General features: G+C 52.5%; 4 protein-coding genes and 1 pseudogene across 13 annotated transcripts; 3 read left to right on the forward strand and 2 right to left on the reverse strand.

Annotated features, from left to right (window-relative positions):
• Positions 1 to 10,207: 10,207 nt before the first annotated feature.
• ISLR (immunoglobulin superfamily containing leucine rich repeat) lies at positions 10,208 to 13,382 on the forward strand. The gene is made up of 2 exons (XM_003267200.4): positions 10,208 to 10,543; positions 11,375 to 13,382. The coding sequence occupies exon 2, from the start codon at positions 11,383 to 11,385 to the stop codon at positions 12,667 to 12,669; it is 1,287 nt and encodes a 428-aa protein (XP_003267248.2). The 5' UTR covers positions 10,208 to 10,543; positions 11,375 to 11,382; the 3' UTR covers positions 12,670 to 13,382.
• Positions 13,383 to 15,855: 2,473 nt separating this feature from the next.
• On the reverse strand, positions 15,856 to 46,564 carry STRA6 (stimulated by retinoic acid 6). 8 transcript variants are annotated; one of them, XM_030814738.1, is made up of 19 exons: positions 46,217 to 46,564; positions 38,530 to 38,657; positions 34,139 to 34,205; positions 33,725 to 33,810; positions 32,394 to 32,533; positions 32,037 to 32,060; positions 31,687 to 31,853; positions 30,183 to 30,305; positions 27,831 to 27,898; positions 27,575 to 27,651; positions 27,248 to 27,309; positions 25,528 to 25,690; positions 21,371 to 21,446; positions 20,244 to 20,377; positions 18,735 to 18,852; positions 18,553 to 18,654; positions 17,687 to 17,850; positions 17,174 to 17,329; positions 15,856 to 16,633 (listed from the first exon to the last, which is right to left on the reverse strand). In XM_030814738.1, exons 1-19 carry the CDS (start codon positions 46,220 to 46,222, stop codon positions 16,470 to 16,472), a joined length of 2,025 nt encoding a protein of 674 aa, XP_030670598.1. In that variant the 5' UTR covers positions 46,223 to 46,564; the 3' UTR covers positions 15,856 to 16,469. The 8 variants fall into 8 exon arrangements, with proteins under 8 accessions (XP_030670598.1, XP_030670602.1, XP_030670603.1 ...); XM_030814742.1 differs by lacking the exon at positions 46,217 to 46,564 and adding an exon at positions 45,659 to 45,877; XM_030814743.1 differs by lacking the exon at positions 46,217 to 46,564 and adding an exon at positions 45,659 to 45,841 and having other exon boundaries at positions 32,394 to 32,506.
• Positions 46,565 to 74,834: 28,270 nt separating this feature from the next.
• Positions 74,835 to 175,435, forward strand: CCDC33 (coiled-coil domain containing 33). Its single transcript, XM_030814745.1, is given in 20 exon segments — positions 74,835 to 74,855; positions 81,841 to 82,008; positions 100,228 to 100,360; positions 104,449 to 104,558; positions 106,111 to 106,227; positions 110,492 to 110,583; positions 111,560 to 111,680; positions 118,661 to 118,790; positions 119,376 to 119,509; positions 120,483 to 120,504; positions 120,507 to 120,553; positions 134,701 to 134,895; positions 169,619 to 169,784; positions 170,093 to 170,181; positions 170,410 to 170,541; positions 170,632 to 170,725; positions 172,120 to 172,286; positions 173,321 to 173,407; positions 174,353 to 174,466; positions 175,307 to 175,435. Coding segments are annotated over 20 exon segments (2,268 nt in total).
• A 1,708-nt stretch (positions 175,436 to 177,143) lies between these two features.
• On the reverse strand, positions 177,144 to 207,666 carry LOC100595981 (cholesterol side-chain cleavage enzyme, mitochondrial). Of its 3 annotated transcripts, none has more exons than XM_030814747.1 (9): positions 205,725 to 206,195; positions 187,603 to 187,758; positions 184,764 to 184,963; positions 183,497 to 183,700; positions 182,684 to 182,844; positions 178,969 to 179,135; positions 178,619 to 178,697; positions 177,953 to 178,150; positions 177,144 to 177,486 (listed from the first exon to the last, which is right to left on the reverse strand). In XM_030814747.1, the coding sequence occupies exons 1-9, from the start codon at positions 205,838 to 205,840 to the stop codon at positions 177,355 to 177,357; spliced, it is 1,413 nt and encodes a 470-aa protein (XP_030670607.1). In that variant the 5' UTR covers positions 205,841 to 206,195; the 3' UTR covers positions 177,144 to 177,354. The 3 variants fall into 3 exon arrangements, with proteins under 3 accessions (XP_030670607.1, XP_030670608.1, XP_030670606.1); XM_030814746.1 differs by lacking the exon at positions 205,725 to 206,195 and adding an exon at positions 207,339 to 207,666 and having other exon boundaries at positions 177,145 to 177,486; XM_030814748.1 differs by lacking the exon at positions 187,603 to 187,758 and having other exon boundaries at positions 205,725 to 206,147.
• LOC100582168 lies at positions 201,547 to 202,110 on the forward strand (annotated as a pseudogene).
• Positions 207,667 to 220,682: the final 13,016 nt, after the last annotated feature.

The following is a 220,682-nucleotide window of genomic DNA, read 5'->3' on the forward strand; positions in this document are numbered from 1 at the left end:
GTACTTACGGAGTGGATGGAACAATGAATATCTCTAGACTGCTGAAGCTGCTTTAGTGAACGTCACAGAGAACAGTGACTGCACTCTTTCTGCCAGTCTGGGGAAAGCCCCCTTTGCTCGCCCTAGTCCCAGTTTATGGCCCATCTAGTCATTTCTTCACCACCTCTCACACCTGTTCACTTTACTACCCCTTCCCTCACCACTGCTTCTTCTCTGGGCTGTTGACATAGCCTCCTTACAACTCTCCCAGCCTCCCCCAGTCCTCTTCTGTCCCCCAGTTTCTAATCTGTTTTATCTTTGCCAGATGTTGGATTCATACGCCTTGCTCTTATCCTGACCTGTCACATCAAAGCCCCTGTACTGGCTCCTGATATCCACAAAAGAAGAGCCAACAGGAAACTGGCCCCAGCTGCCTTCCTATATCCCAGCTCCCACTGGCCCTCTGGAGTGCCAGTCAAAGTCTACCTTCACGTTTGTTGTTGTTGTTTGTTTGTTTGTTTGTTTGTTTTTTGAGACGGAATCTCGCCCTGACGCCCAGGCTGGAGTGCAATGGCGCGATCTTGGCTCACAGCAACCTCCACCTCCCAGGTTCAAGTGATTCTTCTGCCTCAGCCTCTTGTGTAACTGGGATTACAGGCATGTGCCACCACACCCTGCTAACTTTTTGTATCTTTAGTAGAGATGGGGTTTCACCATGTTGGCCAGGCTAGTCTTGAACCCCTGACCTCATGATCCGCCTGCCGTGGCCTCCCAAAGTGCTGGGATTACAAGCACGAGCCACCGCACCCAGCTGCCTTCATGTTTTTAAAACTGCCCTTTCCTGCTGAAACCGAACCTATCCTGTCTGTGTGGCCTCTCAAAAGAACGAAAGAACCAGGGCTTCAGGATCACAGAGACGTGGGTTCAAACTCTAGTCACCTATTTCCTAACCAACGGGACATTGAAAAATTCCTTAACCTGAGTCTCAGTGCTCTTTTCTCTAGAATGGGCAATAAAAAGTACCTACCTTTACTTGGGAGGCTGAGACAGGAGGATACTTTGGGTCCAGGAGGTTGAGGCTGCAGTGAGCTGTGAAGCGCCGCTATGCTCCAACCCGAGTACAAAGGGAGACCTCATCTCTAAAACAAAACAAAACAAAAAAGTACCTACCCTGGGTTTGTGTAAGGAGATGGTATGTATAAAGGGGGCCTGGCATATACTAACAATGTAGGAATTTAAACAATGATAGATATGATTTTTGGTAATTCCTGCCTAAAGAAAAAAGGCTAAAAGTAGGGGTATAATTAATTAATTGTTTTCTAATTCTTTCCCAGCCATAACACTGGAGGTTGCTTCCCTAGGGAGGGAACTACCTGGGTAGAGATTAAGTTTTAAGTGTGGGTGCTGCTGCCCCCAGCGTAATGGGTCACATGCCCTAAAGAGAAGCTGGTCAGTCACAATGCTCCCTCCAACTCCTCTCTACCTTGGGATAGAGGCCTCATGGGTTAAAAGACCAACCAAACAACAACAGGACACAATAGAGAAAATAGCCAGTGAGGGAGAACTTTTTCATCCTTTCGCACAGACATATGGGGTCATTTCATGTATGAACATCATGAAGGAGGAAGACAAAGACAAACAGAAAGTGGTCCTCCTGACTGGGTGCCCCCTGAGGGAGAGGCATGAGCCTGATGATGATTGGAGTTTGCTATGGTTTGTATAATAGTGTCTCCTCTGAAATTCATGTTGGAACGGAATCCCCCGTGCAACACTATTAAGAAGTGTGGCCTTGAGGACGTGATTGAGTCATGAGGGCTCCATACTCATAAACGGATAGGGTTAGGGGGTTAGGGCTGTTATAAAAAGACTTGACAGGCCAGGCAGTGGCACACTCCTGTAATCCCAGCACTTTGGGAGGCCGGGGCAGGTGGATCACCTGAGGTCAGGAGTTTGAGACCAGCCTGGCCAACATGGTGAAAACCTGTCTCTACTAAAAATACAAAAATTAGCCGGGCATGGTGGCACAAGCCTGTAATTCCGGCTACTTGGGAGGCTGAGGCAGGAGAATCACTTGAACCCAAGAGGCAGAGGTTGCAGTGACAGATCACGCCACTGCACTCCAGCCTGGGCAACAAGAGTGAAACTCCATCTCAAAAAAAAAAAAAAAAAGACTTGACAGATGGAGTTCACTCTTTTGCTGCCCTTCCATCCCTTCTGCTACTTGAGACCATGGCATTCCTCCCCTCCGGAGGATGCAGCAACAAGGTGCCATCTTGGAAGCAGGGAACAGCCCTCAGCAGACATAACTAAACCTGCTGGTGCCTTGCTCTTGGACTTTCCAGCCTCCAGAACTGTGAGAAAATTAATTTCTCTTTTTTATAAATGACCCAATCTCAGGTATTTTGTTATAGCAACAAAAATGAACTAAGACAGAGTTGTTCCAAGAAGAAGACACTTAAAACCTCTCCAAAGCAGATGGGTCTCCTGGAGTAGAAAGCTCCCCAACATCAATGAGATTCTAGAGAGAACATTATGATCACATATCAGGGAAGAGAGTGAAGCTTCAAATGGGCTCTGATTAGATGCTCTCTAAAGCCCAGCCTCATTCTGGATTCTGCAACTGAAGAGGCTTTAGGGTATCAAAGGGCTTCCAGTTGCTTGAAAAGCAAAAATAAAAAGAAGACGCTCATATGTCAATAAGGCAAGTCAATAAGAAAGTAGGTGCTTTTAATACCAGGTAATGTCAGCATAAGAATATGTATACAAAGCTGGGTTATTTTTAGTATTGGGTGAAAGCACATTATTCTTTTGACAATTAGAATAAAGAAAGCAATTAGAAACTCCAGGAAAATGAAAAGCTGTGCAGAAAAAGCTGTAGCCCAAATATAAAGCAAATGAAATGTGGCATGTCTTTGAGCAGCTGATGGAGCATAAGAAAATTGAATACATTTGACCTTGATGCTAAGAACCCCTTCTGAGCAGCCTGGGCATCATGACATTGGATCAGAAGGGAAAGAAATGTAATTCTTGGATATTCCTTGGCTCAGCGGTGACAGTGAACTGTACTCACACAGGCATGAGAATGTAATATTGGTTTATTGATTTTTTTTAGAGTCAATTTATGGACAAAATGCAGCCATTATAATAATAACTTCAGAATAGTATCTAAATGTTATTATCATTTAAAATGTAAATGCAAGACTATTAAAGACTTGAGAGATAGAGGAGAGATAGAAGTCGGTTTCTCGTTTTACATAGTGGAAAGTCATTCGATTGTATCTTCACTCTATGGAGTAGGAAGTAGGTCTATTAGTTAGAGCTCAAAGGTAACCAGTAGAAGAACCAAGAATATTTTAATTCACAAAAACCAGAAGGAAAGAAGAGTGATGAAAGGGGGCCATGCATATGAACTAAAACCTTGTTTTTCACAGCAGAGTGAATGAGTTTCCTAGGACTGACATAACAAAGTATCAAAAATAGTGTGACTCGGCCAGGCGCGGTGGCTCATGCCTGTAATCCCAGCATTTTTGGAGGCCAAGGCGGGCAAATCATCTGAGATCAGGAGTTCAAGACCAGCCTGGTCAACGTGGTGAAACCCTGTCTCCACTAAAAATACAAAAATTAGCCAGGCCTGGTGGCAGGAGCCTGTAATCCCAACTACTCAGGAGGCTGAGGCAGGAGAATCGCTTGAACTTGGGAGGTGGAGGTTGCAGTGGGCCAAATCACGCCACTGTATTCCAGCCTGGGCGACACAGCAAGGCTTCATTAAAAATAAATAAATAAATAAATAAATAAATAAAAAAGACAATGTGACTCAAACAACAAAAATTTATCATCTCACAGTTCTGGAGGCTGAGGTTGAAATCAAGGTGTCAGCAGGGTTGGTTTCTGCAGGGGAGGATCTGTTCCAGGACTCTCCACTAGGATCTGTTGCTTGCTGGTGATCTCTGGTGCTTGCAGATGCACGGCTCCACCAGCTGCTTTCATCTCCATTTTATGTTCTCCCTGTGTCTTCACCTTGTCTTCCTTCTGTATCCAAATTTCTCCTCTTTATGAGGACACCAAGAATTCTAAATTTTGAATTTGGCCTTCCATGTAGTTATCAAGACACATTTGTCATGGATTGGAGAACAGAATATATTAAATCTTTTGTAGAATTTATAACTTTAAAATATTTGCACATATGGCCAGATGTGGTGTCTCATGCCTGTAATCCCAGCACTTTGGGAGGCCAAGGCAGATGGATCACCTGAGGTCAGGAGTTCAGGGCCAGCCTGGCCAACATGGCAAAACCCCGTCTCTACAAAAATACAAAAGTTAGCCAGGCGTGGTAGTGGGCACCTGTAATACCAGCTACTCGGGAGGCTGAGGCAAGAGAATCACTTGAACCCAGGAGGCGGAGGTTGCAGTGAGCCAAGATCATACCACTGCACTCCAGCCTGGGCAACAGACTCAAGCTCAGGTATTTTGTTATAGCAAGACAAGAGTGAGACTCCGTCTGAAAAAAAAAAAGAAAAGAAAATAGGCCAGGTGAGGTGGCTCACGCCTGTAATCCCAGCACTTTGGGAGGCCGAGACGGGTAGATCACATGAGGCCAGGAGTTTGAGACCAGCCTGACCAACATGGAGAAACCCTGTCTCTACTAAAAATACAAAATTAGCTGGGCGTGGTAGTGCGTGCCTGTAATCTCAGCTGCTCAGGAGGCTGAGGCAGGAGAATCCTTTCCTCTCTCTCTGCATTATCCTCCAAGTCCTTTACCCTCAATTCCAACTTCCCATGGAGCAGAGGGATTATTGTGACTCCCCCATTCCAGACCCCAGATCCTGCTTCATCCTCAGGGTTAAACTACCCCTGCCCCACCCACTCCAACCTGCACCCACATCTAATCCAGGCCCTTCATGCTGACCCCTAACAAATGGCCCTTGGCCCATTCCTAGTGCCCGACAGCTAACAGAGGGACATGATCCTGACCCTATAGCACTGGTTCCAATCTAGAACCTTAATCTGAACACTCACTGTCATTCATAACACTCCCCAGTCCCACCCCTACCCTTTGGGAAGGGCTGGGGCTGAAAACTCGACGTCTGCGATGTATCCTGGGGGTGCGGCCAAGTTCTGCATTCCTGGAAACTGGGACTGGCTTGGGGAAAAACAAAAATAATTCCTATGAAGTATGCTTCAGTTGGTGCTACTGCTGAAAATAGTTCCTGAAGACGAAGACGAAGGTCAAGAGAGAGCAGTGGGAATGGTGTCAGGAGAGGAGACCAGAACAGTGGCTGGAGAAGGCCCTGAGTGGAAGGGCAGTGACAGTCAGCAGGGAGGGCTTAGGAGGCCCTGGGCAGATGGAGGAGGGAGGAGAGAGGGGGGCAAAGGCTCCAGCTGGAAGGCCCAGGTTATTGTTCATTCATTCCTTTGTTCAGCAACTATTTGTTGAGCACCCACTAAGTGGCAGGCCCTTTGCTGGGCACTGGGGGGATAGCAGTGGACAGAACCACGTACCCACCTGTGTGGAGTTCCCACTCAGATTGCGGTGATAGACAGGAAACACACTAACAGAGATGTCAGGGGAGCGTAGGGAAGAAGGACAAATAAGGCAAGGTGAGGAGACAGCGAAGGACAAAGACTATTTATATAGAGTGGCCTGGGAAGGCCTTTCTGGGGAGTTGGCATTTGAACAAACCTCAAAAGACAAGAGGAAGGGAGCCCTGCAAGTATGGACAGACTTTGTCCAGTTAGAGGAAATAGTAGGAGCAGCAGCCCCAAGGTGGGAGCAGGACACACGTGCGGCTGCACACAGTGAGCAGGGCCAGAGCAAAGCGGGGTGAGGCCAGAGAAAGCAGCCAGGTTGCCCACCAAGGCTCGCCTGGGTTCCTAGGTCAGAGATCCCGAGAAGAGGGGAGAGGCCCTCGTGCCCAAGTGGTGGGAAGGGGTGGAGGAGAATGGGGAGGAAATGGGAGTGAGGCCACCCCAGGTAAGGTCAGCTGCGACCTCTGGGCTAGGGTGATGCCAGAAGAGGAGATAGGGCCTGCAGTGCCTCTCCCCATCCACAGCCCTGGGTGCACATGCCACGAGCTCCTGCTCACTCCGCCTCACATCCCTACACTCATGCATGAACAACACACACACGGAAAATAGGCACAGGCTCACCTTTCACATGCATGCACATAGAAATTGTGCGCGAACACACGCATGCACACGGGCCCCTCGTGTCAGCATAGACATTTTTGAGAATTCTAGACAGGCAGAATATAGAGGCCAAAGGACTTTAGACCAAGTCTCACATATGACAGAGGCACTGAGGCTTAGAAAAAGGAAGCCTCATAATTTGGTGACCTAGGCAGATCGCTCTATGTCCCCCCATGCATGTGCCTGTTGCACACACACACACACACACGCACGCAGTCCCATCAGCTGGCCAAAGCTCCTTCCATAACCCTATCTTCTCAACAGCCTCTCTCTCCCAGGACACCCACAGGCTTAACCAAGTCCCACCAGGAGTTCGCCGAGCTTCCTCCCAGCTATTCCAGCAGGCTGTTGGGGGGAATACAGTGTCAGGACCAAGACAGACTCTGCCCCTCTTGGTGGGATGGCAACAGCCCACAACCACAGCTGACCACAGCAGCCCCCGACTGCCTCTCTCCTCTCAGAGCCTGTTTCCGGGTTCAGACCTTCTTCCTCCATCTCTCTTTCTGGGTCTTTCTCCCTTGCTTCCTTTCTCTACCTCCGGAAAGGAGGCTGTGATTCTCTGTTTTTCCCTCTCTTTCTCCTGGTGTCTCTCTCATTTCTCTGTTTCTCTCCAGTTCTCTATCTGTGCTGGGCTTGTCCCTCTCGCTCCATCTTCTCATCAGGATCTTTTTTTGCCTTCCAGGAAAAGCTGATGTAGCACCCCTGGTCAGCGGGAGTGAGGCCTTCTGGGGTGGGGAGTCCTGGTCGAGCAGTGGCAGCTGGGGTGCGGCTGGCGCCCTGGTTGGGGGCAGCAGGAGCAGGAGCAGGAGCAGGAGCGGAGCGAGAGGCAGCAGAATGGGAGGAGAGGGGGCTGGACCTCTGCAGGCATGAAGGGGAGCGGTGGAGGGGAAAGAAAAACTGTGGGAGGAAGTGAGCCCCCCTCCCCTGCTAGGGTGACCAACTGTCCTGGTTTGCTGAGACTGTCTAGATTTTGGCATGGAAACTCCCACGTCCCAGAAAACCCATCAGTTCCAGGTGAACCAGTACTGTTGGGTGGTCACCCTACAAGCTGCCAGGGACCCACAGGAGACAGGGCCAAGACTCATAGGAGGGGCTCCCAAGCTTGGCCTCCTAGTTCTGGGGACAGTCAGGGCCCCACATACTTACCAAGGGTCCGCATCTCAGGCCTAAGCCCAATTTAGAGGAGGCCAGGAGAGGGGAGATGGCAGCCCAGACAGCCCACAGGAAGCTCCCAGGCTGAAAAGATGAGGGAGCCCAACTTCTGGCTTGTCTCCCTGCCTGCTGGCATGATCTCCTGTGAGGTGGGCTTTACAGAAAGAACTTGAGCTGTGACAGCAAGAGAAGAGCAGAGGGGCAACCCGGGAGGTCATACGCCCCATCCTCAGAGGCCTGCACAACTGCTCCTGGGCTCTGCTGAGGGACGAGCCCACCTGCCCCACTGTGAGACACCTTGGAGAGTCAATAGTCCTTAGCTGAGATCCTGGGGGCCCTATTGTCCTTCTTGGTGGAAGCAGGTACGGCCACACCTTGCAGGCAGTGGCAGGACCTGAGCAGACCAGGAAGATACATCAGTGACCGGCACGCGCAGTCTCATTTCTGCCCAGGTGGGCTGGTCCCTCCCACTTTTCCCGCCCTCAGCCCCCCACATCTGTTTTGAGATGGGAGTCTGAGCTTAGTGTTTGGCTGTCATTAAGGTCTTAGGTAGGGAATGAGGGGACAGGCTCCCTGCCGCCAGAAGGCTGCTGACATACTCACCCACCCAACAGAGCATGGGTCTCCTACATTGTATGAAATATTCTCTAAAAACAATTAGAACACTTGGACACAGGAAGAGGAACATCACACACCGGGGCCTGCTGTGGGGTGGGGGGAGTGGGAAGGGATAGCATTAGGAGATATACCTAATGTAAATGACAAGTTAATGGGTGCAGCACACCAACGTGGCACATGTATACATATGTAACAAACCTGCACGTTGTGCACATGTACCCTAGAATTTAAAGTATAATTTAAAAATATATATTTTTAAAAAAGATAAAAAAAATGTCTTGGACATGCCCCTTCCCTAACCTGGGCCCAAAGGCCCTATCTGTAAGTTGATGAGGAGGTGAAGTGGGTGAGCTCTAAAATGGTTCGTTCTGATGACCACCCAACTTGTCCATCATGCCATGAAGGGGGCACTTACTGAGTGTCTTCCCTGTGCTGGAGATCAATAGCACCTGGGAAGGTAAGGCCTCTGCCCTCAGTGGGCTTCCTCTCTAGTAAGGGGTTGCACATTAAACACGCATGAATAAATAATCACAGCTTTGAAGAAAAGTCAGGAATGTCCGAGAGAACAGTTACTGGAAACTGAGGGCTGTGGAGGTGCTTGCGCTCTGACCCTGGTGTGCTTGCAAGGAGGGAGGTGGGGTGGGAACTGTGAGCTCCTCAGAGCACCCTGGAGGTGAAGCTGGTTGCATAGACTTTGTGTAGGTGAGGGTGTGTGTATGGGCTGTGCAGAACACAGTGAAGCCCCCTCCCCCAGGAAGGACTCCCTGACTGACACTGAGGTCACTGAATCTCCCCTCTGGTTTACTGAACCCTGGATGTGTATTCTTGCAGCCTCTGGTTGACCCACCAAATTCAAGACTTTCCTAGAAATTCTCTGGCACAGTCAGGATGATGCAAGAGAGGGCTTCCTCTGCAGGGGAAAGAGAGGGGGCCCTCCATTGGACCATAATAATATCCTCAGCATCAGACTGGGGTGTTTTGCAGGCAGCATGCTGGGGACTTCTGTGGCCTTGCTTGGTGACAGGGAATGGGGCGTGATGAGCTGGGGCAGGCTTCCTGGGGATGCTTTCAGCCAAAGATGATCCCTGTCTGCCCTTGGCCCTGCTGAGAGGGTAAGTTGAGTCATGAGCAGAATTCAGCCAGTTATCAGATGGAAGGCTAAGGAAGCTTGGGGAGGGCTACTGAGGGGATATGGTAGGCTTGTTCTGTGGAGAGCAAAATTCTTCAGTCTACAAAGTTCTTTTCTGGGGCTCCCTCATCTTTCGGTTTCTCTTCCAGCTCCCTTGTTTTGGGCCTCTTTTGTTTCCCCATTCCCCTCCCCTGGGCCTTCCTGTTTGGAAAAGGGGTCAAATATCCTCACCCTGGAGGCGTCTGCCCCTTCCACACAGTTGGTGTTGGAACAGTGGAGCTCAGAGAGGCCGATGCTGACCACGTAGATGTCCAGCACCAACAGTGAGATTTTGGGCCCTGTGGGGGACACAGAGAGAACTCTCCAGGAGTGCGGCCCCTTGGCCTCCCCTCTGGGTGCCCAGTGGGCAGTGGGCCTGGGTGGCTTAGAATCCCGGCCAGGAGCACCGAAGGCCAACAGGCTCCCCCACTGAGCTTTCTGAGCCGGGCCTCCCTGTTTCCTCCCCAGCCAGTGGGGAGTGCAGTGAGGGGCGGGGCCTGGAGTCTTGGGAGCTCCCTGGACAACAACATGCGTTTAGCGCAGCTCAGTCTCGGAGCCAGTAGGATATGTTTTCTTAAAAAAAAAAAAACATGCCTAACATCTTGACTTTCACTGAAGGGTTGGTAACTGCTTTGTACACTTTGGCCTTCTTGGCTTTTCACTGAAACACACACACATGGATGCACACTCATTTCCACACACAAACCCACACCAAGACAGACACACCCATACAAACACACACGTACACTCACACACAAACTCATGTACATGGTTTCATACCCACATCCACACAAACACACATACAAAGTCAGGCACACACAGAAATATGCACCCTCACATCCACAAACTTGTACACACACATACACGTATACACACCAACACACATACAACCCTGGCTCGGACAAAGGCTTCCCCTTTTTTCTTGTTTGAAGTGGAAATCTCCCACCTTCCATGAGATTCAATTTCTCGCCCTTCCCCCGCTAAAATCCTCCTGGCCCCATCATTTCTTGGGTCCTTTCCAGACAGTGCTGTGTCTTTAAGGAAGTTGAAGCTGCTAAAAGTGAGTGAGAGAGAGAGAAAAAACACAACCCAAAAAAATTTGGCATCTCTTCCCCCCTCAAGTTTCTGGTGTCACTTATGAAACACGGGTCCTTGTTGCTGCAGAGAAGCAGTTGTTTTGCTGGAACGAGGGAGTGCGCGGGCTGCCCCGGGCTCCTCCCTGCCACCTCCTCTCAGTGGATGGTCCCAGGCACCCTGTCTGGGGCAGGGAGGGCACAGGCCTGCACACTGAAGGTGGGGTGGGACCAGGCTGCCCCTCGCCCCAGCATCCAAGTCCTCCCTTGGGCGCCCGTGGCCCTGCAGACTCTCAGAGCTAAAGTCCTCTGTTGCTTTTTGGTTCCACCTTAGAAGAGGCTCCGCTTGACTAAGAGTAGCTTGAAGGTAAGCCAGTGGGGAGGAGGGCTCCAGGGCCAGCGGCGGGAGGGGGAGGCCTGTTAGACACAGGGGCTGGTTCCCTCTTGGTCCATCCCTGCTGGTCTGAGGTGTGTGGGACAATCCCTAGCTTGGAGCCATCCAGGGGGCATCTGCTTCTTCCACAACCCACAACCGAGGCCCCAGAAATCCCAGCTGCGTTTGGGCTGAGCCCCTGGCCTCACCCAAGTCAGCTGAGAGGTCCTGGCGGGGGTTTATTTAGGCAGCTGCCTGGCTAAGTTTGAACAGAACAGGCCACGGGTGTGATTCCACAGAAAAGGCCTGGTGTCTGCTGCGGTTACGGCCGGAGGAGCGGGAGAGGGCGGGTGGAGTGGATGGGGGTGGTGTGCACTGCACAAGGGGCCTTGTCTGGGCCAGGGCAAAGCATACCTATGGGGAACTCCGGTGGGAGGGACTGCGGCCAGGATGTGGGAGGGCAGGGGGAGGTTCTGCAAAGTGCTGGGGGAGGGGGGTGGCTGGAAAACAGATTTCAAGTCATAAAGTCAGCTAGGAACAGGCCGAGGCAGGGAAAACTCTCCACTCAGAGGAGGAGCTGGGGTCCTCTTCCATCCTGTCTTCGTCCTGCCTGGCTGCGTGACCTCGGGCAAGTCTCTGCCCTTCTCTGGGCCTCAGTTTCTCCTTCTGTAGGATGGGGGCGGTGGGCTAGGTGGTGTCGGGCTTTAGCTGGCTTATGTGGGACAGGGCCTCCTGATGGGAAAGAGCTCTGGCTGGACTTGTGGGAGGAATGAGTCCCTCTGGCGGGTTCTCAGGATCCCCTGGGTGACATGCCTTTCTCTGCAGGAGGCACCATGCAGGAGCTGCATCTGCTCTGGTGGGCAGTTCTCCTGGGCCTGGCGCAGGCCTGCCCTGAGCCCTGCGACTGTGGGGAAAAGTATGGCTTCCAGATTGCCGACTGTGCCTACCGCGACCTAGAGGCCGTGCCACCTGGCTTCCAGGCCAATGTGACTACACTGAGCCTGTCAGCCAACCGGCTGCCAAGCTTGCCGGAGGGTGCCTTCAGGGAGGTGCCCCTGCTGCAGTCGCTGTGGCTGGCACACAATGAGATCCGCACGGTGGCCGCCGGAGCCCTGGCCTCTCTGAGCCATCTCAAGAGCCTGGACCTCAGCCACAATCTCATCTCTGACTTTGCCTGGAGGGACCTGCACAACCTCAGTGCCCTCCAATTGCTCAAGATGGACAGCAACGAGCTGACCTTCATCCCCCGCGATGCCTTCCGCAGCCTCCGTGCTCTGCGCTCGCTGCAACTCAACCACAACCGCTTGCACACATTGGCCGAGGGCACCTTCACCCCGCTCACCGCGCTGTCCCATCTGCAGATCAACGACAACCCCTTCGACTGCACCTGCGGCATCGTGTGGCTCAAAACATGGGCCCTGGCCACGTCCGTGTCCATCCCGGAGCAGGACAACATCGCCTGCACCTCACCCCATGTGCTCAAGGGCACGCCGCTGAGCCGCCTGCCGCCGCTGCCATGCTCGGCGCCCTCAGTGCAGCTCAGTTACCAACCCAGCCAGGATGGTGCCGAACTGCAGCCTGGCTTTGTGCTGGCGCTGCACTGTGATGTGGACGGGCAGCCGGCCCCTCAGCTTCACTGGCACATCCAGATACCCAGTGGCATTGTGGAGATCACCAGCCCCAATGTGGGCACTGACGGGCGTGCCCTGCCCGGCACCCCTGTGGCCAGCTCCCAGCCACGCTTCCAGGCCTTTGCCAATGGCAGCCTGCTTATCCCCGACTTTGGCAAGCTGGAGGAAGGCACCTACAGCTGCCTGGCCACCAATGAGCTGGGCAGTGCTGAGAGCTCAGTGGACGTGGCACTGGCCACGCCCGGCGAGGGTGGTGAGGACACCCTGGGGCGCAGGTTCCATGGCAAAGCAGTTGAGGGAAAGGGCTGCTATACGGTTGACAACGAGGTGCAGCCATCAGGGCCGGAGGACAATGTGGTCATCATCTACCTCAGCCGTGCTGGGAACCCTGAGGCTGCAGTTGCAGAAGGGGTCCCTGGGCAGCTGCCCCCAGGCCTGCTCCTGCTGGGTCAAAGCCTCCTCCTCCTCTTCCTCCTCACCTCCTTCTAGCCCCACCCAGGGCTTCCCTAACTCCTCCCCTTGCCCCTGCCAATGCCTCTTTAAGTGCTGCAGGGGTCTGGGGTTGGCAACTCCTGAGGCCCGCATGGGTGACTTCACATTTTCCTACCTCTCCTTCTAATCTCTTCTAGAGCACCTGCTACCCCCAACTTCTAGACCTGCTTCAAACTAGTGACTAGGATAGAATTTGATCCCCTAACTCACTGTCTGCGGTGCTCATTGCTGCTAACAGCATTGCCTGTGCTCTCCTCTCAGGGGCAGCGATGCCCTAATCCAACTGGGAGAAGCTCAGTGGTGGAATTCCAGGCACTGTGACTGTCAAGCTGGCCAGGGCCAGGATTGGGGAAACGGAGCTGGGGCTTGGCTGGGAGGTGGTCTGAGGCAGACAGCGAATGGGAGAGGAGGTTGGGATGCAGACAGTGGCTGGTATGGCTCTGAGGCTCCCTGGGACCCGCTCAAGCTCCTCCTGCTCCTTGGTGTTTTCTGATGACTTGGGGGCTTGGGAGTCCCTCTGTCCTCATCTGAGACTGAAATGTAGGGATCCAGGATGGCCTTCCTTCCTCTTACCCTTCCTCCCTCAGCCTGCACCCTCTCTACTGGAACCTGTCCTCCCTTTCTCCCCAACTATGCATCTGTTGTCTGCTCCTCTGCAAAGGCCAGCCAGCTTGGGAGCGGCAGAGAAATAAACAGCATTTCTGATGCCCCTCCGTGTCTGCCTGGAATTTTGTCTGGATCTAGGAGCCCCTACTGGGAGATAGGATCAGGAGCTGAAGAGTCAGGGCAGCCAGCCTGCCTGCCCACATTGGCAGGGGCCTCTGAGACCCCAACAGACTATGGAGGCACAGGAGGGCTGGCCCATGCTGTGTCAGGGGCTGGGCCTTGCGGTGAGCTGAGCTGCAGATGTTCCCTTCCTCCAAACCATCCCACAGGGCAGGTGGGGGCAGGAGCCTGGGGTGGCTGGCGACCCTGAGCAGCACCTGATGTCAGTAGTGGCTTCAAGAGAGGCATTTTGGAAAGGCGCAAGGAAATGGAAGTGCGTCGGTGGTAGCTCCTCTTCCCTGTCCTGCTCCTGGAAGAGATGTTAGGAATGAAGAGGAAAGAGGGGACAGATGGGGCAAGATGGAGGAGACAGATGAGGAGAAGGGGACACAGGACAGAGGAGGAGAAAGCCCCAGAGAGACTGGGAACAAGAGAACATATTTGAGGGAGAAACCAGGGGGAAACAAATCGTACTTATCTTTCTCCCAAAGAAGAAATGGCATTCCAAGAGGAAAGTCCAAATGGCCAGTGTGTGTGTGTTTTGTGTGTGTGTGTGTGTGTGTGTGTGTGTGTGTGTGTGTACAGCAACCTTCAGCCTCTCCAGATGAGGAGCATAAGGATGAGGTCCTAACGTGCAGACTCTGCACAACCTCCGATCTGTGCCAGGTAGGATATATGGCTTCCTACTGCCTCTATCCCATCCCTTTCAAGATCAAGGATGCTGCATGCAGAGACAATGGCCCAGGGGAGAGGCTCTGTGGCCTCTGTCCAGAGCTCCTAGAACTGCTGAGCTCAGCAAAGTGGAGGCAGGAGGCTAAGGAGTCTGGGGTAGCAGCTGTGAGCCTTGGCTGCTGGCCAGCCCCATTCCCTCCCTCCTGGTCCACATACAGCACCTCCCCCTGCCCACTCTCCCCTCATCAACTTGCAGCTCCTGCTGAGCTGATGTCACCAGCAGCATGTATCAAGAATGACTCCTAATCTAAAATAAAAGTTGAAAAAAATGACTCACGTCTGGTGGAAAACAGCAGGATGGAGCCAAATTCCACGTGCTGGGCCACCTTGGGTAAGTCATTGCCCATGTCTGGGCTTCAGTTGCCTCAAAAACCAAATGACATGGGAGGACTGGGTGCTGCTTGATGGTCCAATAGACTCTGATTGCCTAAGGCTTGATATTCCCAGCCTGACTTGGACATCCCTGGCTCCATTCCCAGCTGAGCAGCTTGGCTTCTTGGAGTAGGACCTGGACCTAAGACCTGGGTCAGGGGCAGCACAGGGAATGGCTGTGCCTTGAGTGGACTAGCTGCTCCCCTGCTTTAAGGTCTTCTATGGTCCCCACTGCCCTCCAGGTAGAGCCTGAATTCCCCACTTAGAGCCTCTCTGACCCGCTCCTCCAACAAGCGCACCCCTTCTTCCTCTTCTTGGAACAGCTGTTTAATTGTTCCCTTAATGCTCCATGGTGTGCCATCCTCTGCACCTTTGCTTACACTGTTCCCTCCACCCAGGCACCCTTTCCCTGTTCTTCATTTGGCTAAGTCAGTCTTTGAGAGTGGGCTCTGGCATCACCACCTCCAGAAAGTCTTCCTGGATGTTTCCCCATCCCAAATGTGAACAGGGCCCCCTTCTCTGGGAACCTGGATTCTCCTCCCCGAGACCCTGTTAGTTGCTGAAACAAGGTCAGGAAGCCTTTTTCAACGGGCTGCAGTGGGATCACAGCGTGCCCTCTTTGGCCTCCTCGGGGCAGCCTTGAAAGTGGGTTTCAGGTCCCTGACCCCACCCCTGGCTTTATAGGTATTTGAGGCTGTAGCAGGAACCTGGGCGTGGGGCAGGGGACTGTTGATCTCCACTAACTGGGCAGGCATTTCTCAAGGCCCTGCTGACCTAGATCTGTAGGGTGGCCACATCCTCCTACCCTCTGTAGTCCCCAGCCCCTCAGTGGACCCAGGGCATCTTCTTTATACATATACCCCGCCCCCCACCTCCACCAACCCCCCAGCAGAGAAAAGACCCCAGTCTGTCTCCACCCTCCTTTCCCCTTCATATTCTCATTCTACTCCCATCAAGACAGCCTACGCTCTGTCCCCCCATGTGACACACCCCTTCCTACCTCCACACCTGGAGTCACACTGCTTCCCCAGCATTCCTGAAGTCGCTTCTCCTCCCCAGATCCTGCCCCTTCTTCAAGACCCAGAATAAGTCCCACTCCCAAAGCCAGCATCCACATGGCTCAGGGGTGGCATCATAGGGTCCCCAGTCTCTTTGCCACCCAAAAGGATGCAGCTATGGGTTCTCTCTGCCTTCCACCCAGTGTCTGGCCCAGCATGTGGCCAGAACACCCCAAGCCCCGTCCCCATCAATGCACAGTGTTCCTGACAGTGTAGGCGGGGTTTTCCCTGCATACCCCTCCCGCTATGAGGACAGTTTCTCAGGAACAAGTTTATTGCAGGGAACACACTAACCTCTTTCATAATAGCCAAAGGCATAAAAACTACAAAAATATCTGGCTCTCAAGTGTGGGCAGCTCGGTGTGGGACCTGGTCTGAGTCATGACTTGGGCTGCCCTGCAGGCCAGAGGCCCGGGAGCCTTCCAGCCACTCCCCAGAGAGGTCCGTGGCGCTGAGGGGGTGAGGAAGTGCCTTGGCTGCTTCCACAGCGTGAAGGCCAAGGCTGAGGTGGAGCTGGGCTGGAGTAGTTCCAGAGAAGGCTTCATCGAGGCCCTTCGAGGCTGGTGGCAGACTCAGGGTAGGGAGAGGCCTGGATGTGGCCGCCCTGGCTCGACTGGCTCCTGGACCAAGGCCCTAACCCACCAGTTTCTTTCTTCAAAACCCCTGCTGGCTCTCCCATGGCCAAGTGGGCGGAGCAGAGCCCTCCTGAGGCTCCCAGTGCAGACAGACCTCCACCCAACCACAGTGATCAAGAGGACCTGCTGGCTGCATGACGGGGGTGATGCTGGGAGGAGAGCTGGGGAGGGAGGAGGATGGTAGGCAGGAACGTGCCTCAGCACAGATGGGCAGGTGGGTTGACCTTCCCTGCCCTCAGGGCTGGGCACCATTGGCACCCAACAGGGCCGTCTTGCGGAAGACCTGCAGGGTTGGGTTGTGCAGCAGCGTGTAGGCCAGACCCCAGCGAGCCCTGCCGCGGCTGGCCCTGGGCCTTGCTCCCTTGGCCATGGAGTCCTTTGTCTGTAGCAGCTGCATCCCTGAGAGAGACGGACTTTCTGTGAGTCACTCAACAAACACCCAGCCAAACCTCCCTGGCCCTCAGACCTGATCAGAGAGCCTGAAAATCCCAGGCGTAGTGCAGGTCGTGAGGCTTAGGATGTCCCCTGCAGGCAGCACATGGAAGTGGGGGGTGAGGTCTGTGGATGGACTGGAAGCTGGGTGGGACAAGGGTCTGGAGCTGGCTTAGTGTCCCCTCCCTACACACACTTCTGGACAGAAGGAAAGGAGGAGGTCATACTCCCTGCCCCAAGGGAGAAGTGGGGGCAATGACGGAGCCCCTTAGCAAGGCAGCTGTTTCATTCTCTCTGTGTGCACACATATGGTGTGTGTATGTGTGTGTTCATATCATGGAAAAAATTACCCTGAGATCAGACCAGGAGGGGTGACCAAAGGCAACCAAGGAAGAGAGGAAATGAGAATTTTCCTGGCGCTCACGCTGTGTGCTGGGGAGGGGCACACATCCTTCCTGGGAGAAGCTGGGTAGGCTCTATTCCCCCATTCCTAGTGGGAGGGCGCACCTTCATCTTCCTCCCCTGGTCTGAGGCTGTTCTGGGGGGCTGCCATGGTCCTGGGTAGGAGGCTCCGCGCTTGCAGGAGCACGGAGCAGAAGGCTGTCATGGCTGGATGCGACTGGCTGACTTCAATCTTCAAGAAGTTTCGGTACGTGTAGTAGCCTGGGGTGGGGTGGCGGATGGCAGTGCTGGGGGAGCAGGGGCCAGACTAGAGGCATCCAGACATCCCCTAACACACACACAGGGAGTGCGCGTGCACTCCCTGCATCCAAGCATGTAGACACACCAGGCACGTGGCACATCTGCTGCATGGGCACATGTGGACCTGCTAGAACACCCCACATCCACTGCACATGCTGCAGGGCCACACGAGGCACAGTGCAGAGGCACATAGGTGGCACATGCAGCTACAGACATTGGTGTGAACCGATCAGCTGGCACGGGCCTGGGGCAGGGCAGATGCCTTCCTCACTGCTTGGGTAGCCTGAGCAACCCTCCAGCCCTGCCCAGTGACCTTACCGGGGTCGAGAGTGGCAGCTCTCGGTGGCAGCAGGCTGAGGTCCATCTGGCCGAGGTGGATGGCGTTGTAGAGGGCAGAGAGGAGCACCCTCCAGGTGGCCACCATGGCACCCACCAGCACATTGAGGGGGAAGAGAAGAAAGGTGGCTGCATAGAGCGCTCGCCTAGAGTGGGAGAAGAAAGCTGAGGCAGGCTGTCCCCCACAGCCCCCTCCCCAGGGTCAGTGTCAGACCTGGATGCCCAGAACTGCTGTGTATTTACTGAGTGCCTACTATTTATTGCTATGTCTTCTGTGCACCCCACCCTGGGCAAGGCCTTCTCTCTTTCAACCCACCACCCTGGGAGACGGGAAACTGAGGCCCAGAGAGATTGGGCGACTTAGCCAAGGCTGTCAGCTATTCAGTGGCAGAGCTGGACTTTAACTCTAGGTCCATGTAAGTCTTTCTATGATCCTGATGCCTCCCACCTCCCTTTTCTGGGTCCCCTGTCTGCTAATTCCAAGTTCCCCCCGGGAGCCAAGGTTCTCCCACAGCCTTGTCATCTGACAGGGAACACCCTTGCTACAAAGTGGGGAGGGGCATGGTTTTAAGGAAACAGAGGATCCAGGGGAGAGCAGTACCGATTCCCAAAGCAAGAAAGGTTCACAGGGGTACTTCCAGCCCCAAGCCGGGTATGTAGAGAGGTACTTTGGAGTGGGCTGAGCCATTGTCCCTTTTCTCTATGGGTAAGGCAAGCTCTTTCTACTATCATCTGGGTTCCTTGATAGAGAGAGGGGATAGATGGCAGTGGAGGGAGGACACAAAGAGAGAGACGCTGAAGAAGAGGGTGAGGGCCTGAGGGAGCCACAAGCCCAGATGCCACCTCACCGGTTGGTCAGCTGTGGGTGTCCATCATGAGTCTCCAGAAAGACCCAATGGGCTGCCATGTTCTGCAGGGTCACAGCCAGGGCCAAAGTCAGCCAGAAGGGCCTGCCAGTGGGGTGGGGAGGCGGTCACTGTTAGCCGACCTCTAAGAAGTCCCCGAGCCCTCCATGTCTTGCTTCACTCACCACGAGGACTCCAGGGAATGGAAGAGCAGGAGGTTCCTGCCGTGGAGCACAGGCATGAGCACCAGGAAGGCCAGGGCCGTGGTTCCCAGGAAGAAGATGATCTGCTGCACCAGGAGCCCTGCCAGGGGCGGGAGTGGCAGGGGGACAGACAACAGGTTCTATGAAAACTGGCCATCCCTGCTGCCCCCAGAACCCAGGGCTTTGGGATTGGGCAGGCCTGGTTTTAGATCTCTGCTCTGCCACTGCCTAGCTATGCTGCCTTGAAAAAGTCACTTTACCTCACAGAGCCTCAGTTTCTTCCTCTGTAAAATGGGGATAATAGTCCCTACCTCAGAGGCTGTTGCCAGGATCCAATGAGGTAATGTCTGTGGAAACTCTTAAAATCACAAAGCACTTTGCAAATGTTATTTCCCTTCAGTTTCTCCTGAGTTTGAGTTACTAGGGGATAAGGCTACATTTTAAAGTGATGTTTGCATTCCTTCAAGCCAGAGCCCGGCATACGGTAGGTGCCCAAGGACTGTCTATTGAAATAATCTGGCCAACTGATTAGAGAATGATGCCTACAAAAGGGCCTGGAGACATAAGGGCTACCAAGAAGAGATGCTATGAATTTTGTCCTAGTAATTCCTCCACTCCTTTACCATCCTTCTCCTCCCGCAAGGAGGTGAGAATGGAAGGAACTGGAGGGATACAAGGCCCTTGGATGTGCAACCCTGGCCACAGCCCCTCACCATTCAGAGTGCTTTTCTCACTGCAGTACCCAAGGGGAGAGTCAGAAACTTGGGGCTGGTAGGGGTCCTGGAAGGTTATCTGGTCCAACTCTCTCAGGGCAAGACCTCCTTTGCAGACCCCAACAATATCCATGGAACTCTGCTTGCATACCCCAGTGACAGGGATCTCATTACCTTTGTAGGTAGCCAATTGTGGCACAGCCCTTTCTTAAGCTGGAGTGCAGTGGCGCAATCTCGGCTCACTGCAATCTCCGCCTCCTGGGTTCAAGTGATTCTACTGCCTCATCCTCCCGAGTAGCTGGAACTACAGGTGCACACCACCACGCCCGGCTAATTTTTGTATTTTTAGTAGAGATGGGGTCTCACCATGTTGGCCAGGCTGGTCTCCATCTCCTGACCTCGTGATCCACCTGCCTCGGCCTCCCAAAGTGCTGGGATTACAGGCGTGAGCCACTGAGCCCAGCCAAGAATGTACCATTTTGAATTTGACACCTCCAGACCTGGGTCCACCCCACCATGTGAATACCTGGTGGCACCCAGGGTTCATCTCCATGTGGAGGGTACACACTCAATTTCCAGAGGGCTCCTGTACCCCCATCCTGAGTAAGCTTCTTAAGGGCAGGGAAGGCAGGGGGGTCCCTCCTCTTGCTGTTGCCCCAGAGCATTCCCAGACAAACTCTGAGGGCAGTACTTGCTGAGCACTCTTCTCCCCCACTGGGGCCAGTGTCTGAGGTGAGGCCCAGGCCAAGGCTGGGTGTGGTGGGCAAGGGAGGCTCACCAAGGCAGATAAAGGCTGTCTGGTAGGCACTGAAGCTCATCCAACAGAATATGGCTTGGCGGGAGGGATGGGGACTCCGACGCAAGGGACTCAAGTCCAGGGCAGCTCCTCGGTGCAGAGCTCGAAGGTTGGTCCTGGGGTGGAAGCCAGGGAGGCAGAGACCTCAGGGAGCAACACACTCTTCCTAAATCCTCCTCTGGGCCAGCAACTGGCCAAACTCCCAATAGCATTTCAACCCACAGCTATCAGCAGGGAAGCCCTGAACTGTGGGAGCCGGGAGGAGGCCACTAACCCAAGATGCCTGGAAGAGGTGATATCTGGGCAGTCTTAAACGGTGAACGAGGAAGACAAAACCAGGCAGAAGGCTCAACCTGAGCCAAGTCAGAAAAGTGAGAAACAATGGTGAGAATGGAAGTGACACACAGCACAGCCACCGGGTAAAGAGGCGAGGCAAGCACAGGCTGAGGAGCCTGGTATGCCAGAAGAAGGAGGGGTGACCTGTGGAAAAAGATCCCTGGGACGAGCTCTGAGGCCTGGCAAGTGCGCAGGAGACATGGGCCAGTTCTCTGACATGAGTTAGTGCTTGGGCTGCCCCTTCCACCTGCCCTGGGCCTTCAGTGCTCCTCACCACTCACCGCTGCAGGGCAAGCAAGGTGGCATGGCGAGACCCGTACCACCTCCCCAGTGCACTGTGCTGCCAGGCCACCCCTCACCTACACTCTCACATGGCAGGGCCACCCCAGCCTCTGCTCTCGTCCACACAGTCCTCACCTCCTATCTCTTTCTTCCATTCCCAGGCAGGTGCAGCTTCCCCAGGCCGCCTTCCCTCTTATCCAGCCCACCTGGTGGCCCCTACTCAGGGGACAAGCTCCACCAGCTGCCCTGAGTTGGTGGTGCCCTATGTCCTTCACACTCACAGATGTTTCCCCAGCCAGACAGGAAGGCCCAAGGGCAGGACCCAGCCCCACCTTCTCCCACTGCAGCGCAGCCACACACAGGTGGGCTCCATGACAGCCTGGGCCGGCAGAGCCCTTCCCTCCCTCCAGGCCCGGGGCCTCCCCACAGGCCCACAGGACTCCCACTCCTTCCCCACCTCTGCGCTGGGTGAGCCAGAGCCTGCCACTCACCTGTGTGTCACCAGTGAGCGCATCAGGACCAGGAAGGTGAGTAAGCAGGACAAGACCAAGGCCGAGATGTAGCACACTGGTGGGCAGAGAGGGAGCAAAGTGAGAGATCAGGGCCTGGACAGTCTCCTGGGGGCCTCAGAACCCCTGCCAGGGTGGTACCTTGTGGGGAGTTCCCCCTGCCCCAAACTGAACTCTGTGTGGAGGCCTCTTGGCCCCACCCCCAGTTCTCAGATCCAGTGTCAGCCAATGACTTCGGCCACCCCATTCTTCCCAGTGACATACAGTGGCCAAGAGATGAAACCGGCTCTGAGTCTGCAGACCTGGTCCTCACCCTGCTGTTGCTGCTTCTATTGCTGTGGGACCTCCATCCAACCTGGCATCTGTCTCCAGCTTCACTGCTTCTTGGCCATGTGGCCTTCAGGAGGGCACTCCATCTCCCCAGGCCCCCATTTGCTCGTGAACATACTGCTGGGCACGCCGTTATGCTGCCCAGCTCCCAGGATAATGTGAGCCATAAGGCCCCATCCATGTCTGCACTAATGGTCTTCGTTCACGGCATAGAGGGTGTGAGTCCACATCGGTGTGGCCTGAGTCCATCAGAATAGGGAGGCAGCCGCTGTCACCCAGCTCCCTCACCTCCTCCCTGGCCATGCACACAATGAGGGTGTGCATGATGGTGTGTCATGAACAAGCCTGGGTGTTAAAGAATATCAGGGGTGCAGGCTGCAACTCTCCCACCTTACATCCACATCCAGCCTTGCTCTGGACTGTCACAGCAACCCCACGAGGTTAGACAGAAGAACTGTTCCCACTGGGCTGAAGAAGAAGCCGAGGCTCAGAGAGAGGGCTTTGCCCAGCCAGCCATGCTGCTAGGAATGATAGAGTGAGGTGTGCAACCATTTCCAAGCAGATCCAGAATGAGCCTGAGATGCCTGCACCCTGATCTCATCAGTCAGCCCAGGGAAGTGTTCCTGGTGCCCATGTCACCACCAGAATCTCAAGCACAGGGAGAGCAAACACAGAAAAGGTGAGTGCTAGTTCCACATAGCCACAGGGATTAGAGCGGTGGGTCTCAGCACTGACAGCGCCTTTAGGATCACCTGGAGCTGCTAAAACTCGCCCATAGCCCAGCCTGCGCCCAAACCAGTTAAATCAGAATTTCTGTGGGTGGGACCCAGCCGTAGCCTGTGAAAGCAACACTGGTGATTCAGTGTGCAGTCAGGGCTGACAGCCACTGCTCTGGGGGCTTTCCAAAGGCAGAGCCTTCATGATTTATTTCCATCAGCAATGAATTGAAATCAACCAACCAACCAATATTTATTGGGTGCCTACTACAGTGGCGCTCAAACTTTGCTTGCATGAGAATCACTGTAACTGTGATCCCAGCACTTTGGAAGGCTGAGGCGGTGGATCACCTGAGGTCAGGAGTTCAAGACCAGCCTGACCAATATGATGAAACTCCGTCTCTACTAAAAATACAAAAATTAGCCAGGCCTGGTGGCGGGCGCCTGTAATCCCAGCTACTCGGGAGGCTGAGACGGGAGAATCACTTGAACCCGAGAGACGGAGGTTGCAGTGAGCCAAGATCATGCCACTGCACTCCAGCCTGGGAGACAGAGTGAGACTCCAACTCAAAAAAAAAAAAAAAAATTAGCCGGGCCTGGTGGTATGTGCCTGTAATCCCAGCTACTCGGGAGGCTGAGACAGGAGAATTGCTTGAACCCAGGAGGTGGAGGTTGCAGTGAGGCGAGATTGTGCCACTGCACTCCAGCCTGGGTGACAGAGCACGACTCCATCTCAAAAAAAAAAAAAAAAAAAAAAAAAAAATCGCTGGGAGGGCTGTTCAATCGTAGAGGCTGGGCCCCACTCTGAGAGTTTGATTCAGTAGGTTTGGCATGGGGCTTGAGCACAGGGAATGTTAAAGTCACCAGGTGCTTCTCAGATTCAGCCAGGGCTAAAAATGATGCTACAGAAACCTAGGCCCTTCTGCCGGTCCCTAGCTCCCTCCTCCAGGGCCCTCGCAGGGACACTTTTCTCAGAAGCAAGGTTGGGAGAAAGCACTGCACATGCATAGCTCCAGCCTCTGTGGTCCCCCTTCTGGAGCCAGCTGGGTTGCAGCGAGGGCATATTCTGGACCGTTTGCTGCCAGGAGGTGAACAGCTCACCTGCTGAGCTTGGCCTGGTGAGTGTACAGGTTAACACAGGGGTGAAGGGTTAGCAGCCCCCTTGGCCACAGGCCTGGCCTTTGATCTCCATCCTTCTACCTCCTACCTCTCTCTCCCTCCATTGGTTCCCAATTTGGGCACCCCCAAACCCCAGCACTCACACAATCTTCCTGCTCTTTGCCACCTCTGGGATCCTGTGCCTGCCTTCTTCTGGGCCCTGCTTTGGGGGATAGATCTGTCTTCCTTCGTGTGATTGAGGGCCTCAAGGGCAAGTGTTCCTTTTTCACTCCAGCACTCATTTTGCAGGTGGGGAAATTGAGGTCAGGAGAGGTAAAGCACTTTGCCCAAGGTCACTCAGCTTGTAAGTGAGGGAACAGAGATTCTAATCTAGTTTGCCTGACTCAGTCTGAGCTTTCTGTGAGTGATGCCAGGCTTATGGTCCAAGTGCTGGGTGGCAGTCCTAACAGGAGCTCTGAGCTCAGAAGACATTAGCTCCTTAGGCGAAGGACAGACCAAAGGACACTGGAGCCCAGGTTGCGGGGTGGCTTTGGCCATATCTCTAATCCTCCTGGGCCTCAGTATTCCTCATCTGCAAATTTAGAGAGTAAATGTTGCTCTGTTTGACCCAAGACGACCCGAAGTGGGAGCCTTTGAGCTTGGAAACTGCAACATGCAATTAAAAATATAAGACGTGATGAGTGGAAGCAGAGTCCTTTGCCCTGGACGTGTCTCATTTTGTCTTTGAGCCTCAATGTCCTGCTCTGTGAGCTGGGATCAATGATGCTGACCTACAGGGTCACTGTGAGCAAGGGTCTGAGGTTGGTTGTGGGCTGACCTGGACCATGTCTGCACCTGCCTATGACCCAGGTTGCAACCAGCTTGGAAAATCTCCCAGGAGAGGTCATTTTCAGCTCACCCGGAACTTGTCACCTGTCCAGTTTGTGGGCCTCAGCAGCAGTTCCAGGGCAGCCTCTAGTACGGGAACTGAGGTGCTCAGGGAGATGGTGGAGGTGGTCAGGGAAGGAAGTGGTCACTCCGTGCACCTCTGCCCACCCCCCACTCCCTGCCCCGCCATGACCAGCATGCCCAGGTCTGTAGTATAAGGATGATGTTAATGGTCAGGTACAGCTGCGGAGCAGCCACACCTCCACCTGCAACGCTGGCAGCCCACGCTCTGACCATCACATGTTACTCCTCAGAAGCCGGGGGCCCGTCCGTCCCAGCCTGGGGCCCCCGAGTCAGCAGAAGGCGCATGCCTCCTGAGTCCTTAGCACCGGGCTTTGTCCCAAGGTGATGGAGAGAACCCCCACCTAGGCTTCAGGAGCCCTGCATTCTCTTGGCTGCACTCTGCCCTGCTGGATGGCCTCAGGCAAATCCTTCCCCATGTGTAAAGTGGGGACACTTCTCAGTCCCTTCCACAGGGCTGTTGGAAGTGCCCAGGAGGCAGAGTAAGTAGGTGGCTGCAGGAGGCATCAGACCACAGAAGGAGAAGCCGGGATGGTTCCCTGGTTCAGGAGCTCATTGTCAGAGGAGGGAAGGAGAAAGGAGATGGCCCCAAAATTCAGGGAGTGGGGAAGAGAAAGCCTGCGCCCTGCCCAACGCAAGACCCCTGCCATGAGGATTCACTCAGAAATCCTCACCATCCCCCATCGCCATCTCCTCCCTCCTTCCTCACCCTCAGCTCCCCCATCCCATGGCCTTCCTCATCTCCATGCCTGGAGAGTTGGTCAGAGACACTGGGGGTGGTGGGGGAAGATGCCACAGAAGCAGGCAAGGGACAGGAGCTGCTGAGATGTCCCTTCAGGTTTCATGGAAACTCAGAACTGGAGGCGCCAACTGCCCCAATTTGGAGATGAGGCAATCGAGACCCAGAGAGAGGAAGGAATGTGTCCAAGGGCCCCCAGTGTGTCCATGGCCGACTAGGGCATAGATCTTGGGTCTCCCCGCTTTCATTCCCCACTGCAGCCCTCAGGGGCTCCCTGGAGGCCTCACCTTCCAGAGCCCACAGATGGTGCTTCACCAGCTCCACTACCTCCTGCTTGTCCTCGGAGAGCACGATCCCAAAGCCGGCCAGCAGGTAGGAGACATCCGTGGTGACCCCTGCCCTCACCTTCTGGATGGTGGGTACCACGCCCACCAGCAGCAGCAGGGCCACCTGGAAGAGCCCCACAGTGAGGGCCCCATCCCAGGAAAGGGTTTTCTGTGCTAACAGGGGAGACTTTGGGGAAGAAACTGGCAGCACACGGGCTCCAGCCACATGCCCATTGCCCATCAGTGTTCTTATCTGCCCCTTAGAGCAGGGATCGCATGCCTCTAAATGAGGATATTACAGACAGGTGCAATTATAGCCTAATAGGCCAAAGGCATGCCTACGAGCACCATAACTTCATACAGTCAGCCCTGCGTATCTGTGGGTTCCACATCCACAACCGATTCAATCAGGCGCTGATCAAAAATATTTGGGGAAAAACCCTGAATAAAAAATAACAAAATTCAACAAATAATACAAATAAAATATAATACATTAAGACAACTTTTTTTTTTGGTGGGAGGGGGGGATGGAGTCTTGCTCTGTGGCCAGGCTGGAGTGCAGTGGCGCGATCTCGGCTCACTGCAACCTCCACCTCCGGGTTCAAGCGATTCTCCTGCCTCAGCCTCCCGAGTAGCTGGGACTACAGGCCCGCGCCACCATATCCAGCTAATTTTTGTATTTTTAGTAGAGATAGGGTTTCACTACATTGGCCAGGATGGTCTCAATCTCTTGACCTCGTGATCTGCCCATCTCAGCCTCCCAAAGTGCTGGGATTACAGGTGTGAGCCACCACACCCAGACGTAGGACAACTATTTACATAGCACTTATGTTTGATATTATAAGTAATCTAGAGATAACGAGGCATACTGGAGAATGTGTGTAGGCTATATGCAGATACTACACCATCATATATCAGAAATTTGAGCCTTTGGATTTTGGTATGGAGGGGTATTTCTGGAACCAATCCACCTCAGATACTGAGGGATGACTATGTCTGCACCTCTATCTATTTACCCATCATCTATCTCTCTAAACTTTGGAATGTAAAATTTCCGGTTTTTCTATGTTGTGAAAGTAAATGAGCACAGGAATTAAAGCTGGACAGACTTGGATTCAAACTTAGGCTACGCTGAGATATTAGCTGTGCAGAAACTTGGCCAAGTCAAATTCACCTCGCCGAGCTTCCATTCTCCCCATCTGTAAAGTGGAGAATAATCATACCCACCTCCCAGGATTTTAATTGTTATTGTTGGTTTTTTCGGGTTTTTTTTTTTTTTTTGGAGGTGTGAGGCAGAGTTTATCAAACATGTTATCTCGCTAAATCTTCCCAATTACTCAAAGAAGAAAATTATTCTATTTCCTCCTTTTTACAGATGAGCTAACAGGTTCAGAGAGGTTAAATAACTTGCCCAAGGCCACACAGGAGGTAAATAGTGGAGCTAGGATTTAAATTCATGTTTATGTGGCCTCCAAAATTAATGCTCCGAGTCACTTTGTGAGTCCAAGAATGAACATCTCTGCCCTTCTGGGTAGGCCAGAATTCCCAAGATGGCCTGCAGCACCTGGTCAGGGTTCTGGATGGGGCACCTGGAGAGCTGGGTTGGGCCGGAACTGCTCCAGGCTTGGGGGTTGAGGGCAGGGCTCCAGAGGCAGATGTCAGTACAGGGTGCAGGACATACCTGGTAAATGGCCGTCCCTGTCAGTGTAGCTGAAAGCACCATCTTCAGCGGGAGACGGAATCCTGTAGTACTCAAAGGAAGGAGGGTGGTGAACAGCACCACTCAGGCCCAGGAGCCCTCCTCCCTCCCAAGGGGCCCAGGAAAAGGGCCAGCAGGACCCTGAATGACCAAGGCCAGGCCAGGGTCTTCCCCCTGTCCCAAGCTGGTAGTTGTCCCTCTTGATGACAAGGATTCCGGGGAGCAGGAGCCAGTCCTCCACTGCAGCCATTCTGTGCAAGGGAGGGTAACGTCCCCTGTCACGCTCAGCCTCAGCTCCCAACCCCATACCTGGCTGTGGAGTGTAGATGCAGTGTCTCAAGCAGACCCGGGCCCAGGACAGGAGGCCATGCTTGGAGGTGTGGGAGCTGCAGAAAGACCCAGGCAGGTGCAGGGTCCTCAGGGGAAGCCCCTTCCCTGAGGGCGAGCCCCAGAGGCTGGTCATTCTGCCCCTCTGCCCCTGCCATGCTGCCCAGTGCCAGCTTCCCAAGCACAGCTGTAACCAGCCCAATCCACTGGCCCACAGAGGGTGTGTCAGAGACCCCACCTGCTTCCCAGCTTCTTCCTGCAAAGGAGGTTCCTCAGATATTCCTCAGAGTAGCTGCTCTGCAGCCCCTGTGGAGACAGACAATTGAACAAGCAGATGAGACCTGCCTCGACCCATTCGTGGGTCCCTGGCTCAGGGAATTAGTGTTCACCAAGCAGGTGCTCCATAAAAAACCTCTTGGCCATGGCGGTGGTGGTGAGTGTGGAGGGGGCTGACCTGTGGGGATGAGGTCCGTGCCCTCCAAAGCTTCCCTTTTCTCTATCACAAATACAAGGCCAGTCTCCTATCAAAGAACCACCAATGCCAGGAAGTTCTTCCTAAGATCTGTCTCCAACTCTCACCTGCTTTACTCAGTCACATCTCATCACCGTTTCTTCCCACCCCTAGCCCTCTGGCCTCTGCTAGCTGAAACTGGGGCAAAGGGAAGCTTGTGTCCCACGGGCACATCCTAGACCAGGACACAGGAGAGGGTCATTCCAGGTCAGACCCCCTCAGGCTTCTCCTCCTGCTACTGCGCAAGGGAGATCACAAGGGTGACCAGATTTGTCTAAGCCACATTCCAGGCCTTAAGCTGCCTGTGAAGTGGCAGAGGCCTGTGGGAAGATGGGGTGAGCCCCTGCCCTGGATCACTGGGAGAACACAGGCAATTGTCACTTGTTGCCATGACAACCCTGGGATCCAGGGCAGGAGTGGGTCAGCTCAAAGCTTGCTGGGGGTCCTTTGAGACTTAAACCTCTTTGACCAAAGTCCAAAGAGGATTTTACACCTCTCAAGCCTGGGAGGAAAGGCTGGCAATGGAGAGAGAGGTGGGGTGGTGAAAACCCTGGAAGAGAAGGTAAAGGGGCATGCCTCAGGCACTGGGTGGCCCTGGGGGGCCGCTCCCTCTTCAGAGCCAGCTGTAAACAGGAGGGGCCATGGGCTTCCTTGAGGAGTGTTAGCCTCAGCAGGGCAGGAGCTACAAGTGCTCAGAACTCCCTGCCTGCCACGTGGGAGCCAAGCCCGGAGTCCATGGGCCTTCTCGGACCAGAGTAGCCCAAAAGGGACCCGGGGCTCTCCATCCTGCCTAGGGATCTCACTCATTCTCTGGATTCAGTCTGACCTTGCCGAGTTAACACCCAGTCCCAGCCCCTCTGCTCAGCTCCAGACTTTGAGCAGCACACCCTTAGGACCAAGCATCGTCTCAGGAGCACCTGCTCCTCCCTCCACCTTCCCTGGGCCAGCAGCTGGCACCACCACCTACCTGCTGGCTCCCCAGGTGCCTCCCATCAAGCCTTTCCTTCCCCTGCCCTGTCTGAAGAGAAGCCATGCCCTTTGGCCTCTATGTCCTAAGCCTTTCTCCTGAGTCTGTTCTTCTTTCCCCTTTGAGGGTCTCTGCAGAGCTTTCTTCTTCCTCCTCTCTCAGCAGAAAGAAGTAGTGGACCCCGCCCCCTGCACCCACAGTCCCAACACCCGCTGCAGGTTTCACATTGCACTGTAGGTGTTTGGTGCTGCATCTGTCTCCCCCACCACACTGGGAGCTCCTGGAGATCAGACACAAGTCCATCAGCTCCAAGTCCACAGCACTGAGCCCAGGGCCTGACATACGGTAGGTGCTTAGAAGGCTTTTTAGTAAGATTGAAGTATCTTCTAAGAATTCTCTTTTACCATGATGCATTCATCCATCCATCCTTCCTTCCATACATCTTTCCTTTGATCCATCCATCCATCCATCCATCCATTCATCCATCTATTCAAAAATTCAAAAATATTTGCTGAGTATCTATTAAGGGCTAAGACCCACCCAGTGCTGCAAACATAATGAACAAAACAGACACAAAACCATCTCTTCCCCTTTACTCATGCTCTTTCCTGTGCCTACAATGCCTGCTCCTTATTCTGTCAGTCTACCTCCTCTAGGAAGCCCTCCCAGCCCTCCCCTTTATCTGAAATTATTCAACCACATCCAACCTAGAGTTGATTCATAATGCAGTTCTGCCCTGGGTGCTTCCTGAATCATCTCAGTATGTGCAGAACTCGGATTAGGCACAAGGCTCCACGCTGTCTCTCCAGCCGGATCTCAGTGTTTCACAGACAGAGCTATGACTCTCCTGGCTTCTGACTCAGTTCTGCTTTGTTAAGTCCCTACTATTCACACAGCCCAGTGCCGCGGGCATCTTGGGTGCCAGTCAAGGGCCCAGCCCAGGCTTTGCCTAGGGAGGGAGGACTAAGCAGTCACTCAGCAAACATTTTCTGAGCATCTGTTCTATGCTGGGCCCTACACCAAGCACAGCCACGTATCTGGGACCACAGATATGGGGGAGTAGGGCTGTCTTGGGTGCTGAGGAAGAGCTCATCCCAGGTCTGCCCCTTTACCTTAGAGCCTGCTCCTGTCCTACGGCTGAAGCTTCTCACCAGCTGCACAGGGTACCAAAGGCTCAGGAATCCAAGGCCCAGCAGGAGAGGCAGGGAGGCCAGCAGGGAGTAGTACTTGTAGATCTGGACAGACAAACACCCAGACAGACTACCTTCCACCTTCTTCCCCCAGCCAAGAACCAGAATCCATTGCCCTTCCCACCTCACACTGGGCCCTGAGGATGGTCTGGAGGGCCATGGGAAGGCTTCAGCTCTATGGTTCCCAATGTGCCACCCAGCGCAAACCTGCCCACTTCCCCTTCTTGAGCCCTGCAGAGATGCTCACCCCTCCCGCAGGCTCCTGGACCCCCACGGGCCTGAGAGGAGCCAAGAGGAGGAGATCACTTGATTCCCTCCTGCCCCCCACTGGAAAGGATACCTCTTTCTGTTTCTGTGTTCCCGGAGCATTAGGAACAGTTCTGAAAATCACACGAAAGCCTGCCTTTGCCTACATATAGTTTTCAACCTGAGCATCAGCAAAGTCTATGCCCTACTTCCCAGGGCTGAGGCCTTCCTGGGGGTGGGCATTTTGTATACTCATTCATTTATTTGTTGGTTCAATATACTTTTATTGAGAGCTTAGTATGTGCCAGGTTCTAGGTGGTGAAAAAAAGCCACCAAGTCCCCCCTCTCAAAGCAACCTCTTAGTCTTCACCTCCACCCTGAGGGACTGGTGTTATCAGCTCCATGGACGGATGGAGAAACAGTCTCAGAAAGGTGGCACTGTTTCCCCAAGGCACTTGGTACCACCTGGCATCATTTTGTTTGTGTGTCGTGTCTCCCCTTCTGAAATGACAGCTCTTGGGAGGCTAGGGACTGCGTTTGTCTTATTCACAGCTGTAGTCCAGTGCCTGGAAATGTCCCTGGTGCAAAGTATGTGCTTCAAATATGTTGTTGAACGAATGGGTGAGTGAATGAAGTGGTGAATGAAGCTGGATTCACACTCAGGTTGTCTGGCTCTAAAGCCTGTACCATCACTCTTTGAGTTCTAGACAGGACAGCTTCACAGCCCCAGCCAGCAGCCAGTGTGCAAGGTGCTGAGGTGCTGGAATTCTCCTCTTGGCCCTCTAAGACCATCCCTGACTTCACACTTGCTGGCCTCCATCACGCTTCACTTCCATTCCCTCTCCAGCCTGACCAAAGGGAAGCTGGGGAATCACTAACACAGGCGTTGGCGGTGGGGGCCATTTCAGGCTTTCTCTTCCCCCTACTCTGCCCACTTCCCCTTCTCTGCCACCTCCTAGACTTAAAGCTCCTGAGGGCTGGGCCCAGTCGCCTTGTTCCCTGCCTCTCCTGCAGAGCAGCCAAGCTTGGAAGGGGCACGTGTTTGAAGGCATGGAATCCCATGCACAATGGAAGGCTGCAGGGCGGCCCGTCATAGAATCAGAGCTCAAAGGAGGCACTGTGGTTTGAGTAGGTTGCTCTGTGCGCCCCTCTGCCCTAGGCCATTGTGATCAGTGGTTACCTTGGGCACCTGGGGACACTCTGCCCTCTGCCAGACCTGGACTCCAAGGTGGGCCCAGGACAGCGTGCTGCCGAGCAGGTGTGCAGCTGTGTGGCCAGCCGTGGCACAGGCAGCCAGAGGGTAGTAGAGGGCAGCGTAATAGAACAGTCCCAGTATCTTCCAGGACCCTGGAAGGTGAAACAAGCAGAGAGACTCATGCTGGAGAGGCAGACATGGGGCCTGCAGTGAGCCCACCCAGGCTTCTCTCCTGTCTCCAGCTTCCAAGCCCTTCAGCATGTTCAGTGGGCAAGAACTCTAGGTTCGAATCCAGGCTCTGACTAGTCTCAACTCTGTGATCTTGGGCAAGTTACCTCTTGGAGCCTCAGTTTTCCCATCTGTAAAATGGAAATAATCACAGTATATTAGCAAGAGCAAAATGAGAAGGTGTATATATAATGCTTAGCATGGTGCCTGAGCAAATACTCAATTTAAGATACTACTTCCCTAGCTCTCAGTTCCTCCACTGCAAAATGGGGCTAATATGCATACTTTGTGGCATTGTTGTAAAGACTGGATGGTCTAAAGAGGTCATGTCTCAGGATAGCAGCCCATCTCATTGACAGCTGTTCCTGTTACCCTCATCTCCTTGAGCTAAGCTTAAAACTCCAAGACCCCACCCCATCCACATCCCATCACACCAACCCCAGGGCCTGGGGGTCAGTGGGTACCTTGGCTGGGTGCTGAGGCAAGAGCCAGGAAGGGCAATGGGTCCTCATCGGGGAGCAGCAAACACAGGGAGCTGAAGAGGACCATGAAGACAGCAGCAGGCACTGCCTGGGGCCTGTCCCCAGCCAAGAAATCCACAGGGCTAGCACAGAGGCAAGGACAGGGCAGGAGGGAGTTGCTCAGCCCCTGCACCCCAATCACCTCCCAGCTGTATTCCATAAATCAAGGAGGTGGAGTCAGTCCCACTTTCAAGATGGGAGAATAAGGCCCCTTCATTCATTCATTCCATAGATATTTGTGGAGTACCTCTTATCTACCAAACTCTGGGCCCTGTGCCAAAGGGACTTGGGACACACATACAGTGGGAAGAAGCCCTAAGACTGCTCCCTCCGCCCACCCTGGAAGCTCCAGGAAGCAGCCACCTCCACACTAATTGGTCTGTCTGGGCTGGCAAACCTTCAGAGAACTCAGCGAGTCACAACATCCTTGTACAACGGCCGCCGCCCTGGGCTGGGTGTGGACCCAGGGCAGAGGGCAGACAGCAGGCATAGCTGTCCCAGGCATCACCCCTATGGGCTCAGGGCAAGCCACTCAGACTCTCAGCTTCTGCACTGCAGCTTGCATTCATGCTCTGAGAGGTTCATTCTCCCTCAAACACTGCCCCAGCCAGGGCAAGCTCTTTCTGGGGCCAACCGGAGACCCCAGGCTGGTTCCCCACAAAACCAGCACAGCAAGACCTGCCTCGGTGCATAGTCTGGGTCTGGGATGCGAAGCTGTCTACACCAGGGAGCCACCCATCACCTGCCCCAACCCTCTGGTCTCTCGCGCACTAGCTTGCCCAGCCCCATCTCCTCAGGATCATGCCTGTCCAGGCTCTGGGGTCACAGGGCTGAAGGAGATAGCAGAAGAAGGCTCCAGCTATCGGGGCTAGATGTCAGTCCCCAAAAATCTGCCTTCAAGCATTAGGGTCCAGGTGATACCCTCAGGGAAGATGAGGGTCAAGATGGCATTGGGATGGTCACGTCAATCCACATATGGAGGGCTGCCTGAGAAGGTACACTCTGAAGCTGGGTCCTGTCAGGCTTGTTTCCCTAGGGTCTGGGTTGGAGTCCTTTCTGCCAGGTGGGCTTGAGCAAGTCCCTCCCACTTCCTCTGGGGGTCCTGATTAAACCTGGAGACCTGGGTGGGGGTGAGGAAAGCCCCAGGCTGAGGGCAATAGGGATGTCATTGAAGCCAGAGCTGCCTTTTAGGTACCTAACAAATCACCCACCCTCCCAGAGTGACCCTGTCAGCTGGGTTCCCTGAGTGGGGGTGCCCAGGCCATGGCACCAACCTGGGCAGGCCGGGCCTGCCACGCACACAGTCAGGCCAGAGCTGGCGGCGCCTCACCAGCACGGCCAGGAGCAGCAGCACAAGGATCTGAAAGGAGAGTGCAGACGAGGGCTTGGGGCGCCCAGGCCTCCCCTGAGGGTCTGAGTTTGAGGGCTTGGACTCAGGCCCCAGGATATCCCCTACCTGCCCAGTGCACACTCATGTGGCATCTTGGGGACTGGTCAAGGGGTGACAGACATCTGGGAGTTTGGACTTGCATACTGGTTTGGGCCTCCAAGCTAGGAGAACTCCCAGATAGCTCCCCCCACCCAGGATCTCCCAGGGCCCCCCTTCACCAGCCCCAGCGGGGAACACAGGTCCCACTGCCCAGGCTGGCAGCAACTTGCAAGCCAGGTTCAACTTGGGTTGGACTCACTGACAGCGAGGCCAGGCAGGCGTGGTACAGGCCAGGTGGTACGCTGGTGTGGCAGGAGGGCACTTCCCTGCAGAGCAAATGAAGGCTGGCTCAGGCCTACGTCAGGCCCCCCTGGGTGTGCAGACGGGTCTGGGATTCAAGACTGTTCACACTGAGGCTTTACCCACTACCTCCCTCAACCCTCTGATCCCTCCTACACAAGCCTTCCCAGTCCCACCTTCTCAGGGTCATTCTGGGGCCCTCGTGTCCCTGTGATGTGCCGGCCCCATGCCAAGCTCTGGGGTTATAAGACTAAAGGAGATGGGAGGCTCCCAGGAGAAGCAGAGTGGACCGGCTTGGCCTGATCACTTTTTTTTTTTTTTTTTTTTTTCTGAGACAGGGTCTTGCTCTGTCACCTAGGCTGGAGTGCAGTGGCTCAATCTCGGCCCACTGCAGCCTCCTGGGCTCAAATGATCCTCTCACCTCAGCCTCCTGAGTAGCTGGGACCACAGGTGTGCAACACCACACCTGGCATTTTTTTTTCTGTATTTTTAGTAGAGACAGGGCCTCACCATGTCGCCCAGGCTGGTCTTGGATTCCTGAGCTCAAGCAATCCTCACGCCTCAGCCTCCCAAAGTGCTGGGATTACAGGTGTGAGCACTTATTCTTGCTCACCCAGATGCTTCCTGTCCTTCAAGGCCTCCCCTCTCCAGGAAGCCCCTCAGACTGCTCCTGGTCTCACAGACCTCTTCTCAGAACTGCGGTTGAGCACACTACCTGGGTCAAGCAGTCAAGGGTTTGGCCCTATGATTCGCCCTCTACTCACTGCCATCTGAGATTGGTCTGTGACTAAAATGATCTCCCCTGGTCCCTCTCTCTTCCTGCTTCCCTCTCATTGAGAGCCTCCATGGACAGCCATGCAGGTTGCCCACTGCACAAAGATGCTCAGCCAAGGGAACGAACAGGCCACCCTGCTCACCAAACCCAGCACCTGCCCTGGGTTTGCACCTGGGTGAATGCACCTAACTGGAGATCTCTTTCTCTAATTCCACAGAGGCTCCCTATGGCCTGGCAATGGTCCTGCAGTCACCCTGGCTGAGCACAGAGGTAGACCCACAGTGGAGATAGGGGTCACTGAGGACAATGAAACCCTCCGCTTCCCCAGAGGAATCATGTGGCGGAGAAAGGGAGTGAGGCAGGAGTCCTGAGCTCAGGGCTGGCCCTGGCCCTGGGAATGTAGGCAGGACTGGGTCCCTGGGGAGCAGGAGAGCTCCGAGTTTTCCCAGCTTGGGCCTGGGAGAGCCAGAGGGAGGATGGCAGCATGGGTGAGGCCAGTGGGGTCTGGTGGGCGAGGGCCTGAGATGGAGCCTGGACTGCCGCCAGTCCCTGCCTGCCCAGAGGGCTCAGCCGCCCACCAAAATACCCTCCACTGTATGAATAGAGGCATCAAGGCTGCATTATCCAGGGGAGCACAGAGCCCTGGGACCCTCTGCTGGGTCAGCTTGGTCTATCCTGCTCGCTTTCTCTCAGGAAATCCCAGCGGGCGAGCAGTGGGAAAGAAACCAGTCACTTGGTGGAGAGGCAGAGTAAGTCAGCTCTGGGCAGCTTCTTGGCCAGGAGACCAGCCTCTTCCCAAAGTAGAACTGGGCTCATGAGTAGCTGCCACGCAGGGAGCAGGTTCCCACCGTTGGTGCTCCAGTCTCAGGCTCCCCACCTCCAGCTCCAAGGCCTCTCACTCCAGCGTGTAGGGCAGCCCTCCCTCTCAGCCTGCATCTCCCCGCATGACTAGGTCCTGCTCCACCTGTAAACCTGGGCCCGGCAGGGACTTGGAAAACTGTCCCTGGAGTAGTTTGACCATTTTCCTATGGACCTTATCCCAAACCAGCCCCACCCCCAGAAATGCCCTCCAGGGCCCTGTCTCGGGGAGCCTCTGGCCCTTTCTGTATCACCTGAGGTCCCCATCTGACCTCTCAGCTCAGTGTGAGGGATCAGATAGGGATCTCAGGTGGCACGGAAATGAGCAAATGTTTGGCTAGTGGCTTGTGGCCCCATGTTTTGTGCCATGGGACAGGCAGGATGGCACAGACATAAAGACCGTGGAGAGGGTGGTGAGCTTGATCCTGGGACAGGCACAGCAGGTGCTGAAGGATGCGGAGGAAGGAGAACTTTGGGCAAAAGGAGGTAGTATCTGATTGGAGTTTTAAAAATGGTTAGTGGCCGGGAGCAGTGGCTCATGCCTGTAATCCCAGCACTTTGGGAGACTGAGGCAGGCAGATCAACCAAGGTCAAGAGTTTGAGACCAGGCTGGCCAACATGATGAAACCCTGTTTCTGCTAAAAATACAAAAAAATTAGCTGGGCGCGGTGGCCTGCACCTGTAATCCCAGCTACTCGGGAGGCTGAGGCAGGAGAATCACTTGAACTGGGGAAGCGGAGGTTGCAGTGAGCCAAGATTGCGCCACTGCACTCCAACCCGGGCAACAAGAGCGAGACTCCACCTCAAAAAATAAATAAAAGACGGTTAGCATCTCTTTAGGCAAAGAAGGGGAGAGGCAGCTCCAGGTGGAGGGAAGTGCATGAGGAAGCAGAGGGGCAGGCAACAGGCAGCGTGGTTGGGGCTGGGCAGGCCTTCCAGTTTGATTGCAGCCCAGAGGTCAGGTGAGATGAGGTCACAGCAAGCATGGGAGGCCCCGGGAAGCCACTGAGGGTGTTTGAGCCATTGAATGTTCTGGATTTTAGGAAATTTCTGTGGCTGACTCCACTGCCATCAGTGTTCATCCACCCCAACTCCAGCCTGAGAGTGCTGGGGCACTGGGCACTCCGGAGTTCTTCAAAGCTCTGAAGCAACATGTCCCCAGGGTGTCTGACTCACACAGACAAAGGTGAACCCAAGTTCATTTCTTTGGGATTCCCCTGAGCTCCCAATTTTCTGCTCCCACTTTGGGGGCAGGGGGATGGCAGGCAGCTCAATTGGTTTGGCTAAGTAGATTCAAACAAATCTCTTTGTTCTTATGGGTGTCATGCCCTGCAGTGGGAGAAAGGAGCTGAATCTTCTAGATGTCACCCACATGAGGGACTGGACTCCCCATCACCCAGTGCCTGACATACACACAACTTTATTCTGGGACCACAGCTACATTTACAGGCACCTGGCCTCCAGCCAGTGCCCAGGCCCTGAGGCTCCCAAGGACACAGCTTCAGATTAGAGCCTTCACCTAGGTCAGAAACCATCCTCATGGGTTCCTGGGCCTGTCCTCATTCTGGTCCCTTGCAGCCCACACATACACAGCAGGATATGTGGAGCCCACAGGCTCTCGGTCAGTCAGGCAAGATCAGCGGGGAGCATGCCCTTGCTGACTGCAGGCTATTTTCCAGGTGGTCAGAACCCTGAGTCCTCCAAACAACAGCTCCTTCCCCGAGGCCTGGGTGGAGCCTCTGTCCCTGCCGGATGACCCAAGCCCAGCCAGGCCGCAGCCCCAGCCCCTGGGGAGGCACGCAAGGATTTTTCCTTCTCAAGTTTCAGGTTTTGATGGAGAACAGATGTGCACACATCTGGCTCGGCAATCCCCAGCCTCACCTTTCTACTTCTCCAAACCACCAGACAGAGCAGGGAGATAGGGGATGGGGCCAGGCCTGGGAACAACAGGGGAGAACTGGCTCTGGGTCCTACACAGGCAAGGCATCCTGGCAGGAGGTGGGGGACACAGAAGGGGCCCAGCTCCTCCACCAGGGTGCCCAGACTAAACCCTGGTAGAATGGACCCAGGCAAAGCAGCTGTGGCTGGGTTCTCAGGCCACCCTGGGGTGGGCTGCCTTCCTGCTCCCACCCTCACCTGGGCTGGCCTGAGCACTCCTGCTAAAGGGAATAGGCTCTCCTCATCCTCTGAGACCATCCAAAGACAACAAGGGTGCTTGTTTACTCAGTGACTCCTCCCCAGGCTTTCTCCCTTTGGTTCTCTGCCTTCCCCGAATCCCCCAGCCTGCCCAGAGAACCTGACACTTGGAAACACCACACCCAAATGCTCACCACAGAGACCAATAACCCCTTGAAGGGAGGTCTGCTTGCCTCAACTGCTCTCAGCAGCTTCCCCATCCTGGCTATGGGCCAGAATCACCCAGGGAGCCATCCCTGCAGATCTGAATCATCTGTATTTTTAACACATCACACAGGTCTTTTGAGGTGACCAGCCTTAGGTATCTTAACAGCAGGGTGAGGGGTGTTGTTCTCATGTAACAGAGGCAGAGACTGAATGAACCCCAAAGGCTGTGACTTGCCCAAGGTCACACAGCAAATGAGTGGCAGAGCCAGATCTAGCAGCCCCTGCCCAGGAGCTGCTCCCTGGCCAATTGCAACCTCTGCCATCACCCCATTCTGATGGCCGACAGAGTGAGGTGGGGGGGGTTCTACACTTACCCCTCTGGCTGGAGCTCCTCACCCCCCTGGGGCTCATCGATGTACCAGCTGCCGTAGGAGTAGTCCTCTGTGGCCCCGGGGGAGGTCTGGTTCCCTGCTGGCTGGGACGACATTCTCTGGCCCTTCTCCTTTGACCCCAGGCGAGAGAAAAAAAAGCCACTACAGATGTGAAAAGAAGCTTAAAAGAGAGAGAGAAAAAAAAGAAAGACGGAAAACCCAAACAAAGAAACATTTCTTTTTAATTCTGAAGGTTACTTTCTTACTTTTAGCTCTCTGGGAAAAGCCCGTCAGGGACTGAGGGCCTGAGCAAGCTGGCACGGGAGGAGGACAGGGCCTCTCGTGTCCCCTCCTCCCTTCCCGCCCATCGCACCGGTCCTCCAGAGATAGCTGTCCCCTTGGGGCCCCGGGGCTCCCGCTGGCTCATCTGTCTGACCAACCACCAGCAGGCATTTGTTCAAAAGACCATTTTCAAAGGCTTGTCCAGTCTGAGCTGCCTAAAGAGACGCCCCTTCCTTCCCCCTTCCCAAGCCCACCTAGACAGACCCACAAACACACCAGAAGGGAGGCCCAGGGAGGAGGGAGTTGCAGAGATGAAAGGGTAGGCAGCCCACAGCCAGCTCCGCACTGCCTGCCTGGGCCCTCCCAGCTGGGCTCCCTGGAGCCCCTCCCCCAGCCTCAGCCTGCCCCTTTCTGGCCCCTTTGGGCCTCGGAGATGGAAACACACCACAATCCTTGACAAAGCCCCCCTCCTGGGGGAGGAGGCCCCAGCACCATTGGCGGCCTGAGCCCTGCAAGGGTGTGGCCAGGAGCCACCCCCACCCCCGCACCTGACTTCACACACATACCTGCCTTCAGCGCCTGCCCCAGAGCTCCCACGCCTCTGCCCGCCACATCTGCAGTGCCCCACACAGACAGGAGACCAGCATTACAGCAACAACCGAGTGAGACCGACCGCTGGGGCTGGGCTGGGCCGGAGGCAGGGAAGGGGAATCTGTCCGTTTCTTCTCCTAGGGTTTCCATGAAGGAGGCAACATGTGTCTCATTGGTAAACCCTTTTTGTTCCTACAAGTCGATTTCACAAGAGATAACTCACCCCCACAAGGCGGAAATTAGCTCTTTAAACACAAACCAGACCCACGGGTAGGCAAGAGGAGCCCCGCCTGCCTCCTGCTCCTCCTGGAGTGAGGTTGAGGGTGAGCAAGGCAAGGTCTGGGCCAGGGCGGAGGGCTCCTGCCCATTCTCCCTCCCCAGGAGCAGGACCCCTGCCCTGGCCTGGAGGGAGGGGCGAGAGGCAGAAGAAGGTAGAAAGCAATTCTCAGGCCACTGTCCCTGGTGGAGGTTTAGGCCCCTGAAACTGTGAGGGTCCTTCCAATACCCTACAAGGGGCTTTGGCTTTGACCCTATCAGCTAAGACAGTCATTCAACAGCTTTTTTAAAAAGACATTATTCATTTAGTCTTTTAACTTAAATTTATTGAACACCCACTATGTGCCAGCACTGTTCTGAGCCCTGAGGCAGGAGAGATGACAGTTCAGGGGGGACACAGCCAGATAACTAAATCCCCTCCAAAGTCTGAGGGTTACAAAGGGAAGCACAGGTTGAGCTGGTCTATACCATGGGAAACCAAATTTAGTCCAAGAGTATTTGGGGATGGGGGGAGATTCCTGAAGAAAATAACCTTTCCGTGGTGATCTGAAGGGCAGGGGAAAGTCTGCTGAGTAGAGGGTGGCAGGCTTAGGATGAGGATGGGGGTGGGGGGAAGTGTGTTCCCCGCAGAGGAAACAGCAGGGGTGAAGTCTCATAGTAGACAGGGCTTGAAATCCTCGAGGCTCTCATTCAAATTCCCAAGCCCACAGGGCAGGATTAGGGGCTGAGCACCCTGCTAGCTTGAGTTCCTCCCCCTTCTTCCCAAATGGCCCTTCTCGCAGGAAGAGGGCTCTGTTGCTCTCCACCATCCCACAGAGATATCAGCGTCTGCTGACTCAGAGCTGAACCCAAGCTTTATTTAATGTAATGCAGGAGCCCACACTGGCCCTTCTGATCCCAGGGATGCAGGAAACTTGCCTTCCAGGCGCGGGTGTGAGCTTCCGGAGGGCGGGACTCTATCCCTCTCGCCCCTCCTCCTGCCTTCCCCTGATGCTCAGCGCCTGGCCCTTGGGTAAGAGGGACTTTAGAAATTGAGCTTGGCAAAGCCATTGCTTGTTCTGGCAGCCAGTATTCATTTGTGGGCCTGTCCTATACAGGCGGCTGCTGTGCCCTGAGGTTCACCAGCTGGGCTTCCCAGAGCCCCCGTGCCCACACCACAGCCCAGCAAGCCCTTCCCTGCTCAGGGGTCTCAGACTGTTACCTTAGGGAGCAACTAACTCCCATCTGATTTTAAATTCATCCCCAACCATTGGAGTCCAGTTCCAGACAAGGAGCCCACTCCCTCTACAAGGCAGCGGTGTCAGGGGTTAGACATCCTTGCCTATCAGAAACCATGCCCTTTGGCCAGGTGTGGTGGCTTACACTTGTAATCCCAGCACTTTGGGAGGCCGAGGCGGGTGGATCACCTGAGGTCAGGAGTTGGAGACCCAGCCTGGCCAACAAGGCGAAATCCCATCTCTACTAAAAGTACAAACAATTAGTCAGACGTGGTGGTGCACACCTGTAATCCTAGCTACTAGGGAGGCTGAGGCAGGAGAATCGCTTGAACCCGGGGGGCAGAGGTTGCGGTGAGCCGAGATCGTGCCACTGCACTCCAGCCTGGACAAAAGAGGCAAACTCCGTCTCAGAAAAGAAGAAAGAAAAGAAAGAAAGAAAGAAAGAAGAAACAAGAAAGAAAGAGAAAGAAAGAAAGAAAGAAAGAAAGAAAGAAAGAAAGAAGAAAGAAGGAAGGAAGGAAGGAAGGAAAGAAAGAAAGAGAAAGAAAGAAAGGAAAGAAGAAAGAAAGAAAGAAAGAAAGAAAGAAAGAAAGAAAGAAAGAAAGAAAAGAAACCATCCTCTTCCTTTTTTTTTTTTTTTTTTTTTTGAGACAGAGTTTCGTTCTTGTCACCCAGGCTGGAGTGCAATGGCGCGACCTCGGCTCACCGCAACCTCTGCCTCCCAGGTTCAAGCGATTCTCCTGCCTCAGCCTCCCAAGTAGCTGGGATTACAGGCATGTGCCATCACGCCCGGCTAATTTTGTATTTTTTAGTAGAGACGGGGTTTCTCCATGTTGGTCAGGCTGGTCTCGAACTCCCAACCTCAGGTGATCCGCCCGCCTCGGCCTCCCAAAGTGCTGGGATTACAGGTGTGAGCCACTGCGCCCAGCCCAACCTCTTCCTTGGAGGAAGCCTAACTCTGCCTTCCCCAGGCTGGTTTGGCAGCGAGCAAGATGAGTCAAGCCCTGCACCAAATGGAACCTGATGTGTGGTAGGGCTTAGGGGAGACAACACCAGAGGGGAAGTGAAGTGGGGAAAGAGAAGAGAGACAGACGGGAGTTGGCTGTTTGAGACAAGGTGGTCAGGGAAGGCCTCACTGAGAAGGTGGTATGTAGCTGATACCTGAGGGGAGAGAGGGAGGTACCAGTTGGGCACTGTGTTCATCTGTTTTGCATTGCTGTAAAGGAAAACCTGACTCTGGGTAACTTATAAGGAAAGGGGGTTTATGTGGCTCACAGTTCTGTAGGCTGTGCAGGAAGCAGCACGGCACCAGCGTCGGCTTCTGGGGAGGGCCTCAGGAAACCCACAATCGTGATGGAAGGTGAAGGGGGGTCAGGCAGGACACTTGGCGAGAAAGGGAGCAGGAGAGATGCCAGGTGCTTACAAATAGCCAGCTCTCATATGAACTGATAGAGCGAGAACTCACTCATTACCACGGGGAGGGCACCAAGCCATTCAGGAGGGATACCCCGCAATGACCCAAACACCACACACCAGGCCCCACTTCCAACACTGGGGGTCACATTTCAACATGAGATTTGGATGGGACACATATCCAAACCATATCAGGCACTGAGGAAAGGCAATCAGGTTGCCTGAAGGAGCCTCCATCTGCCCAGGGGTTGCAGCCAGGCTGGCAGAAAGGGACCCCAGCCGAGCCCAGGCACAGTCCCTTCCCCACCCCCCACGGAGAGCCCAGTGCCAACAATACCACCTCCCTCCTCATGGGGAGACACAGAGGCCACCAAGGGAGGCCCTAAGCAGAGGGGAGGAAATGGTGAGCTTTGTCCTTTTCCCCTGGTGTGGGCCTAGCAAGCAGAGGGCAGCCTTGTGCCTGGCACTTTGGCCAGGGCACAGCTGGAAGGTCCAGAGGTAAGGGCCAGGTTTCTGCATGGCAGTGGAGAATGCCTGGTTGGGGAGGCCACCTAGCTGGATTTGAACCCTGGGACTGGCTATGTGGCCTTGAGTGAGTCTTTTCCCCTCTATGGGTCTTACTGGCCTCTCTCAAATCTGGCCTGGAGATTCTCCAGTTGTGAACTCTCCCCGCAAGGCCTCCCTCCCTGCACACCAGTAACCAGTTGTAACAAGAAGGTCACAGAGAGTGGTTGTGACTTCCTAGGTGCCCCCATTGCCTCCCACCTGCCCCCTTCTGGCCCCCAGCTGCCCTGCCCAGTGGTGTGGGCAGGGTGGGCAGGCTGGGTTGAAGATCCATGGATAGCAGGTGGCCGTGTGGCTCAAGCTGCAAGGTGAGCCCACTTCTTGAGCCCAGGGTAACTCCTCAGCTTGGGGCTAGAATCACTTAGAGCTCCCATCTGCAAAATGGGAGGCTTGGCTCTGAGCTGTTAAGAAAGATGCTACCTGGGCAGACAGCAGGAGGCAAGAAGTGTTAGGAAGAGAAGGATGGTAATGATGTGCCCCTGAAGAATTTCTTCAAAGGCCTGGGCAGCAGAGTCAAGGGACTGCCCTCTGGAGCTGGCTTTAAAGGGGCACTGATACCCAGGAAGGTCCAGCCCTGCCCTCAGGAGAGGACGGGCTGGAGAGCAAAAGTGCTCAAAAGACAGAACTGCCAAAGGCTGAGGAGCGGGGAGGGAAAGGAGGAGATGGCTTGGGCAGTCTTGCAGGCTCCCTGGAGGAGGGGGCCTGGGAGCAGGGCCCTGAAGCCTCGGAAGATCTGGAATGGTAGCAAGAATGAATTCACACGTGTCTCAGGAGTGCCAAGAAGGGAAGTCTGAGAGACAAGGAGAGAGCAGCGTAGAGGTCAGGGCAGGGCTGCCTTGCTGTGGCCAGCATGAACCCACGTGGGCACTGAGATGAGGCTGATGCCAGTATCCAAGGAGCAGCTCAAGCCAGCAGGACTCCCAACTGGGCACAGATTGGCGGTGGCTAAGCCCTGCTCCCTATGGGAGGAGGTCCTAAAAAGCTTCTGGACTCTGAGCCAATGAAGGCCATCTGCCATTTGGGCTTGGCACAGAGCTGCTATGCCCCTCGGGTTGGAGCTAGCCCGTGAAGGCCTTGGGACAGGGCTTCCTTCCTCTCATGTTTTTGTTCAAGTTGATTAAACCTGAGGAATTTTTGCATCCAGGAACAGAGGCCCACGTGCATTTCTGCAGGAGCCTGTGATTATCAAATCCTCAAAGGGCAAAGTGCTAAGCTTAGAAGAAGCTAACAGCAGGCTAGAAGGAATGGGGAAGGCCAGCAGCATCCCCAGAACCTCAGAAACATCCCCTCAAGGACTCCCAGATCTCCCAGAGAACCTCCAGAATCTCAGCAACATTTCTGAGTTTCAGTAATGCCATAAGAACCCCTGCAACCTCAGTATTGCCCCCAAGAACCCCCAGACCTTCAGGAACACATCAGAACCACTACAACACCTCAGGGCACTCAAACTCTGGCAAATCAACCACAGATTGGAAGAAGATGTTCAAAAGCCTGTGAGCATTTGCAGAAAGGCCGGAGACCCCCGTTGCTCTCCACCCTCCCATCTCAGCCCTTGACTCTGAGTCCAGCAGCAAACCCAATAGTTTACAACACTCAAACCTCAGGAACACCCCCAACTTCCATAGCACAGACGAGAACACCCAAGAGAGGCGTTCCAGGAGTGGGGGGATGGCCACTGTGCCCACCTGTGCAGCCCAGTCCCCTTGAGAGTCCATGAATAAGCAGCCAAGAGAGTCAACCTCATGTGGGCCCGTGAGCTTGGGGTGTGCCCTCAGCGGCGCAGCACACTCACACACACATCCAACTGCCCTTCGCACACACACGTGCTTAATTCTGGCAGCAGACCAAGTCTCACTCCACACAGCGGGCTGGAAGGCAGTGTCATTGGCTGCCGTGCTCACGGCAGGAAGAGTATGGGTGACTTTCCACCTCCTGTCTCTCTACCTCCTACCTCCCCTGCCATGTGGCAGGGTCAGAAGCACCATCTGATGTGCACTTCCTGCAATTCTCATGCCCCCCTCACCAACAGCATCATCATAACATAAAGGATTTAGACCAGGCTGCTCTGGTATGAGGGTGGACACTGGTGAGGAGGAGGAGGGTAGCCGGCTCTTCCAGGGGAGCAGCATGTTCTTTCCCTCCCAGAGGGCTAGGCTAGTACTGACCTGGAGGAGGGAAGGCCGATTTCAGCTCAGAACAAAGGTAGCGTTCTAGAGAAGTGAGGCCCCCATCAAGGGAGGCAATCAAGAAGAGGCTGTTAACATCAAGATGCAACAGAGGGCTTCCTGCCTTCAGAGGACTAGACACAAGGCCATGAAGATTCCCCAGCTATAAGAGCCCCACATTCTCCGTTCCCAGCACGTTCCTCCCTGGGGTGGTCACCATGGTGTGGCCTTGAGATGTAGGCTTTGTGCTGCCCTCCTTCCTCACTGAGGACGTTGACTGCTGGGCAGATCCCCTGACTTTTCTCTCCTTGTTCCCTTGCTGACCACAGGACAGGGCTTTCCACCAACCTCTTGCCCACAGGCAGTCAGATCCAACTTAGACAGGACTCTGCGAATGTCTCCTGCCTTTTGGAGCTCCTGCTAGCCCCCCAGTGTCCCCAGAGGGCAGCCCTCCCCAGGTCTCCAAACTTATTCATCAGAATTGCTCCAGCCCATCACTCTGCTCACTTCCTGCCCCTAGGCTCTGACTCCTGCTCACTTACCACCCCTCACCCCATGTGCCTTCTCGCTGTTCCCCGACCTGTTCCAATCCCACCTGGCCTCCCAGACTTGGCTCCAGCCTACCTCCAACCAAGCGCTCTCCTGACCTCTCTCTTCCTTGTCTCTTTCCTTTCCTTTATTGATCACTCCTGGAAACTTGTCCCTCCAGCAAGCAGGGTGCTCCCAACACGGGGCCTTCTCCTCTGAGCCCAGCACCAGCTGGGCTGGGATCCTAGAGGGGTGGCTGGTTGTGTGGTCTCGGCAGTTGGCCCTAAGCAATGTCCCCAGCACCTGCGTTAAAAGGTGTTTCATCTGCTCCTCCCGGAAGGCAGCTCCCCACTTCCCTAGTCTGGCTCTGCCCCTCCTCCTGCCCTCACAGACCTCCCGCCCTTGATTCCGGGATCAGAGGAACCTACCCCACCCCCATCTCCAGCTCAGGCGCAGAGCAGGGGCTGGGGCCCCACACAACACACAGGGTGGCTTGTCTCCAGCGGTAGAGCCTCTCCACACCCCCAAACCATTTGCTTGAAACTTGATCTCCTTGGCCCTCAGAGTCACCTCAGTGGAGAAGCCTGCACAGGGTTTTGATGGCTGAGTTTCCCCAGATGTGGCCTTAGAGAAGCTGAGGAACCCCCTACTTACCTCCATTTGTCCCCATCCATCACTCCCAGGGGCCACTGCCTGATGAATTGCCAGAGAGGAACCACCAGCTCGGCTTTTAATAACAGGATCTGCATCCTGCTGCTGCCCAGCTGGGCTGAGGGCCCTGACCACTGCTAAGGGGAGTCATCACGGGGCTTCAGGGCTGGAATTCCAGGTATGATCTATTCCCGGGGGAAGTGAAAAAGGCCCCCCCTTGGAGCTTTCTCTGCTATTTCTCACTCCTCACGGGCAGGCTGGGGTTCTGGAGTCCTGCTCTTCACCCCAAGTACAAGCCTGCAACCTACAACGCTGCAGGACAGTCGGCTGCATCCCCCCTCACCTGAGCACAGGCTCTCCCTGCCCCTCCCTCCCCTTCCTAGAGGGGGCATCCTGCAGGGATGCAAACAAGACTGGGGAAGGAAATGGTGCTCAGAGGGTGCTCCAACTAGGTGCTGTGGCAAGCAGGGCTGGGAGGGAGTAGATAAAGCCCAGGCCAAGAAGTGGGGCCCTAAATTCTCAGGCGAAGGGCCCTGGCGAGGCAGTCTCTTCTTCCTTGAAGGAGAAAGGGAGTGCCATCTATAAAAAGGTGGGACCACAGGCTTTTGCAAGTGAGATTGGCTTCCAATGATAGTAAAAGACCCTGGAAGAGAGGGGGACGATGCCAGAGCCAGGCCTGCCCAGGGGAGGCAGGGAGAGAGGGAGAGAGAGAGCAGCTCAAGCCGAGACAGGGAAGCAGCCAGCCAGCTTGGATCTGATCACAATCTTGTCCGTGGAGAAAAGGATTTTTAGTTCCGAAGGGTTAAACCCACATAAAGAGAAAATTAACCTTTGGCACACTTTTAGGAATCCATTCCCAAGGAATGTCTGCGTGCATATATATGGAGACAAAATTCCCAAGGCCGTTTGTAATGGCAAAAATAATTGGCAACAACCCCAGTATCCATCCATCAATGCTGATAAGTTGACACGCTGAAGTACTATTTTGCTGATAAAAAGAATGAGGTAATTCTCTGTGGACTGACGTGGCAGAACCTCCAAGACATATTGCCAAGTAACAGTAACCAAGAAAGCAAGTTGCTGAACAATACATAAATCGTGATCTCATTTTATGCTTCTTTAACTAGGTAGACATATGTGTATGTATGTGTGTATACATAAAAAGTGAATCTGGCAGACACACAGCAAACTGTTCACAGTGGTCACACTTGGGGGAGGGGTGAATTTTGGAGAATGAAGGAGGATTTTTCACTTGTTTGAAATGCATATTTTAAACTCATATTGCATGTGTAATTCTTTTTAAATAAGCCTGCTGTGAGTAAGGAGCTGTGAAGGCATCACTGAGCTGTGTGAAATTGATTCCGTCCCCAGCCCAATATTGCACACTTCCCAGTCTCCCTTGAAGCTAGATGTAGCCCTTAGACTAGGTATTAGCCAGTGACTTGGAAAATGAGTGTTGAGCATAATTCCCAGGTTGTGTTCTTAAAAAGAGAGGTGTTCTCTTTACCCCCTCCTCCTTCTAGCTGGGTGAAAAACAGTTGTGATAGCTGGATCTTAGGCAGCCATCTTGGACTATGAGATAGAAGTCATGAGTTAAGTAGAATAGAGCAGTAAGTTAGTGCCAAAGACAGAGCCTTAGCTAAGTCCAGATTATAAGGCTGAAGGAGACTCCTGCTGTACCCCAGACTCCAACACATCCAAAAGAAACTTAAGCCCAGAGAGGCCACATGATGTGCCAGGGTCAGTGACTGACCTAGGGGAAGTTTTGCCAGAGATTCCCCACCACCACTACTACACACACACACACACACACACACACACACACACCCAGACACACACACACCTCACTGCTTTTCCCCCCAAGAACATTCCTTCCTAGAGCTTGGACTCCGTTTCATTCTATGGCTGGGAGACTACTTCTGGGATTGAGGGAAGGCCCCAAATGTTGATTAAGCCAAATGGCAGGATTGGGACACACCTCTCAATACTCTGTCTGATAACACAGCACAACCCCTGCCCACTGCTGGGTCTGTCTGTCAATATCTGCCCCTGGCTTTTTTTGTTGTTGTTGTTTTGAGACGGAGTTTGGCTCTTGTTGCCCAGGCTGGAGTGCAATGGCGCTATCTTGGCTCACTGCAACCTCCACCTCCTCGGTTCAAGCGATTCTCCTGCTTCAGCCTCCCGAGTAGCTCGGATTACAGGCATGCACCACCACGCCCAGCTGAATTTTTTTGTATTTTTAGTAAAGACGAGGTTTCTCCATGTTGGTCAGGCTGGTCTCGAACTCCTAACCTCAGGTGATCTGCCCACCTCAGCCTCCCAAAGTGCTGGGATTACAGGCGTGAGACACAGTGCTCGGCCCCTTTCTCTCTTTCTATCTGGTTGTCCTCCTGTCTGCCTTTCTGCCCCTGTCCATCACTCTCTCTGCCTGTCCCTGGTATGCCACTCTCTGTTTCACCTTCTCTGTGTCTGACTCAGTCTCCCTCCTTTCCTTCTGTCTCTCTCTACTTTCCTTCTGTCTCTCTCTACTTTCCTTCTGTCTCTCCTCATCCTCCTTTCTCTGTCTAACTCTGTGTTTCTCTCTATCACTCTCTCTGTTGTTTCCTTTTTGTTTCTCTCTCGTGCTCTTTGTTTTGCTCCCCACTCCCCAGTCTGGCTGTGAAGTTCGCGTCTCTCCTCCTGAAGGTTTCAGGCCGCACCTTTTCTAAGCTAGCCCAGGCCATGCCTAAATCGCTCATCTTGGGCCTTGTCTTGTGCTGACTCAGTGCTGCCCCTGCCATCTCCTGCCCTCTTTCCCGCCTTACCTGCTCTGTCTGTCCCCAGTGCTGCAGGATGAGTGGCGCTGGTCTCAGGATCCACAGAGTCTATAGGGCCCTGGGCTTGGACACCGTCTCAGGGTTTGTGCCTTCAGAGCCTGGTGGAGCAGCCAAGCAACTGGGCACATGAAGGCAAAGGTCAGTGCTGCTGAGCAGTAAGGCTACCCTCTCCCTCCCGCCAGACCAGGAACTTTAGCCCCTCCAAGGCAAGGCTGGCAGAGGAGGGCTGTAAGGGAAGCCCAGGGATCACTGATGCTGCCCTAGCTCCCCTCCTCCAGCTCCTGCTCAGCTGGAGGTCAGAGCAAAAGGACTTGAGGGATGGCCCAAGACTTTCCTGACAGTGCTTGGTGCTGGAGCCTGGAGCAGGAGGCCAAGAGACTAAAGGTGTGCCATCCAATGGCACTGGCGTGGCAGACAGGATCACAGTTACTACTCATGGCAGAAAGCTTCAAAGTAGCCAGGCCCCTCGGTGGAAGGAAGAGATGAGGCTTCTAATTTTGTCTTTACTACTTACTAGCTGAGTGGCCACAAATGCAGCCTGGTGGAACTCAGAAAATAACACCCCAAAATGAAAGCCTCAGAAGCAAAAGTGACCTTCTAGCCTTCTCCTGCCCTCCTGTGTCTCAGGCCCATTCTCCCCCAGGGACAGACGTAGAAAAGAGAATCCCTCCTCCTCAAGGCAGGTCATGGAAATCATAACCCCTTTTCCCCAAAGCCAGCCATAAAGCCTACACACTCTAACTTTCCCCAATTTCTGTGTAAAAACTGGCCACAAAGAAATTCTCAGGCCTAGGTGGGGCATGGTGTCTCACACCTATAATCCCAGCACTTTGGGAGGCCGAGTTGGGTGTATCATTTGAGGTCAGGAGTTCAAGACCAGCATGGCCGACATGATGAAACCCCGTCTCTATTAAAAATACAAAAATTAGGCGGGCGGTAGTGGTGCACACCTGTAATCCCAGCTACTTGGGAGGCTGAGGCAGGAGAATCGCTTCAACCTGGAAGGCGGAGGTTACAGTGAGCCGCGAACGCTCCACTGCACACCAGTCTGGGCGAGAGAGTGAGACCCTGTCTCTAAAAAAAAAAAAAAAAAATTCTCATCCCTACTTTGTTTGATTGTAGGTCAGACCTCCATTCCGGAAAGTCCTGCCCCATACCCACACCCAGAAGGAAATGCATGCTCAGAGGGGCCAGGAAGAAATCCAGACAGACAGGCTGGGTGGCCCCACTCGGTCTATTCACATTCGATCATTGCCCTTTTTGTCCAATCATATCGCTACACAGCTGTCCATATGTCCTTGAAACTCAGTATAAAAATGGACAATTTTCCCTGTATCTCTGGATCCTCCTTCTGAAGGCTCCTGTGTACATGTTAATAAAGGTGTACACCTTTCCTCCTATTCACCTGCCTCTTGTTGATTTCCAGCCAACCTTCAGAGGGCGGTGGGGAAGCTTTTCCCTGGCCCCTGCAGGCCCCTCCGTGCTCCGGGTTCCAGTTTTTCCATTTGTGCAATGGAGGGAGACTGGCTACCATCCTTCCCTTTGCTGGTCTGAGCCTGTGATCCTGTCACCCTGTGGGCCTCTGGCACTGTGGACTTGAAGGGAAGGGAGTGGGAGGTGGGCCTGGGGTGACGTTCTCCTGTGGGGGAAGGGAGGCTGCTGCAGGAGGCTGGGTGCTGAAGGCCCAGGGTGGAACAGTGATGATCGCGTGATCGCAGTGGCCCAAGAGTCAGGAGACCTGAGGTCTATCTCTTCACTACCCACCTGCTCTCTCTGCACCTCGGATTCTGCGCCTGTGGAAGGAGATGAGTCCCAGCCCCAGGTCCTTGGCTCCAGAGAACTCACGGGCTCCCTGCTTGCCAGGATTCAGCTCTGCCTAGAGGAAGGAAGTAAAGTGGGGGTGGGGAGGGAGTTGGAGGTGGATCGTTGAAGATAGGGGTCTCAGAGCCCTCAGGGGCCATGCGGGTGTGTCAGCGGGGGAGGTTGAAAGGAGCCATTGTGGGAAGCAGGAAGGGGGCCCTCTAGGTGGGCTAATTATAGGCCCTGGCTCTTCCAAACAAAGCCAGCGGCCTCTGAGTGGCCATTCGTTGGGAGAAGAAAGAAGACTGGGGGGCCCCATGAAGGTCTTTCACGCTGGGACTTTGGAAGGTGGCTTGGAAGTTCGCCTTCCAAGGCTGCTCCCTTCCTGCCTCCCTCCCCTCACCCAAGCCCACATCCCCTACCCCTTCTTGACCCCCTCTGGGGAACCAGGCCCTGCCCCCTAGAGACAGTCTCACCTGGAGTTTAAACTTTTAAAAAACCGTGGGAGGCTGAATCAGGGAGGCAGCCAGGAGTAGAGAGAACCCTGGGAAGGGAGGAGGGATCTGGTGCTGCCCTGCGGCCCTGGGCTCAGTTTCTTCCTCTGTAAAATGGGTGTGCCATCCAGCCCTGACTTGCTGAAATTCGTTGACATTTCCAGATTTCTACATAGAACTGAGGCCAGACCCAGAGATGCCTGAGCATCAGGGTTTCCGTCTCCTGTCCTGCTTCCTACCCTCCAACACTGCTACCCTCCCTCCTCACCACCTGCTTGCCCACTGAGGCACCAGGTTGCATCTCTGAGTCCAAGTTTGACTCAAAAGCCCAAATGGTCTTTGCTTGTCACAGATGGAATCCAAATGAAATAGCCAAAAGAACTCTTATTCCTTTCTGCATAAGTAGAAGCTGGGTTGGATTTCTTCATCACTTCATTCATTCATGCATTCATTCATTTATTCATCCATAATGCTTTAACCATTTCCCAGGCACCTATCCCTCACCCAGCCTGGGCACACAAACATGATTCCTGAAACAACATTCAGAGCAATGAATGATGACTTGTGTGGGCAAGTCATCATTTGAGACAGGAGAGGAAAATGCAAAATGGGATGGAGAAGGGAGTCACTAACGCGGGTCACAGGGGAGGAGGCTTTTAGCCAGTCTACAGGATGAGTAGGGCTGCCGTCGGGTGGAGCTGGCAGTTTGGGTAGTGGAAATCACACCAGCAAGGGTAGGGAGGTGAGAAAGGGCAGATCTGGCCTGGAGCAAAAGGGAACCTTCCCCAGGACATTATGTTAAGTGAAATAAGCCACTCGTGAAAAGACAAATACTACAAGATTCCAATTCTGTGAAGCACTGAGTATTCAAATTCACAAAGACAGAAAGTAGAATGGTGGTTGCCAGGAGCTGGGGGGAGGTGGAAGAGGAAGTTGTTGTTTAATGGGTGTAGAGTTTCAGTTTTGCAAGATGAAAAGAGTTCTGGAGATTGGTTGCACAGCAATGTAAATTTATTTAACACCACTGAGCTGCACGTTTCAAAGTGGTTAGGATGGTAAATTTTATGTTATGTGTATTTGACTACAATTGTTTTTTAAAAAGTAACCGTACACACATACCAAAAAAAAGTAAGCCTTCCCCAGAGATAATGGGGGAGGGGAGGCAAGAAATAGGAGTGGGTGTGGACATTGGGTGGTGGAGGATCCTAAAACCTTGCTAAGGCCAAAGTGCCACCTCGGATTCTTTGTAGAAAGTTGGAGAGAGGTTAGCCGGTTGTGGTGGTGCATGCCTGTGATCCCAGCTACTCAAGAAGGCTGAGGCATGAGAATCACTTGCACCCGGGAGGCGGAGGTTGCAGTGAACCAAGATCGCGCCGTTGCACTCCAGCCTGGGCAACAAGAGCAAAACTCGGTCTCAACAAAACAAGAAAAAAAGTTGGAGGGAGGGAAAGAAGGGAGAACAAGGGGTATGAGGGAAGTATTGAAGGGACTCGGGATAAACCAGCGTGATCCTGAGCGTGGGCCCTGCTTGCAGGGGATGGGGCCGGGTTGCGTGCACAAAGGTTGGCCCTAGGGCAGAAGCAACTGGACTCCTATCTTGTAACATTTCTGTGGGTCACTTCAAATATGCAAGGGAAGAGAGCTGCTATTACTGAGTCACTAAGTTCCAAGACCTCAGACCTGGCAGAGGCACACCACCGCCTCGAGACCCACACTGGGTGACCATGCCCAGCCGCTGAGGCAAAGGTTTCCAGGTAGTCGATGCCACCTACCCTGTCCCCAAAATGGCCATATTGTGGTCTTTCCCGACATGAATTACAGAATTTCAGACTTTCAGAGCTGAGAGATGACTTATCTGCCCCACTACCCCAACCATACAGATGGACACACTGACACCCAAACAGAAGGGATCTCCTGAATTTCACTTACAAGTCAGGCGACTAGAACTCTTTGCCTCAGGTTCTCCCTGGGGCATCTGAAGAAACTGAATTTTAATCATTGCAGAGGAAGCCTGCTATATACATTGGGACCCGTAGCTGGGCTGGCCAATACCACTTTTTTTTTTTTTTTTTTTGAGATGGAGTTTCGCTCGTTGCCCAGGCTGGAGTGCAATGGCACAATCTTGGCTCACTGAAACCTCTGCCTCCCGGGTTCAAGTGATTCTCCTGCCTCAGCCTCCCAAGTAGCTGGGATTACAGGCATGCACCACCATGCCCAGCTAACTTTTTGTATTTAGTAGAGATGGGGTTTCACCATGTTGGTCAGGCTGGTCTCGAACTCCTGACCTCAGGTGATCCATCTGCCTCGGCCTCCCAAAGTGCTAGGATTACAGACGTGAGCCACCACGCCTGGCCAATGCCACTTGTAGACTTGGTATCTTTTACTTTATGAAAGTGATGCATTTCAGTCAATGTAACTTCAAGTGAGCTTTTTTTTGAATGAAATCTATGCTGTCTATAAATGTTCTCTTTAGACTCAGAACTGTACTACAGTTTTAGGGTACAGAATTCCCTAGTTCCCTAATATAATACATTTAAATCTTTGAGCCAGTCCCAGGACATGTTTAGTAGGGGTAAGTGTAGATAGAATTCTGAGGTTCAGATCTCAACACTTACTCACTAGCCATGTGATCTTGGATGAATTTCCTGACATTCTCTCAGCCTTGGATTCTTCATTTGTAAAAGGGGGAATAATTATATCTACTCACAGGGCCATGTAGAGTGCCTGGTATCCAGCGGCTGCTCAACAAAGAGTTGAGGCTGATGATGATGATATTGGGTAATGATCATGGCGATGGAGGTAATGATGGTGATGGTGGTGATGCTGCTGCTGCTGGCGGTGGTGGTGGTGACTGTGATGATGGTGGTTATAGTGATGGTAGTGGTGACAGTAGCAGTGGTGGTGATGGTGATGGTGATGGTGGTGATGGTGGTGATGACTATGCTGGTGGTGGTGGTGACGGTGGTGGTGATGGCGATGGTGGTGGTGGTGATAATTGTGATGACAGTGAAGGTGGTGGTGGTGGTGGTGATGGTGATGGTGATGGTGGTAGTGGTGATGGTAGAGATAGTTCTTACTGAGGGGAGTCCTGAATCTCCCATCTCCCATTGGGTAACACCAAGACCCAGAGTCAGGGAGAATGGATTCCAGCTTGATAACTCTTTGGTGTAAGAGGCTCTGGGCTGTCTGCAAAGTGAAGCTGTGCCTCACATTGTGAGTCTTGATTAAGAAGGTAAACTAGGCCGGGTGCGGTGGCTCACGCCTGTAATCCTAACGCTTTGGGAGGCCAAGGCAGGTGGATCACTTGAGGTCAGGAGTTCGAGACCAGCCTGCCCAACATGGTGAACCCCTGCCTCCACTAAACATACAAAAATTAGCTGGGCATGGTGGCGCATGCCTGTAGTCCCAGCTACTTGGGAGGCTGATGCAGGAGAATGGCTTGAACCTGGGAGGCAGAGGTTGCAGTGAGCCAAGATCCTGCCACTGCACTCCAGCCTGGGTGACAAAGTAAGACTCCATCTCAAAAAAAAAAAAAAAGAAGGTAAGCTAAGGGCTTGCTCCCTGAGAATAGACACTGTCTCCCTTCCCTTGAGACTCCCCCACACCCCAAGTCAAGAACTCTTGAGAAAGAATAGGCATATGAACATGTTCTCCCAGAATGGGAAGTTCTGGATACCACATACCCATGAGCTCCCCACACCAGAATCTTCATCCTTGACCCTGCTCTAATTTTTTCCATAGAACTTAACATCTTCTAGCATACATTATAATTTACTTATTTTCCATATTTAGTGTTTATTTTTGTCTGTCTCTACACACCTCCCCCACTAGAAGATAAGCTTCAGAGGGCTGGAGTTATTGTTTGGTTCATTGCTGGGTTCCAAGTGCCTAAAATAGTGTCTGGCACACAGTAGGTATTCAAGGAATACTTGTTGAAGGAACAAATGCTAAAAGGAAGGGATCGATGGAACAAAACTTCCCTGGGTCAGGCCCAGCTTCCTGCCTTGTTACCTGGTTTCTCCTCAAACAAACAGAGGTGGGTGGGGAGTGGCCCTGAGCGCCCAGCCTGCAGGCTTTCAGACTGGGTCCAGGCTGGGCTGTGGGTGAGAGGGTGCAGTGCTCAGCCTGGCAGTTGGTCTCTCAGTGGCCATGGCATTCAGGGGGCCTGAACCCTGGGTCTCTGCATCCCTGCTGAGCCAGAGGCTGAAGGCCGAGGAGAAGACCCTGGATCTGGAGTTCGAAGTTTTGAGCGTGGGGTTTAATGAGGTGGGTAGATATGCCCTGAGACTGTCAGCAGAGAACCCCCTGCAGGTGGGCTCTGGGGCTGGGGTGCAGTTGCAAGTGAATGATGGGGACCCCTTCCCTGCCTGCTCTGCTGTCACTGATGTCATTGAGCAGCAGGAGCCTGGCCAGAGTCTCACCTTCACCAGGAGCAAGTTTATCTTTACTTTGCCCAAAGGTATGAAGTAGGGGTGGGGTTTGGGGGAGAGAAAGACTCTGGAACTCCTGCCTGAGCCCCTCTCTGGGACCCCAGAGAGCCTCAGGAGAACTGGGAGGGGTGGGATCAGAGCTCCAGACTGCATCCCAAAGCTCTGTCAGTGTGACCTTGGGCAAATTCTGGGCCTCTGTGACCCGCACCTCCTTCAGTGTGGCATGGGGACACTGGTGCCTGTCACGCAAGGTCAGGTGAGAAGGAAATAGAAGGGCAGATGAGAGATGGCTTTGTAAATGTAAAAGTGCTGAGCACACAGCGGGTTTGGGGACCAGTCCTGAGCAGTGGACATTACACCAAGTAATATACTCAGCCCTGTGTGCCTGGCCCTGAGCCCCACTTGATTGTGAGTATGTCGGGGTGGACAGAAATGAGGGGACCTGGGCCCTGCCTTCTGGAACTTCCAGAGCAGGTGGAAAGGAAGGAACTCCAAGCAGAGAAAAGTAAAGTGAGCTGGAATGAGAAGGAAATCCATGCCTAGACTGAGGCCACCCTGGCAGGCTGCCTGGAGGAGGAGGGATGTGAGGGAATGGGGAAACCAAGTCCCAGACTTTAAATGGCCATAAATCAGGGGCAGGCTGAACTCTTCCCCAGTCTAGGAGTATAGGGTGGTGGCAGGACCTAGGATATCCTACAGGCTAAGCCCTCCCTTCCTCACCCCTGCCTGGTGGGCTTGGATTGGGCATCAGCAAAGGGAGGGAGCCATGGGTGGGGCCTAGGAGGGAGTCGCCTACCAGGGAAATCTTAGCCAAGACTGCTTGGCTTTGACTCAAAGTCTGGGAAGCCCAGGTTTCCCCAGGGCCTTGCCTGTCCTCCTAGTCCCCTGGCAGATGCAGAGAAACCTGAGACCATCTCTGAGCCCGGTGTTCCCTTATCCAGGTTTCTGCAAGAATGACGGGCAGCACGATGCTCAGCTGCGCGTGGAGGCACTGAGGCTGGGTGAACCCTCGGGACGGGCAGCCCAGCAGGTAGGTGAGGCCATCTTCCCCATCTACCCGAGGCCAGACCAACCTCGCATGAACCCAAAGGCTCAGGATCACGAGCACCTGTACCGCTACTGTGGCAACCTGGCTCTGCTCCAGGCTAGTGCTGACCCCACAGCCCGACACTGTGGAAGCCTGGCCTACAGTGTGGCCTTCCACATCCACTGGGACCCTCAGCCTCCAATCTCAGACAGCCCTCCCGGGGCTGGCCAGCCAGAACTGATGTCACCATGCCCAGAGCCCCAGCTCCCCAGGCTGCAGGCAGGTGCTTCCCAGGTCCCAGTTCAGGTTCTGGGCTCACTGGGCACAAGACCCGGCCTCCCTGATACGCCAGGCTACCCCCTGTCCTGAGCTAAGCAGAGCAGCAGAGCTCCCAACACTGCCATGTTCAGTCTGAGGAATGTGCAGTCTGAGAATGGACATGGGAGTCCCAGTTTGAAGGGGCAGACAGAAAATGGGGCAAAGGCCACACAGAGCAGGGAGCCAACTGAGTGGGGTTTCTTTTGCCCTGTGGGTTAGTGTCCCCTGAGACCCTTCAGTTCCCAACCTCGTTCTCACCAGATTTTGTAGCAGGCCCCAAGTGACCAGGGGACAGAAGCCTCCTCTGTGTGCCCACCCTCAAGCCCATCCAGTATCCACCCTGACCAGGAGGGGCTCAACCCCAACCCAGGACCCAGGTGAGAGAGTCTAGCCCTTATCCGAAATATAGGAGGCTTCTCCCCCATGGCCATGTTCTGTGACCAGACAGCATGTCTAGTAGGCCTCACGCTAGCACAGATAGAAGCTGGTAGAGCAAGTAGTAGCCCATTTGACAGGTGGAGAAACAGGCCCAAGGTATGCTTGACTCCATTTAATGTCAACAACATTTCCTGGAAACCTTAGTGTATAATAGTGCACAGAATCCAAAAGTGATCAGCACCTGAGCTCAGGGTGTCGCCTGGCTTGAAGACAGTTGGGTATAGTGAGGGTATCATCCATGGTCCTGTAGGGCGTGGCTGGCAGGAGTGTTCTGGTGAGGGAGTGTGCATATCAGATTTTGGTGCCTAGGAATGGCTTCTTGGAAGAGGGGTCATTTGAGGTGAATCTTCCCATTCATTCCTTCATTTACCCTTTTATCCATTCATTCATCCATCAAACATTTGTTAAATGCCAACTCTGCCGACTGCATGCTAGGTGGGTAAGACTTAGGGATAGCAATCCTGGGCTTTGGAGAGGGTATTCCAGGAGGAGGGTCCACAATACACTGGATAAGGAGAAGGGAGAGGTTTGGCTGGCAGTAGAGGATGAGCTGAGGTTGGAGCCAGAAGTTGACAACCAAAGACGCTTGGCCCGTCTTCGGTGCCTCTCTCCCTGCAGTGCATTGGTCTGGTGCTGAAGTAGAGCCCAGGTGGTGGACTGTCAGGCTAGGAGAGGGCCTGGGGATAGGAGAAAGTGGAGGAAGTTGAGGGCACCGGGAAGAGCAGAGGTGGATGTTCATTTCACGAGGCAGTGGGGAACACCAGAGGGGTTTGTGCAGGGTTTGTGCGGGAGAAAGACCAGATCTGAGCTGTGGTTTAGGCCAAGCAATAGGGCAGCATGTACCAGGATAACTACAAGGATGACCAAGGACCCAGGGACCCAGGGACCAGCTTCTCTTGCCCAGTCACTCAGCCTGTTGACATGGCCCACTGTGGCCTCTGTCCATTAATTCATTCATCAGTCAATCAACACATACTTTTGACCTCTTCTGGCACACCCAACTCTGTGCTGGGTGCTGAGCTTGTAAAATGAAATGCATGTCACCTGCATTCCTAGGTAACATTCTGTTCCCTTAGACTGCAAGCTCCCTGACTTCAGGGCCTGGTGTCCTACAGTTTGTCACAGGACTAGGCACACAAAAGCTTTGAACTCGGGAGAAGCTGTCCCCTGCTCTCCAGGTCCCAGAATACCCTGGCCACCTGAGCCACAGGCCACGTGGATGATGCTCTTCAGGCTGCAGTTCTGAATGTGTGCGAGGGAGGGGAAAGGGGACTGGCGAGATGGCTGAGTCGAACTCGGCAGCTCTAATTTCTGTTATTTAAAGCCATCATCTCCCCGCCATACTCCCTCTTAAAGTGTCAGATGTCTGCTTCTGCCAAGACAAGAAAATGGCTTTCAAGGGAGAGGAAAATCGCTTCCCTCGGGGAGAGTGGCAGGGGGGAGAGTCAGCAATCATAACCCTGACGGCAGGGCCAGGAAGTACAAGGGAGCAGACAATGAAGACGGGTCCTTCAGAGGATACAGGGGCTATTTCAGCTCCAGATAACTCGCTCTAGCAGTTCAGGCTAAGGAAGGCAGGCACCTTTCTGGTGCTGCTACTTAGAGGCTCAAAGGCACAGCTGGAAGGACACCAGCAAGAGCGGGCTGTCAGCGAGCAATATTCAGATCAAAGCTACGGATGGATTTCTGGCTCCAGATGCAAATGTCTAGGCTCAATGTCACTTCTTCCAGGAAGCCTTCCCAGCATTGATTTTATCCCTCCCAAGTTATCCTCAGTCCTGACTATGATCAGGCATTTCAACAATTGAATCTATTCCATTCAGAACCTGGTTGTAGGCTCACAAGTTGTTCTCCAGTTTGTGTAGTGTGTGGCACTGGTTTTTTTTTTTTTTTCCACCAGAACTGATGATGGTCACGGGGGGCAGTGGAGCAGGGGCTGGAGAGCAGGGTGAGCAGGAATGCAATGATCAAGATGATCCAGAATGAGAAGGAAGCAGAAGACAAGGCTCAGTGTGAGACCAGGGTCAGGGCTCAACAGACTTCCATGACTGGCTTTGAATCAGAATCATTTTGCTTCTCAGCCACGGCCCATGGGTTACACAGCCTTAAATGGCCCTGCCAATGCTGGTCACAGCATTCCCTAGTCCTGGAGACTCGGGAACTAAATCAATTCCCCTGAGCAATAAAATTATGGACAGTGAACACCTTCCCTTCTCCAGTCCCCAAGCTTCCTCTGTGTGGGTGGGGAGGTGATGGTGGGAGGGACTGTCCTCCATGAATATTTCCAGCATGCACAATCACAGGCTCCAAGATAGAGGTCACTCCCTGAGCCCTTGACCCAAGGATGTGGATGCTGGGAGCATGCAGGCAGGGGCTGCAGAGGGAATTTACCCACCTGGAGGGCTAACTATTTCCAGGCTCCTGCCAGCCAGAGGAGCAGCCCTTCCCAGAGGTGCAGGGTGCTTCCTTTCTGGGTAGAGCTCTGCTAGACTCTAGACTCGTCCCACTGCCTCAGCGCTGCCTCCTGTCGCCTCTTGGCAGGTTTGAGACCGTAGAGCTATGCCACTCCAGCTCCCAGAGCCTCTCCTTCCCGGGGGTAAGGGGGAGTTCATCAGACTAGAATAAGGGTGGTCTGTTCGGTGCTGGGCAGAGCACCCTGGGGTGAGGAAAGCAGGAAGGTGCAGCCCAAAGCCGGCAAAAAGGCCATCAGACGTCACTCAGCTGGACATTTTTAGGGGAAAATGATGCCTCTTGGAGGGCTGGGAAGGGTGGGGAGACCACAACAGCTGTGGGCCTGGAGCTGGGCTCTCAGGGGTACCTCACTGCCCTCTCCAAGAGGTCCCTGAAAGTCTACTGACAATCCCCCACTGGCAGAGCTGTTCAAGAGGGAAACTTTGGAAATTCCCGGGGATGAACTTTCTGGAAACGCAAATTTTAAGGTTCCTTGTTTGTGGCTCCGGGAGCCATCCTGGGGGCTCCCTCGCTAGCAGGCCGGGAACTCCCTCCCACACAGCTCTGAGCTCTGGAAGGGGAAGGAGGGGTGCGGTGGGCTCCCTCCCCCAGCGTTTACCTCTTCCCAACAATCGCAGTTTTGTTTCATAGAAACGATTTCGTTTCCCAGGAGCCTTTTAAATGACGCTTTCAAGGTTGTTTCTTTTTCTTTTTCTTTTTCTTTTTTAATTCCTTCCGTTTAAAACACCTTTTTTTTCCCCCGAGGGGAAAAAAGGAGAAGAAAAGCTAATAAAGCAATCACCAAATGCCGAGCACCTGGCTCTAAGCCTGTAGATTCTGATTGTGAATTTGGCACCCAATGGCTAGGGGGCTTTCATTAAGGAGAAGTGGAGGGGAAAGGAGAGCAGCCACAGAGCTGTTGTGAACGGCTTGCCTAGCGTCTCCTCGGCCACCCCTACCCCCATCCCACCCCACTCCCCCCACCCCCGCCGCCTGCGTGTCTCTGGTCCCAGTTCTAGTTGGAGCTCCAGGCCGGCGCTTTCCCAGCCCCAGGCATCCTCTTGCCTCTAAGGCCCAAGCACTCCGTCCTCACTCCCCCCGCCCCCGTGGCCTGCTTTTAAATTCATTATGTCTTTTATTGCTCGCGATTGCGTACACTATTTCTATTGCCCTGGAGACTGGAATGGCTCAAGGGGGGAGAGCACACGATGTGGATTTCATTAACTTTACTCTTTACTGCCCGTTTAATCTCAGGGGTGCGGCGCGGGGGCCTGAGTGGAGGCTGGCGTGGCTGGGGAACTGGGCACCTCTTCGTTCATGCCCCGTCCCCTCAGTGCTGGACCCTTGGGTTAGCTGGTTTACCTCATCTTCTGAAGCCTCCCCTTCTGCCACTCCCTCTGCTCTCCTGGTGAGGGGAATTGTCACTGGCCCATTTCACAGGTGGGGAAAGAGAGGCTCTAGAATGCAATGCTTGGGCTGCTACCAACAAAGTGGTGGGAGGTGGGGAAGGTGAGAACAGGTTAGATCAGGACTGCCAGCCCCTCCCAGGCTGATGTCCCAGCCCTTGGGCTCTGGGGTTCCCCCTCGTCCTCCTTTCCTGCGCTTCACCAAACATAGAGGACTGGAGGCCAGTCAGCTCCTCCTTGCAAATGAGGCAGTTTTACGGGCTTTAGAAAAACACTCCAATTGTTCCCTCAATTACCCTGGAGCGGATTGAATATATTAATCTCTCTCTTAACTCGAGTTAGAGACTCTGCTGCCGCCCCTCCCCCAGCCACCAGCGCCCCTCTGCAGGCACGTGCCAGAGATTGACTCCCAGCCCCCACCCTCTGGGCCTCAGACCCGAGCAGGTCAGCCCCGTCCAGGCAGCACGTTTCTGCTGATGCTGTGCCCACCGCCAGCATACATACGCACACACACACACACACACACACGCAAGCATGCACGCGCACACACGCACGCACACACACACACAGCAGAGAGCAGACAGCTGCTTTACATTTCTCCATCAATTTACATTGATTTTCTCCTCTGCCACTATTTGGAAGAGCCTTTTCCTTGAGTAAACATGATCATGGGGGCTCCCCCTTGAGTAGAGGGTGGGAGGGGGACTGCAGGCAGCTTCCCCTTCTCCTCCTTTGACAACTGCCTCCAGCTTAAACACACTCTGCCCCAGGCAGCTGAGCCCCGTTAAAAGCTACCTGAGGTTTCCCTTTGTAGCTCGATTTTCTTTTATTTCAGGGGAACAAAGGCACTGTCACGGCGTTCTCAGAGAATGCTGTCACCCACGCAGGGAGGGGTGCAGACTGGCACCATGGCGGAGAGAGAGGTGGGGCAGGCAGGTGCTGGCCCTGGGGAGGCTGGGGTGGGGGGCACTTCCAGCCCCCACTTCACCCCTGGCACCTCCCACCCTGTCAGGGAGAGAGGCCAGGGGCTAAATACGTCGTGATCACCCTGCAGGCAGCCTGCTGGCTCCCCTTCCTCCTCTGGGTGCACTGAAACACTCTCCATTCATGGGGTCCCTGAAGGAGAGCCCAGAGGTCCTGGGCAGCATGGATGAGACTCAAAATTGCACAGTTTGGGGGAGTCCCATATTTGTGTCCTTGCCCAAGCCTGTCCTTCCACCCCTGTGCTTCCAGATTTCCATGTCATCTATATATGCTTTTGGGGTCCTAACAGGGTCTGTGCCTGGAACTCAGCAGAGTAGGGGATGGGAGAGATTTGGGATTCAACCAGCTTAGGGTGAGAGGCAGGTGCATGGAAGTCAGGAGGACCTGGATGCTGACTGGGCTCTGGCATTGATTTAGTAGTGTTTGACCTGGTGCAGGTTATATAACTTCCCTCAGCCTCCACTTCCACGTCTGTAAAATGGGAGAGAACAATTCCTGTGTCCTTTATTGCTGGCAAGATGAAATGAGCTAGTGTACAGTTAGCCTTGCCCTGCAGTAAGTGGTTAATAAATTCCTGCTGTTCTAATAATGACTTGGGATGTCTGTATTGGGCAAAGAGGATGTGTCTGGACCTCGGTTTCTGCACCTAGAAAATAGGATTGCTCCTTCTTGCCCAGCCAGTATCCCAAGGGAGGGGTGTTAGGAGCTTGTGTCTGGACCCAGATTCCAGGCTACAGGGTGGAGAAGGCCAGCCTAGCCTGGGTGCTAGTCTGGGAAGAGCCTCCATTAGCAGATTGTTGTAACCGAACACACCAGATGGCCCTCCTGTCCTCCTTCATCTCTGCCTTTCCTCACCCCAGCCAGGGGCTGACGCTGACTCACACCTCCTGGAGGCGTGTGTGTGTGTGTGTGTGTGTGTGTGTGAAAGAGAGAGAGAGTGATGTGGGGGGAGATGGAGAGGAAGGGGGTGCCTGCCTCTGATGTCTTCCCAGCCAGACCAGCCCCAGCCCCAGTGAGCAGCTGATGGGCTCCAGGGAAGGGAAATGTGGTGGCCTTCTCATCTCCAGAAATTATCTTCACAGTGAAGGAAGCGGGGATAAGATGCAGGAAGGCCCGGTGACGATGGCCTTTTCTTAACCTTACACCCATGGAAAGTGGATGTGTCCCCAACTCCTGAACACCCTCCACCCACCCCCAACTCCATCCACTCTCATGGATGCTGAGACACACAAGGACACATATGCATATGCACACATACGTGAGTATACACAGACCTCCAGCATCCTCAACATGCAGAGACCCCCCACCCCCCGCCTCCATCCCAATGATAGATTCACACCAAGACATCAATGGGCATGCCTGGGAAGCGCACATCCTCCCACACACAGACTCGCACCTCCCGGGATCTCCTGGGTCTCCCTGGTTCCATCTCTGTACAACAACCCCAAGTGCAGCACCAGGTGAGAAAGGGGCTTGGGGACATGGCATATGTGATATATGAGGTGAAATTAAAACCCTGCATGAAACCCATCTTTAATATACCTCTGACAGCGGATTAGGGTGGGGAGTAGCAGGGCAGGAAGGCTGACAGCACCCAGTGAGCCCACCCTGGCCCTGGTGAGGGGTGGGGCTGTCGGGCCAGCCCAGCCACACCCAGCCTGGGTCCTGGGCTAGTTCTGCAGAGTCCTGGGGTGAGGAGCAGCTGAGGCCAGCAGGTACCAGCCCCCTTCCCAGGGAAGATGGAGAATGCGTGTGGGATGTCCTTCCTCCATCTGGACCTGACAGCCTGCCCTGGGCTCCAGAGGTCCAACCTCCCTCAGCCTGAGGTGGCGATCATTCATTCATTCATTCATTCATTCACTTTCCCAAGCAGTAAACTGGGTTGCTGTATGTCCAGCCTTCAGGGAGCTGCCAGGCTGGGCAGAGAGAGGAAATAGGAGGAGTTGAGGGACAATCACTTGCCAAGCCGATTGTGGAGGAAGTGGTGGGCATGAGCTGGGTGGTCGTCAAGGACTCAGTCTGTTGGAGGAAGACAGTTCTGCTGGCAGTCAGAAGACTTTGTTTAGAACCTCATTTCCCAGTTGCATATAAGCAGTTATGACTTGGAGCAGGTCCCTTACCTCCCTGGGCCTCAAATTCCTCATCTGTACGTTGGACAGAGTCCTACCTACTAACAAAGAAGTTATGAGGCTCAAGTGAGGAAGAGGTTGGGAAATTGCGTGGTGCTAACAACCCATCCCACAAATGTCAGGGAGACAGTTGCACCCTGCCTCTATGGTGGGGTGGGATTCCAGCAGAGAGTGGGGAGAATGGTTTTCAAGGGTGAGCCAGACACGGTGGCTCTCGCCTGTAGTCCCAGCACTTTGGGAGGCTGAGGCAGGCAGATCACAAAGTCAAGAGTTCCAGACCAGCCTGACCAACATGGTAAAACCCCGTCTCTACTAAAGAATACAAAAATTAGCCGGGCGTGGTGGCATGTGCCTGTAGTCCCAGCTACTCGGGAGGCTGAGGCAGGAGAATCGCTTGAACCTGGGAGGCAGAGGTTGCGGTGAGCCAAGGTCACACCACTGCACTCTAGCCTGGGCAATAGAGCAAGACTCCATCTCAAAACAAACAAACAAAACAAAACGTGGAGGACAGTGTGAGCAAAGGCGTGGAGGTATTCGAGGGACAAGCAAGGAGGGGGAAAACAGGAGGTGGAGAGAGCCGGTTCGTAGGATGGGGGTGGTGGGGAGTTGCAGGGGATGCCAATGGAGTGCACAGGAGGCGCCATCTCTGAGTACTTCGAGCACTGTACTATCCCCTCTGTACCAGAGGCTGCTCTGGGCCAGGCTGGCAGAGGTGGAACTTATATCACACTTGGCAGCCTGCAGAGCCCATTGGAGCATCATACTGGTCTTGGGAGGTGAGCAGGGTAACCTTGATAGAGCCCATTTTCTGAAGCAAGAAACTGAGCCCCTAGAGGAGATAGACAGCTTGCCCAAGGCAGTCAGTGGCAAGGTCAAGCTGGAATCCAGATCTCCACCATATATTTTGGTCTTTCTGAGCCAGTAGTCAGCACACAGGTGGGAATGACTAACAGCATCCTTTCCCAGGGAGACTCACACTTTGCAAGCTGTTCCTTAGCCCATTTGCAAGCTGTTCCTCAGCCCATGCAGCACTAATGCTGGGCTTTCTGGGCACGTGACAGGATCACGGGGAAGCAGTTTGAGGGAGGAGATTTCTTCCTGGTGGCCCCAAATCACACCAAGTCCTGCCAAGACAGGTTACTTGGTATTACGCTGGCCCCAACAACGAGTGCTCATTTATTGCACTGAATGGTTTGGGAGCAAGGCTGGGGATGGAGTTGGGGCTGTCAATGGCTCAGAGTCCCAGAGCAAACTCCCTGAACCACTGCTGTTGGCTAATGATACTTAGAAAAACGTGTTGCATAAGTAGCCCTGGCCCATAATTAAGCCCTTTCCACCCTGTCTGAGAAGTGACAGTGAGTTACAGTCAAGAAGGTTCAGTAGACAAACTTTGGACTCAGGCTTGAGTTCAGGTTCCTGGTCTGCCTTGCAGTAGGTGTTCCTGAGCAAGTCATTTTACTTCTCTGACTGTTTTCTCATCTGTAAAAGGGGGATAATGCCTACTTGGCAATGTGGTTGTGACAATTAAATAACATTCTAGCCTCACTGCAGTCCAAGAGGTCTCGGAGGAAAGGGGGTTCCAAAGACTTCCAGAACACAGGCAGCCTGGAAGCCACCCTGATTCACAGCCTTGGAGGTGGTGGCGGGGAGTGGGCCACCCATCTCCACCCCATTACCTCTGCAGAGAGGTGTTACTGATTCCTCCATGCAGGAAGCATTTGTTGAACCCTGATTCTATGCCAGGCCCGGCCTCTCAAACTCTTAGAAAGACAGAAGCACCACGGGGAGACCACTGCAGTCCCTGGGTATAGAAGGGGAAGCAGCTGGACCCACCTTGTGGAGGCTGAAGGCGCAGTGGAGGGGTGGAAAGTATTTGATCAGGGCAGAAAGGCAGCGAGGAGAGTAGTGATGGGCTCTGGTTTCAATCCTGCTCTGCCCCCTCCAGCTGTGGGACTTCACCTCCCTGCACCTCCTTTCCTCATCTGTAAAATGAGGATGATAACAACACTCGCCAGCAGGACTGTTGAACTCAATGTGTAGTAAATTTAAAGACTATAGCCAATGCTCACAAAACGCTGGCCATTCTCGTGACGCTGGGTGAATGGCAGCTTGCCAGGTGGCAAGGGTTGGATGGAAGAGCTTGAATAAAGACCCAGGTGCTGGAGAGAGTGTGGCTTCTTTGGGGAACTCGGAAGCTCTCTGGGGAGCCAGTGATTGTGGGGGCAGTTGAGGGGCTGGGCCATGGAGCCCCCACTCCTTACCCCACCCGGAAGCCTGGTCTTGAGTCACTATTGGGCCAGTGGAGCTCACGGATGAGCATGGGAGCGGGGAGGATGTAGACATTATTTTAATCTTCCTCTTAAAGCATAATTGCTTTTTGTCGGCGGGTGTTCCTGGAGACGCCTCCCCGTGGGATTGCTTTCCAGGCTCCTCTCTTCCAGGAGACAGGCAGGGGCTGGGCCAGCTCCACGCTGTATTAATACGCTGCAAATGCGATTTCATGGCCTCAAATGAGATTAGGGCCAGAGGCTCTGCTCTCTGGTAGACATGGCGGGTGGTGTGAGCGAAGGGTGGCGGGCGCTGAGCAGGGAATCTGAGAGGGAGGGAGCCCGGGCTGACTTGACCTGAGTGAGCAGTTTCCTGTAATTGGAGCCCCTCGGACTTGCTGGCGCATCCCGGCTGCAGAGCCAACCCTGAGGCCCTGTCCAGTGGGCAAGGTACCCAGGGCTGTCACCCCCACCCAGGCTCCCCACAAACACCTCAATTAGGAGAGTGCTGTGATTAAGGCCACAGTCTCTGCAGCTAGGTGGCCTGAGTCTAAAGCTTGCCTCCATTTTCTTATCTTTAAAATGGGGACAACAAGCCGGGGGCTGTGGCTCACGTCTGTAATGCCAGCACTTTGGGAGGCCGAGGCGGGCAGAACACTTGAGGTCAGGAGTTTGAGACCAGCCTGGCCAACATGGTGAAACCCGGTCTCTACTAAAAATACAAAAATTAGCCAGGCGTAGTGGCAGGCGCCTGTAATCCCAGCTACTTGGGAAGCTGAGGCAGGGGAATCGCTTGAACTTGGGAAGCGGAGGTTGCAGTGAGCCAAGATCCCACCACTGCACTCCAGCCTGGGTGACAATTGAGACATCATCTCAAAAAATAGAAATAAAAATAAAATAAAATGGGGACAATAGTAGCACCTACCTCATATGTCACTGTGAGGACTGAGTTAGCGTATGTAAAACACACAGAATAGTGCTCACTGTTAGCTATTATTACGAGGTTCCTATACATACCTGTGCATGCCCTAGCAAGGGGAGAAGGCACGGGGGGCTTGGACTGTGGAGAGGGAGGGCTTGGGGGAGCAGGCATCACTGTCCCAGGCTGAAGTAGCAGGAAGGAGGAAGATACTTGACACAAATGTCATCCCTCACTCATACATCAAGCACCCATCTGGTGCCAATTCTGCACCAGGCAACATGCTGGACCCTGGGGACATGGTCCCTGCCCTTGGGGAAGATAGATCCTGTCCCAGAGAAGCCCACAGTGGATCATAAGCCAGGGCAGGGGAGGCCCATGGGCTATGGATCTGATGTCCCTGAGGTGGGGGTGGGGGAAGGTTGCAGCGAATCTTTGTGCAGGTTGTGCACAATTCAGTTGCGTCTTGAATTATTCAGGCTGGCTGGGGAAGAGGCCCAGGCACACGGAACAGTAAAGGTGAAGGCCTGAAGGCTGGAGAGACCACTGCTCCTTCACAGGTACCACAGGCATGTCATGAGGCTGGAGTGTGGGTGTGAGGCTGGGATTGGGTGCAGGGCCTGGTGTGAGCAGACCAGGAGGCTGGCAGTGGTCCCCTGCAGTGATGGGGCCCTTCTAAGGTGTTTTTTGAAGCAGAGGCGGGCCTTGGTCAGATTTGGAGGTTGGAAGAGTTGGGGTGAGGGGACACAGGTTTGCTGGAAACAGGTTGAGCCTATTGTCCCCACCCCAAGGCCTCTCTGCCCTCTGAGTAGAATCCCCCACCCAACCTTGGCAGGGCACTGCTTCTGCCCCTCCTGATGAAAGGAAATGGCAGGCAGCTTCATTGCTCACTCCTTTATTCAGTCCCTTGTTAAACGAGTTATTGACTTTAGCAAAGTGATTTATGACATGATGGAGGGAGCTGGGCTGCCCCAAATGAGAGCTTTGGTTGCCAAATGCCAAGAGGAATCCTTCAACATGGCAATCCATAAACGTGCCTGCTAAGCAAATGGAAGCTGCGTTGTCCAACAACGAGAACATCACACTGTACTCGTCACCCCCAAGTCTCCTGTTGCCAAAGCTTGGGCCAGAGGTGCTCCATCTTGGCATAAATTGGTGTAAGTGTGAGGGAAAGCCCGCTGTGGGGCTGCCTCCCATGTGAAGGCATCCATTCTCTTATCTAAGCCTCGCCACCGCCCTGCACAGAGCCTGCTGGTAGATCTGCTCTGCAGATAAGGAATGGGAGGCTCCGAGGGATCAGGAGGTTTGCCCAAACCCTCGCTCTGGTGCCTGGCAGAACCAGGGTTAGAGCCAGGCCTGACAGATTCCAAGTCATCATGCTTTTTTTGTTTGCTGCCAAATCTTTTTGCCTATTTGGTCGTGCCCAGAGCCCACAAGAACTAGGTGCAGCAAGACAGGGTCAGGACTATCACAAAGTCTGCTCTGAGACAAAACACAGATACACATGGGTTTAGCCCAGTAGCCATTTACTGAGCTGATAGAAGTCACCTCTGCACAGCAAGGAACCAGGGGAAGTTCAGAAGGGCAGGCCCCCAGAGCCTCCAGGATCCCACTCTGGTCCACTCAGCAAGCAGACCCTAAAGACAGCAGCCTGCATCTAACAGGCTTAGCTGGAAATGGGAGCGAGCTACCTTAGTGACAGAGTCACAGTCTGGGGTGTAATGACCCCACCAGCCCTCTTAATCAAACAGCCCTGCAGCCCCTCTGTGCTGGATAGAAGTGATGTCCTCCAGGCCCCCTGGCTCTGCCCTTGCTTATGGGGACCCGGCCAGCCATGCCCAGCTGAGCCTCTGGGACACACCACCTCAATCTCCTTTGACACCAGTGTCTGTAGGCTGCACTGCAGCAGAGCCATTGGTCTGGCCTCATTCAAAAGGCCAGGTGTTTTCATCTCTGGTCTTGAATTTTTCATGTTTCCCCAGTTTCAGGAGAGAGGAAAGGAGAGCTGCGACTCCTTTCCCAGAGTGAATGGAAAAGGCAGCATGGTTTGACGGTTATGATCTCGGACTTTGGAGCCAACAGGCCTGGAGTCAAATCCCAGCTGTGCTGCCTCAAAGCCGTGTGACCTTGGGCAAGTCCATTGCCCCAGAGCATTTGTGTCCTCACCTTAAAAATGGACTCTGGCCAGGTGTGGTGGTTCACACCTGTAATCCCAGCAATTTGGGAGGCTGAGGTGGGTGGATCACTTGAGGTCAGGAGTTCGAGACCAACCTGATCAACATGTGAAACCTTGTCTCTACTAAAAATACAAAAAATTAGCCGGGCGTGGTGGCATGCCTGTAATCCCGGCTACTGGGGAGGCTGAGGCAGGAGAATCACTTGAATCCAGGAGGCGGAGATTGCAGTTAGCTGAGATTATGCCACTGCACTCCAGCCTGGGAGACAGAATGAGACCCTGTCTCAAAAAGAAAAAACAAAAAAGACTCACAACAATAACTCCCAGGAGCGTAAACGTGAGGGTGAAATGAGATGGCGCAGGTCAACTCTTGGCATGAGACCTGGCAACAGTAAGTGCTCACTAAAAGTTGGGGGTGTGAAGGGGCTGGTGGTGATGATGACAGCAGTGATAACAGGACATCAGGCGGGCGAGAGATTGGGCCATGGAGAGGGGCTCACACAGCAGGTACATCAGCCAGGGTCCTGCTAGGAAAAAGAAGGCATCCAAATTCGGGAGCTTGAGGGGAGTTTAATAAAGAGACTATTTACAATACTGAGGGCGGGGTTTAGGAAAAACAAGAGGGAGACTACAGCGCCCTGGGGGCTGGAACCTGTGAGAAGCCTTCCCTGACTCCTAGGTTTGAAGAGACAACAGGGAACAATGACCATAACCTAGAAAGGCACTTGTATGGAGAGAGTTGGCTGCCAGGCAGAGTCCAGGAAAGTGTGCCTCTCTCCCAGAGCCCCCGCACTTGGCCTTCTCTTTTCCTGACTCTTGCCCCTTCCCCCGTATCTCCCCATCACTCTTTCTCCATTGCTTTTGGGCAGCTGAGTTGGATGAGGTGGGAAATGTAGGCAGTGTGATTTTATAGCAAATGGCAGCTCATAGCTGTGTGATCTTGGGCAAAATGTTAACCCTCTCTGAGCTTTGGTTCCCGTCCTTATCCAGTGGGAGAATCAGGACTGCTCTGAGGGCAGAATGAGACCATGAAGCTAAAGCTCTTCACACGGACAGTGAAGTCCCCCAGACGTGCTTGCTTTTTTCCCTGCTAACCAACCTTGGGCTTGGTGAGTTCTCCCCCACTGGAATGGGCCAGAGAAGTGAGAAATGGCCATGGGGTGGTCTGCATGTCTCCACCAGCGCTTGAGCCTTCACACCCACCCAGACCAGATATCATCCCAGGCCCACTTGCCCTCTTCTCTATCCCCTCCCTGTTCCGGGCTTCCAGGCCCACGCCTATGGCTGCCCTTCACTAGAAATGTCCCCCTTCCTACCTAAATCCAATGTGTTCTCAGGGTCCTGCTCAAGGCCCTTCATCCTGGAGGCCTTCCTTGACCCCCTTATCTCTGGCTCTGAATGTGTGCAGTCCTCCTGGTCCACAGCAACACCTCCTGTGTGCATGCTGCTTCTGGAGCTGCAAGTTCACTCCTGGTATGTAAGCAACATGAGGCAGGGGCGTGGGACCAAGGCAAGTCCCTGCCCCTCTTTTGGTTTTTATTTTGACTGTTGTCTACTGAAGCATTTCCTTTAGAGGGTATCTATGCTCCCACTGCCACGCACCCTCAGCCCCAGAGGTGTAGACAGCAGGTCCTCACTTGTTGGCTGAAGGATGGAAAACTCTGAGAGGGTCCCCCACTCTGAATCCACCGGCTGCTGGCCAGGACCTTCAGGGGCTGCTCTGACCTCATATAAGTTATGAGGCTCAGCCTCAGGAGTTTCTGCAGAGAGACTGGGGGGCTGGCTTTGCCCTGTGCTTCCACGAGGGTTCTAACTGGGCCCCTTGAGGCCAGTTCACACCCCACCCCTTAAGGTGCTGGGCTGGGTTTAAAATGAAGTCACTGCCACCCAGAGCTGCACTAGAGAGAACTTGCCAAGCCCAAGGTTGGTTAGCAGGGAAAAGCGAGCATGCCTGGAGCTCATAACTATCTGTGTGAAGAGCTTTACCTGCATAGTCTCATTCAGCCCACAAAGCAGCCCTGATTCCCTCACTGAATAAGGATGGGAACCAAAGCTCAGAAAGGGTTAACATTTTGCCCAAGATCACACAGCTTTGAGCTGCCATTTGCTACAAAATCACACTGCCTACATTTCCCACCTCATCCAACTCAGCTGCCCAAATGTGGGGGTGGGACAGGACTCAGAGGGAAGGAAAGGCCAAGTAAGGAGGCGGGGGGGGGTCTCTGGAAGACAGACACACTCCCCTGAGTCTCATTGCATGGGTAGTTTGTCCTCACAGGCTGCTTCCTCAGACTCCGGGCCCCAGGCATGGCATGAGGAAGCAGGGCTGACTACGAGCCACATCTGTCTACCCAGATTCTTCTTGCTGTCCAGCCAGCAAGATCCCTCCTTCCCCAAGAACCAGCCCCAGATCCAGCCTCAGGGGCTTGCCCCTCCCAGAACTATGGGCTCCCTCATGGCCACATTTAACCCCTGGCCCCTCCTAGTGATACAGCTCCAAGTGCTCTCTCCTGGGGTTAGGGGGTGGGCACAGTTATCTATTAGCTGTGAGATTAATCATTCCCTGCTCTCCCTCACCCTGGAATCTCCCTGAATCATCACAGCTTGGGGCTGGCCCCTGGACATTTAAGGAGCAAGCCCACTTCTCTAGGCTGGGGAGGTGGAGCTCACCTTGCTGGAGGAAGGGGAGGAGAAGGTAGAGCAGCTGGGCTCATGCTGCCGTTAAGGCCTTCCCACAGGCGCAGAGGAAGCAGCTCTTGGGGGAGGTTAGGGTAGGCACAGGAGCTGGTGTCTCAGGGGTCCTTGGTCTGGGGAGGTGAACAACCAGCAAGTCAGGGGGTAGAAGGGCCCTCCTGGTGGCTGCTGAGTGCACAGGGCCGGCTTGCACCCTGGAGCCAGACGGCCTGGAACCAGTGCCCAATCGCATTATCTTCTTCCCAGTCAGGAAGATGGCAGGGGCATGGCTGCAGAGGCAGAAAGCTCAGATGCCAAGGAGGGTACCTGGGTGAGAGCCCAGAGCCCCGGGGAACTGAGGCAGAGCTGCAGGGCAGGGCAAGGACCACAGTGAGGCAGGCAAGGTGGACAGGGCGCAAAATGTGAGGCTGTGTGTCGAGAGCGGAGCGCTCGCACAACCCTGAGGGTGAGTGCTTCCTTAAAGTTTGCTTCCTAGGCACCTGGCTTGCATCTTCAGTCCTGCTGCTAGAGAAGGAGCAATGGCTCCCCACCCCCTGAACCTGCTGCCCTGGCCTCCTAGACCAAGCAGGCCGGAGAGGCTGGGGGAGACACGCTCTAGGGAGACTGGGGGAGCAGCCACTGAGACCTTTCCACGCATACACACTGTGCTGGGACATGTTGGCCCACAAGGGAGATAAAGCACAGTGCTCACAGCCAGGCCATTCCTGGTCAGGCACCCAGCCCCAGAGCCCCAGGAGTACCACTCTTGGCAGGCCTAGACGGGGAGAAAATTAGGAGTGGGGTTCCTGACTACCATCCCCCACCAGTGTCTGGGTGACCTTGGCTGGTCCTTTCAGTTCTAATCAAAAGCAAAGCCTCAGTTTTTCTGTCTCTAAACTGGGGAGAACCACATCCTCACTGCTGCTCTCTCTGGAGTGGGGGTAGATAGGGAGGCTGGGAGGCCTCTGCAAAGCAGGAATCTCCTGCCTCCTGGCTGCCAGGCTGGTCCTGCTCTTCGGCCAGATTAAAAGAATCTCCAACATGGGGTCCAAAATAGGTAGAAATGAGGCAGGCCACAGGGGCCTCCCAAACACTTCTGAACACTGCCCACACTCCAAATCCCTCCTCTTCTAGCCCGGGATTCCTGATCATCCTTCAAAGCCCAGTTCAGACCTCACCTCTCTATAGAGCAACCCCCCACCCCAGGCCAAGGACTAGTCTCTCCTCATTCTGCCATCTCTCCTCACCAAAAGCACTTAGGACCCTGCCTGGCGTGCAGCAAATGCTCCATCAAAAAACATACTTTGTCTTTATAATAATTTCCTGCAGTGCTCAGAACTGAACCATAATCTTTGGTTCATACTCTAGTGCCATCACTGGCCCATCATGGCTTTCTTTAATTGTTTAATTATAATTTATTTTCAAAAATATAATGAACTTCCATTAACTGACCAATCTAATGTATGCTCTTACCATGCTCTTACCCTCTTCTCTCCCCGATCTTCCCACCCACCCTCCAAGAAGAAACCATCCTCTTGAAGTTTGTGTTTATTATTATCAAATAAATGGAAGAGTATAGGTACCCAAAGAGGCACAATGGCTGGTAGATTCTTTAATAGAAGTAGCTGTTTTACCGATCAAGCTGCAACGCCCTTGAGAGCAGTGTCTGGCTTCCTCTTTTGCTGCAGCGTGAGCATCATGGGGCTGGCCACACCACAGGGTCGGTGGAGTCTACTTGAGGCACCAAGAGCAAGAAGGGTGAGGCCTGAGTGCCAGGCGGCAGGTGGAACACAGCTCCAGGAATAGGGAAAAGGGCTTCGCGTTCTAGCTCACTGCACCCGGACAGGTGCCTGTGATACTTTGGCCCTGCCCTGTGACATCACACAATGTTGCCCAGGTGACCCAGCTAGGTGGAAGAGCTCACTGCTTTTCCAGGCCTGGGCAGAGGCAGGGCCCCTGTGCCCCGTCTCTCCACCATCCTAGGGGTGCCAAGAGTCAATTGCCTCATTGCTGACGCTGTCCAGCTGGCCATGGCCCTCAACCCCCAAGGCCCTTCCACCCACAGACCATCTCGCTGCTGAGAGATCCAAGACCTGCCCCCACTTGGCCACCCTCCTCCTCCCCCGACATCCAGGCCCCAGGGCTGGTGTGTGGCACCCCTGAGACCACATTGACCTCCATACTGTCTACTACCCATAAAGACTCCAAGACGCCCAGGCCAGCTGTCTGGGCAGGACTGATGCCTCATCCCCAAGATTGTTAAACAAGGCCAGACACTCCTGGCCTCAAGAGGATGGGACTGAAAAACAAAAAGGTAAGGCCAGGGACATGGGCCATGCACTTGCATGAATCTGTCCCTCCTTCAAAGTCCTTCCTTCACAGTTTTGTTTGCTCCTTAATCATGACAAAAGCTTCCCTTCCCTGGGTCTCAGTTTTCACAGCTATGAAATGGGGAGTGAGGCGGTCTCTGTGGCTCTCCCAGGTTAGCTGCCCTATACGCTTGGGCCACACGGGAACTGGAATGCAGTATACTTGCAGGTGTTGTCAATGCTGACCACTCTTACCTGGTTGTTTCTGCCCTCTTGTTGCTGTGGTCACACAGTCTGAGAGCCCACTGAGACGGTTCATTACCCCCGTCCAAGATCTCCCAGGAGATTCCCAGGCTGCTGCCTTGGCAGCCCTGATGCCCCCACTGCCCCCATGCTCTCCAAGCCTTGGCCCTGATTTTCTGGGGCCTAGGCCCCTGCCCTGGAACACAGATGCTTGGGTCTCTGGAGAGAAGGGATTTTTGTGTGTTTTGTTGATCGCTGTATCCCCAGCACTCGGAACAGTGCCTGGCACATAGTGGGTGCTTAATAAAAAGCTGTGGCCCAGCAGCAGGGCTCTGCCAGGAAGGGACTAGAATCTCAGTGCGATGAGATGTAAACAGTTCAATGCAAGGGACCCCTTACCTTCCTCTCACTAGCAAGGCTGAGCCCCTGCCATAGATGGTGTCACCCACAGGGATAGCAGAAGGAGCTGAGACCAAAGGCACACAGGTACTTGCAAATAGGGGATACCCTCTTTGTAGTTACACTCAGGTTGAATAAGCCAAATAGCTGGGGGTGCCCAGGCCCTAGTGTGATTTCCACTTTATTAATCTTGATTTTGATGTTTCTGGTTCCTGATGTTCTCTGCCCACAGCTAACCCCCACCCCCCACAGACTCCACCCTCCCCATTAAGCCTCTTTCTGTAATGCCACACACTCTGGACCAGGCACCAAGGTTGACCTGGCACCCAAAGCTGCCAGCTGGTCCCCACCTGCCCCACAGAGCTGGATTTAGGGATCCGGGGAGTGTGCATGGGAGTCCTGAGGAGGAGCCAAGTTTGCTTTGATTGGTAGCTTTGAGAAGCACTTTTGATAGCTGGGTAGAATCGCCTAAGGATGCTTATCACGGCCGGGGGTGGTGGCTCACGCCTGTAATCCCAGCACTTGGTGAGGCTGAGGCAGGAGTTTGAGACCAGCCTGACCAACATGGTGAAACCCCTACTAAAAATACAAAAATTAGCTGGGTGTGGTGGTGCACACCTGTAATCCCAGTTACTCAGGAGGCTGAGGCAGGAAAATCGCTTGAACCTGGGAGGCAGATGTTGCAGTAAGCCGAGATAGCACCACTGCACTCCAGCCTGGGCAACAAAGAGTGAAACTCCACCTCAAAAAGAAAAAAAAAAAAAGGATGCTCATCATGTATATATAATACATATTTGTGTTTCTTCTTTTGTGAATCCCCAGTTCATGTTTCTTAAATTGGGTAATGTTTATAGGTTTCGGTGCTCTTTTTATACTACGGATATTAATCCTTTTTTAAATATATAGCAAACATTTTCTCCTTTTTTTCTTTTCTTTGTATTGCAGGACATTTTGGACCATTATAGAAGTTAGTATAGATTTTTAAAATGCAATCAAACCTATCCCTTTTTAATGATTTCTGACTTTTGTGTCATCTTTTGGAATGCTTCTCTGCTCCAAAGAACACAATTCCTCTTGCTGCCACCAATGGATACTCAGGTTATGAGTTCAAGGGGGCATCCACTGTGGAGCAGAGAAGGGATCCACATCCGAGGAAGCATGGTTAGAGCACAGCAGAGACAGCAAGAGTGTGGGGTCAGACAGACCCTGCTTCCAGTTCCAGCCCCGGCCCCACTAGCTAAGCTGTGTGCTTTCATGCTGGCCACCATAACTCCCAGGCAAGTTTAGATGCTGAAACTAGAAAGAACATGGGGGACCATTTTTAACTGAAAGTCCTTGTGAAACTGCTGGGAAATAGCCCCACTGCAGTCAAATAACTTGCCCAAATGACAGATCCAGGCAGCCAGGCACCCTGCCTCCCAGCCCAGCCCTTCTCCAGCTGGTGTGACTTTTCAGACTCAGGGCCCTTCTAGAGGGCAGAACTGGGCTCAGCTCCTCAGGCCTCCCAGGCTGCTGGAGAGGGAGGAGTGGGTGGAAGAGTTTGTCTCCTTCCATCTCTCTCCCCACCAGAACCAAGTTAAGCACCCCCCACCCCACCCACGGGAGCTGAATTCAAGGACCATTAACTCCCTGTTGTTCCTACCTCCTCCTCTCACCCCAGCCCTTCCCCCCAGCACATGGATCCAAAAATGCCCTAAGTGATGGGCAGTCCTAGTTCCCCTGCAACATCTGCTGGCTAATCCTGGCCTATTGAGGGCAAGGCCGCCTGTCTGGTGGGATAAGGGCACTGGAGTTAGCAGCTTCCAATCTTGCCAGGCCCAGTGGAGTAGCTGAGAGTGCTGAACTTTGGAATCAGGCAGGCTTCGGTGCTCACAGCCCAGCCTCCCATCCACTGGCTGTGTGGCCTTGGGCAGGTAAACTGGCCAAATCCCTGCCTGGAAAAGCTGCCTGCTGATCTCTGCACCCTAGCAGTGTTGGGTGGGTTAAGTGAGAATGAGCCTGAGAAGCTGATGGTGAGCATCCAGCTCTGCTCCCAGCCGAGAGGAGGCATGAATTCCCTCCCCAGGGCTCACCACACCCCTACAGATGGGTTTGTGCGACCTGAGACTTACGGGGGGTGCCCCATCACCCCCAGTTCACTACCACTCATGTAACCCAGTATGTGCATTTTCTGTTCCCTCATCAATCCTCTAGCGCAGGCCAGGGGTAACAGATGGGTTGAGGACATTGGTTCTGATGCAGGACATCTCTGAGGGAAGCCTGCAGATTCCCATCTAGATGTGGGAATAAAAAAGGGATAGTGGGAGGTTAGCAGCCCTGACCCACCATCCCCCTCCTGGCCTCACCCTTGGCCCCAGGCCTCCCTGGCCCTGGGCCCAGCCTGCCCAGCGGGCACATGCCTGCAGGCCTCACCAGGAGGCGCCAGCCTGGCAGTTGGCCTCATGCCCAGAACTGAAGCACAACAGTTCTCGCCAAACTTCCTGCAAGCTTTATTCCCAGAAGGGAAGGCTGTCCCCGAGGGGAGGCGCAGGGGAGGTAGAGGAGGAGCCGGTGTGACTCCTGGCCAGGTCTGCAGATGCCTAGTTGGGCTCTGGCGCTGCCAGGGAGCCAGTGAGAGCCCCTGGACAATGGTCTTGCTCCTGGGCCCTCCCTTGCATGGCCCTAGGGAGGCCATGAGAGGCCCTGTGCCCTCACTGCAAGATGAATCCATCTAGGAACATGAATCACCCCTCCCAGCCTCACTGCAGGAACTTCAGGCACATTAACCACTGGAAAGGCTGAATCACAAACCATTCCAGACATTCCCATTGGCCAGGTGGGAAAATCAAGGCTCAGGGAGGTGGTACAGAGAGGCAGGGCCAGAGCTGAGCTGAAACTTAGGTCTTTTTTTTTTTTTTCTTTTTTCTTCCTTTCTTTTTTTTTTAATGGAGTCTCACTCTATCACCCAGGCTGGAGCACCATCTTGGCTCACTGCAACCTCCGCCTCCTAAGCTCAAGCAATTTTTCTGCCTCAGCCTCCCGAGTAGCTGGGATTACAGCCTCGTGCCACCACGCCCAGCTAATTTTTGTATTTTTAGTAGAGATGGGGTTTCACCATGTTGGCAAGGCTGGTCTCGAACTCCCAGCCTCAAGTGATTTGCCTGCCTCGGCCTCCTAAAGTGCTGGGATTACAGGCGTGAGCCACCACGTCCGGCCAAGTTGAAACCTAGATCTTTTTGCCCCGAGGCTGCCAGCCTTACTCCTGTGCCACTAAACCAGGAAAGCAAGGCTGCTGGGGAGTGGGGGGTCATGGTGGCCCGCATGAGGGTGGATATGGGAGGAAGCTGCCTACCCAGGAGGTCAGGAAGCGGCACTCTGGCTGCTCCTCCTCCCTCACCTGCCGGCAAGGGCATCTTCCCCTCTCCTCATTCTCCCCTGACAGGAGCATGGGGGAGAGAAGGAGGGGCAACCCTCATCAACACCTCTGCAGATGGTGACAGGCCCTGCTGGGTCCTGGAAGAGGGTGGGGGTGGCCTCCTCAGTCAGAGGAAGGAGAGGGGGGTCTCTCTGCAGGACTGGCACTTCTGATCTGGGGGGCATGTCTTCTCACCTCCTAATTAACCATCTTGCTAGGCAAGGACCACAGCCTGCACCAGGCGAGCCAAGGGAAGTGGGGGAGCAAGGCACAGGGATGACAGTTCTGGAGCGACACCCAGGGAGGAGCAGAGAAAACAGCTAGGGCAGAGGTGGGGAGGCAGGAGGGAGCTTGGTGGGTGTGAGAAACAGCCAGGAGGCCAGTGTGGCTGGAGTGGAGTGACCCACAGGGCCCGTGGGACAAGATGAGGTCAGTTTTCTGGGCCAGCTCCTGGAGGGCCCCACGGGCCATTGCAAGGCTCTGAGAGAAGCAGCAAGCTACTTCAGGGTTCTGAGCAGAGGAGAGAAAGGGTCTGGGTTCAATCTGTAAAGGCTCACTCTGGCGACTGGATGGGGTGGAGGGAGAGCCGGAGAGGAAACAGAACTCCATCAGAGGCGAGTCGGGACATGCAGGTGTCTGGGACCTGAGTGCTGACCTGAGGATGCTGAGAAGGGGTCAGAGTCCAGATATAGTTTGAAGGTGGAGCTGACAGGATCTGCTGAGGAACTGGATAAGGGATGTAGAGGGAGAGCGGGAAGAATCAGGAAGGACTCCAAGATGTGGGGCTTGAACAACAGCATCGCCAGTAACTCATTAACAAGTTGAGGCAGATAGCAGGAGGAGGGGTTTGAAGAGGAGTCCAGAGCTCGTTAGCTTTGAGAGGCCAGTAGACCCCCAAGGGGAGCTGCTGAGGGGGTGCGTGGCTCCGATTGGTGGGCACCCCATGCTATTGTGAGAAATGGATGAAATAACGTTCCTAAAACTCCTCAGGGCAGAGCAGAGCCTCAGGCACTGTGCCCTTGTCTTTCCCTCCGCCTGAGGCTTCCAGCAGCCAAGTCTCAAGGTAGGAGCAGAGCAGGTTCCAGATAGGCCGGTCCAAGTCCTCATCTCCCCACTGGGGAAACTGACTCTCAGAACATGGCTGGCTTGGGGCCCAGCATGGTGAGAGGCAGAGCTGGTTTAAACCTACCTCTCCTGACACTCAGGGCTCCTCAGCAGCCGGCCATTCTGAGCCAAGGACCCCGCCTGCCGAGGCTGCCACCAAAACCAGAGCCCATCCAGGGCCCAGGTCCTTGTTCCTGTCTGGGCCTCAATTTCCCTTTCTATGTAATAGGACATTGTTCTCAACCCCACCCAACCAGGGCCTGCCCTGGAATGCAGGGTCTGACAGGCTGAGCTTTCCAGAGATGAAGAACAGACTGCCAGTGGCCCCTCAGGGCCCTGCCTCCCCCCTGAGGAGGTCCATTGCTCCTCTCCCAGAGCCAGGAGTGCCCCACTATGGCCCCTCATATCAGCTGGAGGGACAAAGGGTAGGCGAGACCTCCTACCACAGGAGGCCTAACAAGGGTTAATCTGGTTCGAGGGACAAAGGGTAGGCGAGACCTCCTACCACAGGAGGCCTAACAAGGGTTAATCTGGTTCAGATTAACTGGAAGTGGAGAGTCAGCCAGCCGGCTGGTGGAGGACCAAGGCCAGGGAAGACAAGGACACCCCTGAGCCACAGCAGCCTCATAGCCATACCCCTCCCCACCCCACCGCGTTTATATGCCCAGCTCTGCCATCTTCTCTGAGTCCCCACTGCCTCCCCAGTCAAATTGAGCCACCTCTGGGCCTTGGAAAGCTCTGCCCCTTCCCGCTTGCTGCCTTTGCTCCATTGTTCTGCTCCTGGCCTGTCCTCCCTGACTCTACTCCTGCACCTTCTCCCAACCCTTTAAGGCCTCCTCCTCCCTGCTGTCTTCCCTGACTGCCTAAGCCGGCCAGGGCTTTGTCTCCTCTCAGCAACTCTCATTACGATGGTCCTTTGGGCTGTGAATCCACAAGTTACTAAGCTGCTGAGTCCCTGCTTGGGGCAACTGGCATAGGAAGCCCCCTTATGGGCAGGCACCTCTTCCTCCCCAGTCCTCAGGGTTCCTGGGTAGAAGACAGGTGGGGCATCTGGACAGACACACGCATTCACCTCCATGTAATGCACTGAGTGTCCCCATGGACATGGAGAAGCTTTGTCAGCTGTAAAGTGCTGTGCACAGGAGGGACCTGAGGTGATGGGTGAGCTGAGGTGAGGTTACAAGATAGACTGAAGAAGGTGGCCCATTGTTAGGACTGCAAAAGCAGCTGGGATTTAGGAATTACAGACAAGGACACCTTCAAAAGCTAAGGCTTAGAAGTGGGACCGGACTTGAAAGGTGAGGTGGCCTGTCTCATCCTGCAGGAAGGGTAGGATCCAGGACTGGGGGAGAGGCCGAGAGGCACTGAGAGAGATGTGGGATGGGGACAGAAGTAGGGAGAAAATGGGACCAAGGCGACTGCCTTGCAGAGTGGGTGGAAGGGTGACAGAGGGAGGCAGGCACTTGATGGAAGCTGTGAGGGGCTAGATGCTAGAGGGTGGCAGTGAAGGGAGGTGCCGCAGCAGAGGAGGCCACTCAGGGCCAGGTGCAGTAACTCATGCCTATAATCCCAGCACTCTGGGAGGCTGAGGCAGGCAGATCACCTGAGGTCAGGAGTTCGAGACCATGAGGAAACCCCGTCTCTACTAAAAATACAAAAATTAGCTGGACGTGGTGGCACATGCCTGTAATCCCAGCTACTGGGGAGGCTGAGGCAGGAGAATTGCTTGAACCTGGGAGGTAGAGGCTGCAGTGAGCCAAGATGGCACCACTGCACTCCAGCCTGGGCAACAGAGCGAGACTCTGTCTCAAAAAAAAAAAAAAGCCACTCAGCCCTGGCTCTCCCCACAGAACACTGAAGACCCAGAGGAGCCCCTGGTCACCTCCCAGAGCACAGAACCTGAGATCGGTCACCTGTCTCCCTCTAACAAGGAGACCATCGTGGTCACCCTCCATGGGGCTACCAACCTGCCTGCCTGCAAGGATGGCTCTGAGCCGTGGCCCTATGTGGTGATGGAAGTAGCTGCTTGAGAGTCGGGGCAGGGGATGGTTTAGGCTGTGAGCAGAAACCAGGGGACAGCTATTTGGAATACGAGTACCCGAAGGCCCAGGACTGGGACTGTCATACCCAGAGGGGAAGAGCTGCTGTGGGCACTGCCTGGCATCTCCGCTGCTGCATGGGAAGCTGCTCACCAAGGCTGAGGAAGGCAGGGTGCCAACGGATCCAGAGAGTCACCCCTCCCCACCCCACACCAGCAGGGCAGGGATTGGTCACAGCTCAGCTCCAGTGGGGCAGGGCCCTTGTATGCAGAAGCCTGGGCTGGGCTCATGGGCATGATGGTCAGATTGGGGAAGGGGAAGATTTGGGGCCTGCCTCTCCTGACTTCTGGGTGTCCCACCCCACCATACCCAGCCCTGGGGTAGGGTCCTCATAACCACCCTCCCCTCCCCTCCATCTCCAGTCACTTCCATTATGAGGACTCCCCTAGTTCTGGGCCTTTAATGCACCCCACACACCCCCTCCAGCCAGCTGCTGTCAGGGTACACACTTCCCCAGCCTGGCGCCAAGGCCTGCCACGCCACGTCTATGCCCACCTCACGGGTCTCGCTTCTTCCAGAAAGGCGCCAAGGGGCAACACAATCTCCATCCAGCCAACCTTCGCTGGGGACACTGGACATTTGCTCAATCTTTATTATAAAGCAGCCTCCAAGGAGCATGTCACCCCTAGACCTTCTATAGACAGACGGTGGGAGCCTTGGTGGCCTCCCACCAAGCCACCCTATACTTCCCCTCCCCCACCAATGCTGGCACCATTCAGTTCCTGCCAAGAGTCTGTTGCCCACATTTCCTTTTGGGGAGTGCCTGCCCCAGCCCTCTCACCAATGCCTGCTGAAATCCGGCCTTTAAAGCCTCCTCCTCCAGGCAGCCACCAGAGTTGAGCTCTCCCTCCTCCGGAGCGCCACAGCAGTGGTGACCCTGGTCTGAAGGACTTTATAGCAACATGGTGTATGCAGTCCTCCGGGGCTCCCTGAAGACGGATCTCCTCCTCCATTTCTCCCAACAATGCACCCAACATAGGCCTGAGCCCAAACTTAGGAGCCAAGGCACGACTGAGGCCAACACCTGGTTACTATGACAAGTCCCTGCCCCCCCAGCCTCCCCCACTGTGAAAGGGGGATAGAAGCTGTGCTGAGAGCAACAGGTGAAATACTTGCCTCAAAAGCCCCATTTGTGCCAGCCCAGCTCCTCGGCCCTCCCTCCCCCAACTCCATTTCCGTGGTGAGGGAAGGACAGGTGGTGGGAGCAGGCTTGGCAGGGAGGCTGGTTTCTAGCAGGGAGCTCGCCTTTTCCGCTCAGCTATTTCCATAAACCAATTATTGCCGATCATCTCGGGAGATTGAGGCCCTGACTGTCACCAATCCGACCTGGGCGGCGGGGCGGGGAGCTGGGTGGCTGTGTGGCTCCTAGGCAGGCACCGCGACCCTCGCCATCACCCGGTTGCCATGGGAACGCGCGGCAGGAGCCTAGGCGACACGAGCCTGGGTGGGGGTGCGGAGAGCCGGGCACACCCCGAGTCCTCCTGCGCCCTCCCTGTGGCTGCGGCACGTGGGGCGGGAGAGAGGGTGGGGACAGAGAACGCGAGGAAGGGGGAGGGGAAAGCACGTCGCTGCACCCCTCTCCAGCTGGGAGCAGCGCCTGGGCCAGGCTGCAGCCTGCGTCCCAGGGCTCCAGACAGGCAGAGCTGCCACCAGCTCGAGGTGGTGCTAATGAGATGCAAATGAAGGGAGAAGGAAGGGCTTCTGAGAATGAAGGCCCAGCTGTCAGGACCTGAAGGGGCCTTTCAGTCCTCGCTCCCAGCCCCAGGCAGGAACCCCAGAGGGAGGATCCAGACCCTCAGAGGCCATAGAACCTGGAAAGAATTTTATATCCCTGCACATCTGATTACAAATAAACACGTAACAAAGCACACAATAGTCATAAGAAAGTTCACGAAAGTTTTCATTTTGTTCATGATGAATATTTCAATGCTTTTTTAAAAATATGTATTTATTTGTAAAGACTTCAATGTAAGACCTGCAACTGTAACACCCCTAGAAGAAAACATAGGGGAAAGGCTCCTTTACATTGGTCTTGGCAATTAATCTTCAGATATGACACTGGAAGTACAGGTAACAGAATAAAAAATAAGTGAGACTGCATCAAACTGAAAAGCTTCTGCACAGCAAAGGGAGTAATCCACAAAACAAAAAGGCAGTCTATGGTATGGGAGAAAATATTTGCAAAACATGTATCTGATAAGGAGTTAATATCCAAAACATATGAGTAACTCATACAACTCAATAGCAAAAAGACAAGTAACCCAATTTAAAAAATGAGAAAAAGACCCAAATAGACATTTTTCCAACAAAGAAATACAAATGGCCAACCGGCACATGAAAAGGTGCACATCACTAATCATCAGGGAAATGCAAATCAAAGCCACAAGGAGATAGCACCTCACACCTGTTAGGATGGCTGTTCTCAAAAACACAAGAGATAAGTGTTGGTGGGGGTGTGGAGAAAAGAGAACCCTTGTACACTGTTGGTGGGAATGTGCAGTAAAATGGTGCAGCCATTATGGAACACAGCATGGAGGTTCCTCAAAAAATTGAAAATAAAACTACCATACGATCCAGCAATCTCACTACTGGGTATATATCCAAAGGAAACAAAATCAGTATCTTGAAAAAATATCTGGCCAGGCGCGGTGGCTCAGGCCTGTAATCCCAGCACTTTGGGGGGCCGAGGTGGGCGGATCACAAGGTCAGGAGTTCAAGACCACCCTGGCCAATATGGTGAAACCCCATCTCTACTAAAAATACAAAAATTAGCCAGGTGTGGTGCAGCTGCTAGGGAGGCTGAGGCAGGAGAATTGCTTGAACCTGGGAGGCGGAGGTTGCAGTGAGCCGAGATTGCACCACTACACTCCAGCCTGGGCAACAGAGCGAGACTCCATCTCGAAAAAAAAAAAAAAAGTAAAAGAAAAAAGAAAAGAGAAGATATCTGGGCCTGGTGCAGTGGCTCATGCCTGTAATCCCAGAACTTTGGAAGGCTGAGGCAGGTGGATCATCTGAGGTCAGGAGTACCCCTATATTCATTGCAGAATTATTCACAATAGCCAAGATACAGGATCAACCTAAGTGTTTGTTGATGAATGAATGGATAAAGAAAATGTCATATATATATATATATATATATATATATATACACACACATGTGATATACATATATTTATATATACTTATGTCATATATACACACACAATTATATATTGTATACATATATATCCACATATAGACAACACATACACAATGGAATATTATTCAGCCATAAAGGGAGGACATCCTGCCATTTGTGACAATGCAGATGAGCCTGGAGGACATTATGCTAGATGAAATAAGCTAGACACAGAAAGACAAATACTGCATAATCTCACTTAACGGAATCTAAGATGAACTCATAGATGCAGAGAGTAGAATGGTGGCTGTCAGGGGCTGGGGATGAGGGAAATTAGGAAATGTTGGCCAAAGGATACAAACTCTCAGTTTTGTGATAAGTAATTCTGGGGATCTAATATGCAGCAGGTGACTCTAGTTAATGATACTATATTGTGGCTGGGCACAGTGGCTCATGCCTGTAATCCCAGCATTTCGGGAGGCCAAGACAAGTGGATCACCTGAGGTCAGGAGTTTGATACCAGCCTGGCCAACATGATGAAACCCCATCTCTACTAAAAATACAAAAATTAGCTTGGTGTGGTGGTGGGCACCTGTAATCCCAGCTATTTCGGAGGATGAGGCAGGAGAATCACTTGAACCTGGGAGGCGGAGGTTGCGGTGAGCTGAGATTGTGCCAGTGCACTCCAGCCTGGGTGACAGAGTGAGACTCTGTCTGAAAAAAAAAATGATACTATATTATGTATTTGAAATGTGCTAAGAGTAGATTTTAAGTGTTTTCACCACATACACAAAAGGTAACTGTGAGGTGATAGATGTGTTAATTAACTTGATCATGATGATCACGCAGAAAGTATATGTGTATCAAATCATCACTTTGTACATTTTAAATACATATACATTCTATTTTTATTTGTCTATTATACCTCAATAAAACCGGGAAAATATGCATATATGTATTTTTTTTTTTTTTACATTCTTTCCAAGCATTTTTTCTCATTTTTTTACTGCCCCTGTTTTTTGGTGCCCTGAGCTTGGTTTCCTGCCCTCTGCCATCCCATCTTCTCTCACCTGAGGTTGGGGATGGGGATCCTGGGAATCCCTGTCTCAGCCTGGATTCTGTCCTTCTCTCTGGGTTTGCTGCATTCCCAGCAGGCAGGACCACAGTTGCAGGGGTCGGGGCAGGGGGAGTAGTGAAGCACAGACCTAAGAGCGCCCCAGAACTGTTCACTCATTCATCCCCTTAGTGGGGAGCTGAAGAGGGTTCAGGACCAAAGAGGGTGCTTCTCTTGTTTGGGGCATGGCCCCTTCACCCTTTAAGGAGGCACCAGGCTTGAGCCCATCTAGTAATAGGCACATCCTCCAGCCAAAACTATTCCAGACCAGCAGGCACTTGGCTCATCTTGTGGGTCAGCCTGTCTTCATCTAAGCCACTGGTTGGCTTCCAATCTGACCACACTTCTCCACCAATATAGTTTCTCTGTAGTCACCAGTGACCACCATCCTTGACCCTGCATCCAACGGGCATCTCATCTTTTGTGATCTCTCAGGTAAAGGAAATAATGTATACAGTGGTCCATTTCCAAGATAAAGTGCCTTAAATCAGCTCAGATCAGCAAAGTACAGAAGAAACCGGATATACTAGGCCCCCGCTTGGATAGCCAACGCCTGCTTGTCGGCAGCCCCCCACCCTCCCCGCTTAGTTGCTCTCACCAGAACAAGAAGTTTAGTCTAAAATGAAAGTTTATTAGTCTGCAAAATAGCTCGTTTTGTCTGTTTTTTTCAGCCTGCCCAGTTACTTAGGTCATAAGTCAAATACTTGAGGCCAGGCGCGGTGGCTCATGCCTGTAATCCCAGCACTTTGGAAGGCCGAGGCAGGTGGATCATGAGGTCAGGAGATCGAGATCATCCTGGCTAACACAGTGAAGCCCCGTCTCTACTAAAAATACAAAAAAAATTAGCCGGGCATGGTGGTGGGCGCCTGTAGTCCCAGCTACCTGGGAGGCTGAGGCAGGAGAATGGCGTGAACCCAGGAGGCGGAGCTTGCAGTGAGCTAAGATCACGCCACTGCACTCCAGCCTGGGCAACAGAGCGAGACTTCATCTAAAAAAAAATAAAAATAAAAATAAATAAAAACAACTTGAATAGCCCCCGAGCTAACTAGGATTGCAGTGCATTGTGGGCTGCAAAAAAATGCAGTAAGATAATCCCCCCAAAAAAACAAACTTAAAGCTAACAATCAATAGGTGACATCTAGGAAAACTGTGACCCTGCAGCATTCAGCCTATGAGGAACTGGGGGACAGACCCGTGCACTAGGGGATAAATTGCTTATTGAAACTGTGCTGGCTGTGCCTGCCTATCAGACACCCAATCTTGCAAGACTGGCATTAAAAGTCTCACTTTCGCTGTTGCCTGGGTCTCTGAGTCCATTCTTTGGGTTTGGACGAGTGAGTTTGTTTCTTACACAGGGGCAGCAGCCCCTCATGACCACTCAGTCTCTTTGAAGCCCTTTCTCCCCTTCCAAGTTACCCCATTCTCCCACCTTCCCCTATGGCCACATCTCTTGATTTCTTCTACCTGACCTTAAATGTTAGCCTGTCTCAGGTTTCCGCCCTATGTGGCTCTTCTTTCTCTAGCCTGTACTCTTTCTCCATGTGATCCCACCCCATCCTGGTGTCAGGAATCACATTCTTCCCTCATCCAATCCATCACCAAGTCATGTCCGTGTCTCCCCATCTCTCGGATTGAGCTGCTCCTCTCCACCAGCTCCACCACCAACTTAGGCCACCGCACTATTTCTCCAACTGCTCTTGGTTCCGCTGCTCTTGCTCCCTGAAGATCCCTGCAAAGGCAGGTTACCATTTGGTACTGTGGTGCCATAGTACCGAAGGAACTCAGTGGCTTCCCATTGTTCCAAAGTAAAGAGGATACCAGGCCCAGCATGGTTGAGTCTTTGCCGGCCCCTCCAGCTCCCCAGCAACAGGACCTCCACCTCCCTCTCTTTGCTCCAGCCACACTGGACATCTCTCAATTCTCTGAGCAAACCCTGTTCCCTCCCACCCTCCCTTCCCAAAAACATTCTCCCTTCCCCTTTTCCCATCTCAGCTGTTCTCACTGATCTCCCAGATGAGGCCAAATCCTCCCTCATTACATGTTTTCATGTGACTCTGTACCAGGATATGTGCTTATGCACTTTATGTGATTATGCACGTACTCTTTGCCAGTGCCCGCCATCCTGCCCCCTGCCTCCACTGTGCCCCACTAGTTCCATGGACAACCACCAGGTCTGCTTTGCTCACCATTATATTCCTATCATGAAACACAGTATCTGGAACATAGGAAGCCGTCACTAAATAATCGTCGAATGAATCTGGCCCTGTTTCTAGCTTGCTGTATGACTGTGGGAAAGTTACTTTGTCTTTCAATGCCTGAAAACCTCACCTGGGAACCTGTCTCAAAGGGCTATAGAGATGATGGTGCTAGACAGTATGAGATGCTGCAGGTCTAAAGCTCTACAGGGAGAAGGGGGAGTCCTGAACAGACTCACAGTGGGCACTGAGACCTATCAGAAGAAAGCCACAGGACAGTGGAAAGAAGCCAGGCTGGGTACAGGAAGACCTAGCATCTGGCCCACTGCCCCTGACTCCCTGTGTGAGCTCAGGCCAGTCCTTGCCTTATCTGAGCCTCAGTCTTCCCATGGCCAGGATGTAAGCTTTGGCCTGCATGCTGCTGCAGGCCTGCCTGGCTGGCTTGTGTTCTGGCCTGGAAAACGCTCTCTGTTCTTTGGAGGCAACAAGAATCCCAGCTCTGCCACCCGAGACAGATCCCATGCCCAGGTCTACCGGGCCAGTCCCCAGGCCCAGGGTGTTCCATGACTGGTCTAGGCCTGGCTCAGTGCCCTGGGGCTTGAACAGTACACAGCACCTGTCACCCAGCCTGGCACAGAGAGACTTGCCAGTCAGAGCACAGCAGGGACCAGGAAGGCAGTGGCACTGACAGGCACGGGGTGCCCCAGTGGGCAGGATGAGATGTGGAAAAGGGGCTAGCCAGGAGATGGTCTGTGGGGTTCTGACCCTTGGCCAAAGGTTGCATGGCAGGGCTGCCAGCGTTGGCAGCTGCTTCTTCGGCTGCCTGCTGCCCAGAGCTAATGAGTGGGGACAGAGCCAGGACTCAAAGGGGAAGGCGCTGCTTCCTCTGTGCATGTGGGGCAGGCTTGGGATGGCACAGGGGAGGTGGCACGGGGGGGAGGCTCAGATCAGGGCCAGCTAGAGTCATACTCAGAGGATCCTTGGTTTTCTTAGAAAAGCCTGAGAGCCCTGACCCCGGCCCTACACTGAGCTTGACCTTGATCATAGACTGAGCCCAGCCCAGACCCTGGTCACAGACTGAGGCTGGCCTTGGTCACAGGATGAGCTTTGACTCTGGTGACTAACTGAAGAAGGTGTTAAAAGTAGGACAATTGTTTGAAATACTGGCAAGAGGGGGGTTAAAGAAGGTTACAGTTATCAAATACCCACCATACCCTTGAGAAGTAAGCTAGGAGTGTATTGTGTGTTTCATACAGTTTAATCACCACCCAGTCCTATAATTGAGGTATAATATTATCATTAAACCTCATTTTATAGATGAGGTTCCTGAGGCTCAAAGGATTTCCATTACTTGCCCAAGGTCGCAGAACTAGTTAGTACCCAAGGGAGGATGCAGGATCCAGGATTTCAAAATCTAAAATCTCCCTCCACCTCATTCTCTGCCTTGATCTTTCATGCAGTGGTTGCCCCTCTTGGAAGGGGGGCTGTTGGGACAGGACGCTAACCCAGACTTCCAGAGAAGATGCAGTGACTAGTGTGGAGACCCATCCTGGGATCTGGAGTTCTCCTTCCTCCCTGTCTGGCTGGGGCCTTCGGTCAAGAACCCCTGAAGGCAGGGATCTGGGCAGAGTGGGTGGAGGCTCAGAATGACTCACAGGTGACCCATGGGCTTGTCTCAGCAGCCAGAGGGTTGGGCTCAGCAAAAATAACAATAACACAGTGACAGTGATCATGGGACAGTCCCAGGAATAAGGCAGCCCCCACTTGCTGATGATGTTCCACTCGAAGCTCACTGCGAGCTCGGCTATTTACACCCTCTGGTTCTAACGGTGCAGTCCTGGAAGCAGGCTGCATTATTCCCATGTGATAGCGGAGGAGGCCAAGGCCCAGGGGAGAATGTAGATGTGTCTGAGGTCACATGGCTGGCCAGTGGGAGTGGAGCAGATGAAGATGACTATTCCCATCTGGCCGCTGGCTCCTACAGAGGCCAAAGCTCCTTCTCTTCCAGTAGGATCCCCGTGGGAAAAAAGACAAGGGTGGGGAGCAGGCCCGGGGTAAGGCCTAGGAACCAGGGTCTTCATCTTCCCTGCAGGGCCCCCACACCATGGTTTGATTTTCCACCCACACCTGCCCCCCATGACATCAGTTCCCGGAGGCTCAGAATCTCGGAATTTTTGTTCAGTGAGAACTTCCCTTTGTCCCAGGGTTATAAACACAGCTGGTGTCAGTGGTTGAAGGATGGTTGGCCTGAGACCCACCCCCAGCCAGACTGAAGCCATAAGGATTCTTTCCAGATGTTCTCCCATCTCTGCCACCTGGGGCCCCTAAGGTGTTCTCATGCCTGAAACCCCCATTCAGACTCAAGAAGCATGAGTTCTCCCCCACAGGCTTCTTCTGGAATCCTGCAGAACAGCCTCAGAGGGCATTCATGGGGGAGATTTGGGGCCATGAGGCAGGCCAGAGGGGGCCTTCCTGGGGTTCTCATTGCATCCTGCACAGGCTGTCTCCTCTGCTTGCTCCTGAGCTTGGGCAGAGCGGCTGACAGCCTCCTCCCCGCTCCCTGGTCATCATGAGCAGCCAAGAGGCTTGGTGATCCCTCCAAGGTTTATGCAGCTTCCCTCTGCCCTAGCTTGGCCCCCTTGGGTCCCAGGGTCATATGCCACAGAGTCTAGCTTGTAGTGGAGTGAGGGAGGCCATTGAGCAGGGGCTGGGGCTCTGGGCACCGATTTGGCTCCTCCTACCCCTGTGTGCTCCCTGATTCTGTCATCCCTCCATGCACACACTTAAGTTTCCAGCAGAAGGAGCTGCCCTGGAATCCCGTTGATCTCCTCATTCCCCCGTCCTTCTCTGAGGCTCCACCTATCCATCCAGAAACCTGTGAGATACTGAACACCATTGTCAGGGAGGAGCTGAGCTCAGAGATGCTTAAGGGATGTGCCACACAGTCAGCAGCAGTGGAGCCGGGAGCCAGAATTCAAAGTCAATGTCTTCAGGGCCAAGCCACTTATGCAAATCCTATAGTTCCTGGCATGTGATGCAATAGAGAGCAGAAGCGACTGTGGCAAACCAGAGAGCACCTGGCTTATTCAGAGGAGCAGCCCGTGTCCCCTCCACTGATCTCTACATGGAAGAATGAGGACATGGGCTGTCAACCCTCCTCATTTTTATTTATGTTTAATTTTAGGCTTTTTTTTAATGTGTAGAGATGGGGTCTCACTATGTTGCCCAGGCCAGTTCAAACTCCCAGCCTCAAGTGATCCTCCCACCTTGGCCTCACAAAGTGCTGAGATTACAGGTGTGAGCCACCCCGGCCAGCCTCTCTCAATTTTATTTATTTTATTTTTTTATTTTTTGAGATGGAGTCTCACTCTGTCGCCTGGGCTGGAGTGCAGTGGTATGATCTCAGCTTACTGCAACCTCTGCCTCCCAGGTTCAAGAGACTCTCCTGCCTCAACCTCCTGAGTAGCTGGGATCACAGGCGCGCGCCACCATGCACAGCTAATTTTTGTATTTTTAGTAGAGATGGGGTTTCACCATGTTTGCCAGGCTAGTCTCGAACTCCTGACCTTGTGATCTGCCCACCTCAGCCTCCCAAAATGCTGGGATTATAGGCGCGAGCCACCGCGCCCGGACGCCTCTCTCAATTTTTAAAGAGAAACCGGAAATCCAAATGTTTGTATAACATCAGTCAAGTTTTACTTTCAGGCCAAACACCTCTGGTCAGTGAGGATCTCTGGGCCCCTCATTGTTCCTCTCCTGAACCCTCAACCCCACTCAGATGGCACCGGTGCCTCCAGCTTGGCTGACTGGTTCGCCTCTGCCAGGGGAGAGACTTCCCAATGGCTGCACATCCTCCACACATGTATAAGTAGGCAACCTCCTTTCTTGAAGCCCCCTCTTTCCTCGCCTGCAGGACAACCCCCTCTCCTGATTTTCTCCCCTGTCTCTGGCCACTCCACTATGGGACACTTTTTGTCCCAGTAGTCTGTGAATGCCAATGCTCCTGGCTCAGTCCTTGGCCTCTCCTCTGCATCTCTACCCTCCTTTATTTTTTATTTTTTTATTTTTTTTGAGACGGAGTTTCGCTCTTGTCACCCAGGCTGGAATGCAATGATGTGATCTCGGCTCACTGCAACCTCCACCTCTAGGGTTCAAGCAATTCTCCTGCCTCAGCCTCCTGAGTAGCTGGGATTATAGGCATGTGCCAACATGCCCGGCTAATTTTTGTATTTTTAGTAGAGACGGGGTTTTGCCATGTTGGCCAAGCTGGTCTCGAACTCCTGATTGCAAATGATTCACCTGCCTCGGCCTCCCAAAATGCTGGAATTACAGGTTTGAGCCGCCACGCCTGGCCTCTACACTTTTTAAGAGATCCCCCCTCACCTAGGCATCCCCCCTTTCCCCCATCCTGAAAGCCCCAGAATCGCTGTATCCAGCCTCTCTCCTGAGCTCCAGCTCCATGGACCCACCTGCCAATATACGTCTCCACTCAGATTCTGCCTTCCCCATTGATCTCTTCATCCTCCCTCCTTCTCTGTGGCTCCACCGTCCACTCGGAAACCTGTGAGATACTGAGCGCTGTTATCAGGGAGGAGCTGAGCTCAGAGATGCTTAGGGCATGTGCCACACAGTCAGCAGCGGTGAGCCAGGAGCCAGGACTCAAGCCCACAACCAGTGAGCCTGAACACAAAGCTGTCTCTCTGGTCTTCAGCAAGCCTGGCCTGGGAATGCTCAGGAGGCCCTGGGGTTTTATCCCTGGGAGGGCAGGCTGTGGCCTCCCCCTTCCCTGTTCCCATACAAAGGTGGGGACAGAGGAGCGACTGGCCCTGAGTGAGGAGAGGAGCTGGTGGGCGTGGTCCCCTCCCTCTCCTGTCACTCATTATCTGACTTCCCAGCTGTGTGCTCCTGCGGTGCCCTGTGGCGTTGGAGGAGTGGGGCCTAGGGACTAGCCGGGGACTGTGGCCGGGACTCTCAGGATGGTCAGTGTGGCTAGCGAAACCAGACCTCGATCCCTCCACAGCACCCTGGAATGGGACAGAGAGACCAGTGGCAAGGCTGGACCGAGGTGCTCAGTGCCCCCTAGGCCTGGAGGGAGCCCAGTTCCCCCACTCCCCCTCCACAGCTGGGCTCTGCTTCCCCACTTTGGGGACATGCTCTTGGGACAGGACTTGGGATCTGGACCCTCCTCCCAGCCAAGAGCTATTTCCAGGACAGTCCTGAGAAGCTGCCACTGGCTCAGCAGCCTGGGCCAGTGAGTTGGCCCGGCAGAGCTGGAAAGGAGGGGCTGCCACTGTCCCACATGATTTTCCAGTGGTCTGTCCCTTCTTCCTTCTTTCAGCAAACACCTGCTGGGCCCCACTTTGCCCAGGCAGTGGGAACTGAGCTCCAGCAGCGACAAGACACATCCCTGCCCTTGAGGGGTGAACAGTCTAGTAGCGGTGGTGAGGGTGGGGAGGGGCAGGAATCATAATGCTGTCCCCACTCACTCATCCTTTGCCCACAGTCTCCCAGGAAGGTGGCCAACCAGGTTCCAGTCACCAGCACTAGGGTATCAGAGCCCCTCAGGAGGCTGGGCTCTGTGTCTGAGCCAGGGAGCAGCCCCAGACCTCAAAACGTGAACTGAACACCACACGAGTTAAGCAGGGAATGAGAATCAGAATGACAGGAATCAGAAGAGTCCGGTGATTTCTGTGAGGTCAGGAAATTCGACTTTAGGTCTGGCCCACATTCCTCCTGCCCTAAGGCTGCATACGTGAGAAAGGGGGTGCTCAAAAGAGTGGCTGTTCAGAGTGACTGAACCATTGAGAGGATTCCGCGTCCTGGCAAGTCCTGCTGGGTTGTCTCATACAGGTCCACACCTTCCAAAGGGACCGTCGTTGCCTCCCTGTAGGACTGTGGTGTTGACTGACAGGTCCACCCATTGCGGCCTAAGAAGGTGGCTCCCAGGGCCCCTCACCAGCTATACCACAGGACAGGACACAGCATGACACTCCAAAGGCTGATAGATGATGCAGACAGCGGCCCTTCCTGGCCCTGCATTGCCTCCAGCCTCAAAAAGAGCAAAAAAGTATCTCTGGAAAACAAGGAGATCCCCTTCCCAGAAAAGGGTAGAAGGTGCAACAATGCCCAGAACACCGGCACTTGAGCCTGACTTTGGGCCATCACAAAGTGAGGTGGTTTTCTCCTTGTCTTCCATGGGTGGAAAGGAGGGGTACCCACATTTTTGGATGAAGTGTGAGTAGTGGTGGGGTGGAGGAGCAGCATCCTCGTTTGACAAGAAGATCTTCTCAGAGTTTCTCGGAAGGTGCCCTTTCTTTTTCCCAGAGCAGCCCCCATGCCCTGCAGGCAAGGGCAGGGGAAGAGCCGGGCCCTCATGGACTGGGAGCTGCTGGCCTCCAGTTGGTGCTCTCCTTGCTCCAGAGTCAGTTATTCTGTAAACTGAGGCCCACCTGCAGTGTTGTAGCACCATCAGCAATTAGTGATGCTTCATTAGAGTCCAATTAATAAATGAAACCCAGGATGAGAGTCCCTCGCGTTGCTGAGAATAACAGCCCCACTCATGCCTTAAGTGGCAGCCTCCTGGGGCTCAAAACCCACAAGGACCAGCTGCCCTGCCTTCAGCATGGGGCTGGGGGAGGCAGCAGCACGGACTGGGGGCCTTGTCAAGGCTGTTGTCTGGTGAAGCGGGGGCGAGAAGAGGAGGGAGCTTCAGCACTGACTCCCTGCCTCAGATCTCAGCTCCTCCTTTGAGGAGTTCCTGGGCACAACTCCCTGCCCAGCAATCCCAGGGGAGCTTGGCTAAGGCCAGAGGTGTGAGGGTCGGGGCTCTTCCCCCTGCCTGCCTGGCTTCAGAGGACACTGATTGTGGCCACGGCAAAAAGGGGCCTTGAGAGGGACTCAGGGGAGAAACACAGCCTCCGTCTCCTGACTCCCCCACCCCATGCTCTCAAGCCAGCACTTGCATCAGCCAGACAGCCCCTCTCAAGCCTCACGTTCTCTCCTCCAAGTGGAAAGATCCTCTATCTGTTCGAGCCCTGCCTTCTCCAGGTTTAGGGTCAGAAACACAGGAACCCAGACTTTGGCCACCCCATTCAGATGACTGTCTCTGCAGAAGCCACCTCCCCACCTCCTGTTGCATAAGACTGGGCTCCTGGATTGGGAAGAGGTCACTGGGTTTTTCAGAGCCTTCCGGGGTGGAGGCAGGCCTAGCCTATGGCCTGGGAGTCTGGCAGCCTCTTGGATTTCTGGAGGATGGGGGAGGCAGGCCTCCCTGGCTCAGAAGTTGGCATGGAGGAAGCAGGTAGAGGGGAATTGCCCTACCTTCTCAGGAAAGATTGAGACCCAACCATGACACCTCGACAGCTGGCCTGCAGGACTGCCAGTTCCCTCACCTCCCTCTCAGTTTCCCAGGTGAGCCAGCAATGGGTTGTGATGGACCAGGTCAAAGGGGCCTAATACCTCCTATTCCACCATCCATCCACTTAAAGTTCTGCTCTTTATCCGTTATTCCCAGTGCCTGCCTGACTTCTTCAGTGCCAGGGGTTCTGGGAACACCCCTCTAGTCTTTCAGGATTTACAAGCCTGCCCAGCCAGGACCCCAGCAGCCACAGCAGATCTGAGTCAGGGCCCTCCCCTTTCCTTTGCTCTCCTGGTGGCTGTCCTGGGACTGGCACTCAAAACAAACCAGGCCGCCTGTGCCCCGGCTTCTAAAGTTCTGCCCAGGAGGAGGCCAGGCCTTGACTATTTTTCATGCTTTGATGCTTTGAGGGGAGCCAGAGGCCAAGAGGACAGGCAGGGCAGGTGGGGGAGGTGGGCTCAGGTGTGAATAGAAGACCCCAGAGGCAGCTTGAGGACTGGGTAACAAGAGTGGGTACAGTATGGTACTCACACCTCTCTGGGCAGCCTTTGTGCACATGCATGTGTGCATGTATGTGTGTGTGCACACATTTGTGTGCGTGTGTGTGCATGTGTGTGTATGTATGTGTGGATGTGTGTGTGTGTCTCCTGGAGTGAGGGGGAAAGCGGCTTATGAGCACTCTTGCTTTCTGTCCATCGAATCCCATGCTTTTCCGATGCTCACTTCTTCCACTCACAGCTGCAGCCCCCGGGAACCAGATGACACATTTTCCCTTAGTCATGACCTTGCAGAAGGAAAGCAAAGTCCTTGTTCCCTCCCACTCACAGCTGCGCTTGGGCCTGGCCCCCTCACATCCTGCTGGGGTGGGGGCCCCAGAAATGCCTAGCTGGGGACTGGAGTTTGTCAAAGACACACACATCCTTCCAGCAGCCTGGAGGGTAGGCCAGGTTGAGGGGGGTTTACATTTTCCTGCAGCTTGGTCTCGGGGCTGCTGCATTCTAAACCCAACTCCAGTCCTATCCTGGCATGGCTGCCCATGCTGTGGCTGGATTAAATCTGGCCCCGAGACAGCAGGCACAACCCACTAGCTCCTCCTGGCCGTGGATGCCTGGAGCCAATGGGTCCAAGCCAACAGGGCAGGTCTTTGGGGGGACAGGGAGGGAGGTCTCTCCTTGCAGACAGCCTGTGGAGAGGCCTAGGGAGGCAGGTCTTGGCGAGGTCCCCTGGGCTCTAAGACTGCATTGGGAGCCCCGAGGGAGCCTGGGGACCTGGAACTCAGCCACGTGCCCATCTGCGGGGTGCAGAATGGGGCTGGGAGCAGGGAGTGAGCTCGTCCCCTGCTCCTATTCTGTGAAGAATCAGAGGCCCTTCTTGCTCTCCAGATTCTAGAATAGCATCAGGGCCCGGAGGAGTCAGCTGTGCCGGGAAAAGCCATTACCCTGACAGCCTCCCTCCACCTGTTAAAAGCCTCCCTCTTCCCCTGGGGCCTCCCCCTCCCACCCAGTTGCTTTATCTGCACTCACCTAGCCCTGATGACCTTCATATTAGATGGGGCAGGGAGGTGGGGAAAATAGTTGCTTAACTCTTTCTATGCTGGAGGAAAGTCAGCACCTCCTCCCTTGCCTTGCCCCATTGCTTTTCCCTACCTCCTTGCACCTGGGAATTCCTCCTGTCACCCTCCCAGCAGGGTTGGGAGGATACGAGGACAGTAGAAGACAGGCTGGCATGGGGTCCAACCTGAATCCTGTCACTATGCTGCCTGTGACTTCAGACCTTTATTTGTGTCTTCTCTGTGCACACAGAGCCACATGAAGATCCCTGGGAATCCCCCAGGAATGTGTCCGTGCAGGTGCAGTTTTGTGTCCAGCTCTGGGGTTGACATTTGTGTACAGAAGGACTGACTTCTTCCTGACACACCATCGGTGCTTCTGCCTTTCTGCTGTTTCTGTGCAGGTCCTTGAGGAGGGAGGCTCTGAGGCCTTATTGTGCACTAACTATACATCCATAAGTAGCAGATCGGGTGGCTGGGTAGCACAGGGAGGCTGCTGAGAGCCTGAGGTCTCTGACTTTGCTGGGGCAGCTGTCAGGAACGGGAGCCGGGGCACAGAGTGTCATGGGAGGTACTTAGATTGCACCCCTCGGTCAAGCATGGTCACAGAGCCGGAGGGAAAAAGGGACCCGACGGTGGAGGGAGCAAGCTGAGCGCCACATTCCTGCCAGGCTTCTGCCTTCCCTCTCTAGCCTGGCAGCCTCCCACACACCCCTTTGCGGGTGTGAGGAGTCCATTCTGCAGAGCCTGCAGGGGTGATGTGTCTGGATGGACGCTCATCTGAGAAGGACTCCGGCTCTCTGCGAGATGCCCCTTCTCACCCCAACTTGTACTCAGTACTTCATGCTGCCCTCAGGCAGGTCCTCTTGCAAAAACACCCAGGCTGTTTTGTATCACAAATGAGAGAATAACATGAACTGGGGCTTTCTGGGTGCTGGGAGCTGAACATGCTTTCTTTCCAGTCCTTATAACACTCTCTGAGGGGGGTACTATTGAAAAAGGAGGAACTTAGTAGGTGCAGAGGGGAGATGATCCCGCCAGGATAAACGCGGGCTCCAAAACCAGCTCTGAATCATTCCCGAGCCTGTGCTCTTTCCAGGATTCCACACCTTGGCCAGAGCAGCCAGACATCCCCAATTGTACATCCAGAATTGGGGGCATGATGGGGAAAAATCACGCCACGGCAAAGGGGCTGGTCACAGGAGGGTCAATAAGGCTAAGCTCTCTGGTGCTATGGGGTAATAACAGGAATTGTATTTATATTTTAATAATTTAACGTACTAAGAATTATTAACACTTTCTTGGTACTTAGCAATGTGCCAGGCACTACACATATTCATTCGTTTCCTTCCCACAACTGCCCTGCATGCTGGGCACCGTTACCGTCTCTGTTTTATAGATGAAGAAAATAAGGCACCACAGGTTCTGTACCTTGCCTAACATCACACAGCTGGCAGGGGGTAGACCTGGGATTTGGAACCCAAAATGCCCAGCTGCAGGGTCCTTCTTACAATCACTGTGTCACACTGCCTCAGTCAAAGCACAGCAGAAGTCCTCAGTTGACCCCTGGAACTTGGAGCTGGAACTCCTGCAAGCATGGTCACCCACAGAAGCAGGGCTCCTGCAAGCATGGTCACCCACAGGAGCAGGGCTGTGATGAGTGGGGGCAAGGAGCCAGGTCACAGCATCACTTAATTCTAAAGGGCAGAGGGAGCGGTGAGGACCAGGGGGCTCCAGAGGGCTTCTTGGAGGAGAGGAACAAGCTGGGCTGGGAAGAACCATGTTGACATTGCTAATGCACAGAGCAGGTGGGATCTCAGCTAACTGGCCTGCCCCACACTCCCTTTGGGGGCCTTGAGGGTGGAACAAGGACTGGTGGGGATGACATCTTTGTTCCCATCCTGGGGTACCATTTGTGCGCCTTGCCTCCCTCCGCAAGGTGTGTGGTGTGGCTCCCCCTGCTACAGGATCTCTGGGATGATTCCTCAGCCCATGACTGCTGCAGTTAACACAGCAGCGCTGCGGACAGCCCTGGCCTAGTAACCTCTTCTGCAGAAGAAGTATTCACTCTCTCCCTGAGCCGTTTGACGGCTCTGGATCTCCGATATCTGTGGGATGCACTGGGATGCAGAGGGCCCAAGCTTACCTCTCACCTTAGACAGCCTGGTCCTGAACAATCTGAGTGCTTGTTTCCACCGCCCCCTGCCCCCAGGCCTGGACCCAGCTCCAGGGGCCCAGCCCAAGGCCCTGCACACGGCAGGCATCTCAGAAGGCAGCAGCACGTGTGTGCTTCACTGCAAGCATTTAGAACTGGGATTGCTGGGCGGAGCCTGGAAATCTGGGCCAGAAGTTTAGGGAAATAAAGTGAAGAAGAGAAGACAGCCAGGCAGGGCATCGCACAGCCACCCTGCCCAGAGGCTTCCTCCCACCGAACAGAACCTAGAGATGAGAGAGGCCATGCATACGGGCTCCTGCTGGAGAGCCCTCCCTGGCAAGGGCTAGGAAGTCAGGTGGGCAAGGCATCTACCCTCTACCCCCATCCCCACCCCTGCCCCGAGCCTCTCTAAGTGAGAGGCCTGTGACTAAGTGAAGCCCTCAGTAGTGGCCAGCAAGGCAGTGTGGTCACCCGGGCTGGCAGGGGAGCCCGGGGAGAGGCCTGGGATGACACAAGTGTTTATGCGTGGGACAGAGCTCTCCATGTTCTGTCTACCTATCACTCAGATTTATGGAGAGTGGAGCCTGGGATGGGGACAAGCAGCCGACAGAACCCCTCCTTCTGACTCATCCTGCCCCTGCTTTCCCCAGGAAAACACATCTGAGGAAAAGAACAACCAGAGCTCCAAGGCAGTCACATCTGTGACCTCAGAGCCCACCAGAGCCCCTATCTGGGGGGACATGGTGAACGTGGAGATCCAAGCTGAGGATGCAGGGCAAGAAGGTAAGGCAGGGGCTGGGCAGGGCCGGCATGTGCAGGCAGGGTGTGAACACAGCCAAGGACTTAGGGCAGAAGCAGGCTCCCTCTCACCACAGCTGGTAGCCACCTGAACACCTCCTTGGGCTCAGTTAAAAGCACTTAGAAAAAATCATAATACTGTCACGCCTCATCTCCCCATCCTGCTCGAAAAATGAGTTGTTCCACATAAATGAATTTTCCAGACAATGCAAGCTTATCTTTTTTATGACTGTTGTTATTATTTTCATGGCTGTTATTACCGCCGTCTCCCACTGAAACAGGACATTACAGCTTCCTGACACGTCCCCACACATCGCTCATTGGAGTCACCACCTCCCAGGAAGAGCAATGCTGCTCCCATTGCTTAAGAGAACATCGAGGTTCAGGGAATTTAACTGGCTTAAGCTCAAGACCGAGGACCAAGGACTCAGCATTGCATGTTCTTACTGCAGCTCCAGGGTTCTTGCTGCTTCCATTTGATTTTTTAAAAAAATATTTGAAATGTCCCTAGAATGGATCCCTATTCCTGCCTAGTCCTCCCCAGGTGTCAGCCTGAGCCACCAGGTGCCCACATACACACATGCGTGTGCACACTTGTACTTACTTTCACAGTGTGGGTCTGTTGGATTTCCATTCTCCTGGGGGAGCTCAGGCTGGACATAAGGGAATACTGATTGGCTGATGCCCGGATGGGGGGCATTGCATCGGGCACTGTCAGCACAGACCGGAGGTGCCTGGTAATGTCTCTGATCTTATCTAGTCAGGACCTCAGACTTGCTTCTTGCAGGTGGTCTCTCCCTGAGAGGACAGGCATTGCCTCTCCCCCGTGAAATCTTGCCAGGACCTAGACAGAACTCCTTGTTCTCCTCACACAGAGCAGAAAGCCAGCTGAAGACTATGGGAGAAGAGAAAGGAAACAAGAAGGGGAGCCTCCGTAAAAGGGGAAGGAGCTAGTTCTAGGTCAAGCCAGATAATTTTTCTTTTCTGCCTGTAAAGGGATAGGTGGAGCCATTGGGATGCTTTAAGAAGATGCAAAAGAGGAGGAAAAATTGACCTAGGATTTCATGCAGAGGCACATGCGTGCCTGTGTGTGCATGTCTTTGTGAATGCCTGCATGCTGGTTCATGCGCGTGTGTGAATGTGGTGTGGGCTGTGTCTGTACTTGTAGGCATGCATGTCTGCCTTATGTGTGTGTGTGCGTGGGTGTGTCTAGCTGCAACAGTGTGGTGTATGTGTGTCTGGATGAATCTGGATGGTGGTGTGTGCCTTGCACTGCATGAGTATGTATAGTTTGTGTGTGTGGCTGTGTATGTATGCATGCATGTATTTTTGTGGCTGCTGGGAAGTTAGAGGTTGTGGTGAGTGGACCTGAGCTGGGATCCTGCCTTAGACTCTACTTGGGGTAACAGAGGAAAAAATGTAATAAGGTCAGTGACCCCAGAGCCCATCTGTGCAGCAGAGAGAGGGGCAGGACTAACTGCAGGAGGGACAAGAGAGTGGGGAGGCCTCATGGGCAGGCAGGGAATATTGGCAGGCACCTCATTGCAGATTGAAGTAGCTGGATGCTTGTTGGAACCGGTTGCTGTGGTGATGTCTGCGGTGGGGGTGGGGGAGATGAGGGCCAGGCCAAGAGGCGGGGGAAGGGTGGGAGGTAGCTCAAGGATGTGTTAATGAAAAGCAAAGGGGAGTTTCAGACCCTGTGTCAGGGCCAAAGCAGGCGGGTGGCAGAAATAGCTTGTTGGCCACACAAAGGGAGCAGTGGGAGGCCAGAAGGGCACAATGCCCAGAGAGGAAGCTGATGAAGCGTGTTTGTAGCATGGAGACAGGAGCAGGGAGGAGTGGCTGTCCATTACCCCCAATTCCAGCTCATCTGCTGGCTGCCCACACGGAGCTCCAGGAATAGCGGGTGGGGAAAATGCACGGCACTCACCTCTCGTTCAACCCTGGCAAATCCCAACTGGATCTGGGGACTTTTGGTCCATGGCGAGTTGGCATAAGGGTCTTCAGCCTGCACAGCTCCTGGTGGTGCTTTGGCTGGGAGCCCTGGAATCCCCCAGCTGAGTTTCCTCAGGTCTGCCTACAGCAGGGTTTGTGTATGGAGAGCTGCAGATGCTTAAAGAGAAGGAAAATAGTGACAGCCACAAGGAGCATTCGCACAGAATGTTACAGCTTGAAAACACACTCTTCTTCCTACAACAACCCAAGGGGAGAGACAGGGCTTCTTATTAAAGTGTTGACATTTTGAAGAGCAGAAACATGAAGCTCAGAGAGGTTAAATTACTTGCTAACAGTCACAGAGCAAGTTAGTGTCCTGGTACTAGAACCCAGGTCTGCTGACTTCATATCCCTTGCCTCAATCTCCCTTGTTCAGGCCAATCTCAACACCTTCAGTGCCTTCTCCCCCTTCTTTCCTTTGAGCATGGATCCCATGTGACAAGCTCCAGAGATACCTTGGCAAGTGTTCAGGGTCGCTGTGGGGAAGACAGAGAAAGAAGAATAATTAGTAAAGCCCTCAGCTTCCTTCTACACCCCCACATCCAAATGACCCATCCAGTTCCAAATGACCCAGCCGCTGAGCCCACTGAACCTGCTGAGCCCTCAAGGGCCAGCTGCTGTCCCTGGTGCTGAAACCCCTTGTCTCTAGAGAAGCAGAGGGCAAGGGGCTCTCCAAGTGTCTCCCTCAGGCACACCCCTCTGCCCCATCCTCCCTTTCCTGTTCTTCTCTGTTTTGTATCCTTTCTTACCCCACCTCTCTCATTCTTTCTCCATCCCTCCTCTATCCTTCTCCTTTTCTCCCTCCCCATCTCTTCTTCCTCCTCAAATCATAGATTTCCAGAATAGAAAGATGCCTCAAGTGTCACCAAATTCAACCCTTCCTATCATCTACTTTCTAGATGTATTATGTTGATCAAGTTATATAACCCTCTGAGCTCCATTGTTCATATTTTAAGAACAGAGATGATGATACCTACCTGGGGTGTTGTGGTGAGAATTTGTTGGAATCATGGCTGAGACATGCCCATCCCCATGCCTGGCATATAGTAGATACTCACTAAATAATCATGACAGTCCTGCTCACTAAACAGGACTGTCATGATTATTTATAGGACATTGGTGTTCTTCTTAAAGTTTTTACCGGCCGGGTGCGGTGGCTCATGCCTGCAATCCCAGCAATTTGGGAGACTGAGGTGGGTGGATCACTTGAAGTCAGGAATTTGAGGCCAGCCTGGCCAACATGGCAAAACCTTGTCTCTACTAAAAATACAAAACTTGGCTGGGAGTGGTGGGGGGCCCCTGTAATCCCAGCTACTTGGGAGGCTGAGGCAGGAGAATCACTTGAACCTGGAAGGCAAAGGTTGTAGTGAGCTGAGATCATGCCACCACACTCCAGCCTGGGTGACAAAGTGAGACTCTGTCTCAAAAAAAAAAAGTTTATACCAATATTCATGTCATTTTATGAGAAAATATAGCCTCTTTGGAGGGTGTTTACTAAGTGGTGCATTATTCTTAGTATTTAGACTAGTTTTCCCTTACTTGTAGTAGGCTTTTATTGATAGCTGTATTAAAGGATTTCTTGAGCAAATCACTTTTTCTTACTGAAATTCAGTTTCCCCACCTGCAACATGTGTGGGATAATCTCTCCCCATCCTGCCTCAAGAGCTGGCACAAGTGTTTGTGACCAAGGGAAGGAGTCTTATTCCTGGAAAGAGGTGCTATGCCTGCTTGCCTGTGTGTCTCAATGTGTGCACATGTGTGTGTGTTGCCACAGGGAACTGGACTCAGTTCTGTGTGTGTCTATCTCTGGCCTGGGAGTTTCTAGACCACGGGAGAAAACTGCATGTTGGGGTCCTAACATCAGCCAGCATGGAGCTTTGCCCTGTGCAGGGGCTCAGACTGTGCTTGTGGGTTTGTGTGCACAGGGGTGATCCACACATGTGTGTGCATGTTGATTCCTCAGTGTGGCCCCTGCTCCCTACTCTCGGCATTGTCTGTCACCTCTCACTGTCTCTCCTTACTGGGAGAGAAAGGGATCCATTTAAAAATGAACCTGTGCTCATTTTTTCTCTTTCCAGATGTGATCTTCAAGGTGGTGGACAACAGAAAGAAACAGGAGTTGTTGGCCTACAAAATCCCCATCAAGTACCTGCGTGTCTTCCACCCCTACCACTTTGAGCTGGTGCAGGTGAGTCAGAGGCCTGGGGAAGTGCAGGGAGAGCAGGTGGGAACCACCTGGAATGTCCCCAGCTATTCCCTCGGAGCAGCCCTGAGCAGCCCACACCCACCAACAGCATGACAAGTCTAGGACCATGTGGGGCTCAGGAAACATAGCTCCTGGTACGTACACAGGAATGATGTCTACAAGAATTTGGAATTCTCCAAATTCATCTCTGTAAAACAGCTGATTATTATAGAACAATTGCCACATTAAATGAATATGCCAATTAAAGATAGATTTTGATTACAAAAATGTTAAAAGAGCAGATCTAAAAATCAAAGAAACACAATATTTACAGAGTACCCGCTGCTTCCAGGCCCTGTGCTAGACATTTCACACCCCCTCTCTAATCCTCAAGGTAAATTACATTTTGCGGACATGGGACTGGGACCCGGGGAGAAAAATCTCCTCCTCCTGGGTCACAGAGCAAGTGAGCGGCAGATTTGAGGGTGAGCCCAGGTCATGCTGTCTCCCAAGCCAGTTCCTTCTGAGCTGCCCCCACATACTGTCTTGGCCAGAGGCCCAGGAGAGTTGGGGGGTACACGGAATAAAGCATTCCCTGGAATGCACCCATGGAGTGCGCAACTGGGTCCAAGCCATGGACTGAGGGGCCTGAGGCTCCTCACTCCAAGGTTGGGCCTCCCAGGCCAGACCCCTGCCTGTCCTCCCTCCTAGTGCTGAGGGGTAAGGGGTAGAATTCACTCTGTCACTGCTCAAGGACTTATGAAGCACCTACTGTGTGCCAGGTAGTGAGCCAGAGATGAGCAGAAGCATCACATTCCCCTCCCCACTGTGTACTCCAGACCCTGATAGTGGTTGAGAGTAAAGAACAATGTGAAGCCAGATGGTTGGGGGTCCTAGCCCAAGTTTGTTGCCTCCTAGCTGGATACTCATGGAAGCCACTTAACCCCCAGGCCTCCATCCTCACTGGCAAAGCTGGCACAGTCATTTTGAGGATCCCATGCAATGATAGGCAAGGTTTCTGGCACACAGTAGGTGCTCAGTTTGGTCAGTTCCCCTCCCCCATCCCTCCTCCAGGCCAGCACTGAACTTTCTTCTAAGCAATCCTTCATTCGTGGCACCAGGGGGCTTTACTTTCCCTTAGGCCCCATGAGGAACCCCAATCCCAGGGCTTCAGGATGGGCCATGCGGGGAAGTAAAAGAGAGATGTGCTACTCACCCTGGGAGACTCAGCACTTGAGCTGTAATTCTGGAGGCATCACCCAGGCCCCCTGGCTGTCTGTTCACTTACAACCCAGGCCTTGTTATCACATCTTTACCGGAAAGCAGACAGGCAGTGGTCCTTGTGAGGGTGATGAAATATTCAAATGGAAAAGGGAAGATTTATTATATTGATCTCCTTGGAAGGGCTCACAGGGACCATGAGCTTTAATTATCAGCTCGGAGCCCCAGCGGAGCAATGCCAAGTGATTGTCTGCAGAGGGCTGGATTTATGGCCAGGATCTGCCCCTTAGACACTCTCCTTCCTCTGTGTCTTCTGCCCTAACCCTGTCTCCAGCCCACCGAGTCTGGGAAAGCTGATGAAGCCACTGCAAAGACCCAATTGTACGCAACAGTCGTTCGGAAAAGCAGCTTCATCCCCCGCTACATCGGCTGCAACCACATGGCTCTGGAGGTACCAGGGCTGGGGCCCTCTGGGGTGGTGGGTGGGGTGGGAAAGGGCCAAGCTTTGAGCAGGCCCCACTCCTTGCCCTTGGCCCCTTCTGGCTGACCTGAGGGTGTGGAGCAGAGATGTCAAGAATGGAAAAAGCAACCAGGCCTTTCCAAAATAGCAAAAAGGAAGCCCTTTGGCAGGGATGACAAGGATGAAGATGCTCAAGCCTCTTCTCCTTCCCTCTCTGCCTTGGAGGTGGGGGGCAAGGGCTCAGCCACACTGCTCCTCCTCGTGTACCGTCTCTGTGCTGCAGTGGGGACCAGAGCCTCCCAGAGCCTGTCTCCCTGAATCTTATGCTAGGGGCAGGGGAGAAGCCCGGTGCTCTCCCTTAGCCCACAGCCCAGCTGTTTCCTGTTCTATTATTCCCCTCCTGGGATAGTGCCTCGGCCCCCAAGCAAAAGTTTAAGACCTCTTTGAGCTTTCCTTCAGTACCATGTCTAAAGAGGTTTGACTGGTCTGGGGATTAGGTATTCAGTTTATTCATTCATTTATTCATCCCGCAACTGTTTACAGAGCCTCTTCCATTAGCCAGGACAGGGCTGGGCCCACCTTGGGCCTGGCCACCGCCCCTTGACCCATCACCATCCACCCCCAAGCCAATTAGCAGCTTTGGGAGGAACTCTTGATGCTCAAAGCAGACATGATGCAGGGACCTGGCCCCTCTCCCATTCCCCCCAGCTTTCAAACTGCCCATGGGTGACAGATTCAAATTCAGCTATGGCCTGAGTATGATCAGGGTGGGAGCCATAGGACCCAAGCTCTGAGCTTCCACCTACCCAAGCATGGCTGATCTGTTCCTATCCTTCCCACCCCCCTACTTCCCACCAGCACCGTGGGCCTGGCAGGGGAGGAAGCATTCTTTTGCCTTCTTTCACAGCCAGGGACACTGAGACCCAAGGGGAGTATGGTATGGGAGCCAAAACTCCTAACCCACATTTCTACTCCCCCACAGCCACCCCTCTGATGCCAGCATGTCAGACCTACAGGCACCCTCTGCTCCCCACCACCTTATATCACGCCCTTTCCTGAGGACAGCCAGAACTTCACACACACACAGAACAAGGAAGAGGGGCAACAGCCTGGCCTTGCTGTCCCCAGGCCGCACCCCACAGGGAGGGGGCCACATCCCCAAGACACAGGCAGAACTTAAGGACTGCTGTGGAGCTGCCCCACCCCACCCAGCCCTCTGACTTGACTGGTAGGGCGGTAGAGTGGGGGCCTTCTCTGTCCCACACCACCCTGCCCACTGTCCTGCCCCAGCACAGATGCCCTCTCCGTCTGTGTGACAGGTATGTCCACAGAGCAGCTGCCTGCTCCTGATGGTGAGCGCATGGCAGGAGCAGGAACTTCTGCTACTTCCCAGGCTGTCATGAGCAGGTGTACTTGGGCAGCTGTCTCATTCACACCTGATCAGAGTCTACACAGAACAGGTACAAATTAGCTGCCACCACCCCCTTTTCAGCCTTACACCTGCTGGGGAGCCTGTGAGTAATAGGGCCTGCCAGCCTCCAGTGAAATCCCTCAGCATCAGACCCCAGACCCCAGACCCATCCAAAGTGTGAAATGTACCATCAGAGATTCAATCCTTTGAATGTGGTGAAGGGATTCAGTCTCCAGAGCCCTCAGTGAGAGCTGCGAGGCCCTAAGGACTATTGTACATGCCCATCAGCTCACACCTGTGTGGGGTTAGAGGTGGGACAACCAGCTGAGATGGGTATTGAAAGAGGAGCCTGAAAGGAGGGTGCGGAGGGAGAAAAGGGAGAATGATCCAGAACAAGCCCCACTCCTGGGCCCTCTCCTCCCATTGAAAGTCAGAGCTAGAAACTCAGGGGAGATTATAGTTCAACTCTTCCATGCACAAGTGGGGAAACAGGCCCAGAGTGGAGCAGGAACTGGCCAATGTGACCCAGCTGGAGTGAATGGCTGAGCTGGAATAGACCAGTGAGGACCTCTTCCCATCCCAAGCTGTACCTGGGGCAGAGTCCGTCAGCTGTGTCCAGCCCCTTCCTTTTCCTGCATCTCTTCCCATCAGCACCATGGAACTAGGATCCCACGCATCCCCCAAGACCCTCACCCAAACCACTGCCTGCCTTCTCCCCTTCTTCCTCTTGGGTCTTTCTGTTTCTCTATCTCTTCTTCTTTCATGCTCACAAACACAAGAAGGGTAAACCTTTTCCTCCACTGTTCCCCTCTTTTCTCCTTCATTCATATGATCCTCATTTTTTTTTGAGATGGAGTCTTGCTCTGTCACCCAGGCTAGAGTGCAGTGGCATGACCTCAGCTCACTGCAACCTCTGTCTTCCAGGTTCAAGCAATTCTCCTGCCTCAGCCTCCCGAGTAGCTGGGATTACAGGCATGTGCCACCACACCCAGCTAATTTTTTTGTGTTTTTAGTAGAGACAGGGTTTCACCATATTGGCCAGGCTGGTCTCGAACTCCTGACCTTGTGATCCACCAGCCCTGGCCTCCCAAAGTGCTGGGATTACAGGTGTGAGCCATCACGCCTGGCCCATATGATCCTCATTTATCCACAAACAGATATTGAGCTCTTTTCTAGGCCGGCACTTTTGTTAAAACCTAGGATGACAACCGTCAATGAGACAGACATGGTCCCTGCTCATGTGGAGCTTGGGATCTAGCCAAATAGACAGAAAATAAACAAGAAATAAATTAGAATAAACATAAGCTATGATGAGTGCTATGGCAAAGGGAATCCAGCAACTGTGATCGGGAGGACAGGGTGGGCTACTTTATTAAGAATGGTCATGGGAGGTTTCTCAGAGGTGGTGATGTTTAAGCTACAGGATGAGAAGGAGCCAGCCACGATGGGTTGGTGGGAGCTTCGGGGAGTCCGGGTAGAGGGATCAGCATGTGTGAAGACCCTGTGGCAGAAATAAGAGGGGTGTGTGGCAGGAGTAAAAGAGTCTGGAGCAAGAAGACAGGGACTGGGGGCCTGTCGGGAGACACGGCAAAGGGGCATGCGGGGTGTTGGGCAGGGAAGTAATGTGACCCAGTACATTTTTAACAAGAGCACTTTTGCCATCATGTGTCAAATTGCCTGGGAAAGAGGGTGGATTAGGGAAAGGAACAGAAGTGGAGAGGCTAGTGAGGAGGCAGAGGAATCGAAGGAGCAAGAGGAATGAGAGCCGAGTAGGAGGTGGGTGAGGGCTGAGGGAGAGTGGGAGCCACTGGTGGATACAGGGTGAGGGTCAGGGTCCGGGAGATCAGGGCCTCTTAGGCTGGCAGCAGAGGCGCATGGGGACAGACTCCCTGTCTCCCCTGTCTGCCTTCCAGTGTCCCTCAGGCCCAGGCTGAGCAGGGGGTCAGTGAGGGTTGGAGCAAGGTGACGCTGTCCACTCCTGCTTTGTAGCCTTCTGCTGGGACCCCGCTCTGCTCTCTGAAAGCTGTGCTAATAGAAGCCTGGAGGAGAAGAGAGGGCAGTCAGGACTCGGAGGCAGGGAAGCCCTTAGGGGGTGACAGAGGACTGAGGAGGGAACAACCAAGGGCGGTCAGGGGAGTGACAACTGGGATCTGATGAAGAAAGAGGAGCCCAGATATGTGGATGCTATGATCCTGTTCCAAACCAGTACTTCCTGGGGAAACCAGCAAGGCAGGAGACCAGGCACCAGGGTGAGCAGTGGAGCAGGCACCAGGGTGATGGGCGCCAGGGAGGCCAGGGGAGCCTGGCTGTGGCCGTTGATCTCAGGAAGTTAAGCATGGTCGGAGAAACCAGACCTGGGCTTCCTGTCTTCAGTTTATAAAGTGCTCTCTCACAAACAATCTAATCAGAGACCCCTCACGGCCCTGGGAGAAACCTCATTTGACTGACAGAAACCAAGGAGCTGAAACACCTAGTCCTACCCCTAGCCCTACCCCTCCCCAGGAGCCAGTGGAGAGGCCAAGGTTAGAACACAACCTCCCTTCCCAGGCCCCAACTCTCATCGCACCCTTTCTCCCCAAAGAAACTAGTGTAAGAGATCCATTGGTAAATCCCAGGACAGAAAGCGGGAGCAGTTGCCTCAGCTAGGCCGAGAAGGCTACCTGAGGGAGGGCAGCCTGGTGCAAAGCAAGAACCGAGTAAAGCAGGGAACAGAGAGGAGCAGGTGTCAAGTGTGGAGGCAGCCATGAGCTCATGGGTGGAGAAAAAGAGGGTAGGCAGTCTGGCTGGCTGTCTCTGGAAGGTCCCAAGGCCACATGGTGTTCACCTGCCTCCTCTCCTCTCCAGATCTTTCTCCGGGGAGTCAACGAGCCCCTGGCCAACAACCCCAACCCCATAGTGGTGATTGCCCGGGTGGTTCCCAACTACAAGGAATTTAAGTGAGTGGGGCCCAGGTGGACCTGGGTGAGGAGGGCAGAGCAGAGAGCAGAGGAGAGGGTAAGGCTGTCATTGCTGCCATGGGCTGATTCCAGGACCTCCAGCAACCCCTCTTTCCCTAAGGCCCTTCAAGCCTCTCCACTGGGTCTGAGGTCCCAGTGAGCTTCCTGCAGCAGACCATGCCTTTCTTTCCCTAGGGAGAGCCCAGGCCCCTGGAAAGGGGCAGCTCAGTCCTCTCCTGAGAGCAGGCTGGAGGGCAGGTGGTGGGGATGAGTGCTGACACCAGGCCTAACAGCTAGAGAGTGTGGGGAGGAAAACAAGAGGGGACCTCATTCCCTGCTCAGGGCACCTCAGCCCCTCCAACCTGCCTCCCTGCCTCACACCCACCACCTTCCCACTCCCCCTCCCACTCTAGCTCAAGGCCACAGGCTCCAGCCAGTGGTTGGCCCCAAAGGCCATCTTGGAACTTCACAGCCTTTAGCCCTGCTGGGCAGAGTCTCCTCCCTCCTCATCCTGGAGATCTCCCTGGCCCCAGCCACAACTCATCCCCTCCTCCCCTAGACCTCCTTTTGAGTCTGTTGGAGTCACAGTCCTCAGGAGGAGATTTATACTTTGCCACACAGTGGGAAATTCCCCTATGAATGTGTGCTCTCTGCTACAGCACTGACTCTTGGGAGTCAGGGTCTGTCTCGGTCACTTCCAACTGGCCCTGATGGCCCAAGATGACTCCCCTACTTCTCTGTATCTCCTGTTGAGTTTTTATGACTTATGAAGCCCCCTTGCTTGTTGGAGGAAGGAAGATGACTGATGCACGCCCAGCCGAGTGGTCCCCACTTGTCATGAGGTCCAGGCCCGAACTCGGTGGGGTCCCTGCAACTCCCTTCTTTTGCATCAACCCAGAGTCAAAGCGGGGGGCCCTGGGCTGCCAGGCTCAGGTGCAGAGCCCAGAGTACTGACCCTGTCTCCCTGCCTCCCCAGGGTCAGCCAGGCCAACAGGGACCTGGCCTCCGTGGGGCTACCCATCACTCCACTCTCCTTCCCTATCCCGTCTGTGATGAACTTTGACGTGCCTCGCGTCAGCCAGAACGGATGCCCTCAGGTATGTCTCCTCCCCAGTGGTTCCGGCTTCCTGTAACTCCCCCACACATTCACTGTTCACTCACTCAGTGAGTCAGTCAGCAGTTCCCTTGACTATTGAGTAAGAGTTGACTGAATCCCACGGCATACCCAGCGCTGCGCTCGCTTGTGCGGCAGAGAAACTGCCTTCCAGGAACTCTTGGTCTGGTGAAGACGGGAGTCACATGGGTGAAAAGGTTGAACATCAACACAAGATAATGTATAATCTAATAACAAACTGGGAGGGCCTGTCAGGGCTATCACATCAATGGTTACAGGGGCTGGGGAAAGGGAAGAATGGGGAGTTACAGGTCATGAGTAGACAGTTTCTGTTTCGGGTGATGAAAAGTCCTGGAAATAGATAGTGGTGATGGTTACACAACAATATGAACAAATGAATGCACTTAACATCACCGAACTGTACACTTAAAAATGGCTACAATGGTGAATGTTGTGTTATGTATATTTTACCCCAGTAAAAAAAAAAAAGCTTTTTCTGTGACAGAGCTTCGCTCCTGTCTCCCAGGCTGGAGTGCAGTGGCACAATCTCGGCTCACTGCAACCTCTACCTCCGGGGTTCAAGCAATTCTCCTGCCTCAGCCTCTCGAGTAGCTGGGCTTATAGGCACATGCCACCATGCCTGGCTAATTTTTATCTTTTTAGTAGAGACGGGATTTCACCATGTCGGCCAGTCTGGTCTCGAACTCCTGACCTCAGGTGATCCACCCACTTTGGCCTCCCAAAAGGCTGGGATTTCAGGCATGAGTCACTGCGCCCAGCAAAAAAAAAATTTTTAATCAGAGGAGAGGGATGTAAAGCCGGGATTAGGGAAGGCAGTTTGAATTTTTTTTTTTTTTTTTTTTTGAGACAGAGTCTTGCTCTTGTTGCCCAGGCTGGAGTGCGATGGCACCATCTTGGCTCACTGCAACCTCTGCCTCCCAGGTTCAAGTGATTCTCCTGCCTCAGCCTCCCAAGTAGCTGGGATTACTGGCACCCACCACCATGCCCAGCTAATTTTTGTATTTTTAGAAGAGATGGAGTTTCACCATGTTAGCCAGGCTGGTCTTGAACTCCTGACCTTATGACCTGCCCACCTTGGCCTCCCAAAGTGCTGGAATTACAGGCATGAGCCACCGCACTCGGCCGGCAGTCTTGAATTTTTAACAGAGGAGGGGTTAGTACAGGTTGGGCACAGCAATAGCACAAGTGTGAAGTGGAGACACGCAGGCTGTGACGCATGTCAGGGCGGACAGGAGGGCCGTGTGTTTTGAGTATGAGGTTGGGAGCGGGTGCACGCACAGACCATGGCTGGGTTCAAGGGAATAGCCAGATTGGTCTCTTCTCATGATCTGTGCTTCACTGCCAGCTTGCCCTACACGATGGTCCCAACATTCCTAGGGGCCTTGGAGGACAGAAGAATTTTTGGAGGTCCCTCCTATTGTCTGCCCACCAGTGCTCATGTCTGGCATAGCAAAAATAGAACAAGACACCCCTTTGGAACCCAGGCTTCATTTAAAGGCAAAGACATTTGAAGAAGGCTCAGACATGGAGTAGAGTGGTGGTGGTGGGGAGGAGTGGGACAAAGGGGGACCCTGGGGACAGAGGCTTCAAACCCAAACCAATCCTTTGCCTGATTTCCCCAGAGTTACCTCACACATGGCCCTGCATTTGCCCAGAAAATTAAGAACCAATCAGCAGGCTGTCCCACGGGGCAGGAGGCACTGCCTGCTTTAATGAGTGCGCCCCCTCCCACCCCCAGGCTTTCTCTGGCTGCCTTTGCTGCCTAACTAGCCTGGGTGGGAGAGGTGCCACTCACTACAGAGACTTGTTCCCAGTGCCTTTTGCATGTGTGGGACCCAGTCCAGCAATGGCAGGACACCTGTTGAACATCACCCAACACCATGGCAGCTGGGCCAGGTTGGGAATTTGCTGGCAGCCAGCACAGAGGTGCCCAGGTGCAGCAGTGAGAGAACAGGAGCAGGCTGCTGTGGTAAGGAGGGGTGGGGATTGCCCAGGCAGAGCCCTACCTGGAGGGGCACCAGTCAGCAGCCTGAGCTCAGACTTCACACAGACCCCTGCCCTGTCCCTTTTGAGCGTCAGTCCCCTCATCTCTACAGTTGAGGGGGTGGGATTGGACTTGGTAATTTCTAGGGCCTGCCCTCTCTGACATCTTGGGGGGCTGTGATTTCTCACCAACTGTCACCGTGCACAAGCACTGTTTGACCTGGGTTTGACCCCAGCTCTGTGACTTACTGGCTGCATGACATTTGGTAAGCTGCTCCTTTCTCCAGACTCATTGATTCCAATCTGTTAGGAGAACTCAAAGGATAATCTTTGCAAAGTGTCCAGGCCCAGGGTCCAAGGTAAATGGGCTCCATTCTTAACAGAGCTGTACCTCCCCTGGTGCCAGTGTCCCCTCTGAGACCAGCCTCACCACTGCCCTTTTCATATCTGGCTCCAGGTAACAGAAACCCCAACTTGGATCGGCTTAAATACTAAGGATATTTATTGACACACAGCACATCAACTCACGACATAGAATGCTGCCAGAATTGGTGGATGCTCAGGCTCAGAAGCGTCCTCGAGGTCTCAGGATCTTTCCAACACCCTGAATTACCATCTTCAGCTGGCTAACGGCTCATGGGGGCACTTCACCCAAATAGAATGAAAGATCAGCAGGTAAGAGGCAGCCTCTCCTTTTTTTTTTTTTGCAACCAAGTCTCTGTCTCCCAGGCTGGAGTGCAGTGGCGCCATCCTGGCTCACACTGCAACTTCTGCTTCCCGGGTTCAAGCAATTCTCCTGCCTCAGCCTCCCGAGTATCTGGGATTACAGGCGAGCGCCACCACGCCCAGCTAATTTTGTATATTTAGTAGAGATAGGGTTTCACCATGTTAACCAGGCTGATCTTGAACTCCTCACCTCTGGCGATCCGCCCACCTTGGCCTCCCAAAGTGCTGGAATTACAGGCCTGAGGTACCGCACCCAGCCGCACCCTCTCTTCTTGTAGGTGATTTTAAAGAGCAACTGGAAACCAACCTTATCCAGCCATCCCTCAGCAGACCTCCTTCCTGTCTGATTGGCCAGGATTGGGTTACATGCACTTCCCTGAGCCAATCACTAAGGAGGGGTGCGACTCTGCCTTGCCGTTATAAATGTGGAAGGTTATGGAGGCAGAGCCACCCGAACCCAAGGGCCATCTGCTGGCGATGAGGCAAGGAGAGGCATGGTGGTGGGCTAGGTGGCCCTCAGTGGAGCCTGGTGATGATGGCAAAGCCTGAACTGGTGAGTTAGGAGGTAGATGGCCTGTCGGACTTCACCTGGTCCAGCCTGCTGGAACCAACATAGGGTGGGCCGTGTAAGTCACTCCTACCCCAGCACCTTGGAAGGGGCCCATTGCCCAACAAGCTGCTCTTGTTGTTCTGGTCTCCTACAGAGCTGGAGTGGAGCTCTGGGAAGCCATGTGTGCCCACCACCATCCCCTCCTCTCTCAGCCCCACAGCTGGTCTGTCCCCAAGCTCTCCTGGGGCCCCTTCCATCCCCACAGACCCTGCCCTAGTGCTGGCCTCCCCTCAGGCCCCTGCCATCCATTCTCTGAGGAGCAGCCAGGGCATCCTCTGCCTAGCCCTTCCCCTGGGCCCCCCGTTGCTATCACAACAAGGCAAAGTCCCACTCTCAGCCAGGTCCACAGGCCCTGTGCCCTCCAGCCTCCTAGCTTATGGCTCCAGCTCATACAGGCATTCTGCAGCCCCACTGGACGGCTTGCTGTTCTCCACACCCACGCTGCCCCTTCCCACCTCCAGCCTCCACCTCTGCTGCACTCACAGCCTGGAATGGCCTTCCTCTTCCTTACCTACTGCCCTTGTCCTTCAGGTCCTCCCTGAGGAATGAGGTCAGAAGTCATGGCTTACTCTTCGCACATCCCAGCTCCCACAACCACAGCTTGCTTAGGACTCTACGTGTGTGTGTGTGTGTGTGTGTGTGTGGTGTGTGTGTGTCTGTCTGTCTGTCTGTCCCCTATCCTCCTGGATGATGGTGGGCTACAGGGTCGGGGGCAGAGTCTGGCTCTCTAGCAGCACCCCACAGGCATCTGGCATGGAGAAGCCCCACAAGAGTCAATACTTGCTGAGTTCAGTGAAGTTGAACTTTCATCTTAATAGCAAAACATCCATTGTCTCCTTTAACCTTACAACAGGCTTTCACAGTGAGGAATTGGAGGCATATCCCCATGGGATGATGGGAAAAGTAGGTCCCAAAGAGGAGAAGGGACTTGAAGGCCACATGGCAAGGTTGAGAAAGACCCAGGCCCAGAGCCAAGGGGTCCTAGCTCCCTAGAGACCCCACCCCAGCATCTGCTCCCAGCAGCTACTCCTCCAGATGGCGGCCACTATGCCTGGACAGAGCAGGCAGAGGTGGATGTGGGTGGGCCCAGGGGAAATGAGGCGGCGGGCGTGGAGGGGCCATGGAATGAAGGCTCTGTCCCCAGGGGAAGCAGGTCTGCCTCCATGGCTGGGGGTTAATGGCTTTTCTGAAGATCACAGCTGAGAGTTAATGACATTCCGTAATTCCACTACCGCTGTGGCCCTTCCCATTAGCATCTGCAGGCGATGCCTGCCTCTCCCCGCCCCCACCCTGCACACACATCAGCCACAGCACCCTCACCAGGGCTCTGGCATCAGACTGCAGGTCTTCTAACTTTGAGTTCCCACCACTCCCCCCTGCACATGCACAAGAGAGGCTGACCCTCCCTCCCCAGTCCTAGGTCTGAAGGGATCTTTCCTACGTGACTTGCCCTGGGAAACTACTCAGGGAAAGGGCTATTCCTTATTGGGCAGGCAGCCACTCACCACCTCTGGCTTCATAGGCTCCATTTAAACACATGAATAGGTCACAGAAAGGGCAGCTGGCATCTACTAAATAACCCTCTTCCAGGGTAGGAGCAAGGTATGGGCAGCAGGGGACTGAGTCACAGGTGCCCCAATGCCTGGCAGACAGTTTTCCTGCACCCAGGAGAATGGGGTGGCTCTGGGAGGGACGTGGTTTGGGGATCAATCTTGAAAGGTCGCTCCCAAGCCCCATAGAACTCAGAACCAATTTCTCTCACCGGACCTGTTGGCCAAGCTCCCATAAGAAGTGGGATGCTCCCGTCACTGCAGTCTCTGTTCAGGTGTCCAGGGCACCCTAGCCCTGAAGTGATTACAACCCATCTCCCCAGGGGCAGGGGCGGACACAGCTGAGCCTCGGGCTGGGCCTGGACAAACCAGGCCCATTAGTGTGACTGTCATCAGCACCCTGCCACTGTGGGGGAGTGGACCTACGCTGATATTTCATGATCCTGCATCAATAACTCCTGGAGCCGCAGTGCATTTGTGCTGACCTTTTCGAGCAATGACCGATTCCTGCGGGGGAGCAGGAGGTGGGAGCTGCTGCTACTGTTGCTGACAGCCCCTGGCTGAGGAACAGAGGCAAAGCAGCCACTTGGTGGGTCTGTGGCAACAACCCACAGCCCCGCCCTGTGCTGGGGCCCTGCAGGGCTGCCTGCTGGGAGTTACAGGCAGGCCAGTGGCCATCTCCCATCTCCCACCTTCTGGCCTTGGCAGATGCCGGGCCGCCCCCTGGAGTCTCTCCTCATTCCAGGCATCCTCTGCACAGAGTGTGCTCACTGCCACTCCACATTTTTGCTTGTGCTGTTTTCCCATCTTGAAGACTTTTTTCCCTCTCTTCACCCAGCCAGACCTTCCTTCAGAGCCTTTCTCTGGTTCTGCTTCCTTTAAGGAGGCTTTTCTGACTACCCATGGGAATATTTCATATAGCTCTCTTATTGGGCAGTGCTACAGTTAATACTGTCTTGTTTCATTGTTTAAATCATACCCATGTGTGTGCCCTAACTGCTGGCCTAGGGTGCCATCAAGTCCCCCGAGTGCCCACTGGCCCACACTGCGGGCACACGGAGGCTCTGTAGTCTGCAGAGATGTCTTGGCCTCTGCAAGGGGCTGGGGAAACTGTGGGAAAGAGAGGGGCTGGTGACACAGACAGAGGTCATGTCTAACTTGGCATCTGTGACACCACCAGCCATGGGTGTGAACACGGGTACAACACTTTAGGAAAACAGTTTACCAATAATGAATGAGGTGTCCTAAAATACACATGTCCTATAACCCAGCAATTCCATTTTAGGTAGTTGTACTAAGGAAGTAACTTGCGACACGAAGATATGTAGCAGAGAATATTCAATGCAGTGTTATTATAGGGAAAAATGGGAAGGAAGAAATCAGGGCACTTGGACATGACAGAATATCCTGAAGTTACTCAAGTCATGGGTAACGAGTTTTCTGTGACTTTGGATATGCTTAGGTTTTACTGGCAAATGAAAAAGGCAGGATGCTAGAATGGTGATTATACACAAAATATACATAGAAAAAAACTAGTAAGAAGCACAGTTTTATGAATTGTTGTGTTTATCGTAGGAACACAGGAGGTGTTTTTCTCCTTCCTATTTTTCTGCATTTTCCTAAATGTATTTATTACGTGTGTGTTGCACTTATTTATTTATTTAGAGACAGAGTTTCACTCTGTCACCCAGGCTGGAGTACAGTGGCGCGATCTCAGCTCACTCCAACCTCTGCCCCCCCGGGTTCAAGCAGTTCTCCTGCCTCAGCCTCTCGGGTAGCTGGGATTACAGGAGTCCCCCACCACGCCTAGCTAATTTTTGTATTTTTAGTAGAGACGGGGTTTTGCCATGTTGGCCAGGCTGGTCTTGAACTCCTGATCTCAAGTGATCCACTTGCCCTGGCCTCCCAAAGTGCTGGGATTACAGGTGTGAGCCACCACGCCCAGCCAGCTTGCTTTTATAATTGGGAGAAACATTTGTGACAAATATAGATACACACAACCAAATATCTGAGTATGCCTTGATTTGAGAGAAGCTGTGGCCACCACCATCTGCTCCTACCCTCTCCCTCCAGCTGTCCAAGCCTGGGGGACCCCCGGAGCAGCCCCTATGGAATCAGTCCTTCCTCTTCCAAGGCCGAGATGGAGCTACCAACTTCTCAGAAGACACAGCCCTGGTGCTGGAGTACTACTCCTCAGCTTCAAGTAGGTGACCCCTGGTGCCTCGCCAGGGTGGCCATGCCTCAGGAGATTTGTATTATGAAAGGGTGTTCAGACCATCCCACCTCTGCCTGCCACAGGGATGGATGGTTCCCAGGTGCCCAGGCAGCTTCCTAGTACGGGGGGGGGGGGGCGGGGGGCGTTGGCTGCATTCCTTGTCCACAGGCCAGGACACGTGGGCCTGTCCCATACTAGGTCTTAGCCTCAAGTTTTGTTTTATTGCACCCATCAGTGATGGGGGAGGGCTGGAGCCCTCGGAACTCACAGAGAGGGGTGAGGGAGATGGGCTTCAGAGACCAGCTGATCCACAGTCTTCTGCACTGTGGGATTGAAGCCCCCAAAGGGCAGAGATGAGGCTGATGTATATAAATTCCCAGACACACAGAGTACGTTTAGAGTTGGCTTTGGAGTTCACAAAGCCCTGAAGATGAGAAGAGGATATATGTACAGGGAAAGGCCAGGAGGCAGGAAAGCAGGTGGCGGGAGACAGGAGGACTGGATGTCAAGTATTAAAGGATGGGGCCAAGGTGGGGGCTGTGGCAGGAGCCCCAGTTGATCCCTCCCCCACAGTGAAAGGCAGCCAGCCGTGGACCCTCGACCAGCCCCTGGGCGTCTCTGTGTTGCCACTAAAGAGCCGTTTGTACCGGAAGATGCTGATAGGGAAAGGCTTGGATGGGCTTCATGTGGAGCGGCTCCCCATCATGGTGAGCCCCCTGCCCTGAACTGGGCCCCTGGCATGCCCACCTGGCCCCACCCTGCCTCACCCTGTCCCACCTCACCACACCTCCATAGGAGAATTTGGCTTCTCCAGAAGCTTCTGTCAAGGCACCCACCAGGGAAGCCACCCAGTCTAGGAGTGAGGAGCTCCCTGGAACCCCAGAAGCCAGTCTTGCCTCTGGGACTATGACGAACCAAGCCAGAGAAATTGCCCCTGAGCAACTTGGGAGACAAGTACAGGGTGACCCTGTGAGACAGTACAAGAGCTCAGGCTTTCAGCCAGCCAGACCCTGATTTGAACCACAGCTCAAATCCTCACTGTGGAAATTCAGGCACATTACTGAACCACGAGAGTCCTCGTCTGTAACACAGGAGCAGCATGCCAAGTACACAATCTCTGTGTATAACAAGAGAGTTCAGAGCTCAGGCTCTAGAGCCAGACTGTCTGAGTCCAAATTCTGGTTCCACCACTTACCAGCTAACATGACCATGGGAAAACTACTGAAAGTGTCAATGCCTCAGTTTCCTTGCCTATAAAATGGGTACATGGCAATAGCACTTTTTTCATAGGGTTGCTGTGAGATTTCACGAGAAAACCCATGGAAAGCACTTAGAATAAGTTCTCAACAAGAATGAATATCGTTACCATCATTCTCTATTCCTATGCCACCATTTCCCCTGAAATACTTCTGGCCATCCTGACATAATAGACCTCAATGAATGAGAATCTGTCTGTCAGATGAGCCTGGTAGTGACAGACAGGTCTCTAGAGGGGTTTAGAAGGGGTGGTGTGGAGGCGGTTTGCGGAGGCAGAAGCAGGAGGCCAGCTCTCACCTCCCTCCCACCCTCCTGGGTACAGTCCCCAGGTGACACCTTCCAGAGAAATCCGGAACAGTAGGTGGGGCAGAGGCGGAAGCTGCCCTGGCCAGCGTGGTCTGAGTGCTCCCTTTTCCTCCCCAGGACACCAGCCTGAAAACTATCAAGGTGAGGCCCCCACAGTGGATCTCTCCTTCCAGCTGCTTTCCTCTGAGGTAAGGCTGTGGGCCAGGGGAGGGTCAGAGCCAGCAGGCACATGTCAGTGAGATCCAACTTCCTTCATAATTGCTGGCTTTGTTCAGGGACTTCCGGGAGGATGGGACTACTACTTTGGATGGAAACGTCTAAGGGTGATTTGAGACTCCAGAAAAACAGAGAGAGAGCTGGGATTAGGAAGAGGAGAGTTGTGAGCAGTGGGCCACCCAGACCTGGGAGTCAGCCTCTGAGCAAGCCCAAGCCAAGTCTGGCTCACTGGGCTCAAGGTTCTGCAAGGGTGAGCTAGGGTATCAGTTTTCTATTGCTTTATAACCAACTTAGCAGCTTAAAACAATGCCCATTTATTAGCTGACACTTCTATAGGTAGGTCCCAGGACACAGGGTGGCTGGAATCAAGATGTTGGCAGGGTCGCATTCCTTTCTGGGGGTTCTGGGGAGGAATCTGCTTCCAAATTCATTCAGGTAGCCGCCACAATCCAGTTCCTTGCGGTGCCGGACTCACATCCCGGTCTCCTTGCAGGCTGTCAGCCGGGGCGGCTCTCAGCTCATGAAGGACGCCCACAGGCCCCCTCACAATGGCCCCATTCATCTTAAGCCAGCAGGCATGTCCAGTCCCCGTCGCACCTCAAAACTCTGACTTCCTCTTCTGTCAGCAGCCACAGAAAACTTTTAGAGGTGCTTTTAGAGGGATTTTAGAGGGGCTGGTGTGGTAAGTTTAGGCCACTCTAATCATCTCCCTATCTTAAAGTCAGCGGTGCCATATAACAAACATAATCCCAGGAGTGATCAGTCATCATATTCACGGGTTCCAAGAATGAGGGTGTAAAATCTTGGAGGCCTGTTTTTGGAATTCTGTCTACCACAGCTGGGTTGGTCCAAATGTGAAGACACCCAGGACTGAGCCCTGCCTGCTGGATGAGCCTCAGTCCCTCTAGCTAGCTACACCTGGTCTCAGCCTAGCTTACACCCTGCTCATTTGGCTGCAGTGCACATGCCAGGCACCCGCTGGACTTTCCCCCTTTCCTCTCAGTGGTGCTGGGATGTGGGTAGTTTAGGACCATGAACCCAGAAAGTGTTTGCAGGGACTAATGTCCGCGCCGGCCCACTCCTGCCTTCTTCCCATGCAGGAAAAATATCCACCAGCTCTGGGGTAGCACTTGGCTCTGTGACCTCACTCATGAAGAACACAGGGAATCCTATGGTATGGGGCATGAGGAGTATATCTGGGCTGGTACCAGCCTGAAAGTGCCTTTACAAGGCCTCTGGAGAGGGCCTGAGACTCCATTAGCACTTCCTGCTATAGGTGTTCAGGATTGCCCTCTCAAGGGTAGAAGCAACAAACCCCAAGAAAGAGGCACCAGAATCTTGGAGAAAAAGGTCACAAACTTCCCAGTTTGGAGCCCAACCCTCCAGGGCCTCTTCCCAAGGTATAGAGTCTGCCTGTGGCCACTGGCCACTGCCAGCCCCTCCCCACCTCCCTCTGCCTCCTGCCCCTTCCACTGGGCATGTGTATCCTGGGACTAAAAGGAGCATCAGGAGCCCCTGGTCAGGGGACTGACTAGTGGGCCCAGGCAGGCAACAGGCAGGTGGGCAGAACAGTTTCCTCATTGCCCGGGGGCTGGGCACAAAGGTCTCCAGTAATGAATTATTCACTGGAGCTGTGCTAAGTGCAGAATTAATCCCTTTCCTTCCAGCTGGCGGCCTCACTAAATTATCCCTCCAAGTCATGCGGGAAAATGCTGCCGAATTCATTTAGCTGCTGAGTGTTTTGATCTGGGCCTTGTGATTTTAGCGTCTCCTTCCCCCAACCCCCTCCCCCTGGAGGCGGGTAAAAAACCTTTTAGTAATGGATTTCTGAGAAGAAAGGAAAAGAAAGGGGATCAGGATTGGGTGTGTACCAAGAAAATAGTACTAGCAGAAATTCAGATTCTGCTGCCAAGAATTCACACACACACACACACACACACACACACTCTACATATACGCTCTCATTAATCATGTGTGAATATCTACACAAAGTCACAGACACACAGATGTGTGCGCACATACCTTGGCAAGAAGGACGCACACTCTTTTTTTTTTTGAGACGGAGTCTTGCTCTGTCGCCCCAGGCTGGAGTGCAGTGGTGCAATCTCGGCTCACTGCAAGCTCCGCCTCCCGGGTTCACGCCATTCTGCTGCCTCAGCGTCTCCGAGTAGCTGGGACTACAGGCGCGCGCCACCACGCCCGGCTAATTTTTTTGTATTTTTTAGTAGAGACAGGGTTTCACCGTGGTCTCAATCTCCTGACCTCGTGATCCGCCCACCTCGGCCTCCCAGAGTGCTGGGATTACAAGCGTGAGCCACTGCGGCCAGCCCGAAGGACACACACTCTTAATGCATATGTACACTCTCTCACATATATGCAAACTGACACACAGATGTTTTCACACCTGCAGTGGCACACACAGAAGCTAAATCTCTTTGTAGTGGAACTATTTCTTGGTAAACGATCAGAATTGGCCAATAACTGACTCCCTTTGATTCTAGAATCGTGAAGACCAATTTAGGAGTCTAAGTATAAAGTGCTAATGTGGTTAAATTCACCATGAAGTCCTTGCAGCCATAGCACCCATTCATTTATTCTTTTATTCCATGTATATTTGATGAGGAATCACTGCATGTCAGGTAGTATGCAAGGCAAGAAGTGGAATTTTGGCTGCCATTGTGGATTGAAATGGGGAGAAGGAGGGGTTGGCAGCCACGGACCTCATTCTGCTTTGAGCTCATACCTTCATTGGGCTTGGACATGGCTCTCTAGTGTCTGAGCCCTTTTGGCATCCTTCTCCCTAAGGGATGGCAGGAAAGTGTTGAGAATTCATGAACAGGTCAGATGGCGTTGCAGCTAAGACTAAAGGGGCCCATCCCCTTCTCCATCCCTCATCACCACCTTCACTGCAATACCATCATTGTTCTCTATGCAACTGCAAACATTTATGAAACACCCACTATCAGCAATTGCTGTTCTGGATTTTAGGAATATTACATTGAAGAAGAAGAAAAAAAAACCAGTCAGGCCCTGTCTTTGTAAAGCTTGCATTCTTAGCAGGGAGTATGGAACTGACAATAAACAAATAATTCATATCAGCTAATGGTAAGGGGTCTGAGGAAACTCAAACAAGGTGACATGATACGGAGTCCTTGAAGGCGCTATTTGGACTCTGCGTGGTAGCTGAGTACAGTTATGAGCTAAGCTGCTATAACAAAGAGATCAGGTTCCTGCCCCCTTATTGTCGCGCCTAAGGTGTTGCCTGCGACTTCATCATGGAAGGTACCTGGTATTCATCTCTGCATCCTAGACTTTGGGAAGGCAGCAGCAGGGCTGGGGCCATCAACTCTTCCACCCTTTAAATCAAATATTGCACAATGGGTCCAGAAGCCACCATCTGACACCTGGAGGTCTTAGAGTCCTGTGGACACTCCAGCTGCCGAGGCTTGTGATAGTGGGCCTCTCAAGCCCCTCGTTCACATGGTCAACAACTCTATCCTAGGGGCAGCTCTTTGCATGTGGTCAGACATAGTCAATGCTGTCACAGAGCGGAAGTGCTTCAGGAGAAATGAATGTGCGTGCCCTATTTGGGCCTAGCCCCAGCCTGAGGACATAGGCTCTTTCCCATGAGCCTCCATGTCCAGGAGTTTCGGGCACAAGCTGTCCTGGATAATTGGACATTTTGGCGAACACAGCTTCCCCGCACCCACCACTTCCACATCACCCATTCTCAGAGCTCTCAGAACCAGCATGGTGAAATTCGCAAATAGGCAGAGACAGCAGTGGTCTCTCTCAACAGCCCACCCTGGACAGCAATCTCCCTGGCAGCACGTGGTCATCCCAGTCTCTCCTCCTGCTCTGCCTTGACGGAGAGCTCACTACCTCCAGAAACAGGCCTTCCCATGGCTGAGTGATAGAAATGGCCACCCCACATTGAGCTCAACCTGCCTCCTGGGGCCCTCCCTTTGCCCCAAGCTCCTGGCTTTGCCCCTGAGGCTGCAGGGCAACCCCAGCAAGCCTCCTACATAGATCACATAGTCAACCAACACTTTTGAGGGCAGACTAGATAGCAGAGCCTGCAGTCTCAGTAAATGGCAAGAGGTGGTGGTCTCTGGCTTGGAATATTGCACTTGAAGGTGGTTGGTTGGTGATGGGTTCATTTTTTACCTTCTGGTGGGACTCCTCTAGTCATTTGCTGCTTAAAGTGATCTGCTTTAAGATGGTTTGTGTGTGTAGGTGAGTATGTATACGAACACACACAGATCACACAAAAACTAGAAAAACATGTACATTCATATACAAAAACACATACACAGAAAACTTCCCTTTATTGCACATTCAATGGGGACTGGCCTTTGAGGTCCATTAGGCTCTAAAAATCCATGAGTTTGGCTGGGTGCAGTGGCTCATGCCCATAATCCCAACACTTTAGGAGGCCGAGGCAGGCGGATCACGAGGTCAGGAATTCAAGACCAGCCTGGCCAACATGGTGAAACCCTGTCTCTACTAAAAATACAAAAATTAGTTGGATGTGGTGGTGGGCACCTGCAATCCCAGCTACTTGGGAGGCTGAGGCAGGAGAATAACTTGAACCTGGGAGGTGGAGGTTGCCGTGAGCCAAGATCGTGCCACTGCACTCCAGCCTGGACAGCAGAGCAAGACTCTGTCTCAAAAAAAAAAAACCTCCATGAGCCTATGGCTACTCCACATACACACACACATAAACCTTTGGTCTCCTCCATTCCCCGTCTGATCTCAGCCTCTTCTCTTTGAAGAGTGTGATGTGGTCCCTGGGGAGTCTACACTTCCCCAGGCAAAGCAGCTTGGTTCTCTTAATGAACTGGTTTCAAGATCCCACAGCATCCTGGGTGCCCTCCAGCTTGCAGCCAGCCTCTTTGAAGTGAGGCCCACACTGCCCAGGTTTTCTGGGCTGACCTTGTGGATTGGAGCCTGGCATGCACACAGTAGGTTCTCACTGCATCGGTTCCTGCCTCTCTGCTTGGAAATGCACCTCCCCATGAGGTGGGACAAGTTCATACCATCATCTGGGTATATAGCAACATTTCTCCTCTTGGGTTTAAGATTTGGGATCCATCGCCTTGCCCAGATGGGGCACCAGGCAGAAGTAGGGCCTCTCAGATGGGTGGCCACACCCTCCTCAGCCCACAGCCCCCAGAGATGCTGGAATAACTTGAAACCCCCTGGCTTCCTGGAAGTATAGAGAGGGTGCATTTGAGGAGAGGTGGCGGTGGCACCTGCTGCCACGACTGAGGGGAGGGGCAGCTGCCATGGTCCCATCTGACTTTCCGCCTCCCTCTTCCCCTCACAGGGAGGGAGTGGGGCAAGTCTTTGATGCTACTCTGGTGGCTTCTTTTCAGACTAGTTACAAAGATCTCTCTGGAGACCAGCCCAGAGTGAGGACAAGTGGCCACTTAGCAAATATACAGGAGAGGGCAGGGGACAGGCAGCATCATGCTGGCTTTTGAAGAATTTTTATAGATTTTTTGTAAGCCACACCTGACACTCTGGGCTGGTCCTTAGAGAAACCGCAACACAAACCTCCCTCCATTTCTTCTCCAAGCACAGCGGCCTGAATGGGCCAGTGCCGGGGCAGCACAGCAATCTCCTCTGCTGGTTCTGCCCTCTAAAGGTTCTGTTTCCACCCCCAAGACTCCATCTCTGAAAACACTACTATAAGGATGGATCCAGAGAGAGAGACCCTTTCCCTGCCACCATCTCACACCATCCCTCACTGCCCTCCCTCCCACACCCAAAGCCTCTGTCCTCCTGTCCTCTCACTGCCTCAGGTCATTTGGCAGGAGGTAGAGGAGACAGATCCACCCCTTGCCCACAGGTGCCCTTTCCCTCACCTGCTGAGGTTCTAGGTCCAGTGTAGAGCTCTTCCCATCCCATCCAAAGGAAACTTAGAGCTGGGCACGGTGGCTCTGGAGAGATTAAAATGTCTACACCTGTAATCCCAGCACTTTGGGAGGCCAAGGTGGGCGGATCACCTGAGGTCTGGAGTTTGAGACCAGCCTGGCCAACATGGAGAAACCCCGTCTTTACTAAAAATACAAAAATTAACCGGGCTTGGTGGCAGGAGCCTGTAATCCCAGCTACTGGGAGGCAGAGGTTGCAGTGAGCCAAGATCACGCCACTGCACTCCAGCCTGGGCGACAGAGCAAGACTGTCTCAAAAAACAGAAAACAAACAAACACATCAAAGGAAGCTTAGGATGGGGTGGGAGAGACATGAGAGTCTGTGCTTTCACAAGGCCAACCTGGCCCCCAGGTCACGGACTGTCAGTGTGGGAGCAGGGCTGGCCATCCACCTCTCCTCCTGCGCTGCCATGATGGAGGCTCCTACCTGCTTTCCACAATGCCTGAATCCTCCTATAGTGTTCCCTGCCTTGGGGACAATATTGGCCTCCCTTGGTGATCATGCAACTCCCATGCTGCCCACTTCAGAAAGAAGGAGCTGAACGGTCCCTCCAGAACACACACACACAGTTTGACAGACTCTACTTGGTCACTTCCCATGACAGAGAACTCATTACCACCCAGATGCCCTCTCCATCCTCTACTAGCTCCCTTCTAAACTTCCTTCTGTCTCTCTTCAATTTCCTCCCCCTGGCCCTGCCTTTTCCTCCCAGAGGCCAGCTCCAGAGAAGTCAGGGCCTATAACCATGTCAGCCCTACTGACATTTGCAAACTATTTATGGCATCTCCAGCCTGAACCCACTCTCTTTCCTCTTCCTCCTTGTAGCACTTGGTTTCTGATTCGCATCCTGCTGGTTGTCTCCTCTTGACAACATTCCTGTTAAAGTATCCCCCAAAACTGTGGGGCCCAATCAGCATTAGAGGTAAAGTAGGAACATCACTCCCTCTCTCTGAATACATTCTCCCCTTTGGTGCAGCTGAAGCCTAGCTTTGGTTCTATTTTAGTATTTACCAAAGCAGTGAGGGTCTGTTTAGAGCCAGAGTCTGACTCTGGCACATCAGTAGGCAGCATGTCTGCATCTTGCCTCCCTGCTGTTCTATATTGAACTTAGACAGGGTTTCTCTCCCCTGTGGTATTTCACCTTTTTCATCTCAGTCCATCTTCTAAGCTTGAGATCATTCTGGACCCTGATTTTATCATGCAACATACTCACAGTCCCATCTGTACCCCCAACCCCAAGCTCCAGGTCATCTGTGGAGGTGGCCAAGACACTTTAAGTGCTGCAATGTCCACCTTGTAAGCCTGTAGACCTGGGCTTGAATCTGGATCTTCCATTTGATCTTAGCCATCCTGAGTTTCACTATTCTCATCCATAAAAGGGGATTGTAATCCCTACCAGCCAGGAACATAGTGAAGATTGAATGAGGAAGCATGTGCAGGTGCCTAGCACAGTGTCCTGCAGATGCTCAGTAAAGGGATCTCTTAGTGTCTTTCACCCAGGTTTCTGACAAACATGCTGAACTCATCAGGGATGAGGACAGGGCTCCTGGGGGAGGGGAGTTGGTGGAGCCCTGCGAACCCATCACTCTGTGCCTGCCCCTCATGACAGCTGCTCCACCAGCTTCACATCCATAAGGACGTTAGGAGGCCTTGTCAAGTGCTGAAGATAAACATCACTAGCACCACATTTGGTCTCGCTGCAATTTCCCGAGAATAAAGAAATGGGGGGAGAGACAGACAGCCATCTCTCCAGAAGCCAGACTTGCTGAAGTCCTCAATGTACCCTGCCCTGAGTTGGGGGCTGTGGAGCCTAGGAGCTCTCAAGCCAGAGTGGGAAGGGCTGGACAGAGAGGCATACTGCTTCCAATTGCTAGTCATTCAGAAGACCTGCTTTAGCTCATCTCAAATGCCTCACCAGGCTGGGTGTAGTGGCTCATGCCCATAATCCCAACACTTTGGGAGGCTAATGTGGGCAGATCACTTGAGCTCAGGAGTTTGAGACCAGCCCGGGCAACATGGCAAAACCCCATCTCTACTAAAAATGCAAAAATTAGCCAGGCACGGTGTTGTGCACCCGTAGTCCCAGCTACTTGGGGGCGCTGAGGCAGGAGTATTGCTTGAACCTGGGAGGTTGAGGCTGCAGTGAGCTGAGATGGTGCCACTACACCCCAGCCTGGTCAACAGAGTGACAGCCTGTCTCAATTTATTTTTTTAAATGCCTCACCAACCACAGAACCCAGTGTTGCCTTGAGAATGTGAGCCTACAGCTCCTGGCTGCAGATGGAGTGTATTAAGTCAGAATGCAGAGATGACTGAGGAAACTGGACATTGGACACTCCCTTCCCTTGCTCTGCTCTCCCTGTGAGCCCAGTGCATAATTGGTAGATTGAAGAAGGGGGAGGGAAGGAATAGCGAGAGACATGGCAGAAGCTTCTAGACAAAACTCAGAAAATGGGAGTTGGTCTTGGGACTCCCCCCTTCTCAAAAACCAACCACCTTAGCATAGACCTCCCTTCAGTCCCTTCAGCCAAGATGTATCTCTGGCCCAGCCAAAGTCATTCATTCATTAACCATTTATTAGGTTTCTTTTTCTTTTCTTTTTTTTTTTTTTTTTTTTTGAGATGGAGTCCTGACCTGTTGCCCACGCTGGAGCACAATAGCATGATCTTGGCTCACTTCAACCTCTGCCTCCTGGGTTCAAACGATTCTCCTGCATTAGTCTCCCCAGTAGCTGAGATTTACAGGTGCCCACCACCACACCCAGCTAATTTTTGTGTTTTAAGTAGAGATGGGGTTTCACCATGTTGGCCAGGCTGGTCTCAAACTCATGATCCACCTGCCTTGGCCTCCCAAAGCCATTTATTAGATTTCTAACCTGTGCCAAGCAGTAAAGCACCCCAACAGATCACTACCACCCATCTTACTAAGGGTCCTGGTTGAGATTGGTGCATTGAGTATGCAGAGGTCAGGGGAAGCATCACAGAAAGTCATGGTTTGAGCTCTGTTCCAAATAGTGGGTTGGAAATTGGCAAAGCAAGGGTGCTGCAGGCAAAGGGACCCCCATGTGCAAAGGCATGTAGGTATGACAGTGTCTGGAGCACATGACATATGGGAACTGTAATGGGCAATGAGACTAGAAAGCTGGATGAAGTCTAGATTGTAGAGGACCTGGGTGCTAGGGTGCAGGGTGAGGGCTTTATCATAAAGTGGTAGGAAACTAAGAAAAGTCTTGGAGCAGCAGTAGGATGTGATCTCATCTGTGTTGGAAAGGCCTCTCTGCATGAGAATAGGGGAAACCCAAGGGAAAAAATTAAATTTAGGAAGCCAGGTTTCAGGGTAACAAGAGTGAGCCGACAGTCAAACCACTGAGCCACAGGCAGGACTTTCATACTAAAATCCCCAACAGAATTTTTAAAAATTCTTGTCAGTGGCTCCCCTCCTCTGGCCTCACAACTTGCTTTGGGATTAACCCTCTAACACCACTTTCTGGCAAATGAATCATGGCCCCACCAAGGATTAACACTGGGGCCCTTCTTGGCTGGGAGACAGACTCGGAGCTTCAAATCCCACTGCAGCTGCAAGAGCACGCAGGATGCCATAAATGAGGCTCGCTATATTCAGGAGAGGCAGCAAGCCCTCTTGGAGGGGCCTGTTGTCTGAGCTTCGCCTACAGCTGAAGAGATAAGAACCTACAACTGCAGCCACAGGAAATGACAAAGCAGTGACTGATCGGGGAGCTGCTGCACAGGGCTCATTACGGCGCTTGCCAGTGGGCGAGACACCCTTATCAGGGAGAAAATTGCATCAGGCCTCCTGAATTACTAGCGATTGGAAGCAGATTTCTTGGGACTCACTTTGTTAGATACCTAATGAGCGGGATACAGGCGGGCAGAGCCCAAAGCCGGCGGGGCGAGGGACAAATGTCTTTGTTAAACAGAATTTGTCAGTTTCCGCTTCAGGCCCCCTGGGGAGGGTTCAGGGCCAGCTAATTGAATTAAGAGCATGTGCGCTCCAGCAAGAAGGCTCAGGGCGGGGCGAGAGGCAGGCAGGCCGGAAGGCGGGCACTTTCAGCACCAAGGACAGCAGCTGCAGCCTGGCTAGTCTGTAATTGCAGGGCAGGCTGGAACTGTTGCATTTTGCATGATTGGGGATCTAGGGGATGGAATGGGTAGGAGGAAGGCAGAGGATGTTGTGGGGAGGAGGGAGACAGGTGACCTAAGAAGCCTCAAGCCTGTGATGCCATTGGCCTGGTCTGTCTCAACAGACCCAACTCTGCTAGCAACAGTGAGTGCTAGGAGGAGTGAGGAAGGGGTGTTTTCTCCCCAACCATGGCACTCACGTGTGGTGTGGGCAGCTGCAACAACACAGGGAGCAGTGAGCTGAGTGCTGGGTCTGAGCTAGTGCGTGGCCATGCATCTCTCTGAGCTTTCAAAGTCAATCTCCAATTATAGTCTTAATGAACCAGGATGTGCTGCAGCCACGAAGCCACAGGGAAAGGGGCCACTTGTCAGCCCCAAGCTGCCCCGGCAGGCAGGGCAAGGCTTGTCAAATACAGAAGCAAATAAGTAGGCTTGTGGGGTAGGCCAGCAGCCCCCACCTTACCTGGAGGAAAGGAGAGCGAGGCAAGGCTGGGCTTGATTAGGAGGAGTTAGTCTTGGGAGGAGTTAGTTTCCAAGGCTCTTCCCATCCTCCACCCTGATTCACCATCTCCTATGGGTTGGCTCTTTCTATGGTCTCAAGCAGCCTGGCCCTCTCTATGGTCTCAGACAAGCTCCCTTCCTTGAGAAGCAAGGGGGTGAGGACATAATTTCCTTCCCCAAATGTGAGCTGATTGAAGCTGTGGAGTCTGGAGAGGCAATGCTGACCCTAAAGAAGGAGAACTATTAGGGAGAATTTGGAAATGATGGGTCTCTTGGTGCCCCTCACCTCACATGACAAAAGCAACTCCCTCTGATGTGCCCTGCAGGATCTGTGCTGTTTGGAGGTCTAAAGATTTCACTATAAAAGTTACCTCTCCACCTTGCCTCCAAATCCCAGCCGAGGATGGATCCTGGCAAAGTTGAATGGGACAGGGGAATGGGAAGGTGGGCAGAGACCTGCAGGGTGGGGAGGTACAGGCATGGAGCAGCCATGGGAGCAGACCCTAGCCAGTGCCAGCCCCAGGGTAGAGCAGGACAGAATCACTGAGCCTGGCAGGCACTACAGGAAGGGCGGCTGGAGCAGGGATGGGCAGGATACACTAAAGTCCATAGGTACTCTGCCTTGCCTGCCCTCCTTCCCAGAGCCCACCCCCACCTCACCCCATAAGAGATTGATGGGGTAAAGGCACTGGTCTGGACTATGGGGTTGTTCTCACCTTTATTTTAACTTTATGATGAAATTAAATGGATTATACATGGTAAATTTCAGAATCCACATAAAAGTACCTGGTGAGTGCCCAGCTCTGACCAGGGGCTCGGTAAATGTCAGCTCTAGGTTATTGCATTGACCCATCTGGTGCTGGGGCCACACTGAGTGGATGTCAGGGAGACAGACTGTGGGGGAGGGAAATCCCTTGCAATTGTCCCTGCTTTCAGTACTGATGGGGGCACCTCTGGAGACCTCTCCCTTGATTTCATTACTTCTACTTCCTCTCCTAACTGGATTAGATGGCAGTCTATGAAATCCAGGGCATGGAGATTGGCTTTCTGCCTGGAAATGAGCAGAAATGTCATTATAGGTCCTGAATCAGCATCTCTCCGCAGCCCCAGGGGCCACCTGGTCTATGGGAAGGTGGTCTTTGCCCTGTATTTATGCTTTCCTTCATTCTCTCCTGCATTCATCCATCCATTCATCCACCCACCCATTCATCCATCCATCCAATATGCATTTTGTAGCTCTTCCTCTGCAGTCAATCTAGTGTTCAGCTGTTCTGAGAAGGAGACAGATGTGGTACTTTTTCCTATCTAAAACACATGGCCAGAAAACACTAAACCATCTGACTCAGATGCTACCCTGGGTGTCTTCATGTCAGTGGGGAGCCTCCAAGTGAAGCCTGCCATCTGTGAGCCATAGCTACTGAGAGGACCAGGTGGGAGAGAGAGCCAGGCCTGATGCCCACAGACAAAACAGGCCCAGGAGTCTCGGTCATGAAGTGCAGTAGGTGGCCTGCCAAAGTCAGTCTCGGGGTCCCCCAGTGTCCCACTCTTCCCATTCCAAGAGTCTTGTTATAGCTGCCTTCTCTTTGGCATTGTCTATTTTGCATCCATTTGATGGGGAGTTGGGGGATAGAGCCCAGACTTAGCCAAATGCCTCTGTGTACTTATGTGACTGTCCCTTACTCTATAGACACGGCCAGAAATGTCTTCGCATTAATGAATTTCTGCACAGCAAATTTTATTTGAAAGGGGCATAAAGGAATAATTACTTAAAGAATTTCAGTGGTAAAGTGAAGGGTCCTTGTCTCAATTCATTGAATTAGTATGCATGGACTTTCCCATAGAAGAACCACTTAAAAAGAGGCCCACCTGCACTCATTCCCTCTCTGGTTGTTCAGGGTCAAACACCTGGGCACCTCTAACTCAGAGCGCATCTGTACTGGTTGGCAGTGTGCCCATTGCTCTATTTATTTCTAGCACAAGACTCCAGACAGTGGAATAATTTGTCTGCTATGCAGCCAAGAGAGGATTCCAACAGCTGGTGCAGAGTGGAACTGGCTCACTTTTGAGGTCCCTGAAAACCCTAGGACTGCATGATTCTTTGAACAATGAGTATGTTTTAGAGATAACCATGAATTTCCAACAGGGCTTTAAAGTAACCCTTCCCCGAAGGGAGCACAGACATGTCCCTAAGCCCAAGGAACTTAAAATTTTATTTAAAAAAACAAAAATAGCAGCCAGGCACAGTGGCTCATGCCTGTAATCCCAGCACTATGGGAGGCCGAGGCGGGTGGATCACAAGGTCAGGACTTCGAGACCAGCCTGGCCAATATGGTGAAACCCCATCTCTACTAAAAATACAAAAAATTAGCCAGCTGTGGTGGCGGATGCCTGTAGTCCCAGCTACTCAGGAGGCTAAGGCAGGAGAATTACTTGAACCCGGGAGGTGGAGGTTGCAGTGAGCCGATATCATGGCACTCCAGCCCGGGCGAGACAGCGAGACTCTGTCTCAAAAAAAGAAAAAAAAAAAGAAAAAGAAAAAAAGAAAAACAAAAATAGCAGGCAAGTCTGGAATTAGAGAGCAACGTGAAAGCACAGACAGCCAACTGCTAGACCAGAAGAACCCAGAAAACCTACAAGTCAGTGTAAGCTGAGACATCAAGGCGTCCTTGGGCGGTGGGGGTGCTGGTATTTGAGTGGCATCAGACTTTAGACACATGAGAGTGATAATCCTGCCAAGGGAGAAGGAGGAGAACAGGAAAAGAACATGGAGGGAGACAACGGGTCATCAGAATATACAGAGAGGAGAGACTCTCTGCTTAATGGGTGGTAAGATTGAAGGATGTTAGAGGAGATGAAATGGAAAATAGGTCTACATAGCAAAGAGTGTCAAAAGAGTGTAGGATTTTAGAAGCTGTTGTTACTGCACCAAGTGTGGGTGTCAGAGATGGCATAATTCATTTATTCTTCCACCAAAAATGTATTGAGTGCCTACAATGAGCCAGACACTAGGGATAGACAAGGTTCCTTGCTGACATGGGACTCACATCCTAGCATGGGCATTTGCAGAAGGGAGGTACAGTTAAGAAGTAAATGCATTTTTAAATTTTCTGGTAGAGTAAGTGCTATGAACCCAGTAAAATGGGATAAATGAATAGAGAGTGTATTGGAAGTGGGATTACTTTAGATAGAGTGGGCCTCTATCTCAAAGGGTAGGGACCCTCTGAGCAGATCACATCTGGGCTGAGACTTGAATGATAAGAAGGAGACAGCCGCGTAAGGATCCCTGAGGACCTCCAGGAAGAGAACAGCAAATGCCAAGGCCCTGAGGCAGGAGCGAGCTTGGCTTGGAGGAATAGCAAGGGCCACGTATTTGGGGCCCGGTGAGCAAGGGGCAGATGGTAGGAGGTGTGCACGGGCCAGCCATGCAGGGCCTCCTGAGCCATGAGGAGGAGAGGCTTGGGGTGTAGAAGGTGTGCTTATGGTAGATGGGCACAGAGAAGGGGCCTGTCCTGAAGTTTCTCTGCACCTTCTCTTCTCAGAGACCAGAAAACTCGTTGACACCAAACAACAACAAGGCTCTTCCTACCTTGGACCCCAAGATTCTAGATGAGAAGCTGGGAACCATCCAAGAGTCCTGGTCCAAGGACACAGTGAGCTCCACAATGGACTTGAGCATGTCCACTCCATGGGAAGCAGAGGAGGAACCTCTGGTGCCTGAGATGTCCCGCGACACAGTGAGTGTCTCTCCCCAGGTGGGAAGGGCTGGGGCAGTGATGAGGCCATGGGAAGGGGACTTGACTGCCATCTGCAGGACTGGTTCATGCCTCAGGTGGCCAATAGACCTCCCTCCCCTTAGGCACACTCTGCATGTGAGTTACCCCAAAGTCAAACTGCCGGGCGCTGTGGCTTCTTCATTTGCAGGGTCTCTTCACCTTTTGAGTGGAACTCCCGTGTAATTTCTTTCAAAACAGACCCATGCAATACTTGTAAGCCAGGGTTCCATTTATGTGTGTAGACATCAGCTCAGAACTTCCTGAGGTGCATGGCCACTGGGTAGTGGGAAGCACCTTTAAGAGATTCGTTTTAGCTTGTAACAGGAGAAACTGGGGCTCAAAAAAAGAGGACACCGGCTGGGCACAGTGGCTCACGCCTTTAATCTCAGCTCTTTGGGAAGCCAAGGCGGGCGGATCACCTGAGGTCGGGAGTTTGAGACCAGCCTGACCAACATGGAGAAACCTCGTCTCTACTAAAAAAATACAAAATTAGCCGGGTGTGGTGATGCATGGCTGTAATTCCAGCTACTCAGGAGGCTGAGGCAGGAGAATCACTTGAACCCAGGAGGTGGAGGTTGCAGTGAGCCAAGATTGCGCCATTGCACTCCAGCCTGGGCAACAAGAGCAAAACTCCATCTCAAAAAATAATAATAATAATAAAAGAAGACACCAATTTTGGTGACGAGTCTGTGTCCTTGATCACGGGAGCTGCTGTGTCTTCCTGTTGCCGGTTGAGCAGATGCTCAGGAAGGGCTGGTGGAGGTGGCCAAAGTGACATCCTAATTTGCTGAGGAGTCAGTGCTGGGTTTCAGTCCTTGATGCAGAGAGCTAAAGAATGGGCTACCAAAGAGACAGTCCAGGGAGGTGCCACCCAGTAACCATGGCTGAATTATTGGGTGGCTTCCTCCCTTCTTCCACAGTGGGTCCCATGGGGAAAGCTGCTCTGGAAGATCTTCAGAAAAGGCCCCAGACAAGGCCACCAGTCCATAGGGAAGTCCAAGCCATCCTCCTCCCAGGACCTGACCTCCTCCACCAACAGCCTCCTCATCTTCCCCTGGCACTTCTGCACCTTTCTGGAACATGTCCCATTGGACAAATAGGAAGGCTGGCTGTCTGCTGGGCATGCCCAGGGTTCTTCCACATGAGCACCCCTGCCCCTCCTGGAACAGGGCCGTCCTGCTCAGGCACCACAGCACTCATGGGCCATCTTTACCATTTCTTCCTGTCACCTCTGGCCCTTGGGGAAATGGCCCTTGGGATCAACATCCAGCTCAGCCATAAACTGCACTGAAAATAAAGAAACCCTGTCTTTGGAGATTTGGGGCAGCATGAATAAACCACTTCCTCCTGCCCTTTCCACATCCTGGCCACGTGGTTCCCCCTTCTTGTGCCTCTAAGCAGAGGTAGTAAAGGAAAGAGAGGCCAGGTGCATGGCCTGCATCTGTAATCTCACCACTTGGGCAGGCCGAGGTGGAAGGATCGCTTGAGCCCAGAAGTTTGAGACCAGCCCTGGTAACATAGTGAGATACTGTCTCCACAAAAAATTCAAAAAATTAGCTGGACATGTTGGTGATGTCTGTAGTCTCAGCTACTCAGGAACCTGAGGCAGGAGGATCACTTGAGCCTGGGAGGTCAAGGTTGCAATGAGCTATGACTGTGCCACTGTACTCCAGCCTGGGTGACAGAGCGAGACCCTGTCTCAAGAGAAAAACAAAATAAAAGAAAAAACAGGCCAAGAAAGAAAGAAAAGGGAAGGTGTTGTCACAGGGAAAGGCACACGGGAAGGGAGGAGAAAGAAGGCATCCCTCTCCGGTCTCAGCCCTGTGGAGGGCTCAGAGCAACCTCTCCTGCTCAGCTGCCCAGGAGGGGCCAACCAGCCAACCCTCTGCCCTCCCCAAGCTAAGCCTCCACCTTCCCCCAAGGATGCAGACCTCAGCCCCTGACTCACACGACCTCTGGGAGCAGGAACCTCAAGCACCTCCTGGCTGGACAAGTCACTCACATCAGCCACTTGGGCACTGACATAGCACAACCAAGGAGGGGGAAGTACCCAGCCCCACTCCTAGTACTGGGCATGGCAGGGAGTCCTTCATTTGGAGTCTGCTGGGTAAAGCATCCAAAGTCTGAACTGAGGTCATTAGGTCTGAGAGTCTGGATTATTTGAGAGAAACCAGATACAGATGTCTTAATACCATGGATTTGTTTGTGGGAAGTGAGACACGAATTGCTGGGGTGGGTTGGGTTGGAGTCTGCACTGTACTTACAAAACTTGATGATGATGATGATGGTGATGATGGTGATGATGATGGTGGAGGAGGAGCAGAGAGGGGAAAATAAAGTGGAGGAAGAAATGGCCTTTAAATATAGAATGAATCTGAGAGGTGGGCAATATAAACAATGTTTTCAACACCTGAAAGAATATTAGAATAACATGGGTAGAGGGCCAGTCTTGATTTTCTCTTAAGAATTAAACCAAAAGAGATGGGACCAGACTGCAGCTTGAGAAGTCAAGGTTAGCCATTGGGAGGAAGTGTTTTTTGGTTGGTTTGTTTGTTTGTTTGTTTTTGAGATGGAGTTTCGCTCTGGTTGTCCAGGCTGGAGTGCAATGGTGCGATCTCAGCTCACCACAACCTCTGCCTCCCGGGTTCAAGAGATTCTCCTGCCTCAGTCTCCCAAGTAGCTGGGATTACAGGCATGCAACACCCTGGCTGCTAATTTTGCTTTTTTTTTTTTTTTTTTTTTTTTGAGACTGAGTCTCACTCTGTCACCAGGCTGGAGTGCAGTGGTACAATCTCAGCTCATTGCAACCTCCGCCTCCCGGGTTCAAGCGATTCTTCTTCCTCAGCCTCTTGAGTAGCTGGGATTACAGGTGGGCACCACCATGCCAGGCTAATTTTTGTATTTTTAGTAGAGACAGGGTTTCACCATGTTGGCCAGGATGGTCTCTATCTCTTCACCTTGTGATCTGCCCCCCTTGGCCTCCCAAAGTGCTGGGATTACAGGCATGAGCCACTGCACCCGCCCTGTATTTTCAGTAGAGACGGGGCTTCTCCATGTTGGTCAGGCTGGTCTCGAACTCCCAGCCTCAGGTGATCCACCTGCCTCAGCCTCCCAAAGTGCTGAGATTACAGACGTGAGCCACCATGCCCAGCCAGGAGGAGGTGTTTTTGAGCAACAGTAACCATTGTGAGCGACAGAGGTGTGGGGAAAGAAGCAGCCTGAGCATGCTAGGCTGGGATTCTGGGAGGCTCTGAGTGATACCCCATACCCACAGACTGCAGAGGTGTTGTGAGCTGGGTCTTGACGGAGAACTCACTCAAGCATGCCCACCCTGGGCATCACCCCCAGCACTCCCATCAGTGGCTCATTCACCCAGAGAGAGTGTTCCTGGTCCCTCTACCCTCCCTCTTGCTGGACACCTGGTGAGGCCTTAAGGACTGGCTGCTAGCCCTGGTTTGCTATCGGGTTAGGGCCACTCAGCCACCACCATCCAGCCCTCGAACTAAAGAACACACTGACTTACTCACCTCTGGGCTCCAGAGCCTGGCACAGGCCTGGTCCAAGACAGATGTTGGTAAATGCTTGTTGGGCAATGGAATAGAACCCCTGGCTAGACAGCAAGAGAATTAGAAAGAACCTTAGAAAGTATCTAGACTGGTCCTCTCGTTTTACAAAGGGTGGCAATGAGGTGGCCCAGGGATGGGCAGGAATGGGCCTGCCCAAGGCTTCCTGACGTGGCAATCTCATGCCGCCTTGCATCCAGCCAAGGAAATACTGGATGCTACAGAGGCCTGCATGCTCAGTCAACCTGGCACCATTGGGTTCCCCAGAGACTCACAGAGTATCCAAGGCAGTGGGTATGCCCATCTCCCTTATCCATCCCACTCTGCTCCAGGCACCCCGTCCCTCCTTGTTCCTGACTCTTGGCTACGTCCTTGTTTATCCTCTCACCCCTGGTTCAGTCCCCCAACTCATCATTTCTCTCTCTCACTGCCTCTCTCACTCGCCTTCTCGCTCGCACTCTCTCACTCTCCTCAGATTTACCAGGCTGGCTATTTCTACCTCTGACACTTTGCCCTAGTTGGGGCCTAGAGACCCTGCCCCCAGCCCCAGCTCCTACCCACTGGCCAGGGCCCTGAAGGATCATGGCAGGACCCAGACACACATGTTCACGTGGCCGGTAGATCCCAGTTACAGGCAATAGAACGTGGGTGGGTAGCAACAGTGTACGGCTCCATGACAAGCACAGGTAGCCTAGCTGTGTAGCAATGGGTCACTGTTCCATAGCAACCAAACAAAATTACATAGCAATGGATGAACTCAAGCGACCATGAGGCACAGTGACAAGCAATCGAACATGGCTGTGGAGCAGTGGAGTGTCGTTGCATAACAAAAGACCCAAGCCATAGAATCATGTCACACAGCCCTGCACTGCAGGAGGGCACAATCATAGGTGTGAGTACGGAGCACAGTGTGGAAGATGTGGGCAGACGTATAGAGTAGTAGCACTGGGACAAAACTGAGTAGCAATGGCACGGTCACAGTGTGTGTGGCTCCTGGACATGCGGCCAGGGAGCGGTGGCCGTCAGCAGGTCCCAGGGCTGGAGCAGCAGGTGCCAGCGACATGGCAGTGGTTGTGTTGTAGTCAAATGAAGAACCGCCTCCCTCATGCTGGGCCGTTGTCTCCGGCTGAGGCTCTTGGCCTCCTCTGATTTCCGGAGTGTGTTTGTCTATATCCAGTCTCATCATGCATTCCCCAGAGCCCGAAAAACAATTTTGTCTCTGATTCCCTTCAGATCCTGCTTCAGCTTAATAGGAAATTGAACATTTTCTGGAGAGAAAAGCACCTTGGGAATAGATGAGAGTGGAGAAGAGGAGGTCTATGCCTCTCTGTGCGATGCTGCCTGCTGCCCCTGGCCCTGCCCGTCCCATCCCCATGGCTCACTAAGCCCACTGTGACTCCCTGCCCCTGGATGTGCCCTTGATCTACCTCATTCCCAAGCTGCAACCCAACCATTTCTTCTCACCTTGGAACACTTAGTTTTGATGCAGGCCTTTCAAGTTCCATTTGGTCAACATGGTGCAAAACTCTGGTCCTGGGTGGGCCCACCAAGGTCAAGGTCCCATGGGTATGGCCTTGGGTCGAGTGTAGGGCCTCAGGCAGAGGTAGAGGAAGCCTTGTCTCCCTTCTGAGCAGCTCAGGAAGCCATTGGGAAGAGGTAAGCCTTTAAGTGAGTATGAAGAGTGAGGTGTTAAGGTGCATCCTGAACATGGCAACTCTCCAAATAGTCAACAACCTGCGAGCATCTGCCCTCCACTCTGGGCACCCTAAGCCCACCTCACACGGAGCCAGGCCATGTCTCCCGATGCCAGGAGGGGAGCAGGTAAGGCGAGGGGGCTCCATGCCACCTCTGGATGGACCGACTTCCACCACAAAGGGCTTCTGAAATACCTAGTGTGTGCCTGGACTCCCCATTCCTCCAGCCTATCAGAAAACCAGAACTCTCCACCCTGCCATGTGCCCAGCCCTGTGTCCAGCTGGGGCAGGGACATGGGGACAAAGAAGCCAAGGACCTCAGCTCTGAGAATTCCCCAGTGGATAGGAGCAAGCCATGCCCAGGGAGACGATTAGTGGCACAGAGTACGCACACAGTAAATATTTGGTGGGGGATGAACAGGCAAAGGAGGGGCATGGTTGGGACAATGTAGCTTTTTAACTGCCACACTTACCCAGCACTCCTGGACACACCTAGTGAGCCCTCAGTGAATGAGAGAGAGTTGCGGAGGTGGTGGATAGGGGGAGAGGCAGGCAAGGAAGTCTTCCTGGAAGAGGCAGGCTATGCTTTGGATAAAGAAAGGCAGATGTGCTCATTTACTATGCAAGAAGTGTGTATTCAGTGTTGTTTCCAGCACAGAAATTCAAGCACAGGGTTGCTTCCCTCCTCTTCCTGTGTCTCTCCTGTCTCTCCTGCTCTCTCTCTCTCTCTCTCTCTTTTTCTCCCTCCCCCCTCCACCTGTCTCTCCTTCTCTCTCTCTCTCTCTCTGCCTCCTGTTTCTCTCCCTCCTTCTGCCTTGCTCAGAGGAGATTTGTGGCAGACCAGAGGGCCCTCATACCAGGAGATGAATAATTGACAAGGGTTGTTAAAAGATTCAGTGGAGTTTTTCCAACCTCCTCACACTGGAATAACTCATTTCTTTCATTCTGTCTTTGAAAGCCTTTCCCCCTCCCTCCACCTGTCTCCTCCACATCCCCGCCCCCTCTGAGCATACTGCTTTTGTTTCTCTTCCTTTCTTGAGTCTGCTGGACCCTAGAATGATTCAGCCTTAATCCCTCAGTTTCTCTAAATTCCCTTCCCCAGCTGTCCCCACCCCACTTACCCTGCTCCGGAGGTGTAGGTTGACTTCAGCAGAGACAGCCCCAGGTCATGAGTGCAGAGAAGAAGGAGGACCAGGGAAGCTGCGGCTTCTCCCAAGTCCCAGTGTGCCAGAGGTGGGCTCCGTCCTCAGAAAGGCAAGCCTCCCAGCACAGGGACCCCTTTCCTCGCAGGCAGGCGGAGAGGTGCTCTGGGGACGCTGGGTGACCATGTGCCTTGGTTTCTCCATCTCAGCATGCTGCTTACCCTACCCTACCTGCCCCTCAGGACCAGATGGGAGAGGTGAGGCCCCCCAGAAAGGGCGGCTGGCCATGTAGCAGAGACACCCTGAGCCAGGTCCTTTCTCTCCGGTTGGCCTGGCCCTGCGGTGACCACCCATCCCTGCCTGTCCAGGACCGAGGGGTTTCCAGACTATGAGGTGTTCAGTGCTTAAACCAAGACAGTCCTAGGCAAACCTGGATGGGGGCCACCCTACATGGCACAGAAACCTCCCCTGCCCCAGGTCTGCCCCACTGGTGGTTTCCACACTCTCTACCCTGTCAGCCTCCCTCATCCACAGGGCACACTCCTCCTGCCCAGTCTGGCCCAGCTCCGTGCTGTCCCTGCACTCACAGTGCTCCCACTGCTCCTGCAAGTGACCTTGAACTTCCTTCCCCTCTCTGGGCCCCAGTTCCTGCCTCTGACAGCACAGGAGGTTGGAGCAGATGTTCCTGAGTGCCCTAAGGCTCCTGCACCGTGGCTGGAGCCTTGGTCCTGCCCCCAGACCCACACCCAAGATGGGGTCTGCAGCCTGGTGAGGCCGACAGCAGTCAGACCCGGCCTCCACTCCTCAGCACCACCTGGTGGCAGGTGATGAACTCTGAGCAGGAGTCTTTTGAGGCTGCCAGCAGCAGTCACCAGGCAAGGGACTTGGAGCACCCCTGCACACTGCCCACGTTGGTGGCAACAAGCAGCAGGAACATCAGCCTAGGGTGGTGACATTGCAAAGCCCCGGGAGCCTGGGATTGGCCCCCAGGAGCAGGAATAAGCAGGCCCCCCAGGGCCACTAGTTCAGGCACCAAGCCCAGCCTGGGAGCAGGGTCGCCCAGGGCCTGGGAGTATAAGAGGACCCAGGCCCCAGATCCTTTGGAACCAAGAGAAGCTGAGGAACTACAAGAGAAACAGGGAGTGAGACAGAGACAAAGAGAGCAGAGCCAACCAGGGCCCACCCAACGGCCTCCAAACAGACGCCCTTGACTCAGTGTCCCCTTCAGGCCATCCCACACCAGCCACAAGACACGTTCTCAAAACACTGGCCACCCCAGCCTTCCTGCTGCCGCACCCCCCCTCAGTCTTCGTAGCCCCTGACTCTGCTGCCCAGTGTGACTGCCCCATTTGCTGGGTTTGTCCTCTCTCCCAGTCACCTCTCCAAGCAGCCCTGTTCTGTGCAGCACACACTCACGAGCTCCTGCCCAGGCCCAGCTCCCCACAGGCAGGAAGGCTTCTCAGGGCCGCAGCCCTCCTGAGCTCCTCCCCTGCACTCCTGCAGGCCCTGAGCTGGGAGCACCGCATTCTGACAGGGGCTGGAGGGGGTCCTACAAATAAATACTTAAGACAGGGCAACAGAGCTGAACCATGGCTGAGAACACTCACCAGCTCTTCTCCCCTTCCTGTCCCTCCCCCAACTCTGACCTTTTTCTCTCCAATTCCTAAACACAGTCACACACGGTGCTTACCAAGCATTTTAGCAAGGAAGGGAGGGAGGGAGAGGAGAAGGGTAGAAAGGAAGAAATAAGGATCACATCCCATATGTGTCTGTTACCTCCCTCTGCAGACCCCTCCTCTCATCTGCGTAGCTCTTGCAGGTTTGTGTTCCATCTCCACCACTCAGGAGCTGTGTGACCTTGGATAAATCACTCTACCTCTCTGATGCTGTCTCCTCATTGTTAAGTGAAGGGAACACTGTCATCCTGTCCACCTCTTGAGACTATGGGGAGGATTAACAAGAGAATGAGGGGCAGTGTGTTGGAAACTGTAAAGGGCTGTCCACTTTGCAGGAGACTTAATAGTCACTGTGTTCATGGGGCCCTGCAATCAAGGCTGAGAATAAAAAGGAAGCAAAAATCCCCCAGGCCTCTCCCTCTGACCCTTTCTCCGGCAGGGCTGTTCCCAGACCCCTGACCCACTTCTCCTCCCTCCTTCCCCCATCCCTCCGAGTCTCAGCGGGCCATTCTCCTCCTCCATCCATCACCTGAGACTAAAGAGATTAATAAACGAGACTCATAACTCAGCTGCTGGGATGCAGCAGATATTTACGGCTCCGTTTCAATTTGCAGAGAGATTAAGTGTTTGTCGATTTATTGTCTCTTGGTGTGTGCAAGCGGCTGAGCAAGGCCCCCTGCAGGCCAGTCCCCTCCCCCACTCCACACGCCCTGCTCATGTGTGTGGGCGCCTCGCCTCCCATCCCCAGCCCCCGGCCCTGGAGCTGGTGGGGAGCCTGGTGCTGCTCTGCCAGGCAAAGCCATGGGCCACTCGGGTGGGCCTGTCTTCCTGACTGACTTGGCCAGGTACCTAAGCTGATTTAGAGGGCCCACTCGCTCGCCTCCAGCCTTGTCCCTCCCCACCTGGCCAGGTAAATGTGCCCCAGATCCCAAGTTCCACACTTCTAGAACACTCCGTCGGTACCTAAGACCCCCAAATGGGCCTGAACACCTGCTTCTGCTTCTTCTTCTTCTTCCTTTTTTTTTTAGACAGAGTCTTGCTCTGTCACCCAGGCAGGAGTAGTGCAATGGTGTGATCTTGACTCACTGCAACCTCCACCTCCCAGGTTCAAGTGATTCTTCTGTTTCAGCCTCCCAAGTAGCTGGGATTACAGACACCTGCCACCATGCCCGGCTAACTTTTGTGTTTTTAGTAGAGACAAGGTTTCACCATGTTGGCGAGGCTGGTCTCAAACTCCTGACCTCAAGTGATCCACCCGCCTCGCCCTCCCAAAGTGCTGGGATTGCAGGCGTGAGCCACCACGCCTGGCCTGAACCTGCTTCTGAGGACTACGCAAGCTTAAATCTACACTTCTAAGGGTTGAATACTTTTGCAGGGGTGCACCCTGAGGCCCAAGAAGCGATGGCTGTTTGCAGAGGGCACTTGCTGGAAGCCTCCATTTCTGTTCTTGTACTGGGCACTACAGACATTGGGGTGGGCCTGGAGAGGGGAGGCTTCCATAGAGAAAGCCCCCCAGCCTAACTGGGGAGAAGTCTGCAAAGGCCAAGGGAAGTGAGACAGCATGAAAAGGAGCATCACCCAGGGGCTAAGGGGGAAGTACTCAAACCCCAAGGATGAGCGGTGCTTCCGGAGCCAAGAAGGGGCCACATGAGCACAGGGAGCAAAAGTGTCTGGTGCCCTCAACCTCCTCAGACCCCCAGCTGTCTCTCCCTTCCCTGTTGACTTTGTATTCTGGCACATGCACCTACTCATTCATTCATGCATTCATTCATTTGTTCGACCGGGGTTTTGAGCATCTACTCTGTGCCAAGTCTGGTTATCTCGCCCCACAGATTCCTCTACTCATTTGTGCAGCCCCAGTAGGTATGAGTCCCATTTCCACCACCCAAGAGCTGTGTGGCCTTGAAAAAAATCACTCGACCTCTCTGATCCTGTCTCTTCATTGTTAAGTAGAGGAAATACTCTCCCCGCCTCTTGAGGCTTTTCAGAGGACTAACAGGAGAGTGGATGGCAATGCATTGGAAACTGTCAAGGGCCGTCCACTTTGGCATTTTGCAGGAGGCTTATTAATAGTCACTGTGTTCATGGGATCCCTTGAGACTGAGGGGGATGATGGGAGGCAGCACAACTCACCCAGGCCTCTCCCTCTGACCCCCTCTCCAGAAGTTCACCTCCAAGATACGTGACAGTCACATAAAGATAATTCCGTACAAGGGTCCCTGTCTTCAAGAAGTCCCAATTCAGCAGGGAGACACATCAAGAATGGCTGGAGGAAGATGTGGTCAGGACTGGGGCTCGGGGTCCTCAGGGGATTGTGGGAGCACGGAGGGGGTCTACCTAATCCTAACCCCCATCCACTCCCACCCCAGGCAGCGCACACTTTCTACAGAATGCCGGGGTAGTCTGCAGATGTCACTGTGATAAGCAAGAGAGAAAAGCCAACCAAGCATCAGTGGCGGTTAGCATGAAACCATAACAGATCTTTGGTTTGTTGGTGGAAGGGAAATGAAATTCCTCTCATTCCTGCAAGAGGAATCTGTTGATCTGTTGAGTGGGAATTACTAGTTAGTGTGTGTGTGCCTGTCTCTTCAGGCCTGGCCTTGGGGGTCTCACCAAAAGGCACTGTGGGACCCCAGGGCTAGTCCCTTCCCTGTCTGGACCTCAGTTTCTCTGTCTATATTAATGGAGTGAATGCCTCCCTCCAGTGAGGGACGAGAAAGTCTTAGCGGTGTGGAGGAAAGAACGGATGGGATGGGTGGAGTAGTAGACTGGTCAAATCAGGGCCTGCCCTAAGTACTCAGAAGATCAGGCTCAGAGGAGATGAGAACGGGGTCACTCCGGGCAGAGGCCACCCAGAGAGAGAGAAAATTTACTGCAGAGAGAGTGTTGGGCAGGAGGAGCATCAGGAGACATGGAGTCAGTTCTTACTTGAGGAGTCAGCCTGACTGACCCCTCCCCTCCTGGGCCTCCGTCTCTCCTTCTGTGGAGTGAGGAGCCTGGTCTTGACAATTTCCTCTTTCAGCCCAGCGAACAAGGCAGGCAGAGGCAGGACAGCCTCCTGGCGCTGCTCCTTAGTGAGATGGCCGGTGCTGCCGGGTCTTGCTGTCCATCCTTAATTAAATGCTGGGTGGGCGAGGCAGGGGTGGAGCGCTCTCGGTAACTAAAGCCAAGATGATGAGGCCATAAATTGCTGAGGGCTTGAATCATCGATTGGTGAGGGTGAGGTGGACTATAGAACCAGGAGCGACTGAGAGAAAGAGTTGCTAACCTGGGAAATGGGGCTGGTCCCTTCTGCACTCTGCAAGCACCAGCCCAACTTTAGCACTCATTTTAATAACACTAAGTGTTCCCATCAAGATTCACTGAGCTCTTACTCTGCACCCAGAACTTTGGTCATAATCTCATGTAATCCTCCCTCCAGCCTGAAAAGGAACATACAATTATCATCCCCACTTTATAGGAGAGGAACCTGCTGATAGCACAATAACCCTCCCAGGGCCACCAGACAAGACCGAGGGGGAGTCTTGGTCCAACACATGTCGGGGGTCTCCAGCCCAGCGCCTGAGCCTTGGCGGAGCCTGGTGACTCGGAAGTCAGGAGCCTGGTGAGCTTGACTCACCATCTTCCCAGCCTATCCGGGAGGAAGAGCTGCCTCAGTTTCCTAGTAAACACCAAGACAAGCTCTGTGGCTGCAGGCCCCCCCACCGAGGCCCACCTGGAACATTTGAGAGTACAAGCAAGGCCTACATACCATATGTCCAAACCCCAGGTAATCAAAATATAAATCAAGCAGAAGCTAGCAAACTCCTAAATATGTTCCATTCCTCTACCTCGATAAATATACCTTATGAACAACCTCAAAGAATTCTCAGCTTCCACACTGGCCCCTGGCAGCGTGGGAAGAGCCACTCCCAGGTCCCAACCCCTCAACCCCATCCGCCCCCTTTTCTTCTCACACAGCTCAATTTCAGTCCCACACCTATGAGACTTTGTGGGCTCTTTCGAGTGCATAAGGGTATACTGCCACCTTCAGGAGGACAGGCCCTGGAAGCAGGGGAGTGCTAGGATCCCAGTTACCCAGGGTGAGGTCTAAAGCGGGCACAGGCTCTGGGTGGGCACGTCCCCCTTGGGACCACCAACTCCTCACCCCATGGGAAGGGTTGTACCCCGAAGAGGGCCAAAGCAGGACCTTTCAACCCATGGGGCCCAGGGCTGGAGCCCCTCTTGTCCAGGGCTAAAGGCAGAACTGTCCCTCCCCCAACCTTCACCACTCGCTTGGTGACTCTATCAGGGTGCACTCCTGAGTTCAGATTAAATGTTTTTCAGTGCAATCCAATTTCCTCCTGACACACGGACTAGAAAAGCCCAGTCCGTGTGTGCAGACACACACACACACACACACACACACACACACGCACATTTGGTGCTAAATATCCAATCAAGTCCGCAGATAATAGAGACCAGCCAGTTCACTCCCAGTTTAATCAGATAAAATGCTCATTCATCGGCTCCTGCCAGAGCTGCCGTCCCCTCCTTAGGGCGGAGTCGAGGGGGCAGGGAGGGCCTGTGGGGGAAGGGGCTGAGACCCGAGTGGCTTGAGCATGTAGGCTGCGCCTTTAAATCTTCAAGGAGGGGGGACAGCGTTGCCCACGGGCGACTAATTATCCTTCAGCCTTTAGCCAGCTCTTACTCAAACAGACAAAAGGGGGCTCAGCATCTCTGGTGGCGCTGAGCCTCTGCAGCAGAATTTTTTTCACTCTCAGATATGCAAATCTACCTCCACGGGGTGGACCCTGGGGTTGAGCTGAGGAGGGACTCAGGGATTTGGAAGGGCCAAGAAGGGCAATGACAGCTGAACCCTCTCAGAGGACTAGTTTGGGACTGGAAGCATCTCACTCTTCCTCCTCAGGCTGGGTAGGGAGCCATTCAGTAGGGAGCTGCCACGCTGGTAGGGAGGGTCCTGTGGAGGCCAAGATGAAGACCCCACCCTCCTGCCTTCTCCTGTATGTGGGTGGGGGGCTCCTGTGGAGGGCCAGTGGGCTCACTCAGAGAGCTGGCTCAGGATCTGGGAGCTGACCGTCCAGATGGGGCCCTCCTGCCCACCTCAGCCTCCCTCCTCCTAGGACACAGCCACCAGGTGACCTGTCCCAAGCCCAAATCTAGACATGCTACCCCCTGCCCTGAACCTGTGCACAGTTCCCTCGCCTGCAGCAGGAGCCCCTCAGCCTGATGGGCGCTGGGGCTTCTGAAGCCCCTGCCTCAAGCCTTTACCTGAACCCAAAATATTCTACCCATGCTCAGTGGCAGTGGTGCCTCCTCCCAGCTCCAGGCCTGTGCTCCCGGCTCACTCCACCTTGTACCCCTGCCCCACCTCCACCCCAGGTGCCTGGCATGCAGTGGGTGCTCAGTAAGTGTGTGCCCACTGAATGCATAGAATGCCCCTTCCTGAGCAGCTTGGTGGCCCAGGGGTGGTCTGGATCACAGAGGTGTTTGCCTCCTACTCAGCTCCCGGCCAGCACCTATAGGAACCTCAGTCTCTTTAGCTGGGAAAGGGGGACAGTGCTAGCCCTTACCCCCAGGCTGGCTGTGAAAACCTCACAGTGCCTGGAGTGGCTCTGTGAGCCATGAAGAGCTTCTGGCACCTTTTTTTCCACAGTGGGGAGTGAAGAAGACAGTGTAGGAGAGTGCAGAGGGTCTGGGAACAAGATTCCATCTCTCTCGGTCCCTCCAAGACCCACATCTTACACCACTATTGGCCATTCCCTCAGGGAATCTATTTATCCACTACAAATAGATCTGTGCCCCACCCATTCCAGACCCCCCAAGTCCACCAGCCATCTCAACAGAACAGCCTGGACTTTAAGTATGAAGGGAACTTAAAAACTCTGAGGGAAGCTGGCACAGTGGTTCACACCTGTAATCCCAGCACTTTGGGAGGGTGAGGCAGGCAGATCACTTGAGACCAGGAGCTTGAGACCAGCCTAGGTAACATAGCGAGACACCATCTCCACAAAAATTTTTAAAAATTAACCAAGCATGGTGACACGTGCCTGTAATCCTAGCTATTTGGGAGACTGAGGTGGGAAAATTGCTTGAGCCTAAGAGGTTGAGGCTGCAGTGAGCCATGTTCCCACCACTGCACTCCAGCCTGGATGACAGAGTGAGAACCTGACTCAAACAAAATAAAAACAAAAACAACTCTGGGAAGATGTTTAGGAGGCAGGACTGGAGATGTGCTTGGTGCAGAAGGTCTGGCTAGTCAGAATTTGAATTCTGAGGCCGGGCACAGTGGCTCATGCCTGTAATCCCAGCACTTTGGAAGGCCGAGGTGGGCAGATCACAAGGTCAAGAGATTGAGACCATCCTGACCTACATGGTGAAACCCTGTCTCTACTAAAAATACAAAAATCAGTAGAGCGTGGTGGTGCATGCCTGTAGTCCCAGCTACTTGAGAGGCTGAAGCAGGAAAATAGCTTGAACCCAGGAGACAGAGGTTGCAGTGAGCCAAGATCAGGCCACTGCACTCTAGCCTGGGTGACAGAGAAAACTCCATCTCAAAAAAAAAAAAAAAAAAAGAATTTGAATTTTGAGACTGACTCTGAGGGGCCTGAGGTGGTCGGGGGGGCATCCTGAGAGAGCCATCGGGGAGGGTACCTACAGGCAGCGGGAGTGCTGCCCCCAGGAAGCCCCCTCCCTTCATTGCCACCTGCATCTGTGAGGTCTGAGCCCTGGATTTCCATTACCTGGGCAGTGGGCAAGGCTGAGCAGGCTGTAGAGAATGTTCCCACGGGGGACTCTCAGGGATGGGGAGAGTGAGGCATGAAAGGAAAGAGGCTGGGTGACAAGTCGGGGAGGTGGGGGATCTGAAAGGACCAACTGCCTTGAGGCTCAAGCCTCAAGAGGCAAAGCTGAACACAGGGATTACTGGGATTTTGATGGCTGAAGCACTTTGTGAAGCTCTGGGGTGGCCTGGAGCCTGGCAGCAGTGAGGTGGTTTTCTGCAGCACAGGGCTGGGGAGGAGGCTTGTGGCCTGGGCTGGAGGCAGGACTGTGATCTGCCTGGACAGGGTGCACGGGGCCTGTAGCACAGGCCTGGAGGCAGGACGAGTGGTCTCAACCTACCTTCTGCTCCCCTGTGACACTGAGCTCCCATCACCCTAGTCCCTTCCCCTACCCACGGTCCCTCCCAAGGCTCAAGATGGTCTAGGCCTCCTTGGATCCCCGAAGAGCCCCAAATGTCCAGACAGGGCTCCTTCCCCCAGGCAGAAACGTGGCAGGTGCCCCCAGTATCTCTCCCCTCCACACCCCCTACCCCCGTGTGTTCTCTCCTGGCCTGGGTGAGGACAACAAATGGGACACAGTGGGCACACGCTTCACAAAAATGAGAGGGAAGAACGTGAAAATGAGAGCCTAGGATTCAGGCCTGGAGAGCACAGTCATCTAAAGAGACAAGGCTCTAATAGGATCTCAACCCCTCCAGCTGAAGATGACCAGGAACACACAGGCAGTTTAACAAAGTTGGAGCTGTTGTGGGTTTCTTGACTCGTTGTAGTAAGGGGGATGCAACCATGGGAGTTGTGGGGCATCCCGGAAAGAGTGTGTTGGAAAGGACTTCACAGATTCAGGCTGCTGTTAGGGGATTTGGGGAAGGGTTTGAAGAAATAGGCTTTGCTCTGGGTTAGATGATATCAGAAGGCTGGCTTAGAATCAGCATTCTAAGAGTCGGTGTCATAGGAGTTCTCATCTAGAAGGCAGGAATGATGGTCACTAATAAAGAAGCAGCAGTCACTCATATTAGCCAGGAAAGGGAGTTTGGTCATTTTTGTGGTTTGGACAATGACTATGTTTTATCTGTGTTCACACACGTTACAGAGTGCAGAGTGGTCAGAGAGTGGCCTGGTATGATGTTGTGAATGACACCAGGGTCCAGCTGTGGCCGCCAGCTCCCGGCCACCAGGGGCCACTTTTCTTTCTTGGTAGCTTTAGACAGTGACCGAGAAGAGATGAAAGGGACAGATGTTACTCACACAGCACATGCCAGGCACTGTGCTCAACACCAGACAGACCTTGCTCACGTAATCTTCGCCACAGCCCTCTCCTCGTTGTACAGATGAGGAAACTGAGGCTCAGAGAGGGAAGGTGCTCATCAGAGTCCAGAATGACTGGCAAAACTAGAATGTAAACCCAGTTTAGGTTCCCCTTGGTTCCAAAGTCCCTTTCACCCCCTTGCCCTTGCCTAGAGGCTGAGCCTCTGCTAGCTCCTCGGAGCCACGTGGTCCTGAATTGCGTCCCTTGGACACCCCGCTAGGCACATCTCCTTGAAGGGGTTTAGCCTGTCCATGGCAGGCCAGCTGCAGTGTCAGCAGCCGCCCCAGTCCAGAAGGGTCCCCCGTGCCTAGAGGTATGAAGGGTAATGAGGGCCCATAATTAAGGTTTCTGAAGACATGGCTGGGAGATTTATAGACAGGCTTTGTCAATAATTGTGCTACCGGCTGCAGATCCAGCGAGACATCGATAAGTGCTCGTTACAGCTTCTCCCTGCTCCCTGCCCTGCCTCCGCACCACCCCTCCTGAGCCATCAGCCTGCCTGTTCACAGCGCCTATGTACACAGGCTTCGCTCAATTAATTTGCACTTGTTGGCGCCATCTGTTCTTTTCATGTGTCCTTATCAGGAGTGTATGCGTCCTGCCTCCTGCTCAGATGTGACAGTGCAACCCTCCTCATACATATAGAGGCTTCCTGGGCAGGCTCACATCTCCCCTCTTAGACTGGGCTCCTCAGGGTGGGACACTGTCTCCCCCCTCAGTCTAGGACCTCTGAAGGCAAGGCCAAGTCTTCATCTTCTTTCATCTCCCCCTCAACACCCACAGCCTCTCTCTCTGCTGAGCCAAGCTTGGCCTGGACCCTAGCAAACCCCTCTGAGTCTGACCCCACCAGGCAGGGCCTCAGCCCTCCAGAGGAAGCCCCCAGACCCCAAACCAAACCATGCCCTGGAAGGCTGGCTACCTCTGGGTGCTGGGAGGCAGGGCGTTGTTTCTGGTCCCTGCTCTGACTCCCATAGCCTGAGCTTTGGCAGGTTCTTGTTATGAGAACAGTGACATCTTTGAGTCACAGGGGTGGGAAGGGGCTGAGAAGCCACTTGGAAGTCTCTGTTTCCCTTGAGCAGCATTGGTTAAGGGTGGCACAGGGGCCAAGGCTTGGACAGCTCCTAGAGTGGGGTGGGTCATGGCCTGGTGGCTCCAGGATGCCAGGGCAGGTGGCCCCCCCAGATAACTGAGAAAAGGCAACACCTCAAGGATGCTTTCCCTTAGCTCTCTCTCCAAGCCGAGGTTTTGGGCAGCCAACATCCCAGCCTACTCTTCTCTGGGTCATTCTGTCTTCCAGAAGGCCTCACCTCAGTCCCTTCCAACCCCAGCACAGATTTCTTTCTTTTCTTTTTTTTTTTTTTTTTTTTTTTTTGAGACGGAGTCTCGCTCTGCCATCCAGGCTGGAGTACAGTGGCGCAATCTCAGCTCACTGCAACCTCCACCTCCCCGGGTTCAAGTGATTCTCCTGCCTCAGCCTCCCAAATATCTGGGATTACAGGTGCCCGCCACGATGCCCAGCTAATTTTTATGTTTTTAGTAGAGACGGGATTTTGCCATATTGGCCAGGATCGTCTCGAACTCCTGACCTCAGGTGATTTGCCCAGCACAGATTTCTAACCCCGGAGGGCTATGAATGCTGAGCTGGCCCTGCCACAGAAGTGCTAGGCAACTTCTTACCCTGTCTGGGCTCTGGGTCCTGCATAGCACATTGGATTTGTTTAGAATGCAACCAGACCTTATTCTGGGAGGGTCTTTGGGAATTCACAAGCATGCTTAGTGCCAGCATCTAGGCCCAGCCCAGTCCACTTTGCCTGCCTATAACAGGCTTGACAGCTGGGCCTTAGACTTGCATCCAAGGTCCCATGACTGAACCCTGCAGCCACTCCAGTCTCATCTCCTACCAGCCCCTTCTCACCACGTGTCCTGTCTGCACTCCCGCAGTGTGCCAGGCTGCTGCTCACCTCCACGCCTGTGCTCCTGCTGTTCCCTGTGCTAGGACTGTGTCCCCTCCTTATGCCTGTATCACCTTACAAACTCCTACTCATCCTTCAAAACCCATCTCCCACTCTGACATGCCCTCCAATACACCCTTGCCTGCACCCCAGGGTGAGGAGGGGGCTGGCTGAGGGGCTCCGCCGCTACTGCATTTGCCATACTGATTTATTATGCCACACCGCCTGCTGTCACATCGACTAGAATACAAGCTGCTTGGGGATAGAAACCCCAAGCCTTGGCCACATCTGTGTCTCCAGTGCCCACCACAGGGCCTGGCCAAGTGGGCTTGCCAAAGAGTGTATCCTGAACTGGGAGGACCTCAGTCCTTGGCCTGGGTGGGGGAAAGGCAGTGCTCACCCCTTGCCTATGGATGGAAGGAGACACCCTCTTGCCACCCTGGCTGCCCACTTATAGGGTCATGGCAACCTCAAGGAAGACAGTGGATTCACTTAGGGCAAAATGCAAACACACACTTCGGGGGTGGGGGCACAGAGCAGGTGGCTTTAACCAAGCTCCCTGCCCACCCTCCCTCTGCCAGCCTCCTAGTCTGGACCCATCCCAGGGCCCCTCTGTGAACATCACTGGCCTCATGACGAGCCCTTTCCTGCAGACAGCTCCAAGCTGTGGTGGAGCACCTAGGGTGGGGATTTGGGGATTAGGAAGGGGTACAGTTCCATGTGTATTTCAGGCCCAGCAGCATTCCTGCCAGGAGAGAGTTTTAGAAATGGAAATGGAGGGCTGTGTTCCCTCAGCACATGTCCCGCCTCCGGGAGCTGGCATCTCTGCTCTCTCACGGCCCATGTGCAGGGGCACAGAACCCCAGGTGCCAACAAGCCCCCTCCTAGGCTGCAGCAGAGGCCCACAGCCAGGCAGGGCCCAGAGAAGTCTGACAGCCTGCCAAAAGCAACAGCAAAAACCACCTCAGCCCCGGGAGCCTCCTATCCCCCACCCCCGTGTGTCTGATGCAGTGGTTTTATTGCGGGCAGTGAGGGCATTCATGACAGCCTCAGAATGTATGAGCCAGACCTGGAGCCAGCAGGGGTAGGGGGAGCAGAGCAGCCGTGCAACTCCGGGAGAGGGGATGTGGGCTCAGTGGAGGCCGTTGCAGGGGACCAGGGAGGCATCTGGACCTTCTGGCTAGGCCAGCTTCAAACTCCAGTTGCGGGGAGGCCTCTCCTGCCAGCAGCCAAGCATGGCTATCAACATCCTGCATGCCCCACCCTGAGTTCAGCTGAGCCTCTGGCCCTGCAATAGGGAGATCCCAGCCCTGGTGAGTGATGAAGCATGAGCCTTGCCCTTGCGGACTCCAAGGCCAAGGCCAGTTGAGGACAGGAGAGCCAGCCCCAGGGTCCAGAGTGGTGGTGAAGACTCTGGAACCAGCTCACCCACTCCAACAACTTCCCTAGCCTCCTCATGCCTCACTCTCCTCCTCTGTGGAATGGACATGGAGAGGGCTACTTCATCAGGTGACTGGTGGTGAAGTTAGGCCGATCTATTTAAGGTAGTTAGAACAGTGCCCAGCCTGTGGTGAGCTCTTGTTACCTGCCTGGTGCAGGCTCTAGAAATCCAGAAAGGAAGCCAAGAAGAGTAGGAAAGCCTTTTGTTAGGAGGTGGGCTGTGCAGAATGGATCTGCAGAGATGGGGGAAGGTGACTCCGTCCTGTAGGTGGGGGAACTGCGTGAGCAAAGGCACAGAGGCCGGATGCACTGAAACTGTTTGTTCCCCCAGAGCTTCTGAGGCCGCAGGAAGTGGCTGGTGCAGGAGTGGCTGGTCCAAGGGGAGCTGCACCATTAAGTGTGGAGTGGGAGGGGGACAGGAGCAGGACCACAGGAACCTTGACCGCCAAGCTGGGGGAAGGAAGTGTGAATAAAGCCCCAATGCCACCAGGCATCTCTGTACTGCCCTCCTCTCCCTCCCCACCCCAGCCAGGCACCTGCCCTGTTTCCTGGGACCCCCTGAAGGAGGACATCCCTTAGCTCCACAAAGAGCCCTGCCCTAGTCTTCACATAGTAATTGTCTTGTGTGTCTCACCCAGTGATAAGGGGTGGGCAAGGGGCAGGGGGTGGGGGCTCTTTAGCACCTGTTTTATAAATGAAATGCCTGAGACCAGGCGGGAGCCCCTGGGGCCTCCGTGGCTTCAAGGGCCAGGCTCAAGTCCCTCAAGGGTGCGGCTTCTCTCCCTCTCAGCAGCCCACACTTGTTCTATGTCCAGTGATGGGTCCCTAAGGGTCCGCTCAGGCGCCCCTCCAGCCTCCCGCCAGAGCAGGGCTGGAAGACTGCCATGTCTGGGGCCCGGCTGAGCTCAGTGCATGCCTCTGCGTAGTGCATTATTGATGGGACTTCTAATTGTGCGTTTCCCAAAGTCTACAGGCTTTTGATGAAAAATTCATGGCACGCCTCAGGATGGGAGCAGACTCAATCGATTGGCGCACAGCAGGCGGGGAGGACAGGGCCCCTTGCAGGGAGGGGTGGTGAAGCCTGGTCTGGGAGGCTTCTTGCCCCAGGATCTTGGGGATAGCAGGGGGCACACACCCATTTCCCTGGTGGGGAGGCTGAGGGGCAGGAGCAGGAAGATCTAAGGCCCACATCTCAGTGCCAGCCAGTGACTGGTGCCATCCAGGGAGGATGGCCGACTCCACCACGGGCCTCCCTTTCATTTTCCTGGAGGGGTGCTAGACCCTCCAGAGCCCCTCATGAGAGTCTCACAGAGGAGGGAGTAATATTTCTGGAGCCACTCTTATACGCCAGACGCTGCTCGGAGCAGTACACTCACAGCCTCATTTAATCCCCAACAGCGTTATGAGATGGGCACAGTGATGCACTCCATTTTACAGAGGAGAAAACAGGCTCAGAGAGGTTAAGTGACCTGTCCAAAGTCACACAGCTGCTTATTAACAGAGCCCACTATCTTTCCACTTCACCAGTCCCACTCAAATAAGAACTAATAGGAGTATGGGGATTGTCTTGTGCCACTCCCCTGCTTGTCCCTATTGTTCAGAGGAAGTGTCCCCATTAAGAAAAAGTGGAGTGGGCCAGGTGCGGTGGCTCACACCTGTAATCCCAGCATTTTGGGAGGCTGAGGCAGGTGGATCACGAGGTCAGGAGATCAAGAGCATCCTGGCTAACATGGTGAAACCCTGTCTCTACTAAAAAAAAATACAAAAAATTAGCCAGGCCAGGTGGCGGGCGCCTGTAGTCCCAGCTACTCGGGAGGCTGAGGCAGGAGAATGGTGTGAACCCGGGAGGCAGAGCTTGCAGTGAGCCCAGATCGGGCCACAGTACTCAGAGACAGAGCGAGACTCTATCTCAAAAAAAAAAAAAAAAAGAAAAAAAGAAAAAGAGTCAGTGAAACATGAGGCCTGCAAATGAGAAGAGGAAGGGCCCCCCCGCAACACCGACAGAGGCCAGAGGCCCCCCAACCCTGTGCAGAGTGCTGAGCTGGGCACCCAGCAGCAGGGGTGGAGATTTTGAAACAGGTAGGGGTGACTGTCTTGGCTTGTCCAGTCAGGGATTATTATTGTGCCACCATTGAGGCCCCAAAGAACACTGTCAGTCATCCATTCATTCATTAAACAAGTAAACAAATATTTATGAAGTCCCAATGCTGGTCAGCATCTTGCTAGGTCCAGGTGGAGGGCCCTATCATGAAAGGCTTTGGGACCAAGCTTGTCTGGGACAGACAGGCTGAACCCAGTTCAACTGGGGAAAGGCAGGCAGGCCCCTCCATGCCCCATGAGGGGGTCTCCGCAACCCAGGCTGAAGCCAGTTATATCAGACGTTCTGCCTTCGTGACCAGGGCCGTTTCTAGGTGGCGGGCTGGCTTGTTTGGGTTTGTTTTTTCTTTGCTTCCCAGTGAGTTTCTTTCAAAAAACATCCACCCATGTCTCCGCTGAACTAAAGAGAAAGGAATTTATCCAGAGCATCAGGAAAGCAGACAGGGGAAGTCCCCAGGGGCCAGGCGTGGGGCCCGAAGCCACACTGCAGCTGCAGGGAGGAGAGTGAGCCCAGCTTGTGCTGCTGCGGGATGGGGAGGACTCCTGAGGGGACAAGGGGGAATCGGGGAGCAGACAGACTAAGGGGGAGGGGGAGGAGGAGACTCAGGGACAGAGGGTGAGGCTCAGTGGGAGAGAAAGGGGAGACAGGGTATGGGGGTAACCAGGAGGCAGAGAAAGTGGAAAAGAGAGGAGGGAGTTGAGGGGGAGGCAGGAACCAAGGTGTAGCCAAGGGCAGGTGAGGGAGGAGGGATTCTGAGCCTGGGCCAGGGGAGTCAGAAGGCCGGAGCCCTGAAGGGCCCCACAGCCCTCCCTGGCCCTGCTGTCTCCGTACAATTCTATGGCCAAGGAGTGAACCTTGCATGATTTCAGCCACCCCACCCAGACATCCCCCACCCTGGAACAAAGGGGAAATGGCCCCATGGGCCTGCCTGCTTCCAGCTCAGGGCTGGGCTTGGTCACCAGGCAGGCACTTGTTGTAGCAACAGTCTCTGGGGACCCATCCTGGGGAACAGGACTGCTAGCAGTAAAGATGGGGGAGCCAGGGCCCCCATCCCCTCCAGCCCCCAAGGCTGCTCCAGGCCTCGTTGACAGCCACTCTGTAAGTCGCCCCCTTACCCACTGGTTCTGGGAGGATGGGTTGGCTCGCCTAGCAGCAGGTGTGTTGGGGTGTGTTGCCCAGCAACCAGTAGAGGTGTTCCCAGAGCCTCTTAAGTGGGAGGCAGGGTGGAGAGGACTAGGGCTTTGGCCCTTAGATGCCCGTGGTCATAGGAATCTTTTGCAGGGCCCCCAGCTCCAGCCTAGGCCACCTGAGCCCACACAGTAACCCAGAGAGGGAGGACAGAAAGGCTTCTGGGAAAATCCCTTAAAGTGACCATTGCCTCCTGCTAGTCTGGGCCCTACCTCTTGTGTCTTGGAGGTCCAGCCTCGGATCCTAGAAAGTGGCTGAGCCTGGGCTAGCCTGGGAAGGCTTGCTGGTAGTGCATGTGTGGTGCCGAGCTGTGAGGAGGAGTGGGTGTGGCAGACGGGGCATCCAGTGGAAGCAGCAGCTGAGACCGGGGGCTGGGGCCGCCCCAGTAAGTGCTAACCTTTCTGGTTTGGGCCCCAGTTGCCAAAGTATTTCTTCTTCCCCTTTGGCAAGAATCCCAGAGGACAACCCCAACAAGGATCATTCCCCACAGGGTGCAGATGAGCAGGCACTGAGTGGGCAAGGGCCTCGCTTCAGGTCGTTCAACAGCTGTGGGCAGAGGCTGGATCAGAACCCAAGGTTCTGGGTTCCAGCCAGGGCTCTTCCCCCACTCCCTCCCCTGTGGGGCATTCCTGAGGCAGCAAAGCTCTAACCGGGGAGGATTCTGGCAGGAGGTGACCAGTGGGGAAGGGTTCTTTGTGGAAGAGTGAACAGGGCCTGTGAGACCAGGACTGGGGTGTGCCCCTCACCACCTGCTGAATGCCCAGCCCTGTACTTCCCTGGGCTGAGAGCAAGGGCTGGCCCCAATCTGCTGTAAGCAGAGGCTAGACTCTGGCCCAATACCCAAGGAGTAGTGACTGATGGCCTGTTCTGGGATAGCCCGGGGGTCTTCCTGGAGGAGGAGGGCCCAGAATGGAGCCTTGAGGGTCGGGCAGAGTTCCGAAAAGCCTAGGAGGGGAAGTAGGAATGGGAAGCCAGCATCTTCCAGAAAGCCCCGCCCCCACCCCAGCCCAGCCGGTCTCCATTGTCCCGGCCAGGCCCAATTAGCACCTGGCTCCTGCAGGGGCCAATTAGACAGGGACTGAGGTCAGCTGCCGGCCAAGGCCCTGCCACCCTTCCAAGCTTCACCAAGCCAAGCACAAAAGCTTTCTAGGCACCATCTCTGCTGCAACAGGAAGGGAAAGAAAGAACAGAAGAAAGGGAAAATTCACTCCTTTTTGTTTCTTTGCCATAACCTTGGGCTGAACAAAGAAGCAACTGCCTCCCCTCCCTGGGAGGGCAGCTTCTGTGGAGCAGGGAGTCTGTTTTAAACAGCAATTTGCACAGATTTGTTGTGGTTGGGAGGCCCAGATGACATTCGAGGGGAACCAGGAGCAGAGACCTGGAGTGAGCAGAGCCCTGGTTCTAGAAACTCCTGTGACTCCCCACTGCGCTCTGTTCAGAAGCAGAGCTTCCGGGCCTGGCTAATGCAAACAGGTGGGCCTGCTCCAGCTCTCTAGCCAGACAGACCTGTGTACTTTGCTGCCTCCAAAAAGCCCAGCCCACATGGGCCTCCACACCCTCCCTCAGTGTTCCCCACCTCTCAAGTCCCACCCAATCCAGTCAAATCTCACCTGCACCTCAAAGGCCCAGCTCCACCCCTCCCCTGCAGGATCCTCTCCTCAACCCCACCCCTGGCCTTGACTTGCACTCCTAGGGTGTGAGCCATGTCCCACACAAGGCCTCCCTCCCACTGGGAACTCTCTGAGTGTAGGGGTCTCCCCATCCCAAACAGAGCTGAGCTTAGGGGTATAAACAGCAGCTGCCAAGCCCTGCTGGGGAGCAGGTGAAAGGGAGATATATGCCAAACAGAGCCCAGAATGGGGCTTGGGAAGCTGGGGCCACCCTGGGGTGGTGACAGGTGGAGAAGGGGACCCACCAGTGCCATTGCCTCCTCCAGGCTCCCACCCCCAGGGCAATGCCCCATCGCACAGACCACCCTGCCCTCACCTCCCTAACCCTGCCCTCACCTCCCTAACCCTGCCCTCACCTCCCTAACCCTGCCCTCACCTCCCTAACCCTGCCCTCACCTCCCTAACCCTGCCCTCTGTGTCTCAGGAGCGCAGCTTCTCCCACTGGGCTATGGCCTTGCCGCTTCAATAACCGGCCCAGCCAATGAGGCTCTCAGTCCTCCCTCGCCTGCCCTCTGGTGGTGATGAGGTTCCAAAGTGAATGGAGGGAAAGAAAGAAGCTTGTTCTCGTGGCCAGTGGGTTCTATTGTCCTTCAGTGGGTGGGAAGGGAGCTTGGCTTGGTGGGCAGTGGCAAAGAACTGAGAGGCCAGGGACCCAGTGCCATTGGCCCGTGTGTTTCTGGGAGTAAAGGGACTTCTTAGCCATGGTGAGCCCCGACCCCTGGGAAAACACTAGTCCCTTTCAGCAAATTTTCAGGCACAACCTCCATCCTCCCCGACTTGTCCTTGAGACGGCCCCTCAGAACTGGGCTTTGGCTCCTTGGTCTCTGGATCTGGAGGAGGCCAGCATCAATTTGCAAGCTGAATTTTCCATTATATTTTAAAGAAATGTGGTTAATTCACTTTATTTTACTTTATCTTATTTTATTTATTTATTTATTTTTGAAATGGAGTCTTGCTCTGTTGCCCAGGCTGGAGTTCAGTGGCACGATCTCGGCTCACTGCAACCTCTGCCCCACCCCCGCCCACCCCCCAGTTCAAGCAGTTCTCCCACCTCATCCTCCCAAGTAACTGGGATTACAGGCACCCACCATGCCTGGCTAATTTTTGTATTTTTAGTAGAGATGGGGTTTCACCATGTTGGCCAGGCTGGTCTCAAACTCCTGACCTCAGGTGATCTGCCTCCCTTGGCCTCCCAAAGTGCTGAGATTACAGCACTGTGCCCAGCGTACTTTTTGTATTTTTAGTAGAGAGGGGGGGTTTCACTATGTTGGCCAGGCTGGTCTCGAACTCCTGACCTTGAGTGATCCGCCCCCCTCGGCTCCCAAAGTGCTGGGATTAAAGGCGTGAACCACCACTGCACGGGGCCAAGAAATATGGTTAATTCCCTTTAAAAGTATTGGGAAATTTAGATTAGCCAAGAGAGGGCTCTCTGACATTCAAAGGACACCTACAGGAGTTCTGTTTGGCAAATCTGGCAGGAGCAGGGTCTGGGTCAAAGGATTTACCTGAGTAAGTCAGGGAGGCAGGGAGGCCCTTCCCTGCCATCAGGGTCTTCAGGAGCTGAAGGGGGACCATGTGGGTGGCCCTTGGCAGATGAGGAGTGCCAGGCTGGTGTGGGCGAGAAATGGCTTCTGGGCAGAGGTAGGGAAGGCTTTGAAGATAGGGGCCCAGAAGGCTGGGCCCATGGGTGGAGTGGCCAGGGCTAAATTCTGAAAGGGGGTCTAGCTGTGCTGGGAGAGGTGGATATTCAAAGTTGGAAATTTACCATGAGGGCCAGTGGGAGCCATTGGAGGGGTCCGGAGGCCAGAGAGGATGTTCCAGTTACCTACTGCAATAACAAACTACCCCAAAATGTTATCATTTAAAACGATATTTTTTTCTTTTATTATCACATCTCATAGCTTTATGGGTCAGGAACTCGGCCACGGCACAGCAGGTCTGAGTCCTCAGCTGGGACGACCTACGGGCAGGGGCGGGAGCAGCCAGGGCTGGGTGGGCCTCACTCTCTCCTATATCCTTAGTTTGGGCTTCCTCACAGTCTCAGGGCAGCAAGAAATTAGCAGCTAGCAGGGAAGAATTGGGGTTACTGCAAGATGGGTCTCATCCCAAGCCCCTGTCCTCACCACTCAGCCCCAACATCTTCCCTGGAACTAACCCAGGATAGAGGCCCCAGGTTCAAGATTTACTGAGTGACTTCAGGCAAATCTCTGCACCTCTCTGGTCCCAATATCAGAACTTCTGAGATGGGGGTTCCAGGGCTAGAGGTCTTGGAAGGCTGGCTGGACTGCCTGGAGGAAGGACATGTGCTTCTGGAACTGGGGAGAGAGACAGCCCCACACACACCTTCCCCCCAGTAGGAGCTGCGGGCCACTTAGGTTGGCCTCATCCCACCACAGGCTGAAGCTGGGTGTCTGTGGGAGGCGGCTGCCCTCTGCCGGCTGCCCTCTGCCGGCTGCAAAGGCAAACCGCATACAAACGGCCTGGGCCTGCCAGCTATGGATCGTGGGGGTCCGGGGAACCCTGAGATTGGGTGGCTGCCCAGGGAAGGGGACAAAGGAGAGGGTGTGTGCCTGGTCCAGCAAACCCACCTTCTGCACCCACTTCAACACTAGCCAGACTGCCAGCCACACTGCCTCAGACCCAGCAACCTGTCTCAGGCCTCCTTCCCTGGGAGAGTGAAGCCCCTCCCCACTCCTGCCCCTGCTCCAGCCCATACCTCCCCTATGCATCCCTCCCTCTTACCTTCTAATTCTCCAGGAAATCCTCTCTCTCCACCGCTATGCCTCTCCGTGACCCTGTGTTCCTAGCTACCTTTGACCCTTCTCAACCTCACTGTCCCCTCAGACCTTACCCACAGCACCCAGCATTCAGAGCACTGGCCAAGGTCACCTCCTCCAGGCCACACCAAGAGGCTCCCTCTGCAGATCTGGAAACTGTTGAGCCTTCTCTCCTTTTTCCAAAACTCTTTTAAATTGTGAAATGTAACCCATTTCACAATTTAAGAAAAATTGCATTGAACATATAGAACATAATTATTATAAATTATTATATAGCAAATGTCCATGAAACCACCACCCAGGTCAGGAAACAACATCATCAGCATCCTCACACCCCTCATGCCCCTCCCAGCCACACCCCTCCTCTCCTGGATGTAATCACTCTCACTCTGCCAGCTTTCTGTCCTTGCTTTGCTTCTTTAGTTTTTTATTTTTTATTTATTTTTTTATTTTTGGGACACAGTCTTGCTCTATCGCCCAGGCTGGAGTGCAGTGGCATAATCTCGGCTCACTGCAACCTCCGCCTCCTGGGTTCAAGTGATTCTCAGGCCTCGGCCTGCCAAGTAGCTGGGATTACAGGCACCCGCCACCACGCCCAGCTAATTTTTGGGTTTTTGTGTAGAAACGGGGTTTCACCATGTTAGTCAGGCTGGTCTCAAACTTCTGACCTCAAGTGACCTGCCCGCCTCAGCCTCCCAAAGTGCTGGGATTAAAGGGTTAAGCTGCCCAGTGGTTCATGCGTGTAATCCCAGCACTTTGGGAGGCCAAGGTGGGCAGATCATGAGGTCAGGTGTTCAAGACTAGCCTGACCAACATGGTCAAACCCCATCTCTACTAAAAATACAAAAAAAATTAGCCCGGGGTAGTGGCAGGTGCCTGTAATCCCAGCTACTCAGGAGGCTGAGGCAGGAGAATTGCCTGAACCCGGGAGGCGGTTACAGTGAGCCAAGATCACACCACTGCACTCCAGCCTAGGCAATAGAGAGAGACTCCATCTCAAGAAAAAAAAAAAAAAAAGTGTGAGCCACTGTGCCTGACCTGCTTTGCTTCTTTATACTGTCACTACCTGAGCATGCCTCTCGAATCACTCTGGCCTAATTTTTCTATTTTTACCTTCATGGAGAGGGCACCATGACATACACATTGCTTTGCACACGGCTCTTTTGCTCACCTTGATGTATGTGAGGTTCACCCACATCATGGTTTCTTCTCATTGCTCTGAAGTATCCCGCTGTATGGATCTCCACCTGCCCCTATCTCTGCCCCATAATTCCTCACTTGCCTGCCAGTTCTTTAATGTTTTTATGAAGGTGAGTTTTGCTTTGTGTCCCATTCAGACCATCTCTATTGGCGGGTTCATCATCATCCAAGCCGCAAGACTCAAGCAGAAGGTGGTCACCCTCCTTTTGAAGCCCTCTTGCCAGCCTGCTCTCGCCGCTTTTCCTTCTACCTCTCTGGCAATTGCCCTAGTCCTGAGAGCTCCTCTCCTACCACCCCATGTCTTTGAACCCCCTCCTCACTCCACGCTTCCTAGATGCTGAAAATCTGCTCCCTTCCCAAGGCTCCAATGGAAGCAGGGCTGTCCTGCCACCTGTCTCTCACCAGGATTCACTCCAGGCTTGATCACCATCAGCCACTGCTGGCCTCCTGCACCTGAAGCCCTGCAGGTACCTCACCCCTAACATGCTCCTCCCCCAACCCAGCTCCCCCTCCTTCCCACTCCAGACCTGCACCTCCTCCACCCAAAGACCTCAGCTCCTCCTCTCCTCGTCCCCCACCTCCTCCTTCTCCCCCTTCCTCCTTCCCACTCCAGGTGTACACCTCTACCAAAAGGCCCCAGACTCCTCCCACTCCTCCCACTCCTCCCCCTCCTCCCCCACCTCCTCCTCCTCCACACTGCAGGCATGCACCTCCTCCACCCAAAGACCCTAGCACCCCCCCAACCCCACCCCGTCCCGCCATCCCCAACCCTCCTCTTCGTTGTTCACTTCACTCTGTCATGCTGAGTCCTCCTTGGTCTGCCTCCACCCAGCAAGGGTCCCTGGCTCCCTGCTCTGGGCCTCCATTCATTTCTTTGTCCATCTTGAGTGGCCTGAGGGGTCTTGCCACCCCCCTCCAGTTTAGGCCCTTCAGTGGCCTGCAGGATGGAATCCAAGCTCCTGAGATTAGCCACACCCCTACTCACTTCCCAACCCGCCCTCTGCCCTCCAGGAAGTCACCGGGCTTTGTTCCTGATCGTACACTCTCTCTCCTCCCTGCCTTTGCCACAGTGTCTCCTCTGCCCAAGAGCCCTCTCCCCTACCCCAGGTAACACCTGCTCACTCTCCTAGAGCCGGCTTGGTTATCACCACCTCCAGGAAGGCTTCCTAGACCTGGGGCTAGAAAAAGATCCTCCTGTAAGCTCCCCTGTGTCACAGATGTCACTGCCATGTCCTTGGTGTAGATGGGAGAACATTGCAAGCAGGGATGGTCTGGGCAGGTCTGGGCTGGTCTGGGCTCCATGGCCCCAGTGTGGACATGGCCTTCAGCAACTGCTGGTGACTGTGCTGCTTCCAGTGTAGCCTTTACACTGAGTATCTGTGACCTTGGGAACACTACTTCCAATCTTAGCTTCCCCATTTTACAATGAGTTTGTAAGGACCCTAAGTAGCCACAGGCGTCATTGGATGCAGTTCCTCAGATTCTGCCAGAAGCACTTCTATTTTGGGGGTGGGGGTGGGTAAGGGTTAAGCATTACCCTCTTTAGGCCTCCTGCACCCAAGGCCCTGCAGGTACCTTACCCCCAACACACCTTCCCTAACCCAGCTCCTCCTTCTCCCCACTCCCGGCATAAAAACAAACAGAATCGGCCGGGCGCGGTGGCTCACGCTTGTAATCCCAGCACTTTGGGAGGCCAAGGCGGACGGATCACGAGGTCAGGAGATCGAGACCACGGTGAAACCCCGTCTCTACTAACAATACAAAAAACTAGCCGGGCGTGGTGGTGGGTGCCTGTAGTCCCAGCTACTCGGAGAGGCTGAGGCAGGAGAATGGCGCGAACCCGGGAGGCGGAGCTTGCAGTGAGCCGAGATCGCGCCACTGCACGCCAGCCTGGGTGACAGAGCGAGACTCCGTCTCAAAAAAAAAAAAAAAAAAAAAAAAACAACAGAATCACCACTCCTCCTCCTTCGTGGAAACTGGTCCTCAGTTTCTATAAAATGGAAGTAGTCACATCATTATATCTTCTGTGCCCACTGCCCAGGGTTATAATAAGAACTATTAATAGTGCAGGGGCAGGCGGAGTGGCTCATGCCTATAATCCCAGCACTTTCGGAGGCCAAGGTAGGAGGATCACTTGAGGCCAGGAGTTTAAGATCAGCCTGGGCAACATAGCAAGGCCCCATCTTTACTAAAAATTTAAAAATTAGCCAGGCATGGTGGCACACACCTGTAGTCCCAGCCACTTGGGAGGCTGAGTCAGGAGGACCACTTGAGCCCAGAAGTTCAAGGTTGCAGTGAGCTATGATCATGCCACTGCACTCTAGCCTGGGTGACAGAGTGAGACTCCATCTTGGAAAACAAGAAAGCACTCAGAAGGTGGTAGAGGAAAGGGAGATGCTGTTGCCAGGCACCCTGGGTGCCAGAGCCTGGGCTGGCACTGTTCATTCCCCCTCTCTCTCCACAGCAACCCCCCTTGAGGTGGGGTGATTTTCCCATTCCACGGATGAGGACGCTGAGGCTCAGAGAACAGCCGCCCTTCCAGAGCCAAAGCGAAGGTGTCAGTGCAGCAAAGGCCACCAGCGCTCAGTGGCAGTGGGGCAATTCAAACCCAGGGACACCTGACATTTCTCACCTGGGCAGGATCCGAGAGCTGGGTCTTGGTTGGGGAAAGCGCAGTGTCAGTGGGCGAGGAGAATGCAGTGGGCACTAGGGTTAGGCACAATGGCTTTGGAGTCGGTCCTTCTAGAGGAGGCTCAGCCTAGAGACAAGACGAGGAAGTGGCTGGTGCCTGACCCTCCCCCAGTGGGGAGAGGGCTCGAGGGGAGGGATTGGAGCAGGGGAGGCAGCAGGACCACAACAGGAATCTGGGCCATGGTGTCCTTCCTGTTCTCAAGGCTGGGCTGTGACGCAGAGCATGGCCCTGGGGGCTGGGGAGGCCCAGCTCCAGGCTGTGGGGAGCGGTCAGGGCCGCTCATCTGCAGGCAGTGTCCTCCCAGACCAGCTGTGCTGCTCAAGGTCCCTGCTGTGCAGGTGGGGGAAGCCGAGGAGGGAAAGCAGGTCCTTCAGGTTCCCACAGATGTAGAGGGAAGAGAGGATAGACTGAGGGGTAAGCCAGGGTGGAGATCCCTCTCCATGCCCTGGGGGAGTCCCTCTCTCTCCAAGAGCAGCCAGGCTCAATGAGGGAAGGGGATAGGCACCTGTGGAGGCCTACAGGACTAGTCTCCGAGGAGTGGAGTCCATCAGGGACTGTCTGACTGAGAGAGGGATGCGGCCTCACCAGAAGCCATGCTCTCCCTCCATCTCCTTCCTCGCTCTGGGCCCCAGCTTTCTTTGTCTGTCAAAGCAGGGTGTTAATAACAGAGCTCTGGGCAAGGTGCGGTGGCTCATGCCTGTAATCCCAGCACTTTGGGAGGCTGAGGCAGGCAGATTACCTGAGGTCAGGAGTTTGAGACTAGCCTGGCCAACATGGTGAAACCCCATCTCTACTAAAAAGACAAAAATTAGCTGGGCGTGGTGGTGCACGCCTGTAGTCCCAGCTACTTCGGAGGCTGAGGCCAGAGAATGGCTTGAACCTGGGAGGCAGAGGTTGCAGTGAGCCAAGATTGTGCCACTGTGCTCCAGCCTGGGTGATGGAGTGAGACTCCGTCACAAAACAAAAATAGAAATAACAGAGCTCTGCTCATGCCTCAAAACAGCTGAGTTGGAGAATAGGAGGGTCTTAGAAACGATGACCCTCTGAATGAGAAGAGGGGGTGATCAGACGCATGGTGTGGGCTGAGGAGCTGGCAGCCCCTTCCCCCAGGACTCACTCCATGAGCATGCACACAACCCAGTTATGGACAGGATCATATTAATTTGCCACATGCACTTTCCTTTCACAATAGAGCGTGGCCATCTCTGTTTGTCAGTAATAATAAAATCTAGGTCATCCTTTGTGACCACAGCCTGTGGTCCAGAGATTGAGCATGCCCTCATATAAGACCACAAGCTGTGCTGCAGTGAGCATCCCTGCACGCATTTTCCTGGATGTGTGTGTGCATGTTTCCCTGGAAGCCAAGAAAACCCATTTGGATGCTGCTGTAATTGTCCAGGGCAGACATGCTAAGAGCTTGAACCAGGCTGGGCAAAGAAAGAAGGGGCCAAATTTCCTTTGCCAAAATATCATGTGCTTCCTTTGGTCAGTCCCCCATCAGTAACGGGCTGCCATAAATTGAAGATTTAGAGCACAGCAAAGGAGGGGCCTGGGAGCTCTGGGGGCAGCAAGGAGGAAGAGGAAGGGGTCTGACCTGTTGATTAAAGCAGTGATTAGAATAGAAATGGGTGTGGAGGAGAACAGCGACCTCCAAATTATACCTGCCTGGGCAGGTGCTTCACGCATCAACTCTGAGCCTCACAGCAACACCAGGCATCTCTGTGTGAGGACTCTGAGGCTCAGAAAGGTGAAGGGGCCTGGCTAAACTCACACTGCATGTGATTGGCCAAGCTGGCCTGCTGATCTGGGCCTGACTGCAAAGCCCTGTGTGTGTGTGGTCTCTAGACAGAGTCTCTCCATTAACAATGCTGTCCGAGGACACCAGATGGGCAGATCTGGAGGAGCCAAGACCTGGAACTCAACAGGGGCAAGTGCTGGGGAGATGGACCTGGCACTGGTGCAATTAAAGGGAGCCCAGCCAGAAGGCTAGACAGTGGCAGGTGGCAAGTGGTGTCTGGTGGGCCCCTGCTGCCAGGAGACCCCTGCTCTCGAAGCCATGGCCTGCCATGCAGCAGGTGGGAGGCAGTGGCTGAGAAGGCAGGTCATATCCGCAGTCAGCATGAGGCCCAGGTGGGAGCTGGGGGCCGAGCTCTCTCGGCTTCCTGGAGGTGTGAGTCCCCACCCGTATGTACACAGCCTCCCACAGCTTCAGGAAGCCCACAGCCACCAAGGCTTAGCAAATTCAGGAGCAAACTCACTTCCCCATGCCCATTTCCTCCCCCATCCCAGCTCCCACCTGCTGTTCCTCCATCCAGACCTCTCTGGCTTCACATCGAGGTTGCAGTGAGATATGATGGTGCCACTGCACGATCCTTTTCTATTTTGTGCTGTTCAGATTTAAGAAACTCCCTTTATGAAACTTTATAAATAACAATAGGGAATTTCTGCTTATAAAACAAATGCATATAAATATAGCCTATTAATTTTCCTAAATATATATATATACAGGCATGAATTTTTCTCTCAATTGGGGATTGCACTGATCATTCCTTTTTGCAGCCTGCTTTTATCACTTCTCAGCGTATTGTGAAGTGTCCATGTATGGAGGCCTCATGGCAGAATTGCACGGCTCTTCAGAACACAGGCTCAAATCCCTGCAGGCCTGGATTTCAGACCCTGGCTCTATCACTCATCAGTCTTGTAACTGAGCAAGTTACTCACCTTCCTGGGCCTTGGTTTCCACATTGGTAGAACGGGGATAATAGTACCTATCCATGCAGGTGTGATGAGAGGACTGAGGGAGGGCACATAAAAAGCTTAGAAGAAGGCCTGGAACACAGTGAATGCTCAATGAGCATCAGACATTAGGATTGCTGTTGTTCCTGACCTCATGGCTGACTCCAGCCCCCCAGCCCCCACCTCATACCCCACATCCTGTAGCTAGATCCCAGCCTCCACCAAGTTCTAACCTGGGTCTCCCAGGGTGACCTTGGGTCGTCTGACTACTGAGCTGTTTGGAGGGCTGATGCCCAGTCACCTTCCAAGTGGCATCCAGTGGGATTTCTGAGAGGTTCTTCCCTGGGTTCTCAGTGACGAGAGGAATGAGAGGAATTAGAAGAGGGGGAAGGAGGAGAGAAAAGGTGAAGAAATAGCTATGATTGAGCCAGACCCTACAAACCTGGCCCTGGATCTTCTCAAGTCTCCATTGCCCATAGGCCTCCTCCCCTGTGTCCACACCTGGGGTTTCTCCCTGAGTTGGTATCACAGGACGTGATGTGGCCCCGGGGAGAGAGGGCAGTGTGGCTGCCCTCACATGGCCAGGATGGGTGAGGATCAAGTCATAACCACCCCTCCAGGGAGTTTCTAAGACTTAGGGCCATGGCTTGGGGCTCCTGGTGCTCACTGGCCTTGTGGGGGACCCACTGACTTTCAAGTGTAGATGTGGATGTGGGACCAGGGTTGCTATGGGGCAGTGGGCTCAGCTCTGGGCTCTGGGATCCACAGGAGATGAACAACTACCGGCGGGCCATGCAGAAGATGGCAGAGGACATCCTCTCTCTGCGGAGACAGGCCAGCATCCTGGAAGGAGAGAACCTCATACTGAGGAGCTGCCTGGCCCAGCAGGAGGAGGAAGAGGGGCAGGGCAAAGCCAGTGAGGCCCAGAACGAGGGTGAGGATGTGCAGGCCACCAAGGGCACCTGGGCTTCTGCCTGGGCCCAGGCTCCAGGTTGTGCAACAGGGTGGCTGGGAGCTTCTCCCAGATGTGCATGCTGCTGGACTCTGGCAAATAGGAGCCCCTCGCCCACAGACACTCACACAGTCCCTGCCCAGCTGGGTCCTCTCAAGGATGGGTAACAGAGAATCCAGTCCCGTCCCAAGCCCTGGGGCCAAGGGATATGTGCCTTCCTGCTACTGACCATGTTGATTTGAACTGGGAGAGGCTTCCTCCCTGAGCCGGCTCCCCAACCCACCTAACAGTGTCCATGAAGCAGAAACTGCTACTGAGTGAGCTGGATATGAAGAAACTGAGGGACAGGGTGCAACATTTGCAGAATGAGCTGATTCGAGTGAGCTGGGGCTTGTGGGGGCAGAGGGGAGGGAACTATGGTGGGGAGCATCAGGGTGAGAAGAGTCTGGGAGGAGAAGGGAGAACAGGCACAGAGGGAATGGAAGCATGGAAGAAAGGGGGACCAGCCCAGTGGAGGACTCAGCAGAGGGGCCGAGGCAGGCCCTCAGGGCCAAGGTGGACTCCCAGGCACCCATTCTCTCCCCTTCCCTCCTCCCCCATCTCACAGAAGAATGATCGAGAGAAGGAGCTGCTCCTTCTATATCAGGCCCAGCAGCCACAGGCTGCTCTGCTGAAGCAGTACCAGGGCAAGCTGCAGAAGATGAAGGCACTGGAGGAGACCGTGCGGCACCAGGAGAAGGCAGGTGGCAGACGGGCTGCCCCTGAGGCCCACTGATGATGGCACAGTAGGGAGCCCCTGGGCCAGCCCAGCCTCTGCTCTGCTCTCCAGGTGATCGAGAAGATGGAGCGGGTGCTGGAAGACAGGCTGCAGGACAGGAGCAAGCCCCCTCCTCCGAACAGGCAGCAGGGAAAGCCCTACATGGGTGGGTCGACACTCTGATGTGATCAGCTCCCCAGCTTCTGCCCCACCCCTGGAGGCCCTGCCTTCCTGGAGCCTCTCAGCTTCAGGAGAACCTGCGAAGAGGTCCCCTGCATTCAGTTATGTCTGTGGGCCTGGGAGACCCAGGATTGCCCTGCTCCCCTCCTCATTCAGGCACCTCATCCAGAGATCCCCTGAGCTCCCTCCTTCCCTGGAAGCCCCTCAGAACACAATCGGGATGCAGTGTGAGCCAGGCTAGAAAGAGGCTGGACCTCCAGAGAAGGGCCTTGCAGACTAGCACAGCAGAGACGGCCTTCCCCAAAAGAAGGGCCACCTGGGGCAACACTTCCCAGCTCCTAACCCCAGGATCCGTCGAATTATTTCCCCATACCGCCAAAGATTCTGCCTCTGCAAAGCAAACAAACAAAAATACTTTGATTAAATCAATGATTTGGGGCCAGGTGCAATGGTTCATGCCTATAATCCCAGCACTTTGGGAGGCCGAGGCGGGCAGATCACTTGAGGTCAGGAGTTCAAGACCAGCGTGGCCAACATGGTGAAACCCCATCTCTACTAAAAATGCAAAAATTAGCTGGGCATGGTGGCGGGCAGCTATAATCCCAGCTACTTGGGAGGCTGAGGCAGGAGAATCACTTGAGCCCAGGAGGCAGAGGTTGCAGTGAGCCAAGATTGTGCCACTGTACTCTGGCCTGGGTGGCAGAGGGAGACTCCGTCTCAAAATAAATAAATAAATAAATGATTTGGAGGTTTTCTTCCCCATTGATATTAACCAAAAGCCACCTAAAACTGCCAGTCAGCCTCTGATAAGCAGAAAGGACCAGGTAACACCATATCAGGCCAGCCCAAAGCAAGGGATTTCCCTGAGCCTGCCTGTGCAACCTCACCCAGGACCCCTGTGTGCCCAGCTCTGTGTGCCCAGCTCTGTGCTTAGCCTTCACCGCTGAGGGTCTCAGGGACAGGAGGGTGTTTCTAGGGGACTTTAGAAAGCAAGGAAAGCTGGGCTGGCCTTTCAGGAAGCCTGAGGTCATCCAGGAGTCTGGATGAGACTTAGAAGGCAACCTAGGGAGGGGAAACAGCCAGATCAAAGGCCCAGGGAGTGAGAAGAATTCCAGGATCAGAGAAGGGAGGAAGAGAGAGGTGAGGAGCTGAAATACACTGAAGACAAATGAGGATTTAGAGAGAACGTTGGGGTCAGGTTCTAAAGAGCCTAGAAGGACAGCCTGTGTGCACCTGATCCCACTGGCAGTAGGGAGCCATTGAAGGCTTGGGAGTAGAGGGGAGGGGTGGCAGATTGAAGCAAAATGCTGGAGCAGATCAGGACAGGGACATGGGAAGCAGGAGAGCCCATCTCACCAACATCTGTGGCCGTGTCTCTAGGCTTCCCTGTGCTCTCAGCCTCTGGCCTTCCCTTGGGTTCTATGGGAGAGAACCTGCCGGTTGAAATTTACTCGGTGCTGCTGGCAGAAAACGCGAAGCTGCGGATGGAGCTAGATAAGAACCGCCACCAGCCGGCCCCCATCATTCTGCAGCAACGGGCCCTGCCGGTAAGAGGCCCTTGACCTGGGCTTGCCTGTGCCGGTCACTGGGTGCCCAGAAATCACCCATGGTGCAACCCAAGTTGAAGATCAAGACCAAGAGCTAGGCTTCCCAGGGTCTCCAGTCTGCCTGGAGGCTCCTGGAATCAGTTCTCAGGCCTTGGTTTTTTTCTCCTGTGGAATGTGTGTCCCCGAACACTTCACCTTTAACCTCATCTAGCATCCCAGGAGAAAGCAAGCCCCTTGTTGACCCTTGGCCCCTGAACCCTGACCCCTTTTTCACCTGGCTGGCCTCCACCTGGACCCTACACAGGCCTCTCAAAACACCCTTCTGGAGCATTCCCTGGTCTTGGTGCAGCCTTAGAGAGCCCTTTTCCATCCCAGGTGGACCCCAGGGAGTTGGGAGCAGGAAGAGACTTGACAGAGAGGCTGCGAGAGACGCATGGCCCAGGCCACTCAGAGTGCACAGGGACCGTGCCCGCACAGGTGGGTGGCCCAGGGCCTAGAAATGCCCAGGCCCTGCTCCACCTCTGAAGCTGCTTCGGGGCCCCTTGCTTTACATAAACCCCAAAGCAGAACATTTGGAATCAGAGAAGATCGGGCAGGGCAGGGGCACAGGAGAGTTTTCTCTCCATCCCAGGACTCGCCCGAGGTGAGTTCTGCTGAAAGCACACCTGACTCGTGGACATCCAGGTAAAGTGTGAGGGATGAGGTCAACCACCTCACAGGTTCTTCACTTCACTGAAAGACTCCCAGTGCATTCATTATAGGGGGCTCCCTAATATATTTTACATTAAAAAAAATGTTGTGTCAAAACTTCATATTCTCAAAATCTGTGTGGGAAACAGCTGTGAAAAAGGCACATGCCAGATCCTGTTCTGAACTTCTAGAAGAGGGTTCGGCCCAGGTCTGAAGCTCTGCCTCAGGAGCTCAGTCTGAACTCAGGCCTGACTGGTTTCTTCCTCAATACCTTACGGTTTCCCAAGCTCACACTGCCACAGCCCCCAGCTGGGGCCAAATGTGAGTTTGTGCTTTGCCTACAGGATCTCCTCTCTGGTACTTCAGACAAGTTCAACCTCCTGGCCAAGCTGGAACACGCTCAGAGCCGGATCATGTCCCTGGAAAGCCAGGTGGGTGAGATGCAGGAGTTGATGAGGCTGGACCAGGCTCACCACACAGCCTATAACCAGGGCTCAGTGTGTGAGCAGGGTCTAGGCTCAATCTATGACCAGGATCAGGGCTTAGTGTGTGGCCAGGGTCAGGGCTCAGTGTACAACCAGGGTCAGGGCTCAGTGTGCGACCAGGGTCAGGGTTCAGTGTGTGACCAGGGTTAGGGCTCAGTGTGTGACCAGGGTCAGGGTTCAGCGTGCAACCAGGGTCAGGGTTCAGTGTACAACCAGGGTCAGGGTTCAGTGTGTGACCAGGGTCTGGCTCTGTCTATGACCAGAGTCAAGGTTCAATGTGCAACCAGGATCAGGGTTCAGTGTACAACCAGGTTAGGGTTCAGTGTGCTACCAGGGTCAGGGTTCAGTGTGGACCAGGGTTAGGATTCAGTGTGTGACCAAAGTCAGGGTTCAGCGTGCAACCAGGGTCAGGGTTCAGTGTACAACCAGGTTAGGGTTCAGTGGTGGGGGGGGGGGGGGGGGGGGGGGGGGGGGGGGGGGGGGGGGGGGGGTTAGGGTTCAGTGTGTGACCAGGGTTAGGGTTCAGTGTCTGACCAGGATCAGGGTTCAGTGTATGACCAGGGTCAGGGTTCAGTGTACAACCAGGGTCAGGGTTCAGTGTGTGACCAGGGTCAGGCTCTGTCTATGACCAGAATCAGGGATCAGTGTGGACTCAGGAGCAGAGCTCAGTATGTTGTTGAAATGTCCATCTGTGTCTTGGTCAGGCTGCCTGACTGTTTGGCCCCCTCACCCTTACCCCGTCACCCCTGAGGTCTCGGGAAGGTGTCAAGCCCACATGGCTCAGAGCTTTGCTTTCTGCCTGGACAGCAGGCTCAGGCCCTGGTTGTCCTGGCCATCAGGGATTAGCCCTGCTGCCCATGGTCCTCCAATTGTCCCTCTCTGTGTCTGCAGTTAGAGGACTCAGCTCGACGCTGGGGACGAGAGAAGCAGGATCTGGCCACACGGCTGCAGGAGCAAGAAAAAGGTTTCAGGCACCCCTCGACCTCCATCATCATAGAACAGCCCGTGAGTGACCCCCCTGGAGTAGCTTCCGGGGGCTCAGGTGGTGGAGCAGGAAGCCATCCCACCCCCAAAGTCACTGGGCCCTGAGAAAAGCCATTGTGGGGCCAACTCCGGGGCTGGGGGTCAGGAGTCCTAGGCTCCCATTCCTGCTCCATTACCAACAGAAGGCTCGGTCTTAATTCCCCCACCTGTCTGAGGGGAACAGAAAACCCCTGCCAAGACTACCCTTTCCCCCACGGGGTGCTGTGAAACTCAAGGAGATGGCTGTGGATGAGGGGGCCATGCAGGCATCTCTGGGATGCCCTGACACTGAGTGTGCTTTAGGACTGGCTGTGCTCATGGGCAGAGTAGCTTGTGGCCCTACCCCCTGACTCCATGGAGCCTAAGATTCTCAAATTAGCACACCCTTCTTAGATGGCCACAATGTAGGCTCCACTTTGCCAACTTCCCGAGAACAAACAGGCCTGCTCACAACTGCCACTCAAGTTCAACCCCGGGACCGCCCAGCCCCGCAAAGCAAAGACCCTGACTTCTCCTGCTCTTGAGCCAGCTGTGCTTTGCCCATGGCCACAGGCTCAGCAGCAGCTCCTGGGAAAGTCCTGGAAAGGATGAGGCAACAGGCAAGGAACAAAGGCAACCTTTGCACACTCACCTGAGCCCTGGGGACTCGTGGAGAAATTAGGTGTCACCTGCTGTGGCAAAATGGGTTTAGAAATCTTTGAGAGGTCATGGCCCACTGGGTTCTGGACACTCTGAGGCCTGGTTTAGTCAGGCAATATGCCCTTGATCAGGTCGCTCCCTGGGAATGGGGGGTACTCATGCGCCCCGCCTTGCACACCACAGAGTGCCCTCACCCACTCCACGGACCTCAAGCAGCCCTCAAAGCTGGAGCCCCTGCTGCCCAGCTCAGACACTAAGCTCAACAAGCCCTCGAACCCCGAGAAGGAGACTGCTAACTCTCAGCAGACCTGAGCCCCGGAGCAGGCCTCCTTCCCTGTATGCTGGGGAGTCTCATCCCCGCCCCCTAAAAATGACTTTATTAAATGTTGTAGCTCTGTGAGCATTTGCCTCTTTCCTGGAGCAGGGCAGCCTGGGGGCCCTGCTTCCTCCTCCTAGACCTCACTCTGGGTCTGGGCCTGGGCCTTCTGCTGCAGCCTTACAGCCTCCTGCCTGCCCCAGGAGCCAGCATCTTTGGAAAGCCAAGGGCCACAGTGGACCCAGCAGCGTGGAGAGAAGAGGCCTTCCAAAGCAGGGGCCAGGGAGACGGGCCCCTTCCAGACCCGGAGAAGAAGCAAGGCCACCAGAGACCAGCTCTGTTGGGAGATATGAGGAAGGCTTGTCCTTTTCATCTGCCCCAAAACATCTATCGTGTCTGACGTTCCTTCTTTCAAGTTTGGTTTGTCTGTCTCTTGGAAAGGGAAAGACTGGGAGACTTGAAGCCTTCCTGTGGCAGTCACGTATCATTGTGAAATACTCCATTAAGCCACTAGGCTGAGCTGGCAATGATGTGTCCAAATGTAGCCAGGGGCAGGAGAGCAGATTGGGCCAGGGGAAGAAGGCACCTACGGGGAGTCAGGAGGCCCGGGTTCTGGGGCAAGCATGCTGTGTGACCTCAAGGGACCCAAGCAACCTCTCTGGGCTTCGGTTTCCCCATCTATTCCATGCAGAGCTTGACCTCTTTGGCTGTAAGACTCTTTCCAGCTATAACATTTCTGAGTCAAAGCTGACTTAGGACCAGAGAAGAAAAAGGACACAGGAAGGAGAGACAAAGACAACAGGGAAGAGGATTGTGTGGTGGGGAAAGCAGAAAGGCTCCAAGAGTGGATCCAGATCTCACAGCTTTGGGCAGGAGAAGCCAGGCCAGCTGGACCACTGGCCTCAGCTGGACTAGCTTCCCCCACCTGCCTGCAGGACTTAGACTTGGATAGCCAAGGGCCAAGAGGAATCAGGTCAGGAGTTGTGAGACCCCAAGGGATTAGGGGGCAGAAGTCGAGACCAGTGTCATTCAGTCCAAATAACAAACCAGCAGCTCTGCTGCAGAATAGTCTCCCCACCTCCCGCCCTTGGACAAGGGGGCACAAGCCCCCAGAGCAAGAACATGAGGCCTGGAGCAAGGCCAGGGGAGGCCTGGGAAGGGTAAAGGAAGCAGGCTGGCCTCTCATCCCCAGTCAACCACCTCACACCAGCCCTTCAGTAGCAGGGGTTCTCACCCACAGTTCTCAGCCTTTGCCATGCCCAGGACTCTGGCTGCGCCTTGGCAGGAAGTCCTCATGCCCCACAGGGAACTCCCACCCAGAGTTCACCCAAGCAGAGCCCTGTGCGAGCCTTACCCCTGTGGGGCAGGTCCACTCAGAAAGGCAGGACTGGCCCACACCTGTTGGGGCCACCCACAGAACTCCCCAGTTCTCCTTTGTCCTTCTGCCTGATGCTTCTGTAGCTCCTGGCACAGTGGCAGTCGCCTCCCCTCCTCTGCCCCACTCTGCCTCACCCCTTGCCCCAGGGAGCCTGGAATTGATTCTGCTGGCTCCTGAGCTGCCATGGGTGAGGGGGTCCCAGCAGAGGTGGCTTCAAGTGTGGCTGCCTGGGGTCTCCCGAGCATGCCCAGATCCTGCTTTAACCAAGGAAGCATCTCTACAGGAGTGATGAACACCTAATGAGTCTGATGGAACGTAAGACACCACATGGTTCAGCTGTTTATTGTCTCCATGGGGTGGGTGAAGAGGAGTGGCCCAGCTGAGCTGAGGAAGGTGACCACTGAGAACCCATTCTACCTGCTCAGCAGGCTGGGCAGAAAGGAGCAGGGCTGGAGACAGACGACTGAAGATGCAGAGACCCCATGGGCCCCACCCCCTGGGCCTTCCTCCCATGTGGCTGCAGGCCATCCTCTCTGATCACTCCTGGGTTGCTTCCTGGTTAAAGGGCCAGAAGGTGAAGGAGATGGGCTTTTCAGGCATCAGGATGAGGTTGAATGTGGTGCCCACATCGCTGAGGTGTTGGATTTCAACGCTGAAGTTCTCCAGCATCTGAGAAAGGCAGATGGTAGGTTTAGGGGAGGGCAGGGGAGGATCTGTCTCCCTAGCCAGGCCCATTCACCCATAGGCAGTGCCTGTGGAGTGTGATTTGAGGAGTTCCAAGGAGTTCACCACCAGCTCCTGGTGTAACCCTGCACAGTGCCTGATAATGCACCCTTAGTGCTGCATTCCCTTGATTTAGGCCTAGACCTTAACTTATCTACAAACCTCAGTCCTATCCCATCCCATCACCACCATGGGAATGGATGGCCAGGGGCATCAGTGGGTGATGAGTGGTTGAGCCTGAAAGAGGGGGCAGCAGGGAATTGTGGGAGAGAGCGAGAGCAAGTAACTGGAGGTAGATGTGCCCCAGCACTGACATCCTTGGGCTCTGGACAGAGATAGGAGGAGGAAGGTTGGTGCCTTCATTAGGGCCAGGGCCAGCCCAGGGTGCCTAGATGTCCCCAGCTTGACTCACATTGATGAGGAAGATGGTCATCTCTAGCTCAGCGATCCGCCGTCCCAGACACTGCCGCACACCCCAGCCAAAGCCCAAGTTCCGGAAGTAGGTGACATTCTTGTCTTTGCTCAGCCATCGGGTTGGGTCAAAATTTTCCGGGTCGAAGAAGAAGGTGGGCTCTCGGCCCAGAGCATAGATGGCCACCTGCACCAGTGTCTGGGCCAAGGTGATCAGAGGCCTGAGTAAGCCCCACGTCCCCACAGCCCTGAGCACAAAACCCCCTTCCCCAGTCCCGTGCCCTCTCACCACCACTCCCACTCCCCAGCATGGCTGCCCGGCTCTCCAGGGCAGGACATTCTGCCCACTGTGCAGCCTTGAACAAGGCCCCGCCCCTCCGTGATCCTTACCCACCAAATGGGGATGGCTGAAGACCCAAGGCCAGGAAGATTGTCCCACCCTTTCCTCAGACCCAGGCAAATCATGAAGTCTCCCTCCTAACCCTGGGTTCCAATAACATCCTAGAGGTCACCGCCCACCATGCCCACCACCTCTGCCCTTCACTCAGACTTGGACTGCTGCCATCAAGGGCCCCACCAGGGCCCCAGCGCCACCCTCTGTCTGCAATTCCAGCCTGCCCCAGCCCTCTCTGACTGGCAGAGCCTACAGCCTGCTGGCTGCACCTACCTTGGCAGGAATCATGTAATCTCGAAGAACCAAGTCATTTACAAGATATCTCTGCAGGGTCACGGAGATGGGGTGAAGTCTGCAGGAGGAGGGCACTCAGAAGCTGATGGCCCCAAAGGCTGGACACAGCCCCCGGAGCCCCACACCCTGTGTGGCATCTCATCCCCAGCTGCAGCAGCCTGGGGGGACCGGGGGGTAGGGCCCTGGCTCTATTTCTTTCTCCTCCAGACTTTTCACTTCCTGCTTCCAACCTCCTCCACCAGCCCATCCTCATAACCCTTTCCCCGGGCACTTCCCTGGCCCTGCCCAGGGATTGGAGTTGGGAGCGGCATGGGTGGATGTGGGCTTGCCTTAGTGTCTCCTTGATGCTGGCTTTGAGGAGGGGGACCAGCTGCAGCATCGTAGCCATGTCTCCCTGGGCCTGGCGCCGCGCAGCCAAGACCTCTGCCCGCAGCATATCCTGCACCTTCAGGTTGCGTGCCATCTCGTACAAGTGCCACTGCAGGGTCATGGACGTCTGGTGGGGAGTAGGGTATACAGAAGACCAGGAGGGCCTGTCACTCCAGGGCCCCTTGAGGTCCTTAACCCCATGCTAAATTTTCATTTCCAAGAACCTCTTTCTCCCCCACCCCCATCCGAGTCTCCAAGACCATCCTCTGCTAAAGCAAAACACATTCCATTGTCTAAAAGGCAAATGTCCAAGAAGCCTTTCTTGCTGGCCAGGCAGAAACATTCAAGGCAGCTCTTGTCCCTGCCCTCATCCCTCATGTCACCAAAAACCCACCCATGTCCCCAGCGAGTAGAGTGTCAGCTACACAGCCAATGCCTTCTTCCAAATAATTCCAGAGGCTCTTAGAGGCCAAATCCTTCTATACTGATTGCACTCCAGAATGACTGCCATTCCTTTTGAAATGCCTTGTTAAACAACCACCCCTCTTTCCAGTAGAACTTCCTAAAACCTTAGCCTTCACCTATAGCAGCATGGCTTCAAGTAAGGCTCAAAGAGGCTGAAACCAGACCAGCCGGATGTTTCCTATTAGTGTTGCAATTAGTGTGTGGTGTGTGTTGAAATTAATCAGCTAATCTCAACATAAGCCAGAGGCTGTGACCACTAGCCCTTCGCCAGAGATCTGAGTGACCCTCATCAAACCCCACAGTCCCAGATTCCTCAATGATGACAAACCAGGCCAGTTTGGGACTCCAGCCTGGAGCAGCCCTCCCTCCTGGGGACTAGGACATGGGTTGTTGACACATTATCTTACCAAGGATCATATTTTTGTCCAACAGACTTAGACACCCTCCTCCCTCCTCCTGGCAGGGGCAGCAACGACAAGCTGTGAGGTAACATTTATTAAGCACATATTATATGGCAGGCAGTGTCCTAAGCTGTTTACATATGTTACCTCATTTAATACTCACAAACAACCCTCTAAGGTATGTTACCATCATCCCCCTTTTTCAGATGAGGAAACTGAAACAACACACAGCTCCTTCTCAGCTTAAAATCCTTGCCTGGCTCCCCAGAGCCTCCAGATGAAATACAGAGGCTCAGGCCTGAGCCACAGGGCCCCTCAACACCTGCCTGCTGCTCCCCAATCCCCCACTCCCCACCTCTCTCCAACACACACCTAATGCTCCAGCTACATGGCATGGCACACAGCCCCTGAAGCCCAGAAGTCTTCCCCATGCTAGGTCCTCTTCATGGAATTCCCTTCCCCACCTAAGAAGCAAGGATGTGCTCCCTCTGCAAGACTCTAATCAAATATGTGTATTCATCTCAGTACTGCCAAGGCCTGCCATAGAGATGTACTTGGGATTTAATAAGGTGGTTAACTGTGTTACTAGCTGTGTGACCTTGACCAAGTTATTTAACCTCTCTGTGCTCTAGTTTCCTCATCTGAAAAAGGGGGGATGATGGTAACATACCTTAGAGTGTTGTTTGTGAGTATTAAACGAGGTAACATACATAAACAGCTTAGGACCCTGCCTGCCATATAGTATGTGCTTAATAAATGTTACCTCACGGTAATCGTTTCTTTGGTGCTGGTGAGTGATTTTTGAAGATCTCTTCTACGTAATAGACAATGAACTATATTTAAGGTATGCTCAAAGGCTCCATCTGCAGCCTGTCTCAGGGATGGAAACTCCTTCATCAGAGTGTAACACAGATATAATACCTGGGAACGAAAGTGATTCACCCAGGGGGCTTGACATGTGCTTCTCCCTAGTCCTGAAATGCTATTCCTTCTCTCTCCTCCTGGCAAGAGCCTGCAAGACACGCACGTTGAATTTTAGCTCCTCTGTGGAGCCTTCTCCGTGTCCTTCACGGCCACATTAGCCACTCCCCGCCTCTCAGTTTTGTCAGTGGCGGGTGCTTGCCTCTGCCACTGCAGTGTGCTATTCCTCCGTTCACATTGCTGCCTCCCTGTTACAGGCTGAGCTGTAAACCCCCTCCCAAAATTCATCTGGTGAGGTCCTAACCCTCAGAACCTCAGAATGTGACTATATTTGGAGACAGAACCTTTAAAGATTTTAAAGTAAAATGAAGTCCTTGAGGAGGATGCTAATCCAGTTCTGATTAGTGTCCTCATGAGGAGAGACAATTCTGACACAGACACAGAGGGAAGCCCATGTGAGACAGAGGGAGAAGATGGCCATCTACAAGCCAAGGAAAGAGGCCTTAGAATGCACCAACCCTGCCAACACCTTGACCTTGAACTTCCAGCCTCCGGAACTGTGAGAAAATAAATGTCTGTTGTTTAAATCGCCCAGTCGTCGGCTGGGCGCGGTGGCTCACGCTTGTAATCCCAGCACTTTGGGAGGCCGAGGCGGGCGGATCACGAGGTCAGGAGATCGAGACCATGGTGAAACCCCGTCTCTACTAAAGAATACAAAAAATTAGCCAGGCGTGGTGGTGGGCGCCTGTAGTCCCAGCTACTCGGAGAGGCTGAGGCAGGAGAATGGCGTGAACCCGGGAGGCGGAGCTTGCAGTGAGCCGAGATTGCACCACTGCACTCCAGCCTGGGCGACAGAGCGAGACTCCATCTCAAAAATATAAATAAATAAATAAATAAATAAATAAATAAATAAATCGCCCAGTCAATGGGATTTTGTTACGGCAGCCCTAGCAAACCACACCCCTCCCCTCTGAGCCATGTGAGGACATTTGAGGTCTACTGTATTCTTTTTGAGATGGAGTCTCGCACTATCGCCTGGGCTGGAGTGCAGTGATTCGATCTCGGCTCACCACAATCTCTGCCTCACGGGCTCAAGCGATTCTCCTGCCTCAGCCTCCTGAGTAGCTGGGATTGCAGGTGCCCACCACTAGGCCCAGCTAGTTTTTTGTATTTTTAGTAGAGATGGGGTTTCACTATGTTGGCCAGGCTGGTCTCGAACTTCTGACCTCATGATCTGCCCACCTTCATTTCCCAAAGTGCTGGGATTACAGGCGTGAGCCACTGCGCCCGGCCAGGACTGATCATTCTTAATGGCCAAAGAAAGAAGTTTCTAGGGTGCCATGCTGCTATGGAAAGAGCACAGGGGATGCCTCTAGGCATTGGGGGCACTGTAGGGTACTAAGGGCTGGAAAGGGGAGGAGGAAGGACAACAAAAAGACCCTGGACAGCAGAGCCCACAGCAAATGCCTTGGCCTCCCAATGTTTCCGGGCTCCTGCCTGCTTCCCTGGATTTGAGTGAGTGTGTTCTCCACCAGGAGCTGGGGGCATTGTCCTCCATTAGCAGGGCTGTGACAGAGCAAGCCTCCAGAGGGGACCTCCTCCTGTGGAGACTCCACGTGGAACCTGGACCTCACCACCATGCCCAGCCACTCCTCTTTCACAGGCAAAGAAAAATGGCTGATCAGCCTCAAATCATGCCCAGGGTGACTTGACTTTGACCTCACCATCCTAGGAGATTAGTGCTTTGGAAATGGAGGCAAGGAGGAAGACATATCCTACATGAGCAGGAACGCCTTGAACAACAGGGTTTCAGACAACGAGGCGCCTGGCGGGGAAGGGGCACATGGGCACAGTGGGGAACAAGCTGCCGCCCCTACAGCCACCTCACCGTGTCCACCCCTCCTGCCAGCATCTCCGTGACGTTGGCCTTGATGTCCTCGAAGGACATCTTGCTGTCTCCCAGGAGTCTGTAGAGGATGCCACGGTAATCGTGGTGAACACTTCCTTTCTGTCTCAATTCCCAGTAGAAGTTCTGGGTGTATATGTCAGCTGTGGGGAAGGAGGAAAGAAAAAAGAGTGAGGTTCCCTGAAGGTGGGTGGGAAGGAGGGTAGTCTGTGGTGAAAGGTGGCACCAAGGGCCTGGGGATTCTGGAGCCCTGTGCTTCTTAGGCTGCCGTTTTACTGAGCACTTACTCTGTACTAAGCCCTTCATATCTGTTTTTTCGTTGAATTCTTGGGGTATGTGACATCATCCCCATTTTACAGATAACAGAGGTGCAGAGAGATAGTCACTTGCCCAAGGTCACGTAGGTATAAGGGGCAGAGGTGGGAGTTGACTCTGCCATACCCTGACCAGCCTTCTCCACCCAACCTTCCCCATCTCTCCCACCCAAGTCCCTCTCATCCAGCACAGCCGTGGCTCAGACACTGGCCCTTTGCCCTCTGGGGAAACATGAGCTCCTTTGAAGAAGATCACAGATGTCTTTGTTCCTCTTTTTCCAGAAAAATCTAATAATCCCCAACAGCCAGCCTTCCATCCGCCATTTCCAGGGGTTCCAGGGCCTTCCTGACACCCATGCCTGCCCACCACAGTGTGGGTTTCCTACAGGTCAAGTCAGTGCCCATTGACATAGCGTGGGACAAAGGAGCTGGCTGAGGCCTGGGGCTCCGAGGAGGAGAGCACAGCCAGAGAAGCCCTCACCTTTACTGAAAATCACGTCCCATGCAGCCACATGGTCCTTCCAGGTCTTGGTCCTGAACAGACGGAACAGGTCTGGGGGAAGGTTGAGCATGGGGACGCTGGTGTGAAACATCTGGTAGATGGCATCAATGAATCGCTGGGCCTCGGGGTTCACTACTTCCTCCAGCATCCCCTGGCGCTCCCCAAAAATGACGTTAGTGATGGCTGCAGGCAGAGGCAGAGGCTGAGGAGCCATTTCTAACGGGGCCATCTGAGAGCCACAACTCCCAGGGATACCTCCACCCTCACCTCCCTCAGCACAAAGGATCTCTTGCCCCTACCCTCAGCCTCCTTCAGTAAATAAATTGAGGCCTGAGTCCCAAAGGGCTAAGATGCAAGGCTGAGAAAGCTGACCTCTGGCAATCACACACGTCCTACAGAGGGGCATGTGGAGGACCTGAAAGGTGGGAAGCAGGGTGGGAAGCAGGGTCTCCAGCAGAGCTGAGAGAGGGCCTAGCCCAGGATGCAACTGCTCTGCCCACACTTCCACCAAGAGAGAGTCCTCATCTGTAATTGGCTGAACTGGCTAAATACTTCCTGAAACAGGTCAGAAAGGAGACTGAAGGTCATAAATCCCTGGATAATTAACCATCCAGGACCTAGTCTTGCTGGACCTAAGAAGTTACAACAGCCTCAAGTTTTCCCCACCTACCGGGTGAGTAATTTGAATACTGATTTCATACAAAGCTCTGGGCACCCCAAATCTCTTGCTCTGACCACACAATCTTCATCAAGCCACAGGGCCTTTGTATGTGCGGTTCCCTCTACCTATACTGCCTGACTTCCTTACCCCATCTAGATAACTCCTACAGATTCTTCAATGCCTACCTCAGATTAACCGTTGAACTCTCCTCTACCCTACCAGACTCCAAAGGTCTATGGCCCAGGAGGTGGAGACTTGCAGAATGAAGGTCCAAGCCAAGCTCTGGCTTTGGAGGATGGTGGCAATAGGGGACCTGTACTTTGGGGACCCTTGCTCCTACAGCACAAATGCCAGATGAGAGAGAATGCCAGATGAGAGAACCCCAGAGCAAGGGGTCTCACTCTGTTGCCCAGGGTGGTCTTACATTGCCTCTGAGTAGCAGGCAGTGGAGGATATGATCAGCGGCTCATCCCAGAAGCCAGTCTCAATGCCTCTGCAGGGTCTGTACTGAACCTCAAGGTAAGAGAGTGAACACTGAGTCCTCCCACCCCCATGCCCACTGCCAGCCAGGTGCAAGCCCCTTACACTCAAAGGCAAAGCGAAACAGGTCATCACTGATGTCCCCTGAATAATTTCCAGAGCCCGCCTTCTTGATGCGCCTGTGCAGGACACTGACGAAGTCCCGAGACACTGCATCCAACAGGGGCAAAAAGTTCTTGGTGGTCTCTGGAGCCATCACCTCCTGGTTCAGGGCCACCCGGTCTTTCTTCCAGGCTGCCGACTTCCTGAGAAAACATGGGCCCACAAGCCCTCATGGTCACAGACCCCAGGCCTGGTGAACACAGAGGGAGCTGACTCAGTTTTCCCAGGAAGCTGAGTCACAGCTCACAGCATCCAGCACTCCCACCAGGGCCCCTGCCCTCACCTCTCCCAGCACCCTCTGCCTCTCACCTCCTCCCTGCTCTGCCTGGCTGGGAGAAGAGAAAGGAAAAAGAGTGAAGGGGAACAAAACTCCAACTCCCCTCCACTCCCACTGCTGAGGACCAGGAACTGATATTCTTAGAACCCTTTGCGTAACTTTCAGTTTCTCCAGTCTTTGCCTCAGCTGCAGGCATGCCTTCCATGCCACCCCCACTTCCTCTTGGCTGATGCTCACCTTTGACACTCCAGGGCCCCTCTATATAACATTTTCTGACTCTTGCATAAACAAAATTGACCAGCCTCTCCTCCTCTGCACCCCCAACCCTCCCATTACTCACTTCTGTCGGGGGACCTCAGGTGCCCAGAACTGGGTTGGTCATAATAAACCTTAATTCATGCACACCCTTGAAATTCATCAATCCATACAAAGTCCTCTTCGTGACTTGGGGGTGTTTTTGTTGATAAGAATGTTATCATAAACTTACCACCCACCATAGAAACTAGGAACTTGACAGTAACTTACACTTGCCCTCCTGGTCCTTCCACATCCTTTGTTCCCTTCTAAGGAGACCACCCACCAGAATCCCTTGCTCTCGTTTGTGTCTAATTTTATCTAATCTCCATTTATTCCCAAAAGGTACTATTACAAAATATATGCTCGTGTTTAACTTCTTTTAAAAAGCTGTCGGTCGGGCACGGTGGCTCAAGCCTGTAATCCCAGCACTTTGGGAGGCCAAGGCAGGTGGATCACCTGAGGTCAGGAGTTCAAGACCAGCCTGGCCAACATGGTGAAACCCCATCTCTACTGAAAATACAAAAATTAGCTGGGCATGGTGGCGAGCATCTATAATTCCAGCTACTTGGGAGCCTGAGGCAAGAGAATCACTTGAACCAGGGAGGCAGAGGTTGGAGTGAGCCAAGATTGCACCATTGCACTCCAGGCTGATTGACAGAGCAAGACTCCACCTCAAAAAAAAAAAAAAAGAAAAGCTGTCATGCTTTGTCAGATTTGCTTTTTTCACTTAGTTGTACCGTTCTAAGTATCATCTGTATTGCTGTGGGAGACTGAGACCCTTCATTTTGACTGGTGTGTACCACAATTCACTCACTTATAATCCTATTGGGCATTTCAGTAGCTTTCTGGTTTTTAATATCATGAATGGTACCACTGCAAACATTCTACTACACATCCCCCAAAGCAGGGGTACTTTTTGGAGTATATCTCTGAAATCAAACTGCTATGTCACAGGTATGCAAATATTCCATTTCAGGAGAAAATGTCCAACCATTTTCCAAAATAGTGGCTCCAGTTTATACTCCCACCAGCAACAGATGAGAGCCCCATTGCTCTGTAGCCTCACCCACACTTGATATGGTTACATTTTACCTTTTCTTTTTTTTTTTTTTTTTGTTTGAGACAGGATCCGGCTCTGTCACCCAGCCTGGAGTGCAGTAGTGTGATCTCTCCTCACAGCAACCTCTGCTTCCTGGGCTCAAGTAGTTCTCTGGCCTCAGCCTCCCAAGTAGCTGGGAACACAGGTATGTGCCACCACATCGGCTAATTTTTTATTTTTTATTTTTTGTAGAGACGGAGTCTCACTGTGTTGCCCAGGGTGGTCTTGAACTCCTGAGCTCAAGCAATCTGTCCGCCTTGGCCTCCCAAAGTGCTGGGATTACAGGCATGAACCACTGCACCCTGCCCCGCATTTTACATTTTTGATGGGGTGGGTGTGCTAGGATCATGCCTATAATCCTAGCACTTTGAGAGGCTGAAGCAGGAAGATTGCTTGAGCCCAGGAGTTTGAGACCAGCCTGGGCAACATGGCAAAATCTCATCTATACTAAAAATGTAAAAATTGGCTGGGTGTGGTGACACGCACCTGTAATCCCAGCGACTTGGGAGGCTGAGGTGGGAGGATCACCTGTGCCAGGGAGGCAGAGGCTGCTGTGAGCCATGATCAAACCACTGCACTCCAGCCTGGGTGACACAATGAGACCCCATTTCAAACTAAAAAAAAATTTATGAACAATTTGGTAGAAAATGGTATCCACTACACTTAAATACACTGATCTGTCCCCATGTAGGACAAATGTCTCACTGCCCCTTTAGCCTGTATGGGACTCACGGTGGCAGTTCCCTGCTCTATTTGTCACTGTATCTCCAGTTCCTGGCACAAGTCCTGATTCATCAAGGATGTTCAGTAAGGTGGGACTCAGTGAGCAAACCAATCAGTAAGAACCTTGCCAGATCTTTAATTATTCATTAGGATCTTCAGCATGACCATTTCCCTGAAGGCTGACAGAGCAATTCATCATCACCATCATCATCATCATCATCACCATCATTTGTTTTAGAGAGGCAGGAAAATGATGGGGATTCACCTAGAGGCCCTGCTAGGAGGCACAGGGCAAACCTGGCCTCAGCCCCTCACCCCCAGCCTCTGCCCTCTCCACAGCTCCCCACCACCTCCCTCCAGTCCCTGGGAGATGGCCCAGGACTCACTTCAACAGGACTCCTACGGGTCTCTGGTAATACTGGTGATAGGCGACCCAGGGCGGGATGAGGAACCGTTCTGGGTTGGGGCCCTCGGACTTAAAGAGAAGAGCCACATCTTCAGGGTCGATGACATAAACCGACTCCACGTTGCCGAGCTTCTCCCTGGGGGGGTGGGGGAGAAGGGCTGATGGAAGGATCCGAGGAGAGCTACGGATACAGGCTCAGCACAGCTGCCTCACAGTTCCACAACTTGCTGACTGTGGGACCTGAGTCAAGGCCCTTAACCCCTCTGAGTCTCAGTTTCCTCTTCTGTAAAATGGAGACAAATATAGTACCTGTCTCACAGCATTGCTGAAGGACAAGATGACAGGAAGTATATGGATGTGACTTTTGTTAAACATTCTACAAGTGACAGCTTTATGATCACTGTTGCTGCTGTCCCACAGCACATCTCCAGGGCCAGCCCAAAGCCACCCCAGTGCCTTCCATGGACCAGCAAGTCCTCCGCTTCTCGCACATTCTTCCTGTGTCCACAACCAAAGCAGCCCCAGCTTCTCACCCGTCCACAGAGCTCAGAACTATGGCACACTTTCATGTCACTGCTAGAGTGACTCATAGCTTGCAGGGTAGGCCATATTCCAGGCCAAATCCCCATCAGACTCTACAACTGAAATTCTGGGAGTGGCTACCCTGCCCCTAAGAGTCAGAGGCCACCCAACAACACACTTTGTCTCTATTAAAATAAAACTTCAGTAAAACATCAAGCCCCAGTATACAGGCAGGGGAGATGGGCTTGCAAATCACTTTGCAGACAGTCTCTATTAAATACAACTGGGTTTTTGTTGTTATTGTTGTTTTGAGACAGGGTCTCTGTTACCCAGGCTGGAGTGCAGTGGTGTGATCACGGCTCACTGCAGCCCTGACCTCCCAGGCTCAAGCGATCCTCTCACCTCAGCCCGTCCAAGTACCTGGGACTACAGTCACCACCATGCCTTGCTAATTTTTGTGTTTTTTGTAGAGATGAGGTTTTGCCATGTTGCCCAGGCTGGTCTCAAACTCCTGGGCTCAAGAGATCCTCCCACCTCAGCCTCCCAAAATGCTGGGATGGCAGGTGTGAGTCACCGTGCCTAGCCAAATACTACTGTTATATATGACTGGTGTTCTTACATGAAGAGATGAGGACACAGATACACACAGAGGCAAGACCATGTCAACACACGGGGAGAAGATAGCCTCTAACTCCAAGAAGAGAGGCCTCAAGAAAGCAAGCAACTCAGCCAAAACCTTGATCTCTGACTTCTAGTTTCCAGAACTGCCAGAAAATTAATTCTGTTGTTTAAGCAAAAAATAAGAAATAAAAATACAACTACTAAAAAACAACAGAAAATTCCGCTTCTTGCTTGCCTCTGCCTTTTGTCTAAGAAAATTAATTTAAGACATACTTTTAGGCAAAATATCATAAAAACATAGAGATACAAGCCAAGTGCGCTCACATGTGTGCGTGTTCTCTCTCTCTCCTCTCATAGTGCTGCTTTAACCACTAAGCCAGAAAGCCTGGGCCTACCTTGACGAGTTTCAGGCCTTCACCTGTTCTGTGGCCGCCCAGAAAATCCCCTCAGTGTTTTTCCAGCTACCACGTGTCTTTGCACTAACTAGCTCCATACCCCTAACCCAGTTCAGCCAAGCCCTTGAACTGCGATTATCATGATCAATTCCACTTCTGGGAATCTAGACCAAGGCAATGATCTGACATCAGCAACGATGCTTGATGGATGAGGATGTCCATTGCAGCCTCATGTCTAACAGCAAAAAAGTCAAGAGTAGGTTGTATGTTCACTTTAAAGAACCGGCGAAAAAAAAAATCCATACTGTGGACTGCTATGCTGCCTTTTAAAATTATATTAGAGGCCGAGCACAGTGGCTCACACCTGTAATCCCAGTACTTTGGGAGGCTGAGGAGGGAGAGGGAGGATCACTTGAGCCCAGATATTCAAGGCTACAGTGAGCTATGATGGCACGACTGCACTCCACCCTGGGAGACACAGCAAGACCCTGTTTCAAAAAAATATATATTAATAAGATAGATCAAGAAAAAGGAAGAAGATATATATAATAAACGAAATGGGATCTTTCCCCAGAAAAGTCTGAGGACCACTGAACAGCACTTTCTCTTAAAATATAAAATAATTTTACATTAGAGAGAGAAAAAAGGAAAGAAGTCCTTGATATATTGTTGTGAGACAACATAAGCAGCATATATAGTATATTCACATACTTCATGGTACTTAAATGTTAAATCAATTGGAATTGATTGTATCTGACTTCAATTTTTCATTTGTGTTTCTCTGTGTTTTCTAAATTGCTCTATATAAAACAAGAACAGCCTTTGTGTTAGGAAAAAAAACCCACAAAAGTTGTATTTTAAATTCCTCACATTTATTCACAAGTTTACTGTTTATTAGCTATAAGTTCAAGTATAATGACAGAGCTGGAAGTCAGACAATTCCACTTACCGCCCTAGCTTTGCTCTCATGAGTTGTATGACATTGACAAGACCCTTCTTCTCATTGGGCCTCAGTTTCCCCATCTGTAAAGTGGTGAAATAATAACACCAACTACAGGGATATGTTGCCAGATTCAGATGGAAGTGACTCAGAAAACAGAAAGGTAATTAGGGTCTGGAGGCAGGGAACATAAGGCCAATTCACACTTGAGCTGTGACAGGAAATATCCTCTCCATAGGGCGTATGCTGTAAATGACTTTGTAACTTTACTTCATCCTCTCCATTTACACAAGGAATATCGAATTAACCAATGGAATGCTCTAAGGGGTATTTAAACTCCCAAAAATTCTGTTAATGGGGCCCTTGAGCTCCTACACTCAGGCCCCTCCCACACCGTGGTGTGCATTTCCATGTTCAATAAATCCCTTCATCCCTTCCTTGCTTTGTTTGTGTGTTTTGTCGAATTCTTTGTTCAAGACGCCAAGAACCTGGACACCCTCCACCGGTAACATATTTTGGCCAGCCAGCCAGGAGGAAGAGGTAAGCACAAAGTTTGGGATTCGTTTTTCTCCCTTTCCTTTCTGCTCCATACAGGGGCTCTCCCTTTCTCTTTTCTGTTCCAACTTGGGACCCTTGCTGGGCCCCACCTAAACACGGAGACAACTGCAGGTTTCTGGCAGTGGCCAGTGAAACTAAGCGGTTTCCATGTGGAGAAGCAGCCTGACTGCCACCGCCCGGTTCGCTTAAGGAACCTGGATCTTTTTTATGTTTTTCTTCTTTTTTTCGTCTCTATTTCAGTCTTTCAGCGGCTGTTTCCTAGTAGCTCCTTGGAAATTGAGGCTGGGGTCACTCCCCAGTACTGCCTGAAGGTCTAGGAATGAAAGGGAATAATTGCCCTGCCCCAAAGCGGGAAGGACTTTTTTTAAAAATCTTTTTTGCCTGTGGTTCCTGATCCCTACATGCGGTGCTGCTCAGAGCAAACTCGTACGTGTTTCTGGGGGCTGAAACCTTCTTTCCTTATGCTAAATTCTTCCCTTATAGTACTCAACTAGCTAAGGACAAAAAAGCCCGCACGGCATCCAGTTCACATTACAGTTCATTGCTACTCTTATAAAGCTCATAGTATGCTCCGGAGGGGAAAACCTGCATGCGATGCCCACCTAAAGCCAGAGACGGATGGGACCCTAAGACTGGACCCCACAGGAGGATGCTCTGTGGGTCCTGCGGACCCCAGCCACTCCAAAGAGGATGCTCTTGGCAGAGGTTCTGAGGTCTAGCCCTCCTTAGAATTTTCTCTCCGCAGTTGCAATGTTGTTTGGCCCCAGCATTGTTTGGAATCTGAAGTTGACTGCTGAATTGGAAAGTGGAATAGAGTTGCATGTATCCAGGCTTTTGTGCTGCAGCTCTAAGCAGGGGGCCTGGTTAACATGTGACACCCTTCTTTGAAGTCTTGGGAGGTTTGGCTTTTAAAAATCAAACCGTCGTGGAGACTGCTTTAGCCAAAATTTTGGTTCACAGCCTTCATTGGATTATCTATTGGGGCAAAAACTGGCAAGCTTGTATTGCTATCTCATGGCTAAGGTTCCAAGCTATTGAATTTTTGTTTATGTGTGTGTATACATGTCTAGATGTGTTTATTTGGATGTACACTTACTGTTATATGTTGTGTCTACCAAATTGCCTTATAAGTAAAACAGCACTCATAAATTAAGTAAATAAGTCTAAGCAATTTTCAAGTTCACGTGACTTAAAGTATAACTTTACTAAACAAGCTAGCTTTAAAATTATTAGTGGAATAAAAATAGAAATGCCTTCAGTATTAGCAGTATACATTTTGTCTGAATTTTATGTTTGTCTTTGCTATTTTTTGTTTGTTTGTTTGTTTGTTTTTGAGACGAAGTCTCACTCTGTCACCCAGGCTGGAGTGCAGTGGTGCGATCTCAGCTCACTGCAACCTCTGCCTCCTGGGTTCAAGCAATTCTCCTGCCTCAGCCTCCTGAGTAGCTGGGACCACAGGCACGCGCCACCACGCCCAGCTAATTTTTAAATTTTTTAATAGAGATGAGGGTTCACCATATTGGCCAGGCTGGTCTCGAACCCTTGACCTCATGATCTGCCTGCCTCAGACTCCCAAAGTGCTGGGATTACAGGCGTGAGCCACCACTAGATATTTTTAAATGTCAGTGAATTCAACCTGGGAGCTGCTTGGGGCAAGCCTGCCTCCCCTTCTATTCAAAGTCTCACTGAGATAAATGCATATCTGATTGGTTCCTTTGGAAAGGCTAATCAGAAACTCAAAAGAATGCAAACATTTGTCTCCCACCTGTGATCTGAAAGCCTCCAAGCCCACTCCTTGCCTTGAGTTGTCCCACCTTTCAGGACCAAACCAATGTTTATTTTACATATGTTAATTAGTTAAAAGTAATTTTAACTTGTTAAAAGTAAAAATTGAGTACAGCGAATGGGACAAATGCTTTAGGTAAACTTTTTGTGTAAATTAAAATCTTAAAGTTATTTTTGGCACTCATTTAATATCTGCGTCATTTCCAAGTAAGAAAGTGTTGTGATATGGGGAAACATGTTTCTAAAATTGTGGAATTGTTCTTATCTATAAATGCCTATATCTGATATGTCAGGATTTCTTGCTTTTTAGGGTTTCACTAAAATTTTACATTACTAAGGATAAGGTTTCTAGTTAACACGTAATTCTGTATACAAAATGTGCCTGAAAGAGTTATTAGTAAAAAAAGAAAAGAAAAGAATAATTTTGTCTGATTCAGCAGTTATCTAAAAGTTAGTTCAAATTACAGTTTTGAAAAGGTTATTTATGAAACAATGTAGTAAGGAACCATTAAGTAGGGGAGAAAGATGAGGAAAAGTTTAAATAATAAAATATTCTTTAAAACCTAATAAAGAGGCTGGGTGCGGTGGCTCATGCTTGTAATCCCAGCACTTTGGGAGGCCGAGGCGGGCGGATCACGAGGTCACAAGATCGAGACCATGGTGAAACCCCGTCTCTACTAAAAATACAAAAAAAAATTAGCCGGGCGTGGTGGCAGGCGCCTGTAGTCCCAGCTACTCGGAGAGGCTGAGGCAGGAGAATGGCATGAACCCAGGAGGCGCAGCTTGCAGTGAGCCGATATCGCGCCACTGCACTCCAGCCTGGGTGACAGAGCGAGACTCCGTCTCAAAAAAAAATAAAAAATAAAAATAAAAAATAAAAAAAAAAACCTGATAAAGAATTGGAAATATTTGGCTAATTAACATTTTTATAGTTAAAGCTCTTAGTCTTGATTAAAGCAAGAAGTATTGTAAAAATGCATCGGCAGTTTGGCAACTCTTTTTTTAATATAGTTAAACATGGAGCTGGATTCAGTGTGGAGCCAAATTCCACATACATGCTTGTATTGCTTCATACTGTGTTTACTATTTTGCGTGGATAGTGCTGGAGTACTTATTGGTCATATGCCTAAAGTGAATTTGTTAATTGCACAGGATGTATGATAATATTAGTGAACTTAAGGATACTGAATTGTGTATCAGGAATAAAATATTCATTATGTGGGTTTTTGGGAGCCCTGTGTAACACTGTAGCCTCTGGGGTAAATTGAATAGGAAAATTTAGGGTTGGTTTCCTGCTTATTTGTTTTTGCTTCTAGTTTTCATTTGTTTGCTGTTTGTTCTCCTCTGACATTGCTTGTGTATGCATGTATATAAAAACCATGATTTTTCTTAGTTCCTAGTGGAAGGTTTTCATTTAGTTCTGTGTTCCTATGCATTTCTAGCAAGTCACCATTCATTCCATTTTTCTGGAATTCCTAAGCTACCTTTGTTAGGCCTGCAGGAATTAATGGAGCATACTAACTTTTTTATCCTTAAACTAACTTTTTGTATTTTAGGCTTCCTAGTACTTTAAGTGTGTTGAGTATACTCTCACAAATAGAATTTTAGTCATATTTTTCTCTCTCTGCCTAGTTTCTCCAAAATTTGTAAACTATTTATGAATATTCTTAATTCACTGCAATGTGTTTGTTTGCATACAGTCAAGCAGGGTCCCTGGGGCCACTCAGGGAGAGAATGTCAAGCCTCTGAGCCCAAGCTAAGCCATCATATCCCCTGTGACCTGCACATATACATCCAGATGGCCTGAAATAACTGAAGAATCACAAAAGAAGTGAAAATGGCCTGTTCCTGCCTTAACTGATAACATTACCTTGTGAAATTCCTTCTCCTGGCTCATCCTGGCTCAAAAGCTCCCCCACTGAGCACCTTGTGACCCCCACCCCTGCCAGCCAAAAAACAACCCTCCCTTTGACTGTAATTTTCCATTACATACCCAAATCCTATAAAACAGCCCCACCCCTATCTCCCTTTGCTGACTCTTTTCGGATTCAGCCTGCCTGCACCCAGGTGATTAAAAAGCTTTATTGCTCACACAAAGCCTGTTTGGTGGTCTCTTCACACGGACGTGTGTGAAATTTGGTGCCGTGACTCGGATTGGGGGACCTCCCTTGGGAAATCAATCCCCTGTCCTCCTGCTCTTTGCTCCATGAGAAAGATCCACCTATGACCTCGGGTCCTCAGAACAACCAGCCCAAGGAACATCTCACCAATTTTAAATCCGGTAAGTGGCCTCTTTTTACTCTCTTCTCCAACCTCTCTGACTATCTCTCAACCTCTTTCTCCTTTCAATCTTGGCACCATCTTTCAATCTCTCCCTTCTCTTAATTTCAGTTCCTTTCCTTTTCTGGCAGAGACAGAGGAGACGCATTTTATCCGTGAACCCAAAACTCCGGCACCAGTCACAGACTCAGGAAGACAGTCTTCCCTTGGTGTTTAATCACTGCGGGGATGCCTGCTTGATTATTCACCCACATTTCAGAGGTGTTTGATCACCACGGGGACACCTGCCTTGATCCTTCACCCTTAGTGGCAGGCACCATTATTTTGGGGGGCAAGCACCCCCCTTCTCTCTGTGTCTCTACCCTCCCTTTTCTCTCCACTTTCCTGGGGGGCAGGCACCCCCCACACCTCTCCATGTCTCTACCCTCTCTTTTCTCTGGCTTGCCTCCTTCACTATGGGCAACTTCCACCCTCCATTCCTCTCTCTTCTCCCTTAGCCTGTGTTCTCAAGAACTTAAAACCTCTTCAACTCACACCTGACCTAAAACCTAAACACCTTATTTTCTTCTGCAATGCCACTTAACCCCAATACAAACTTGACAATGGTTCCAAATAGCCAGAAAACAGCACTTTGGATTTCTCCATCCTACAAGATCTAGATAATTCTTGTCATAAAATGGGCAAATGGTCTGAGGTACCTGACATCCAGGCATTCTTTGGTCCCTCCCTAGTCTCTGTTCCCAATGCAATTTGTCCCAAATCTTCTTTTCCCTCCCACCTGTCCCTTCAGTCCCAACCCCAAGTGTTGTTGAGTCTTTCCAATCTTCCTTTTCTACCGGCCCATCTGACCTCTCCCCTTATCCCCAGACTGCTCCTCAGGTCACTCCCTGGCCAGGCTGAATCAGGCTCCAATTCTTCCTCAGCTTCTGCTCCTCCACCCTATAATCCTTCTATCATCTCCTCTCCCCACACCCAGTCCAGCTTACAGTTTCGTTCCGCAGCTAGCCCTCCCCCATCTGCCCAATAATTTCCTCTTAAAAAGGTGGCTGGAGCTAAAGGCATAGTCAAGGTTAATGTTCCTTTTTCTTTATCCAACCTCTCCCAAATCAGTTAGTGTTTAGGCTGTTTTTCCTCAAACATAAAAACCCAGCCCAGTTCGTGACTCATTTGGCAGCAACCCTGAGATGCTTTACAGCCCTAAACCCTGAAGGGTCAGAAGGCTGTCTTATTCTCAATATGCATTTTATCACCCAGTCAGCCTCTGACATTAGCAAAAAGCTTCAAAAATTAGAATCTGGCCCTCAAACCTCGCAACAGGAATTAATCAACCTTGCCTTCAAGGTGTACAATAATAGAGAGGAGGCAGCCAGACAGCAACACATTTCTGAGTTACAATTACTTGCCTCTGCTGTGAGACAAAACCCAGCCACATCTCCAGCATACAAGAACTTCAAAACACCTGAAATGCAGCAGCCAGGCATTCCTCCAGGACCACCTGCCCCCAGGATCTTGCTTCAAGTGATGGAAATCTGGCCACTGGGCCAAGTATTGCCCGCAGCCTGGGATTCCTCCTAAGCCATGTCCCATCTGTGCAGGACCCCACTGGAAATTGGACTGTCCAACTCACCCAGCAGCCACTCCCAGAGCCCCTGGAACTCTGGCCCAAGGCTATCTGACTGACTCCTTCCCAGATCTTCTCGGCTTAGCTGCTGAAGACTGATGCTGCCCAATCACCTCGGAAGCTTCCTGGATCATCACAGATGCTTTAGGTAACTCTTACAGTGGAGGGTAAGTCCATCCCCTTCTTAATTAATATGGAGGCTACCAACTCCACATTACCTTATTTTCAAGGGCCTGTTTCCTTTGCCTCCATAACTGTTGTGGGTATTGACAGCCAGGCTTCTAAACCTCTTAAAACTTCCCAACTCTGGTGCCAACTTGGACAATATTCTTTTATGCACTCCTTTTTAGTTATCCCCACCTGCCCAGTTCCCTTATTAAGTCAAGACATTTTAACTAAATTGTCTGCTTCCCTGACTATTCCTGGGCTACAGCCACACCTCACTGCCACCCTTTTCCCCAGTTTAAAGCCTCCTTCACATCCTCCCCTTGTATCTCCCCACCTTAATCCACACGTATGGGACACCTCTACTCCCTCCTTGGTGACTGATCATGCATCCCTTACCATCCCATTAAAACCTAATCATCCTTACCCTGTTCAATGCCAATATCCCATCCCACAGCATGCTTTAAAAAGATTAAAGCCTGTTATCACTTGCCTGTTATAGCATGGCCTTTTAAAGCCTATAATCTCTCCTTACAATTCCCCCATTTTACCTGTTCAAAAACCAGAGAGGTCTTACAGGTTAGTGTAGGATCTGTGCCTTATCAACCAAATTGTTTTGCCTATCCACCCCATGGTGCCAAACCCATATATGCTCCTATCCTCCATACCTCCCTCCACAACCCATTATTCTGTTCTGGATCTCAAACATGCTTTCTCTACCATTCCTTTGCACCCTTCATCCCAGCCTCTCTTTGCTTTCACTTGGACTGACCCTGACACCCATCAGGCTCAGCAAATTACCTGGGCTGTACTACTGCAAGGCTTCACAGACAGGCCCCATTACTTCAGTGAAGCCCAAATTTCTTCCTCATCCATTACCTATCTCAACATAATTCTTCATGAAAACACACACGCTCTCCCTGCTGATCACGTCCAGCTAATCTCACAAACCCCAACCCCTTCTACAAAGCAACAACTCCTTTCCTTCCTAGGCATGGTTAGATACTCCACCTTTGGATACCTAGTTTTACCATCCTGACTAAACCATTATATAAACTTAAAAATGCAAACTTAGCTGACCCCATAGATCCTAAATTCTTTCACCACTCCTCTTTCTATTCCTTAAAAACAGCCCTAGAAGCTGCCCCCACACTAGCTCTCTCTAACTCATCCAACCCTTTTTCATTACACACGGCCGAAGTGCAGGGCTGTGCGGTCAGAATTCTTACACAAGAGCCGGGACCGCGCCTGGCAGCCTTTCTGTCCAAACAACTTGACCTTACTGTTTTAGCTTAGCCCTCATGTCTATGTGCGGCAGCTGTTGCTGCTTTAATACTTTTAGAGGCCCTCAAAATCACAAACTGTGCTCAACTCACTCTCTACAGTTCTCATAACTTCCAAAATCTATTTTCTTCCTCACACCTGATGCATATACATTCTGCCCCCCTCCACTACCTCTCAGCAAGCCGAACTCATTGCCTTAACTCGAGCCCTAACTCTTGCAAATGAATTACATGTCAATATTTATACTGACTCTAAATATGCCTTCCATATCCTGCACCACCATGCTGTTATATGGGCTGAAAGAGGTCTCCTCACTGCACAAGGGTCCTCCATCTTAATGCCTCTTTAATAAAAACTGTTCTCAAGGCCACTTTACTTCCAAAGGAAGCTGGAGTCATTCACTGCAAGGGCCATCAAAAGGCATCAGATCCCATTGCTCTGGGCAATGCTTATGCTGATAATGTAGCTAAAAAGCTGCTAGCATTCCAACTTCTGTCCCTCACAGCCAGTTTTTCTCCTTCTCATCGGTCACTCCCACCTACTCCCCCACTAAAACTTCCACCTATCAATCTCTTCCCACACAAGGCAAATGGTTCTTAGACCAAGGAAAATATCTCCTTCCAGCCTCACAGGCCCATTCTATTCTGTCATCATTTCATAACCTCTTCCATGTAGGTTACAAGCCACTAGCCCGCCTCTTAGAACCTCTCATTTCCTTTCCATCATGGAACTCTATCCACAAGGAAATCACTTCTCAGGGTTCCATCTGCTATTCTACTACTCCTCAGGACCCCTCCCTTCCCTACACATCAAGCTCAGGGATTTGCCTCTGCCCAGGACTGGCAAATTGACTTTACTCACATGCCCCAAGTCAGGAAACTAAAATACCTCTTGGTCTAGGTAGACACTTTCACTGGATGGGTAGAGACCTTTCCCATAGGGTCTGAAAAAGCCACCACGATCATTTCTTCCCTTCTGTCAGACATAATTCCTCGGTTTGGCCTTCCTACCTCTATACAGTCTGATAACAGACCAGCCTTTACTAGTCAAATCACCCAAGCAGTTTCTCAGGCTCTTGGTATTCAGTGAAACCTTCATACCCCTTACCGTCCTCAATCTTCAGGAAAGGTAAAACAGACTAATGGTCTTTTAAAAACACACCTCACCAAACTTAGCCTCCAACTTAAAAAAAGGACTCTGTCAAGAATAGAGCCCAAAAACTCACCAACCAAACAAGTAATTACACTGAATCCCCTTGGGCACTCTCTAATTGGATGTCCTGGGTCCTCCCACTTCTTAGTCCTCTAATACCTGTTTTTCTCCTTCTCTTATTCGGACCTTGTGTCTTCCGTTTAGTTTTTCAATTCATACAAAACTGCATCCAGGCCATCACCAATCATTCTATATGACAAATGCCCCTTTTAACAACCCCACAATATCCCCCCTTACCACAAAATCTTCCTTCAGCTTAATCTCTCCCACTCCAGGTTCCCACACTGCCCCTAATCCTGCTTGAAGTAGCCCTGAGAAACATTGCCCATTATCTCTCCATACCACCCCCAAAATTTTTGCTGCCCCAACACTTCAACACTATTTTATGTTATTTTTCTTACTAATATAAGAAGACAGGAATGTCAGGCCTCTGAGCCCAAGCTGAGCCATCATATCCCCTGTGACCTGCAGGTATACATCCAGATGGCCTGAAGTAACTGAAGAATCACAAAAGAAGTGAAAATGGCCTGTTCCTGCCTTAACTGATGACGTTACCTTGTGAAATTCCTTCTGGCTCATCCTGGCTCAAAAGGTCCCCCACTGAGCACCTTGTGTCCCCTGCCCCTGCCCGCCAAAGAACAACCCCTTTGACTGTAATTTTCCACGACCTACCCAAATCCTATAAAACGGCCCCAACCCTATCTCCCTTCGCTGACTCTCTTTATGGACTCAGCCCACCTGCACCCAGGTGATTAAAAAGCTTTATTGCTCACACAAAGCCTGTTTGGTGGTCTCTTCACAGGGATGCATGTGAAAGAGAGAACCCAGAAATCTGGCATGCCAGCAAAAGTATAAGAATTTCTTATGAGTCAGTCTCTGGGCTCTTTCCCTCTGTGCAAACTGGTTAAATATAAAGTAGAAGTCACTGTATATCTCCTCTGTAAAATTTTAAATTAATTGGTTTAATAATAATAAGAGCTTAAGTCAAATATTTTGTCAGAAAAGTAGAAAATGTAATGCCTTTTAGTTCACATGACTTTAACAACATTTGGGAAATAAAGACAGTTTTCAAGAGTATTGGAAAAATACAGTTGTCTTCAAAATGTAAACATGTGGTGTACATTATGTTCAAATACTAAGTTTGCTAAATCCTTTAACATCATAAGCTTCTTCTTTGGCTTTTGAAAATTGTTTAACTTGCCTGCTTTCCAGCTAGGTAGGTGGAGTTGGCCATGCCCTTAGCTGTGCTGGAAGTACTCAAACCTTATCAGAAACTTTATCAGAACTTACCAGTTTTTTGTTTTTTTTTTTGACAGAGTCTCACTCTGTCCCCCAGGCTGGAGTGCAGTGGCACAATCTTGGCTCACCCACAATCTCCATCTCCCAGATTCAAGCAATTCTCTGCCCCAGCCTCCTGAGTAGCTGGAATTACAGACGCCCGCCACCACAACTGGCTAATTTTATTTTTATTTTTAGTAGAGACGGGATTTCACCATCTTGGCCAGGCTGGTCTTGAACTCCTGACCTCATGATCCACCTGCCTCGGCCTCCCAAAGTGCTGGGATTACAGGCGTGAGCCACTGCACCCAGCCTAACTTACCAGGTTTTATGTTAAAATTCACCATTATAGGCCAGTCACTGTGGCTCGCACCTGTAATCCCAGCATTTTGGGAGGCAGAGGCGGTGGATCACCTAAGGTCAGGAGTTCAAGACCAGCCTGACCAACATGGTGAAACCCCATCTCTAGTAAAAATACAAAATTAGCTGGGCATGGTGGCACATGCCTGTAATCCCAGCTGCTGGGGAGGCTGAGGCAGGAGAATCATTTGAACTCAGGAGGCAGAGGTTGCAGTGAGCTGAGATCATGCCATTGCACTCCAGCCTGGGCAACAAGAATGAAACTTTGTCTCAAAAAAAACAAATTCGCCATTATAACATGCAATTAAGACTACTAGAAACAGTTTTACATGCAAGGTGTATAAGAACAGTAGAAAGTGTTGGATTTTTTTGTGTGTGTGGAAGGTTATAAAAGGTTTTTGCTTCTTTAAAATTTCTGAGTCATCATTTTGGCAAAATAAATAGTTTATGGTAATCTGGAATTCCAAAATCAAACTTCAGTTTCAAAATTGTCTTTCCTAATGCCTGGCTTTCTAGATGAATCAGAGGGCCCCTGAAAACATCCAGAAAAGAGGTAAACAGGATTATTTGACATGTTTAGGTACATGGGATTGCCAAAATGATGTTCAATCTTCTTTAGGTTATATTTTTGTGAATAATATATTCCAAAATTATATGGGATTTCTAAAATTCTAATGTCTAAGTATATGTTACCAATCACAATTATAATCATGTTAAGTTATTGTAAACCACAAAATGACCAAATTTTCTTGTATAAAGCTACTAACCCACGTAAAACAACAACAAAAAAGTTAATTACATATCAAGAAAAGACTTTTGTGTTAAACCAGCTAATACTGAAATTGTTTAAAATAGTTTATAACCTGTCGCTTTGCAGATGCCATCACTGCCACCAGGAGCCCTGTACTATCAGCCATGATCAACCCCACCATGTTCTTTGACATCGCTGTCACAGCAAGCCCTTGGGCCACATCTCCTTCGAGTTGCTTGCAGACAAGATCCCAAAAACAGCAGAAAACTTTCATGCTCTGAGCACTGGAGAGAAAGGATTTGGTTATAAGGGTTCCTGCTCTCACAGAATTATTCCAGGGTTTACGTGTCAGGGTGGTGACTTCATATGCCATAATGGCACTGGTGGCAAGTCCATCTACAGGGAGAAATTTGATGATGAGAACTTCATCCTAAAGCATACAGGTCCTGGCATCTTGTCCATGGCAAATGCTGGATCCAATACAAACGGTTCCCAGTTTTTCATCTGCAGTGCCAAGACTGAGTGGTTGGATGGCAAGCATGTGGTCTTTGGCAAGGTGAAAGAAGGCATGAATATTGTGGAGGCCATGGATCGCTTTGGGTCCAGGAATGGCAAGACCAGGAAGAAGATCACCATTGCTGACTATGGACAACTCTAATAAGTTTGACTTGTGTTTTATCTTAACCGCCAGACCATTCCTTCTGTAGCTCAGGACAGCACCCTCCACCCCATTTGCTTGCAGTATCCTAGAATCTTTGTGCTCTTGCTGCAGTTCCCTTCCATGCCCAGCTGGACTGCAAAGTTGAGTTAAAGTTTATGATTATGAAATAAAAACTAAATAACAACAACAAAAAGTTATTTATAACCAATGCTTGATCCCATATTCCTGGGAAAACAAAGCTTCAGGTACATTTGGTCATCTGGTCAGCCATTTAAACATTTTATAAAGGGATTTCATTCCATTGTTATTTTCCATGCATGTTTTCTGGTTGTAGAAAAGCTTTCCCATGCAAGAGGGCTGATGTTATAACAGTAGATTATTATGCTACAGTGTATTTTCACCAGATTAAAAAAAAAAAAAAGCTTTTTATGGTTTGAATCTGCTGGAAACATCAGAGAAAGACTGTCCTTGCCATCTACACTATAACCAAACTTCAGGACCTTGAACTTTGGGTTTATAATCTCACAACTGAGAAGGGTCCCTCCATGCTCTTGGAGCTGTGCACCCACTGGAACGCTTAAGGTAAAACTAACCATGGAAATTTCTCCCCAGAAGAAGATGGCATCATTGATGTGAACAGCTTTTCCCAAGTTCACAGATGAAGACTTCTACTATCATGAAACTCTTATCTTTGAATATTTTTTCTTGCTTATGCCTTCTATGAACAATAGAAGTGGAAAAGGGTCTGTTATGTGCACTTATGGGGAACATTTTTATTTGTGAAGGAGTTTGCAGCCAGCCTCATACATGGATAAAGGCCCAATGTATGTAAGAAACTTTAATGGTAGATGCGTTAGCTCATAATCAGTCAAAACCAAAAAATTGATTCACTCCACATAACCCACATCGTGGGTTAAAGAGAACATTGCCAGAAGTCCTTCACTCTTCTAAAAGGGCATCATTTGTTAGGTCCTTTTTCCATGGTTTAAAGTAAAAGAAGCAATGATTAGAAATGTATCCCTCATGATAGGTTCTATAGCAAATTCTACTCTAAAGGCTACAGACTCTAAATTCTCTTGTGAAAGTTATAATAGAATTGGCTAAACAGAGAAGTATCTGTGCAGCTGCTGGCACTTGTGGCCTATACAGAAATACATCAAATGAAGATTATAGAAATTCAGTGGTAGTAGATTGATGAACAAATTGATTAGTCAAGTCTCGTTCTGTCACCCAGGCTGAAGTGCAGTGGCGTGATCTCGGCTCACTGAAACCTCCGACTCCCAGGTTCAAGCAATTCTCCTGCCTCAGCCTCTCAAGTAGCTGGGATTACAGGTGCACATGACCACACCCAGCCAATTTTTGTATTTTAGTAGAGATGGGGTTTCACCATGTTGGTCAGGCTCGTCTTGAACTCCTGACCTCAAGTAAGCCACCTCACCCAGCCATGAGTAAACTCTGTGTCTAGCTCATTCTTTGATCCATTTGATTTTAGAAGGTTTGGTTTATGGGGACCTTGGGTAAGGAGTATACTCCCAAATTCTTGGTATTATCCTCCCAATAGCCATAATAATGGTCTCCCTGATGCGCTGTATGCTCTCAAAGGTTTTAAATGCTTGCATGAGCCATCTCTAGAATGTCATATGGTCTCTCTTCAACTGGAATAACAGGAGCTCAAAGAAATATGCAACCATGAGGACACCATAACCTCTAAATGACATGCTGAGACCAGAAACCCAAAATGGTGGTAACTGAGAGTGGCACTGAGGCCCTAGGTTTTGGTTACACTCTCATCTAAGTGAAAACCTGATCAAAAAGGGAATTTTTTTCAACAAAATTCTGGGAGGCCGTTGTTTTGGACTGAGCTCATGCACTAGGCCCCAACAAACCAAACAAAACCAAAATGGGGCCACTCATGCCAAGACTTTAAGGAAACACATAGATTCTAGAAAAGACTAGGTTTTGTTTTTTCTTCTGCAAATCTCTATAACAAACATTTCTGACAGTATAGGTATCCACCCCCTAAAGTTTCCATTAAATCTTTTAACCAAATTCATTTCCTCTCACCTAGAGACCATCAAGCTTCAGATGATCATGTAACAAAGGTTCCAGCCAGTTCCAAGTGAAGACACCACCCCTGGACATCAAGAAGCTACCCTTCCTCCACTAGATAGAGCAGGGTGAGAGTTCCGTGATCCACAATAGGTAGGGACTATGCCCCAAGCCAGCATGAAGCAGTTACAGAAAAAAGGCCATCGGTCCCTCTGCCTCGCATAAAGATTTACAGGGATCACATCTCTTGAAGGGGCAGATGAGGCAGGAAAATAAGGTCTGGAGGCAGGGAACATAAGATCGATTCACACTTCAGCTATAACAGGAAATATCCTCTCCATAGGGTGTATGACTATGTAACTTGAATACTTCATCCTCTCCATCTACATAAGGTGTATCTGAAGTAACCAGTGGAATCCTCTAGGGGGTAAACGCCCCACAATTCTGTAACGGGGCCTTTGAGCCCCTACGCTCCACCTGCTCCCACACTGTGGTGTGTACATTCATTTTCAATAAATCCATTCCTTACTTTGTCTGTACATTTTGTCCAATTCTTTGTTCAAGATGCCAAGAACCTGGACACCCTCCACCGGTAACAAAGGGGCGTAATAAAATAAGGAGCTGCTACTGAGGGTCTAGGAAGTGGTGAAAAGGGAAGAGAGGAGGAAGCAAGGATAACTAGAGATCTATGTGAAGTGAGCACAGAACAGAGGCACCAATAGGCCTAGGAGAGAGGGGGAGGAAGGAGAGACCCAGCGGGGAGCAACCTCCCAAGCCCAGCACTCAACCTTGAATAGGGTGGGGTGCGGGGTAGGGAGAGCTCCCTGCCGCCAACCAGCTGTCAAAAGGGGCAGTTTGGACTTTAAAGGAGTTGTGAGAGAGGGAGGGAGGAAGCAGCTGAAGCCCCAACACAAACTAGCCTGCCCTCCCACCCACCCCCAGCCCAATCATCAAGTCGGCCAACACATCATACCCTTCCCTCTTCGTGACTGACCCATTGGAATGCTCTGAGTTGTAAAGACCTTTCACTTAAAGAAAAACGTACTGTCCCTCCTGGTCTCCCCTCCCAGCCCCCAACCACCCCTACGCCACCTCCCTTCCCTCTCAACTGGACTCTTAGCAAAGAACCCAGGTGTGGCTGAAAGGCTGCCCACCGTGGAAACAGCTTTAGCAGTTTTCCCAGGAAAACGCCACAAGCCCTGGGGGCTCAGAGGCCCAAAGACAAAAAAAAGGCCTTTCCTCCTAGCAGGAAGCGAACCCGATTCTTGGGAAAGGGAAGGGACAGAATCAGAGCCTCAGGGCCAAGGGTGAGATCAGCACCCCAGCAGGACAGGAATCTAGCTGGGTGACCTCTCTGAGCCTCAGTCTCCTCCCCGACCATGGGGACAACAAACTTCGCTTGCAAGGTGTGCGGAGGGTAACGGATGTAGGGAGGCATTTAGTAGGGCTTGTTCTCCAACCACCTCTCTCCGAGAGTTTCAAAGGGAGTGGGATCTGGGGAAGTTTGACGCCTCAGGCCTGGGAATTAGGAATACTTTCCCTTTCACCCACCACCATCCCAGGCCTGGAAGAAGTAAGATCAGAAGTTGGACAGGAGAGGTCTGGCGGCGCGGACGTCACCTTAGCGCGCCACTGTCGGCTCGGGTGGGCTCCGGTGAACGCAGCGAGCGAGGGCCGAGGCCAGCAGAGGCGAGGAGTGGATGCTGCAGGGGCGCAGGCTGGGCAGAGAAACGCATTCCGGGTCGCTCCCTGTTTCGCCGCCGCCTCCTGGCAGGGCCAGCGGAGCCAGTGCTCCAGCGCCCTCGTAACACCTCAAAGCGCACGGAGTCCGTGTTGGGGAACTTGGCGGCGGAGTGACGGGGACCTAAGAACCTGCGGTGGGGCCGCCGCCGCCGCCGCCGCCGCCGCGGGGCCGAGCGCCTAGACCTCGCCCTGAGGTAAACGCGGGTCGACCCGGGGGGCTGCGTCGGGGGGAGGCGGAGGTGAGCGACCTGCGAAGAGCGTAGGAGCAGGCCGGGGGCGACGAGAGGGCGGACCCAATTTCGGAATAGCGCGGCCCGGGCGGCGGCGTGCGCTGGGAGGAATGCTGGGGCTGTCGCTGGCGCCAAACGACCACGCTGCGACCTTTTCACGCTGTGCTCTGAACTTCAAATCGCCCTCCCCAATTTTTTTTGTTTTTTGTTTTTATTTTTATTTTTATTTTGAGACGGAGTTTCCCTTTTGTTGCCCAGGGCTGGAGTGCAGTGACATGATCTCGGCTCACTGCAACCTCCACCTCCTGGGTTCGAGCGATTGTCCTGCCTCAGCCTCCCGAGTAGCTGGGATTAGACCTCCGCCACCATGCCCGGCTAATTTTTTTTTATTTTTATTGTTTGTTTGTTTGTTTCTATTTATTTATTTATTTATTTATTTTTGTAGTAGAGACAGGGTTTCGCCATGTTGGCCAGGTTGATCTCGAACTCCTGTCCTCAGGTGATCCGCCTGCCTCAGCCTCCCAAAGTGCTGGGATTACAAGCGTGAGCCACCGCACCCGGCCCTCCCCCAATTTTTAAAACTCGCTGCCTGGGCTGACAGCTACAGGGCCAGGAATTCAAAACTTAACCTCACCAGTCGCCCCTCCTCAGACCGAGGAGGTTGTTTTGTTTTGTTTGAGACAGAATCTCACTCTGTCGCCCAGGCTGGATTGCAATGGCGCGATCTCGGCTCACTGCAACCTCTGCCACCCCGGTTCAAGCCATTCTCCCGCTTCAGCCTCCTGAGTAGCTGGGATTACAGGCATCTGCCACCACACCCAGCTAACTTTTGTATTTTTGGTAGAGACGGGGTTTCACCATGTTGGCCAGGATGGTCTCGAACTCTTAATCTCAAGTGATCCGCCCACCTCGGCCTCCCAAAGTGCTGGGATTATGGGTGAGCCACCATGCCCGGCCAGACCTGGGGTTTGGACCCATTAAAGAGCTTCCTTACAGATGGCTGGTGGTCTTGCCACCAATTGTTTCAAAAGTAGATGTCTGGTTTAGAGTACTTAAGACATTCACAGATTCAAATGTTGAATTTTGAAATATCCCTGATATATTTCTGTATTGTATTACCAAAAAAAAAAAAAAAAAAGAAGAAGTTACGCAGGAGTTTGGAACCGGAGAACAGCCTGTTGGGGGAGTGGGGAAAACAGCAGGGCTACCCGGGCCCCTCCTCCTCCCTGTCCCTTCGGCTCCCATCCTCTGCCAGGCTTACCTGTAAATCGGGCCATACTTCTGGAAATTCTGGACATGGTGAAGGTGGACTTTGTGTGTGCCTGTCTCCCTCCAGAAATGGTACAGGTTTAGCCAGCCATTGTCACCAGGAGAGGGGATCTCATTGAAGGGGCGAGGACTGCGCGTGGAGATGCCAGCCCCCTCGCCAGTGGGCACCCTGAGATGCCCCAGCCCCTCCCTGGGGGCACTCAGAAAGGTCTGGCAGCCTTTGACCAGGACTGAGCGTGGGGGAAGACCCTTGGCCAGCATGCTGTCCCCACAGCTGTGACTACCTGCTCCACTTCAGTGGGGACTGCCAGGATGACTGTAGCCCTGGGCCACCAGGGCCAAGATTATAACTACCATCTCAAGGCCATGCCAGAAGCTGATAAAACGTTCACGTCCTTCCTCCTCCTGCAGGCTCCAACCCACAGACAGCTCCTCCCCTACTCAGTATGAAGGTTCAGTCTGGAATTTCTGCAGCGTGAGGTTCTCCAAAGGGCAGGGAGACCCCTCTGTCTCTGCCCTCAGTGCCAGCCCTAGCAGCCTCCTGAAATATCTGCCTGTGCCTTTGCCTGAGCTGGGGCCTCCCGCTGGCCCCTGCAGCGGAGTCCATGCCCTGGCAGCCACTGGTTAAGATTGCAGACAACCTGTGTTTGGGGGAAATGAGGGGCCCAAGAGAAGGTCAGAGCCATCTTGCCAGCTTGGGGCAACATACGTGTTAGTTATGGCCCCACTGTATAGACACACATCATTGAACAACAGGGATATGTTCTGAGAAATGCATCCTTAGGCTATTTTATTTTATTTTATTTTATTTTATTTTACTTTATTTTGAGAGAGTTTCTCTCTTGTTGCCCAGGCTGGAGTGCAGTGGCGCGATATCGGCTCACTGCAACCTCTGCCTCCTGGGTTCAAGTGATTCTCCTGTCTCAGCCTCCCGAGTAGCTGGGATTACAGGCACATGCCACCATGTCCAGCTAATTTTTGTATTTTTAGTAGAGACAGGGTTTCATCATATTGGTCAGGCCAGTCTTGAAACTCCAGACCTCAGGTGGATCCACCCACCTCGGCCTCCCAAAGTGCTGGGATTACAGGTGTGAGCCACCACGCCCGGCCTCCTTAGGCTGTTTCACTGAGGCGTGAACAACCCGGAGTTCACTGACACAAACCTGGATGGCATAACTTACTACACACCTAAGCTACACGGGATAGTACAAACCTGTACGGCATGTACTATACTGAATACTGTGGGCAACTGTAACACAAACACAAGTATTTGTTTAAACATAGCTAAACACAGACATGGTACAGTAAAAATAAAGTATTATAATCTTATGGGACCACAGTTTATATGTGTTCCATCGTTGACCAAAATGTCATTATGCAGCACGTGATTGTATATATATGTGATTATAAACAAATATAGTTCCCTGATTTTAAAATACCATATATTTTCTGAAAATATTGTGTAAATGGCAAGTGTTGCTATTATTATTTTTTAAATTACAGTTGTATTTGTTCATTGTAGTACGCTGAGGAAAAGGACAAATTAAGAAAATTAAAATCCTGTGAGTCATTAATGTTAGAATGAAAGAAACCAGACACTAAAGAGTACACACTGTTGGATTCCATTTTGATGAAGTTCAAGAATTGGCAAAATTAATTTACGGTGTTAGAAGTGTTTCTCTTGTGGGGTAATGACTGGAAGGGGGTACAACAGAACTTTCTGGAGTGCTGGAAATGTTCTTTCTTAAGCTGAGTTTACATATGTAAAAATTCACTGAACTGTACATTTGTGATTTGTTTCATTTTATTAAATATAAGTTACCTCAATAAAAATGTAAACAAAAAAATCTGCATCTTTGCCTAGGTAATCCTTTCTCATGTATTAAAAACAACGACCTTTAGAGAGAGGACACAGACTCACTGAGTAGGAAAAAGCCCCAAATAAGCTTTGGTGCAGGTTGCCTCCTCCTCACATTCTGTGGGAAGGAGAAGGAGGTCCCTGATTCCCGAGAGATCAAATTGTCACTGCAGGCAGAACATGGGCCACCCTGACACAGTGAAGAGAACAAGGAGACAGGTACTAGAAGCCAGTGGCCCTGAGAAGCTCTGCACTTACTGCCATCTGGCAAGGAAGGGGCAGCAGTTCATTCAGTGGGTCCCAGCAAGGGTAGCAGCATCACCACACCTAACAGTTGTCCTGGTAACCCAGGTGATGGCCATTGGACTGTCTCTGTTTATGAGGCCAATGAATATGGTCCTAGCTTTTGTCAGAATAGCTGGGCATCCGGGGCTGGGTTGTCCAGGCACAAATTCCCAACGCATTTTTGGAAATTCTCTGGCTGATGACTCTATGCCTCAACTCAAGGCAAAAAGCCAGAAACTCTCTTTCCCAGCATCCCTTGCAAATGGGATGCAGGCAGATGACTTGGGCTCTACCCTCATGAAATCTTGGTTGAGAAGGTAGCAACATGATGAAGCAGGCACCATGTGAAACCCAGTCTGACGTATGGGGTGGCAGAGACCTCCACCCTGGGACAGCTGCAGCGCCTGAGCCCTGTGGGGCTCAGTGGGTGGGCACCAGGGCAGCTCTGAGATGTGAGTTGAGTGATGTTCCTGAAACCTTGGCATCCAAGCCTGATTATTGACCCTCGTAGAGATCTGGTGAGCGACATAGTCCTCTTGATACGTTTTTTTCCTACTACATGTTAGCTACTACATCTGCTGTTAACAACTAAGAACTGTGAGTGATACCCTAGTAAACAACTAACTATATTGCTAAGAGTTTGTCATACTCTTTTTTTTCTTTCCTTTTTTTTTTTTTTGTTTTTGTTTTTGTTTTTTGAGATGGAGTTTCGCTCTTGTTGCCTAGGCTGGAGTGCAATGGTGCGATCTCGGCTCACCACAACCTTTGCCTCCCGGGTTCAAGTGATTCTCCTGCCTCAGCCTCCTGAGTAGCTGGTTGTGGGCAGCAAGCCACCCAGGTGCCGAGGCAAGAGACCGAGGACACGAGCTGTTCCAGTATAATAAAATATAAAATAAGAATAGTTACACTAGATATAGATCTTAGATATGATTATATATGAATATCATTAATTATTAGTTTGTAACAATTACTTTTTTAGAGAAGACTCTACTCCTCCACCTCTTGTGGAGGGTCTGACATCAGTCAGGCCCACCCGCAGTTATCCGGAGGCCTAACCATCTCCCTGTGATGCTGTGCTTCAGTGGTCACACTCCTAGTCCACCTTCATGTTCCATCCTGTACACCTGGCTCTGCCTTTTAGATAGCAGTAGCAAATTAGTGAAAGTATTAAAAGTCTCTAATAAGCAGAAATAATGGCGTAAGCTGTCTCTCTCTGTGTCTCCTCTCTCTCTCTGCCTCAGCTGCCAGGCAGGAAAGGGCCCCCTGTCCAGTGGACACGTGACCCACATGGCCTTACCTATCATTGGAGATGGCTCACTCTCCTTATCCTGCCCCTTTGTCTTGTATCCAATAAATATCAGTGCAGCCTGGCAATCGGGGCCACTACCAGTCTCCGCGACTTGGTGGTAGTGGTCCCCTGGGCCCAGCTGCCTTTTCTTTTATCTCTTTGTCTTGTGTCTTTATTTCTACACTCTCTCATCTCCGCACACGGGGAGAGACCCACCGACCCTGCGGGGCTGGTCCCTACAGCTGGGATCACAGGCGTGTGCCACCATGCCCGGCTAATTTGTTGTATTTTTAGTAGAGACAAGGTTTCTCCATGTTGGTCAGGCTAGTCTCAAACTCTGGACCTCAGGTGATCTGCCAACCTCGGCCTCCCAAAGTTCTGGGATTACAGGCATGAGCCACCACACCTGGCCTGTCATACTCTTATATTCCAAACTTATCCAAACTGTTATATTCCAAACTTACTCCAAACATTTTGTTCCAGCTCAGATAATCCTACTTTTAATTTATTTACAGGCTTTAACTCCTTAAGGGGACGGTCTGGGAACCAAAGTGAGAAAGTCTCATGGCAAACTGTCACTTGATGGAAAGGAGGGCAAAAAGTTTTGTTAAGGTGACTGTCAGGCCTCTGAGCCCAAGCTAAGCCATCGTATCCCCTGTGACCTGCATGTATACGTCCGGATGGCCCAAAGCAAGTGAAGAATCACAAAAGAAGTGAAAATAGCCAGCTCCTGCCTTAACTGATGATATTCCACCATAAAAGAAGTGAAAATGGCCAGTCCCCGCCTTAACTGATGACATTACCTTGTGAAATTCCTTCTCCTGGCTCATCCTGGCTCAAAAGCTCCCCCACTGAGCACCTTGTGACCCCCTCCCCTGCCAGCCAGAGAACAACCCCCTTTGACTGTAATTTTCCACTACCTACCCAAATCCTATAAAGCAGCCCCACTCCTATCTCCCTTCTCTGACTCTTTTCAGACTCAGCCCGCCTGCACCCAGGTGATTAAAAAGCTTTATTGCTCACACAAAGCCTGTCTGGTGGTCTCTTCACAAGGACACACGTGAAATTTGGTGCCATGACTGGAATCGGGGGACCTCCTTTGGGAGATCAATCCCCTGTCCTTCTGCTCTTTGTTCCGTGAGAAAGATCCACCTAAAACCTCGAGTCCTCGCACCAATCAGGCCAAGGAACATCTCACCAATTTTAAATCTGGTAAGTGGCCTCTTTTTATTCTCTTCTCCAACCTCCCTCACTATCCCTCAACCTCCCTCACTATCCCTCAACCTCTTTCTCCTTTCAATCTTGGTTCCAACTTCTGTCCCTCACAACCAGGTTTTCTCCTTCTCATAGGTCACTCCCACCTACTCCCCCACTGAAACTTCCACCTATCAATCTCTTCCCACACAAGGCAAAAGGCAAATGGTTCTTAGACCAAGGAAAATCTCTCCTTCCAGCCTCACAGGCCCATTCTATTCTGTCGTCATTTCATAACTTCTTCCATGTAAGTTACAAGCCGCTAGCCCATCTCTTAAAGCCTCTCATTTGCTTTCCATCATGGAAGTCTATCCTCAAGGAAATCACTTCTCAGTGTTCCATGTGCTATTCTACTACCCCTCAGGGATTGTTCAGGCCACCTCCCTTCCCTACACATCAAGCTCGGGGATTTGCCCCTGCCCAGAACTGGCAAATTGACTTTACTCACATGCCCCAAGTCAGGAAACTAAAATACCTCTTGGTCTAGGTAGACACTTTCACTGGATGGGTAGAGGCCTTTCCCACAGGGTCTGAGAAGGCCACCGCAGTCATTTCTTCCCTTCTGTCAGACGTAATTCCTCGGTTTGGCCTTCCCACCTCTATGCAGTCCAATAACGGACTGGCCTTTACTAGTCAAATCACCCAAGCGGTTTCTCAGGCTCTTGGTATTCAGTGAAATCTTCATACCCCTTACCGTCCTCAATCTTCAGGAAAGGTAGAACAGACTAATGGTCTTTTAAAAAACACACCTCACCAAGTTCAGCCACCAACTTAAAAAGGACAATACTTTTACCACTTGCCCTTCTCAGAATTTGGGCCTGTCCTCAGAATGCTACAGAGTGCAGCCCATCTGAGCTCCTGTATGGGCGCTCCTTTTATTAGGCCCCAGTCTCATTCCAGACACCAGCCCAACTTGGACTGTGCCCCAAAATCTTGTCATCCCTACTATCTTCTGTCTAGTCATACTCCTATTCACCATTCTTAACTACTCATAAATGCCCTGCTCTTGTTTACACTGCCAGTTTACACTGTTTCTCCAAGCCATCACAGCTGATATCTCCTGGTGCTATCCCCAAACGGCCACTCTTACCTCCCTCTTAAAGTAAATAAATAATCTTTGCTGGCAGGTCTATGCTGAACCTCTTTAGGCACTCTCTAATTGGATGTCCTGGGTCCTCCCAATTCTTAGTCATTTAATACCTGTTTTTCTCCTTTTTTTATTCAGACCTTGTGTCTTCCATTTAGTTTTTCAATTCATACAAAACCGCATCCAGGCCATCACCAATCATTCTATACCACAAGTGTTTCTTCTAACAACCCCACGATATCACCCCTTACCACAAAATCTTCCTTCAACCTAATCTCTCCCACTCTAGGTTCCCATGCTGCCCCTAATCCCCCTCAAAGCAGCCCTGAGAATCATCGCCCATTATCTCTTCATACCACTCCCCAAACCATTTTGCTGCCCCAACTCTTCAACACTATTTTATTTTATTTTATTTTTCTTATTAATGTAAGAAGACAGGAATGTCAGGTCTCTGAGCCCAAGCTAAGCCACCATATCCCAGTGACCTGCAGGTACACATCCAGATGGCCTGAAGCAAGTGAAGAATCACAAAAGAAGTGAAAATGGCCGGGCCCTGCCTTAACTGATGACATTACCTTGTGAAATTCCTTCTCCTGGCTCATCCTGATTCAAAAGCTCCCCCACTGAGCATCTTGTGGCCCCCACCCCTGCCAGCCAGAGAACAACCCCCTTTGACTGTAATTTTCCACTACCTACTGAAATCTTACAAAATGGCCCCACCCCTATCTCCCTTCACTTACTCTCTTTTCGGACTCAGCCCGCCTGCACCCAGGTGATTAAAAAGCTTTATTGCTCACACAAAGCCTGTTTGGTGGTCTCCACACAGACACACGAGATGCACGTGAAAGCGACTGCTACCCTATTCTTTGTAGTTTTACCACCCTTAGGTAAGTGTTAAAAACATTTTGGTGTGGTTCCTTCTAGTCCTTTTTCTTTTCTTTTCTTTTTTTTTGAGACGGAGTCTCGCTCTGTCACCCAGGCACCCAAGCTGGAGTGCAGTGGCGCAATCTCGGCTCACTGCAAGCTCTGCTTCCCGGGGTCACGCCATTCTCCTGCCTCAGCCTCTCCGAGTAGCTGGGACTACAGGTGCCCGCCACCACTTCTAATCCCATTTCTAATTAATTCTTATTAATTTTTTTGCTTTGTTTTCTGAGAGATTAAAATTTTATTTACTCTGGCTGGAGACGGTGGCTCACGCCTGTAATCCCAGCACTTTGGAAGGCCCAGGTGGGTGGATCACCTAAGGTCAGGACTTTGAGAACAGCTGGCCAACATGGTAAAACCCCATCTCTACTAAAAATGCCAAAAAATTAGCCAGGTGTGGTGGCAGGCCCCTGTAATCCCAGCTACTCAGGCGGCTGCAGCAGGAAGTTTGGCTGAACCCAGGAGGCGGAGGTTGCAGTGAGCCAAGATCATGCCATTTCACTCCAGCCTGGGCAACAAAAGTGAAACTCTGTCTCAAAAAATAAATAAATAAAATATTTACTCATTTTTACTTCATCGTATAGTTTTGTCAAAATAATCCATATAGGTGGTTGAAAAATTCAAGTAGTTCTTGTATCAGTCTGGACTCAACCAGAAAAGCAGACCGGTAGAAGATATGTATCAAGACATTAATTGGTTTCTAAAATCATGAGACTGGCTAGGCAAGTCCAAAATCTGTAGGGCAGCCCATCAGGAAGGGCAGGCTGGGACTCTCAGGGATGGGCTGAAGCCACTTTGCTCAGGCAGAATTTATTCTCCTTCAGGGAAGCTGCAGCTCTGCTCTGAAGGCCATTCAACTGATTGAACCAGGCCCACCCAGATCATTTAGGATAATCTCCGTTACTTAAAGTTAACTGATTTGGGATTTTAATTACATCTATAAAATACCTTCACAGCAACACCTAGATTCGTGTTTGATTGAATAACTGGGGGCTATAGTCTAGTTGGCACATAAAACTATCAGTCAATGCTACTGACTATACATAAAATTATACATAAAACTGACTATCAACAGGATTACTAAACTTGTAAGGAAAGAGGGCAACCCCCTGCTCCAACCCCAGCCCTCCCTACTCCTGATGCCAGTTCCCAGAGGGGAATGGAAATCTTTTCTCCACAATCAACCAATCAGGCTCCCATCCATTTGTTTTTTCTTAGAAGCATCTCCCAGCCATTGCTTTCCCTGATTTATGCTGCTTATCTCTAAGCCTGAGCACAATTTTTATCCTGCCTTCACCGTCATCTTGGAAATTTCCTTTTTCTTGCCTCTCTTCCTACCCCATGTCTCTTCTGTTTTGCTTGAATGTACCTCTCAGTACTTGCTTAGAAAGAGTGCATGAAAGGCTTAGTTTTGAGGCCTTTGCTTATCTGACAATATATTTATTCTGCCCTCACACTTGATCAAAAGTTTAGCTGGATATAAAATTCTAAGTTGGAAATAATTTTCAATCTTTTAAAGTAATTTTTGAAAGCATAGCCCCATTGTCTTCCATTTTCCAGAATTGCCATTGGGAAGTCCAAGGCTCTTCTGATCCCTGTATCCTTGCATTTATCCTTTTTATTCCCATCTGGTAGCTCCCAGGACCTTCTGGCTGTCCTGAAATCTCACAATGCACCTTGCCACATCAGTCCTTGGGCAAGAGACTTCGTGAGTCCTTTCAGTCTGGAAATGCAAGTTCTCAAATCCCTATAAATGTTCTTGTATAATTTATTTCATAATTTCTTCCCTCTACTTTCTCTCTTACCTACTTCTGGAATTCCTATGGTTCATATATGAACCTCTTGATTTTATCTTTATTGTTTTATTTTCTCTCCCATGTTCCATTTCTTTGTCCCACCAAAGAATTCTCAACTTCAGCTTCCAACTTTTTTTTTAGATGGAGTCTCACTCTGTTGCCCAGGCTGGAGTGCACAATCTCAGCTCACTGCAATCTCCGCCTCCTGGGTTCAAGTAGTTCTCCTGTCTCAGCCTCCTGAGTAGCTGGGATTACAGGCACGCACCACCACGCCTGGCTAGTTTTTGTATTTTTAGTAGAGACGGGGTTTCTGTATGTTGGTCAGGCTGGTCTCCAACTCCTGCCCTCAGGTGGTCTGCCTGCCTCGGCCTCCCAAAGTGCTGTGATTATAGGCATGAGCCACCGCGCCCGGCTGCTTCCAGCCTTTCCACTGCAATTTTTATTTCCAAAATCTGTTCTTTAATTTCCTACAGCCCTTTCTTACGTCTGGATGTGGACACAATATGGATGTAACAGCTTCTCTTAACTCTCTGAAGATATTAAACATCGTTTTTGGTTTGTTCGTTTAGTTTTCTTTCACTTTCTGCAGAGTCTGTTTCCTCTGAATTCCTTTTTCTGTTTGTTTTGATCCCTGCCTTTCATATTAGAAGATTCCTAGGCCAGGGTTGGTGGCTCACGCCTGTAATCCCAGCACTTTGGGAGGCCAAGGCAGGCAGATCACCTGAGGGCAGGAATTCAAGACCAACCTGACCAACATGGAGAAACCCCGTCTCTACTAAAAATACAAAATTAGTAGGGCGTGATGGTGCATATCGGTGACCCCAGCTACTTGGGAGGCTGAGGCAAAAGAATCACTTGAACCCCGGAGGCGGAGGTTGTGGTGAGCTGAGATCGCACCATTGCACTCCAGCCTGGGCAACAAGAGCGAAACTCTGTCTCAAAAAAAAAAAAAAAAAAAAAAAAAAAGATTCCTTCATTGTCTGATGATTTTTGGCAGTCCACTCGAAGTCCTACCTGGATTCCAAATTTAAGAGTCAGGACCCAAGTGACTGGCTGGAGTTTGGAACAGGTGGGCAGGGCTCACCTAGCTGTGGCTTCAGGGCAGGGTGATAGGGAGGACTCAGACACCAATCTCAGTGCCTATACAACTTATCAGTTAGGCTGATCATTTCCTCTATGGAAGAATCTTCTAGATCTTCACTTGCCTTACTGTGGCTGGAATTCAAACCTGAGTTGTACCTCACCCAGGCCTGGGCTCTCAGGCCCTGGCCATGCTGCTGAGAAGCAGACCTGGATACAGGTGCAGAGCAATGAGCAATGTGACCCAACACCCTGGGGGATAAAGACCTCATCACCTCCTCTTTCTCCTCTGGCCTTGCCCTCCACCATCAGCCAGGAACTTCCTCTGTGGAAGTCTGCAGTGATTTTTGGGTTGGCCTCACACAAGGCAGGCTGTGGGGAAGGGCCACTCTAGTTACTAGAGTGAGGCGAGAGCAGAGGCAGGCCTCAGAGGCAGCCCCAAGGACCTGAGTCAAGAGTGGCTCTTCCCCAGGCCTTGGAGAAACATGAAGAAACAAAGGAATTTCACCTTGGAACCCTAATCCTCGTCATCTCTCCCCAGTTGACCCAGATCTGGGGCTGTAATTCAGTACAGCTGACTCAGAGCGGCTCTGGGTCCCTTGAGCTGAGGTCTGTGGTCAGGCTCCACTCTGGACACACTGTAAGACCTTGGCAAATCTGGTTGCCATGGAGCTCAGGATGTCAACTCTTCCCTGTCCACACACTTGATCTGTGCTGCTTTCCCCTCAGAGCTGCTTCCATATCCCCTCCCATCATATCATATCCCCAGATCCATCCTCCCAGCCCAGGTCAGCCCCCACACCCACTCCCCATCACCCTGCACCTACCATTTTCCCAAACAACAAGGGTCAGTCACCTGTAGAGCTTTCAAGTCATTTCAACAAAATTACAGCCCACTTGGTAAAAATGTGTAGGTCAGAAAACACACATGTGCCATGTAGAGCATTTCATGACAGCAATCTACACTATACCTTATACTTATCATTGGAGGGTACAACTTCTCGCTTTTTTTCCCCAAAATCTTATTTTCTGGCAAATAAGGCATTTAAAACACACATCTAAGAGACAGAAAATAGACTGGTGGTTGCTTAGAGCTAGGGGGATAGAGGGATTAGAGGATGGGACATAAAGGGTGTAGGGATTCTTAGGATGATGAAAATGAAAATATTCTAAAGTATATTATGGTAATTATTGAACAACTCTCTGAATACACTAAAAGCCATTGAATTGCATACTTTAAATGGGTGAATTGTATGGTGTGTGAATTATATCCCAATAGAGCTGTTACCAAACACACACACACACACACACACATACACACACACACACACACACACACACGAGTGACATCCTCCTGGCCTCTTCTGTTGTATGTGTCAGCCCACAGATCACCCACAACAGCGAAAGTTGTCCTTACACAGCCACTTGACCCCAGACTCCAATACTGTTGAACCACTTTCAACAAATTTAGAGCAACAGTTTTTAGCAGGAAAAAAAAAAAAGTACTTATCAGGAGTGGTTGTTGCTCTCCCTGCTGGAGTGACCACTACCTCATCAGTCACGAACTTTCTGATAAAGAGAGTTTGGAGAAAGCCTGTTTTGCCTCACTGATGACCTTGAGCCTGGAATGACATCAGCCAAGGAAGGCAGTGTCTCACGAGCAGCGGCAGGGTGATGAACTTCCACAAAGAAAAGCAGTCCTCCAAGGACTGGTTTTTCCTCCAAGGGTCTCAGCACTGAGGTGACATTTACAAATTTCTGACTTAAAGTCAATCCCATTGTTCTACGCAGCCCCACGTTCCTCCCTCAGAAGGAGCCCTAATCGATGTGGCATGGAAGAACTTGTGGTCCTCTTGGCAGCCACCCCAACTTCCGTTCAGGCCTCCGCACCTCCCCCAGTGTTGTGGGGCACTGACCACCTCCCTAGAAGTGGCCCAGGCTGGGGGTTATTGCCTCATCCTCTCCAATGGCCACCGTCACATCACAGCATAGGCCAGTGATTCAGTTTGGGCCAATGAAACACAAGGAAAGGTTTGCTGTGGCTTCTGGGAGAAAAGCTCCCTCACTTCTCTGAAAGAGCTTCCAGAAACACATCACTCACCCCAGACAAGGCTGAATGTATTAGCTGTTTACTGCTGCTTAACAAATTATCCCAAAACTTAGTGGCTTAAAACAATAAATGTTTATTATCTCACAGCTTCTGAGGGTGCAGCACTCAGGAGCAGCTTTGCTGGGTGGCTGGGTGACTGGGTGGCTGGGTGGCTAGGTGACTGGGTGGCTGGGTGGCTGGGTGGCTGGGTGGCTGGGTGACTGGGTGGCTGGGTGGCTGGGTGGCTGGGTGACTGGGTGGCTGGGTGGCTGGGTGGCTGGGTGGCTGGGTGACTGGGTGACTGGGTGACTGGGTGGCTAGCTAGCTGAGTGGCTCAAGCTCAGGTTTCTCACAAGCGGCTGCCATCCCTGAAGCTTGACCTGGGTGTAGGATCAGCTTCCAAGCTCAGTGGATTAAACTGACCCTGCTTCAAAACTTTTCAGTGGCTGTTTCAGGACTATTGGGAAGATTAATGAATGATATATATATTTCAAAATATATATATTACACATATACATGTGTATATTACATAATTTTTCCCTCCCTCTCTCTGTTCTTGCCAGTGCCCAAACTGAAATTTTCACCCTCTCAAAAGTGATGGGAAGTTAGGGTCCAACCCTCACCAAGCCCCTTACGATGGGCAAGTGCATCCTCTGCTAGGTGAAGTTAGCCTAGTGCTCGACTATGCCTAAGTCCTTCTTGGCTCTCTCAAGACAGGCCCATACTTATAGTGCTTTCTCCTCCCACTCCTGCCTCCCATGTTCTGTAACTATCCTATCATTCTCAGAGTAGAGGGTGTACACATTTAGATCCATCTAAACGTTGCCTAGGACTGGGAACGTGATTTTGTTCATTGCAGGCAGCTTGGGTGGATAAACAGAAAATCCAAATCACAGACTTAAAGAAGATAGAAGTGTATCCTCTCTCCCATAAAGGATGTCCAAGGCTGGGCAGTCCAGGGCGAATGTGTCAGTCCCAGCAAAATGCCAGGCTTCCATCTTCCTGCTTCACCACGAAGACATTTCGTTGGCATTTCTAAGGCCACCTGATGGTCCAAGCTGCTGCTGGAGTGTTAACCGTGTTGCTGGCCAGAAGGCGGAAGAACTCAAGAAGACCAAAAGGGGCCCTCCCTGCAGAGCCAGCTTCATTTAAGCCCCTTCCTCAAAGTCCCACACGAGTCCAACCACATCTCATTGGCAGGAACTTAACCACACTGAGGCAGGAGAATAGGGAATTAGGGCAACCAAGGATTAAGGCAGGAACAAAAGAAGAGCAGGTGCAGCCAGTTCACATAAGCAAAAGGAACAGCAGGTACAGCCAATTCTAGGCAGGATTAGGCAACACACAGGCCACACCTTCACTTCTGTGATAACCACAGGCCAAGTCTCCACTTCAGCCTCTAATTGGTCACGGGTCAATCCTTCATAGGATGTAACTGATTGGGGGCCTCTGGAGAGGGTTTTCATGTTCTTTAGCTTAATAAAATCTCTAATTGAAGGGGCTCCTGAGCCACTTGCTTGAGCCCACTCTTGCTCTGTGAATTGTACTTGCACATCTTCAATAAATCTGTGCCTTCATTACTCCATTCTTTCGTTGCTTTGTCTTTTGTTGCTTTGTTTGTGTGTTTTGTTCAATTCTTTAACACACCAAGAGCCTGGACAACTCAGTCAAGACC

Source organism: Nomascus leucogenys, chromosome 6 (genome assembly GCF_006542625.1).
Source record: "Nomascus leucogenys isolate Asia chromosome 6, Asia_NLE_v1, whole genome shotgun sequence".
Classification (NCBI taxonomy): Eukaryota; Metazoa; Chordata; class Mammalia; order Primates; family Hylobatidae; genus Nomascus; species Nomascus leucogenys.

Bases quoted from the DNA above. Each gene is read 5' to 3' on its own strand.
- LOC100595981 (XM_030814746.1), bottom strand. From the start codon at position 207,607: ATGCTGGCCAAGGGTCTTCCCCCACGCTCAGTCCTGGTCAAAGGCTGC. The intron at 187,759-207,338 runs GTAAGCCTGGCA...CCACCCCCCCAG, and splicing joins AAGTATGGCCCGATTTACAG to GGAGAAGCTCGGCAACGTGG. The intron at 184,964-187,602 runs GTGAGTCCTGGG...ATGTTTTCTCAG, and splicing joins CCCGTAGGAGTCCTGTTGAA to GAAGTCGGCAGCCTGGAAGA.
- STRA6 (XM_030814737.1), bottom strand. From the start codon at position 44,584: ATGGACTCTCAAGGGGACTGGGCTGCACAG. The intron at 25,691-27,247 runs GTATGTCCTGCA...GGGCTCTTCCAG, and splicing joins CAGGGACGGCCATTTACCAG to GTGGCCCTGCTGCTGCTGGT. The intron at 20,378-21,370 runs GTGAGTGGCAGG...CTTCCACCCCAG, and splicing joins CGCTCACTGGTGACACACAG to GACCAACCTTCGAGCTCTGC.
- ISLR (XM_003267200.4), top strand. From the start codon at position 11,383: ATGCAGGAGCTGCATCTGCTCTGGTGGGCAGTTCTCCTGGGCCTGGCG.